Genomic DNA, 288,358 nt, shown 5'->3' on the forward strand with positions numbered 1-288,358 from the left:
AGAAACTCCTTGTCCAGGGAGGAAGATGAGTCAAGAGCCAGAACTTGAAGAACTGTGAATAAAGATGTGCCTAACTCTGGGTGAACATGGAGGAGGGAAACCGCAATGTATGTTTCATAGGGTTGTTTCAGGACTGATAGATTGAATAACTCTAAGGATTCTGGCACATGGTGCTGCTCCATAAATGTTAGTTCACATCATGTTCACCTCTCTTTTCACCAATCCCTGCTGCAGAGGACTGCATTGCTCGAAGATAAATTAAGCTATTTTCTTTAGACATGCTGTTTTTAAGAGCACTGTTAGATGTGACTGATGTCACATTTTTAACCTTGAAACAGGCTGTGTTGCATTAACTTCACTATATGGTTCCCCACATAGTTGGATAATGCTGAAAATGAAATGAAAATGTTTCTCTACAGAAGGACCTGCTTATTAATTCTAACACAGACTCACGTTCCCCTGTCATACTTGGAGGAATGACAAGAATATTCCAGACATGGAAAGGTTCAAGTTCTAATCCTAACACTCTGACACTTAATGTTTCTGATCATGGTTAAGTTCCTTTCTGAAACCTCATTTTTCTCAGCAGTAAATGGGGGGAGGGGGAAATATCACCTGTCTTGAAGAAATGCTGTGATGTTTCAATAGGATAATTCATATAAAGACCTCATCTCATTTATATTCTAGCAGGGGAAAGAGAAAATGAGTAAGATCATAAGTACAACTCATAGAGTTCTGTAGAGTGTAAGAGCTAGAAAGGAAAAATAAAAAGCAGAGAGGGGGAATCTGAAACATGAGGGAGTTGAAATTTAGTAGACCACTACAGTAGACCAGGGCCCTAATGCAGTAAAATACATGGTAAAATTAAGGTATCTTATTAGTACACTACTTTGTTCCACATCTCTTCAATTGCCTAACACCTTGGCCAATGTGTTTTGGAGAAAACTGACTTGTAGATGATAACAGGAGTTGTCACAGCCTGTTCTTATGATTTGATTTAGCTGTCATTCATATTAATTAATGAATGTGTTACTAACTGCTGCCATTTCTCCCTTTCTTTATGTAGATCTGATAATCACATCCCAATGTTCCTTCCTCAAATAAACATGATGCCTGTGGGCAGTCTGGCCACCAGAGGATGGAGTAAAGCATTAGATTTAGCATCTCTCATAAGGATCTGTCCCCATGGAAGGACTTTGTTTTCTGTAATTGAGTCTCATCAGATGCAAATGAAATAAGAGGTTGTAAAATGGGAAGAGAAGAGTCCCTTGCTGAAAAGTGCCTAGTATTGATGATGGATTGCACAGCTTGCTGTGAGGGGAGACTTTTAGCCTATCATAGAGGATGGCATTCTAAACAACAGATTCCAGATAGAAATATTCAGCATCAATGTATTTGGTTACCAACTTAACACTACACCGCAATTGAAGGGGCTGGGGGCAAAGTTGAGATGGCTGTTTATGGTGGGTGACAAGGTGAGGTGAGAGACAATATTTGCTCCCATCTCGTCCACCTAACAAAATTCTGAAATTCCTAAAGCAAGAAATTATCTGATCTGACCAGTCCTTTTGCATCCTTTTCTCCCTTCTTAAAAAAATGCCTCCCAAGCTTGTGATCATATCCCTCTGAGTTTCAGTCAATACTTGTTAATACTCCACAGTGGTCCCAGCTGAGGGTGGGGACAAGATGTGCGGTCTCCAGCAAGTAACGTCAGTTGCTTCTCCTGTGAAATGAGAATGAAGTCTTCTACCCTGATGGAATATGGGATTCTGTGACTGAGGATATTGTCAGCTGAGGAAAGATTCAATGAGACCAATAACCAATTCTTAAAGCGTTTCTTGAATAGCTAGAGAGATGATGCTAAAACATCATAAAGAAAAAAACATGATGTAGGCAATTGCTACAGAATGATGTTATCATTCCAAAATGGATGACTCCTGGTGGCTCAATAGACTCTTCAGTCAGACATAGCATGGTATATGAATCAAGAACATTAAAGTGTGTATGTGTGTGTGCACATACGTACAGACAGCTAACAATTTTTTTATCTTTTAAAATCAGAAATACAACTGTAATCTTTTCAGACAAAAAGATTGCTATAATTTTGTAATCTTGTAAGTTGCATTGTGGCAATTTGTTTTTCGAGCTTTTTTATAATGTAAACATCAATATAAATTACATATATACATACACATTTTTATATGACGGGATATAATATTAAGTGCCCATATTTTGTATATAGTAATGTCTTATAGCTTACACTTTTTAATGATTATAGTGTTTTAATATGTGGTCATATTGGAATTTATTTTAAAAGGCCCCTATGATTGATATTTAGGTTTTTTCAAATTTTCTGCATTGTATGCAATAATTAAGTAGGCATGCACATGCACTTTAATTATATGAACATGTCAATCATTAATTCTTCTTGAACTTATTCTGGCTTGATGTTTATAGGGATAGTAAAGCTATTATGGGTATGAAAATGTATGTATTATGTTAAATTTTTGGTTTTATTTCTGTAGGAAAAATTGCTGGAAAAATTGCTAAATCAAAAGATATGTGTATTTACAATTCTAGTAACTTCCAACAGGTTGTCCATCTGATATCCTCATCCACCGGACAGGAGTGTGATTCTTTTTGTATGTTCTCAAGGAGATGGTTAGTGTCTCCCTTCAATTTTTGTCAATTGATAAAAGAAATGATGGCTCCTAATTCTCTAATTTGAATTCTCAAAATGTTAATAAAAACCTTAACTTCTTTTTTTTTATAATAAATTTTATTTATATATTCCCCATACAATTGCAACCCCCCCCATTCTGACCCCAATCCCTCCCCTCCCGCCCCCCACCCCCCAAATGTCTATGTCTCTGGTTCATAGTTTTTTGTTGATTTTGATTTTCACTTTCTTATAGTTATTCATTTTCCTGGTCCCTTATTTAAGTTTTCTAGATTCCTGCTATGAGTGAGACCATCCAGTATTTTTCTTTTTCTTTTTGGCTTATTTCACTGAGCATGATCCCTTCCAGTGCCATCCATGTTGCTGCAAATTGCATGTGTTTATCTTTTTTGAATGCTGAGTAATATTCCATGGTATATATGTACCACATCTTCTTGATCCAGTCATCTATTTTTGGGCATTTGGGCTGTAAAAACCTTAACTTCTCATGTATTTCTTTGAATTGCCTAACCATGTTCTTTATCAATTTTTCCTTTAAATCAAATCCGTATGTTTAATTGTTAAGAGTTATTTGATTATTGATAGCATTAACCTTTTGTCATAATAGTAGAAATACTATTTTTCTAATGTTTTTACCTTTGTTTATTGTGTATCTCAAAGTCACATTAATTTTAGCTCCTTTGGTGTTACATCTTAATGAAAATATTCTATTTTGGTACGCTTTATCACTTTAACATTCCAATCTTTAATTCTCAAATTTATTTTAGTATCTATAGGTATAAGAAAAGTTATTTTAAGTATGAAAATGGATGCGATGTTTTGGTAAATAAAAATGTAAGCATTTTTATAATTATTTAAAACATCTGTATATAGTATTTCTTAATCCCCACTAATGTCTGAGATTTACTTCAATACCATTATTTGTAAGAGAAAAATTAGACTCAAAAGGATAACAATATTAACTTTTCTTTCTTGCCATGGAGTAATATGCATGAAGTCAACCTCCTATGTAAACAATTAGAAGATAAAATTGAGGAAGCAATTATTTTCAGAAGTGACTGTGTGAACTTCCTATTGGAAGCATTTCCAGACTGACTTTCAGTGACCATCTGTCTTGGTTCACCTGGTGCTGACCTAGTTGGAGCACTTGTAAGTCCTCTGCCTCTAGGTATCCCTTCATCACAGGCAATTTGGACGGTTCCTCCTTCTACTCCCAAGAAGGAACTCAATGATCTCACTGAGAAATTCAGAGACCTGGAAAGCTAGGATTTGTGAGCAGAACAGTCTGATTCCAGTCTGTGTGTGGGTTTGTTCAAGTTTCCACCATCCTGAGTGGATGCATGTAACATTCAGTTGGAACCACAGACAGGTCATGCCTGGAAGTAAGCTAATAGAGTCAGGGAGTCTTAACATGGTCAAAGAGCTTCCAGACAAGCCTCCAAGGGGAGAATAAATACCCTGAGAGGAAGGAAAGCAGCCAATATCCATTAAACCACTGTTCTGCTTTCCAGAAGAATGACATTTTGTCTGGGCAAATCAGGGCAAGGTCTTTAACCTGCCTGTAGCCCACAGCCATCCCACTGTAGTTCTCCTGTGTCTTTGCACCTCTCTGCACCTTGGAGAGACTACTTATTGCCTTGGCCTGGAAGTTTTTGGCCTGGAAGTTTCTTCATTCTCCTGGGAAATGCTAGCTCCTCACTTCAGATGCCATCCAAATGACTAAAAATCTCCCCCAAGAGCTCTTGAAAGTTTCTTCCTTCTCTCTTGGCAACTTTTACCCCTTTCTGATGATCATACACTAATTTTAGGGTATTGGTTCCCTTGTTCTTAGAATTTTTACCCTAACTATGCATCCATAAAAACATGATTTAATCTTCATCGTTGTGCCAGTTTTTGAATTTTTATAGAAGCAACATCATAAAGTATCTATTTTGTATGTGTGGCTTCTTTCATTCAATCTTATTTTTAAAATATTCATTCATGCCTTTGCACACCGCTGTAGGTGATCAATTACCGTTATTTATGGTATGCTATTGTAGGAATAGGCCCCAATGAATTGATTCTTTCTGCTAATGATAGGTATTTTGGTTAATTTGGAGCTTATTACAAGAATGTTTCCACGAACATTTGTGTGTCTACTGGTGTCCACAAATGCACCTCTCTGGGCGGGGGGCAGGGGGAAGGCGGTTATGTCATTGACTCTTTAAACAACCAAATGATAGATTTCATTATCACAAGTTTGCAGGTAATGGAGATGTTATGTCTCAACTTAGAGAATAGGAATTCAAATTTTGACAGCCCTACTCCAGAGACACCACTTTTAACTTTTGCACTGTGGCATGCCCCTGCCCCCCTTTACGTCTCATGCCCATGCCACTCTAGTATGAGTCTCAAGAGTGTGACTGTACCATAAGAATGGCTTTATTGATGGCACAGCATCAATACCTACCACATATGTGATGCCTGCCATATGCTAACTGAATTAATGAATGTGGTTCTATGTACATTAGAAGATGTATAAAAAGATCATTTTCTTGTCCTGTTGTCTCAAAAAAAAATGCACATTTTGGCAGGGAGATAGAAACAATTCGGAACTCAACTACCATTTAAAAACTTAGAACAGAGCCTCCCTGGTGGTGCAAGGGGTTAAAGTCTCAGCGTTATCAAGTTATCACCAGCCACTGCAGCATGAGTTTCAATCCCCAGCCAGGGAGCTAACCCACATGGCACAGTAGAACTCATTTGTCTCACACACTGCTCCCCTCAGCAGTGTATTTCAATAGTGTATTCTGCCTGCTCTGCTCCCCACTCTGTCTCTGATGAATCCTCTCACCACTGCCCCCCGTACCTCTGGCTTAGACCCCAGTTCTTGTATGCATAAGTAAATAAAATAAACTTTTAAAAAATAAAAACCTAGAACAATAAAGATACCACATTTCTACAACTTATTGATTCTGTGGTCCAGGCTACTTTATCATTAGGGAAAAAAATGTTTTTTAAACACAAGGAAAACAGTGAAGAGGTAAGATAACTTAGTCAATCACTACTCAAGGAAAATTAGAGCTGTAAAATTTATATCTGAATTCTCCAAGGATCTCACCCAAAGCACAGATCTCTGAAAATCAATATATATACTCATTTCCTCTAATCAATTGCTATTTTCTTGAACACAAGACTCAAGTGTTATTCCACTATAATTTTTCATTTATATCCAACACATAGTAGATACTTTTAAGTGAATCCCATTTCTAGCTTAAGACTTTGTGTTGTTTCCTTTGTTGGCCCATAATATCAACTTAATTTTGAACAACACTTGAGAATTTATTCCAAATGTGTTCACATGCACTTTGCAGCAGTTTCAAACCCCAGATCTGCCCTCCAAATGAGAATTATTTAACCTCTTTGAACTTTAGTCTCCTCTTCTGCAAATGGTATGTAACAATGCTTCATGGTGAAAGGATAAGGTTGAAGTCAGGTAATATATGCACATTCTTAGCACAGAGCTTAACCCATCCTAGCTGTGAAATCATCACAGCATTTTAATTCCCATTTTATAGGTATAAAGATGGAGAAGTAGAGAGGTTAATTTACCTGACTTAGGTGACACAATTGGGAGCAGAACAAATCTGAAGGTATGCTGTTGTAGAGCCCTTTCTTTCTTCTAAAACTGAAATGGAGATAGAAATCTCTGTCCGTGCCAGAGACCTCTGCTCCAAAGCAAATACATGCACAGGTACATATAAATTAATACTGTAAAGATTTTCATTTGACTTTGAACAGTTATGAGTAAGCCTTCAAGTGAGTAAGAACTAATTTTAATGTGTTTTAACTACTGTCAAAATAGATCAAAATTTGACTGCCTTGAAAAAAGTGATAAAAATATCTCCTAGGTAAATGTCTCTCACATTTATTATGTGTTCCCAGGTGGCTTTCTCCAATTAAGGATTTTGCAAGCTTGACTAAGGCTGCAGTCCTGCACTAGTGGCTAGGAATCTAGTGGAGGACATTTTCTTTAACCATCATCATCTTTAAAATGTTTGAATTTCTTACCAGCACTTACTTAAGAATTTGGAAATTTCACTGAAACTTCTGTATTTCTGGTCTCCTTTGGAAAATGAGACCAACTCCTTTGGCAGGTGTGTCCTCACCTCCTCCCCACAGTGCCCCCATCCCATTGCTCTCATTTATGTTCCTGGCTGACCCCTGGAAGCACTGCATTTTTGGTCACATTAAGGTCAGTAACAAGGGCTGGCACCTTGTTTGGGGATCTTACAATCAACATGAACAACACCTCTCCCTTTCCGGTTTGTGACCTGAACCTCTTTTCACACCATCAGCTTTGGTATTCCCCGACAGCATGATCTACCACCCCCCACTTCCAGATGGGTTTGGCCCTGTAAGGAGCTGCTAGCTCAGTGCTTTTCTTTCTCTTAGTGGACTTAGCACAGTGCATCCTGCTTAGTAAGTATGAAACAATTTTATTAAATAGATTACTGTTTTCTTAGGTTTCTCATGAGAAGAATCAGCTTGCATATGCCAAGAGGTTCATAAAGTTTTCATTTTAAGGCCTCCCTGGTGGTGCAAGGGGTTAAGATGCAACCTATGAAGCTATCTGCAGCCACTGCAGCACAAGTTTGATCCCTGGCCAGGGAGATACCCACATGGTACAGCAGACTTCTGTCTCGCCCACTGCTCCCCTCAGCAGTGCATTTCAGTCTGCCTGTTCTGCTCCCCACTCTGTCTCTGGTGAATTGTCTCAACCCCCAGACCTCTGGCCTATGCCCAGTCCTTGTATGCATAAATAAATAAATCTTTTAAAAAAAAGTTTTCGTTTTAGTTCATTCCTGTGGGCTACTGGGACCACACATATGGGCTCATTTACATATTAAGGGTGTCCTGCCTTCAAGTGGTCAGTTGATAGGAGGCAGATGGCAAATGTCTGTATTTAGAAGTGACTGAGTAGTAGATGTAATCATTCACGCCAGCAAAGGGGCGTGGGTCCCTTTGCTCAGTTGTGACGGGTTAAGCATAATTATTTTGTGCTAAAAAGCAAAACAGACCCCTTCCCACACTTACACCACTCCAACTCCCTGCTTCTCAGCTATAGGGATTTATGACAAGAAGTCTGAAGTCAGAGGTGACAATATGCAAGACAGTTTTTTCAAACTAGTTGCAGAAAACTGAGGTTTTACTAAGAGTTAAAGTATGCAGAAGAGACATTTAGAAATGTCAGCTAGCTGAGCATTTAGGGAATTGTAACTTAAATGAGCCCCATGCCAGTATGAATTTTCATATGGGCTAAAATCTTTTTTCTAAATAGCCTGAATAATGCAACATTTAGTTTCATTCTCAGTACATACTCTAATACCACCTGCGCCTTGGAAAAAAAAATTTAAAAGTAGTATTGGAGAGAGGTTGAGTCAAGATACCTCAGTAAATTTAAAACTGGAGACATTTCCTCTGTTCTAAACACAGAACAATGACAATGCATTAGGAAAATCAGTAAGACAATGCTGAACCCAAAATTGAGATGAACATCTCATGACCAGAAAAGATACAAAGTGGTGAGTAGGGCTGAAGCCAAAATCTTGATTGGGCTCTGGAGTGAGGACCCCAAGGATTGTAATTGGAAGCTCTGTCCTTATGGAGTAAAATGCCCCATGAGAGGTGGGGCAGGGCTAGACTCAGAGCTTGAAAAAAAGGACAGAGATGAATCTTTTCTCCAGCTATAAAACAAGGCCAATCTTAGTAGCTTGGGAAAGCAGGAGGATGGACACTGAGCTTACCTACTAGGAAGTAGTGACCACTCACTTAGTGCTGGGGAAGTAGTAGCCCCAATATCATGGATCAAGAAGGTTCTCCTCCTTGGTTCTCTTTAGTTGGTCTGTGGGATAGACAGAAGCATATAAAAACCATCAATTCAGTAAACAGAAGAGGAAAAGAGAAATAATTAAAAACAGAGCCTACGACTCAAACAGACTTTGCAAACAAAAATTCTAAAGCCATAACAATAATCTAATGTTAAGTTAAAAGGAGCAAAAAGTTCAGGATGAGAGTTCCTTTTCACTGAGTTCGCTAAAATTTCTGCATAGAATATTACCGTATATTAATCAATAGTTACCAGCAAGAGCAAACAAAGCATAATTTTAAAAAGGTAATCAAAAATTACAAAATGTATAGGGGATATATTTAATAAATATGTGTAAGGCTATTATAGGGAAAGACATTATGCCTTTATGGAAAGACTTATAAAACACCTGATAAATACACTATCTTCTGGATAGAAATACTCAGTGGGATAAAATAAGCCAAATGTTTCTTGAATTTAATGCAATTCTAACTAATATCCCAACAGTGTTTTCCATAGAATTCAACAAACTGAGTCTAAATCATGATGAACAAAAGTTCAAGAATAGCTGTAGGGGCAGGAATGGACACGGTGCAGGTTTTCTATGATCCAGCAGACCGGGTAAAGGAGGAGTCAGAGCCCTCAGTGGCTTTTTGCAGGTCTTTTATTGGGATTACCCGGTCCACAGCAGGCAGGGATGCTAGGGGGCCAGGAGGCTGGCAGGCCTCCCAGTCCTTAGCAAGTCTCCATTCTATCTGGGGTCTCCGGCGTTCTCTGCTTCTCTCTCTCGGCTTCGGCTACTTCTTTCTCAGCTTCTTTTTCAGCTTCTGCTGGCGTCCCTGTGACGCCGCCCTTAAAAGCCCAGTCTCAGCACAGATGAATCCCATCTACCTATGCCCACACCCTATTCCAGGTGCCCGCCATCAGGCATGCATTCAGCACCGCAAGGATCCATCATCCTTCCTGATAGCGGGAGGGCAGAAAAGCCTGACATTTTCCCTTACCTACACTCTACAATAGCCAAGGTAACTTTGAATAAGAAGACTATGATAGTGAGATTTTCCTTTCCAAGTATCAAGGGTTATTACAAAACTCTAATACTTAGTGTGGTAATGGTACAGGGATTAGACAAGTTGTAGTGGCAGGAATGCAAGGCAGGTTTCCTATGACCCAAGCAGACAGGTGAAGGAGTCCTGGAGCCCTCAGTGGCTTTTCAGGATTTTATTGGGATTTACCCGGTACACAGCAGGCAGGGGTGCTGGGGGGCCAGGAGGCTGGCAGGCCTCCTATCCCCCAGCAAGTCTTCACTCTATCTGGGCTCTCCGGTGTTCTCTGGTGGTCTCTGCTGCTCTTGTGGTTCTCCTGGCGTCCCCGTGACACTACCCTTATAAGTCCAGTCTCTCAGCCCAGGTGTATCCCATCTACATATGTCCACACCCTACTCCAGGTGCCCGCCATCAGGCATGCATTCAGGACTGTAGGGATCCTCCATCAATCCTAATGGGAGGGCAGAAAAGCCTGATACTTTTTACCCTACACAAGTAGACCAATGAAACAGAATATAGGGCTAGACATGACCCACATATATAAGGAAACTTGAAATATGACACTTGGAATGGCAAGTGAATAAGAAAAGAATAAATTCTGGGTAATGAGAATAGGGCAGTTTTCTGTTTTGCCCTAACCATTGCATAGTGTTTCTACATTTAATCAGATTGGTGATAACTAAAAACATTGCCAAATACTGACAAGGATGTGGAGCAGAGATAACTCTCATTGGGCAGGAATGTAAACTGGTACCACAGCTTTGGCTAACACTGGTAATACCAACCAAAAACAACATTCTATAGAGATTTAAAAGGTAAATCTTACACAATTTTAACAGAAAATTAAAGAGAGCATCTTTAGTAGAAAGATTTTTTTTAAACAAGAAAACAAAAGCAAGAATCATAATGGAAGAGAAGGAATTCTATTAAAGTATGTTGTAATAAAGATACCGAGTTACCAAAGACAAAAATCAAGTCGTGAAATGAAAGCTTTGACAAAAGTGAAAGAACAGAGCTGAGAAACAAACTTGTAACAAAAACAACTGATATGAGATTAATACCAATGTAGGGTAAAGAAAATGTCAGGATTTTCTGCCCTTCCGCCATCAGGATAGATGATGGATCCTTGTCCTGAATGCATGCCTGATGGCGGGCACCTGGAATAGGGTGTGGGCATAGGTAGATGGGATTCAGCTGAGCTAAGACTGTGCTTTTTTAAGGGCGTTGTCACGGGGACGCCAGCAGCACCAGTAGCAGCAGTAGAAGCCGAAGCCAAAGCCGAAAGAGAAGCCGAGAAGCAGCAGAACGAACGCCAGAGAGCCCAGATAGAGTGAAGACTTGCTGGGCCTCCCAGCCCCCAGCCAACACCCCTGCCTGTCATATGCCTGGTGAACCCCAAATAAAAAACCTGCAAAACTACTGAGGACTCTGACTCCTCCTTTACCCGGTCTGTATGGGATCAGAAAACCTGCATTGTGTCCAGTCCTGCCCTTTACAATTATGAAAATTAGTTCACCAAAGAAATAACATGTGGTCAATAAACATATAAAAAGATGCTAACTTTACTAGTGATGAGTTACTGTCCTGCAACGATTCCAGACTGGGCAGGTTCATGGTTGATTCAGGTGAAAGGAGAAGAATATTGGCGCCCTCGGTAGATTTGACAGACCTTTAATGCTCAAGCAGGGGACCTGGTACACAGGCAGACCAGTGGGCAGGAAGTCAGGGAGGCTGGGAAGCAGGCAGCACGCAAGAGCCACACTTTCTCTCCAGCTTCCCTCTGGCCTCTCTTCTCTCTCTCAATCTCTTTTATCTCAATCTCTTGTTTTTTGACTCAGTCATCTGAATTTATATACCTGCATGCCCAGTGTGCGCCCTCTTCTTAGCACAGGTGTCTGCAATCATAGGTAAGTGTGCCCTGCCTCACACTCCCGAGCACTTTTTGTGATAATGCTGTATCTGTGATGGTAATGAAACCTGGGCTGCAAGCAAGGTTGCAGGTGGAGGCTGTAGAGGCTGATGTGGGAGAAGCAAAAGACCCTGAATAGGGGCCTCCCTGGTGGCCTAGGGGTTAAGTCTGAGTGCTATCATGGCTAGGTTCTGAGTTCAATCCTGGTCAGGGAGCTGACCCACATATGGTGCAGCAGACCTCCATTGTCTGCCTGCTGTTCCCCTCAGCAGTGTATTTCTTTTTTTTTTCTTTTTCTTTTTTTTTACACTGCTGAGGGGAGCAGCGGGCGCGGCAAGAGAGGTCTACATGCCATGTAGGCCAGGGATCCCTGCGGCCAGGGATCGGACTGGCGCTGCAGAGGCTGCGGGCAGCCCCGCAGCCGAGCGCTCAACCGCTGCGCCACCGGGGAGGCTCTCAGCAGTGTATTTCATAGATCCACCTGCTCCCTACACTGTCTCTGGTGAATCCTCTCACCCCTCCCACCCTGCACCTCTGGCCTATACCCCAGTTCTTCTATGCCTAAATCAATTAACCAACCAACCAACCAATCAATATTTTTAAAAAATAAAAAGAGACTGAGTAATTCAATTTTCCTTATACTTACCATCCCACACTCATCAGCTGGTAATAATGAAAGATCCTGCCAAACATGGGTAAGGACATGGAGCAGGGGTTTGAACTCCCCACACTCCTAGAAGCGCAAGCTGGTACCACCAGGTGGGATGCCACAGAAATACCCAACAAAGTTGACAAAGGTGCAGAGTCGATGCCCAGCAATTTCACTTTCAGAGCCATCCCCTAGAGACATGGTTCCATGTGTGCATAAGAAGAATTGTATGAAAATGCTCGTGGCAGCAGTCTTCAGAATAACGGAACCACTGAGAACGTAAAAGTCCACCCGTAGGAGAATCATATTCCATTGAATTTATGTAGCAGTGAAAATAAAGGAGTTAGAGATGCACATATTAATATACATAAATCTCATAAACCTATATTGAGCAAAAAGATCAAATTGCAATATGCAAATAGCATAACACTAAAATGTTGAAAATCCACAAAATAGTAGTGTACATTATCGTAATTTCATATGAAGGTAGTAACAGTATAAAAATCATACCTAGGAATGGAAAACACCACAATTGGAATTGTGGTCACCTATAAGTAATAGAATCAGAAGCAATAAAGGGGGTTTCATCTCCATCAATATGATTTTATAAAGCATATAAATCTGAAGTGATATGGCAAATGGACAATATTTTTAGAAGTTGAGAGGGTGGTACATAAACATTATGTTGATTCATTTAAGAGTTTATTGAAACTGGGGCTCCCTGATGGTGCAAGGGGTTAAGCACCCCACTATGAAGCTGCCCGCAGCCTCTGCAGCACAAGTTCGATCCCCAACCGACCAGGGAGCAACCCACATGGCGCAGCAGACCTCTCCTGACTCGCCCACTACTCCCCTCATCAGTGTACTTTGGTCAATCTGCCTGTTCTGTTCCCCACTGTCGCTGGTGAATCCACTTACCCCCTACACCTCTGGCCTATACCCCAGCTCTTGTATGCATAAATAAATAAATCTTTTTTAAAAAAGAATTTATTGAAACATTTAAAGTAAAAATATTAGATGTATAGTTACTCCACTCCAGAGAGCATGATTACAAGATAACAGTGAAAAAATTGTAAATAGCACCAACAAGTTGATGTCAATATTGTGTTATAAATATACATGGAAATATGATAAAGTGATAATTGGACATAGTAAGATAACAGGGCGATTTAATAGCTGCTCTTTACATTCCACCTTTTTTTTTTCTAATGCACACATATTGATTTAATAACCAGAAAGAACATTTTTAATTTGAACATCCAATCTATGTATTAAAGTTATCCAAAAAAGATTCATGCGTGGTTCAATTACACAAGGCTGGTAGGTTTCCCAGACTCCAGATGATAGCGGGATTGCACCAGAATATTTTGTCATTCTTATTTGCACATTGCATATGTGAGTATAATTAATAGCTGCTTCCTTTCTCAAGCTGGTTCCCTAAAAAACAGATCTTGAAGACAAGTTTATAAAGGTGCAATCCCAGGCTGACGTAAGTTAGGCAAGGAAGAAGAGAACGGCAATGCCCTGGGTTCATGAGAAAGCACAGTAGAGGTTCAGACATGTGGGTCATTCCTGGACCACCATATTGAGGAAAGCCTATCTAGGGGAGGAAGGCAAAGAAATATATTTGCTGGTTACTTCCTGTCTCTCACTGATGAAAATTTGAACATGAATTCCCGAGTGCTCCCAGCCTGTCTCCTGAAGAGCACATTCCTCAGGCCGGTGCTTCTGGGTCAAGAATGATGGGAGGAGGGCCTCCCCTGGTGGCACAGTGGTTGAGAGCTGGGCTGTGAGGCTGCCTGCAGGCTCTGCAGTGCCGGTTCGTTCCTCAGCCTCCGGCGAGGGTCCCACACACACAGAAAAATGAGTGATGGGAGGAACGAACACTTCAATGTCTCCAGTGCAATGGACACTGGGTGACTGGGTACTCGTGGTGGCCACTATGGGGGCAAGGGAGGGGCTGAGGGGTGAGAGCCAACTTGAGCTGCCCTCATCATGAAGGAGGCCAAGACAACAGGGCATACTGGGAGCAGAAGTGACAGCCACAGTGATGGACTATTCATATAGCAGCCACAAGCCTGGGAGCAGTGGACACTGAGCAAATCTGGGGATGTAGGGCCATCAACGTGTCCTGCCATGTGCCCACACTCACCTCTCCCATGACATCCAACTCTCCTGAGAGCAAGATGCCCTCATTTTTTGCCCAAAAAGAAAAATACAAGTCCAATGTCCCTGCAAACTATATTCTGAAAAAAAAAAAGAGCAGGCGTGTTAGCCAAGCCAAGCATTAGAACAGCCACATTTCCAAGTTTTTTATTTTTACCTCAATACCATGAAGATGTTCTGACATTTCTATCTTGTTTCCTGTAAGCCAACATCTGGGAAACACCCCCAGGTAGTCAGACTGGCTCCAGATCATCTTTACAATATTGAATCCGCAGTCACAGTAAATACCCAGTCATGAATTCCCCCATAAATAGTATTAATATTCTGTACTACTTAATCTAACACCCTGATCTATCCATACACGTTCCCCTGCAGATTCTGCCAGTGTACAGTAATTTCTGGGCACATTGACTGTTCTACCAAGATCAGGGTTTTCAATTCACACAAGGCTGTACTGAGTCCAGCGTGGTTATCACAGACATGATGATGGGTAGGGTAAGGTAGGGTAGGGTTGGGGGATGGAGGGAAAATATCTTAAGAATAATCATCATTTTGCAAAGTATCTGCATCAGGTGAAGTTCAGGCAGGGTTGAGTCTTCTTCCTGGGGATACAGTGCTTCTGCATTCCAGGAGGGGCAGGGAAGTTATGGTTCAAAACTCTTGCTCTATCTTCAAGAACCCCAAGGTAACAGATGGCCCATCAGGGCCCTGATTTTGCAGAAGGAATCCTATTCAGGTCACACATTTCCTATGCTCTGCAGCTCTGCCATCCATATAATTGCAACCTGGGCCCGAGTTTTCAGCCATTCTCCCTGTGGCTGCAGGAGGTGAGTAGGTTTGGAAGCTGCCTTCCAAGCACTCAAATGGATAAACTGTTTTCTAAGCAAGCCATTTTCCTTTTTCAAGGCCAGTGCTGCCCACCACAGCTATCCCATACAACATCTTTACTTATATCGCTGTCACTATGCACCTCATTCAGATCCACCAGAGAGGCTAGCCTTCTGATTTTAATGTTGCTGGGATGTTATCCCCACTTACTAAGAGCTGTTGGCAATCTGATTTCAACATCCCAGCCAAAAGGTCTGCTTTTCAGTAAACTTCTGGCATTTATGGTCTGCCTGGGGTTTCAAAAAGGACAGTTTGAGACAAAGCTTACATGCTAATATTTTATTGATAAAATATCTGAACATCAGGAATAAAGGAAAATAAAATTTGACTTGGGGAAGGAAAGAATTAGAAAAAAAAAAGGTGGAAGGTGAAAGGTGGCTGCTTAAGCAAACAGGTGGTCTGTTCACCTGCACAGGTGAGTTCTTGCATCACCTTCACTGCCCCAGGCTGACCCTCTAGGACATTCTCCACACCCCACTTCCCTGTGAGCTGTCACCCAATCTTTTAGGTCTATCGCCCTTCCGAAAGGCACACCCTGCACCCCAGGGTGTGCATTTCAGTTGAATCCAGAAATGGTGGGAGGGGCACCAGCTCTCAGTGGCCCGGGACACTGAAGGTTCCCACTGAGCAGGTGGCAGCCACATCCCCACAGTCCGCTGAGTGAGTGGTCCCAGGCTGTGGAGTAGATGTGCCCAGTGAATCTGGGATCTGATTCACCTCCCCAACTGCCTGGCTCACATAGTATCTCTAATTCTCCTACCCAAGGGGTTCAATTTTATTAGTGTCCTTACAGAAAAACAAAACAGGTTTTCTGCCACATACCTGACAAGCAGTTGAACCCCGGAGTGTCTAAAAAGCGGTCTGTGTGCCCTCTCCAGGCAATGCTGTCTTTGTCCTGGTCTCTCTCCACAATGCACAACTAACTGCAGCATGTCTGCCATTGCAAAACTTTGAAGCAAAGGATGGCAATAACTACTACCAAACATTTTGAAGTTGGGATGGTAAGGCCTGGTGGTGGTGACAGTACATCCATTCAGTACATCCATTCAGGCTCTCAAAAAAATTTTCTTCTACACACGGACACAACAAATGAGGTTCATTAAATGGGGTTATGTTTTGACACGAGCTTGGGCTAACATCATAAAGACCTCTTGAAGTTATTCCTTAGCAAATCTTTGCCGCCCATCTATTATTTTGATGTATTGCCATCTCACTGATAAAATGTCCAAGTCTTTACATCAGTTACCCAGAGTCATGTGCATGTAAACAGCATTTATAATGTAGTCTTCTGACCTCCAGAAAGCAGGATGCTGAACCAGTAACAGCAGGCAATGCCAGTGCAAGGGGGAAGGAACTTCTAATAAATAGAAAGTCAAAAGTTTCCCTACATTAGAGAATTAAAAACAGGCTTTCAGTGGCTAGCCTATTTCACTGGCAAGTGGAGAGAAATTCTTTTTGCCTTGATTCAGTCAATTAAGAGGTCTGGAAAATTATTCAGCTTTCACCTTATTTTATAATATACTCAGCCTTTAAATTTCTGTCATCAAAGATCATCAAGCACAAATAGAAATTACTAATGTACCAGGGAATCATAGAATGAATAAAATAATTGAAAATGGGAATACTAGAGATGATCTTGCAGGATCTATTATAATGTTTCAATAAATAAACACAAGTTCCTTAAGTAAAAAGTTCCAGAGCTAGCAGGTACCTTTGAATGATCACACAGGACTTTTAAGTATGGTTATTAAAAACCCATAAACATGCCTGAGTGCATAGCAAAAATAGAGAAAAAACAAAAACAGAACAAAATAGCCCTAGCTCAAAATCTACAAAGAATCTTCCATAACCTTCAACCCAAAGACACAAACACTACCACAGAATTTTATTTTTACTTTATTAACAATGTGGCTTACAATTTTTTCAAGTAAAAAGGGTTTTTATTTAGAATAAAAATTAAAATATAACTCTGATATAGATTTTCACTTATTTACATGAAAACATATATACAGAATACAATCTTACAGCAAACTAACAACATGCCCTTTGTCCTGCAAATCTCAAAAGTAAAAACATCAATTTTTCCCTTAAACACCCTAAAACATACACGAGATGTGAGTCAAATTCAATACAAATGATTCAAACTGGAATGCAACTCAGTAAAAGGGCTTTTGATTGACGACTGGAGACAGTTCAATGCTTTCAGAGATCATGCTAGCTCCCATTTTGAACAGCAAATGAGATGACTATTTTTTGTCATTTAAAAAATTTTGTCTCTAATTTCCCATCATAAGGCGATTTTCAGCAAACAATTGTCCCAGAACTTGACCTTTTCTTCGGTGCATCTCTTCGGCCCACACTGCAATTCTGTGCTGGGCTGTGTGATGAGACTCACATCCACACTTGTACCAAATCCCAGCCATTCAAACAGAACCAGTACGATGGAAAAACGACAGTTCAGGAAATTACTTACTGCTTATCATCTCAACTAAAGATGACCACAACCAAGGCAGCAGTATGTGTCAGCAATTACAGCTTTTAAATGAAGTGGGTCAAAAATAGAATTTGATTTTATCACATCCTATTTTGGATACTGCTAAACCAACTCCAGTGACAGAAGCTAAGAGAATCAATCAACTTAAAAATTCAACCACATTAAAGGGAGTAAAGCAGTTTCCAGAAAACTTCTAAACAGAAAAGGGTAAATGAATGAGAATCATTAAATTGTAAGTCGCCAAAATAGCTTTCCCTTGCTATTCAGTTATTGCACCAAGGAGACACGGGCAGTATTTTTATCTCTAATGATTTCTTCCTTAAAAACTACACATACCTTAATTTACTATTTTCCCTTCAAATAATTGCACACTTGATCATAGCTTTCTAAAGAGGGAAGAGAGTACTTGGAGCCTACATTCACCATCTTACCCAAAAAAGCAACAATGAAGCTCAAACCACAAAGATTTTATCACTACTGGTTTTTCTTTTAGTTCTATATACAGAAATAAATATAAATGGGTGCTCTACAAAATAAGTATGAAAACCCCTCGTGCTTCCAAAATGAAGGGTAACAGCTCTTAGAAAGAGGTGTTTGGTATAAGATAATAGGCAAATCAGCACTTGCCTGATACAACAGTCAAAATTCTATGAGACAAATTAGAAAACTGAGACCAATCTTCAAAGGCTGATCAAAATCAACCTAGAAAGAATCGTGAGGGTCGGAGGTTAAAGGTTGGCGTCGTCTTAATGGAACAAATCAAAGTGAACACAGGAAATGATCTTTCAAATCTGATCAAGTAAAGCAAAGCAACCTAACAGCTGTACAGCTCAAGCACTGTATGTGAGTCAAACTTTGATCAACTGAACCTAATTTTAAAAGTGACAGATAAGTTTTTCGTGCTGTGGAATTCCACGGTGAGGGCAACTAACGTTATTTTTTATGAAAAGCAGAGATGTTCTGTAACACCAGTCATACTGTACTCTTTTAGGTTTTTATGTGTATGTTTTTGTGTATGGGACATTTTTCAAACACGGTCAAAAATGCAGTCAAGTAGTTAGGAGCTGAAATAAGCTCCGTTTGCTGTAGGTCACTATCGAGTGATGGACATCTATCATTAAGGATGAGTTGGCATTTCTGCTTCCCAAGTGACACAGAATGTACCGATCACAAGGTGTCTGCTGGGCCAGGAGAGGAAAAACACACTTCTCGACCAGTTCCAGGAGTTAATGAGCGGCACGATATAGGTAGAACTCAGAAACAGAGAGACGAGGACTTTGGTCCCAAAATATTATCAAAGAAAGACAAAGGAGAGATCATAAGTGTCCAGAATTGGATGGGGAGAGACATCACTTGTTGGGGTGTTTTGAGCAAGAAATACATGGTTTAGTGGGGTACACATGTACAACCTACTTTTCCTGCCAGAACAAAGACATTGCAATACATTCCTTGGAAATTGGCCCTATTTCTAAAATGGAAGCTGGTGAGGTGAATCGTATAGAGCAATGGAAACCACCTGACAATTCTATTGCAGAATTGCCCCTGATGTGGAAAGTACTCCAGCATGGAAATCCCCCCAAAATCCAAGTTCTGGAGAACGTTGGCAACACTCAGAAAAAAAGCCTATTCTTGGTCCTAAAATGTTTCTTGGCTCAGAGGGGCCAGGAGATGGTATGTAGATACCTTCAGGATGAGCACCCCAGCTGCTGGAGCCACGTCCTCCTCACCAAGCACACACAAAGCGGAAGCCCACGATGTGAATGATCCCTCACCGAGAGCCCGAGTGTCAGGGTGGTCTTGGCTTGGAGCCCCGTGATGGCTGGGTCTTGCCTGGGCAGCCCGGAGGGAGCCAGCCTGCTTCAGGTGGGAGAAATGTCCAGAAGAGCTCCTAGCTCCAGTGCAGCCCTCTTCCTCCGAGCCTTTACTTGAAAGGGCAAGAGAGGGTGGTAGTCCTCCTGAAAGTGCAGCACTGCGTTGTAGCTACCACATTCCTTCATTCCCATTTCAAACATAACAGAAATAGCTCAGCTTGAAAAGGCCACAGTGAAGAATCATAAATGAGTCAGTGTGGGGAAAATGCCAAAGATCTTGAAATGGGTACCCTTTCCGATTGTTTGATAGAGTTTAACTGTACAAGACTCAGCATTTAAGGCCAAAAGCATGTGGCTGAGGAAGCAGGGATAGGAAACTGAAAGCAGGTCCAAACTTTAGCTTCGAAGAAGGACATTGAACTGCAAGTGAGCCTGTGTCACGTGAACACGGCCACCCCAACTAGGACATGGAGCTTCCATTCCAGGACCCTGGGCAAAATCATCTGCTAATTGTTTAAAAAGGACAGCATAAATCAGCAACAGGGGAGATGAAAATGTCTCAGCTGCAAAATATCTGCCTTCCATTTTCATCTGAAACATCGATAGCATGTTAATAAAGGTTAGCATTTGTAATCAGACTTTTCAAATCTGACAGATAATCACATCTTAAAATGTAACAGAAAAATGAGCTGCTTGTAAGCCCAATAGACAATATTCCTGGAGTGGTTGAGAGTCTAATCAAAGCAAAGATCAAGGCGATTGTGGTAGAAAAGTAACAGAAGGGTGAGCAGTCTCTGCTGCCCTTGTCCACTCTTGAATAATCTGAAGATTTCGTTTCCTTGCATAAGTTTAAAAAGGCAATTGGGCGATGACCACAGCAGGATAGAGAGGACTGGGTTTGAATGAATACGTGGAATCACACACAAGCACTTACAGATGAGTGGTTGCTGCAGAAGACCAGCCAATCCCCAGAGCCATAGTTCTTGAGAAAGGACTAACTGACTTTATGATAACCAACTTCAAGAAATGTCACCCAAACCAGAGTGTGCTAAAGGAATCACAGACTCAAAAGCTGTGGCCAAACACTTCAGTTTCATTTACTTTTCCTTGTTTGGCTACTCTGGACTCTTGCCTGACAGCCTGAGTGGGGTGGAGATGAGGGGATGTGTGTTTGCAGCCTCAATCCCAAGTGTTGCAACCTGTTGCTTCACAGGAATGGGGTCCAGAGTGGTTCAAAGTCACTGAGTTAGGCATCAGCCACAGCAGGATAAGAACCAGTGATGGCAGGCCCAGCGTGAGCCACACTGTGTCCTGCCAGCATGCAGGATCACCTATATAGTTAAGGGGTGTTCCAGGATGAGCTGAGCCAAGAGGGTCCTTATCCAAGGGGACCACCCCACTAGCTCTGCCACAGTGATCCTTCTACAGGGATGTAGCTGGTTTCTAAAAAGCTTCCCTCAAGTATCTTCCTGCTCTAGATCTCCAAAATTAAGCTTTTCCTTCATTATAGAACTCGGCAAATAGCACACCTCTCTACACTTCTCTCTAAGTGTCTGTCACTCAAGGAAAACTGTCTCATGACAGTGGCCACTGCCCACTACCCTCCCCATGCTTCCGAAAGGCACCTCTGACAGAAGAGGCAGGTCTAGCCACCTTTGTATAATTATATCCTCTAACATCACCTACAGTTGTGTTTGCGAAAGGAATCGCCACCAAGATAAAATGGCAGTGGCAGCCACAGCCACTGGGCGTGGATGTGAAAGAAGCATCAATCAGTGTGCCTGAGAGTGATCACAGCAAAATCTACCGGTAAGGCGTCCTCCTTGGTCACTTTCAGAAAGACAACAATGGCACCTTAGCTTTCAGAAAGAAATGCGAGCGTAGGTTTAGGAGACTGTTCACAGGCAGCTGCCTGCTCTGGGCTGGAAGGAAGGTGAGTTGTGGAGGTACAAAGAAGTGTTTCCATATCCTGGCACAAAATTTTAATTCACTCTCCAGAAGTCATTGCTGGGGGACACGGGTGTGCTTTAAAAACATGGAATATCAAATGGGCTGGTGGATGAAGGAGGTCCTTTATGTGTCTCACTTTTCCATGATACTTGGCATATGTATCATCTCTTATATCCCAGAAAAAGAAAGGTTGCAGTCCTGAAAACCTTCCCAAGACACTGCATCAACAACGTAATTGGCTGCCTGCCTGCTGAGGAGGGCAAGTTAGTTGGCATACTGGGCGTAGAAAGCCACTTTGACCCTCTCAATCTGATGGCATAACTTGATGGCAGGCCCCAGTTTCAGCTCCATGCACTCCTGCACCGTCGGGAGAGTCAGCAACAGGAGCGCTTGGCCATCGATGTCCTGTTGGGAAATAAAGTCAGGTTAGAGAAGAGAGTGTCACCAAGTGTATGGAAAATGAAGTTACTCAAGGCTCCTTTTCGCCTCCTGCTGCCAGCCTCTACAGCTGCCACCTACAGCTTTATTTTCCTCCGAGGTTGCATTACCCACATGTAGTATCATGTTAATGAAAAAAGCACTTGGGTGTATAAGCTTGGGGCACACATTCCTATGACTGCGGACACACGGACAGAGAAGATAGGAGAGAATGGGTTGTGCGCATATGTAAATGTGGACCCTGGGCCAAAAAGCAGGAGGTAGGAGAAGCTAGAGAGTGCAGAGATGTCGGGGGCTGGGAGAATGGGCTGCTGCCTCCCTCCCAGCCTCCCTGCCTGCTGGTCTGCTTGTGTATCTGGTCCCTTGCTTCAGCATTAGAGGTCTGTCAAATCTACCGAGGGCTCCAAGATTATTTTCAATCTGCCTGAATCAACCATGAACCCTCCCCAAGCTGGGATGGTTGCATGAAACCAAGGCTTCCTCCCAGGGGCCCAGGGCATGAAGGGTCTGCTCTGGTTTCCCCTGATTCGGAAGAGAACTGGCAGAGATACCAACTTGGCTTGATGACTGGGCAATCTTTTGATTCACAAAATGTTTCTAGTAAGAAAATCTTGGCTACTTTGATGTGTCTTTCTATCTCTCCCCCACTCCTGCCAAGGTCTGACATTTCACCATCAGAATGGTGAGAAGATGCTAAAGATCTGTGCCAGCTGTACAGCACAGCTCTCCACAGAGGAAAATACATGTATTTATTCATGTGCATTCATGCATGAGAACACACACACACACACCCTACATCAACATACTTACATCACCCAAATAGGGTGTGATCTCTATATAGGTCTGCTTTCCTATTTTGACTTGCTTAGTTCTTCTACAGCTACACACGGGGCTCACAATGAAGATAATTTATTAAACATCATTAAATGCTTTTGCTGCAGGAAATAGGATACAAAGTCTTACCCCAAAGCTTCAAGCCCACTCCACTGGGCATCTTCACTTGCTTTCTATAATACTCAGGTTTATTCATGTCAATGTCGATGACTGGGATACTGAGTTTAGCTGCAACCCCTTCTCCCTATTCACCGGTTTTCAAATTCCAGAGGAAATAACTGAGGCTTCATAACAACCAAGAGACTTCTAAGGTACTGAGAAGGATCAGTGGGTGAAGGTGAGTACAGTTGAACTCAGCTCACCAGGGTATCTGCCACTTGGAGATGTTTTAGCCTGGGCTGTCATAAGCCACAGAGTTACTTAAGCCCTGTAATTTTCTGCAAGCACCTATCTGAGAAAATATCAATTAATTTCGCATAGGTATTTTCTTAAACTAAAGATTTCTTAGCTTAGTAAAAATCCCAAAACGGGCATAAATGTGAGCCTTGGGAGGACTGATAACGTTAATAAGCATAATGCATCATATGATCAGTTTTAAAAGTCACTTTCCCTAAATAAACACAGCAGCAATAAAAATTAAGCATTAACTAAAAATTATTAATGCAAGAGCAATTTATTATTTTTTAATTATGCCTGAGCATTTGCTATGCTATATGCAACTATAAGCCATGTCTTTACCAAGGCTTGTCATGAGCTTGTCAAATCATCAAGCAAACAGATTTGTCTTGAATATACACTGAAAATAGGAGATAAACTAATAAAACTGATTCCACAACATGTTTTCATGGAAGCTATTTGGGAGTTTCACCAGAGAACTTTGGCCAAAAAAATCCTGTTTTGTGCCTCCTCACTAAGGTGAAGTTCATGGGCAGTCCAGTGCCGTCCCTGCATCACATCCAGAAAAAGTGTGCAGAAAGGCAGGTCTCCAAAGCCAGCAGGGTTTGGGAAAGTTGCCACAGTTACATAGCAAGCTTCTCAGACCAGGTGCAACCAAAGAAGAGTGATGCTCAGGAGCCTCTGACTGGCATTCTCTGACCTTTAGCAAATCAGTCTCCTCCTGCCCTCCAGTCCTAACACAGATTTACCTATCATCGCAAAGACAAAGTGAGTGAGGGAGACTTCACAGCTCTACTTCTTTCTGCTCAGCCAGCAGCAGTGGTGAAAGGGTTCAGTTCATAAGAGGCTTTGGTTTTGAGGTCATGGTTGGGAGTCGGGGGACAGTCCACACTCAATGGAGTGGCTCTCAAGTATGAGCTACCCGAAGTGGATGGAATCGAGTACATGTCTTTGAACTTCGGCTCTTAAGAGTGGGTTGGATATGAGTCTCACGATGCTTCACATAGAAGCCCTTATATCTGTGACTACCAGAATTGAGGAGGAAACACAGCAGCAGGATTTGGCTGCACAGAAACCACTATTTGTAGGAAATGAACATTAGAGGCTGGGTGCTGGATTAAACCTAAACCACTGGATTAATTACAGAGATCCTTCACCCTGCTTTTTATCTGGGAAGAACTGACCAATAATTAAAGTGAGGAAATGAGGTTTCAGTGACCAAACCAACAGTTCTCAACTCATCTACCATCTTCTCTAAAGATGTCATCATGTTGCAGAGTATACTGTGCCAAGAATAAAACTACACCTCTGATTTCCACACTTCCAAGGGTAGCAACGTCTGAAGAGCTTTAGGTTTAGCAACCTAACCATCAACAGTCACTGACGTATATGAACAGTGGTGGCAGCTCAGTGACATCAAGACAGAAGTTGAGTGACATGTACCTCCTGACTGTTCGTGCTGCAGAGGGCACGTAACCAGTAGCTACACTTGTTCCCACATCAGGGCGGGAGGGCAAGATGGACACAGAAGAGCAAAATCAGGCCAATGACAGACGCATGGGGAGTGAGGAATCCCACCAACAATCCTGCTTAGAGGTAGCTTTTTTTTTGTTTTGAAAGAAATTACTTATTTCATTGATTATGTAGTTACAGATCCCACAGCTGATATAAGTTTTATAAATATGCTCCTATATAATTCAGAACTGCTGGCAAATTGCTTTTGTTATACACAGAATTACTGTAAGTAGACGTCTTATCTTTAAGAAATGAAACGTAACATGAAAAGTATGCTTAGCAAGATGGAAATATTAAATTAATTTTGATGTAGAAGTCAGATTAGGACTTGGTAGTTCCATAATGGGGATTTTCAGGTCTACAAAGGTAGAGAGGGACCAGTCTAAATGGAAAATAAACTTGTAAACTATGTTGAAATTCTTTTATCGAAAGTAAATCACTCATTGGTGTAGTTTGCTTATTGATTATATACCTATATACCTGTTCATAAATGGTGAATAAGTAGGAATTTTATTTAGATTTTTATGGGCTTTTAAAAAAGTTATAATGTGTGTATTTGCAGCTTGAAATTAGAGTATAGATTTTTAAAGAAGTTGCCATACTATTTCAGAATTAAAAGGCATGCATTCCAGTAATGGAGAGTTTATAATTTTTGTAAATGCTCCTGGTATTACAATAGTCTCTGAATTCATAACACCCAGAGGAGCGAGCGCACACAGCGATGATCAGTGCCTGCCCCGTGATTTCTCTCACATGTGGTGAATAAAGATGTGAGCTCCTTCTAGCTTGCCTAAAAGCTCATATGACACCTGGAGTGACCCACTGGAGGCCTCCCCGACTCAGGACCATGGCAAGTGGGCTCAGAGATGATAGAACAAATTAGTAAAAATTAGTAATTCAAGGTCTGATTGAACAGTAAAGAACTCAAGTGCTTGTGCATTTCTGAGCTCAGTGGGGAACAGGCTTTATTACGACAGGTAAAATGGTCTAATGTGAAATTTAAAATTAAAAGGGAATAAGGTCATTCTCAATTAAAGTCCACCTATTTTCTTCTCTATGTGAGAAATAAGTAGGTGTGTAGGACCAAGCTTTTAACTGATGTGAGAAGGGTAAATAAGGTGGGGTGGGGAGTGCCCACACACTGCTTGAACCAGAAGTGGGGACATACAAGGAATACTCACTTCTTAGAAATCTGAGCTTGGGAAGGCATGAGGCTTTCTGGACATTATTATAAATTGGGCTTAGAAGCACAATTAAGGGAGACAATATAAACAGAATTTTAGCCATTTTTTACCCAAATCAGCTTTGGTTTTACTTCCTTGCTTATTGCTAGAAACTTATCAGTATCAGCACATGACTGCTGGCCTCTCAGCGTTCAGATGATCTTGAGCTTCTGCAACCATGCAGGAATCTAGGTGGGAAAATCTCTTGTCCTTGTTTACTAAATAAACACAGCTTATATTTATTATATGGGACATGATATATTTTTAAAACACAAGGTCTTGAAAAGGAGGTATTTACATTCTGAGACAATGCAAGGAATTTCAACAAATTAAGCAAACACTGTAGAGCCAGAATCATAGGCTTAAACTTGCACTTTCTATTCAAGACTAGTAAGAAATCTGTTTGCAAGGTGGCCTATGTTTACAGAGGGGAATTGGGTTTTCATATTAACTTAAGGGAAAATGAAAATAAAAGTTCCTTTTTTTACAGCATATCAGAGCATGTCTAACATTTTATAATTATAATTGTATAATTATAATCTGGTACATTAAAAATTCCTTAAGGTGTAATTTATACCAATTGCTCTCACATCTATCTACTCCTCACATACCATAGGTTTTAAAATCTTTTACAAAGAAAGCACAAAATTGAGATGAAAGTAGCATGAAATAAAGCACAGTTGGACCAAAGCCCTCCACTTCTGGAAGACCAAGCTAACAAACTTTTCCCTATTCCTATGCTGTGTATGACTAAAAGGTCTGGATATTACACATAAGATCAACATAAGAAAACTCTAAAAAGTGGAGACGGGCCTCCCCAGTGGCGCAGCGGTTGAGTGCTGGGCTGCAGTGCTAGTTCGATCCCCGGCCACCGGGCGGGGGTCCCACATGACGCGCAGACCTCTCCTGCCGCCTGCTGCTCCCCTCAGCAGTGTACTTCATCAGTCTGCCTGTTCTGTTCCCTGCTCTGGCTCTGGTGAATTCTCTCACCCTCCCGTGCTTCTGACTGTACCCAGTGCTTGTATAAATAAATAAATAAATCTTTAAAAAAAAAAAAAGTGGAGAGAAGGCAGAACTATGGAAGGACCCAAGCTATGAGATGAGTCTTTTGGTTTCTTGGTTTGCCACTTATTTGCAAGACTTATTGCTAAAAGAAGCTGGCAATCGTGACATGCCAGTGATAGGACAAAAAGACATTTAACAAAAGTTCACTCTCCCCAGTCAAAGGACCTGGAAATCCACTGCAGGACACAAGCCCTCTCCCTGCACACCAGTAATGGCCAAGAGAGGTGTGACTTCAAGGCTGGCAGACAGCATCAGGCCCTCAAACCCCACATGAAGAGGAAATCTGAGAAGGCCAAGAAGAGAGGTGGGACCTCAATCTCCACCTGATGACAAAGACCCCTCCCATGGAAGTTCAGCAGGAACCCCTGTGGAGCCAGCCCACAGCAACCCTGTCCCCCTCTACAGCAGGAAGGAAGCTCGCTAAAGCAGCAGGTGACTAGAGACCCAGGCCCCAAAGAAATAGCCAACAGGTAGCAAAATCAGCTTACCTGTTCCTGAAATATTTTGGCCAACGGGGCACAGTCCGTCAGTTTAATGAACCTCACCACGTCGGTCACTGTCCACTCCAAGGGGTTGCTGTCCAGAATGAGTCTCTCCTCTTCCTCTTGCTTTATTTCCTGCAGAGGGAAGGAGATAAAAGGTTACACTGTCTCTGGTGGTGCAGGACCCTCTCTAAAACCCTAGGCCTGAGCCTCCTCCCTGTGGTTTCTCACCAGGTAGGGAGAAGCACAGCCTTCCAGGCTCTAGAGCTTTCTTAGCAACTAAGCGGATCAGGACTTTGCCTGTAATCACTCTTGTGCCTTTAGAGGTTAAAAAAAAAAAAAAGGCACAGTGTGAGCAGGTCCAAGTTCAGGAAAGCGATCACGGACACACGCAAATGCAGAATGGGCCAGGGTCGCCCCCCCATTTATTTCTGTAATGACCACATCAATGATCTTTCATCTGATTATATGCCTCTGGATATTTAGGGGAGACCCAAGTAACTTTTTTATAGGACACATCACAGAAGTAACTTATAAAGGGCCCATGAAGGCTTAATCTGTTCTAACAAGAATTCTTTGTGATTTTTAAATCCTCCCAAAAAAGAGGCGTTGCTACTTCTCTCAGAGTTTCATTCTCATGTTAACCAACCAAGCCTTTTGTCCTTACCTCATGAACTAAGCTAAATTTTTATTTTTAATATTTTAAACAGGGATCCTCAGATAGAGCACCTCCCACCCCCAAGTATAATGCATTTTCTTTGTAAACACAGAAACACTCTGCCTTCAGGCAACACCAGACAGGCCAGTCCCTGGGCCCTAGGGCTGTACCTCGGCTGTGTCGTGGCCGGCTGCCGGGCCCTTATCGCCCTTGTCACCGCCCTGGGCACCTGTGGGGGGCTGCGTTTTGCGCCCCCTGCGCACCCTCTCCAGGGGTGGCCGGCGCTCTGGTTCTGAGTTGCTTCTTAGGGTGACAGCCCTGCGGGGCCGGGCAGAGGGGACCTCAGCAGAGGAGGTGTCTGTCTGGTCATCCCGGAGCTCGGAGCCAGTCTCCTCACTTCCAGTGTCCTCCTCCATGGCATCTGCATCCTCTTCTTCACTTTCCTAGGAAGAAGGGAAAAGTGCTGAGGGAGGTGGACAGCAGGGGTCTTTGGGTGGTACAGGCGGAACTGCAGCTTAGCTGCAAGCTGGGTACTAAGCCTGACTCCTTTGCTGATGGGGGAGCCCTGCACAAACCACCTTATGAGGTTTGTCCAAGCAGGCCTTTGACAGCCCAGCCAATGGCCCCACTCATGAGCCTGACAACAGTAACCCCCCGCCCCCGACACACACCCCCCCTAGCTAGAGCAGCTGTGATGTTAAATTTGTTTTCAGCACAGAAGGAGGGGGCTGTTACTGGTATGTCATGTTTATAATCATCCAGCATCAAGTTTCAGCTGGGCCTTCCCACAAGCCAGGGCCTTGCATCCCAATCAAACGCTAGAAGGTGCTTTTGGGTAGAACTTACATCCCCAGAACCGGCTGCAAAGTCCACAGTAGAAGACCGTCGTTTCTTCTGCACAAAAATGGATTTCCGCCGTTTCCTACGTCTGGCTGGCTTAGGGTGTCCGCTCTCGATGTTGCTTTCCCCAATTGGGGGTTTGATGATCTTCTTTCTCTTTCCATAATAATAGGCTACAAGGAGAGAGAAGATTAAAACTTTTGTTAAAAAATTATCCACATAATTATATATTTAATTCATTTTGATTCAGATGAGACTTTCACTGCTTCTGAATTCTATAGCAGAAAGGTATGTCTATGTTAATATTCAGAGCACGAGTTAGAAAATAACCAACTTGCAATAAAGATTGATGTCTTTTATAAACTGAATGTATAATCAACAAATTAAAACCACTAAGAAGGAACCAGTTTTCAATTATGATGATGCTCAAGACAGCTTAATCATTAACCAAGGCCTCAACTGTCCTGCATGTGACTCCTGCTATTGCATAAAATAGGCAAATGAGGCACAGGACACTTCACTTTGGCTGGAGGAAGTCAAAAGACAGCCATCAAAGTGCACAGCCCCGAAGTGACAGAGGCTACCCTCACCCTGCCTTGGGGCACGGTGTCCACTGTTGATTCACACAGGGAGTCACCAGGCCTCTGGACCTAACCTCCTTATAGACAAAATGAAGCCAGAGTACTAAGCAGTGCAGTTTGCCTTGAGGACAATATTCTGTACTTCTGATTCCTCTTGCCTGATTTTGATCCATAAGGATGGAAGTTTGAATCACTGTTGAGAAACCAAATAACAGCAGCCATGTAAGTCACAGAAGATACACCTGCTGCACAGTATCTGCAGGCTCTCGCCAACCTCCTGAGGTGGGAAAATGCAACAGAACTTGAAACCACACCCCATCTGCAGACCTACTGGGACCACACTCCCAGATGAGCATAGAGCACTGCTGAATGGTGATTTCTGGTGTAAAGTGCGTAGGAAGAAGCACTGTTCACACCCAAAGGCCCCAAGGAGTACTCAGGTCTGACACTGTCTGGTTGTTTTAGAAGCAGGAAGCTAGAAATCAGAACTGGTTTTACCAAATGCAGCCAAAGGTGTGGTGCATTACTAGAGCCTTAGAAACAGACAGGGAAATCATAGTCCTTGCTTTCATTCCAGCAATGCAGTGCTCTGTTCTCCCACTACAGCCCTGCAGTTTACTCTGCAGCAAAATATGCACTGTCAGGTGACCCAAGAGATCTCAGGAATTTGCAGTTTTATAATACCAGACCCAGAAAAACCTTCAAGTTGATTTCAATTGTGTTTGAGTTGTAACAACCTGCCTCTTCCCCTCTCATTTCCCACATCCTAAAAGTACACAGAGGCCCATTTTTAAGATAAACATTCAAGGCCAAGTTCAGCCCTCAGTCAAGTCCTTTTTGAGTCAGAAGCATCTCTTACTGAATAGCCTGCTTCAGGGAGCCCCTCCTCTGGCTAAAGGTGATGTGATATGGATACAAGTTCTTCAGAGAAGACAAAATATACCAAGAAGCCCAGTTCCTCCATGAGGGACCCTGTATACAGTTTGAAATGGGGTTCAATGTGACAGAGAAGGTCACTGACTTCGAGCAGGGATGGACAAGAAAACAGATTTTTGAAAGGTATCTAAAACAGAAGGAAATTTGCACTCTCAAGGTCCCAAGTCCCTTCAGATCCCTGGTTCTGACATACACACTGACAAATTCCAACTACTGAGACTCACAGAGCACTGGCTGCTGGCACCCCAGCAGCTGCCTGGACACGGATGGCAGAGGAAGTAGGCAGTGACTGTAACCTGGACAGTCAGTTCTTAGTGTAGAGCTAACCGAGGGGAGACATAGAATGAGTAGAAGGTAGGGATCAGAGGCAGCATTCAGAGCTAGAGATACCTGAGTAGGAAGCATCTGGAGGGACTAAGGTGCCTGTACGTGAAAATCAGAATAAAAGAAGGACATCTTTCTTCCTGGGAGAAGCCAACATGAGGAAGTGTAGGTCAGCAAACAAGATGGTGACAAAGAAGAGAGTGCTAAGGAAGCAGGGAGGGAGTTCTGCAGGGAAGACAGCAGGGCTCAGGGAGTGTATAAGTCCCCAGGATGAAGAGGTGAGGGCAGTTAGGAGTAAAGACAATGATGCCTGTTTCTGATCCCCCAAAAAAACTCCACTTGAGAGGTGTGAGCAAAGTAAACAGAGGGAGCTGGTTATGACAAAGAGGTGCTCTCCCCAACCCCCTCCCCAGGACCCTCATACCTCCCCGCCCTTCAAAAAAGGGCAAAGAAAGGACTGTTATAATTTCTCAGTGTAAGGACCCAGACTGAGTTGTTCTGGGTACTAACCATCACCAAGGCCCATTTTTGTGTCAGCAGGTATGTTCTCATTTCTGCTTTGCTAAACACATCCCAATGATAATGCATCCTGTTGCAGCCATCCCACCTCTTCCTTATACCAGGCTAGAAAGAAATATCTACCACAGCAAACCTGAAAGAATCCTTCCATAGCAATGGCTATGAAAAGTTCTCAGAAGTTTAAAAAAATAACAAATGCATCATGACCCGCCATGCAGGCCCCACCATGCAAGCCAGTGTTCTCTTCACTACTTTACTTACTGTATTTGGTTTTGGTATGAATGGAGCAGTTCTCTGGACAGTTTTCAGAAATAAGCACAGGACTGAACAGATTTGGACAGCACTCCAGCTTGGCACAGACTCGGCGGCAGAAATCTGCTACTTGGTCAGACGTCCGTACAATCTTGGCCACAGCCCTGTATGTTTTGCCTCTGTACCTAGAAACAAGGAAAAGCAAAGGCACAAAAGCATAGTCACTCAGCCCTATCTGGGTAGCATACTCCAAAAGAAGCCCCTTTAGTCCCTAACAACAAAGCAGGTTGTGTATGATTTCCATTAAATGCGCTTTTATCATCCCTTAAGGTCTCACAAATTTTTTTTTTAAAGAATGTCCCAATATCACACATAATGTATGTCATAACAGTGCTAAAACGGAGTAAGTGCAATAAAGATTTCCATTTAACATACTCTCATTGTGCTATACGTAATTTAACACCGAATATTAGCAGTGTATGCTACAAGCCCAGTAGATATAAGCCTCAAAATGAAGTTAATAAAATGCAGTGCATATTTTCTTGCTACTATAATATTTAATTTTTGAAAAAGATGACTGCTTATAGAATCACGATTCCACTTTGAAGACCTTGCAATTTCTGAGCAATAGAAATGTTATCTTTATCAAGATTGGTGAAATGGGGACTATTTCCATTACTCATACATGACATCTTAGTTCATTTCAGCCGCCATACAAGATCCCATAAACTGAGCAACTTATAAACAACAGACATGTATCCTTCACAGCTCTGGAGGCTGGAAGTTCAAGATCAAGGTGCTGGCAGAGTTCACTTCTGGTGAGGAACTTTCCTGGTTCACGGTGTTTCCTGGTAAACAGTGTTCTCACACTGCAGAAAGGGGTGGAAGGAGCTCTCTGGGTCTCTTTTGTAAGGACACTCATCCCACCATGCAGGCTCTACCTCCTTGTGACTTAACCGGTCGAGGTCCTACCTCCTACTACCTTCACCTTTGGGTTAGGTCTCAACATATGAATTTGGGGACCACAAACCTTCAATTTATAGTAAATGGTATCTGTGCAGAATGGTGGCAGGTCACATTGAAAAGGTGAGAACACCTTTAAAAAGGGAAAAAATGAACAAAAATGCACAGAAGCCCAGGAAGCAGACTGCGGCAGAATGGGGGAGGATTTGCCTCACAGCCGCTTTAGTGCTCACAGTACCACAAAAGTCCTCATGGGAGTTACCATCAGTTAAAGGAAAGACTTCTGTATTTCTCATATATAAAAGGAGAAACATGAAATGATAAAGCCAGCAAGGTATCTTGCTCACTAGGGTAACCACCCTATCTCCCTCTCTAGACTGGGAAGGTGAAAACTTGCTCTGTGAATTAAGATTTGCTTCCTGAACAGGCAGATTGACTGAAATACTCTGTCTCTGGTGAATCCTCTAACCACCCCCCATACCTCTGGCTGTACCCCAAGTTCTTGTATGCATAAATTAATAAATCTTTAAAAAAATATGCTTCCCGAGATGTCCTGTGCACTTGCACTTGATCCATCCTGCCGATGGCTTTCATTTCTTCTGTAAAAGGAGTAGTGTAGCTGACGGGCCTCACACGGAAACTTTCCTGGTGTTAGGGGCTCAATTATCTCCCCCAATATGTTGAAATCTTAATCCCCAGCCCCTGTGATGCACGTGGAGATAGGGCCTTTAAAGGGATACTTAAGGTTAAATGAGCTCATATGGGTGGAGTTTCAGTCTAATAGGACTGGTGTCCTTTTTTTTTTTAAAGATTTATTTATACAAGAACCGGGGTACAGGCCAAAGGCGCGGGAGCGTGAGAGGATTCACCAGAGACAGAGTGGGGAGTAGAACAGGCAGACTGACTGAAACACACTGCTGAGGGGAGCATTGAGTGAAGACAGGAGAGGTTTGCTGCACCATGTGGGACCCTCACCGGCCGGCCGGGATCGAGCCCGCGTTGCAGAGGCTGCGGACAGCTTCACAGTGCGGGGCTCAACCGCCTGCACCACCAGGGAGGCCCAGGACTGCTGTCCTTTTAAGAGAGGAAGAAACAACAGGAGTGTGTGGCCAAAGGTGGTCATTTGGAAGCCAAGAAAAGAGGCCTCCCCAAAGATACCAACCTGCTGATACTGTAGATTTTGGACTTCCAGCCTCTGGAACTGTGAGAAATACACGCCTATTGCCAAGTTCCTAGTCTTGACTGTCCATTAGGGTACACCTAGCAGATTTATAAATACTACTGCCATAGCTCAAGAGGGAAAGTGGATCCCCAGTGTAGTTTGTAAATACCACAACATAACAACAACAAAATGTTGTTATGAAGATCATGGCTGTGGCTTCCTATGACTAATTCCCTTTTTTGGTTTATATTGTGTAATGATGATTCTCTGAGGTCATCCTTAAGTGCTTTTTCTTTTCTAGGGGAGAAGACCAGTCTAGACTAATAAGGATATTAAAGTTTTTTAAAAACTTTTCTTTAACAATAGAAAATGAGACCTGGAAATCCAAACACATTTTGTATTTATCTACAATGAACTGATTTCATGGTATGGGAATCTTAAAGATACAACTAACACTGCTTAGGAACATGGTTATTTTACTGCCAAACTCAAATATTAATTAATCTTATGTCATCCTCACAGCCTGTGTAACAACAGAAGAAAATGCAATATTGTTTCTTTCTTTGAGGAAATCAGATATGTTTTATGACCAATGAAAATCACCTGCCCTCTCCCTTAAACAAAAGAACTAGGGGTGGGAATACTTCCGGAATCTAGATATTCCCATTGTTGTTCATCTTGAGGGAAAACAAAAACAAAAACAAAAACAAAAAACGTGAAGACGTCATTCTCGAAAACAAATTGGATGGATTCTCGTTTTTAAAAATAGGTACTAAAGGGCCTCCCCTGGTGGTGCAGGCGGTTGAGCACCACGCTGTGAAGCTGTCCGCAGCCTCTGCAGCACCGGTTCGATCCCGGCCAGCCGGCGAGGGTCCCACATGGCGCGCAGACCTCTCCTGTTGCTCCCACTGCTCCCTTCAGCAGTGCATTTCGTCAGTCTGCCTGTTCTGTTCCCCGCTCTGTCTCTGGTGAATCCTCTCACCCTCCCGTGCATCTGGCCTGTACCCCCGTTCTTGTATGTATATATAAACAAATAAATAAATAAATAAATAAATCTTTTAAAAAAAATAGGTACTAAAGACCTCATCCAAATGTCTGTGGTCATAGTGACGTAAATAATACCTGGTTGAAAAGAGGTGCACTTGGAAATAAGTTAGAATCACTTTTCAATACATTTTTTAAAAAACATCATGGGTACAAAATAATAAAACTTTTTGTTAGACAACACATCATAGGTCTTTATTTAATTCACACCTTACTAAACTGAGAAGGCACTGAAAAGAAATGGTATCAAAATAGCTGTGCCTGTTCAGTGACACCCTTACTGGGTGTAACTTCCCCAATATCCTAATTGACAAGGTGAAAACTTTAACAACAATTTATTTTCCAGAACAATATCAGGGACTGGTAGCTTGAGCTAATAACACTTGTGTTACTTTTTTGTAAAACTAACCAAACTCCAAGGGAGCAAACCACCCAGATAAACAGACTGTTCGCTCGTGAGATGACCACATGCACCTTTGCCAAACCTGCTCTGTCACACCTGTACCTGCAGGTGCAATACCCACCACAAAGCACACCAAACAGGGCCTCAGGAAATTAGTGCAAGAAGGAAGCTAACATAAGGAGGTCATCGCTTTTATATTTTTGTGGGCAAAACATTAAGTTTCATACCTTGCCATTTTTTATATCCTTCGGAAGACGAGAAACATATTTTCCTCTAATAAATCATTTTTTTACACTATCAATAGCAAAAAAATTAAATTCGAACTTGAAAAAATTGAGCTGTATGTCCCTTCACTGGTCTTTCGCATCCCTGCCCTCTGAGTGCTTGTTCTTCCATTTCTCTGATGTGCCAAGCTTGATTTTCTGTGTTGTAAGAACTAGAAAGTGATTCTTTGTAGATAAGATCATGCTTTAAATCCCACAGCCTTGTACACAGTTGATTTTTCCAGGACCTGTATCGACCCGAGATGTAGAAATACATCCCCAGCCCCTCGGGGGAGGGGCTTCCTGGTTCACTTCTGGGTGGTTCTTGCTTTACTGCTTCTGCTGTGTCACACGATAAAACAGTACTCTGAGAACACGGCCTATTGCTACTATTTTAGAAAATCTACAATAAAAATACTTTATGGATACATTTTCTCTTGCAGTTTTTCCCCCTACAATTGTGGTGATTCTAGGGGTTTCTCTTCTAGAAAGCTCAATATCAATCAAGATTCTTAAAGTTCTTTTAAAAATAACAGAAACTAAAAAAGCAGGAGAAACGAGAAAAGAAAAGCAGGTCAGAATTCAAGCTGTAGAAGTAGGGCTCAAAGACAGATATTTATGCTCCCAGACCTGCAAATTTCCAAGCAGAAGCTTCTAGTGCACATTAAAGGACATCAGCACATCAGAAAAAAAGCCAACAAACACTCATAGGAGGCTAAAAGGGAAGGCTGTGTCCCTTCTCATTTGGGAGGATTCAGTGGAGGCAAGTGTTTTAGTAAAACGGTTCACAATAGGAAAGGCTAATCTGAATTTTTGAAAACTGCAGGTGCCTGACTGGGTGATGGGTGGGCTGTGTGGCAGCTACTGCGACTGCCGCCCCGCTGCTGGGGCTGCAGTTGGCAGATCCCTCTAGTTGTCAACCCCTTTGGGATTTGTCTCAACTACAAAAGCTCTCTGGTCCTCCCTTTCCCCAGACAGCTTCCCCATCATGACTACTATGGCAGAGGTCAAAGGCCTGGTCCTGTGGGCCGATCCCAGGACAACCATGGAGAACCATTTGAACTCCAGAGCTGCCCTGGGACTGTGGTGGATCATTCCCAAGCAAGCCGGCTCTATCCTCTCATTTCCACAGGGCTGGTTCCAAGAACCTGCCTTAATTACATTTCTCTGGGAAGGAAGCAGCCTGTGGTGGGTGAGGAAGGACATTATGGCGGCCCCTGCACTGGCCACTGTGCACCGGGCAGACAAGGACCTCTCCACCTAGAGACAACCCGGCACAGGTGGGATGGGGGGATCTGGCCTTGAATGCTGGAGCCCCAGTTGAGTGAGGAGAAGAACAAAGAGACAAAATTGCTTCAGACCAAGGCCTGATCAAATAAACAGACTGATGAGTGTACGCACCAGGTTCCCATGGTCTGACAGGGTACTGTGAATTTGGGAAAGGAAAAGACTCGAAGGAACCCTGCAGTGTCAGTCTGGAACAGGAGCCTGAGTTCAATCATGAGTGTCCAGAGAGCATCCAAGTGTACAGGCTTGAAGATACTCTTTTTAGAAAAACCTGACTGCAAGTTTGGACACTTGGCTAGAATTTGGGAACTTGTATTTGGAAGTGATAGGATGGCTTACTGTGCCTAGACTTGTGGGCAAAAATAGAAAGAAAAAAATGTGGTTTGTGCCAAATATCTGACCTGTTTTCCTTCTAGGAGTCTAGAATTTTGCTACTTGTTATGCAAAGGATGCCTCAGTGACCCACTTCCCAATAAAAAACATGGGTCTGCACTTCTCTGGGAGGAAGGAGAGAGCATAAGGAAGTCTGCTTGTGGAGATTCTTCCAGACTCCAATTTCTTTTTCTTAATGATCTTACCTGCTTAAACAGTGCTATAATATAATTTAGCCATGAGTGCAACTATATGCAGAGTCTCCAAGATTCCTTACAGAGAAACTTAGAACATGAAAGAGATCTTAAGGACGCCAGAACAAACAGATACCCCACAAATATAAATGCAACAGTGTTTTATGTGTGTGTATAAACACACACGTGAACGTGTACATTATTTATAGACACACATGCATAAGTGCCCTAGCTCTGTCCACTGGTATCCTAGGAGTTGCAGCATCTTAACAGCAGTGAACAGACTAACATGAGATTTCATTTTCTAAATATTCTCCTCTACCTCTCAACACCCCCAACTCCAGCTCCCTAAATCCCACTAACAATCATAAGAAAACCAAAGCTCCTTGGAGAAATGGCTGATTCCAGACTAGACTGAGAAAGGACAAGGGAACATCTTATTGGTTCAGAAAATAAAGTTTCAAAGAATGATGGAGAAATGTCAAAGGGACCAAAGAACAAGCTTGATGTGACTCCTACTGGTCAGATCTGAGAGAAGTGGAGTATCAAAATAAACAATTATGCAATCAATGAGAACCCACTGAATAAAATAGGAACCCATGAACTCATACAGATATAAGTAAATTTATGAATAAATTGAAAGTATGGTCAAGAATGGGATATTTATATGGTATAAAGAATCTCCCCACAAATTACCTCTAAATAGAGAGGCAAGGCAGATGCCACCCTAATCTTTGATCTAAGCATCACCAGCAACAAGACAAATGGAAATCTGTGCAGCAGACAGACTACAGGAGAGGAAGGTAACATTTCTTCTGCGATATTCCTGTTGAAGATGCATAATATGAACCCAATCAGGAGGAAACAAACAAAAAACTGAAAATGATGTGACATTCTACAAAATAAGCAGTCCAACTCTTTAAAAATAATCAAGGGCAAGAACGTTGGGGAAAGTCTGAACAGCTCTTCCAGATGAGTGGCAAGTAAAGACACGGAATCCAAGGCAACATGAACCCCTGGGCTGGATGTGCCTGCTGTACAGGACAATATTGGGATAAGGGTGAAAGCTGAGTGGAATCTGAGGATTAGATGGTAGTCATGTCAATACTAATTTTCACTGTGATCATGAAAGAGAATATTCTTATCTGTAGGAAGTACATTGTTAAGTGTTGGGGGAGGTAGAATCTCATGCCAACAACTCATCCTCAAATCACACTTGCAATTTTCTGTGAGTTTGAGATTACTTCAAAATATACAAGCTATAATAACAATAAATGTACTTATATTGGATAGTAATTCAAACTACATAAAGCTTTTGATACATATTTTCCATCAAATGCACATCTTCCATTGCTATTGGCTCAGTACAGACACGCATTTTCAGGAATTATTGCAAACATGGAAGAAAAACTGTTTGGAACATTCAACTTCAGCCTGAAACAATCAACTGCTTGTTTGGAAGTTGGTCAATAAATGAGGGCAGGTGTTCAACTTTTTTAAAAAAAGATTTATTTATTTATGCATACAAGAACTGGGGTATAGGTCAGAGGTGTGGGGTGGGGGTGGGGGGGAGGTAAGAGGATTCACCAGAGACAGAGTGGGGAGCAGAACAGGCAGACTGACCAAAATACACAGCTGAGAGGTGCAGCGGGCAAGACAGGAGAGGTCTGCTGTGCCATATGGGTCTCTCCCTGGCCAGCCAGGGATTGAACTCATGCTGCAGAGGCTGCAGACAGCCTCATAGTGCTGTGCTTACCCCTTGCACCACCAGGGAGGCCCCGTGTTCAACTTTTTTAATAAAGACGTTAAACCTAAGATAACAAAATATACTTACCGAGAAATACAGGCAAAAGGCCGCTGTAAGATTTCATCCACTAGGGCCTCCCTGGAGTTAGGACACAGCCTATGAAGCTGTGCCACAGCTTCAGTTTAATGGCATAGTTGTATTTATCTTCTCAAGGATGCTACACATTTGATACTGTGATCCTTGTTCGGTCTTCCAAGAAAGAATGAACAGGTGTCAGCAGCCCCATCTGATGGGCTCTGATGGGCATGGAGATGTGGGCGGGCAGCTGGCACCATCGGCAGCACTGAACATTCAGGTGAAGATATGAAACCATAAGCCCAGTCCCTTTATTACTCGATTTTACCATGAGTGAAAGTAAGAATCTGTTCTGTAGCTCTCCTCGCCATAAAAGGCTTAAAACCAGAATGCCAATGACATAATTTTGTAAGTAGGATATGTGAAGAAAGCAGCTCAAAAGCACAGGATAATGCCTCTCACTTTATCCTGTCAGTGTGAGTCCTGAGGGAAAAACACTTAGACATATAATTTATTCAATGGCCCAGCAAGGCTATTGTAAACCCTAAGATAAGGTTTTTAAAGCACCTATTACAAGTTCTGCAGGGAAAAAAATGAGGAAAATATTGAAAAAGACAATCAAGCTAGACACAGCAGAAAACTCCCAGAGATTATAAATAATCTCAGAAGAAACTAAGGGGAAAAAGGTAACAAGTGAAAGATTACTAGGCTGGAACTGATGAATAGCAAAGATAACAAAAAAGATGTGAGGAGGAGAGGGCTGTAAGGAATATATTTGGTGAGGGGGAGGCCCTTCATTTTAAACAATTTTCAGAGGAAACTTGTGTTCCTTTTTGGGGATGTGGAGAGGTTAAAGATTTCTTTCTCTCTCTCTCTCTCTCTCTCTCTCTTTTTTTTTTTTTAGTGTTTTTGCATTAGTGAGGTTCCAGAGAAATCTGGGCATGAGAATGTAGTCTTCATGTCTTGTAAATTGAGCAGTAAGGAGACATTGTAGATGACACCAATCTCAGATGCACACTTTGAAAGAGAATAGAAAGTTCCTGATTGCCAATGTGGAGATACACCAAGAATCCCAGAGTTGATACAAAGACTATTTCAAGAGAAGAACATTTGAGATGCAACAGTTGGAGAAAGAAACCATCTTTGAGCTTCCGTTATTTGACTAAAAGCAGTAACTTCTAAGAGATGAGGATGAGGACTGCCATAAATTCCTTCTTTGGAGCATCTTTAATGCCAGAAGAGAGGCCAAGAGCAAACCTACTACAAATCCCTACTTGGAGTAATTTCATGGCTGGGAAGAAGCCACATAGAATAACACTACCACAAATTTTCTTACCTCCCACTTGTTTTCCTAAAAACCTACTTTCGTAAAAAATTTATTTATTTTTAAAGATTTATTTATTTATTTATACAAGCACTGGGTACAGTCAGAAGCGCGGGAGGGTGAGAGGATTCACCAGAGCCAGAGCGGGGAGCAGAGCAGGCAGAAGGACCGAAGTACACTGCTGAGGGGAGCAGCGGGCGGCAGGAGAGGTCTGCGCGCCATGTGGGACCCTCCTCCGGTGGCCGGGGAGCAGCTGGGGATTGAACCGGCGCTGTAGAGGCCGCAGGCAGCTTCACAACCCAGCGCTCAACTGCTACCACCGGGGAGGCCCCATAAAATATGTAATTGGTTCTTCTCCTGGAAGTGGTCCCGTCCACACTCTTTTCCCTACTAAGTTAGGGAGAAGCTCTAAGCACCTGTCAATAAACTCTTATCTTTTCTCAGTTTCCCAGGCACTGAACCTAAGAGGGTAGAGAGAGTTTTTCACCCAGATATTGATAAGAAATGGTGAGTGGCCTTTCCATATTTCTACCAACCAAAGCAAGGATTTATTCCATGAGTGAGTGCAGATGGCAGGGGGAAGGGAGACAAAGAGAAAGAAATGGAAGGGATGGAAACATGATCACTTCTCTTTCAGTGATTCAAAAAAGAAACAGTGTGTGAAAACACAGCCCATGGTATAATGATCCATTCATAATTGTCAGCCCTCTCCAGGTGAGATAACTTCAGTTTGGCCCAAGTTCTCTTGTTATTCATCAGGACAATGCATGTCAAGAGCTTTTAACAAATAGTTCTTGGGTAGGGGTAGGGTATGTGAGTGGGCAAGAAGGCTCCTGATGTCAATATTGAAGGAGAATTAACAGGGGGGAAAGGGGAGGCATCCCTGATAACCCTGCAGAAGCGCACATGCTCCTGTCACTCTTATCACTGGCAACAGCAAAAGATCGGGATTTCCTTCAAGCCACAGCCTCCAGTTCCTGACCACACTTCTCCATCATCACGCCTGGTCAATACATCGGTTCAATAGATTTTAGTCTAGATTCTCAACACCTCAAAAATTTCTATCTCTTGGGCCTCCCTGGTGGCGCAGCAGTTGAGAGCTGGGTTGTGGAGGCTGCCCATGGCCTCTGCAGAGCTGGTTCGATCCCCGGCTGCTCCCCGGCCACCGGAGGAGGGTCCCACACAGCGCGCAGACCTCTCCTGCCACCCGCTGCTCCCCTCAGCAGTGTACTTCGGTCCTTCTGCCTGCTCTGCTCCCCGCTCTGGCTCTGGTGAATTCTCTCACCCTCCTGTGCTTCTGACTGTACCCAGTGCTTGTATAAATAAATTAAATAAATAAATAAATAAACCTTAAAAAAAAAAATTCTACTCTTGGTTTCCTGCATTTCAAGTAATAGGAACTCTGTGCAATAAAAGGGGTATATGTTTACTTCAGGAAAGAACACAACTGATCCAGAACTTCCTAAACTACGTGTTTGACCTACACCCACAATTTGGTGAATTTGAGGACATACACCAGACTTCAGCCTTCTTTACACAAGCTGGCTCATCTACTTATTCCATGTTAGCTTTATAGTACACATTTCCTAGAAAACAAAGGGCACAAACCTGAGCCAGGTAAAAATGAACAATTAAACAACAACAAAAAATCTTTTTCAGTGAAAAGTTTTTCAAGTTTGGGTATCTTTTTCATAAATCACTTTATAGCCAAACAGTATGTTTCACTACACACAAAATATGGACATGAGTAAAAAGCCAAAATAAAAAAAAAAAGGTGGAATACAAATATATACAACGTTAGTCATAACTTACTTAAAAAAAAAAGAAACCAAAGGGTAATTTCCTTAGAGCTGAGCATGACTCACCTGAAAGTAAAGATTTGACTTGATTGCCTCACTTCTGCTTAAGCAATAATGAAGTCTAATTCACTAGAAATTGTATCAAGATATGTCCTCTTTAAATATTCTGAATAACTGTAACAAAGGACTGGGAAAATCTGTTAAGCCTCCACCTGGCTTTCATAGAGATTATCACAAAAACCATTTAAAGAAGAGTTCAAGACTTTCTTTTTCCTTAAGAAGGTTCAATATGTAGGAAAACATATTTAAAAGTCTCTAGATACACAGAGTTGGAATTTTTTTTTTAAATCCCCCTATGGTATAGCCTAAATTCTTCCTCTTGAAATTTAAAATAATATAGGTCAATTTAGTACACTCCAATTCATCATAAAGAAAGAATTTTCTCTTCCAGAACTGCTGAAATAAACTACATTAAAATCCATTTCCCCTTCAGTTCTACAACTACTAGAGTTTTATCTTTCAATAAGTATTGCAGATTCACAATATGGAAGGCTTCTTATACTGTGTTCAAATATTGCAACATTTTGTTCTAGCACAAAAGTTTCAGATGGTTGATAAATAGGGTAAAAAAATCACTGAAGCACAACTTGCAGATGACAGTGTTCATTTTTCTTCCATTTACAGATCAAAAGCTTTGCAATGGTACCTCTATCCAAGTAAATGGGACTCTATTCTTTATTTTTTAAGTTTTTTTCTTTCTTTTTGTATATAAGAACCGGGGCGTAGGCCAGAGGTGCAGAGGGTGAGGTGATTCACCAGAGACAGAGTGGGGAGCAGATCAGGCACATCTACTGAAATACACTGCTGAGGGGAGCAGCAGGCAAGACAGGAGAGGTCTGCCGCACCATATATGGGCTAACACCCTGTCTGGGGATTGAACTCAGGCAGTAGCAGTGACAGTGCTGAGACTTAACCCCTGGGTCACCAGGAAAAGCCTGCTCTAAAAAATATTAGAATTATAGGAACATTATCGGGTACCCAGACGCTAAGTGACAGCACTCATAAGGCCCTGCAAATGACCCCACAGCCTTTCTTCCTGAAAACACTTTTGAAATATTATAATTCTGTGATCAAAACCAAGACAATAGGATGCAGGTCTCCCCTCCTAAGTTAATTTATTCATAGCAGGAAACGTTTAGCCTTTAGCTAAGTGGGAAGAAGCCAGCTTGCTCTCTTCCCATTCGCACCAAAGAAAATAGCTAAGTTGTCAAGATCTGAAAAAACTATCATTTTAAATCAGAAGCAAAGGGGTGACTCAACACGTGGCATTGTAACAGGAATGTCCTGCTGACTTGGATCTGTCATCCTGAGCAGCTGCTCTGAGACGCCTCTGTGATCCAGCACACATGAAACCCGGTTCCCACAGATATTTTCTCATTATAAGTTGCTGTCTAAGATTTTGCTAAGAAACTCACTGCCACATCTAATATAATAAGGGATGCATTGCCTTTCCCATACAGCAGGCTGATCTCACTGTGTCTATTTTGATTGTATCGGGCTAGATTTAATAAAAGTTCTGATCAACTTGGTCACATGGAAATGAGTGTGAACACTGTAGAGTGAACACTGCCTGACATGGTATCTGGAGTATGTTTCTCGACTGCAGCAGGGAAGATGTTAATGGCATGCAACGTTTTTGTGATTTTTCCTACATTCACTTCCATCAGGTGTATTTTGGATGTATTGGATTTTACAGAAAAACTTTAAAACAAGAATGGTTCCTCTATACAAATACTTGCTCAGAATTTCTGCCACTGTTTCTACTATTGCTGATGAAACTCCCTTACTTAAAGTTGAAAAATAGGGAATACTAGACTTCTATTTTTCCTTGAGGTTATAGGTGAATCTCATCTCTTTGGGGAAAAAAATAAAAGGATGAGACAGTGTGTCTCCTGTCCCTGACATGCCACTTCAAGCAAATACTCGTTCTCCTTACATAAACTCCCTGTTTTATGTGTCATTGGCAGAGTATCATTAGAACATAACTGATTTCTTTTAAAGAAAAAAATATTTACCGCCATCCACAATAGCCCCTCCACACTTGCTACCACCCCCAGCTTCTGTAATCTCAGTTATCAACATCCACTAGTTTACTTTTATTTTGCTTTATCCATTCATTGCTTTTTCCTTATACATGACTTTTTACTGAATCTGAAGTAACAGAGGTGTTCAAAAACAACAGCAGGAAATGCTGGGTAGATAACTGAAAATGAATGTTGAAAGTACTGCCCTGTCTTAACATTTGCATTTGGTACCAAAGTGCAGAGGAAAACATTCCTCATCTTACAAATTACTTGAATTCCTCAATTTTCCTATGATTAGGATAGTTGCTTTCTTTGAAAGAGGGCTTAAATATATTCCTCTAAACAATGAAAAGCCAATTCACTCTTTAAAAAAAACAAAAAGTATCATTTCCCAAATGTTACATCAGAATATTTTAGGACACTATAATAAAAGAAGTTGACCAGTAAGATCCTCTATCTTTGAAAAACCTAAATGACTATTGAAAGTCTTCTCAAAAGCCACCGGGTGAGGGTCCCACATGGCGCACAGACCTCTCCTGCCGCCGGCTGTTCCCCTCAGCAGTGTACTTCTTCAGTCTGCCTGCTCTGCTCTCGGCTCTGACTCTGGTGAATTCTCTCGCCCTCCCACGCTTCTGACTGTACCCAGTGCTTGTATAAATAAATAAAAAAATAAATCTTAAAAAAAAAAAAAAAAAAACCCAAAGCAAGAATTAAATGTAGTCATTGTGAGATGTGATCTTTTTTGAACTGCCTCCCTCACAGCTGAGTTCAAGTCTATGGACCCAGTTCAACCTCTCAATATCAGAGTTCAATAAATTTAAACAAAAATGTCACCTTTATAATTAACCTAGTTCCAAATATAAGTGACCAACTACATGTCAACTCATAACCCATTAACCAAAACCAAACAGAGGTACTGGTTCTTTTTATCTTTTAAAACTGTCAACTCTTAGAGTAAAGAACATTTGTATCTGGCATAAATTCTTTACAGTGTCAACAATTAATAGCTGTTCGTGAATAATGTATACTAATAATAAGGATGTTCTCCTTGACAAACTTTTCTCCCTCTTGATGAAATAATCTATTGGCACTGAATGGAAATACAGTGCATTTTTATTCTGAATGTTTAACATAATAAAGTATTAGTTAAGCAAAACTCTATTCTACTTTAAAAGCCTAAGGCTTAAGCAAAACCATCAATAAATCTGTAGTATACAGAATGGCAATTGCTCCATTTGTTTGCACTTCTCTGGGCTATGTCAAAAAGAGAAATGACAAGTTTTAAAGTAGCAGGCTAAGTATTGTAAGAACCCTTACTTTCCTGAATTGAAAACACTTACTTTGCCTTTAGAGTCTCCTCCTGAAAATTCCAGTGTGGATCTTCCACCAGTTGTAATTCTCTTAATACCCTTCCAGGCTTGTAAGCTGCATTGATTATCATGCTAAGAACCTGTTGGGGGAAAAGAACCACAAAGAACTTCAATTGCATTCATTTCTGCTAAAACAAGAATGCTCTGGAAACAACCCTTCTGCTGCTTAAGATGCATTTGCTCAACAAAAGTTGAGTGAGGGAACTGTGACGAAGTTGGATAAAACATTCTGCATGCAAACCCTGACTTGGCTAGCCATCAAGGGGATAAGGGTGGGGGGTAAAATTCATCCCTTTGGCTGGGGGAGCATGAACTGCTGTTGGGGGAGGGGTGCTGATTCTCACTAGCATCTCTAATTGCAGAAAAATGAAATCATTTCCTGTAAAGAGTCATTGATTATTCTTCATCAAGATTATTCTTTATAGGACTGGCTACTGAGAATTTCGTTTATTCTAAAAAATAAATTTCAAAAGGAATCACAAAAATGGAGACAGCAGGTTTGTGCCAACACTTCTGAACATACTCAGATAACTGTAAAGAAGATAACACATTATATGAAACTCATGTGTGGCTGGCTTAGTTTGTGGGCATTTAAAACATGGACAAGCTCAGAAACATGTGCGAAAAAACAGTCTGGAGCATCCAGCGCCATTCAATGTCATATTCCTCTGATGATCCCTTCACTCTCAAGTCCCAGGTCCAAGAAAATAAGCATTTTATCACTACCTATTATGCCACTCCCAAAAGAACTGGATGTTTCCTTTCTGGGCCCCCTACATGCATGCTCTGGGGAGATAATATGCTCTTGTTCATCTTCCTGCATGAGAGGTAACGGGAATTTAAAGCCCTTAGAGTGCACACCCTTCCATAAGCAAATCATCATGAACAGTGAACACTGATGAGTTCTGGCATGCTCATGAGTTCTGGCATGTTCTCCTGAGTGAAGGTTCAGAATAGCACACAAAGGCACACAGAGACCTAGGGCCTATCTGTGAAATGCCCATTCGTTGAGGACCTGCTATATGCCAGCCCCCAGGAACACTCAGCCAGGCACAGAATGCAATGCTCCCTATGCAAGTTCCTCTCACACCAAAGAGGAGCTCACTTGTCAGGTTTTAAAACAAAAAGCACCACTGAGAAGGTAAGAAATTATCTTATGGAAATAGGACACTGTCACTGGAGCTGCAGCACCCGCTATTCTTTTGGAGGAGACCAGTACAATACCCATGGGAAGGAAGGGAGGAAAGTATGTCGCAAAATTTTCATGCCAGTTTCATGGTTGTAGATCCACCTGATGCTAAGAAACAATAAAATTTTCTCATATTATAACTGAGGATTCCATCTTAAATATTTTATACTAAGCAGCCAGCATGTTAACTGTCTTCTCTTCGTCTGAGGAGTGCTTTGCTATGTTCCAAAGTTTCCTTAACTCCACTTCAAGAGAGCATAGTTCAGACAAGGCACTGACAGGCCGCCACACAGCATTGCCAGGACTATTGGTGTTTATGTTTGCGGCATTAGAACAATCATCTGGTTTTACTATTTACTGTCAGTACAATTTACAGAAATTGAGTTTAAAAATAAATCTAATTAGAACTGGCTGAAATAATGCACTAAGTGTTTATCAACAGACAATAAAATTTCAACTGATTCTTTTCATTGCTTCACAAAATACATTTTGTGGTTGTGAAAAGCAAATGCCTTCCAGAGTTCAATTCCGTCTGGAAATAGGCAGTAATTAAATCGTAAAAAACACTCAATATTGAGTAATTTTCCCAGGGCTTTACCCGAGGCCACATCATTTGTCTCCAAATTCAACAAGCTCTCTATAAAACTTTGGGATTGTGAGCTAAATAACTTGTGTGTATGATGTTAGTGTATTATAGTCACCTGCATGAAAATAAGCAGATAACTGTTATTACTATCTGGAATTAGATTGAATAACTGCACTTGCAAAACAGAGAAATTCACTTCATTATGCTCTTAACCAGAAAGGGATGGGGTTGGAGTAACTTAAAAAGGAGGTGCATGCTAAAGCAATGCTTCACCTGATTACTTGGAGTTCATGAATTGTTTGTTGAGTACATACTTCTGGAGAGAAGTCCCCGTGCTGAATTATGGCAGAAGGGCAATAATAACCTTTGTAGCTGGATAGATCTGGGATCACATTCCAGTTCCATCCCTTCATAGTCATGAGTCTTTTTTTTTTTTAAGATTCATTTATTTATACAAGAACTGGGGCACAGGCCAGAGGTGCAGGAAGGTGAGAAAATTCATAAGAGACAGAGCAGGGAGCAGAACAGGCAGACTGACCGGAAACATTGCTGAGGGGAGCAGCGGGCGAGACAGGAGAGGTCTGCCACACCAAGTAGGTATCTCCCTGGCCTGCTGGGAGTTGAACCTGTGCTGCAGAGGCTGTGGACAGCTTCACAGCACTGTGCTAATCTCACTGCGCCACTGGGGAGGCCCCATAGCCATGAGTCTTTAGGCAAGATGCCTGATTGACTATCCTCTTCTGTACAGTGGGGGCACTGCCATTGACCTGGTTTATAATGAAGGGGGTCAAAACATGCCACCCAAAAATATGCCACATTGGTATAGGAGCATTTGAGCTGAAGGCAACTGAGCAATAACAGACACAGGAAGAATTCTCTTGGTCCTCCCCCTTTCTACTCAGAAACAGAGCATACATTTTCCAGAAGGGTGCCCCCTCCTCACTGCCATCCCAGAAAGAGGACCACAACCTTGGCCCCTGGAGATGTAAAGATAGCATGGAGACGAGTCTGCACAAATCCTACTAAAATAATCCTTATCTTCTACTAGTGTTCCCCAATTTTTACCTTGCTACCATTTACCACCCAAAGAAACCCAAACCCCTTTCCTTTGTCTTGTCACCTCTCCACAATTTATTGCCTTTTTGCTAAAATGATATATGAACAATTCAAGCCTAATGGTCTCTTTGGATTTTTCATTTCTTTTCTGTGAGACCCCTGTCCATGAGACATAAACATTTTCTCCTGTTTGTCTGTCTTTTGTCAGTTAAATTTGCAGGCCCCGTCACTGAACCTAACAGAGTAGAGAAAAACACTCCTCTCCTACAAAAAGTATGTGATGGCAAATAAAGAAGGTAACACCTTGGCATATAAAAAAAAAATGTTTAAAGGATAGACTTGTTAACATCCACGCAGCCATCATCAACCAATAAAATAAACTCTCAGCGTGTCTTTAACCTATTATCCCCACTGGTACAAATCTGTTTGTCTTGTGTTTTTGCAAAAGAACTCTCCTTAGGAATCTCTGTGATGTTCTTGCTCCTTTTCACAACCAAACTTCTTCCAAAGTCTACACTTTTACTTTCTTCATCTTCAATTCAATTCTCAACCTATGCAAATCTGGTTTCCACTTCAACTGGTACACAAAAATGCTTTGGGAAAGGCACCAGTGTCCTAATTATCAAGTCCAGTTGGCACTTTCACCTCACTGCAGACCCTGTCAGTGCTTTCCACAGTCCAGTCCTGCAGTGCTTCCTTGCTGTGCCCCTTTGCTCTACCAGGCACAGGAGTTTGTTTACAAAATGCTGGTGGATCAGGCTGTGGGAAGCAGAGAGGGAGAGAGTCAGAGTAACAAAGAGGATAGCAGTAGGTGCCCTGAGCACCTGTGCCCTGGTGTCCTGGAGCTGCACTGAGCCCTTCCACCTGAGCAGGGAAAGGAGCCAGCTGCACAGCAGTGGGTGCACAGGAGCAGCTCAAGAAACTTGCATTTCCTCCTCCTACTCCCCTCTTCTCTCCTGTACAAACTCAGCATGCAAAAGATTATATAAATCCATGGGCTATTTTTTCTGTTCATTTCATGATATTATGTTATTCCATGATTTCTTTTCATATTTACTTTCACTTCATTTCACAAAAACTCCCAAAACACCAAAAGTCATTTAGATAATTTCCAACCACAGCTATATGATTAAAGTTATAACATGTTGAAAGTGCAGGGAACCACTTAATAAGAAAATTATTTCTTTGAGTGTTAAAATGAGAAAACACTTCCGAGAATGCAGATACGGTTCCCACAGCTTTAGTGGCTGATTTAATGGGAAGAAGACAGATCCCCAACATTGACCATGAGAAGAGGTCTCTTTGGTGTAGACCAGAAGAGACTGTTAGTCCACAGGGAAATAAATAGAATATTCTCTCTTGAGAAAAAGGATCCCGAACAAAGTTCTCCTTCACATGTTCACTCTGCTTCAACAGACCTTTCTGTTCTGCAGTCAAGATTTTGCTTTTTCACTTTCATAATCAGATAAAATGAAGCTAATTTTTTTTAATAAAATGAAAGATTTTTTTTTTCTTGCTTGGTCAGCAAAATCAATTGGGTTTTGCTAAATGAATGGGCTCTTATGTGGAAAACTGCAAGAGGAATAAAATGAGAACAGATTTAGACTTCAACACCTGGCATCAATACAACTAAAGCCCCAGCGAGTCCCAGAACAGGCAGGCAGAGTTTTTATTTTTATAACCAGATTTAGATGGAGAATGTTAATTCAGGGCAAGTGGAGTCAAGGGCGGCGATTGTATGAGGATAGATGGAAACTAGACTTTTGGTGGAGATTATAATGTGGTATAAACAAATGTCACACAATAATGCTGTACACCTGAAACCTATATAATGTTATAAACTAAAGTTACTTCAGTAATTTTTTTCAAATTACCTCCTTTGCAAAAGGAAAGTGGGTTTCAGAAGAATTGAGCAGTAGTGCTTCTTTCCAGGAATTTTGTCACTACACACCCCACAGACCAAAGGTGTCGGTGGCAGCATTTTTCCTCAAACTGTCACATATGTAAATGCCACCAAAAACCAGAAGAAAAGAGAGATGTGTTTGTAAGAGAAAAGAGGAGCTAGCAGTCTCTAATGCTCTTCAGAACAAACATAACCTTCTAAGCAAGCCAGAGGAAAGTGCAAAATGAGCCTTGAAAAGAAGGCAAATAACTTTTTCAAGTTATTTACCCCTGAAGAGTGTTTTCTTTCAGTCTCCACTACACTTAATGCTCCTCAACATGTTAGCTAATGATAACCATTATGTCCATCTCTCCTTTTGCTGTTAAAAGAATTTTAATAATAATAGTTCTGACATATTTTACCACGTTGACAACTCTTATCTATTGCTTTGGCCAATACCAGCTTCTGACTTTATTTAGATTATTTGTAGCATAAGATTGACTTCCCCTGGGCAACTCCCTGACACGTAGGGATCTCTCTCAGCCACAGGTTAGGGAACCCCCATGCTCTCCTGATAGCAGGGCCCCCCATCTCACCTGCACCAACTAACTTCCCATTTTATTGCTTCAATTGCTCCCCCTTCTCCCCAAAGGATGCTATAATTTTCTGGAATTTTCTACTTCTCCCTAAAAGACCAACACCATCATGCCTATTTTATTCACCTCAGTTACCACTCAACACTTCCAGATACATTTTCAGCCCAGAGTTCTATCCCCACATGGCTCCATAGTTTCTCCTATTCTGACCTAATCTTAAGTCCCTTGCTATTCCCCAAACCCATACATTGTGCCTCTGAACTCACGATTCATCAGCAGACAAACATCCTAACCTGGACCTCTTTTCAGAATATTCCTTTTAACATTGTGGATTTCCTTCTGCTCTGGACTGATCTGTATTCCCCTCCCCTGATTTATACATTGAAGCCCTAACCCTCCCTTCATGACCCCACGTGATTAAGGTTAGATGAGGTAATGATGATGGAGCTCCCATAATGGGATTAGTGTCCTTCTAAGAAGAAACCAGAGTTTGTGCCCCATCTCTCTACCTCCATGTAAAGACACAAGAAGGCAACCAACTGCAAAGCAGGAGAAGATCCCTCACCAGAACCCACACATGCTGGCACCCTAACCTAGGACTTCAGTCTCCAGAATTGGGAGAAATACATCTGTGTTAAGCTACTCAGACTATGATGTCTTATTAGAGCAGCCTGATAAGACTAAGACAACTTCCCTCTTCTACCCACCATTTTCCCATCTCTCTACTGGATCATTTCCCTTGTTGTATAAACTGGTAACATTTTCCATCTTTTTTTTCCCAGGGGTGGGGGGAAGAAGCAAGGGGTGCCGTGAACCTATCAGTGATATCCCTTCTAAGTCAAGTTCTTCAGTTGAGGGTCTTCCCACAAGCCTGTGGGATCCAACCGTCCCCCAAGGGATCCCACATGCTTGAGTCCCCCAAGGGCTCAGGTGCTCTCCAATACCACTGTGCCACTGGGTCCACAGTGACACGCCGTAGGCTGCCACTGATGGTCAGGCTTGGGTTATCCTCTGCATGCCTGGCTGGTAGGTCCAGGGGACCTGGTTTATTTGTTCAGCACTTGTGTGCATGAGACTCTCTGTCTATCCCCTCTCTCTGGGGGTGAGAAAGTGAGACATTTCCCATCTTTAAACACAAAACAATGACTTTCCCCCTTTGTCTCTCATCCTACTTCAGTCACCTCCCAGTTCTCTTTAGTCTTTTATAGTAAGTTCCTTAAGAATTATCTATACTCACTGCTGCTTCATTCTCTCCTTCAGTCCTCTCTGGAGCTCAATCCAATGATTCTTCCATGTTCACAACTAGTGAAGTGTCAAAACTGTGATGGCCAAGTTGTCAAAGAATGGGCAATACTCATTTTCATTCTTATCTCACTTCATCAACAATATGTGGCACCATTCAACACTCCCTCCTCGAAGACCATTTCTTTTCTTGCCACCAGGACTCCCATCTCGCCTGGTTCTCCTGTGTCACTGCCTGCTTTTTCTGGATCCTTCTATGTCTCCAACTTCAAATGCCAGCGAGCCTCCGGGCTCAGTCCTTGGATTCTTCTATCTACATTCCCTCCACAGTATCTCTGGCATTAAACACTGTCCCTACTATGGTATTTTATATTTCTATTCTAGACCTTCTTAAAGATCCATCTTCACTGGGATATTTAATGGGAAAACAATCTGTCAAAAAAAAAAAGCATGCCTTTCTCAGCAACTTTCCTCTTTGACAGCTAAGACCAAACATTGAAAACATCCATAAAATCTGTTACTTTCATGGTTCATATCCCTTTCACCAGGAGACCAAAATCACTTCTCGCCACCTGGGCTACTACTCATAGGAACGAGCTACCACATTCACTACCACCATTTAAATTTTTTTATTTTAATTTTTTGTGTGGACTTTTTGCATTTGCTTCCAAATGGTCTCTCTGCTCTCTCAGGCTCCGAGAGTTCCTCCTTCAAATAACAGACAGTATGATCTTTAAAAATCCTAAGTCAGATGAGGCCATTCCTAAGGTCAAAGTTCATCAAAGGTTTTTCTCTCTCACTTAGAGCAAAACTAAGTCCTTCCCTTAGCCTTGTGGCCCTCCAAGAACTGGCCCCAGAGTGGGAGGGATGAAAAAAAAAACTGGCTCCATACATACTCCCAACTCCACTTCAACCAGCCACACCGCCCCAGCTGCTCCTGGGCTTGCCCAGCACAAGGCTGCCGCTCAGGGCCTTGCTCTGGTGCCGTTTGGATTGTCTTCATTGGAGCTCCTTACAGCCCCCCCCCCACCTCATTCTTTATGCAGTAATTCTCATCTGTGAGGCCTCCCTTGAACATCCTTTATACACCTTTCACACCTATTTTCTGGCCTGTTCCTGACATATTACTTATTACTGGCTTACTTGTTTGCTATCCATACCTATTAGAACATAAGCAAGAAATCAAGACTTCATTTTGTTGGCTGCTATATTCATGGTAACTAGAATTATACTGCTGGTAACAGGAGGAACTCCATACACTAAAAAAAAAAAAAAAAAAAAAAGAAAAAATGCTCAATGAATTTCAACTGTGCACTGATTTTAGATAAAATTATTCTGTACATCTAAAAATTAATGACTGATCCACTCCAAGAATTTACGACACTATATAATTCATGAGAATGGACACCCAGGGGTAAGAGCATTGCTGCTGATTTTCGTTCCTACAAAACCCTAACTTATGGTATAATGAGAATGTTCAAGAACAGCATCTTGTCTTCTACATGGGAAAATAAAAAAGCCTTTAGTGACAAAAAAAATTGTGTTTTTCCTTTGCCAACCGTGCTGAACACTGTCTGACATCCTGCTAGTAATAGTAACTCTTGCATCACAGATTATGCGCTATAGATAATACCCATCTGTGAGCATGGTGTGTTGTTCTTAATGGGCTAGCTAATGTTCAGCATAACCTGAACAGAAGCACAAAGACACAACAGAATATAGCTAAGAGGTAAGTATGCACCTTTGCTTGCCTTTGTTGACTGAAAGATGTCAGTGAAGCAAGACTTGTCTTCTATTATCTGAAATATTTCCCACTACCTCCCCCTCTGTTGCCCCCTTTCTGGACCCTACTGAGAACACTCACTGCCCAGAAAGAGACAAGCAACAATCACCATTTTTTCCAGAAAGTTCTGTCTCTCGAGCACCTTGTCTTCATATTCATGGCTCAGGATCTCTCCTCAGTCCCCATTTCTCCACTCCTAAAGCCACCTCAGGCCCACACCCACAGACATTATCTGTTTCTAACAAATCAGACAAAGGGAAGACTATACTTTCATGACATTTTCCAAATATAAAAACCTTTAACTGCTAATACCACTTATGGCCCGAAAAAGCCAATGTATTTTGTCTTTGCTCCAATTACCTCATTATCATTAAGTAAAATTTGAAACCATACAGAGGTTCTGGTGCTGAAGGAGTAGCATTAGCATAAATATTGGCTTGGCAGAACTTCCATTTTTCTTGCACTCACAGAACTGAAGTGCTTGCTGTTTTTTTTTTCCCCCTTCCTGCCTCATGTGTTTTCTGAACATCAGCAAAAAAAAAAACTAGTTTTGTCATCAGAAAACTGCTTTGGCCTCGCTTTTAAACTTGGCTGCTGGCACCTACAGGAGAACTGATCAGGGATAACTACTTTTGACTTTAAAAGATCATGTAGTAAAGTAAAATAGTCAACCACTAAAGAGAGGCTGAACCTAAGGTTATCTTGTATGCTAACAGGGCTGGCAGGTGGCCAAGGACCTCATCTCAATAACTGGAACAATGGGTATGAAATGGTGTCCCTGGCATCTTCAAAGAAACAGGTCACTTTGCTGTATTTTTGTCAACTTCTAACTCCCTTTCCAATCATTCCCAACAAAACTGGGCACAAAAACAGGCTGATAACACTGCTGGAGCAAACACACCCAGGCTGAACACAACGGTGGACTTAATTAGGTTGGTCACTTCTTGTGGGTAGGTCTTATTTTATATCATGAAAGCAATTCATACCTGTAATCCCGGCTTGATTTCCTCTTCAATCCCTTATAATAACTGCAGGGACTATAGTCTGTTCCTGTTTACAGTTGGTGTTAACCAGGAGCCGTGCTTCCCACCCATGCCAGCTTTTCAGACCCATGCCCCTCCCCATCAACAACACTGTTTTTTTCCCCCCAAAGATTTATCCATCTATACAAGAACTGGGGTACAGGCCAGAAGTGCAGGAGGGTGAGAAGATTCACCAGAGACAGAGTGGGAAACAGAACAGGCAGACAGACCAAAATCACTGCTGAAGGGGAGCAGTGGGTAAGACAGGGGAGGTCTGCCGCATCATGTGGGTATCTCCCTGGCCTGCTGCGCCATCTGGGTATCTCCCTGGCCAGCTGGGAATCAAACCAGCCCCGCAGAGGCTGCAAACAGCTTCATAGCGCTGCACTCAACCTGCTGCGCCATCGGAGAGGCCCAACACCACTGGTTTTCAGCTACAAATTTCTCATCAATTGAATCTACTTGCCATTAAGCTCAGCAAGGCCCATACCATCGATTTCAAAACACAATGCCCCAAAACTGCATGAGGTGAGTTACTGGAAGGTAGGCAGGTCCCAATTACTGCCAGAAGGGAAGATGGGAAAGGCCTAGCCAGCACCCAGGCTGGTGAGCAGCCTGTCCATACAGATTCGTGCTCTTCTATATCTGTGCTTGACTGTCCTTCTCTGCAGCGCTGGTTTTCCTTCAATTCATTCCACAGAACCTTTGATGCCCCAGGTCTCCTACAAGGTCTCCCTCCATTTGGGCCTGCATCTTTTTTCCCACCCGCAGGCCACTTCCCTGTGCCCTCCCGCCCCTGTCAGGCCCTGCCACACTTACCACACTGCAGTGGTCTCACTGCTTATTCATCCTACCCATCTATTTGGAAGCTCATTAACAGCAGGAATCACCTTGGAAACATTTCATATGTTAAATGCTCCCAAATAAACAGCCACCATAATAGCCCAGTCCGTTTCCTATTGACAGAATATTATAACCTAGTTTTCGCTCTAAAATAGATTTTTCTATGTACAGAAAAGTCTTTGATGGTAAACACTACACTAGTAGCCTAGAAAAGCAAGTGTTTGCTTTGCTGCAATGGTCTCATTCTCAAAATGAAATGAAAGCTGACAGAGGTCCTTGATTTGACAGGCAGCGTTAGCAAGTGTGACTCAAGGGCTCCTGTCATCTGGAGCAGTAACTCTACAAAGAAGGCCTTCTACAACTTGGTCCTGCCTCACACTAGCATCAGCCAAGCCAGATTTCCCTATTTCATTTTTAAATATAGCACACCTTTATACTGATGACTTATGCCCAGCCTAAGTGGTGAGGCTACCACCACTCATGACCACCTTCCAGAACATTGTCTTCAATTTCCATCTGGTAGCCTAATCTACTTTATCTTCAAGGTCCTACTCACTTTGTCCAAGCAAGCTCACATGTCACCAGCCAGACGTTTGTCACCTCCTCCAGGCTCCCAGGACACTCTGCTCTGGTCTGTTTTGAGTACACACCTAACCATACATCTAGTTCAGAATTATGTCATTTCCTTAACAAGAAAGTGAAGCCCCAAGAAGCCAAAGACAGATCTTTTTTGACCCGGGTCTTCATGCAACATCTGGCTCTAGAAGTTGCCAAACAAAACATTTGTTCCATAGCTACGTGGATCATTGTGCCCAAGGAATTAAAATATATTCATCATGCTACAGTAGCAATAAAGAAAACATATACAGTGCCCTCTCTCTTAAAAGAAAACTAGGACCTTGTGCAAAAAGCAGAGACAGAGTTTTAAGAACAAGCTGGAAAGAGTTCCAAAATTGCAATCCATCTCCAAATACTGTGTGGGGTTAAGCTATAAAAATTCAGAAGAGAGAAAAACCTCTACCAAGGTGGGGGTTATACCTCCATCTGTAGGTCGTCTCCTGAAGGTGGGAGGTATCATGGGAAATAATGCCATCAAAATGATGGGTGGGATGGGCTTTGCCAGAAGGCAGCCCGTGACGCAGCTCAGGCCAGCACTTGGGGGCCTCTGGAGCATTTATCCCACACGTGAGGGCACAGGCGCTATACTGCAGGGGGGAGGGAAAAGAAGATGCCACGCCTCACTCTGTGGAGAAGTGTCCATTCTTCACGATACCCTAAATTGTCTTGGAAAGTCCTTTCTTACTGCCTGTCTAGGCTGCGCACCTCTTCAAAAAAACTTCCACTCTCCAACCCCAAAGCCCTCATTCCACACACAATAGATCCATTCCCATCTTCCTGAAGCACTTTATTTATATCTAGTGCAGCATTTGGGGGATGAGTATCTCTCTCCCCAAACTGTGTCATTCATGGCAGGGACACCGTATTCGCATTGGCAGCATCTAGCCACAGGACTGAGATGTAGCAGGTGCTTGAAACATGTCCCCTGAATGGATTCAAATTGTTTGCATGGCCTTCAGAAAGTGCGCCTCCACTTTTGGCCTTCTGTAAAAACAACCAACTGTGATTTACCTCTTTGAGGACCAGCACACATTTGCCGGGCCCCACAGACTGAGGCAGCTCTGCGATCCTGCCTTTGTTGAGGTAAGGGCCTGAGAAACACCTGTGGTTGATGAAAAGCTGAGGACAGCAGTATTTCCCGTTGACTGTACCTGCGGGGAAGAGCAACACAGCTGATGCTTTAGGAACCAACAACAAAGAAATTGCTTAATCCACTTAGCTGACAAAACTACCCGGAGAAGCACTGCACCTGACTGTCAGAACATTTAGAGCTATAATATCTTAGCAATTCCGATTATTTTTTTCTACCATAAAAATGAATGTTTCTGTTCAAAAAACACACACAAAATGACAACTAAGTCATCATATGCAGCTTAAGGAAAAAACAATATCAGCTACCCAGTTAAGTCCTCCATTAGTCTACCTTCCCCTTCCTACTAGCCTGAATCTGGAACTTACCATTCTATTCTAATCTATAAATTTTGCTACATACATCTGCATGCGGATATTGACAAGTAATATATGATATTTTGGGCATATTAAAAATATTTCCTAAATACAACATTTTGTTTGCTCAACATAAAGACTCTGAGATTCAAGTTGGCAAATGTATATCTGAACTTTCCTTCAGTTTTTCAGCTTTGTGCATGTCTTCTATTGTATAAATAATTCACATAACTGATTTTCCATTCTTGTATTGAAGGAAATGTCATTGTTTCTTTTTTTAAATATTACCAACAGTAATATTTATATTGTTAAATATTTGACAAATTCAACTATAAAAATCTACTTTGGCTTCTGGACAAGAAATTCTTACAAGTATGTAACAAGGAGGGACATGCTTGGCCATGATGTCTACAGCTTCTGTTTTACTAGACGAGGCCAAACTGGTCCAAAGAGAGACACCCCAATCTATGTGTCTATCAGCATCACATTGCCCCACAAACTAGTCACCTCTAGATATTGTCAACTTGGTTTTGCCAATCTAATGGACATGAAATGTACTTTAGAGTAGCTTAAATCTGAGTTTCCTTTCATTGTGATTTCAAGTTGGAAAGTGAACAGAGCGCACTGGTGGTCTCATTCTGTCTCAAGCAGCCATGGGGAAAAAGAATAACTAAATGCTAACATATACATTAAACCTTCTTGATGTCTATAAATGCAGAATGAAGTTTCACTTTCAGCTAAGAAACTCACTTCCCCCCACCACTGCTATAAGCTATGTGAACAGTGGTGCTTCTGTACAAATACTGTTATTAATTTGGGAGGGTCATTTAACGGTCCAGGAAGGCTTATTTTCATAGTTCTTCAATTAAGAACAGGTAGGATAGGAGAATTGTTATCTTTTCTGGACATAAGACAAAGGGGATAAAATAGACATTGAAAGAGTCGCTGATATGGTTCCTATAAAACCATTCTAAAGTTTGAATTCTATACAATAGACAAGGAAATTAAGTCTACAGCTACATTTACATGGAAAATTTTTTGGTAGGATTACCCTGCCCAGACTTCAGAAGAAAACAATTTTAGTAAGTCTACTAAGAAAATTGCTCTCTTTACAGCAAAGATAACTTTGACTAATAGGATTTTTCCACGGCATATAGGTTTGAATACCGAAATTCAGAGCAGGTTTCATTTTTCTCAAAAATAGAATTCTTAATCAAATATATTACTGAGCTATACAAATATGTCTATAATCAGATTTGTGGTCAAAGGATGACTCATATTTGTGTTTTCAAAGGTTGTTAGAAGATATAGAACTTTATACATTTATATTTATATATTAATCACAACAAGTTATGCAAACACAGGTGGTTTAAAGAAACAATTCAAAAACCTGCAGGGACTTAAGTATTAACCACTAGTGTAAGAATGCAAGTGGAGATGGCATAAAATGTTAAAAAACAGAAATGTTATTTTAGCAATGATATTTTCAGCTCCTCATTTTCCCATATGATCTTCCATGACACACAGTCCTAACTGTGCTTGTAATTTCCAAAAGTCACATGGATTCTTTTCCCGAAGACCTAAAGAAGTATCTAGAGCTACTGACCAAGCAGCTTAATTAAAAAAAAAAGCACAGAGAACTTAGCTGAGAAATTAAAACAGAAAGTGCAATTGCTAAGTAGCAAGAGAAAAAGAACATAGGCTCAAGTTAGGATATTCTCCAATTGACCTAAAGTTAAAGTTATAATCATGTCTCTACTCTCAGCAACAAGTTAGGGAAGGACATAAAATCCTCATTTACCTGTGGTGTCCAGGTGAGGGAATAAACAAAGGTCATGAGGTATTTTCTCAACAGGCACTGTGGATGGTAATCTGTAAATACAGAGAATAAAACTATCAGTAGTCACTCACTTTAGAAGAAACTAGTAAATTTCAATGTCTTTTCCTAACTTCACATGACTATTGAAAAAAAAAAAACCCTAGTCAAGAATCCAGTAAGATAGGGTGAGTACATGCGGGCCAGTCAATAAGAACAGCTAAGATCACTGGCGACAGTTGTTCTCAGATTCTTTAAGGACATGAAGAAGCGTGTGGAACATTTGCCCCTTGAGCAGTCTCCACTGATCAAAGAAGTCCTTGCAGACTGCTGCTGGGCTGGCACCTTGTCACAGAATTGTAGTAATATCCCTAATTACATTTTAGACATGAAGAAACAGTAACTTGCATTTAATTACAGTCAGACTTCACTTCAATGTCTACTTGAAAACCACTTTCTGCTGACCTTTGATTTCTGGTGTCTGTGCAGGTGATCTGCCTTCAAGGAAGAGAGGACCTTCAAGGAAAACCCACACATGTTCTTAAGAAGCTGTGATGGTTCAAAAGATGTGAAGTCTAAGGTTTAGTCTAAGACTAAGCACTTTGTTAAAGTTTAGTGAAAAGTTGCTGAATGAAGATGAAAGACAAAAATGTAGCTTAGGGAGGCCTGGTGAACTGGGCTTCACAGTGGGTGTTCAGGTTGGCTGTGCAGGAGCCACACAATATAACTGTGATGCACATTTAAAATAAACCATTTTGAGAGATCCTCAAGGGGTCTATAGCCTGGTTCTCAGAGTGGGGTTCCCTAAGCTGGCAAATCAGAATCACCTGGGAACTTGCCAGACATGCAAGTGCTTGTACCCCACTGCAGACAACCTGAATCAGAAACTGAAGCCCAGTGCTCTGTTTTTGGTTTGTTTTTTTTTTTACCTTTTTAAAAATATTTTGTTTTATATAATTCTTACATCATTTTTTCATTTTTGTACAATGTATGCATTTTCACCAGTGCTCTGTTTTAACAAGCTCTCTGGTGCAAGTAAAGAGTGAGACTCGCTGGTCCTCAGAATGCCAGTTTAGGAGTTGTAATTCAAATGTGGATTCAGTTATAGGACCATGATTTTATTATTTACTCTCTCTACTCCAAAGTTATCCAAGTAAAATTAGATTTAAATTACTAACGGATACCCTGAGTTTAGCAATGAATGTGCCAAAAATCCCCACGAAAATGTTATTCCCATTCAAACAGCAATGCAGGTATTATTTGATTTCTTTTAAAGTTTAACTTTAAGTGGCACATGAAGAAATGCTGTTTGCCATTCCCTTTCCATCAGTATATTTTTATGAAGAAAACAGAATCACTTGGCAAGAGATGTATATGTTAATGGATTTTCAATGTTTTTCAATATATAAAAACGTTACCAACAGCTACAGTTTTCCAAAGACATAAGTGCTTACAGGTACACCCTCTGCCTGAATACTCTCTCATAAGACTACAACTGAAAGGCTGAGTAATCTACATTTATTCAACAGCTTAGGGTCCACAAATTTTTTCACATGGAATCTAATTTAATCTTCATTATAACCTTGAGAAAATAGGTATTATACAATAAAGATGCTGAGAAGCAGAGAACTAAGGCAACTTGTTCAAGTGCACCCAGCAGGGAAGTGCAGAGCCACCAGGTCCAGTCAGCACCCTGGGCAAGACTGGGCAGTTCTGTGGCACCCTGGGCATTAAAGACCACTGTTATCCAGTTGTGAGACTGGACTGTCTCTCAGGTATGTTGACAAGGGATGAAAGCAGAAATTACAATCTGGAGTATGAACCCATTAGAAGCAGGCCCCGTCTCTTGTACATAGTAGGTGCACAATAAATCACAGTGGATATATTTTACTGTCATCCTCGCTATTGAACCGTTTAACATAACTCTCTAATAAAACAGCCATGTTGCCCGTCCTCCATAAAGACACTCCAAAAAGTACTATGTAGTTTTTGAAATAAGAAAAACCACAAAACTTACTGTTTCTCTGGCTGCACGACTGCAATCTTTCTTTTCTTTTGTGCTGTAAAACAGGCAAACAGGAAAAAAAATAGGCTTTGTTAGCTAGTTGGTCAAAAGCATTTTAAAAAATAGCTTAGTGTAAAATGGTGTCCGTTTTAAAGTAGCAATTTGAATACTGAATAATTTGAATACTGAGAAGTTACTTCATTCATGTCACGATTTTATATTAGTTTCATCCTGAATATATTAGTGCTTTGATTCATCAGAAATGGGGCTTCAATAAAATTTAGCACATTTAAGCTTATCACTACATTGGCTACTTTATTTTCAAATGTGTTTTTTAATAGAAAAAGAGTGGTCACACATGAATACATGGCAAGATATATTGTTAGTGTGACTATCCAGAATATTTTTTTCCCCCACAGAGAGTGTGTTAAGTCAAATGTCACCAAAATAACTCCTAAATTAGTGTTAATGGTGCGTTTTTAAACTAAAATCTTTATTACTGAAGAGGATTGATACCTATCAAATATGCCCATTAAATATTGACAATAAACTAGCATATAATACTATTTTTGAATAAAACATCTCTAGTTTTCATTTATAATTGATTAGAATCATCACAAAGACCAGTCCTTTTGGCATCTATTAATTTTGATACAGATAATTCTGCATCTTCCGACATAAGTATAAATTAATTCTAACAAAACTTCTAAAGTTGACAGAAATTGGTGGGTTTAGTTTAGTTTGCTTCTTTAAGAAAGCAAAATGCCTGTATTAGAAATGAAAACAAGACTAAATAATAATAACACTAAAATCTCTTCACCTAGCTTTATTTAGTATTTAACTCTAGTCATTACCATGAAAAGCTAAAAACTTTGTGCTCTCTAAGGTGAAAAAGAGAATAAAATAATTTGTCTAACCAAGTCTTTGTTAATAAGTATGGGGACATTGAGCTGTAAGGAGCTGAGCACAGCCAGCCTGCAAAGAGCAAAATGGAAAAGGGGCATTATTTTTAAGGCAAAAAAAGACACCCTTGAAATTGAAATAATTAGTTTAAGCTTAAAATTTTAGAAATATCTTAAAGATCCTTTCACTGGATCCGATTCATTGAACACTGGAGTGTAAGAGAAGTCTTTCAAATCCACCTGTTTCTACTCTCAACTACATACACTTAATTTCATAGAGATAAAGCCCATCTGATTCTTTTTTTTTTAAAGATTTATTTATTTTTATTTATACAAGCACTGGGTACAGTCAGAAGTGCGGGAGGGTGAGAGAATTCACCAGAGCCAGAGCAGGGAGCAGAGCAGGCAGAAGGACCGAGGTACACTGCTGAGGAGAGCAGCGGGCAGCAGGAGAGGTCTGCATGCCATGTGGGACCCTCCTCCTGTGGCCGGGAGTAGCCGGGGATTGAACCAGCACTGCGGAGGCTGCGGGCAGCTTCGCAATCCAGCGCTCAACTGCTGCGCCACCAGGGAGGCCCCCATCTGATTCTTAATGAGTAAGGAGTAGACGCAAGTGCCCTTCAGAATCTGTTGACAATAGGGACTGGGAAACTAATTATGGGATGGAATTTTCTTTAGAGCAAAGTTCTACAAATCTACATAAACAGCATATAATAGGATGCTGCAGAGAGTAGAATTGTGCTATAAATTATTTGAAGAATATTAGAAATATATTTCACTAAAAAATTAAGAACCCCCGCATCTTTAAGGACCCACAATTTTAAACAACCTTTTTGATGCACCTTAAGGGTGGAATAGCAAATGCTAAAAATTATTAGGTTTGAAGATATTTAAATGGTGTCACTTCATGATAATTACAACAGCACGTTAAAAAACACTGTTGTATGTGTTTTATATGTTGTAAGTATGTGTGTGTTTGTGATTTTTTTCTGTTTCGGTTAACTAGTAGTGTTGTTTTAATTTAGTATTTTGTCATCAGAAGGAGATGATGTAATACACAATTGAATCTCACCAGTTAATTACTGCTAAGAGCAGTTAAAAGTATTACTATGTCAGTAAATTGTTGGCATCAATCATAATTCTTTGGGGGTAAACTTGATGAGAAAATATTAGCTTTTTCAGAGACATGATAACACAAAATTACACTATTTACCTTATTTTTTTCTGTTCACACTAATGAAGTGCATACAAAATTGGAAATGAAGAGCCTAAATATTTTCTCTCTGACTCTATTTGACCTCCAATTGTCTCATCACTGTGGTTTAAGTTTGTTAACCTATGAAATGCTCCCAAATACCCATCTTGGGTAGAATTGACAGAACCAGGATGGAGAAATACTGGCGCTCTGTGGAACATCTAAACGTGTTTTTGGCTTCTACAAATTTGTATTTTTACAAAACTGCTTATTTATTCCCCCATATCCCAGATGTTATCCACCTCAGCTCCAAACTAGACAGCACTTACAGACAGTCTTGTGTGGTGTGGTCAAAGGGTAAGAATTTGCTTCACACCAGCCCACTGGAAAAATATCCATTGATTCCACATCAACAATGAACTCTGGAATCGGAGTCTGCAGACCTGCATTGGAAAAAGTCAATTCATAGTTATAAACAGGCTTTACCAACAAAGACACAGCATCAGAGTGCATCCCTAAGGTAGAGAAAAGACCCTCCTAAATGTTAAACATAAAAAATGATGACAGTCTTACAGTAGATATAAATGCCTGAAATATAAATCAACAAGAGTTCAAGGGGGTGCAAGTTAAATGGGGATTTGGGAAAAAGAGACACTTCCATTTAAAACAGGAAGAGGAGGGAGAAATCCAGAAACTAACTTCAGACCCAAAAAGCTGAAGAGAAAAGAAGTATCCTCCTGTCTTCAAAATAGCTTTGAAATTAAGGAAATATGGCCAAGCTTGGGGAGAGGACCACAGGGCACCATGGAGACTTCATCCCCCACCAGACAAGTTGACACTACAGTTGAAAGAATGAGGAAGACTCTATAACACCACTTATGAGCAGTGGACACAGACAACACAATTTCTCTAGAAAACTTATTCATTTATTAGTTTATTGGAATTACTTATTTTGAACTCAATGGGGATCTTTTGCCCTGTCACACAAATGTCAATATGTAGTAATATCTTTGCAGTGGAGATTGCTTAACTATCACATCCTGTTTCTTAATCATAATGATGCCTTGTGATAAATCATCAACATCATAGGGGAGACTCTGAAAAGAGAAGATCTGGATAGGTCATGAGCAAAAGTTTCAAGGAACCCTGGCTACTGTGAGAACAGCCAACTAGAGAAAAGAAGATTCTATAGTGACTCAATAGTTCTTTAAAAAAATAAAATAAAATGCATACACTTTGAGGGAAGATGCTCCTAAACCAAGAATCAAAGTAAGAGCTCTGTGAATAGAGAGGGAGTCACTGGCTCTGACCACTTTAACTGCTTTGATTTGGTTTCTTCATCGAGAACCAAGGGAAAGAACACAGTTGGTCTCCATTACAGAGCCATGTCATCACATGACAGCTGATGGATTTTTAATGACATGCCCCCCCACCCAAAAAAAAAAAATCCTAACTTCATGAAGCTAAATACCAGCACGCACAAAATGGTCCTGGCCATTTAACTCTGATGCAAATTACAACGGCTTCATAACCCCTTCTAGTCATAAAACAGATATTGTGAAAATGGACTACACATATTACTTGATAAATGTACGTTCCCAGTTTAGTGCCAAACCAATGCGCTGGTGTATTTAAAATGTTCTGAATACTTTCACAGCCAATTCTTATTACAGCTATTATTATTACCAGTGGTCACCATTATGTTACCTGCAAGTTACCTGAAAATTTAAGAAAACTAAACCACACTGCTAGGAGGATAGGCCTTTCATCCTCACAAAGAAAATGTCGTAGCATGTAGATTTTTAAGAGTCACTTCTGCCACTTGCTCTATCCTGAGCCCAAATTTTCAGACCACTTGTACAATGTTCTACTTGCCCTTCTCAAGCAGAGATGGTAACTGCTGATCCAATAGGTGCCACAGGGCACCAGGAAGGAAAGGGTGACCTGTTCTATTCAGACAGCAGGATGAAAAGGGAGATGACGCTTAAGTATCTTCCTAAGAGCACAAACTCCTAAAATTACATAATTACTTCACTGCCAGCAAATTATGGAAGAACATAAGCGTGGGCAAAAGCACAGAGTGGGAAATGCCACTGGTGGACTAGAGGCAAGGGGATTAAGTCAGCCTCAGAGGAAGGTAAATGGTTTTTACTGGCTTCGGTAATAGGATCTGAATGACTCCTTCATCTCAGTTAAAAGCTGGGATGTGAAGAAAGGCTCGAGGTATTCAACTAAAGAAGGAGTTAACCTTCAGTCCCCTCATCGAGAGCTAAAGGCCACACCAAGTTGTAAGGGCTCGGGTATGTGACGCAAAGGTAAAGTGCCAGAATGAGGAGTCAGTTGCTCATCCAGGAGTGCACAAGAAGGGGCTGCCAGGAACAATGCAAGCCATCTGCCACGCTTCTTCCACCTGCAGATGCAGTGCTACAAAACAAGGCTTCAGAGGATCTCTTTGTCAAGTCTAGAGAGAAATTCCTAAGGAACAGAGAGATGGGCAAAGCTGTCAGTGACAAGGACAAGACAGCATAGGAAATAGACAATCTGCAGGAAAACAACAAAAATGGCACAATGTGAAGCGAGTACTTTTCCAGGACTGGAACCCTTTCAGCGTAAGATAGGTCCGACACTTCACCAAGTGTTTATCTTCACACAACCCTAACAGATTGGGACTATTTCCAGGCCCATTTTATTCATGAGTAAACGGAGGCACAGGAAAAGATCAAATAGCTATTAAGTGGCAGATCCAGGATTTGAGCCTAACCAATCCAGCTCTGGGTTAGAAACCATTTGAGGTGGGCAGTTTTCTTTCTCTGTCTTCTTTGTTTGTGGGGTTGTTTTTTTTTTTTGAGGAGAGTCAGTTGGGGGAGGGTTGCAGCTGCCTACCATCTCTCTCATTCTTCGGAGTGTCCCAGTTATGGGCTGTAACTGTTCAGGAGCGCCCCCTCAAAAGGCAGCCACTGCCTCCTAGCACGGAAGGGCAATGAGCAGCTCTACCTTTCTGGGAGGCAAACGGGCTCAGGCGAGGGCTCCCCTCAAGGGACTCAGCCTCTGGAGTGAGAACAGGATCCCTTAGAGGTCACACTCATCATAAAGGCAGCTAGGAAACCCATCCGTTGCTTTTGTTCCTGATGCAAAGGTGATCTCCCATCCTCCTATCAAAGGCCCTCCCTTACAATTCCCATGTCTCAAAATCAACAAGCAACTATAAACCAGAGACACACTGGGGGTAGGGGAGGGAGTAGGATTAAAACAAGGTGGGTAGGAATTGTATGGGGACTATAACCAAGATGAAAATGCATACATTGTGCAAAAATGAAAAATGATGTAAAAAATGTATAAAATAATAAATAAATAAATAAATCCTTAATAAAATAAAATAAAATTCCCATTTCTATGAGACAGGCACAGCCAGTTCTGCTTCTCTCCACCAAGAACCTATCTAACCAAGCCCGGGCTTTTGGAGCAAAACAGATTTGGGAGTATTGGAAGTCCTTTTCCCCAGAGACCTTTCTTGGGCTACCTTTTTTAACCATCCAAGAAATATTGTTTTCTATCCTGACATGCTGAAGCAGCTTCTCCCAAAAATGTCTCAGGCTGACCAAACCTCTTTGTAAAGATTTTAAAACTAGTCACACTGGTTTGAAATAAAATTACTTTCACATTTGCATTTTTCCTTGTTTCATTTTTGCAAATCTCTGCGAAATGCTTATTAACCACCTGACTTTTTCACAAATTACAGAAAGGCTTAGGGGGGCAGTTTTTTGCACCTGGTTTCCTAATCATAACAAGTTGCCTCAAACAAGTTTCTCTAAGCCATGTCAGGCCTTGCCAGCTTCATCTCCTAGACTCACTTACAAACTATAGTCTGTCTAAGATACATCCAGGGAGAAAGATGCACTAGGTCTATCATGGCCCCAGGAACTTGCATGCCAATAGAATGCCCACCCCCTCAATTAATTATGATGGGCAGGATAGTTTAGTAGAACTGAACCAAGCATAAGAAAAAACTGACCATGTGGGGCCATCACTTCCTCCCTATGGTTGAAGTACAAAAGCTCAAACCAAAAACTCCTGTCTGTTTTCATTGTAACAGACCTCCCAACTTCAAAGCCAGGGTTTGCTGCCCTCAACAGCAATTTCTGTAGTGGCAACAACTAAAAGCACTAAATAACATAGCAGAAATAAAGCCTGTTAGTCAGTCTTTTGGTGACATAAAAGAAAATTCTGCCTCAACTAAAAAGGCTAAAATACTTAATATACTCAGGAATATAGAGCATATCATCTCTTTTAAACAGGATGAAAATAATCTTGATAATGACCGGGATAAGAGAAACCAAAGAAGGTGATGTAAAACGCGCTGAGGGAGCTATTCATGAGGAAGGGTAGAACCCCCCAAATCCTATTTGTCCCAATGAAACTCACTTGCATAGTGAGAATGCAGACTTAGGAGCTAGTGTGTGTGGCTGCAAAGCTAGACATTAGGACTGAAAGCAATTTTTATTACACAATAATGCTCATGATTATAGATATGATTACCTCGGGCAGAATATTAACATAAGAGAAAACACTGCGATACCCTTTCCAAAACACAAAACTCCATCATCAAAACTGCCCTTGCTCACTGTCAGCAGTTTGTGAGAGCCTGAAATTCTTTTCAAATATTACACTAATCTCACATCTTTTATTCATTGCTCTTCAATATCAGATCCTTTATATACTTAAAGAACTATGACTTCAAAAGAAGTCAAATATTAAACAAAAACAATCACTTTAATTATCAAAAAATGGTCAATTATTAATGTGTTGAAAAAGCTTAAAATCAATTTAATACATGAAAAACTAATAAATTGTTATGAGCTGCTTTATATGCTTAAAGTGTCAGCTGAATGATCCGTAATCAGTATCATCATCATCATCATCATCATCATAAAAATAATGTAACAGCTACAACATGGCCACAGCGAACCACTAACATTTTTGTCTCCAGGGCTAAGGAAAGAAAACATTATATACAAAAAACTGTGAGTGATGATAAATAGCATTGTTAAGCTTGCTGTCACTTTAGTAATTAAATGTTCAGTAAGGGTCAAAAACAAAACAAATCCTCCCAAAAAACCCAAGTAAGATCAGTGAGAGTGAACGGAATTTTACTTTGTATGTATTCTATGTTTCAAGTTTGAGTCAAAAGCACGATTTTGATTAGTAATTCCAGGTAGTTATTATTCAACAGATTGGTTTTTAAAAAATCGTTCATGTGTAAAGTCAGACAAAATAGACCATCTATTTGCTGATATCCTTCCTAATGCTAACTAATTTCAGCACTCCAGAGAATAAGAAAAAGCTGACATGAGCTGACACATTTCGTTGCCATAAAACCAGAAATTTATATCCAAAAAAAAACAGCAAAAGGAGAAAAGGCTGTCAAAAATGTTAAATATAAACTAAATGTTGCTCATCATTCTTTTTAAGAATTGGGAAGCTGCAGGGTTTGGTGAATTAAGCAACAAAATAGATGTCAAGAGCAATGAAATTGAACCCCAGGCATATCTTAATGGCTTAGCTAGTTTCTCCATCTATAAAAATCAGGACACTCTTACTGCTGTCTGTGTTAGGTAATTAACAGTTGTAAAGCACTACAGAAGCACTAACTGCTAAATAAATAATGACTGTCAAAGAATTTTAACCACAATGTGCTAAGTAATAATGATGAAACATAGGCTTCAAACTTCACAATCTTTTGTTTTCAAATTAAACTGCAAACAAGACTCCAATCTCATAGCAAGGCTTATTAGCATAGTATTAGGGAGCAAATTCAATTTACGGATCACAAGCTACAAAAGGGATCTTGTTTTTCCAAGAGCAGTTGACTCCACTTTATACAGAGCGATGAAAATAAGGGCATGTTCCATCCCAGTTGCTGCAGAAACATTGCCATTTGCCTGTGTCTAATTTTGGCTAATTCCAACTACAGGCCATTCTGCTTAAAAATCCACTAAGCAGTCAACATTTTGAGAATTTCCTTTTCTTTCAAATTGATTTTGAAATCCTCTATCAGAGCAATGGTTTAAAGTAATTTCTTTGAACATTAGCTAAAATCACTGTTCTCTACCAATCCCACTTCCTTACACTATGTTATCTAGGAGACTGTAGGCCTATCTCAGATCTCTCATTGCTTTTTAGACTTGTTTACTGAAGGATTAAGGTTGAAGATATCAGCACCAATTTTATGACCTTTCAAACTTTCAATTCTAATGATGGAATGACTTATGTCATAAGACTTAAAATATGAACCAGGAAAGTTGGCATTATTTTATAATTCATATCCAGTCTTACTGCTTTTCAATATACACTTGAAATTACTATTGAGTGCAATGAAAATGAAAAATAAATCATCAAACAAACAAAAATAAAACCAAAGAATTTTAAATCAGATAAAGTTGGGAAGATGTTAGAGATTAAATTAATTTTAAGTCTCTCTCATTGAGATATAATGTCTAGAAAATCTAGACTTCTATCTAAATTCAAAACCTATTCTAGATTCTGCTTACAAAGTACAATGTTCTGTGAATTATCTATACAATTACAAATAAAATGAAGCTATAACCAACAGTTTATACATCATTAAGCAAACAAGCCTAAATCCTATTTATTATACATTTGGAGAGAAAAATCATCTCCAGTTACTATTTTAAGGAAAAATTAAACATCTAAAGGAGACATCAAAGTAAAAGAGTATTATTCATATTAAAATGCAAATACATAATTTTATCACCATAATAACCAAGACCTCAAATACCAGTTTTAGTGACTCATACTAATTTAATTGTGACATTAGCTTTCATAATCATAGAAGCAAAAAGACCACTGTGTTCCAAACATAATTATCACACCAGCATCTCATTTCATGAAATTATTAGTTAAAATGAGTGCCTCTGAATGAATTTATATTTGATTAGTTTCACTTATTTAAGAACACTGAATAATTTAAGATCTCTTTAAATAAAAGGAAAGCAAAAGGCATCTCTGAGAAAGGCTGGTGTTCCCCTGCATCTCATTCTCTACAGATGGACTCTGAGTCTTCAGAATGATGGCTGACAACGCATACCTTCCAGGTGAAGCCACATCAACCTCCCCTTCACACTGACGACAGAGGCCACACAGAGTTCTCCTGGATTCCTGGGGTTTACAGCTTCAAGTTTCATATTCTTTGTGAAACCCCGACTGAATGATGTCTGAAAGAGAAAGAACTGACACTGAACCCGCAGACACCAGCACAATTGTGTAGAAGCTGAAATGCACACATCCACACGTGTACACACACAGGTCTTTTTCATAAAATACACTGGTTTGGTTGCATTTGTCTCCCACCATTCATGAGAAAAGAACCATGTGCTGTTCATTTGTATCCCAGAAGTTAGAACTCTGGTGCCTAATAATGTCATCTGAACGCACCATCAATCACGTTTTCTTTTCCAGTTCCACATGCACGATGTTTCTACAGAATCACAGGGGCACAAACCATTTCTTCTCTTTCCCTATATTCCTCACATCATACCTGGCACATTAAGGGGTACTTAACAAGAAAGACTGGGGTTCTGCCTGCCATCATTTCCCTTCAGCCTGAAGAATGTCCCTTAGCGTTTCTTTTAGTGCCTGTTTGCTGGTAATGAATGTCAGTAGTTTTCTTCTGTCTGATATCGCCTTTGTTTTTATTTTATGCTTTTGTTTATATTTTATTTACTTTCTAAATTGACTTAAAAAATTTACATATAGGAAAATTCATTCTTTTTGGTGCATGATCACGTGATCATAACACAATCAAGATACAAAACAGTTCCTTCACCTCCAAAACACCCTTTACCACTCCTTTCATAAAATTCAATCCCTCCAGCAGCCCACTCACTGATCTATTTTCTGTTCCTGCAGTTTCACCTTTCCATAATATTCCATAAATGGATTCATATAGTACATATTCTGGCTTCTTTCACTAACTACATGGATGACATTCAAGAGAGGCAGTCACACTATTGCGTGTATTGGCAGTTCACTGAATTTTATCACTGAGTAGTTTCAATAGATGGACCACAGTTGGGTCATCCATTTTGCAATTGAAGGACATTCAAATTGTTTCCATTTTCAGTGATTATGAATAAAGGCACTATAATTATTCAAATCAAGTTTTTGTATGAACAAAACTGCTGGGGCTGCTCTAACAAAACACCACACACTGTATGGCTTAAAAACAGAAATTTACTGTCCCAATTCTGCAGGTTGGAAGTCCAATAGCAGGGTGTTGGCAGGGCTGGTTTCGCCTGAAGTTTCTCTCCTTGGCTTGCCGATGCCCATCGACTCACATGCTCTTTCCTCTACACATGTGGTCTGGGTTTTAATCTTCTTTTCAGTTTAGATTAAGGCCCACATATATAACATCATTTTTACCTAAATTATTTCTTTAAAGACCTTCACTCCAAATACAGCAACATTCTGAGATGTTGAAGATTAGGGCTTGAGCTTTGGAGGGATAGCTTTCGGTCAGTAAGTCTGTTTTCATTTGTCTAGAAATAAATGCTACATGGTACATGTGTGTTTAACTTTCTAAGAAACTGTTTTTTTCCAACACATCATTTTGCATTCCCATCAACAAAATGGGGAGTTCCAGTTGCTAAACATCCTGCCAACACTTGGTTGTGCCACGTTTTCAAATTTTAGTCACTCTGCTAGGTAGGTAGCTCACTGTGCTTTTAACTTGCATTTTCCCTAGGAATAATGAAGTTCAGCATTTTTTCACTTGCTTCTGTTTTTAATAAAGTGTCTTTTTTTATCTTCTATTCAGGACTTAGATTTTTTTGTTGGATATAGAATTACAGTGTTCTTTCTTTGGGCATTCTAAAGATGCTGGTTCACTATCTCTGGCCTCATTGTTTTTGATGAGAAGTCTATTATTCAAATTGTTGTTCCTCTGTTTGAGGGTATCATATTTTTCTCCAGATACTTTCAAGCTATTTCTCCATATGTTTGTACCAATAATTTGATTTTTGTTGGATTTCTTTGTACTAGGCTGGTAAGAGCTTTCTGAGGTTGTTAAACTATTTAGGTCTTTCAGCTACTTTGACAAAATATTGACCATTAATTTTTCATACATTTTTTTCTCCAGTCTCTGTGGTCATACATTCTGGGTCTTTAATTATATATCCTTTTCTCCTCCAGATATTGGATATTGTTTGTCTCCCCCATTCCCAATTTTTTTTTTCCTATCTGTTCCTCAGAGAAGATAATTTCCATCCTCAAAGTCATGGGTTCTTTCCTCTGTCATCTCCATTCTGCTATGAAGCCCTGCCAATGAATTTGTTTACCAGATAATGGAGTTTCAGTTCTAGGATTTCTCTTTTTCATGCTTTCCACTCTTCTGGAACTTTCTATCTTTTCATTCATTATGAGAATAATTTCTTTTACAGTGAAGGTTTTCAAATTTAGGGTGTCTCAGAATCACTTGGAGAGACTTTTAAAAATAAAGACTTCTGGGTCTCACTCCAAAAATTGTATTCATTTGATTTAAGGTGAGGTAAAAGAATTTATATTTCTAGTAAATTCTCAGGTGAAGCTGAAGCTGCTGGCCCAAGGACAACAATTTGGAAATCATAGCTTCACACCACTGAGTTACAGTAGGGGATTTAAAAACACTTGTCTGCTAATTCTAACACCTGAGTTATGTTCTATTTGGTCTCTGCTGATTATATTGTTTATTGAGAATAAGTCAGATTTTCCTACTTTTTCATGTGTTGAGCAACTCTAGATTGAAACCTGCATGTTTTAAACGTTATGTTATAGTGACCTCTGGATTGTGTTATATTTATCTAAAGAGTGCTGGGTTTGTTCTTTTGTTTTGTTTTTGCATCAGCCAGCAATTAATTTGACTAGACTCAAACTATAAACTCCTACTCTTAAGAAGAAATTCAAATCTCAATTTAGTTCCTTCATCCCTAGCCAAGCTACATAAAGAAATTGTTAAGAACTAGCTAAAGATTTAGGCAAAGTTTATACATAGAACTTGTGATTCTCTCTTTCTGGGACTCCCTATCTGAGTCTCTTCTCACTTTCTCGGAGCTGTGTTTGTCCAAATTCTGTTATATGGTTCATTAGGTAGAAAGTCTCTTTCATATTATTCTGAATGTTGTCAAATGTGGCTGACTCAGGCCCAAAATCTGAAAATCATGGAACAATCACTGCTACTGTTCCTTTTTTCTAAGCATCCACTTGCTTTCAAAATCTGCCCGTTTTTTGGTTCATTCTCTGCATCCCTCAGGCAGTGGTTTTTTGTTCTTTCTGGAGTTTATAGTTGCTATTGCTGGAGGGTTAAGCAGCTTTTGAGCTTACCTAGTCAATACTGGAAGCAAAATTCCCTCCTTACATTATTTTGAGATAAATAAGAAATTTTTAAATATTACTCACTACGTTAAATTTTAATCATATAATAAGCACAAGTAACTGAGATTATATTTTTAGGTGACTAATGAAAAGAAACCAAAGTAAATCACATTTATACATCTTTATATACACTAAGTTGAAAATAAAATTTGATGTGTATGTAGTCAGAAAAAATTATCCAATGCATGTTAAGAAACCAATCTGCTCTTTTCTTTTATATTTTTCTCTAGAAACAGGAATCAAAGATATTCTAGGTGGGCTACTTTTCTGTAAGTCATTCTGCTTTATCCATGTCTATTATGTATTGAGCTTCTATCTGGTAATACAACTCAATAGGCTACCTAAAAAGCCTCTAAGTAAGCGAAAATGTGTTTTATCCTACTTAATAAGAGAAAGCTACAACCACATAACCTATTTTGGTTTCAACTCACTGCTTGAGGGCAATTTATAAAGGATCAATAGCAAAACTGTTAGCTGTGAGTTTATTTTACTAAGCATTTGGCTGTGTCAATCCATTTCAGAAGTACCTGTGATGGTTAAACACCCCCTGGGAAATGTCTTCTATACATTCATTTCTACACTATCTCTCCTCTAGTACAAAAAGATGTGTGACTAAAAAATGAACTTACGTTAAGCATTTCATTAAAAAACACTTGTAGCAAGTTAACAAAATTCAGCCAAGTAACAGCATTGCAATGCATATGCCAACAAGCAGATAACAATCCTGTTGATTAAATAAACACAGAGCCAGAAACAAAGGGGCATATTTGTAACAAGTGCATTACTAATGAAAACACCAGCATATTCATTAAATATGATTTAATCTTGGCAGCTAAATCCTGAAAGCTCAGAAACACCTGAGGATGTGACTACTCGCCCCACTATTAAAATCTACTTGGCTGCATGGGAGCAGAGGAGTGAAAAAAGAGCCTTTAATGGAAATATGTTTTGTAACAGAAGAAGCAACCCCTGAAATACAGATCTGGGGGGTAGGAGGGGGAAGATTTCAGGATCTTCTTCCCATGGGACTATTTCTCTTGTCAGATAGAAAGCACAACCTCAGAGGGGTTTAGGGTTGTGATAAAGTATCTCTGTGATTTTAAATGAAAGGCAATGAGACCAGTCAACTCAGGGATAAATAATGCCAATAGGTAAAAGGTAAAATAAGACCACACTGGATTTAATAAGCCTTTCGAGCTAACCAGTTGCTAGCTTCATGATGATCCTGTTAGTTACAGAGCAGCCCCCAACATACAACCTACACTTTTATATGCTATAGAAAAGCTACTTTTGTGCAGTAGCAATGTCATCCAATAGAAAATTCTTTTAATCATTTAAGGAGTCCTCATTTCCAACTCTGCCAGTGACTTGTTTCTGTATTTATGAGTACAAGTTGACCCAGTAAGCAACCTATTTAATTCTTCAAACTCCATATAGTTTCTTTCTATAATATAAATTCTGGGTGGCAATGACTTAGCAACTCTAGGAGCACGTGTGTAGAAAATCAGTCTTTGGGGAGCACTTTGCATTCCAGTATCCTTGGTCCCCAATTGGAAGACTGCATCTTTTATTTATTTTTTTAAAGATTTATTTATTAATGCATACAAGAGCTGGGGTACAGGCCAGAGATGCAGGGGGTGAGAGGATCCACCAGAGACAGAGTGGGGAACAGAACAGGCAGACTGATCAAAATACACTGCTGAGGGGAGCAGCGGGTGAGTCAGGAGAGGGCTGCTGCACCATGTGGGTTTTCTCTGGCCAGCCGGAGATCGAACTTGTGCTGCAGAGGCTGCGGACTGCTTCCTAGTGCGGTGCTTAACCCCTTGCGCCACCAGGGAGGCCTACACTGCATCTTTTAGCATAAGGAATTTACTCTCATAACTAAATATATGCTCAACACACAAAATAATATATTTACATTGTCTCATTCTTTAAATGGATAGTTCATCTCTTTTCATAGTTCCCAGGGTTGATGAAATTTAGTTGAATAGTTTATAAATGACTTTATGTAATCAACTCCTATAATTAGTCAGGTACACATGTGTGAACACACACATTGCTATTTTCTGTGTCACAAAAAAATCTTATTACTATGCCAATAACTATTTGAATTAGGAAACAGCTTCAAATAAACAAAGGACAAAATTGTTAGTCTAGTCTCTTACTAATATTAAAAATTTAAGATCATATTTTAAGACTATACTTCATGAGCAGAAAATTTCCCATCAACGGGTTTATCGATACTATACTTGATAGTACGTGAGAGCTGATGCTGCAGGTGGCTAACTCTCCACCAAAATTTGCCCTCCTTCTTCCACAGCATGCCTGGCCTCACTTATAGCATGGTGCAAGCTCCCACCAGCAGGAGGTGAACAAATTAAAATGCATCAATATTAGCCATGTCTTTAGAAATACAGATATCTTCTTGATCTCTGCGCCTGTCTACTCACTAGATCCAGATGAAAACAAACACATATCTAGCCCAAGGCTCACCATAAGAACCACCTGTATTCAGGAAGACACTGGCCCCTCCATGAATGAAAAATAAACTAAGATCATGTTTGAGAAGCTACATATTTAGTAGACTGTTACTACCGCCCAGTATCACCTCACCTAACACATCAGCTGAAAGGAAAACCTATTAGAAATTATGACAGATTTAGGATCCTGTGCTATATGGTAGCATTCCAACCCTGCTCATTAAATAGAAAGCAACTTACAATGATTGTGGTGAACAACATTTATGATAAAGAAGTAACAAGAGATGTGCTGCTTACATTTCTGAAGCAAAAAGGAGGTGCTTCCTCTGTCCCATGCCGCTTGTGATAATCGGCCCAGTCAAAGTCCTGGCCAGAGTAGCCTGTGCAGAACAAAAAAAAACAGATGAAACAGCATGAATCAAACTACATCTTGGGCAAATGATCAACTTCGGGGTATGTGTGCAATCAAAATTATAAGGGGTGAGGAACAGACCCTCCCCAAGGTGCTGTTCTTTCTTTCTTTCTTTTTTTTTTTTTTAAGATTTATTTATTTATTTATACAAGCACTGGGTACAGTCAGAAGCGCAGGAGGGTGAGAGAATTCACCAGAGCCAGAGCGGGGAGCAGAGCAGGCAGAAGGACCGAAGTACACTGCTGAGGGGAGCAGCGGGCCGCAGGAGAGGTCTGTGCGCCATGTGGGACCCTCCTCCGGTGGCCGGGGAGCAGCCGGGGATCGAACCGGCGCCACGGAGGCTGCCCGGCGCTCAACCGCTGCGCCACCTGGGAGGCCCTGCTGTTCTTTCTTAAACCTGAGAGTGCATTACATTTTATGAAGGTCAAATGAAATATTTTGCAAAATATAAAGTACTACATACAAGTAAGGTATACCAACAATCATTATCATAATGCAGTGCCTGAAATCAGGTGAAAGGGTAGGATTCACCCACATCCACGCCTGCTTTTGGGTATATAATGCTTTAAGGGGGAGTAAATGACATAGGCTATTACACAAAAGACATCACACAATTCATTCTGCAGAAATATTAATATATACTAGTACCTTCCCTCAGGTAAACTCTGTGTACATGTGAACTTACTTCTCAATACCTTCATGGAAAGCATAAGACTATTGGGGGGGGGGGAAAAACCTACTGAGGGGTGATTTTTGAAAAGTAATAACAGAAGGTAACACAGAAACAAGGAGTTGAGGTTTTAGTGAGAAAATCCCCAAATAAATGAAAGGAAGGGAGGACTAAATTTTTCCTTGGAACTGAATTGCAGAGAAGGGGGGAAAATGAGAACTGGGGATAGTGGGTCTCTTCTGGTATGTAGCTTTGAGGATACATCTGAAATACAAATCTATTCTCTGGATTTTTGTTATTTCCTTAGCATTTTGAATGAATAGAAATCTCACCAAGATCATGTGGGAAGAAGAAAAATAGGGGGAAAAACCCTATATAAATGAATAGCAAATCATTTTCTGACAGAACTTGAAATATGACAGTTCCTTACAGTCAATATCTATTCAGACAAAAATTTCCAACTTAGAAACTACCTACCCCCTACTAACAGACATTTAACTGGGCTTTCTGTGATCACTTTCATAGCCACCAACTTCTAACAGATGTGTACCTGCCATAAAATGGGAGGCTACATGTTATCTTGGTTCCATATTCAATCCTCTATCTCCTCCCTTCAAGACTCTCTGAAGAGAGCCATTTTTAATCTAATAACTTCAAGATACAACCAAGTCTTGCTGGCACCTAAGCAACAATTACTTATTCTGGCCCCAGAACTCAATCTTGTTTTCGTGAACATCTGAACGGCTTAGACTTCTCCTCCTTCTCTGAGGAACCTTTATTCACTTCATCACTTAAAATTCTTTTCCTGGGAACTGATAATGAGCTCTCTTTGTAAGGCTGTTTTGTGACAGCTCAGAAAATAACTGCTACATAAAAACAAATTGCTGCAGTTTGTATAATAGAGACAACAGGGGTCAATTATGCTCATTAATCAACAAAGACAGAACAAGAAGTACTAAGGCTTAACTGTAGCCAGGAAAACATGTTTTAAACCCAGGAGGAAGGAAAACAGCAGAGGGGAAAGAAAATAAAAGGAGATCTAAAACCCCTCGGGCTATTAAAATTTGCAACAAGCTGCCATCAGAGACCCATTGAACCACGGCCACTAGAGTTATTTAAGCTTTTATTAGTGTTTGCTTGGAATGAAGCTCCAACTATTACAGGTCCAGAAGGGAACAGGTCGATGACCATTTCCTTATGATACACTATTAATTGACATAAAACAGCTCCACTTGCAAACATTACTACTGGCAGTGCAAGCGGACAATTCTTTTGAAAAACAATTTGGCAGTAAAAGTGTTCATGAATTTTGACACAATTTCACTTCTGGGAATTTATCCCCTAAAAACCCTAAACACTGTAAAAGCATTATACATTAAATACAATGGCATTGTTATTGATAGTAATGGGGAAGGAGAAACAAACTTACATTCAAAAAAGGAAAACAATATGAAACTTAACACAAGTTGGTGGAAAATCATACAGGCATGAAATTGCACAGTTTGTAAAAAAAGGAAATTATGAAAAAATTACTGCTGTAGGTTTAAATAAAAATACTGCTACAAGCATATACAGAACTAATGGTATATATTTATACCTATATAAAAATGCAAAGAGGAGCAGAGTAATGTCAAGAAAAACATTTTTTTACCTTGTATTTTTCAAGTCTTCAATAATGATCATGAGTTATTTCAATAATAAAAGTTATTCAAAAGCACATTAACCTTTGCTCCATTTTAAAAGATAATCAAAGCACCGGTCAATGAATCAAGGGTTGATTCTCCACAGACATTCGCCAGCTCCTCATTTGCTAAAAGAACCTCATAGCATTCTCCTATAAGGAAGGGGTGTCAGACCACCCCTCAGTACCTGAAAGTGAACCATGACAACCCTGAGCAAAGCATGGTGGTTTCACACCCGAGGCAGTGACTTGGGGAAAAAGGCAAAGGATTTTCAAAAAGGTTTCCCTCTTTATTAAAAGAGATGCACAAGAGTCAGAGCTGATTTCTAAGTTGAGTGACGATGAAAAAATTATATAATCTCAAACCCATCACAGATACCAAAAATTGGCAACATGCGTCAAAATCTTCAGGAAGGTGTCTACTCTCCACTTAGTCACTCACATTCAAAACATTTAATAAGTGTTTCATTCAAAAACATTTAATAAGTGTGTTCTGTGTGGTAGGTAGGCTTCTAACACTGGAAGTGCAAAAGAGAGCAAAACTGACAAAATCTTTACCTGTGGATAGAGGAGAAAGATTACACAAAAATACAAAAAAATTAGATGATTGATCACAAGGGCTATAGAGAATAAGAGAAGGAACAGAGAGAGGGCTGTACTGAGGAAGGTCTCAATGAAAAGTTGCAACTTCAAGAAGTTAATGAAGTAAGTCCAGCCATGTGACTCTCTGGGGGGAGAGCATGCCAGGGAAAGGGAATAGAGACTGCTAAAGCCCAGCAGCCGGTCCAGAATGTTCTAGAAAGAGCAAGGAGGACTATGGAGCTGGAGCAATGTGAGTTGGGGTAACAACAGAATTTATATCCTATGGAAAGTGATAAGTTATATCCTAATGGATACAACTTTTTATACTAACTTGTTTGATAGTATAACGAATGTTAGCCTATGCCAACATTTTTTACCTATAAAGGCAGAATTGAGAACTACACACATGAACAACAGAAATTTTAAATTATTTACTTACAAATCATGGAACTCTCCAGTCATTTAAAGTAGTAGATACTTTGGCATGATCTAACGCTATAACTGACAAAAGCCAGGTTCTGAATCAGTGTGTATCAAAAATTTGAACCAAGTTACACGTATCAAGGAAATAGAAATCTGAGCAAATATAGAGCAAAAGTTAATGCTTTAGGACAGAAAACCATTGTATTTCTTGAAATCTAAAAGAAGGAATCTGCATTAAATCTGTAATTTAAAAAATTGTTAAAAAAAAATAACTTAAGGGCCTATGGTGGCGCAGGGCAAATGATCAGCTTCGGGGTATGTGAGCAATCAAAATTATAAGGGGTGAGGAAAAGACCCTCCCCAGGGTGATGCAACTTATGAAGCTATCCACAGCCTCTGCAGCACGAGTTCGATACCCAGGTGGCCAGGGAGCTACCCACATGGCGCAGCAGACCTCTCCTGACTCGCCTGCTGCTCCCCTCAGCAGTGTATTTCAGTCCATCTGCCTGTTCTGTTCCCCATTCTGTCTCTGGTGAATCCTCTCACCCCCCACACCTCTGACCTGTACCCCAGTTCTTGTATGCATAAATAAATAAATCTTTAAAAAAAAAACTTAAGTCCTATAAAGTAGTAACACGTTCTTAGAAATGAAATGCAAGCATTCAGCAATCATTCACATTAAGTCTGCAGTTTGCTGGACTCTGGTATTTGCTGATAAGAGGAAACAGACATTTGCTCAGCTTTCACCTGCTTTGGGAGCTACTAAGTGTGACAGATAACCATGTGACAACTATGACACAATGGGTAAGACAAGGATGGAGGGGACACAGGAATCAGGGAGGAAGCTCTGAAGAACCCAGGCACACATGATGGAAGACTATGTAGCCTGTGAGGAGATTTTCACCCCAGAGAACACTGATTTTGTTGAGGTACTATCAATAAAGCAATTGGTATAAATAGCAAGCTTATTTAGCTCCCTTTGAAAGGAGGAAGTGACACAATCATCTTCAAAGTCTGGCAAATACCAGGACTGACATTAATGAATGAAAGATGTCACAAAAGAAATCACGTTCTATAGGGCTCTGAAACCTTTCTCAGAAAATGCTGTGCACCAGGAGAGCACGGCCCTGTTCTGGATACTCTGTCACGGCCCTGCTTTCCTTACTGAAAAGGGTTCACTTTCCTATGAAGCCGAAGCTTCTACTGAGCTACCTGAACTCACTGAGATTAAGCACATTATGGTGTCACTTCAGGTAAGCCTCACAGCCATCCACGAGGCAGGATGGAGGGATGCCCGCAACTGAGCAGGTAGGATAGCAAGACCTCCGGTGGCAGACATGCTGTTCCTCAGCAAGTTTTCTCAATATTTTCTTGATTTGCTTCAAGAGTGAATTTGTGTGCATGCTTATAAAGCAAAAGACAGTAACTCTAGTTATTAAAGCATTTCCTTTTTTTCCAGGCTGTTTGCTTAAAAGTTATAACCTCTTGCTTGAAGACTGCCAGCTCCCTCATCTCCTACATGGACACTGAATTTCAAGACCTCCCTGACGCAGATCTTTAAAATTTGCATTCATTCCCAAGTAAATTTTTCTGATTTCATGTTCATGGACTAGTGCAAGAAAAGAAAAAGAGGGGAAACAAATAAGTTAGTATAAACACCAGCCAAGCCAACTTCCTTATCTTTTAGAATGAAAAGAGGTCATGGTGTAACACTTAATATATTTCTGTCTTGGGGCACGCTCAAACTGTTATTTTGAATCATGAACAAAATGTTAACAGATGCAACTATGTCCCCAGGATGGAGTATCAATATCTGTCAACAGCAAAACCATCTTATAAATCTAAAGAAGACATTTAGGGATAAGCAAATAAAATGATGCTTAGTTTTTAACAATCAGACATACTTTCAGATAAAAAAAAAATTACCCAAAGAGTTCTATTCTCAGATCTTTTCAACCAAAGATAACTTTTTACTCAAGAATGAATCAGAAAGCTAGAAATGAAAACACACTTCCAAGTCCAATAACAAGGTGCACTGATTGAAAATTCTCATCTCAGGTTTCAGATGAAATATATTGATATACTCTCTCTCTCTCTCTCTCTCTCTCTCTCTCTCTCTCATTCACTCACACACACATAAAACATCTGATAAATCCTCAACCTCAGAATTAATATACACCTTTCAGAAATTTATAGAATGATCAAAACTATACTGAGAAGTTATATTTAAATATATTAAGCTTGACTTAACAGAATGATCCTATAATAAATTTGAAAAAAAACAGCTAAAACAGACAATTCTATAAATATACATACATTACCAGGACTGTCTCAAACAGAAATGGTTGCTATGACTACCCTTATAATCATCAAAGGAAATAAATTCACACTCAATAGAAAACAAACTAAAACAGTACCAAATCCAGATGGTTTTACAAATCAGTTTACTAATCTTCAACAATCAGACAACCCATCTCTTGTACAAACTGTTCTTGAGACAAACTGCTTAGGAAAGTGGTTGGACATGGAACAAATATACAAAAGTCTCTGAATACAATCTATTGGCTACAATTAATACAAAATTAAAAGAATTTAAAAAATATCACCCACAAGAGCAATCCTAGCAAAATGATCCTAGGAAAAATCTTAGCAAAAACTGCAAGTTATAAAAAGAGAATACAACCAAATGTCAATTTTTCTAAATCCAAAGCAATGCCAATTAGAATCCAGGAGAGTTCTTCATAAAGCATTACAAATTGATTCTAAAACTCGTAAATCTAACCTGTCCAAGCTAACAAAGACAATTTTCAAACAAAGTGGACTCACCTAACAGATAACATGACTTATTACAAAGTAAAATCTACTTTACAAAGTGGGGTATTTGTGAAGAGATGGACAAGCAAATCAAATAGCTAAGTCCCACCAAGGGACTTGATCTAAGCATTACATATTAGAGAAGAAATGGTAAATTACTCAATTAATGATACTGAGACAACTGATGAATTTGAAAAACCTACACAAGTGAAAAAGTGTTTTCTTTCCTCATGACACACACACAAAAATAATTCTAACTAGGTTGGAGGGATAAATATGGAAAATAAAACTGCAAGACTTTGTTTAAAAAACTAAGGACGATATTGGTAGGGACTTCTAAAGACAAACTAAGCTAGATACTTGAGTACATTATATTGTGAGACTTCAAATGAAATTCACATCAAACACCATTTAAAAAGTGAAGAAACAAGCCACACACAACTATGGCATTTAGAAAGTGTGTTGCTAAGAAACAATTCATATTAGAAAATATAAATACTTCCGTAATCAAAAGAAGGGCAAAAAACAGAGTCAACATTTCAAAGGAAACACAAATCACCAATAAGTATATAGTGAACTGCTCTATTATTAATAATCAGGGACATCCAAGTGAAACAAGATCTACTTCACCATCAGAACAGGACAGCTTATGTCAAAGAATTCCACATAAACAGGGTGGATGATACAAAATGGGAACTCTCAAACACTGCTAATGGAAATGTAAACAATGTGGAGCTTATTTGGCAAAATCTGGAGAATTCCAGCAATCTCACATTTAAGTATATCCTCAAAGGATCTTTCATATTTGGTTACATATACAGAGAGGGACTTTTGATTTGCTGATTTGCAATCAGGAAAACTGGATATGCCTTCAATGTCTAGAAAGCAGAAAGGAATGTCAAAACTTAAAGTACATCATAAAGCAGAGAAAATGATAAAAACAAATCTACATGTAACATGGAAAAAAATGAAAAATTGCTAATGAAAAATCACATAAAGCTTTGTACAGTGTACTATTTATGCATATATCAAAACAAAATCCAGTGTCAAGTGACACTGTAATGAAAACAATGAGAGGCAGGTACAGAGATAGATACAGAAACCAAGGGAGTTGTGTAGTTAAGCACAAAATCTTTAGAAAGATGTGGAGAATGGATAGGAAGGTGAAGGTTTATGGGAGAGAGGGAGGGAGAGAACTAGAAAGGCAGCAAGACTTAAACTCATTCAACACTCAACTATTGTTTACTACATGCAACCTGCTAGTCTAGCTAGTCTAGCTACTGGGAATAATGAGCAGGGAACAAGACAAAAATCCCTGCTCTTGTGGATCTTTCATTTCAGTGGGGAGGGATGGAAAGAAGCAGTAGTACTTATTTATATCTTGCATGACAAAAAATTCAATAGAGATATGCTGCGTAAGCAAGGAAATAAAAATGTGGGGGTAGGGTGAGGTATTGATCTGCATTTGATATTAAATAAGGCAACCAAGAAAGACACCCCAGGATGGCAGTGCCTGAGTCAAGACTGAAGCAAGAGGAGGGTCTGCAGGGTATGTCTGAAATACAACAGATCACAAAATGGACTAAGAAGTTCATCAGATGGTGTCTGAGGATTTTCTTTAAGAAAAGAGAATACCAATTAGGATGTGGGGTGCCATAGGGAAGGAAAGGGATGGCCAAAGTAAGTTCCAGGAAGGGCAGCCCAGTGTGGCTGAGCAAAATGAGGAAGCATTTCAGGAGGTGAGACCAACTGGGACCTGGAGGGCTTGTAGGCTATAGTCATGATCTGGGCATGCATGAGCTGGGATGGTCCCGGGCAGGCTGAGCGGAGGAAGGACAGATGTGATTTATATTTTAACTACAGCAGTCTGACCGCTGTGTTGAGAGTAGATAGGAAAACAGAGGACCAGTAACCAGGGCAATTTAATGACGATGGGACCAGGGTGGTCGTCGAGAGACTATAGTCAGGTCCTGAAAATGTTGACAGGATTCATTAATAGGTTAGATCCTGGGTGTGAGAAATAAGGAGTCAAAGATGATTCACTTATCAATATATCTATAATACTTCATTTCATTTTTTAAAAATCTGAATCAAATATACCAAAATGTTAGTATCTATTTGATGATAGGCTAAGGAGTTAGGGTGTGTGAGTGTGTGTGCTTATTACTTTCTTCCCCTTTGGTATGTCTGAAATATAACAGATCACAAAATGGACTAAGTTCATCAGACAGTGTCTGAGGATTTTCTTTAAGAAAGGAGAATACTGAGGGGAAGGATTGGGGTCAGAATGGGGCGTTTGCAATTGTATGGGGGAATATAAAAATAAAATTTAATATTTTAAAAAATAAATAAATAAATAAATAAAAAAAGTTAAACTATTAAAAAAAAAAAAAAAGAAATGTGAAATTGTCCTGTAAACTATAAAGCACCACAAAGAGCAAGAGTTCTTTATTATTAAAAGATTGACCTTTGAAAAAAAAAAAAGAAAGGAGAATACCAACTAGGATTCAGCATTTGATAACTAAAATGACCCGTTACTGCTGAAATCATGTCAGTATTTTGTCTATTAAGATGGACAACTAGTAGGGACAAGTACTAAAAAATAAGCAATTTACTTTAGGCTTTGTTCACAGCAGAAATTTAAAGCCTTAACATTTCCTACAAAGATTCCTTTGGGTGGGACGGTTCTTCCTCAAATTCTACAATTCATCTTTGATGCTACATGCCAAGGAAGTTAATGAAATTTAAAAATAGCAAGATGTGATAACCTATAACACATTTTGGCTTATTTACTTGATCATTTTGTAGTGCCTTTAATAATGAATCATTTATTGGGTTTACATAAAGGATGTTAAACCTGCAAGGTTCTTAATAGGAAAGCACTTCCACACAGAGAGGACACTGAAAAATTCCTATCCATTCTAGCTTAGACTCTCTCTAAAGTCTAGAGAGAGATTTTTTTTCCTAATAGGGATAGAGTCAAAACAAAGTAAGAAGCTCTGTTCTCTACATGTCTCCTGATTCCCATTGTTTCTTGTTTCATGAGCTGCTCCCACTGGGGAGGAAGTGGGAGGCCATCTTTCCAGGATCAGACACCATTGCAACTGTTGACCTTTCTAACAGAAAACGAAGTGTTTATCTTTCTAACAGAAAATGAAACAAAACAATAACAATATATTCATAGAAAACACACAAAAACACATCCAAACTCACTTCTCAACATGAATAATAAATCCTACGATCTCTCTTTAAAGTTCAGAATTAAAGTTCAAAGTTAAAAATGACAAACTTTAACTTTACAAAGAGCATACACTTTCACACATGAATGAAGGAAAGGATGGTGTTGAAAAAAATTCTACAGCAAGATTTCCTGACCTGGTGTTGACAATAAGGCATATAACAAATTACCTCAAAGGGAAACCACCAATTCACCAATAAGGAAACCACACCTGTCACCTCTCAGTATTAATTAATGTTTGTTACAAAAATAAACAAATTGCACTCATACAAAATGGTTAAGGGAGCTCAATAAATAAAGTCATGGTGTTATAACTATTGATTCTTGGAAAATTATTCCCTAGAACTGTAATTCTCCAACTGCTTTGACAAAGAGACCATTTCAGTCATGGAAAAAGTTGTGGCCCAATGACATCATCATCTGGCCCTACTTGAGACTACTGAACCCCCAAAATCACGAAAAGAATGGATTCTAAGGAGATACCAGAAAAAGAGAACAGCAGGAAAGTGAATTGAGTTATCCAGAAAAGACTGGGGTTTTAAGCCAATTCAACCATGGGACTTAAAAAAGCCCTTAAAACAACTGAGCATCAATTTCCCATATATAAAGTAACTGGCATTAGTATCATTCTCAATGGTGAAAAGCTGAAAGCAATTCCATTAAGATCTGGAACAAGACAAGGATGTCCACTCTCACCACTGCTTTTCAATATAATACTGGAAGTCCTAGCCAGAGCAATAAGACAAGAGAAAGACATACAAGGAATCCAAATAGGAAAAGAAGAAGTCAAACTATCACTATTTGCAGATGATATGATAATATACATAGAGAACCCTAAAAACTCCACAGAAAAACTAATTCAACTCATCAATCAATTCAGTAAAGTGGCAGGATACAAAATCAACACGCAAAAGTCAGTAGCCTTCCTATACACAAAGAATAAATCTGAAGAAGAAGAAATCAAAACAACCATCCCTTTTAGTATCGAAACAAAAAAAATCAAATATTTGGGAATAAATCTAACAAAAGAGGTAAAGGACCTTTACAAAGAAAACTATAAAACACTGTTAAAAGAAATAGAAGAAGACACAAAGAAATGGAAAGACATCCCCTGCTCATGGATTGGAAGAATAAACATTATTAAAATGGCCATCCTACCAAAAGCAATATACAGATTCAATGCTGTTCCAATCAAAATTTCAATGTCATTCTTCAAAGAAATAGAACAATTATTGATGAAATTCATATGGAATCACAAAAAAACCCCGAATAGCCAAAGCTCTACTGAAAAAAAAAAAGAAGGAAATGGAGGCATCATACTCCAGACTTCAAACTATACTACAAAGCCATAATCATCAAAACTGCATGGTATTGGAACAAGAACAGACATACAGACCAATGGAATCGAATAGAAAATCCAGAAATAAACCCACAGATTTATGGTCAACTAATCTTTGACAAAGGAGCAAAGAGTATGCAATGGAGCAAAGAAAGTTTGTTCAATAAATGGTGCTGGGAAAACTGGGTTGCTACATGCAAAAGAATGAAGCTTGACCACTACCTCATACCATACACAAAAATCAACTCAAAATGGATTAAAGAACTAGACATAAGACCTGAAACCATAAAATACATAGAAGAAAATATAGGCGAAACACTACGTGATTTGCATATCAAAGACATCTTTACAGACACATCACCCAAAGCAGTGATAGTGAAGGCAAAGATAAACAGCTGGGACTACATCAAATTAAAGAGCTTCTGCACAGCAAAAGAGACAATAACAAAAACAAAGAGAAACCCCACCGACTGGGAGAACATTTTTGCACACAACACTAATGATAAAGGACTGATCACAAAAATCTGCAAAGAGCTGATGAGACTCAGCAACAACAAAGAAAATAATCCAGTCAAAAAATGGGCAGAAGAGCTAAAAAGAAACTTCTCTGAAGAGGAAATGCAAATGGCCAACAGACATATGAAAAAATGTTCAACATCACTTGTAATCAGGGAAATGCAAATCAAAACTACCATGAGATACCATCTTACACCAGTGAGAATGGCACATATTAAAAAAACTAGCAACAGCAAATGTTGGCGAGGGTGTGGAGAAAAAGGAACTCTTCTGCACTGTTGGTGGGAGTGCAAACTGGTCCAACCACTATGGAGAGCTGTGTGGAGATTTCTGGACCTACTAAACATAGAGCTTCCATATGATCCAGCAATTCCACTCCTAGGTATTTACCCAAAGGACACAGAAACATCAATTCCAAAGAACACCTGCACCCCTATGTTTATAGCAGCACTATTTACAATAGCTAAGCTTTGGAAACAGCCCAAATGCCCAAAAATAGATGACTGGATCAAGAAGATGTGGTACATATACACCATGGAATATTACTCAGCATTCAAAAAAGATAAACCCATGCAATTTGCAGCAACATGGATGGCGCTGGAAGGGATCATGCTCAGCGAAATAAGTCAAAAAGAAAAAGAAAAATACCGGATGGTCTCACTCATAGCAGGAATCTAGAAAACTTAAATAAGGGACCAGGAAAATGAATAACTATAAGAAAGTGAAAATCAAAATCAACAAAAAACTATGAACCAGAGACACTTTTTGGGGGGTGGGGGGCGGGAGGGGAGGGATTGTGGTCAGAATGGGGGGTTTGCAATTGTATGGGGGAATATAAAAATAAAATTTATTATTTAATAAATAAATAAATAAATAAAGTAACTGGCATTGATGAGAAAATCTTTAAGATTGCTTTTCGTTATAAAAACCCTCTACTTTTAATAATGCATGTTTATATTTTTAATAGATGTTATATTCATTTTAATAGATGTTATTTTAACATCATTTTAATAGATGTTATATTCATCTTCAAAAGAAGAAAAAACTAAAAAAGTATTGTGTTCTGAGTCCCATTCCCACACTCACTTCCACCTCCAAACTCCATATCCCACACTGAAGTAATTTTCACTCATTCTCAGGTAACCTCTCAGAGTGTTTAAAGAAACATGAGCAAACACACACTACTTGCCTCTTTCCGGGGGGGGAAAAAAAAGGCATCAACACCCTAGCTGCTGACCCACATCACTCACAGAATACCTTGGAGAGCTTTCCACATCAGGACAGGGATTCATTATACAAATATTGAAAATCTGTTCACCCAGTTCTATCCAGAAAGGCACTTTGATTTTTTTCCAGTCTTTAACTAAAATAAAATACATCATACTACAAAATACAAACTTTAATGCATCTCTCTGTTCAGTGTAGGATAACTTTCCAGAACTGGGACTGCAGAATCAGTGGGTCAGTGCCACTATAAATTTTTTTTAAGATTTTATTTATTTATTTATCTATTCATTCATTCATTCAAGCACTGGGTACAGTCAGAAGCATGGGAAGGTGAGAGAATTCACCAGAGCTAGAGCAGGGAGCAGAGCAGGCAGAAGGACTGAAGTACACTGCTGAGGGGAGCAGCGGGCGGCAGGAGAGGTCTGCGCACCATGTGGGAACCTCTTCCGGTGGCCGGGGAGCAGCCAGGGATCGAACCGGCGCTGCAGAGGGCTGCGGGCAACTTCGCAATCCAGCGCTCAACCACTGCGCCACCGGGGAGGCCCAGTGCCACTATAATTTTAATAAAATCTGCCAAACTGCCTTCCATACAGTTTGTACCTGCCTGCACTGTCACCACCAAGTCTGAGAATCCTCATTCCTCCACACTTTACTCAAAGCAGAGCACCTCATTTTCTTTCTCTTGGATTTCTACTCATCTGATGATTATGTGCCATATGAGTATAAATGGTATATCTCTTATAAAGTTTGCATACAAGTCATTGTGTCTCTTTTCCTGTGAACTATCTACACACACTCTGAAACCTTCTTCTATAAGTTGCTGGTCTTTTTCTTACTGGTTTATTTTTATTTTTATTTTTTTAAGATTTATTTATTTATTTATTTATTTATTTATTTATTTATTTATTTATTTATTTATTTATTTATTTATTTATACAAGCACTGGGTACAGTCAGAAGTGCGGGAGTGTGAGAGAATTCACCAGAGCCAGAGCAGGGACTAGAGCAGGCAGAAGGACCAAAGTACACTGCTGAGGTGAGCAGTGGGTGGCAGGAGAGGTCTGCGCGCCATGTGGGACCCTCCTCCGGTGGCCGGGGAGCAGCCGGGGATCCAACAGGCGCTGCAGAGGCTGCGGGCAGATTCGCAACCCAGCACTCAACCACTGCGCCACTGGGGAGGCCCTCTTACTGGTTTATAAGTAAAAGAGCTACTATTTCAGATGACTGTCCCAGAACCAAAAAGAAAAAAGCTCCTGCAGGTGATTACAGGAGACCCACTGGGTCCCAGATTAATGATATTTGTCACTCCTTGAATGCTTTAAGGGTTGAAAGGGGGTTATCCCTGAGATTTATTTTATTCAAAGGTACGAACTACAATCACCCAATGTTCCATAAATATCATATCCATAATGAAACTTTCCTTCTTTTTTCCTCCTCTTTTTGGAGATTTTTCAAAAGGTTTACTTCACTTTCAATAGGGAAAAGAACAGTTTGGGAGACTGCACCAAAACAGTTTCACAAATATTATAAACATTTGGGTGATAATGAAGCAATGATAAGTGTGGCTAAATATTAGGTATTAAGGAGCCTCTGCTCCATGGGGATGAACACCAAGGATGAAAAGGATGACAGCCCAGTAGAGCATTCGCGTTATATAAAGCAGATGCATGTTGTATCTGCTATCTGATCACAATGAGGAAAACTGGAACTTAGTCTCTGAGTATCAACTGATTTCCCAATGTGGTCAATACTGTAAATAATCCAGTCACTGGTGATCTGATAAGGTCAGCATAAAAACCCTGTATTATTTGAGGTTATCTTTTAAAATCCCCCCCAAATTTATTTTTCTAATGTCTTCAAATTTCCTCTATTATTCCCTTTATTTTCCATCACATCTTCTCATCTTTCTTCTTGCTGTTTTCTTTCCTGAATAAATCTTAGACCAACAACAAATCACACAACTAAACTTGATCCCAATTTCAAGCCACTTTAATTCCCAATTTAATTATTTTAATGAATTGTAGCATCAAGCCGTTGAAAATCTGAGAGTGACTTGGCTCTGGGGAAATTCTGATTAGAAATAAAAAATTAAAGAAACGTTTAATTCGTGTTTTGCTGCCTATTGAAAGTGACTTCACAGCACTTTCAAGTTTTCACCTCAATCATTTAGCAACTCTGTACCTAGATCACTACACAAACCAGGATAGCTGGCTGGATACTTGAATTTACACAAGTGGAGAAGAAACCCAAGGCCACACTTCACAAGAGAAGGGAGCAGTAATGAAGTCCTTTGTCAACTAACTGTGAAATGATTTCCCACTATGTCTAAGTTATTTTCATTATGAACTCAAGATTAACAAGTACATCACTTCGGAGACAATACAACACCCTCCTGAATTACCCAAAGTTACATTTTCCCAGAATACTAACCTTTGGGAGGTGTGAGATTGACCCCATTTTTAAGGCACCATTGTACTGGTAAAATCCCCACAGAATCTGCGTGGCACAGCATTGAGAGCTCACTAGGTTCTGGTCTTAGGTCGTCAATAGTCACTTGAAAAAAATGATTGTTAAAAACCTGAAAGAAAAACAATAGAACCAAAGGTTACTAACTTGGGGTTAACATAAATGTTAGTATATACTATTTCTATTTGATCAAAATGTTGTGGGCCCAAACTGGCATTTCTAAGAACATGACTAAAATGATTCAGTTGCAAAAAGTTAGAGTTGACCATGTGGTTATATTCATGGAAAGAGAAACGGTTAACTAGAATATGTAGGAGATAGAGAATGAAAATATCAGTGACTTTAGTGAAGTAAACCAATAACCATAGTTTGAAGAACAACAAACTGATGAAAAAAGACACACACACACACACACCAGCCTAGAGCAAAGCCAAGTTGGGCACAAAGGGCACACTGGTTTCCTAGTGTCCTCGGGCGACCCAGTTCTTGCTACCGGATCATTCAAGAACTTCCACACTCTGGTTTGGAGAGTTCTAGCCCGATCTTGTATTTCACATCCCTCCAGCTAGCCACCCTTCAGCACTAGCGGAAATCACAAACCCCAGACATGCCCTTACTCAGCATTCTCATTGGGATGTTTTCCCAGCCACTCCAACTAGACTACAGGGCAACTGCTCTGTGCCTCCAAAGCCTCAGATAGGCCCCCTGCTCTGGAAATCCTCATTCCTTCCTGAGGACCCACTCCATATCTGGTCTCCCCAAGAGATGCTAAGTCCTTTGATTTGTAGTACTACATCACAGTATTCCCACAAAGTACTTTCTACCTAGAAACTGGATAACCACACTGAATATAAGAAAGACAAGAATGGGGCCTCCCCGGTGGCGCAGCGGTTGAGCGCTGGGTTGCGATGCTGCCCACAGCCTCTGTGGCACCGGTTCGATCCCCGGCACCGGTTCGATCCCCGGCACCGGTTCGATCCCCGGCTGCTCCCCGGCCACCGGAGGAGGGTCCCACATGGCGCACAGAACTCTCCTGCCGCCCGCTGCTCCCCTCAGCAGTGTACCTCGGTCCTTCTGCCTGCTCTGCTCCCCGCTCTGGCTCTGGTGAATTCTCTCACCCTCCCGCGCTTCTGACTGTACCCAGTGCATGTATAAACAAAACAAACAAATAAACAAATAAATAAATAAATAAAAAGAAAAGAAAAGACAAGAATGGAGATCAAGGCATGTGGATGGAAAAGGAAGAATGCAAAGGTCAGGTGGGCTTTGACACTGAAAAGCATGATGGACTTAAATAACCTAGTATAAAAAGTAGACGGGAGGAATAAAGGTCACTTTCCCACCTCCACTAACATAAACCAGTCTCTCTTAGGCAACCTCGACACTTTTACTAAGCTATGATTTCCGGCTCCCTCATTTACAAAGTATTTTTGGAAGCAACTTAGTATAAAGCTAAATAGTATAACGTAAACTCACTTCTGTTCTTCTCTGTATTAGTTCTAGTCGACAGCTCGAAATCTACTGCCTGAGGAAAGAAGACATTATGGAGCAAAAAAGGGAAACTCACCTCCCCAGGGAGCTTTCCCAGACAGCCCCACTTAAGATCACATTCCCCCTCCTACCACAACCCTCGTAGATCCTCCTCTGATCTGCCTTTCTCCTTAGCATTTAACACGGTGGACATACTATATTTATTTACTTATTTTGTATCTTGTCTGCCTCCCCATTAAAATATAAGCTCTGCAAGAGCAGAAACTTTTACCTATGTTCCCTTTATGCAAAACAGCACCTATGAATGCTCAGTAATTAATTGTTATATTAACATGATCTAATCTTTCAGGCATACACATACACAGATGTCTGTTAAAATAGGATTATTCTGGTGGCAGAATCTCTTAGAATCCCCGGACCACATAAGGATGAACACAAAGGAATCTCCAAAACCCATTAAAGTATATGTTTATGTGTGCGTACTTCACAGAAAAGCTAAGTAAGTTTCTTCAAATCCATTAGGGTCCATGCTCCCAAATGGTTCAGAAATACCATCCATCTATTCAGGTCTCACAACCAAAGTTTAGAGAAGTAGACCGAGTTGCCTAGGACTATGCAGCTCAGGGCTAGTAGAAATAGAAACTGAACCCACGAAATCTAATACCTATCTCTTTTGTCTAAATATATAAGATACTACACTTACATAAAGGATATTACCATTGCCATCAACATCTGTTAATATTTAGCTATTTTGGAAAATCAAAAGCATAAAGCTTCTGTACTGCTATAGGTTGGTCATTTAATACTAGATTTGCTACATGCTTCCCTGCTTTTCTGTCTATTTTGTTTAATGTTATTTACTAATTTAATGTCAATTTATTTCTTTAACAGTTGTGCCATGAAGAAAAGCCCCAAGGAGGGAAAAATGAAGTTTTCATTAGGATGAGTAATAACATCACAGGAAGTTATATTCTGAAATAGAATAGTCTAAAACATTTCCAATGTTAAGAGAAATATATTTCATTAAGTATCTCCTACACTAAGAATGTTCTGATAATTCATTACATGGAGGTGATCTTGAACCTGGGGAGGTTCCAGCCCCGAGTCCAAAGAATCAGAAGTCCATATACCAATATGTGAGTCAGTAAAAGAAGGAGGGGTACTAGAGAAACAGAGTGACTTAAATATTTTATCTGTGAGACAAAGGGTAAGAAAAAAATGAAATGAAAAGGAGAATGTAGCTTGAAAATCCCTCCTCATTCCAGCCCCCACTAAGAGTTATTTAGAAAGGAAATTATTGTGAAAACCTACTCAACAAGATTTTGAACTGAACCTAATTATAATCAGTATGTCATAATCTAACATTATATATTATAATTACTTAGAGGCATAGAAAATGTGAGAGTCAACCACTGACACATTAGGCACATCTGTATCTTACTCGGATTAATTTTAAAAATGCCCGGTGACACTGACACCACAGCCTCCCAGAATGAGGACAAGGTGACGCACATCCAGATAAATGAGCACCACTGGCATTACTGTGCCACCTGCTGCTGGAACAAAAAGAAATTCTGGACAGGTTTCAACAAGGGGTCACTCTTTAGCTTTGGAAAAATATACAATTATCAAAGAACCCCAAAGTCCATTTCAAATCAAAAGATTTTCAATTTACGGTGTGTGAACCAGAGCAAGCATTTCAACCTAGAAAAATAATTCAAAGCAGAAGGCACTTTTTCCTCTTAGGTAGTTATTCTTTAAATAAGTTACTTTAATAATTATAAAAGTGATTTATATTCACTAACAAATAATATTTAGAATAGACAAAGATATTTCCTTATCATAACCATTGCCTATATTCTATGACACACTACTACCATTACATTTCTCAAATTTTATCAAATTATAAATAAAAAAAAGTGACCCAAATAACTAACTTCAAAATGCTAATCACTACATTGACAAATCCAGTCTCCCTCAGAAAAAGAAATTTAAATAGAATTGACTTTTGCACCATACATTTGGTTCCCCGCAAAATGCACAAAAGACCATTAGCTAAAACACACACGGGAGAGGAATGTAAGTTACCTCCCTTTCAGAGGAGGCTTAAGTTAGAAACACATACTTCACATATTGCCCTAGGTGACCTCATTGAGATTTCTTGGTGGAGAAAGAATCATCTTAAGATCCTACTAGACCACACAAAAATGCCTTTACTTGAAAAAGTAATTCCGTTTTAAATCTGCAAATCACAGAAGCTAGACTTTTCCCTTAGTCAACAAAAGAAGGAGAGAAAAAGAAGTGGTGACATTAGAAATAGGAATTTGCTTTTCATCCTTTTCTGATATTATATACGTGTGTATACACACACATATGTATGTATGTATATACATCATATATACAGCATAACGTGTGTATCATATCAACTACTGGCAGTACAGGAAGAGCAAGTTACTATTATACAAAATACAATTCATCTATAGTTCATTTTAATGAGAATAGGAATAAATGACAACGTTTAATGTGACTACAGTGAAGACCAGGGGAGATACGTACTCCTGGCAGCGCTAGGGCTGTAAACTCAATGACGAGTCTGAACTTTACTCCAAGTCACCACGGGACATTAGGGCGACATTCAGAACTATCAGAGGATAGGTGAAATTCACCCATCTCTTGTAAGAGGCGGCACTGATTAGGCTTGCTCTATGCTAGCAGTGATAAAAGAGAGCTTAAAATAGTCCTGGGGGGCCTCCCCGGTGGTTCAGTGTGTTGAGCACCGCACTGTGAAACTGCCTCCAGTGCAGGTTCGATTCCTGGCCAGCCAGGGAGAAACCCACATGGCGCAGCAGACCTCCCCTGCCTTGCCCACTGCTCCCCTCAGCAGAATCTTTGGTCCATCTGTCTGTTCTGCTCCCAACTCTGTCTCTGGTGAATTCTCTCACCCTCCACGTCTCTGACTGTACCCCAGTTCTTGTATAAATAAATAAATCATTAAAAAAAAATAGTCCTGGGTTAGAGAAAGCAAACTTCTTTTGGTTTATCTGGCGTTGCAGCATAGCTCATGCGGCTTTGAGCAAAGACATGCATGTGACCCACTCTGGAGCTGAAGAGCAAGCTCACCTTGGTCACTGATGCAGGACAGATATGAAAGGGCTCACTTATATTCACTGTTTCTAGCTTCATCCCAACTGTGAAGAAATGACTTCGCAAATCTGCATGATCCTGCAGAGAAAAGGATAAAAACATTGAAAGCAACAATACTGTGAATTAACTCAGTGACTGACTGGATGCTATCCCTGCACATTTTATTGGGTGGCTGAAATCGGATTGAAATAATTAACCCTCCCCATTTCAAATTTCTAATTATTGCAAGATACTGTGGATTTAATTATTTTCTGCAGGCTAAATTGCTTTTCCAAGGGAGAGGAAGCAAGTCTTTGTGCCCATGCTTAAATTTGCATTAAGCCAAAAATTCACTTTGTATGGCTTTGATCTTCGTAGGTGCTATAACGGAAGCACAGCAGAGTAATAGAGGCAATCAGTCATCTCCAGCACAGCAGGAGCATCTTCAGAAAATGAGGCCTCTTGCTATTGGAGTTACTTCACAGGCTTCAGTGAGTACCTTCTGTGTGACATGGTTTGTCCCTGTCTCTTGTGTCTAAGAGCAAACAGCTTATCAGTTATTGGTGGTGAGCCAGTGATCTTCGAGCTGTGGGCATATAAAGGTCCAAAACAGTCCTGCAGATAATCAGAACCTTATCCTACTCCATAAAGATGAGCAACACCCCCTGTTTAATAGGTGTCTGGCAGTTTTATAACCCGCTCACGGCAACCTTATGTGTGCGAGATGGAGCTTTTCTGACTTCTCAAGAAAACAAATTTCAATATCCACTTTAGCTATACAGCAATAGATGAGGCTGGCTGGACGCTGGGTACCAGGATTTATCTTCCTGAGATGGAGGTCACCTCATAACTCACAGTCTGTATAAATAGTAGTGGATAAATAAATGTATTTGCAGCCTGTCCCTGAAGAAATAATAGCTGCAAATAAATCCTGCTATTTCTAAATACATCAATTGGGCAAGAAGTACAAAAATATCTGGGGATCTATTACTTTCTTTTATCTGCAAATCTAAAGTGGAGTTTTAATTAATTCAATGATGCCATTCTATATCTCCGAGGACTGCGCTGAGCCCCTTAGGCAACACCTGCTCCTGACTCCCCTGCAGAAGCTGTTCGAGGCGGTTGAGACCTGCGTTGGTGGAGTTTTCTTCACCACCCCATTGCCTTGCCAAAGAAGGTACAGAATATAAATGCCTATAGACTCACAAGGACCTTGTCTTTTCTCATTTAGACACAGCAGTCCACAAGGGCCCCTGTAGCCAATGGCTACACAATACACATTAGGTAGGGGTGAAGGAAATAGTGTTACATGAGTTTGGGGGGCCTGAGAGGGATAATAGGAACCAGAAGGGACAGAAAGGATGTGGCCAATATGCAAAAGGTTTACACAACAAAAACTCATTCAAAGATTTGGTCATTCCAAACCCTTACACATAAGAGCTTATACTCAATGTATTATAAAAATTATATGCATAAGGAAAAGGACAGGGAAGTATTTTAGGTACAAGAGAGGATTTTCATTTGTCAATACTAAAAAATATAGCATTTATTTTCAAAGGGGCAAGGGAAGGTGGCTCAGACAAGTAATGAAGAGATATAATATACTTAATGCATATTGACATATCAACCACTACGCTTAGGCAGAGCCAAAAACAGCAGGTGTTTAGCAATAATAAACCAAAAATTTAATTCAGAAAGACATCTGAATTTAAAAAATGAAAAGCTAACATCTCTATCAGACATCAGTGCTCCCAGTATCTCACAATCAACGGGAACTGAGGCACATTAGTGGATTTTGCAGATAAGCATTTTCCCTTTTAAACATAAACTCCCTAACCTTTTGAAAAGAGAAATTATTCTAAAGTTACAATAAAACTTTGCCTGAATATAGTCAACAAATTTAAGCATTCATTATTATCCTGTTTGACAATACAGAAATGTCCTCAAGCACTAATGACACATTTTTAGCTATAATAAATGGTCCAAGTGAAAGCTGTATTTTCACAGAAGTGCGTCAGTGTTCCCTTCTGCTATCAGATGTCCTTCTTTGTTGCAATGTTCCCTCTCATTACTCATAGCTAAAAGGCTAAACATTCTTGAGATGTGACTTTTAACTTCTCCCTGGATGCCTCTATGACCAGGACCCTCCTTGCAAATTCAATATCTCATCTGTTCTCCGGGTTACTTCCCCTTCACATTTCTGTTACAGAAGTGGGCTGACCACATTCTGGGCTTCTGGTCTACCCTCCATCTTCTCAATTTCAGTTTCTGTCCCCACACTTGGACCCAACATAATTTTGTTCCATCTTTGCCCTATGAATAGAGCCAGGCTTATTAGCAGGGTGAACCCAGGATGCTCAGGTCCTTTCTACATCCCAAGTGATCTTGACCACTGACTTGAAGTCTTCAGCCAAGTCTATGTCTTTAGCAAGTCTTTAGCCAACCCTACACTAAGGGTTATTCTTCAACTGTTGCTCTGTTTTATTCACAGTCATCTAGCAGGAACACATAATGGCTGCCTTCCCTTAGAAATAAAGCATCAAGGCTCAGGACAGCAATTTGTTCCTTAGATAACCTTCTCCTTTCAAGGTTGCAGGCTGTACTGCAAATGCTTATCATTAATGATTCCAGAGTAGTCTGCCTCAAACTATATCTCTAGGTTAAATGGGATCACTTTGTGTAGCTATTTTCCTTCTTTCTTGAGGTATCTATTTGTCAACTACTGAACATCTCTATCTTGCCACTCATTCATAAAAAATAACATTCACATAAAATCAAGCAGGACATGTACAGGATGAAAACAAAATATTAATGATACCAATATCTTTAAACAACTAAAATATTGTTGTCAATATTTTGTCATAATAGCATACAAATATTCTGTAGCAACTTAAAAACAGTGTGTAGTGATCAGAGGTTTATAAATAAGTTTTCCCTTTGCCAGTCAGTCATGGCTCAGATTTTCTACTTCTAAAATTATTTCTAGAGGCTTCAGGATCTAGCACACTATCTTCTTGCTCATGGAAATGCATTCGTTTTTGTTCCACACTATATGAAAACTCTTAAACCCTCCTGTTTAATAAACTGGAAAAAGAAACCAAACATATTAAGAAATAACTGATACAAACATAAGTATTTATATTTTGGTTGCAAATATCCACATGCAGCAATGATATGCTATTAAATTTCAACTCCAAATTTCAAAAACTAAACCTGGAAACTGCAAAATACATTCTTGTGTCCCAGTCTTAATTTCCACTTTCTTTTTTCTCCATCACCATCCTGGGGTCCCCTCATCTCTCCCCTCCCTCTTAACCTCAGAGCCCTCAGGATGTTTATTAATGTCCACTGATTTTTGAAACTATAAAGTTATCGAATTGTTACATAAATGTCCAGTATGTTTTATTGTTCTGACTTACTCTGCTACATATAATTCTCTCAAATTCCCTCCATCTTGTTGAAAATGGCTGCTTCTCATCCTTTCTTATGGCTGTATAACATGCTATGATATGGATATACCACATCTTCTTGATCCAATCGTCCAACAACAATGAACGATTTAGGGCTGCTTCCATATCATGGCTACTATAAACAATGCTGCTATGAACATTGTGGAATTGATAGGCTTTGTATTGATGGTTTCATATTCTTCAGATACATGCCCAAGAGTGGAATTGCAGGCAAGGTCATACAATATTTCCATTTTTAAAGTTAAATCCAGAATGCTTTCCATAATGATTGCACCAGTTTACATTACCACCAACAAAGTAAAAGGGTTTTTCCTTTTTTCCACATCCTCTCCAACACTTGTAGAGTCTCTTTAATATGAGCCATTTTCACTAATTCCACTTTCCTAAGCAATTTTTTTAAAACAAAAAATCCTATGACCATGAGAGCTCTCATCAGTTTCAAAGGCAAACTACCATTTTTAAAATCCAGGAGCAAATATACACAATGATTATGGATTTGATTATGATTATAAATCTGCTACACTAATGCTCATGCTCTAACAACGATGCCAGAAACTTTAGTATTAGGGGCAAAACAGTATTTTCTTACAGGACTTGTCACTGAAACCTCTGGTAACCGGAGACCTTTAAAATATATGACAGGGATCCCTCTGTCATAGTCCCTCTGACAAGTTAGGAAGGCAGGGTTAAGTCTTTAACATCTGGTCTCATAGGCAAATTTAGGCATTTGACAATTGTAAGAAATACAATTTTGTGTGATAATTAAAGATTCAATGCCACTGATTTCCAAATGAGCCAATACACAGCTCTCTGAGCTGTGTGTGTGTGGTGTGTGCATCCATATCAGTATATGAGAAAAGGTACACAAATTTTCTTTAAAAACAAGTTTAATCACCACAGACTATTTACTTGGGGCTAATAATGTAGGCAAAGTCCACAATTTCATTTAAATAAATAAGAGCAAACTGTTCGCCCTGTTAAGGAGAGCTCCTGGCCCCTGAAGAAGGTCCACAAAACTGATTATCTACTGAGAGATAATGGAAAATTCACAGAGGTTCAAAAGTACATCCTGGCCTTTGCAAAGCTCTAGAGGATCATTCACACCTTACAACTATTGGATCAAGAATGATGTTATTTCTGAAATCAGGAGGGATTACTTCTTCAATACATTTATAAAGGTGTCCTGTCACATCCAAGAAATACTGTTTATTTAAATATACTGGAGTCCTGTTAAATTGCCTAAAGAAAAACCTTTTTCATTGAGGAAATATTAAACAATGTCACTCCCATCTACACTCATCACGACACATTTTATTTTTACCCTAAAGTGGGTTTCTATTGAGCAGAAGCAAAATGACATTCATTTTATTGGAGGATGGCCTTACCAGCCTATCTCAACAATCGCTCTTCATAGAACCTTATTTTTAATTGAATGATAATGTAAAAGAGATTATGTATATATCAATACCTTCTCTGTTCATGTTTCATCTGTTTTAGTCTCTTCTGAATCCTAGTAGCTCTCTCTCTAAATATTCTAAAATATAGTCACTCTGCACTGATTTGGTAAATAATCTTGATTTGGTAAATAACCTCAAGCAGTTAGAAACTATGACAATATAAAGCAGGAAGAAACAATGGCATTTAATATATAAATTTGTAAGCATGGTCCTCTTCTTATTCTCCCTTCACAACAGATTACGGCATAGTATCCATCTTACAGAGAGGGAATTAAGATGAAGAGAGATTAAGAAGAAAGCAGATTATATACTCCTGCCACTGAGAAGCTTGAAATCTAGTTTGAAATTGATTGAGGAGTAACAAATACAAAGTCTGGAAAAAGAAGTCTGAATAAAACACAACATAATTGGTAGTTTGGGTTCTATAATTCTGGCTTAGGACTCACCTTATTTCACTTATGATAAAACAGAGGTCAGGTGGATTGGACAACCCCAGGATATTCCCAGGGGGGCACTAGCAACACACAGATCACCTGCTGTTTAAACATCAGCCTCTGAGACTTTAAACATCAGTCTCAGGGGAAGTCTTGGCCTCTGAGTTGCCATGCCTGGGAACAGTCACTAGCTGATCTACACCTCACTGTAGAACCCCAAATGAGTCAACAGTGAGTAAGCACCCGCCCAAATTTCTGTGGCAGAGTGAGAAAGCTTTAGGATAAATGCTGACGTGCTTTATAAAATGGACAGATGATAAGGAGTATTAATCTACAGAAGAAGATGAAGAGTATTACCAACTGGGAGACAGCAGAAAGGAAAGGCAGTAGGGGGCAGCATGTCTGCTCATTCTAGGTTCCACTCACCTCCCACATGCCAACTGGAACTGAACTCATCCTTCTCTATTTCCTGAGTCTGTGCTCTTATATTTACTATGAGGCTATCAAACTCTCAACACAGCTAATACTTCTTCCCATCCATGTTTCATTAGATAAATAAACCTCACATGATATAAAAATATGAAGAATGCAGCACAGGGGGAAATGAGTTCAAACTAATTAACATAAGCTGCCCGCAGCCTCTGCGGTGCCGGTTCGATCCCCGGCTGCTCCCCCGCCACCGGAGAAGGGTCCCACATGGCGCGCAGACCTCTCCTGCCGCCCGCTGCTCCCCTCAGCAGTGTACTTCAGTCCTTCTGCCTGCTCTGCTCCCCGCTCTGGCTCTGGTGAATTCTCTCACCCTCCCGCGCTTCTAACTGTACCCAGTGCGTGTATAAATAAATAAATAAATAAATAAATAAATCTTAAAAAAAAAACTAATTAACATAACAGAATTAAAATGCACTTGGTGCATTTGAATCTGAGAAAAGCAGTAAGTCATTCTCTGTGCAGAAACCAAATTCTCAACCTGAGCTCCATAATCAAATACAACAGAAAACTCTCTTTGGTGGTGGCAATCGGAGAGTCCACCTTTAATTCTTTAGTTCTTCCTTCTTGCTTATGTTGATATCAACAAAATGGACAAAAAAAGAGATAAGCAATTCATTCCCCCTTTACATTCTTCAAGTACCAAAAATGTTTTAGTAAATCATACTTAGACAAAAATACTAGCTGGTATTATTTTTTCTGTTCCATCATGTCAGTTTTTTGGTCCACGGGAAACTCAAATGCTACATATGCATCTTTTCAAAGGACTCAATTAATTTGCATAATTTCTAAGAATAGGCTCCAATAAAGTCAAAGGAAGGTTTTAATTAGTATTACATTCAAATTGATATATAATGAACTACACTTTAATTCCTTTATTCATATCAGCATGATATATCATGCTAAAAAAGATCCAGGACAATTTATCACGTTGTTCCCCTTCCTGATTTAACAATGATCTAGTGCTCATATGTTCATTAGATAATTACTCTCATTATATTTGTTTCATTGAAAATTGGACATTAGGATGCCAGCATTTATTAAATCAATAGCATTATTACATTCCAATTCCATTGCACTGAATTAAATTTAACCAATGAAATATTTATAACAAAAATGCAATAAAAAATCTATAAGCTGAACACTAATAAGCATTTCTATTCTTTACTTACAGCTGTAAATAGCAATTTTATCTACTAGTCCTGCATTAAATCAAGTTTAAAAATAGTAATGAGAAAATGTAGTAATATATACTTCAACCTGAACCACAAAATTTATAACAGGAAATTAGAGTAGGTAAGCCTACTCTAATTTTTCATTAAGTACAAAACTGGTACACTAGGTTGTTTTTAAAAAAAAGAAAAACAGGGGTAGTAAGAATGTCTTTCATTGATTAACATTTGAAACCACAAAAGAACTTTCAAGTGGCAAGAAATTTAATCTTATTTAAAGCTCCACCAAGGAAAAAGCAAGGCTGATGGTGTATGTAGGTAAACAGAAATGAGCTATATTTCCTCATGCTTAGTTAATTCTCCTGATAAGCTAGGGAAGCTCCTCCGTTTCCACAGCAACCATCTAGGCAGCATGAGTGAACTTACTTTTTGGGCCCACATCCCTCCCAGTTCCACACACTACTGACAGGACATGGTTGGCAATGTTACTGTGGGTGTGCCTTCTGCTGCTGGCCCCAAATGCAACCACAGTGCTGTCAGGGAAATATGACCGAGGACCCTGAACTGTGCCCACTTGTGTTGACAGCCCCCTTCAGAGAAAGAATGAAGAGTTGGAATTGAGCTCTAGTAACAATTAAAATCTCAGAAGTCTTCCTCAAATGCCCTGACCTTCAATTGGTTAACCTATTTCCAGATGAGATAAGTATCAATTCTCTTGACCAGGATTTCTCCACCCTGACACTGCTGGCATTTGGGAGCCCAGATAATTCTTTGCTGTGGGGGCTGTCCTGTATACACTAAGATGTTTCACTGCATCATTTACCTCTACCTACTAGATGCCAGTGGCTTCCCCTATATGTGACCATCAAAATTCCTCCAGACATTTGCCAACTCTTACCTGGTAGAGAACCACTGACTTAGATACAGTGAAGTGAGACATCAGCACAGTTGATGTGACACCTTGATGTGTGGTTTTCTCCTCACCCTTCCCTTTCGATGAGAGTCCTCAAAATCACTCAGCTCCCTGTGCCTCTAGCTTCAATATTAAGTCATTCTGGAAGCTCTTCAGTCTCTTTATCTGGTGAGCCACTCAGGTCATACCTCCAGTTTTGACTCACTCGATGCTGTCTCAACAAGATCTGGAACCTTTCTGTGTCTTTGTGCCTGTATACCTCGAAGACCCCAAGGCCGTTATTGCTAGTGACCCTCCCACATTCACCACTTTAAATAACTAGTGTATAAAATTAGAAGATGTTGCTTTGAATGAAGGAAAGGACCACAAACACATGGTGATCACAGTATGATGCTATGGAAGAATTATTTTGTGCCTAGTACAATGATGATGATTACATAGTTGTTAATCCGCTTGCCTAACACCACAGTAGTAATGGATTAGATATTTTTAGGGAGTCATCTGTCATTCAAACCCAAAGGCAAGCCTGAATTAGAATTAGTCCCTGAGAAAAGCCATACCATTTAGGCTGCCTTCACATGCAAAGACCAGAACACTCCTTTCAACCTCTGTGGTATAAGCCACGAGGAAGTCCATGAGGTCACACAACCAAGAATTTCTGAGGGAGAGCAACATAATATTGATGAATGGATTAGTCAACAATATCACAGATGGCTGAGTTCATTCCACCCATTTCTCCTTCCATACTCCATGTGACAGCTTCCCCAGGTCCAGCTCCCTTCACAGACTCAAGCTGACTACAGAACTCCCAGCATTTTCAACTAGACATGATAAATGCAGAAAAAAAGAGAATTCATCCATGTGCTTCTTCTTAAAAGCAAAGAAATCTATTCTAATAAACTGCTTAATTTCCACTACATCTGAAGATGAAAGGAACTTAAACATCTCTTCACATCAATTTCCCTACTTGAGATACAGTGATATGCAACTGCCTGCACCATAGAATTGAAAAGAATGACCTAACCTACAAAGGATCTGTACAGGTTTTTAGGGAAAAAAAAGTGCCTCCATAGAAGAAAGCATTATAATCAATTCTTAATTATTTCTATGAATGGAGAGTAGCATGGAAAATTTGAAAAAATTAAAATACGGTGCAACAATGACTTTGAAACATGTCTGTTCTATCAGTAAGAAACTTACACACCCTCTCCCGCATCCCAGCACCAATTATATCAAGTTCATGCTAATATTATCTTGTCCTCCTTGAAACTGCAGTAACTGGCAAGAGTCAGAATAATCAGCGGCAAACAGAAGCCATTTGGGAATGATAACTCACAGAGGAGATAACCGAAAGTTGACTATATTCTTTAATTCTTAATGTTTAGAATTAAAAGCAAGTCACTATCTAGAAGACTGCAGGCAGCAGTGGTCGGGCCCCTGCATCAAGCAACTGTTAAAGTGAATTCTTTCATATGTCTGGATTTGTGATTTTATGGTTCCATTTATTGCTTGACCAAACTTGCCCTCTTTATTATATACTTACAAGATTTTCTCCAATACTCATAAAAACTAGATGGCCTCCATGGTCCTTTTTTAGTTATGTAATTCATGTGCTTTGGTTCAAGAAGCCAGAATACAGGAAGGAAAACCACAAACAAGCCCCCCACCTCATTTCTGTAAGTTGCAAAGGATGGGCATTACATAAAATGAACTCTCTATGATTTACCACCCCAAGGAGACTCTGCTTAACAAACCCCTTAACAGATATCAAGTCTTGAAAGAAATGAGGGTAGGAGGTGAAGTCCAGGAGCCCTGCAGGGCCTATGATGTCAGGCCAAGTGCGAGGGGATGGAGCGCCTGGATGGGAGAGCCTGGGGCAGGCCATGGGCCAGCATCTCAGAAATCAGCAACATGGACAGGACCACACAGAGCAAGTCATCAGACTGCCTAAGATGGTTTCTCCTTAAAAATAAACACTTGGGTTTAACTGGATGAGGAGGAAATACCAGCCACATTTCAAGCAAACATCAACTGCAAAATCATTTGGTATCAGACACTTCCATCTGAGACAGGGAATGTCATACAGAAGAAATAAAGTCCTGGCCTGACACAGGAAACCTACAGCTAATTCTGGGAGAATCCAAGTATCCCACCTGAAGGCCAAACTTAGCTATGAGTTTTTTATTGTGGCTGTATTTTTTTTTTTTAAGTTTTTAATGTTTTTACTGCTGGAACAGTTTTGGATTTACAGAATGACTGCAATGCTAGTACAGGGAGTTCACATACTGTATATCCAGTTTCCCCTATTACTAACACCTGACATTAGTATGGTACATTTTTCACAATTAATGAACTCTACAGATACATTACTGTTAAAGTCTGTATTTTATTCAGACTTCTTCAGTTTTCCCCTAATGTCTTTTTTTTTCTGTCTCATAATATTCCACCGGAGACACAACATTACTTTCAGTTGTCATGTCTCTTTGGGCTCCCTGGTTGTGATTGTTTTTCAGACTTCCCTTTGTTTTTGGTGTCTTTGACAGTTTTAAGGATAACAAGTGAGGTAATTTGCACAATGGATTTCCATTTTATTCTTTGAGCTTTGCTTCATGGTTAGACTGGAGTCATGTGTTTTAGGGAGCAAGATCTCAACTATAAGGTGCCATTCTTATCACATTATAGCAAAGGCACACTATCAATATATGCTGATCATAATCATCTGCCTTGAAATAATGTGTGTCAGATATCTCCACTGTAAATTTACCCTTTTCCCCCTCTCTTTCCATACTGCCCCCCTTTTTTAAAGATTTGTTTATGCATACAAGAACTGGGGTAAGTGGCTGTATTTAGCTACCGAAAAAGAGAAAAGAAATCAGTCACCATGGAAGCCACAACATCACAATCTATCCTAACAGCATGGCTCACATCCTTTCTGACCCCTTTGGCTGTGCCAGATGGAATGAGAAAGGAAAGATTTTCTCTCTTTGCCACACTTAATCTTCTCTCTCTGGCCTTTAACCTAGGTCTTAGATGTTAAAATATAGAAGAGGGCCTTCCCTGGTGGCACAGTGGTTGAGCCTGGGCTGTGAGGCTGCCTGCCAGCCTCTGCAGCGCCAGTTCGTTCCCCAGCCACCAGCGAGGGTCCCACCAAAAAAAAAATAAAAATAAATAAATATATATATATATTATATATATATATATATATATATATATATATATATATATATATATATATATGAGATTCCCTCCTAAGGGTTAAATCTACAATCACACTGACAGGTACATAATTCAAAACTGAAAAGAAGCAAGGAAATAACAGGATGTGGACTGTTCAGTGTATTATATACACTGCCTGAACACTCTTAACAGAGGAGAAATACGTACAGGGAATGTCTTTCTTTAGCTTCTGCAAAACAAAACAAAAACAATAATGGCCGCATGCAGCATCTTCTTTTATCAATTTGTTGCTCTTAGCTGCCCCATCCCCGTGTTTATTAAACATCCACCTCCAGAGAAAATGAGATGCAATTAAGAAAGGAAGAAAGTCCGACAGGCATACTTTGAGACTAGACCAAACTGGATTTAACTTATTGCTTTGCCTTACTGAAAATCCTTTATTTCAAAGGTGCCTTTTAACTGTTATTAGTTGTGTATACATACATAATTCTAGACCCCTCTACAGCTACCTATGTCACACATGCCAGAAGCTGAGCTGTGGGAGGGAAACTGGGCATTTTTATCCAAGTATGACACCAGGAATGTTCATCTGCTGTGAGTCCTGATGAAGTAAAAGCCTCACTTACTGTGGCCAGGCCCAAATAAAATCCCTGGACACTGAGTGTCTAATAAGCTTCCCCGGTGGGAAACACAAGCAAGTGTTTTCACAACTCACTGCAGGAGGAATTAAGAGTGTCCAGTGAGGAACCTCCCTGGTGGTGCAGGCAGTTGAGCATGGCACTGTGAAGCTCTCCAGCCTCTGCAGGGCCTGTTCAATCCCCACCGGCCACGGAGCAACCCACATGGCATGGCAGATCTCTCCTGTCTCTCCCACTGCCACCTCGGCAGTGTATTTCAGTCAGTCTGCCTGTTCTGCTCCCCAATCTGTCTCTAGTGAATCCTCTTACCCTCCCGCACATCTGGCCTGTACCCTGGTTCTTGTATAAATAAAATAAATCTTAAAAAAAAAAAAAAAAGTTCAGTGAGATTCCTCTATGGGATGACTGGGAAGCTTTGGCATGGGACTGAAGAGCTTGTGGGTTTATGGTTTTCCCATTGCTGATTTTGCTTTATATCCTCTTTGTATAATAAAATGTAACCTTGTGTATAATGCAGGTGAGTAAATTGCCAAATCTGTGATATATTTGGAGACCTCTGACATAGGAGTGAGAGAAAAAGTTTCAAGGAGGATGTCAAGATTCTTGGCTTTATGTCTCAGTTCTTTATAGTTCCCTTCACTAATTTCTAAAGAGCTTATCTGGAATTTTAAACATACTGATATTTTAAGCATATTATTAAAATGAGGGACAGAAATTCAAACAATAATAGGGAAAGACAGATGGATGAGTAGATGGACACAGAGGACTTTAGTACAGTGAAACTCTGTATGTGACACCATATGGTAGATAGTGGTAAATACATTTGACCAAGCCCACAGAATTATAAGAGTGAACCCTGATGTCAGCCACATACTTTGGACCACGATGATGTGGAGGCAAATGTACCAACTGGTGGAGAAGTTGGGGGGCCAGGGAGATAGGGGAAATTTCTGTACTGTCCACTCAATTTTACTGTTAACCTAAACTGCTCTAAAACACAAGTTTATTTTAAAAGTAAGTTCAAACCATTTTACTTCTTTAAGAGATAAAAATACATAACAGATTTTCATGATATTTTTAAATCCAGCTTTCCATTACAAGGTGGCATCATGAGTGAAGGAAGCTAGAGAGCCCTTGCTTTCCCTGTGTTATTCCTCTAAGGCAAAATGCCTTATTTCAATTAACTGGCCAATTGAGAATTACTTCTTATGTGTAGGCTTTCTGATGCATTTATGAGTTGGCAGTGAAACTTCTATAATTTAACATTTGCAAACAAGTGTGGTCACAAATGTAGGTTACAATGTACAATAATTGCATAGAAGCAAAATTAATAGTAATTAGAGATTTATGAATGTCTGACACATTAATTTATTAAAGCTGGGCTCTTATTTTCTTGGCCCTATTTTTAAAACTTAAGTAAACTCTAAAATCTTGTTGTTGTAGCTCAGTAAATGCTCAGTGAATTAGAAAACTAAATCAGAGTAAAGTCATTGACCAAAATTTGAATTAGCCCCATAATAATTTCAATTTTTGTAAGAACCCCATCTAATTGTTCCTTACGAATATAAACTGTTTTTTCTTGAAACGAGCACATTTCACTTTATTTGACAGTGGGACAAGTCATAGTTAATCAAATGAAGGCATGTAAAGGTTGCAGTATCAATAAAACCAACAGCCAATGAGATACCTGGCTGATTGGCAGTGTGTCACATCTATAACACATTATTTTTCTAAAGTAAATTAGAAACAACATGAATTATTTTAACAAAAATATTAGGCCTCTAAATAATGAAATTAGCTTTCAGGGGGGAAATATTTTATTATTTATTTTTCATTAAAATTATTTCTTTACCTCCCTCACTTTGTTGTCCCCTGTCTGATACACAGAAGTTCAATGAATGTACATTTTGAAGATTACCTGCATTTTCCAAATAAAGGAAATCATGGGAGTAAAATAAGATATTCAAAAAATTCAAAGAGTTCTTTCAAATCAAGGATAAATAAAAGCAGGTATACTAATTGTGAGCTTATTTTCATACCATTACTGTTTTTATTTGTGACAAAAGGGGAAATGATATATCAACAGCATCAAGTTGCATTTACAGACATAAATACACAGATACCAATGAAGATATGTGAACAACCCTCCCCAACAAACTGACAAACACTTCAGCATTATGGGGATTCATTCCCTCAAAATATCCATCTTATGAAAAGTGTAAAAATAATAAAAAGAATTGCTTTAAAATACTGCTGTTCTTCAGTCATTAAATGTGCTTTTCTTTGATTTGCATCTAACAGTTGAATACTGTGGCAATTTTCTATAACAACATGCATCTAGGATGATTCACAGCTGAATCCAAACATATATACCTTTTACCATAACGAAAGTAATAGAAACAAGTTTGCCTGCTGAGAAACAATGATGATCAAACAGTGATAATGAACAAAAAAATATGTAAGTTCTATTTTTGGACTTTAAGAGAGAATATTGCTTGCTGAAATTTCTAAAACCTTGAGAGACAGAAAATTTCTCTCTTGTTTTTATTAAAGTGAAACAACTGCTAAGATATTTGGAAAATCACCCCAAGCCCCATACAATTTCTCAGAACTTAATTATTAATTACCTCCAGGTAATGTAAGGAGAAAAACTCAATAGAGAATAGTATTATATCATTTCTGATATTACTGGACATACATGAAATGTGGTTGCACTGGATTGGAGAGTGTCCCCAAAAACTGTATGCCCACCCAGAACCTGTGAATGTGACCTTCTTTAGGGTCCATACAGATGCAATCAGTTTATGCTAAGGTTGTACTGCTTTAGCATAAGCCTAAATCAAATGACTGGTGTCCCTACAAGTAGCGGGAAATTTGGACAGACACACAGGATGGAAAAGACCACATAAAGATGGAGGTAGTGACACAAACTAAAAAATGCTAAGGAAAACTGGCAGCCTCCAGAAGCTAGGATACAATTAGGAGATTTCCTACCTTACAGTTTTCTTAGAGAACCTGGCCCTGCTGGCACCTAGATTTTAAATTTTAGTCTCCAAAACTATGGTAGAATTAATTATCATTGTTTTAAGTCACTCAGATTGTGGTAATTTATCACAATAGCTTTAGGGAGCAAATACAATGGTTGTTCTCAATATTTTAAAATTAAATGTATAAACATTCCCTGTACACAAAGATGGTTAAGAAAGTACAGGTGTTCAATTCTTTTCCATCAAACTAAAATGAGACAGCATTTATTAAAGTGCCTCTCAAGTTTTAAAGAACACATAATTTCAATTCAGCCGGCTTTTATTCATTATTATTTATGTTGGTAGGCCCTGTGAAATATAGAAAATAATATTTACTCTAAAGCAACTATTAATGCTAAACAAACCATTCAGTGAGACAATTCTCAGGTACCCCACAAGATAATATTCTGAATTCAATAGAAAGATATTATAGTGAGGGAAGAAAGTATTTTGGAATATGTAAACAAGTTATTAAATTCTGGGATCAGGTTAGCAGCCTTTTGCAGAGAACAGCTGCTTAGTAATAATAATGTTTAATGAATTATTTTTATTAAAATATATTAGAATTATTGATGTTTATATTTTTTGAAACTTTGCACGCACAGTTCTAAATAAGTAGTCCACATTTTCAATTAATCTAAACTATATTAACTCAAAATATTTCCTTTCAATTAGCTAAGCACACGTCCACTCAAAAATTTGTTCATTTATTTGGCAAATATTTATTCAATACTTAATAACCAAGGAGTTATCTTTGGTTAAACAAATTCAACATAGAACAGGAAAGACATAATTCTTGTCTTGATGGAGCTTCGAAGTTAAGCAAAAAAAACGATGGTTATTACACAAAGAATTGCACAAGAGATTAAGTATAACTGTGACACAGACAACAAAGCAGAACAGAGCAGAACAGAGAACGAAGCCCAAGCTATTCTCACCAAGTCCAGACGTCCACAGAGGCTTCCTTCAGAGAATTTATATTTGAGAATAAAGAATGAGCAGAAATTTACCAGAAAGAACAAAACAGGTGCAAAGTGCATGTGAAGAACAGAGAATAGTGAGTGTATTTTTAGGATATGTACCCTACAGTCAAAACTACAAGAGATATTTTTAATGGGATTGCCAGAATAAGAGGTCAGATTAAACCCCCCATTAATTTTATCTCTTCCTATACTCTAACCAAAATTATAATAAACAGATTTTCCACAAGACACAAACCCAATAGCAACAAAGGCCTGGAGGCTAAAGTGAAGGTGAACAATAAGTAACTAATTTAACATATTCAATGAACCAAATCCCAGCTTTCAGCAGTAAAGCTAAGATCCGACCCAATAAAGACTATGGAGTTTTCAGAAGGCTCAAATAATGGCTAGCAAAAATTATGTCTGAAACTAGGGGTAAACAGGAGCAGATATAAGAAGTGAGAGTAACTGCTTGGGAAGTAGCTAATAATTGCTTTCCTTTCCTCACTCTTTGAAAAAAAGAGAGAAATAGTCTCTGGTCCATAGATATGGACACATAAGACACTTGGGGCTTGGTCCTCAAGTCCGCTTTTCAACACTCTGCAACTAGAACACTGGCGGCTGGGTCTTGAGTCCCAGGGGAAATTTTAAAAAGTCCCCCAGGATAATCAAGTAAAGAAGAAAAACCACCACACAAAAAAATAGTCCCCAAGGTGCACAACAGTGACCAACCTGCTTTCTAATTCCCCTCTTACTAAAGTGCAGGCAGGCAAGGACTTCCAGATAACTGAGGAAAACCTCTAACAAGACAGAAGCCAAAAGCAACATGAAAGGAACAAATTATTCACAGAGAAAAAGACTTTTAAAAATCAGTAATTCCAACAAGTTAAATTCAGGTCCCCATACTGCAAGAACAAGAGGCTAGAAACAGAGGCTAGAAACATAAGCATGACAAATAAGCTGAGAAAACTATTGGTGGAGCAAACGGATGAGGAAGTGAAAAATAGAACTAAGAAAAAAAGCACATTAAAACCAGCCCATGAGTTCCATGCCCACATATTCACAGATCAAGAAAGAGAAACAGAAGACATAATTTTAAAAGACAAAATTTTAAATATCCCAGATAACACATTTGTAGAGATGTAAGCCTACATACCTAAAACATATTCATTGTTGTAGATCAGTCTTATCCCAATAAAAGTGATTTGAAGTAAAAAAAGGAATACCCCCCCAGATTAAAGATGTCCACATGTATGATGAACACCTGAAGTACTGAGCGCAGTGATAAAAAATGACAACCACCGAGGCATACCATTGTGAAATTTTATAACAGTAGAAAGAAAGAGGGAAAATGGGGCAAAACTTCCAAATTCTTGGGGAAAGTGACAGTCTTATCTAAAATTCTATACTCAAACAAGCTGTCAGTGAGGCACAAGGATAGAATAAGGACACGTTCCATCACAGGGAAGGGTGAAATGCTGCAGGCGACCATCGCTGAGATAACTGGTCATGTTTTACCAGCTTTGCAACCTGAGTGCAGGATGCCAGAGTAAGACAGAGCAAAACAGTTTAACATCTGCTCATGGTGAATATCTACTAAAGAAGTTCTCCGTTTCTGAGCTAAGCCCAGCTGCCTGGAGCAGGTAAGCACATTCATGCTACCCAAAAATATGATGTGTGGGTCTGTTCCTAAGAACTAGAAAAAACCATAAAAGCAGAAAACACAAACCAACTGATTCCTGTCCACATACCTAAGGGATGTCCAGTACATGGAGTTCATGCTATAACTTTGGCAGATAGCCAACAATGATGACACCCAATTCTCTCCAGATCAGCTGGTGACTTTGCCTTCTCAGTTCTTAAAACAGAACAAAACTGAAGCCAGCTTACTGCCCTGACATGGTTCAGCTCACTTCCTTTCTGAGGAGCAGCAAAATCCCTTCTCCTAAAGCAATCAGGATCCTGTTTGCTGTCATTTTGTAAAAAGTAAATACTGTAACATTTAGGAAAACATGCAGAGGTGTAACACTGCAGAGAGAGGCAAGGAAGTAAGGGTGCTCCTTACCCTGAGGTGGCAGAGAAATTAGGGAAGGCCATGGAGGCTTCCAAACTGCTTCTGCATATACACTGGAGGACAGGTATTTTATTTTCATTATATTACCCCTTAAACTCCTCATATATGTAAACTTCAAAATAAAAGTTATTTTTCAAGGACTAGAGGCATGATTAGATGGGTACATTTAAAGCATTACTAAGGCCACTGAGAAGGGAATGGACATTGAAGGCATCAAAGAAGTAAAGAGGTAGACTGGTTCGACAAGGGGCAGTACAGTCAGATACAGTACATAAGATTCACTGAAGCTTATCTTTATCAGTATCATTATTATTATTCCAGGGAGAGATTTCAGGGGAAGGTTATTATCAGAAAGAAGGAAGGGACAAGGGGAGGCGGGTGAAACCAGGGAGAAGAGAAATGAGAAGTACTTGGTCCAATAGCAAAAAATAAATAAAATTAAAAATGATCAAGATGTTTCCCTGTCAATTATCATTAATGCTAAGAGTATATTAGAATGTTCCTCAAGTACAGCAGGCACAAAATACTATAAAATATATCATTCAATAAAACTTCAAAGCATAATGATATCACCTGTTCCATAGTCCAACTTTGTAAGTCCAATTCTACTAACAAGGGAAGTGCTGAAAGGAAAGTCCACAATTGGTTAAAATTCTGAGAAGTCCAATATAAAGAAAATTCAGGAAGACAACACCTAATCCATGCCTAAAAATCTCACTGTATGTGATCCCTAGAAAGTTTTTAAATTTCATTTTCTATGTGAAACTTCTAGGATACTGCAAGAATGCGACCCCTCAGAACTCAAAAACAAGTTTATATCATTGTACTGTAATCACATTTAGAACCAGCCAAGGAAGCCAAGAATGTGAAGTCATATCCATACTTACTCAAATTCCAAATAATAATAAGAGCTAGGACCTCCCCAGTGGCGCAGCCGGTTGAGTGCAGCGCTGTGAAGCTATCCGCAGCCTCTGTAGCACGGGTTCGATGCCCTGCCTGCCAGGGAGATACCCACATGGCACAGGAGACCTCTCCTGCTCGCCCGCTGTTCCCTTTAGCAGGGTTTTCAGTCTGTCTGCCTGTTCTACTCCCAGCTCTGTCTCTGGTGAATTCTCTCACCCTCTGGTGCCTCTGGACTCTACCCCAGTTCTTGTATAAAATAAATCTTTAAAAAAAAAAAAAAAGAGCTAGTTTGTTTTATGATTTCCTCTGACCTAAATGGATCTTTCCTGCACCAAACATCTTAATCTCCTTTGTAGAATTTTTTTTTTTGGTGGGACCCTCGCCGGTAGCCGGGGATCGAACCGGCACTACAGAGGCTGCAGGCAGCCTCACAATCCAGCGCTCAACCGCTGCGCCACCAGAGGAGGCCCTCCTTCATAGAATTTTTAAGCATAATTTAAAAAAATCTTAAGAACTTGCCAACCCATTTCTCTTCCTTCTTTTACCTTTGTATTAGCACCCAGAAAAAGACCTAGTACCTAATACAATCAGTACATTTCTTGAGGCATCAAGAAAATAGAATCATCAAGAGAAGCATCACTTTTACCAAACAAATGCCCCAAAGGGCTTGTTTTATTTTATCTTCTTTCTTTGGAAAGGGGTGAGAGTAAAAATGATATATAGGATAATCTATAATAATACACTATGGAGAAAAACAGTAAAGCTTAAAAATTTTCATAGACTTTAAACTTAAGGGGTTAACATGGGAAGGACGGTCAAGTGGGCAAATAGGTAAAGGGGGTCAATTATATGTTGGTAAATGCGAACTATAGAGTTTTGGTGGAAATCATCATGTAGCTCACACACACATTAAACTACAATAGTGTATGCTTGAAACTTACATAGAGTTGTAAACTAATCTAATTTCAAAAAAATTATTTTTTAATCATTATCTTAAATATGAGTATTTGTGAAGATTACAGAGCATAGCAAAATGGTATATTTAAACAAGGCAACTGGTCAAGAAGCCAACCTGAATAGGGAGAAATGATTTCATCTAGAAAACTTTTTACACAGTTTATTCTTGAAAAGAGTAGAGAAATTGCTATGGACAAATATCTTACCTTAAATACTTCCATTGGAAGAGGAAACTTTGCAGCATCAATAAGGGATTTTTCCAGAGCACATTTCCATTCAGAGGCCATCTTCAAAGGATAGATTTCTGTATCAACAGTAAACCACATAAAAGTTTAAGGACTAAATGTTCTGCAGGGTAGTTTTTTCTTAAATTTGATCTTCTCAGGATTTCATAATAACCAAGCACACTCAGCAACCATAAGAATTCATACCCTACCCGCCATAAAAGACCACCTGCTAAAGGGATTTTCTGAAGTTAAATAGCATCTTGGGATTCTGCTACCAGAAATGAAGAATAAACTTAATAGGGCTCTTCTTCAGGGAACATTTGCATGCATTCTGTTGGCATTCTGTAAGTAATTTAATGGTATAAATCACATTAGCCACATCTTCAGTCATCCACTGCCTCAAATTCCATATATCACCTGGGAAGTAATATCCACTGATGAAGAACTTATTATCTGATAAATTTCTAGAGTAGAAATGACTCTGGTTTGGCATTTTCAGTTATTACAGCATATTTTTCACCAAATCTCTGAGCTCTCATCTTATATGCTAAAAATAGTCGACGTAAGTCAGAATATTATTAAAAGGTAAATTAAAATTTACCAACCAAGTTTAATATTTACACTTGAAACGTTGCTACACACCACATGTTACCCATATTTTTCCCCAGGCTGTTGTCAGGGGAGAGGGATTTACGAATGGAGGTTACACTGTCTGACTGCAAAATTAAAGTAAAAAAAAATGTTGAGCACTGTTTTTTATCAATTGCTGAAACTGCAGAGGAATTTTATGATATGATATCAACAGATTTAGGACCTTATCAAAACAGGATTTGCAGAAGTACTCACTTCAAGTAGATGTGTTTATACCTTCCCTATATCAACCCAGGCTACTTCAGACAGACAGGATCTGTGCATGGACTTAAGCATAGTTAAAAGGCAACATTAAGCCTTAGGGCTATATTTTCAATTTCTTGCAAGTTTGCTTTTTAGCATGAAGCCATATATTTTGATCCTCATGGTTTCTGACCTCACCTTGCACTTGAAGCCCCCATGTTTAGCAATTTATTTAGTCTTCTCAAACCACCCTAATTATGGTAGGTAAAAGATGCTGCCTTCAGGAGTCACGGTATCATGTACTGCCCATTGTCATTGTCAGTTACACAAAGTCACTTAGTATCTTTTTGTCTATGACCCTTTGTATAACCATTTCATTTATACTGTTCTCTATCTGGGGAAAACTTTTTTCTGATTTGAAATTTCTGCACATGAACAAAAGTATATAGAATGTTCTTCTGAGTTGCATGTAACATGTTTGGGAGAACACAGTGAGACCCTAATAAACCTCTCTGCAGAGAATGAATGAACGGTTCCTCCAACCTCCACAGTGGGAAACACAGAGTTGAAGAAGAAATTGCTTATCTCTGGGTCCCACAAAAGGGGAAGAGGGATCAGTACATGGAACCCTATAAACTGCCTCCTGAGGGTGAGCATGACCTCAGGAATGCAAAAATGGTTGCACTCTTATCTTAGGGCACTGCACTCTTATCTTAGTGAAGGGAGAAGCAATTGAGAGAACTCTAGGAAACAAAGCCCAGTAGGCACCAAGTACAGAGGGTCAGAAAGGAGCAGGAGGGAAATAAGAGCCTCGAATTCCTTAGTAGACAAAAACAAATTCACTTCTTCAGGGATCTGTAAAACAGGTGGATAGAGCATTCAGTCTAGGCATAGAAGTAAAAGGAGAACCACCTCATAAAAAAGGATGGTGATTTTCAAAGCCAAGACTGAAGAAAGGATGTAAGGAATGAGAAACAGTGCCAGGAAGGTCCCCCATGGTGGTGCCCTAAGGTCCCACAGTCTGTAACTGAGCTTTCTGAGGGACAGGGAAACCCCTGAAACAGAGAACTGGGTAAAAGAAGAGGGATGAAATAATTACTGAATACCAGAGCAATGAAAACCCAACACAGCCAGGGTTAGATCCAAACTAACAGAACTGGACAGAACAGAACTGGACAGACCCCACTGGGTGGCTCACCAAATTATCCCAAGAAGCCGAGCCCTCTGGAATCCCACCCAACCAGGGGCAAAGAGGACAAATGCAAAGGAAAGATTTTCTGTGAAACCCCCAAATTCACATGCTAAAATCCTCACCACTAATCTGATGACACTAGGAGGTGGGTCTTTGGGAGGTAATTGGGTCATCATGATAGAATATGGTAGCAATGGAATTAATTCCCTTACAACAGTAACCCTAGAGAGCTCCCTGCCCTCTCCCACATGTGAGATCACAATGAGAAGGCCAACTGTAAATCAGGAAGACAGTCCTCAGCAGGCACAGAATCTGCCAGGGCCTCCTCTTGGACTTCAGCCACTGAACTGTTGTCTATAAGCTACCCTACTATGGAAGTCTATCACAGCAGTCTGAATGGACTAACACACCCAGGTTCCATGTGATTTTTGCCTCTGTCCTACAATCCTAAAATTCTTTGTCTTCTGAGGATATTAATTTCTAACATGGAATTTAAGCCCATGGGAAGGCATACTTCTTTGCTTAAAAGGTAAAAATCAACTGTGGCTTTATCAGTATGCTCAACAACCTGCAAAAGCTAGACACCTAATGGTTTCAATAAGCAGAGAACGATTTTCCATGTGTGTGTTTCATTAGATGGAGAAGCCCTCAGTTACACTGGCAAGTTTATGGACAATAAATAGCACCATTAAAAGAACATAAAACATATTCTTAAAATGATCGTGTTTCGGTAACTTAATAGCATGTATCATGTCAATTTCTGTTTGTGGCAATGTAATAACCAATTAAACTATGGCCTGATTCATCTTTAACTGGAAGCCTAAGTGAAAATGAGGCATTCTTCCTTTGTACAAGTGTTTGCAGGCTGTTTTGCTGTAAGTGCTGCAGGAAGCAGGAGTGCAGAAAATCAGCGTCTCAGTCTCAGAATGAAGACCCCAGGGGTGATCCCATTCTTTCATGCACCCCAAAACCTCCACTCCTTCCTTCTTCAGCAGGTAGTTCCTAGTGAGTAAAGACTCATCTGTGATTAAGAGATAACAAAGGAAAGTGCTATCAACTAAATGTTTGTGATCCCACTGCCAAAATTCATATGCTGAGTCCTAACCTCCAGTATGACAGTATTTGGAAGTGGGGCCTTTGGGAGGTAATCAGGGTTATTAGATGAGATCAACAGGACAGAGAACCTCAAAATAGGACTAGTACTCTTGCTAGAAGAGGCATTAGAGAGCGTGTTCTCTCCCTCTCACTCTCAGTGTCTATTTCCCCCACATGCGTGCACAAACAAGAGGCCATGTAAGCTCACAGGGAGAAAGCTGTCAGCTACCAGTTAGGAGGAGAGCCTCCAGGAGCCCAACCAGGCTCACACCTTGATCATGGACTCCCAAGCTGCAGAGCTGTGTGGACATGCATTTCTGTTGTTGAAGCACCCACTGTGTGGGATTTGCCATGGCGGCCCTAGCGAATAAATACAGAAAGCAACAACTCTGAGTACTAGGAGTTCAGGCAAGAAGCATTTAAGTTAGATTCAAAAACCTCCTGGCTCCAGCAGCTCTCTAAAACAAGGAAGAAAAATTAAAAAAAGAAAAAGAAAAACTTGGCATAAAGATTGCTTTTCTTTGTGGGAAAGGAAGTTCTAGATAGAGATGAAAAAAAATCTCAATAAGTTTCATTCATTGTTTCCAGAAGAACATAGGAAACTCTACCTTGCTTTCAAAACATCCAGAATATTCAAATAGGTAGGGCCTCTAAATAATTCCTGACCAATGACTACCTACTTAAACTTCTTAGAAAACCTGAATTTCATCAAAATACTAAAATGCCAGTTGGTTGGGGGTACTTAATAACACAGGAAGTATTTAATTATCCCAATTTTACAGGTGAGAAAACAGGTTCAAAATAACTATCCCAAGCACTCAGCTAGCAACAGAAGTAGAAGGAGCAAGGAACTTGGACGCTGTCCAAGTTCATGCTCTTTCTTCTTTGCCAGGTTTCTCAAGCTTAATTTGCATGTGGACTCCTTTTATTAAAGAAAAAAATGTTATGACCCCCACAGACCATATGCCTATACATCCTACATCTTGGGGCCATCCAGGGGCTCAATAAAAGATGAGATCACCCAAGAGCTCCTCTCCTTGCTCTGATCCTGTTCCCAAATGCTCCCCTAACACATCCAGGCAAAGAAGACAGCACAGCCCTCAATACTATGTGCTGTGCAGACGGCACTGAGGGCATGGACTTGCCGGGCTTAGCCTCAAAGGTGACCCAAAGCATCAATTATCTCCCTCCTCCACCAGTCGTGCAACACTCCATCTCACCACCAGTTAATCCTCACAGTTTTCATTTATTTAAGAATGCCTGAGAATAAGAAAATAGCTCATTCCCAGTTAAAGAAACAGTGCAACCTTAGCAGCTTTATAGGTCACACTGGGTCTTGTAATTAATTTACACAAATGCAAAATACTAGGTTCTGTTCTCATGTGCAAAACCTGGGTAATAACTGCCTCCCGGGTGTTCAGCACTCAAGGAGGTAAGAGAAGCCAGTTTTATCATATAACTACAACATTTGAAAAATATATGTTACATATTAAGTGCCTTTCACCTTTTATCCTCTTCTTTCTATGTATAACCTTTCTTGCAGACAATTTAAATGTTGAGAAAATAGCTTCTTGATTTTGAAGAACTTTATTCTAAAGTCTTTAAGAATGCCCATAAACTGTGAGTGAAATGGACAACTGGAAGAAAATGACTAAGACAAGTAGACACACATTGTTCTTACTATAAAATGTCCAATTATCTAAATGAAGAGAGCACTGTCATGCATAAATATTTTCAAAGTTTCTACAGTGACATATCCTATTCTTGCTTTTAAGCAAAAGTTCCATGATCTCACAGAAAAGGCACCCACAAAACCTAACAGGCATTAGTACTCCTTTACTTTGCTACAAATTGTTATACTGGCAAATATGTTTCTCCTAAAATTTATAAAGCAATTAGATACTAAGCTGAGATTTATACACCCAACTTTCCACCAAAGTCAATTTCTCCTGCTAGGGTTATGAATCCCAAGGCAAACATGAGCTTAGATCTTCTCTCTCAAAACTGACAGGTCTTTTGTTTGTCATCATAGTCCAAAATTACTCCGGGTATAAATGGATTTCTTGGCTGCTTCTCAAATTGTTGACAGCAATAATATTAATAAAATGCCATGTTTCATGTCTATATGCCTGTCAAATTGAACACAAATGTAAACACATGAGACATAAAATGAGGAAGTGTTTTCTATTAAAGCCCTGAGTGACAGAAAAGGGAAATATAACTCCTCAGTTTCATGTATCCAAGACTAACCCTGGGAGGACAAATCTCTGGCAATTTTAATAAAGCAAAGAACCAATTCTTTGCTTCCAATATATCTGTGAAATTGACCAGAATGAAGATCAGCAATTTCTGGAAGGAGTGAATATTTCCTCCTTGGCATTTTTAATTCCATCAGAATCCAATATTTTGTTCTGAGACCAGCCATCAAAAAGTTCATAAGGCCAGTATGGGGAAGTGGGATGGAATGGGCCAGGGACGTTGGGTTTGAATTGCAGCACAACCTCTCTATAAGTTGGAAAACTCTGGACAAGTTGCTTAATCCCAGCCTCAATTTTCTCCGCTATAAACAGAAATATTCACACCAAACATGCAGCACTCTTTTGGAATCAAAATAAACAACATAGCAGATGTAAAATCACCTGGTGCAGAGTAAACACTTAAGAATGGTTATTTTGTAAACACTGAGATTTTTGCCCAGTTAGGTATGTCAGAAAGCAGAATGCACTATTCTACCAATTAAGTCTGTGGAAAGTCATTTGACAAGGCATTTGAAGCTTATTAAAACCTATGATGTGCCAGGGAAAAGAATGCATCTGCTATTTCTATCCAGGTCAGACAGATAATATAATGAGCATTTGGTTTGGATATTCAGATGGATGCAGGATGGATGAATGGATGAGTGGGTGGGTGGATGGATGGATGGATGGATGCATGTATGAATGGATGGACATGGATGAATAAATGCATCATGAACAAATACAGACTTTGGAACCTACCTGCAAGACTATCAAAATCCCTAAAGAGAAAGAGTATAACCAAGTCCCAATCTATCTATTACTATTTACAGTGACCACAAAGGACCTAAATCAACATGGCAACAGTCTTAGACACCATTTTCTCCTTTTAGAACACTGCTAATTGAGGTCTTTTGTTCTCAATAGAAAATATTCTAAAGTCGAAATGCATAATACTCACATACTCACATGTAAAAGATACCATAGAGCTAAAAAAAATCTCCAGAGACACATCCAGGTAAATATCAAGTCACCTTCTAAAATACTTCACAGCAGCAAAAGTTTCAGCCCTTACCTGAAGGTGGGTCCATTCTGTATTTATTCTCTTGACACCAACCAACTGGTCGAAGTCTGTAATCCAAGTAAAACAACCACTGGTCATAGGATTCAGTGTCCTCCAATCCCACATAGCGAAGGCGTAATCTTCCTCCAACATTTTCAATCACACTAACTATCCAGTACTGAAAAGGGTTCTGAGAATCCTGAAGTTCTATTAAGGAATCAACTGTAATGAGGTCTATAGGGCCTTTCCCTCGCAGAGGCTGTTTAAACAGAAGCAAAACTCCTTATTTTAAACTTTATTTTAAGGTTCTCATGGAAACAGATGACAGCAGAAGATAATATTTTTTCACACCATCATCCAAGCTATTGGCAAACAATCTGGTGTTTCCCTCCACCCCCATCCTCTCCACAGTCACGCCACTCCCCACCCCTCTTCTCCCACACACATTCCCCATCTTATCCAACCCTGTATCCAACCACAAAAATCACAAGTAAACAGAAAATAACAGTTTGTGCTAAGTTATCACCAAACAAATCACCCTTCCCAGATAAAATTGCATTTGTTAAAAATTTGCATGCTTTCAAGGAGAATTATACCCAAATTTGCCTCAAGCTAGAAAATATGTGGTGGCAAAGTGTCTGCTTTGCAGCAGACAGACATATCTAATATCAGGCAGTGAGTGGAGACTGTGACTCGACAGACATTTAACTGACAGTGGTTACTACTCTCCTGATCCAGACCCTTTCTGATTTTGATTACGTGAGAAAGCATGAATATGTGTAGATGACATGTCTAATATACATTAATCAGTTCAATTAGAGTATGTGACGTAATTTTTACATGTAACCCAATAGTTGGTCTAGAAAGCATGTAAAATCACTGCCCCACCTTAGGAAACTTCTTAGCACATTAGCATATGAAAAGGGTGTTTGTTCAGCCAGCCTCATAGGCAAGTACATTTCTCAAAAATTAACAGAACAAGATAATTTGTCCTTTTGAAAGGGTGAAAAAAAACAGTGTGTTGATTTGTTAGCCAAACAGTTCAATTAGCAGCCCTTAAGATAAACAAATACACCAGGCAAATATTCACAAAACCATAACAATAACTATAAATTAAACAGTGGTATTCTAAAGAACCAATATCATTGAAGACAGGAGGTAAGGTTTTAATTAAAATTAATGGAATACTGATATTGTGAAATATACACCATACTCCTCATTATTCATACTTTCTTCTTCTTTGGGGGGGGGGGTATTCTGCCAACAGATTTGGTGACTCAGTAATTACTGATGGCACAGTACACTTCTACGCCTGTTCCATTATATATGTCAATATTCAAATCTTGTGTCATATAATATTTTCAGATGAACTAACAAGAATTCACATTAGTTTTTTTTTTTTTCTTCAGTACCTGCAATTACCTTAACCATCTTTAAATATGGTCAGTCATTTCTCCTCTTGTCTTTAGAAGAGAAGCTAATTCTATTATCACCTAACACAAGTTTGTTCAAATTGTGGAGTTATGAGGTAGTATGGACTATTTAACAGAATTGCTTACCAATTTACTCCAGTAAGCTATGCTAGGGCACACATGAGCTTAGTTTTCAGCTAAGAATTTCAGTGACATCATTAATATAGGATAGCTTAAAAATAGAGGATAATGGGAAGATTATTCCAATAATAAGATATTATTTTCAAATGTGTTCACATATAGAAGCAAATTTTTCATGTACTGATTGTACCATAGGTGAAATTCTTCAATGTCATTAGAATCAGCAACCTAAGTAAGCCAGGAAAAAACAGGAAGTTAAGTTATTCAGCCAAAGATATTTGTATGTGTACGTGTACCTGGAGAAGGATATATGCAAAGGTGCCATTAGGTTTGAGCTCATGTAACTGTGAAGCTTCAGACATAGAATAGCTGTATAACAACAATACATACACCTTCCAGGAGGTTGGCGGGAGCTGTCCGGGAACCAGTCAAATCCCGTATGAGAAATTCGGTCCAGTCTGTGTATTTCTCTTTGATTGCTGCCAAGACAAAGGAGAAAAAGTGCACTTCAACACAGCAACAGATGAGCCAACAAATTTAAAATCGCAGCATTTTTCCGTGTTATTTCAATACTTTTTCTTAATTTGAAACACAATGCTTAAGTAATCATGACAATAAAATTGCTAACAATGGGTGGTTTAGCTGGGCAGCAAGGAGATGCAACAATATGAGATCTGAGACCTTGCAACCTATCTAGAATCATCATTGAACACCAAAGAAGATATTATTAAGAACACAATCTAGAAGGTTCCAAGAAGAATGAGGTAAATGACAGCAGAATCAGAAAGCTTCCAGGTGGGAAAATAAAAGGAGCCTCTGAAAGGATCATACAGGTAGAAACTGAACAGTCCAGAAAATCAGCATACATATTTAATGAACAGGAAATCTGCATAAAAATTAATCTGTTAAGGGTATAGAAGTTTAAACAAAAGTTGCAGAGAAACTCAGATGTTGCAGTTTCTCTAATAATAAAAGTGACGGGGGGCATTCCTGGTGGTGCAAGAGGTTAGGACACAACCTATGAAGCTATCCGGAGCCTCTGCAGCACGACCTCTCCTGACTCTCCCACTGCTCCCCTCAGCAGTGTATTTCAGACACTCTGCCTGTTCTGTTCCCTACTCTGTCTCTGATGAATCCTCTCACCCCCCACACCTCTGGCCTGTACCCCAGTTCTTATATGCATAAATTAAAAAAAAATCTTTTAAAAAATAATAAAAGTGACCGAGACATAAACAGGGTGACAGAACTATAAACAAGGGAGGAGGATGTTTGAGACATTTTTTGCAAATAGAAATATCAAACCTTGATGGTCAACATTCTACAAAAGAGTTTAGAGTCGAATACCAAAAAAATGTGACTTCTTGGCACATGTCCCCAAAGACAGATCTCCAAAGGCTTCGCTACATTACACTCACATCCCACAGTGGTCCCTCAACCTCCCAGGGCAGCACAAAATTTGCAGACTCAGCAGCAACAATGAGGGCAAAATGCTTGCCCCAGGTTCCCATCCACCCACACTGTGTGACCTTGATTTTGACAGGGCATGAAGACCCAGTGGGCCATGAGCAGCATCTGGGATACAGCCAACATTCAGTCCTTGTGAAAAGGTAAAGACCAAATGATTTGGACATTGTTTTGATGCTCCGGAAGCATGATGCAACCACTTCTAGCTCAAATCTAAAGGAAAAGAGCTATTATAAAAATAAACTAGGGTTGTGGGTAAAGCAAAGTTATAGCATGAGGAGGATCTGGCTCTGAGATGGGCCACGACTGATTATTTGACCTTGAGTAAATCACTCAATTTCTCTCCTTGTCTTTCCTCATAAGCATAAGAGTGCTAACAACAGTTGGCTTGTGGGGGTGCTATCTGAATTTAAAAAGATACATATGTCAATAAAACACGATCTTACCTAGCACACAGTAAACAATAAAGATTAGTTCTTGTTTGTTATAAGTATATATTAAATCATCACATATTCTCATCAGTTATTATTTATTCCCACAAATTCCAGATTGAAACTTTCAACAAGCTTTGGCAGAACTGCCAGTAGAAGGGGAACCATGGTTAATATCTGCTATTTCAATCGCTGACTTGAATCTCAGTCAATACCTACCAATGCCCATCAATGATCATAAGACCAAGAAAAAGCCAAACAGATGGGACTCAGGTAAGGTTGGAAGGTCCAGTTTGAAGTCATATACCAAAATCCTAGTAATAAGAACATCTTCTCATTCATCCTTTTTTATCACTAGATTTTTTTCTCAAATAAAATATCATCTTCCTTACTTTATGTATCATATTACCTAGAAATTCATGATGTTGAAACAGCACCTACTTGAAGCTAAAATTGGGTTATTGTGTTCAATTCAATCATTAGCAGAAGTAGCAATCCTGCCCCTCCTATGGACTCAATGTATGTGTTCCCCCCACCCCAATTCATATTGAACCCTAACTAACACCCAATGTCATGATTATAGGAGGTGGGACCTTTGGGTGATAATTAGAACTAGATGAAGTCATGAGGATGGAATCCTCAAGAATAGGAATAGCACCCTTATAAAAGAAATGCTAGAGAGCTGGGCCTCCCCGGTGGCGCAGCGGTTGAGCGCTGGGTTGGGAAGCTGCCCGCAGCCGGTTCAATTCCCCGGCTGCTCCCCGGCCACCGGAGGAGGGTCCCACATGGTGCACAGACCTCTCCTGCCGCCCGCTGCTTCCCTCAGCAGTGTACTTCGGTCCTTCTGCCTGCTCTGCTCCCCGCTCTGGCTCTGGTGAATTCTCTCACCCTCCTGCGCTTCTCACTGTACCCAGTGCTTGTATAAATAAATAAATAAATAAAATCTTAAAAAAAAAAAAAAGAAATGCTAGAGAGCTCCCTCACCCATTCTACTAAGTGAAGTTACAAAAGGCACCATTCAGGTATCAGGTCACCAGACACCAAATCTCCCAGCACCTTGATCTTGGCCTTCCCAGCCTCCAGAACTGTGATAGATACATTTCTGTTGTTTATAAGCCACCAAGTGTGTGGACTTTTGTTATAGTGATAGATACATTTCTGTTGTTTATAAGAACTGTGATAGATACATTTCTGTTGTTTATAAGCCACCAAGTGTGTGGACTTTTGTTATAACAGTCAGAACCAATTAAGAGAGGCCCCCTGTGTGCCTAAGGTTATTGAGAAGACCAAAAGCAATGAGAAGCATACTAGATAAAAATAATTAAAATATGTATTCACTTTGTGCGTTACAAGGTCCTTCACCTTATTCTGTCAGTTTTGATCCTCCTAAGCATGTGCTGAGATAGTTGTTCTTAACTAACTTTTGCCCAAGTTCATAGGAAAAACAAGGGATGGAGTCAGTGTCAAAGCCAAGTATTCAGAACCCACACTCTCATGGTGTCTTTCCACTAGAACACACACTCTGCAAAGTTTTTGCATACAGATAAATCAATCATTCAACTTGTAGGCATGGCAGAGATAACAAGAAACCAAAGGGCTAAACAAAAGTTTAAAGATTAGGACAAGAGATACACCCAATAAATATGCATTTCATGTTTCATTATGAAAGAACAACAATCAGCACAGTGGAACAATAAATGGGCCTGTGCTTGACAGAATTTATGCTTATTTTCACTATGAGAAGAAAGTTCAATACCCACTCCAAGGTAGAGCAGAAAATATGTATGGATATATAATCTAATCCACATAATCAAAGTTAACACTTAAGTGAAATCTTTTTAAATGTGCAAGTACCCTGTAAAGACTTTGTACAACATTGAAATTTAAATGTCTGGTCATAGGAAAAAAAACATTAGTGATGGTTCTGAAATTTACATTTTGTGAGCCCTCTGTTTCAGAGGTTGCATAACTCTCCCTTAATATGTTTCTGCAAAATACTCTGAAGCAATCTTTTTACATGCCACAGAATATCTAGACAAATTATTCTCCATGGAAAAATGTACCTTAGCTTTAAAGGAACACCAACAATTTTAAGTTGAAACACAAAAAGAGTTCTCAGAAATTTTGCTAATTTTGTAACAAGAACTGTTTCAGCCAACATTTAGTTCCCAAAAGTCTAAATTTTCAAATGTAAAATAAGTCTATTACAACAAACATTAGTGTAACTGAAAATTGATGTATAACAAATTTACAATTCCCAGTTGATGACTTATTTTAAACAGTATCTTTTTCACTTAAATTCTAGTAAAAGTTGCCCAGAAATTCCTTAGAATTCATTTCAATAGAAGCAGATCTGCATTTTTTTCAAGGGTCCACACAAACTTCTAATTAGAAATTTTAAAACTATACATTTTTATTTATTACAGAGCATCTCTTCAAAGATTCAAAATCAAGGAGTATGACCAAAAGAACTTACTGTCTATCTCAAAAGTAAACCAAGTCCCAGTTCAATTTAAATAGGATTTTCTTCAAATCAAAGGACTAACCCACACAGAAAACCCTCATCTGCCATGCACCTAACAATCCAACCTGAACACTGTGGCAGGAAAGAAATGATTCAATGAACACACACACACCCTTTTGTGAAGACACGTAGAGATGACTCAAAATCCCAGATTAAGATTAGAAAGCAGTATATAAAGGGTTCCAAATAAAAGGCAGAAAATTACCATCAATTTAGAGAACTCTTGTTAGATTTCTAACCCCATCAAGAGGATGTATATAAACAGTACAGTGATTTGTCACTTCTCAAAGATGTCGTCTCTTGAAGACACTGGTCTATGGAAACAAAGCTACCCTCTGAAAAGGATCCTGAGCACAGATACCTGGGGGCTGATGGACCCCAGAGAAGACAAACTAGGCCATGCATTCCCCCACTCATTTGAAAGATGGGGAGAACAATCACCTTGAACACAAAAGCCACCATTGTAACTCAAATATACCGCAGGTGAGAGAAAAACAGTTCTAGCCATATTCCTGTACCCTGTTGTTCTTCCTGGCCATTTTCTCAAGTCATTTTCAACCAACCCATCTTTGAACTTTTTTATAAGCCACTTTTTCTTAATTTACATGGTTCTTTCTTTCTCTTTGACAAGTCCCATTCTTCTAGAACTTTTTTCTTAACACATTCTATTTTCAAAATTACAGTAACTAAGGGGATTTTCTCCTCTTCTAACCCTGGTTCCTCCCTGATTCCTGGGTTCATGGTGTTGTTCATTTATCTCTCTCTCTTCTAGCAGAAGCATCCCGGGAGTGTCCAGTGATCACTGACCATACATCACACAGAAGCTAAAGACCAGGAAAACCTTGGAGGCAGGACTTGTGTCCTGGAGCAGACATTTTTATTCAGAGTGGGCATTAGGGAATTTCCAGCTATGAAGTCAACTTCCAGCTAGCCTCCCTGGGCCTCCCAGATGCTTCTATTCACTTCTTCAGAGATTAGCCTTGGATTAAATGTGGTTTTCTGTCCCTGGCTGCACAAATGGGGTGGGGGGAGAGAGAGCCCAGGAAGTGTTCTCACTCAAGCATCCTACTCAACCCTGTGATTCTCAGCCCCAAGACACCCCCTGCCCAGCATTCAAAATGCTGGGGCTACAGTGCTCCAAGAGGTCCCCAAAATGTCTGAGATTGTAGCAGCCCCCACAATATTTTAGCAGTCACTCAGTTTTCCGGCTACCAGAAACATTTTGAAATTTCTTTTCTACATTGGTGTCTCTTCAGCTTTTTGTTATTGGTTCATATATATTTTATTCTTTTACTATCATATAAATGGGGTCTCTGGAGGAAAAAAAGATAAATAAGAGTGCCCAATCCACTAGTAAGGAGTGAAAAGCCTATCTCACAAGAGATCTGAGCCTTTACAACAAGATGTGAGGACACAATTCAGGAAGATACCTTCTTTACAGTGACTTTACTAAAGAAGGGACAACAGAAGGTCTTGAACTATAAATGGAAGCATTTACACTTACTATTAAGAATAAAAAGACTATGGAGTTCTTTCCTCAGGAAATTTTTAAAGGGAAGAGTCTAGATTAATTGTTCATATAGAATGTAAATTACATTGATCCTACAGAGGAGCTTGATAAGCTCCTACCATGTGCAATGGACCACACTGCATACTACTGGGGCTCCAGCAGAGCTACAGATATTCTTGTCATTTTCATAAGAAATGCAACCTAGGTCAAGCTATAACTCGGAAGATATGTCACAAAATTATATAAAAATGCACACATATTACTTAGCTCTTGTCATACACGGTTTGATAAAGCAAAAGTTCAAAATTTCAGCTCAACTGAAACTTTTTCAGTTATAAAATATGCTTACATAATAGGGGCAAATAATTGGAGCTGGAATAACAGGGATACAGCTTATAATAAATTATTTTTAGACATAATAAAAATGTAAAAAAGGATTATGATTATTTTTATGCAAGGACAGAATTTAAGAAAGACATTATCTAAGAATTGTTGGAAGTAAAAGACTTCTTGTAGTGATAAGATCAGGCCAACATGGGAAAATTAGTGGTAAGAATCACAAAACATTCTACATAACTAGAAGATTTAATATTTATTCCATATCATGAAAACACTGGTCAGTCTTTATGCAGACCCATAATAGAAAGGTGAAGGGTCTTTTTTTGCTACTTAATATTCAACACAGTTTAGAGTTTCCTCAGTATTTGGAATGAGAACTGGAGAGTTACTTTTTGTCAAAATTAGCTAATTGTGAGGTCATATGTGACCTTTAATGGTGACTATTTCATTAGAAGCTTGGAAGGATTAAATGAGAAAATTAATATATAAAGTTGCTAGCATTTATTACTCAGGTGGTATGATGTCAATGCTTGTAATAAGTAAAGTATTCTTTGATAATGAAATTGATCGTTCCTTCCGTAATGCATTTAAATTTTAATATAACATCCCAGGTTTCTTTTAGAAGAACACACATGAATATGTCTTTTTTTTTTTTTTATTATTTTTTTTAATAGAAGCATGTTTTTATTTATTTATTTGTTTGTTTGTTTTGTTTATACATGCACTGGGTACAGTCAGAAGCGAGGGAAGGTGAGAGAATTCACCAGAGCCAGAGCGGGGAGTAGAGCAGGCAGAAGGACCGAAGTACACTGCTGAGGGGAGCCGCGGGCGGCAGGAGAGGTCTGCGCGCCATGTGGGATCCTCCTCCGGTGGCCGGGGAGCAGCCGGGGATCGAACCGGAGCCGCAGAGGCCGCGGGCAGCTTCGCAACCCAGCGCTCAACCGCTGCGCCACCGGGGAGGCCCTACACATGAATATGTCTTAAGCTGATGCATTAACTATAGGCTAACAATTTCTTACAATTCAATTTTAATTTTTAATAAGCCTGTATATCAGATAATGGATACAAAATGATGGCCATGGTATAAAATCCCATAATTAATATTGCACTAATTTGAAAATTTATAACTACAATAAACATTCCTTTCAGACCATAATGATACTTCTTAGTCTCCTTATTTCTTCTTTGACCCTCCTTAACTTGGATTTACTGCTGATTTTACCATCATGATGACATCTTGAAAGTGACAAACTGGTAATCAAAAAATCTACAATCTATCTGATGTAAAATAATTCCTAATGCAAAATTTATGGGAATCCTACTCATTTTAAGGATTTATTCCTGTTTCTTCACATTATTATAAAACTGATAAATAGTAGTAAATATAATCTATCTGGTTAAACTTAACAGTAAGTCTCAAAACAATAGGATACCCCATACAAAGGTCATTATTGCAAATAGTCACTTGCTGATATTTTTTACGAGAATGAGATTAATGGTCAACAGATGATATGCAATGCTTACATCATTGATATGAATGCTTTTACACACACACACACACACACACACACACACACATACACACCCCAACCTGTACTTATTTTCAATTGACACTACAAAATACATATATACTTCCCAGAGCCTATGTTTCTTTCTGGCCAAATCAAGCTTTTGTTACCTTTGTTATGCACAAAAGCACACAGACATAAGAAAAACAACACACCCCCCACTGCTCCCCTCAGCAGTGTATTTTAGTCGGTCTGCCTGTTCTGTTCCCCACTCTGTCTCTAGTGAATCCTCTCACCCCCCCACCTCCTGCCTATACCCCAGTTCTTGTATGCATAAAATAAATCAATCTTTAAAAAAAAAAAAGAAAGAAAAATAACACACTTGAGATAATCATAAACCTCAAAGTACAAGACAGACTTCTTCACCTCTATACTCCAAACTGGCTTAAGCAGTTGGTTTGCAACTTGAGTTTTAATAAGTGAGGTTATTCCTACAATTCACACAAGTCACATCTTAGTGAAAAATGAATTTATTCTATAGTAAGAGCTTATTTTATCTTATTTGGTCTGTTAAAATATGACAAGTACCTCATATCTATAGTTCATATCTATTTACAGTAATATTTTTAAGGGGACTTTTGGTGATTGTGTATTATTTTTTGCCACCTCCTCAGAATGGCATGAAATGCCATTCAGGGGAGTACAGCCAGGGGTGTCCCCATCAAGGACACACAAGGTGAACTGGCACTTGCCTGAAGGTGCTGCTCCCACCACCACCTGCTTTTTCTCTTCCTTAAAAGCCACCCCTCTTTTTCAATCTTGTTGCCCAGGTCCTGCTTACTCCAAGTCCTTCAACGTTCCTGGTTATTGTAAAATAAAACTGAGTCCATTTCCTGCCAGCTCACTTTCCCCATCTGTGCCCTTCTGAAAAAAAAGTGACTAGATTTGTAACTGCAGTGTAAAGAAAGCACAATGGACCACACCATCCCCACAAGTTCAAGAACCGCCCATTCTGTTCAAAAATCCTCCCTTGAACACTCTTTTCTGTCAATTTGTGTTTTCGCTCCTTTCCAAAACCAAACTTAAGGAAGACTTAACTCTCCCCCACTCATTATTCAACTTCCCCACTCAACTTCCTCCCCAACAACTACCAAGCCACTGAATGTCACTCCTCTCCAAAGACCAGCACACTGCACACCCTTCTCCAACCTCACTTCCTACACTGGGTCTGACAAGGGTTTCCGGACACCAAACTGGGTTTTCTTCTTTCTTCTACAGCCATGCCTGCAGGCAATGTTGCAGACACAGCGGAAGCTTCTACATCTCTCTTGCAAAAAGTCCAAAGGCAGGTGGCTGTGTTTGATAAGGGGTTGTTTCACAAGATGTACTTGGTAACCAGCATTATCATTTTGCTGTAAACAAGGGTACAGTCTTACCTTAAAAGGTTACTGACATCATATGTAAGCCATGACAAACCAGGCAAATAAAAGAAGGAACACAAGAGAAATGGTAGTTCATTTTGAACACTTGTGTGTGTTTTTGTGTTAAATGGTATTTTTTCAAAAGCTATGTAATATGCATGGTAACAGTGTTATTTAATCTGAATGCAACAAGTTCTATTTCATTAAAAGATTAGTAAGACAGACACAATTTATTAAACTACTTATTTGTCAGTTCTTCCTTTCTGTGACAAAAATTTATTAACCCCTACTTGTGCAGTTGTTACAGGTATTGGGTATTCAGATAGCATGACAGCCATGGAATTATGGGAGGAGACTGTAATTAGACAAATGAATACAAACATGGATTTTCAAGTGAGTTAAATTAATGAATTGGGAAGGAATGTGGACTCCAGGAGAGATTTGTTTTATTACAGAAGTTAGGAAAGACCAGCGGGGAATTGGGATTTTTAATTTCAGCATACTTAAAAGCAAAAACTCAGAGAGCTAGTCTTTTAACTGAATCAGCATTAAGCATCTTATGAGGTAGGTAGGACAGATATTAAATATAACTCTAGATTTCTGATTCTGAGTAAGTGCACAACAGCAGCCCATTAGGTAACACCGATACTGTTCATTTCAGTTAAGAAATACACAGCACAATACAACCACAATCCTCAAGGGATTAAATGCTTTCTCTATCTAAGGTTCTCCAGAATCTTTCAGTACAAGAAACAAGATTTAAAAAGGGAAAAAATTATCCAGGAAAATAGAAAGTAATTATGATATTCTCAAGGTACAGCCCATATGACTCTGCACTATACCTTTAAGAGCTAGAAGACAACCTTTAAAATTATTAGAAATTTAAGACCTTATCATTGTTCACCAATTAGAGATTTTTACCCAAATATGAAATTTCCCTCATTTCTGCACATTTTCTCCAATTCTTCTCTAGCTTCCAATATCTCAGCTTTATGGACATTTCTGCTATTGCTTTAAATATCTTCCTGCTTTTAAAGGGTAGCCTTGTGAAGAGCCAGACACTTTTTTTCCTCTCTGCTAGGAAAAATTTCCTACAGGTCTTTTATGAGCTCACACAGCAGAGAAACTATCAAAACTGAATTGACATATCACAAAGGTCCAGGGGTCTAAGTTCAATGAATTAAGACACTTACATGCTAAAGATTTTATTCTAGTAAGTGTCTCTCTCTCACATACTTGACATTTTTTTCTGTAAAGTTACTTTCTTGCTGCAGTGAAATAACTTCCATTCAACATCTTCCCAATGCTCCCCTTAGTTATATGTTTTAAAAAGAAAAAAACAAGCTTTCATAAAATTCACATGAACACACCACTGGTATATACCTTATTACATGAGGCTATTTTTCAACAATTTTCAGGTTACTATGTGTGAGAGCTAACTTTATGAGTAGTTTGGTTGGCCCACAGAGCTTAGATATTTGGTCAAACGTTATTCTGGATGCTTTGTGAGCATGTTTTTGGATAAGATTTACGTTTAAATCAGTGCAATTTGAGGAAAGTAGATTGTACCCCCCTAATGCGAGTGAGCCTCACCCAATCAACTGAAAGCTTGATTTAAACAAGACTTATCTCTTCAGAACAAGAGGGGACTGTCTAATGGAATCAAAGACGAACCTAAAAAAAAAGAGAGATAGTCCATGTTCATGGGGAGGAAGACTCAATATTGCAAAATATCAATTCTTCACAATTTGATCAATAGCTTCAATGCACTGTAATGCAATCGAACCTCCTTGCAATTTATTTCTAAATATCCACAAAACTATACTTTAACCCAAAGGAGCTAAAAACTATGTCCACACAAAAACATGTATAGCAGCTTTCTTCATAACTGCCAAAATTTGGAAGCAACCAACGGGGTCTTCAGTAACTGACTGGATAAAATGTAGCGTACCTAGACAATGGAATATTATTCATTACTAAAAATCAATAAACTATGAAGTTTCATTAAAAAAAAAAACTCTGGTAAAAACTTAATGCAATATTGCTAAGTCAAAGAATCCAAACTGGAAAATAGAATGTACGTTCCAACTATATGACATCCTGGCAAAGAAAAAACTATGGAGATATTAGAAAGATCATTGGTTGCCAGAATTTTAGTAGGAGAAAGGAATTGCTCTATGTGACACTATAATGAAAGACATGTTATTATATATTTGTCCAAATCCACAGAATGCACACCAGGAGTGAACTTTAATGTAAACTATGGATTTGAGAGATGATGCTATGTCTGTGCAGGTTCACCAATTATAACAAATGTCCCAGCTGGTGGGGAGAGTTACACACTCGTGCTGTCATCTCACTGGAAGTCAGTTTTAATTCTGTACTCCAGCTTCCAATGAACCTCCTGGCCCATTAGTCACCATTCCTGGTTAGTTCTATGACTTCTGATCCTGCTCCTTTAACACATACTTTAAAGAACCACCCTCCACCCCACCCATTCAGCTGGGGGCAGAATTCTCTCCCATGTAGCACATTACACACTATACTTTCTGTCCAGCAAGCATGCCTTCCTTTAGACAGTGCACTCCAAGAGAATAGAAAAACATCACTCTTATTAAAACTTCCACCTCAAAGTGTACTAGAGACTCTAGCATACAGCAGACATCCAATACATACTTTGGGAATGAGTAAATGCATACTTAAGGCTGTTTTACACTTAGCGTAACAGAAGTTACACTAAGGTTAAGGACTTCTCTGCTATTAGTTGCTAACCTCAAGGAAATTATTTATAGTCTTTGGAATTTAATAATATAAAACTGGAAGGCTGATAAATGAACTTGAGTGCAATTTCATCCCATCTCCTTTCCCAAAGTCCCTAAACAACCTTCACCCTGATAGTGACTTATCTGCTAATAAGAACCTAGACTTCCTTCCTCTACTACTCATGGAGTTAAAATATTTCAGTTCTTCACAATTTAATATGACCCCGATCATAGTATTTTTTCAGTAGGAACACTGAGGAAACTACTCATCTCTCCTAAATTAACCAAAGAGAACAAATGTTCCTCCGCTGCAGAGGCACTCACAGCCCCAAAGTTGGCTGTGAGAATAAACCTTTACCTTTGCTGTAACCTGGGTGAAGCTCCTAAATATACAAACAGGAGTAGCAGTGAGGAGTCCCAAAACAGACACCCAGGCAATTCACTGGCTTGATTTTTGCGGTTATGTGAAAGTAAGTGTAATAAAAATGATTAATTATAAGGAACATTCCAAAGTACTGGAATCATGATTCAAAACCATAAATCATTTTGTTATTAAAGGAAAACCATTCAGATAACAAAACTTGTGGCATGCACTTCCCTCCCCAGTGAAGGAAGAGCAAAGTGCTAAAAAACACAGCTGCATGTGGTTAACAGGCACCAGTAGTCATAGAAGGAGGGAAACTTTCGAGTATATAGTCTCTATCTCTCTCTCTCTATCTTTGTCTCTGTCTCTCTCCTCAGAAACTGAATGGGAAATTTCAAGTAAGTAAAGGCCCTAAGGTTTAATCTTCTGTGATTCTTTTTTTTTTTTTTTTTTGGTGGGACCCTCGCCGGTGGCCGGGGATCGAACTGGCGCTGCAGAGGCTGCGGGCAGCTTCGCAACCCAGAGCTCAACCACTGCGCCACCAGGGGAGGCCCTTCTGTGATTCTTAAAACAAACAAACCAATCAAAAATGACGTAATATATCATAAAATATTTCAGGAAAAATTTTACAAAAGAATCAGAATATGTAAAAAGAGCAGACTGTTCCAGATACTATCAGTAATTCATTTTGAGAGTTCACTATAAATTCTGCTTGTTTTATTACATACCTAAATTCACTTGGAATATTGCATGTGGCAGTTCTTAAAAAAGTCAGTTGTAAATAGAGGCTGGCCAAGTTTCCTGAATTTTCTTTCAATTAGCCACACTGAAATTATTTTTGTAAAAATGAAACTTTACCAATAACAATTATTTTTAAGCAATGAAATATAATATACTAATTTAAGATTTTCTTCCTGTTATTACTAAGACCATATTAGATGAGATTTACAGTTGTTTAACAAAACAAAACTATTATGTCAGCCTTGGAAGCAGCAATTCATCAACCTCTGTGGGGTAAACAATTCATGCCAGATGAGTAGAGAGGAATAAATTTCCTGCTCATTTTGCAACCATTATTCCTTCCACAAGGGGAAGGAAGATAGGGTAATTTGAGATCTTAAAAGAGGGGAGTGTAGAATGTAATAGGACCTTATTTAGACATTTATACTCTTACCACAAGCTAGAATTGACTTGTCAAAAAATCACAAGCTCTTAGTGATTACTGTCACCTTATTCAGCATTCCAATAACCCCAACACAATAAGCTGCTGAGATTTTAAACCAACTGGTATTAATCTGCAAACAAGCCACTTTTAGTAATAAACCATTCCTAGTTAAAATCCTTATTTTTTCAGAATCATTTCTTCATAAGTAAAAAGGGGAAAAAATATTTTTAGTGACATCCACTTAGGGTGATTTTATGAGCCATTATATACACACAATCCCAGAGAGGAGCTAGACAGGAATCTATCTTGTCTGACCACAGAAGAAGAACGAGATTACACCCGAATGCAGGAAGTCAAAACTATTATTCATCTCTCATTTCAGTCCTCTTTGCTGTTACTTAGGATCCCACTTGGCCTGACACAAAGTACTAAAAATCAAGGATAGATAATGATTGGGGCCTTTCAGGTGGTGCAAGGGGTTTAGTGTTAGCACTGTGAAGTTATCTGCAGCCACTGTAGCACGAGTTCAATCCCTGGCCAGGTAGCAACCCACACGGCACAGCAGACCTCTCCTGTCTCGCCTGCTGCTCCCCTCAGCAGTGTATTTCAGTAGATCTGCCTGTTCTGCTCCCTACTTTGTCTCTGGTGAAGCCTCTCACTCCCCTCCATCTGTGGCCTGTACCCCAGTTCTTATATGCATGAATGAATAAATCTTTAAAAAAAAAAAAGACAGTTGATGATTAGTGGCATCTTATTGCCATAGATGAGTGGGGGGACCACAGAAACCATACTTCAAGTTATCCTCCCCAAACTCCATTGGAACTAAAGTTATGTGTATTACATTGAGGTACCTGTACATCAGAGACTTCTATATTTGGACAACAGAGTTCAACAATTTCTCCCTCTCTGTAGTCAGTTAGTCTCCTTTATTATCTAAGTGTCTGAGGGTCTCCTCCTTTGTATTACATACTGTGAAAAACAAAACAATATTTTATTTGTATCCACCTTCAACATCTAGCACACACATCTCCCATATGGCAAGTATGCATACATGTTGAATACAGTGAGTATCCATCCCAAACCATTCCACTATTTGATATGCTAAGTAAAAAACAGTAAAACTGATCCCATCAAGCCAGGAAGGAACAGTAGGTGGGATAAACAGATTTAGGTGGCCATATGAATAGCTCACCTTGATTTACCAAAGGTTAACCCTTTAGGGAAATTCAAATGGACTACCTTCAGGGATAAAGGCCATGTGGTAAAGTAGGACAGATCTGGGCTATTTTCCAAAATCTGCACCCATTTGGCTTTGTGAGTGCACTTTGTGGGTGCACTGACCTGCTCAGGATCTAGTTGTTCCCCAGTGAAAAATAGGGTGGTGTAGAGAATCTAAAGAGACAACCACTAAGGGCTGCCTGGTGATTGAAATGTATGGATCCAAGTAGAATTTGAAAGAAACTAGCCTTCAGTATTATATAATTTTGATAGATCTAATTTATTTAATAAACTATGTATTACAGAACAACTTACAATTGATTCATTTCCCAACCAACTTAAAAAGCCTATGAAAATTGATTAAAATTGTATTTTCATGAAGGTCACTGGAATTTTTATTAAATCATATTATATCTTAATGCTACGAACCTGCAAATTATGATCAATGGGGTCAAAAAGAACCCTCTAAAAATAAATGTGTCAGTGACAATTTGGAGGAACAGGTCTAAGGTTAGAGGTACACAAAGGATGCCACAGAACCAGATGGGCAATCTGAGGATCCCAGGCCAAATCCTTGCCACCACCTGTGTTTTTTACGAACAACAAGCCAAGAGGGTTTTTATGCTTTCAATATTAGAAAAATCTCAATATGGGGCCTCCCTGGTGGCGCAAGGGGTTAAGATGCAACCTATAAAGCTATCCGCAACCACTGCAGTATGAAGTTGATCTCCGGCCAGGGAGCTACCCACATGGCGCAGCAGACCTCTCCTGACTCGCCTGCTGCTCCCCTCAGCAGTGTATTTCAGTCAATCTGCCTCTTCTGTTCCCTACTCTGTCTCTGGTGAATCCTGTCACCCCCTGCATCTCTGGCCTGTACCCCAGTTCTTGTATGCATAAATAAATAAATCTTAGGGGAAAAAAAGAAAAATCTCAATACTTCATGATATATAAAAATGATAATGAAATTTGAATTTTAGTGTCCATCAGTAAGGTTTTATTGGAACACAGTGGTGCTCATTCATTAACACATCACCAGTGGCTGCTCTCCAGCTAATTCCAGGAAAGTTGCTGCCAGAGATCAGACAGACCCAAAGCCTAAAATCTGTTCTCATGAAGAGAAATAGTGATACAAATAATGAACAATGGGAATAATCCAAGAATCACTGACATTTAACTTTGGTAGTGTTGCTCAGATTTTTTCCCCCCAATTAGATCTTCATAATTCTTTTTACTAAGGTTCATATTAAGTTGCTCTGTATTTTCTGACTACATACTAACTCTGGGAAGGAAAAGGTATGTCACACACATGCTTGGTATAAGAATGTCAGACTGGGCTACAAAGTTTTCTGTGGGAAATAAAACAACCATATTTTACTCTAACCTTAAAAACATAAAATCCAATTTCAATCACATACAGGATGAAGATCTTCTTAGTTTATAAAATACCTGGATTACTAAGAACATAATTGCCTTCAACAAGATGAATCTTAAACTAAACATTTCCAGTCGTCATTTCTTGGTAGTTTATCTTTCATGGTGACATTCAATAGGCTGTACTCTACTTTGCAAGCTAACAGATTCTTCCACTGAAGGTGACTCATAATTTTTCTATTTGCAAATCCACCTGTTAAGAATGGAAAGTGATTTTTAAAGGAGAATTTGGCTAATAAATCCATCACATCATCCATCATCATTCTAGAGTGACTAACCCACCTGGGTTTATCTTGATTGACTCACAGTTCTACCCGCAGTCACTCAGCTACAGAAGCAATAAAGGATCTCCCTGCAAGCTGCTATGATTAATCACCACCCTTCAGTTAAAGTCAATATCCCACTTACATCATGTTGACAACAAGAAAAATTCAGTAATAAGAAATGGCTTTGCTTTATCTAGGCTGAGATATATAAATTACAATCAGATTATGTAGATAAAATACATGAGCTAAATTTATCCACTGTAACTACACTTGTCACAGCACTTTTTAATGCCTCTAAGAAAGGATTTATGTAAGTGCTGTAGTGAGCGGACAGTTGAAGAAAGGCAGTACGACAACATCTGAAAAGCTCATTTGTAACTCATTCAAGTTCTTTCTTTTCACCGTAGAAATCATTGACTAAAATCTTTTCATTTCCCTGACCCAGAATTTGTTTGTTAAAACCATTTACAAAAATTAAATTATACATAAGGTATGACCCATAAGCAAGCTATACTATTTCCTTCAGGTCTCTGAAGGTGTAGCTGCATGTATAGGATCTGGTGGTCGAAAGGAACAGAGGTTACTTTTCAGTAGCCAACCCACTGCTGAGGAAGGAAGCAGATTGAGGAATCTAGTAGACCAGTATCCACATTTCCACAGGCTGTAAAAGACAACGGAGCAGCAAAGATTAGAGAGAACAGGAGTGTTGAAGCCAGAAGTAAAACAGAATTAAATATAGAAAAGACTGTGGGAGTCCAGAATCTTGCCCTAGATCCTCCAAATAGGAGGATCTAAACAAGGAGTAAAACAGCCTCATATTTAGCTAACTCCGAAGTTTTAGTTGTATATACCTACACAAGCATCCACTGATAATTAGCAAATTAGCAGACTGGAAATGCTTTGATACTTCTGTTCTCAACTTAATGGTTTGTTGAGTTTATAGCTGGTACCTGTCTGCATAAGGGGCCGTGAACACATCAAAATGATATTTACTGCCCCTTACAGAGTGGAAAGTTGGCTGGGGTTATTTTTCCCCACAGTTAATTATAAGGCCCTAAAAATTGAGATTTTAATTATATGCCAGTTAAATATACCATATAAGCTAATCTCAGAAGAGGAAAACATGACATGATAGGAGTAAAAATTGCACACTTACCAAAATTTTGGGTATTTTCTCACATTTAAATGTCTGAAATGGAGAGCTGCAGAAAGCTCTGCCCAGCACTAGAGAAACCAACAAACAAAATGCTGAGTTCTGTTCCCAAACAGAGCCTGAGGTGGTATACCTGAAAGAATTCCTCTCACAGCAATCACTCACACCACACATCCCTGCACAGTACATTCAGAAAATGAATTTTTAAATTCATTTCATACAGATCCTCTAGACTCATGTTTTCCAAACGGCAGATCATATTGTATTATGAAATCCCATCACATTCTGGCTATTAATTTAATTAAAAAAAAAATAGACTGGGAAAGAAAAGATCGCCTGTGCATTGCTAAAGCTGCCTTAATAGAATACTATAACCGGGTCCTGTAAATAACAGACATTCACTTTCTCACAGTTCTGGAAGCTAGAAGTCTAAGACCAAGGCATCACGATAGGGTTGGTTTCTTCTGAGACCTCTCTCTTTGGCTTGTCAATGGCTGCCTTCTCACTATGCCTTTATATGGCCCTTCTGTGTTCCAGCCACCCTGAAACCTGTGTGTCCAAATTGCCTCTTTGATAAGGACACCATCTATACCATAACCCCATATGACTGGATTAATCAGGCCCACCCACAGGACCTCAATTTAATGTTATTATTTTTTTAAAGGTTTTCTCTAGAGATATAGTCATGCTCTGAGGTACTAGAGTTTAGGACTTCAACATATAGATTTTGAGGGGCCACAAGTTAACCAGTAACATCCTAAAGGTAAGTATCGCCTTGTAAGATAACTGTGTCATGAGTGTGAGTGTGTGTGTGGGGGGGGTGCACTGATTATCAATCAAGAGTCTAATTTAATTTAAAAAATAGACTATTTCAACAAGTAAATGGAAATTTACTACCTACATACCTCTAGCCACTAAAGGTTCTTCCTTATATTGTCCCTAACTTTGGTTTACTTTTTCCCATTGGTTCAAATTCTAACCACTGAGCTCTTAGAGATCATTTATTTTCTTTTGGAAAAAAAAAAAAGTAGCTACACCTTCCCCTAATTTTTCCCATTTTACATCCAGATATCCATATCCTAATCATTATGATGGGGTTGTGTTTATTTGGGAGTGCATGGTTTGTAGTTTTAAGGCAATGGCTATCTAGAAGGGAGAAAACCTCACTGGGATTCTAAAAACCTCCCACCCCTCTGTGGAAACTGCTGCTTTAGAAACCAGTATTTCTAATGCTAAGAATATAAGAATATACAGCATTTAAACCTTTATTCTCAATATACAGCCATTTAAGCAGAGTACCAGCAATTCTTATGAATACAGATGCTGCTCTTCTAAAACAGTTAACCATTTCAAAATCAAAGGAGATGAGAAATTAAATGCAAAGGAACAGCAGTTACTAGAGTCTTTTTCACCCAAAATCACACTGGCACTATGGAAAGCATAGAACGCAGTATCATCCACCTCCCAAAAACCTGGAAATGCAAAAAATTCCAGAACTTACATACTGCAACTGTGTTGAGTTTTGGCTGATGGAGCCAGGCATTTAGAGCAGAGCTGCTAACACAGCACATTAGTCAAGAGTTTAAACAAATAACAGTTTATTGGCAGAGTCATGAGACCCCATCATTAGAAAACAAAATAAAAATCTACTTATCAGCAATATCTTAATTTAATGGACAAGATGAGACTGTCCACAGAGGAGAATATAAAAGATCAGAGACAGGGATTCTTGTGAAAACTCAACTACTTAAGAAAAATACTAATTTATATTAAAAAAGTTACATCAAAGATTATTAGGTTTCAAATTCTATTAAATTAACAAGACAATGCATGAAGGCAACTGGGGAGGATGAGGTAGAAAACAAAAACTGCATTCCTGCATGAAAAAAACATTTAATTTTGGTACAAATTCCTGAGGATTAGTAAATTTGTCAAACACTGGGTCACCAGGTAATATATCTTAATCACCACTGGAAAATAATCAAAATATTAGCATAATATTACAAAAATATAACTATCTTTATAAAAAAGGCTTTTTTCTGAGAATTGCAATGAGTATTAAATAGATGAGAACCCTTTCAACATAAGTGTGCACTAGTCCAGTTACAGGTAATCTAGCAAATTCTTGCCAACACCTGGAAGATAAATTCATGATTAGTAAATTCATAGAAACACTCAGAGGCATTCTGTCCAAAAGCTTTTGCCTGTTTTCAAGCTTGTTTTTATTATTGGCCCACTAAGAAGCCCTTTTAGATATTTTTTTCCATATTACCTCGAGTGAAATTTTAAAACCACAGATATACTATATATTTTTAGGTGGTGTGCTTATTTGTGTTTTATACGTGAAAAAAAACAGTATACTTTGTCACCAATTTGGGAGTAACAGTGCTCCCATTTAGAAATGCAAGGTCTAAATCCAAGCATAGTCAATCACCAAAATAACAGATCTTTTTCCTTTCCGTTGAAGTAACATTGATTTAAAGCATCATATAGGATCCAGGTGTGCACGCATTATAATTAGACATTTCCATATACCACATTACGATCAACACCAAAAGTCTAGTTTCATCCACCACCATACAGCATATATCCCCTTTACCCAAGTTATCCACCCCCTATCCCTTTCCCTTCTGGTAGCCACAATTTTGTTTAGTGCTCAGATTTTAAGCAGGCACTCTGCTCATTCATGAATTCTATGTCTTGAGCAAGCTAAATAATGTTGACATTTCATTAGCAAAAATTTAACACAATGACTGTCAAATATGTCTTCAGCCATAATATGACATATCAATCCAAAGATATCTAGTCAATCTTTCAGTAAATACACAGCCTAGATGCTGAAGGAATTACAAAAAAGCAGAAATGAGCTGGGTTTTGTCTCCATGTCCTCACATTCTGGGATGGAGGAGAGGAACAGTCAGATGGCAAATATGTTCTTATGTCAGCCATGATAAAAGATAAAGAAACAAATAGGGCCTCCCTGGTGGTGCAAGGATTAAAGACAGCCCTATGAAGCTATTGCCAGCCACTGCAGCACCAGCATGAGTTTGATCCCCTGCCAGACAGGGAGCAACCCACATGGAGCAGCAGACCTCTCTCTCCTGTCTTGCATGCTGCTCCCTTCAGCAGTGAATTTCAGTAGATCTGCCTATTCTGCTCCCCACTCTGTCTCTGGTGAATCCTCTCATCCCCTGCCCCTCAGGCTTACACCCCAGTTCTTGTATGCATAAATAAATAAATCTTTAAAAAAAAAAAGGAGAGAGAAATAAATCCACCAGGTGGGCTAGATTATGCACATTCATGGAAAGGAGGTCTCATTAAAAAAGTGACTTCTTTAGATACTTGCTGCACCTCCCCCTGCAGTGACCCTTAGGGCTAATGGCTTGCGCCACGGTCCCTAGGTCCGGCTGGGCAACCAGCGCGCAGGCGGAGAACAGCAAAACCCCCTGAAGATATACTTGCTGCACCTCCTCCTGCAGTGACCTCTAGGAATCCCTAGGTCCGGCTGGACAACCAGCGCGCAGGAGGAGAACAGCAAAAAACCGCCTGAAGACATAGATAAGACGGAAGCCTGTTGAAAGATAACGACCACCAGAAGCCACTACAGGAATGCTGTCCGCTCGGAAACTTATCTCACCTTCTCTAGACCCACAAACTTTATTCTAATACAACTGTCTCTCTAAAATCTTTTCTCTTTCTCTGTTTAAAAGGTCATTGGTTTGCCGATTAAAAAAGAACATACAAAATCTAATAACTAGGCTGATTCAAATAAAACGTTACTAAACTCTGTGTATTAATAGAACTGCTAGCTTAATAATTTCTCTGTTGTATACTTAGCCTTGTTAGTATTAATCTAAATGATAAAAATATTACATTGTGAAAAGTAAAATTCACCTGTGTTAATTAATAGTAATAGTGAGTAGTTAAAACAAAAAGTAATCATATAAAACAAAAAGAAAAATTAATAGCCTAACTACTTAGGAATGTGCCTGGGTCCAGATGTAAATCACTGCCCTGTCAATGATAAGCTAAACCTATAAGCAAGCTGATTTCTTCACTGATGTTCGCCATTCCTATGCTTTTAGAAAACATATATATACTGGTCACCAACTCAAATAAAATTACACTCAGATTTTCACTCTTGAAGTGTGTCTGTTTGTCATTTCTTTAACCGAATCCCTGACCACCCTGCGCAGTCTCTCAACCCTGAGACGGACTCATCGTCTACTGCTGTGCTGGTCCGCGGCAGATACTTAAAAGTAAATGAGAATAAACCATGCAATCATCCAGAGGGAAGGTGTTCCAGGTAGAAGTACAGCCTATATAAAAGCCTGCAGGGGAAATGAACTTTGCAGATGTGCAGAATTGTGAGGAAGCTGAGCCATGAAAGCAGAATCACTAAAATGAATCTGGAAAGACAAAGTCAGAGAGGAGGTGGGAAGCAAAGTGCCCACAAGAGATTTTATCAAACATATGCACAGAAAGATATCTTTACACTAAAGGCCTCCTGTAATCTACAGAATGCTTTGGATGTTGGACATGGTGACAATACATTCTAATCCATGAACACAGGACATCTCTCCTTTTGCCTTCAATTACTTGCATCTAAGTCTTGTAGTTTCCAATGTACAGATCTCTCACTTCCTTAGTCAAATTTATTCCTAAGTATGTTATTGTTTTTAATGCCATTATATTCTTCACTACTATTTCAGAAGTTTGTTCTTGGCGTATAGAAACACAACTGATTTTGGGATGCTGACTTTGTATCTTGCAACTATACTGAATTTTTGCTTATTAGTTCTAGCCATCTTTTGGTAGGCTCTTCAAGATTTTCTATATATACGATCATTATCTGCAAACAAAGACAATTTTATTTCTTCCTTTCCTATTTGAATACCTTTTATTTATTTTCCTTGTCTGACAGTCCCAGCTAGGACTTCCAGTGCCCTGCTGAATAGCATAGCAAGAGTGGGCACTTTGTCTTATCTCGGATCTTAGAGGAAAGCTTTCAACCTTTCACTGTTGAGTGCTGTAGGCTGTGCGTCTGTCATATATGGTCTTTATCAAGTGAGGTATGGCCCTTCTATACCCACTTTGTTGAGCACTGTTACCATGAAAGGGTGCTGAATTTTGTCAAATGCTTTTTCTGCATCTATTAAGACAATCATATAAATTTTATCTTTCATTCTACTAATGAGGCATATCACATTTATTGATTTGTAATGCTGAACCATCCTTGACACTATATGTCACAGAATTGTGAGACGAAGCAATCAATATGTGAGTAAAATATGTAAGTTAGCTTGCAAAGAATTTACTAGACCAAAATTACGCAGCTCACAGTAGTGCTAGGGTAAGAATGCAGAGTAGAATGCACCTTTAATCAAAACCTAGTAGCAATTGTTTCTTCTTTGTCTGCAGAAGCACTATGTTTACTCATTCGGGTGAGAGAAATTCAAAGTATAAGGCCATACACTATTATGAAACTGCTGCTAAGGTCCCTAGAGTTCTTGAACCATACAGGACCTAGACCTTGAGATAAGCAATCTCCATGAAGCTAGACTTGTAGATATCTTAAGACATCCCACGCGTCAGAAGTATTTGGTTGTGGTAGATCCTGAAGCTTTGTCTTGTGTAGTATTATTTTTTACCTTTTTGTAATATATAAGCTATAGGGATTAAAATAGGTGGAGAAGGGGCAGAAGTTTGGGAAAAGAGGATGGGGAGAAGAGTGAGTGGAGGGGGGAGGGGAGAAAGGTGAAACTTGACAACTCCAAGCTGGCAAGATGAATTGCCCTCATTACTTTAATACACTGTCATACATGCCAGGGGATTTAAATTCACTGAATTTGTTTTCCTTTCTTATCAAACTAGATGCCTAAGTGTGCAGCTGCTGACTCTTAGAAATTAATTAATGACTCACTTCTTTTCAGTTCTTCCTCAGAGGACATCAAATAGCTTTAGTAAGTATTCTCAGATATCTTGCTCCACTGTGTCACTGACACAAACTGACGAGCAGAGGGCTGCAGCCACTTGTCGCCCAAATCAGACAATAAGTCATGGGAGACCAAAGGAAAAATGCTCCTTCTCTCTGATGGAAGAAGTTGAAATCTGCTTTGCTTGGATTTTGTCCCCTGGAGAAGTACTCCAGGAACCAATTTACGATCAACAGGAAGACACACAATTACAGAGAAAAGCATATCACACCTGCAGATAGCTAGGGCAGTGACAATATATGGAATTTCTTTTTATGCTCACATTCATTCTGAGATGTAAATAATACTGAGAGAGGAGTAGCTGGATGTCTGGAAAGCCCCTACCATAAATTCCTTTGATCCCTTGTTTCTACCAATAATCTGGCACACAATGTAGGCATTCTTTTTTTTTTTTTTAATAGAGGCATGTTTTATTTATTTATTTGTTTGTTTGTTTGTTTGTTTGTTTGTTTTGTTTATACATGCACTGGGTACAGTCAGAAGAGCGGGAGGGTGAGAGAATTCACCAGAGCCAGAGCGAGGAGCAGAGCAGGCAGAAGGACTGAAGTACACTGCTGAGGGGAGCAGCGGGCGGCAGGAGAGGTCTGTGCGCCATGTGGGACCCTCCTCCAGTGGCAGGGGAGAAGCCGGGGATCGAACCGGCGCCGCAGAGGTCGCGGGCAGCTTCGCAACCCAGCGCTCAACCGCTGCGCCACCGGGGAGGCCCAATGTAGGCATTCTTGAGCTATTTTTATAGCTTATGGAGTCCACTTGTCATTAGAAGGAAAAGACACACAACCCTGGGCTCAAACTGGTCACAGTCAGATCATAAGGCATGCATAGAATGGCCTAAAGTGACCCATAGTAGCCAGCAACTTTTTATAATAGTAAAATCCCCACCTCTGGGTGGCATTTGGTCTCCTTTATTCCCAATAGGTGACTTATGATGAGCCAGTTACCCCAACTGTGCAGGCACCAGAGAAGCACCACATCAAACAAGAAGGAAATTACCCAGTTGTGATGTTGCCTTGCTTGTTTCTCTCCAAAATGCCCTAAACTCGACCCAAAACACAAGCTGAAGTTTGATGGGCAGCATCCCTTCTCTGAAGGGACTCCCTGGATCTCTTTCTCTTGGTCTATGACTTAAAATAAACCTGGGTGTTCTTGCTTCCACTCTGAGTCTCCAGTTCTCACTGCAAACTTGAGCGAGGACCTCATGGACCCACCTGACAGAGTCGATGACAATATGAGAGTCTGTTAGGGGATGAGGGGCTGACGCAGGAGTGAGCACAGGGGTTTTCTAGCCCAGAAGGTGACATCCTTACTCTGTCAAGTCCACATGGCAATCCTCATTAGATTTGAATCACTGATTCCATAAATGCAAACTGCTTATTATTAAAGAGTCAGCACTTCCCATTTGCCAGCAAAACAGACCTGCCAAGCACCCAGTTCTTTTAACAGTAAAGAAAATGAGGGAAAAAATCACCTAAATGACATTCCTATTCAAAATTTCACTAAATGCTTTTCTCCATAACTGATTTCCCTCAGGACCCAGCATGTGTTCTTTTTAATTAATAATATGACAAGTTTTATTACAGGATTATTCACATAAAATAAATTAACAATCTTTCTGGGAGGGAAAAGAACGAAAGTTCTCATTTTTAAAAAAAATACCTATCTCCCCTTTTAAAAGGAGAGGGGAGCCCAATGTCTCACTAAGTCATTCATGAGCTCTAGAATAGTGGCTAAGGGCAAGTCTCAAGGCTCCACTGTGCTATCTTAAAGTACACGGAGGTACGTGTCAAATTATTACATTGACTGACACGTATGCTATGGTTTCTTCTCCCTTTAAATTCTTTAATGCAAGAGTTGAATATTTCTTAGCATAACCACAATATCCTATATAATTTCTAGATTTTCTGATGCTGCTTTGTCCACTTCCAAAGGTGTGAAGTGCCTCAGGGTAGGGCTCTGTAATTTATCTGATGCTTTGCAACACTGGGGCTAAGACTTTGGCAATTAAAATAGAAATGCTAACATTTGCAATGCATTTTTTAAAGGAGAACTGAATATCATAATGATCTAAATCTCACAATAATTCTATGTTAACTCCAATCAAACTTTCAGTGGAGAATTTCAAGGAACTTGACAAATCTGACCTCTACATTAATGGGGGATGTCAGAGCACTATGGTTAGCTAGGACTAGCACTTCACAGACTTGATCCTATCAAGGTACTCATGGTTCCAAAATGATCACATGCAAACTCACACTCCACTATGGGAGGAAGTTTCTAGATGATATGGGTCAGCCCTGAACAATGACCTCAGCAAACGATGATCAGTCTTCCCACGAAGTCTGTAATTTCTTGTGGCAAATCATTGAGAAAATGCCACCTGAGACGACTGTGAAGCGGTCAAAGAAGGGAGCATGATAGGAAGGATTTACTTTAGCACAGAAAAGCAGCAGCACTTAAGACATGTGGATTGGTGCAGGGAAGGAAAAAGAAGCCAAAAGAACAGAAGATTTTAAAGATTTATTTATTTATTTTATACAGGAACCAGGGCACAGGCCAGATGCGCAGGAGGGTGAGAGGATTCACCAGAGACAGAGCAGGGAACAGAACAGGCAGACTGATGAAATACACTGCTGAGGGGAGCAGCGGGCGAGACAGGAGAGGTCTGCTGTGCCATGTGGGACCCAGGTAGGCTGGCCGGGATCGAGCCAGCGCTGCAGAGGCTGCGGACAGCTTCACATCATGGTGCTCAACCTCCTGCACCACCAGGGGAGGCCCTAAACTGAATATTCTTGACCCTTTTTTCTATGTGCTATCTTGAAGGAAGGACAAGTATGTTCCCATGTATGTCATGTAGAATAGACATGCAGCCAACATGTACACTATACATGTATGTTGCATGCTATTAAAAAAATCACTAAGGACATCATTGTAAGTGCAAAGGTGATTTTCTAAGAGTGAATAATTCTTGTGAAGTTTCAAAATTTATTAACAATCATCCTTCAATTTATTGAGAAGTTTCATTCCTGAAAAATTCAGACTATTTTAAAACTATACAAAAATGCTTAGACTTGGAATTAAGTTACAGGTTCCACTAATTACCAACAAGCTTCCCACCATCACAACTAGCAGGAATTTCAAGATCACAGGAACAAATCTTTGTTGCATAGGATTCTCTCTGTCCCCACTAAATGTCAGTAGCTTGTCTCTTATAATGCCCCCGCCCCCCCCCCATTCCTAAAGACTTCTAACCTGCAACAGTGCACCCTTGGGAATCACCAATCTCTCATCCCATAGCTTTGGCTCTGAATTTGTATCTGAAATCAGCTTAGGCAGCTACAGTTTGGAAGACCTGAGATACTTCTGATATCCCATGTGAATATCATTATTTGTATGAATACTAATGATAGCCATTTACATTGTCTAGAAATAAATCTTTCTTCAAATCACACAGTCAATGGAGTTTACCCTTTAATTTTCTAAGCAACACATGATAATTTAATTGTATGACTCTGATTATCCTCAATTTGGAATCGTGCAGTGAAATCTCTAAAAGTGTAATGAAAATGGAAAATTTCAAATCTCTGGTTCTTCATAACCACTTTATTTTTTTTTAAAGATTTATTTATTTAGGGCCTCCCCGGTGGCGCAGCGGTTGAGCGCTGGGTTGCGAAGCTGCCCGCGGCCTCTGCGGCGCCGGTTCGATCCCCAGCTGCTCCCCGGCCACCGGGGGAAGATCCCACATGGCGCGCAGACCTCTCCTGCTGCCCGCTGCTCCCCTCAGCAGTGTACTTCGGTCCTTCTGCCTGCTCTGCTCCCCACTCTGGCTCTGGTGAATTCTCTCACCCTCCCGCGCTTCTGACTGTATCCAGTGCATGTATAAACAAAAAAACAAACAAATAAAATAAATAAATAAAACATGCCTCTATAAAAAAAAAAAAAGATTTATTTATTTATACAAGCACTGGGTACAGTCAGAAGCGCGGGAGGGTGAGAGAATTCACCAGAGCCAGAGCGGGGAACAGAATAGGCAGAGTGACAAAATACACTGCTGAGGGGAGCAGCGGGCGCCAGGAGAGGTCTGTCACGCCATGTGGGACCCTTGCCGGTGGCCGGGGATCGAACCGGCGCTGCAAAGGCTGCGGGCAGCTTTGAGCCCAGTGCTCAACCGCCGCACCACCAGGGGAGGCCCCATAACCACTTTAAATCAAGCCTCTTTTTTTCTGATTCCAAATCAGTATCTTTTTCTCAACCAAGTTTGCACTGAAAACCAAATCAAATTCCCTTTTACAGTGATGATGCAGGAGGAAGAGGGCTTATTCTCATTTCTTCATTCATGTCTTAGTAATATTTTAGGAAGTTAGCACTGAAAAGACAACAAGCTTGGGAATGTCTCCATGCCCTGGTGACCACCTGCCTCCCCGCCATCAACATTGGGGAGTTTGCCAACCAGTGCTTCTCTCTGCTTTTATTTTGGGGTACCAGATAGATACAAGGGAAAAAACAAGTTTTCTTTGCAAAAAGCCATTCTTCTTATGCCTCTCTTGCATCAACAAAAAGAATTACAAGGATTGTTTCTTTAATTTTCTTTTTTTCTAGTAGATGGTAAAACTGACCTTTTGGGAGTACACATATCTATGAATTCTATCATTTTTGTTGCCACCACCATCAGGATACAAGAGCGTTCCATTAGCTTCTGGGCCTTTCAGAGTCACCCCTTCCCGCTACCTGTACTCCTGGGGATATAGTCATGCTCTCTGTCATTCTAGTTTTGCCTTTTCGAAAAGCAGCCACGTATCTGAAGGATGTCATTCTACAGAAGCAATTCTTGCCATTCATCATTACAATAGCAGAGTTGGTAGGTTGTGCCCAGGCAAAACAGTTGGCCTTGATGGTAGTCAGTGGCCCAAAAAGAACGCTGAATTTATACTACATGTGCACCAAAATGCAGAGCCAAACTGAAGAGTTTAGATGTAGATTCTCTGGTCATCAAGCACATCCAGGTGAACAAAGCGCCCCATGTGCATTGCAAAATTTATTTGGGGTGGAATAAGCCCCTGCCTCACAGAGAGGAGCCCACTGAAAAAGAGCAGATTATTCTTAAACCAGAAGAGGAGGTTGCACAGACGAAAAAGATATTGAAGGAGAAACTGAAAAAACAAAAATTTAAGGCCTGGAAACAAGTTCAGCATAAAATAAATGGAAATTAAAATGAAAGCAGAAAAAGAAAATGTTGTATAAATGGGATCCAACAGTACTTAGCCTTTCGATACTAGCATTTTTCACCCAGTCTAATGCCTTTGAGATTCTCCCAGGTGGTTGAAGGTATCAACAGTCTAGTCCATTTTAGCGCAGAACCATATTCTGTCATATTGATGCCCCACACATTTATTCACTCGTTTCTTGAAAGATACCTGGGTTGTTTCCAGTTGGGTACAACTATGAATAGAGCTTCTATAAACATTTGAACACAGATTTTAGGGCCTCCCTGGTGGCACAAGGGGTTAAACACAGCGCTGTGACACTATCCACAGTTTCTGCAGCACCAGTTCAATCCCCAGGCAGCCAGGAGGCTACCCACATGGGACAGCAGACCTCTCCTGTCTCACCCGCTGCTCCCCTCAGCAGCGTATTTCAGTCAGTCTGCCTGTTCTGCTCCCCACTCTGTCTCAGTAAATCCTCTCACCTCTCACACCTCTGGCCTGTTCCCTAGTTCTTGTATGCCTAAATAAATAAATCTTTGAACACAGATTTTAGGTAAACATAAATTTTCCTTACTCTAGGGTAAATACCCAGGATTATGAGCACTGGGTAATATGGTCAGTATGTTTCAATTAAAAACTGCCCAACTGTTTTCCAGAATGGCTTTCCCATTTGGCATTTCCCATGTGTGAACATTCCAGTTGCTCCTCATCCTAGCCAGCACCTCCTATCATCACTTATTTTATTAATAATTCTAGCAGGAGAGTAGAAGTATCTTGTGCTTGTAATTTGCATTTCTCTGATACTGATACTGAGCATCTTTGAAAGTGCTTATCATCTGCCAACTATATGTCCTCTGGTAAAATCTATTTTTAACCATTTTGCTTATTTTCTAATAAGGTATTTGTTTTATCCTTGTTGAATTTTGAGAGTCCTTTTAACTCTGGAACCAAATCATTTGTCAGAACACAAATTGCAAATTTTTTTTCAAATCTGTAAGTTGTTCTTTTATTCTTTTCACAATGTCATTCACGCATCAAGATTTTTATTTTAATGAAATACAAGTTATCAATCTAGTTTTTTGGCCTCATGAACTTTTCCTCCAAACCCAGATCATAAAGGTTTTCTACCATGTTCTTTGAAAGTTTTAGATTTACATTTTACACTTAGACCTATGGCAAATTTTGGATGAATTTTTATATAATGCATGTTTTTACATTCACTTTCAGTTTATTGCATATGCCTGTCTTATTGTAGCATCTTAAACAAAAGTTTCTTTTTTGATAAAGTACCTGCCAAAATCCTAAACATCCAGGACAGAATTCACTTTCTGAGGTTGTTTTTTCTTATATGCTTAAAAGACAAAAGTTTCTCTATTTAAAAAGACATTAGTATCTTCTTTTTTTTTTTTTTTAAGATATATTTTATTTATACGAGAGCTGGGGTATAGGCCAGAGTTGTGAGAGGGTGAGAGGATTCACCAGAGACAGAGCAGGGAGCAGAATAGGCAGACAGACCGAAAGCACTGCTGAAGGGAGCAGCAGGCGAGACAGGAGAGGTCTGCTTTGCCATGTGGGATTCTCCCTGGCTGGCCAGGAATCGAATCAAATCGGGCCAGTGCTGCAGAGGCTGTGGACAGCTTCACAGCACTGCACTCAACCCACTGCGCCACCGAGGGAGGCCCAAGACATTGGTCTCTTTAAAAAAATTCTGGGCCTCCCTGGTGGCACAGCGGGTTGAGCACAGTGCTATGGGGCTGTCCACAGCCTCAGCAGCACCAGAAACACTGCTGGTTCGATTCCCAACTGGCCAGGGAGATACCCACATGGCACAGCAGACCTGTCCTGCCTTGCCAGCTGCTTCCCTCAGCAGTGTTTCTGGTCCATCTGCCTGTTCTTCTCCCTGCTCTGTCTCTGGTGAGTTCTCTCAACCTCCTGCGCCTCTGGCCTGTACCCCAGTTCTTGTATAAATAAATAAATCTTTTTTTAAAATAATAAAAGTAATAAAAATAAAATAAATCTGCTTGTTGGTAAGACCAAGGTGACTAGGAAGACTTCAAACCCCCATTTGTGCTTTCTCTGAATGTTTGAACCCAGACTTAACTTCTCCTTGTTGATTTATATTGTTTTTATTCAGCAACTTCTTCCAAAATCAGTAGTGCCAGGCAATCCCCTTTTTGATGCTTTCTGCAGTATCTCTATCATCATGCATTTTTGCCACATAAAATCCAAATGGCCATGATAGTCTTGGAGAACATGGACATCTTGCCTAATCATTCATTTCTCCCAAGTTCAGTCTCCTCCTGAATTAAGCCAAAGAGCATCTAACCTTCACTGCTTTTATAGGATCAATGGGTCTTTTCATCAGTGCATTCAAAACTGTTACTGGTTTTGCATATGATGGGGTATAACTGGGTTAATAAAGTCCATGAAACTACTTAAAAACTTAGTGCAATCACAGCAGCATTACACATACTAGCTGAGACTGATAGGGCACTGAACAGATGTGTTCATGATGCCCAGCTTGTGCTTCTACCCAAGTCTGCAAACAGAGGAGCATACCATCTGATTCCAGGTATCCCTGGTAGCAGGGGGCTTCCCCGGAGCTGTTCTATGTGCTACAGAGCTGGTCCTAAAGAGCCATCAGAGACCACAGAAAAGGTTCTGGAACCTCCCCCACAAATACAGTGTGAGGGTATTCAAGAAATACAGTGAATAGAGAACAAACTTGAGAAACGCTCAGAGCAAGTGGCACCACTAGCAGGCGATGCTGTCACATAAAATGAACCCCGCATTCAGGGACATAAACAGGCAGTGGCTGTTGCTCAGGAATTCTTGTTGGGATTCCAGCAGGCACAGAGTGCTGGCTCATCTCAGCTCCACAATAACAAGGGCCTGATGGGGAAGCGCTCAGGCTAAGAGTGTGCCCCACAGCCAGGGTTAGGGACATGGAATTCATTCATTGCCATGCGGGTGTCCGGGCTGGGATGACTAGAAGCCTAGCAGACCCCCAGAGCACCAAAATGTGGCCTGGGGCCTCCTCACCACTGGAGTCACCCCCGTACATGCCCACACCCAGGAGAGGGACACAAACTCCCAACCTCAACAGGAAAAACGTCAAAGAGATCTAGGGTCATATTATAAGACGTCACCTACCACCACAGCTGTCAAACTACTGAGGGTCTGAAAAACTTCCGAAGACAAGACTTCCAGAGTTTCTAGAAAGTGATGGAGATTTCCTGAGAACATCTGTGACCACAGGGACCACCCTCAACATCTAGAAATCGTTTCTTATTCTGCCCAAAGAATGGTTTGTGAAGATTCTGTAATGAGGGGAGCTCTCTTTATTAGCCCTCTTCCAACTGCATAGCAGTCTATTTCTCAAGATTCTGCTCTTGAACAATCTGAAAGATAAATCGATACCTTCAGCTAACTTTGTAACATTTCTCATTATTTTTAAAAATAACTAGTCCAGCTAGTTCCAACTGCTATTTTGAGACTTCCATTAAAAATGCCTACGGAGGGCCCACTCTCTCTTCTGCACAATCCTATAATTAATTTGAATCGCATCACCTGACTTCTTATGATCAAACATTAATTAATCCCTTTTGTCCCATACGGAGGAAGCATGTAAGCTGAGTAAATCAACACCCAGTGGCCTTACGGACATACATCACACATCCTTTCATCCATTTAGTCATGCAATCGCAGCCCAGGGTCACCCCAGGAGGGCCCTCACTCTGTAAATTTGACAATGTGCTAATTGATAATCACCATAATTATATAATCAAGAAAAACTCCACCAACCAAGCTATCCTAGCCACCTTCTCCGCCTCATTTCACATACAGTATGCCCTTTCCTTAGTCAGCTGTGCTTATTTAATTTTTGGTGCTTCCACAAAACCAATCTCTGACCAAAACACCTTTTTGTGTTGCTGTAGGAAATGAAGGAAAAAAGACCTCTGATGCCTTTTCCTCCATTTGCTTCATTCAATTGACAAGTCCTTTGCTGAAAGTGACTGTCAGCAGCATGACATTTTCAAACCCAGACGCAGCCCATCTCAGGTACCCAGAGCATTGGAGTCCAAACCTCAGTGCCTTGCACAAGGGCAGCTTTGTCTGTTTTTCTTAAAAACCTCCATCAGTATCACTGAGTCTTCTTTTATACTTGTATTCTGACATGAGTCCTCTGCCTATCAAATCTTCACTATAAACTGTGTTACTGCATTGAAACAAAAATTATATTGTGAGCTAAAGCTAATAAATCTCCCCTTTGCTAAAATGTTCTCTCTACATTCCTCTGCAGCACATATAATTAATTCTGACACACTGCGTAACCATGAGTCTATAAATGGGTGATTTTTCTAATAGGAAAAGAATTCTCACTATCAATTTAAATGGGAAAAACATACGAAAACTGTGATCATTACAATAATCTTGAAAAAACAGTCTTTAAATATCCGTATTCAAGTAAATTCCTAAATCTAGTGGTCTTCGCCTTATAAATACAGGATGTTATTTCCCAGGACAGGATAAGCGACCTGAATCAGTTTTCCCGTGGAGAGCTTTTTCAGAACGTCCTTTGTCTCCCATACCGCTCACTGCTACTCCATCCATGCGAGTAGCACCTGAATCTCCTAGACCCCATCCTGTGGTTGACACTGAGAAGGTGTGCTCTAGTTCCATCTTCCCACTTCACAGGTGAGGTCACCAAGACCCAGAGAAGCTTCAAGAAGAATCCGGCAACATTCTTGAACTAGGAAGCCAACTGGTCACAGGAATTACATGTAACCTGCAACCTGTCTCCCCAACAAGGTGACAGGTATTAGAACAACACCTGGGCTGATTCTAGTTACTAATGGTCACAACGTTTCTGTAACTGCTCTGTATTGCACACTTGTGCAATTGTGACTTTATGTTTACTGCTGTTTTTTTTCAAGTTTTTCCATTGAGTGTATTTTTATTTTTTTTTAAATACTACTTTATTATGTTTTTTTAATTTTATTTAAGATTTGTTTATTTATTTATACAAGCACTGGGGTACAGTCAGAAGCGCGGGAGGGTGAGAGAATTCACCAGAGCCAGAGCAGAGAGCAGAACAGGCAGACTGATGAAGTGCACTGCTGAGGGGAGCAGCAGGCGGCAGGAGAGGTCTGCGCGCCATGTGGGACCCTCGCCCAGTGGCCGGGGATCGAACCTGCGCTGCAGAGGCTGTGGGCAGCTTCGCAACCCAGCGCTCAACTGCTGTGCCACCAGGGAGGCCCTCCATTGAGTGTATTTTTAATAAGGTAAGTAAGAGTGAGAAGGATGTTACAAATATTTTCATTAGTACAACAGTGTGGCTAATTTTATGCGACAACATGATTATACAGATAACTGATAAGATATTATTTCTGGGTGTGTCTGTGAGGGTGTCTCAGGAAGAGATTAGCATTTGACTGAGTAGAGAATAGAGAAGATGGCCCAACATGAATGATGGGATAGAACAAAAGGGTGAAGGAAGGGAGAATTTGCTCTTTGTTGAGCTGGAACATTGATCTTTTCTGGCTTGTCCCCCAGACATGCTTGGTTCTCAGACCTTTGGACCTACACTGAACTAGCAGCTTCCCTGGGTTTCCAGCTCACAGATAACAGGTCTGTTGTGCTTCTCAGCCTCCACAGTTGTATGAGCCAATTTCAATAATAAATCTATTTCCATCCTATCAAGTCTGCTATTCCGGAAAACTCTGATTAACACAAATAGGGTCTACCCAAGGGCATGGCAAGATAAAAGAAATCTAAAACAGTACTATTCACATTAATAGCACTATTAATGCTTAGAAGCACTATTAATGCTTATTCTTTGATAGTATGCTATAACTGGGAAGGAAGGGTATAGAAAAAGTTACAATTTGTTCAATAAATTAACTTTTAAATTGAACTACATATTTCTTTGTTCTTATAAAATAACAAATGCTTAAGAAATTGACAATTTTCACTTCCTCTTCCCCTTATTAAAAAAAAAATGCTTTCAAGGAAGCAAGCCCAACTAATCTACTGAGCCATTTATTTATTTATTTTATTTCCTTTCAGAAAAAAAAAATTGTTTCATTAAAACCTGGATATTTCTGTCAAGTTCTGCCACACAAATGCAAAAAACAAACATACAAATGGAAAACCAAGGAACTCTGATGTCACCATTCCTAGCTCTGAATCAAATTTCCGTGCCTTACATGCCAAAATAAATGAACTCAGAAAAAGCATGCAGTGAGTCTAAGAGACATGACTTTAACCCTGTGACAATGTCATCCACTTAAGATAGGGGAAAATGGAACACTAGAAAATTAAAACAGCCAGGACAATTCAAATATCACCTTTCAAACCTGGTAACTGCCTCAAATAAAGCATAAAGGGCTTACTGTAATGTCTGGCACTTAATGGGCACCTATTAAATATTTGTTGAGTGAAGATGACTTTCACACATTGATGGAGGGTTCCCCAGGGTTAGGTGTCTGCAGGGGTTTGGAATATAACATTTGGAGCCTCCTGCCAAGAGGAACACTGACAACTAAGTACTGTAAGAGTGATCCATACAGCCTCCTCCACTTCTAGAAACTCTCCACAATAAATAATTTCTCCATCAGTGCAATAGGAGAAAAAAATATGATCTCCCCATCATTTTCCTTCTTCCCTTCCCTCTTTCTTCACATTCTTTTTTTTTTAAAGCTCACCTTTATTTAAGACTGGCAATATGATGCATTAGTGTGGAGACACCTCAAGGAAAGAAACTGGTAGAACAAATAAATAAAATTCAGGGAATGCACTGATCTAAAGGACTCCTTGCATTCCACGGTTTATCTGAGAAAATCTCCTATTTAAAAATGTACTTCGCTTAGTGATCCCAACAAAGAAGCTGGGAGAAACTCACAGCGCATTATACTACCATTTTCTCCACAATCTGAGCACATATGGTTTACTTCAGGCAACAATACCTTTAATTGATGACCATAGGATCAACATAATGACGTATAAGGAGAAAAAAAATCAAGTGCATTTCACAGCTGGCCCAGGAACTCACAGCCACATCCACCTGGCAAGGATAACCAGGATCAGAAACTCATTGTGAAACCTCAGGGGCCTCACCCCCTCCCTTCACAACAACAAAACCAAACCACAGCCAGAAACCTGAGCTCAAGACACACAAGAAGGCTTGCCCTGTCTGCCACCACACATTTCCAACATAACTGCATTTTTCATTAGCTCCCTCTCACAGTTAACAAAACTTCTGGCTAGAATTATTTCCCTAAATTTACTGTACTAAATGGAATAGCAGAGTAACAAAAGCAAAGCACCATTAAAATCCTCCAATGAGGATAAAACAGTATCTTCCTAAGGATCCCAATCATACAGGGACCATAAAATCCAGTCGCTAATGAAAAACATGACCCATAACCGATACAGACTTGACGTTTAAATAGTATTCTATCAAGAGCAGGATAAAAGGATTTCCATGGCTTTTCATAAATACAATAATACTGATCGGTTTAGCCTAAAAAAAAAAAAAAATACTGTTCTCTTTACTTCCCACTGTCAACTATAAAATTGTAATGAAAACGCTGGGGCTGTGGAATTCAGAGGCCCTGATCCACCACTCTATGGAGCCCTGTACCACATCATAGACTCAGTATGAAGGACTAAAAATTCAAGAAGCAAAATCTAGAACCTGCCATCAAGGTTTTTACCAGGAAGAACAAACACACAGATTAAAAGAAAAAAAAAAAAAACTTAGAAAAAATAAAGTGTTACCATAACCAGACCACAGCTATGGAGTACTTGAAGAGGCAACATAATTCAGCATGATTTATTTTACAACATTCCAAGAAAAAAAGGGGGAGGGTACTATTTAGGGTTTTAAGCAAAGTTTAGAATAAGTGATCCTTACATAAAGTCATCAAGTTCAAAGAGACAGCAGTAGAATGGTGGGTGCTGAGTTGGGGGCTGGAAGAATGGGAACAGAGTTTCAATTTGAGATGATGAAAACATTCTAGAGATGGATGATAGTGATTAACATTCGTAGCCACCACACTGCACATTTAAGAAGGTTCAAAATGATAAATTTGATGTTTTGTGTATTTTATGATTTCCAAAGATCAGGAAAAAACATTCACCCATGTTGTACCATCCAGCTATGTCACATTGCCTTAGAAAGCAGGAAATAGAAACAAAGGTCAATGGCAAAATCTGAAGAACAGAGTTACCCGGTGACCTAACTGCCATGTGCTTTTGGAGTAACCACGAACTCCTGAGTTGCTAAGAAGAACCGCAACCCACCACCATTATAACTTCAAATAAACACTTTCCTTCTCAAAACAGCAACTGCCTTCAAAGCATATTTAGGAATATATATAAACTGTATATGACATTTCACATTAGCTTAGAAAAAGAATCCATGTGGCTGTATTGTGGAAGACTTGCGGTGTCCTGTAACTGAGCTAAACTCCAGTCCACATCAGAAATAACACCTTTTTTTTTTTTTTTGGCATATCTTTGTACTACAAAGAAATAAAGGACTAAATCTGAACATTACTGGTCAGGAAATAGTAACTGGATAGTAACTGCAAAGTTACTAACACCTCAGAATGTGTGCTGTGTTAGTGTGATAGTGTTAGATTCTATATCTGTACGCAAACATTTCTAGTTATAATGCCTTATTACAATACATGACACATAACAAAGGTTCTTCCAACAGACCTTCAATCTAAAGGAAAACACAGCAAAAGGAAGACAAGTACTTCTTTAATGAGTGTTTCACCTGCTAGTATGAAATATCAGGCAAACATAAATAGAAATAAGGTACTTAATAATCCAACCCATCTTAACTCAGTGCCAACAGTTTTAAAAATTCTAAATCACTTGTAGATGAAATATTGCTTTGAAATAATAAAACACTGTAAAATATGTTCATGGAGTCATAAAAGTCTATTCTCCTGCATAATTATGTTTTACTCTTCTCCTCGCTAATTTCTTTACTCTACGATTAGCTGAAATACCATCTGAATACAATAGCAATTAATGGCACATTACATGAATTTTACAAATAGTAAAAGCCCATAGCTGAACACCAGCATGACTGCCTGGCCGGCTAAGATCGTGCCAGGGGAAAGAATAATAAAGGCTCAGGGTCACAAAGGCAGAGCCATATCCCCACACTTCAAAGCAGCTTTTGAAGAATGATATGTTTTATTTTCTTTTGTGCTATATTAGCAAATTAAAATGGTGGTGCCATTAAGCAGGACAGTGAGGGATGGCTAGAAATGGTATGTTAAGAATAATGATTAGGAGAGCTACATGATCAGAGAATGAAATGAAAGAGGAAAGTTATGAGAGAAGAGCAATCAAATGACAGATGCAATCCACTTACGAGAAGGTTCACAGAAAAGACAACGAACTTGGCAAAGAGAGTGTGGCTGGTGACCTGAAGTACGTTTTTAGTACAACAATAGACCAAAAAAAATGAATACGGGGGTACTTAGATGAGAAAAAGTCAAACACTGGGCTTCCCTGTTGGCGCAAGGGGTTAAGCTCCGCAATATGAAGCAACCCACAGCCTCTGCAGCATGAGTTCGATCCCCTGCCGGCCAGGGAGCAACCCACATGGTGCAGCAGACCTCTCCTGTCTTACCCACTGCTTCCCTCAGCAGTGTATTTCTGTCAGTCTGCCTGTTCTGTTCCCCACTCTGTCTCTGGTGAATCCTCTCACCCCCTGCATCTCTGGCCTATACCCCAGCTCTTGTATGCATAAATAAATAAATCTTTAAAAAAGAATAAAAAATAAAATAAGTCAAACACTGTTAGACCCAACTATTAATGTTAATTTCTAGAGCACATTCTATATCAGTTAGATTTAACCCAATGAGAAAGATAGAACAGTCCAATTTTTTTCAATGATAATAATGTGCCATGATTTAATATGTACACTGACTTAATAGGTGCACAGATTTAGAGATGCAGTCTCTCTATATCTAATTAAAATTGGGAGTTTATAGGAAAGCTTGTAAATTTCCAAAATGACATGTTACTCAAGAGCCCTACTAAATATGTGGATATCTCTTCCAAATTGCTAATTGGCCCAAAGATAAAGTGGGCTGTTCACTTTCAAGTGAAAAGGTTTCTTTGCCAGGACATCATCTATTCTTCCTCACTGTCCAGCTTCCAGAGAGCTCAAAGCCCCATTGTCTATTTCAGGCTTTTAATGTATCCGTCCGAGAATACCCAAAGGCTGAGAAAGGCAGGTTTCAGTCTTTGTCACCTCAGATCCGAGCCTCAGTTTCTGTTTTCAGTTCAAGTTCTAGCTTGAACTGTTTCTGGAGTCCAAATTCTTGCCAGCCTGGATTTCCAAAACATTACCATTCCTCATCACACAAATTTAATAAGACCACAGCAAACTCCACTGCACTCCACTTTGACGCAAGAATTTTCCACTTAGTTTTTAGTACTTTTGTGTTTCCATAACTCAAATCCTCCACACAGATGCAGTCCTAAACCAAACCAATTTCCTCCATCATATCCCACAGCCCAGCAATGAAAATAGCTGACAAATAGTAATAATAATCAGAACGAAAGAAAATTTTAAACCCTGCCTTATCCTTCTTGGAGTTAACCAGTAAGAAAACTAATTCATCTCACAAAGATGAGAATCATTTCTGAAATCCTTCAAAAAACAATAGATGTGTGTATAAACTGCACTGGGATTACTTGTGTTTCAGATGCTAATACCCTCTAACTTTCTATTCTATTCCAATTCCCCAACCAACACTGTCCCTCTGCCATTCTTACACACATTCTTCACCCGATATTTTGCCTCTGGGTGATACACACAACAGGAGATTCAGGTCTTCACTGTTCAAGTTTAGGGATATTTGAAGAATTTTAAATTTTCTGTAAAAATTGAACTGACTTTTGGTTTCACACTTACATTCAAATCAATTGCATGCAAAAGAGTGATCTTTTATTAATTCTCTCTAGGGTAAATAAATGGGTATGTGCTTAGCTTCAAAAAAGTCTAAGAGCTTAATAAGATACTTCTTTTCTCCTGTTTTAAAAGAACCATGATTTGAGTATCTGATGGGTACCAAAGATAGGATTCCCTCTGTTGCTCTAAAACCTGCTTTAATTTCAGGTTGTTATGCTTATTATTCCTACTCCTTATCTCTTATTCCCCACCAATTAGACTAGTCCTTGAAAGTCATCAGATAACAGATTTATAGGAATGGAAGTCAGTTAGGGAATTGCATGCCAGGATATGCGAACTGCCCTTAAGCAAGAAGGCTTTGTCATTCAGAATGAGCACACCCTAAATCTCTGACTTAGATCAGATACACACTGCATGGCTGTTACAGGCAAGAACCAAGTCAGGCGAATTCTCTGAGCTTGCAGGGTTCCTCTCATAATAATGTCAGGTCTGTGTCCCCTATAGCCCATCACAGTACCTCACTATGCAGAAAGGCCATATAATGAGCTGGTTTCTAAGTTAACTTACCACTCTGATGACTTGGACACTAAGAGGGTATTTAGTGCCTGTGGTCTGTAAGGCACAGTGGTTTCAGGTTTAAGTCTAGTGGACTCCTCAGAGACCCAGAGCAGGTGAGATGAGACGCAGAACAGGGAAATATAATAACAACGATGGGTTTTTGGAGGGTAATTTAATTTTACAAAGTATTTTAGCAAGTATTGGGATAGAACTACGACAACAACATGAACATTGTTCTAAGGGCCTCCCCAGTGGCGCAGTGGGTTGAGCGCTGTGCTGTAAAGCTGTCCACAGCTTCTGCAGCACAGGTTTGATTCCCGGCCAGCCAGGGAGATTCCCACATGGGGCAGCAGACCTCTTCTGTCCCCTCAGCAGTGTATTTCAATGTATCTGCCTGTTGTGCTCACCGCTCTATCTGGTGAACTCTCTCACCCTCCCGCACCTCTGACCTGTACCCCAGTTCTTGTATAAACAAATACATCTTAAAAATATATAAAAAACATTGTTCTAATAGAAAAATGAAACTCACCCAGGTACTAGGTGCCTCTACCTAACCCAAGGCTGGTTTCAAGCCTCTGTGATAGAATAAGCTCATTTCTGCAAAGTTCACTTCTGAATACCACAGGTAGCTGGACACATTCCACTGCTAAAAATTTTTCTTGGAAAGCAACTGAAAAGAGTAATCCCAATATCAGCACATAATCAATTCGCTCTGGGATTTGAAAGCTCATCCCCAAGCAATGAATTCCTCAGGACTCACTGACACCAGGCTCTGTCCAAGATCAAAGCTAAAATGTTACTACCCCTTGCAGTAAGAATCTGAGGTAGGGCCTCCCTGGTGCTGCAAGGGGTTAAGCACAGCACTGTGAAGCAATCCACAGCCTCTGCAGCATGAGTTCAATCCCCGGCCAGCCAGGGAGCAACCCAGGGAGCAATCCTCGCCCAGCCAGGCAAGGCAGACCTCTCCTGTTTTGCCTGCTGTTCCCCTCAGCAGTGTATTTCAGTCAGTCTGCCTGTTCTGTTCCCCACTCTGTCTCTGATGAATCCTCTCAACCCCCACATCTCTGGCCTGTACCCCAGCTCTTGTACGCATAAATAAATAAATCTTTACAATAAAAAAAAGAATCTGGAAGCACTGCCGCTCTTATTTAACATAAGGCCATTTTACCACAACAGTTAAACTCAAACCTGCTACACTGAAATCTAATAGTCACAATGGGTTGACCATGGGAAGAAAAAGGAAAATTCTCAGCTCCTAAGTCATGATTTAAATTGTAATAAAAGCAATCTTCCTTTAGTTTTTATTTGGATGGATTACTTACAGGACTCTCGTTTTTATTCATATAAGAAATTTTTGAGGAGAGGGGAGACAGACTACATTTCACTTCCAATAGAAGAGTATTTTTTGTTTTTAAGAAAGGTAATGTTGGCTTACAGCACTGGCTGTGATTCAAGGCACAGGATCACACCTCCTCAGATGCATGTCCCCACAACATACCCACCACCATGGCATCCTCAATCTCCACCACAGTCCCTTTTGCCATCCACCCTTCGTCCCCCATCTCAGAGCCTCATTTCCACAGTGAGGAAGGATCCAAAGCATAAAATAACACAAATTTTTTAAAAAGCATTGTTACTAGCAGTGAAAAGTCTTTTAAAGAATTCTGTTGCCTGTTTTGTAGAGACTAGGAGAAGAGATATATATCGAAGGGTTAAAAAAAAAAATACTGTATCAGGAATCTACCTATAGAAAAAAAGTTAATATGGATTTAGGTTGAATGAGCTGGTTAACTCTGAGAAATACACACCATGAAGGCCATGGGGACTATAGGATGGGTGTAGTGGGGGGCAGGGGGAGGAGGTTAGCAGAAATAGGACTTCATCACTACAAAGTCCTACAAGTTCTTGGCAGAGTTATTGTATGATGTCTCCTGAGAGTTCAGGTATGTCAGAGGAGAAAATGTTCACCACCAATAAAATCCTCCCCACTGGCCCATAGATCATCCACCAAGTCACAGTGATGCATCTCATCTGGTAAGAAGCCATGGAATATTTCATTTGACTAAATTGACCAAGGGTTCTTTCACACCTCTTGAATAACCCTGGTACTATGTGTGCTTGTGCTGATCTGCCTGCAGCAGAGGGAAGTGTTCTGTCTGTCTTCTAAAGTCCCTCTCACTCAAAAGTATTAGGCATGTTGGGATTTTATGGGTCAGAAACATGAGCTCAAACTGTGGTTTTGCCATCTTGAAACAGAAGATGGAACAAAAAAGCTTTCACTTGGTTTTTTAGCTCTAATTCATCATTAATTTTTTATGAGATACGGCACAAGGAGAAAGATGATAGAAGAAAGTTGGGAGATGATCTCAGGCCATTAGTAGAAAAAGAGGACCCACAGGGAAAGTGAAGGAACAGAGGAGAGGTTTAGACAGAGAGGTGGAGCCAGAAAACAGGAGAGGACACTGGGTGAACTTACAAAAGACAAATTTCCAGAGCTTATCAGTTCAAAATGCCTTTCTAAAAGTCCCCAAGTCCCATTAAGACCCTAACTAAATAACAGCCTCTGACAGAAATAAGAAAATCACAGTTTATCATAAACTAGCAATCCCAAAAATCTTTTAGAACATCCTTCACTCCATGGCCAAGTCTACCACTACAAAACAGTTTGAGTATCAACAAGAATCTCCACAGTAAGTACCCAAGACATAGAAATCTGGGCTTCCCTGAGATGCCTCCGCCATCAGGTGCATAACCATCCGAACATGGTGTTCAATCATCTGCATGAATGGCATTCATCCTTCATCAGTTTCTCACAGGGACAAAGACACAATAACTTGCATGTAAATCCTAAGGGATTGGAGACTTATCTATTGAGTTCACTATTCGACTTCTAGTGTCAAGAAAAGATTACTAAATGAGTCTTCAGTGGTGCAGAGCAAAATGGAGACAGCCTGCAGGACCTACTAGAATAGAAGGCAGCCATTCCCAAACCACTCACCTCTGGCTTGATACAAGAAAGAGCAATACACATGTAAGACCATGTGTGAGATATTATTGAGGGTCTTTTTATAATAGCAACTTACCATAAATCCTCAAATGAGTGGTTAGTGAAAAACCCAAAAGGAAGAGAAAGAGCATCCAGGAAGAAGCATACCGTAAAATGTAGAAGAAAAAAAAAAAAAAAAAAAAAACCTCAAAAATAAATGTCTTTTGTTTTAAAAATCACTTTTTAAAAAGCCTTTATAACACATGGTATTCATATATATACACACACAGAGTAGACCTACATTTCTCTAAATAGATAAAGGTTTCTTTTGACAGCAGAAAGACAAGTGTAATAGGGAAGCATTTCCAAAAAAATAAATTTAATCTAAGTATACTGTATTTCAATATTTGTTAAATGACAACTGCCAGCTATGTTAATAGAATTTTTAATTGATGTTTGTTTGCTAGCTATTTCTGTGATAGTCCTCCTTGCATAAATGCTTCACAGAAATCCACCCTAGAAGGGCACATAAATATATACACTAACTGAAAAAAACCATTAACAGAACTTATAAATCTAAAGACCCGTATATACACTAGCAATCTAAAATTAATTTTGACTCATTAGAAGTACAAAATGGGGAGCGTAAAAAATGTTGCCTTCTTCATTTCACAAAACAAATCTGTGATTAAATATTACTCCAAATCATACCAGAGAAGACATATAAATCAATAAGGCATTTAAACCAAAAAGCAAGTGTTAAATAAATGTCATTTTCTTTGGGGATTTTCAGACATGTTTGATTTTGGTAGGGGGAGTCGTTGTGGGTTGGGGGAATTATTTTGCTTTATGACTATCTCAAAAATTTTTTACCATAAAGTTTTCTAAGAAGTAAGTTGAACAGATGCTAATGATTTGATATAACTGCTCAGTGTGGAAAAATAATTACAGATTATTTTAATGCCTATAACTTGTTTCTGTTCTCTACAATGGGTTTTGCGGGACTATTAGTCATCGTTGCATGTCATTATATGCTTTTTTTTTAATTTGCATTGTTTAGGGCCTCCATTGTTTAGGGCCTCCATGAACTTGGATCACCTGGATTTTTGTTAACTACATTGGTAGGCCTGGAAATTTGCATTTCTGAGAAGCTCCAGGCTGAAGCTGATGCTCTTCCCCTGACACCCTGATCTGGGGCTTGGTTTTACTCAAGAAAAACACCTGAGGAGGTGTGTGGCAGAGGCAGGATAGCCAGCTCTGTTAGTAAACCAGGAGACTCGCTAACCCCAGGATCACAGGTTAGACACCCACATTGGTGGACATTTATTGCTAGAGGAGCCTGGAAAGATGGTATTGAGAATTCCTGGCTTATGGCAAGATAACAAAACAATAAGACTAGAGGCTAAGGACACTAACAAAACCAAACACATAATTGCTTTAAGTACATATGTTGCTGGATTAAGAAGCACGGGAACATAAATTCATTTATGACTACCACCAAAAAGGAAAATCTTACAGTCACTGCTTTATGCTTACAGTTTTCCTTTAGTGCAGAAAAACCCAAATAGCATCTGATACAATTTACATAACTTTGCATAATCTCATAATTACCACTTGGAACTCCAAAACGAATCTCTTCCATTTATTTGCCTCCAAAAATGACAAAGTGGAAAACATTCTGGACACGTTTCTACCCTCTTCTTAAAAGTCACAAGAAGCCAATTCTACAACTTTTCTTAGTAATGTTTCCAATATTTCAAGTATGAACATCCTAAAGTCATACTGATATAAATTAATCTATAAACAAATATTTACTGACTGCACGCTATTTTCAGAGCATTACACTGGGTTAAATTTAGTTAGTACATAGCAGGCACAAAACTAAGAGATTTTGGGGAGATAGGAATGACCCAAACATGATAAATGAAGGATTCTTTTATTCACTAGGCAAGAAAATGATAAAGGGGGTAAGTGACATACAAAACAAATGTAAACACCAAGCAGGAATTGAGAGGAAAAAAGACTATTTCTTCTCAAAAAAAAAAAAAAAAATTCACCACTACCTATACAAAGGTTTGTTTTCTGTTTTTAATAAGAGGATCATTCAGTATGTTTTCATTTCTTTGTCTTGTTATGTTTCCCCTTCCATACGCTAAAAAAAGACAGTTTTGTAGGCTTTTGCTTATAACCTATTTATTTCAGAATGCTTTCATAAATCTTATTCATTGTTCTTTGAATTCTTATATTCGGAACATTTCTGAGCTAAAGGAAAGCTTAGCGACCATCTGGTTCAATTTGTTGTTTTAACATGGGGCTCAGAAACTTGAGGTCATAGACTTGGGGACGTACAGGGCATGTGTGGCTTTCCTGGATCTACACCTGACACTTAAGGAAGGAACCCAGATGCCTTCAGGGCCTGAGAAGAGAAGGAGGACAGAGTAGGAACAATGACTTGGAGAGTAGACCCTGCCGTTGACAGCCACTGCATGGAATAAGGTCCAGCTTACCTGCATCTTTAAGTTTTCAAGAGATGCTTAAAGCCAAATTGTTAAGTGACATAAATTGTAAATGGCAGATATCAAAATTATGTCAAAATACTTTTAGATCAAAACACACACATACACAGACACTTAAGTATACACCTACAAGTCAAATCCACTCTGGTCTACACCATGGTAAATCTCTACACAGGCACTCCATCTGATCAAACAGCACTCAAAACCATGTGCATTGCTTTAAAAGGGCTACTACCAGCCTGCAGAGAAAGGACTATTTTATTTACTACCTGAATAGACTGTTTTTTGCACACCATTGTCAAAAATGACTTTCTGACAACAGGAGACTAACTGACTTTTTAAATGTCAAATTATGACTTTTAATGTACCATCACACTTGTGGAACACTTCCTTTCTTAGAACATTTTTTTTTCTCTTTACATTAAAAGAGCTAGTATTTAGTGAGTATCTGTGCTTCCTTCAATTTGAGGGGCAAGACGAATTAATTGTGGTCTTGGGGTTTTTATCACATATAAGTAATTTCCTTATTAATAAACACATAGAATTCCAGTTACAATTTAAGGCTGCCAATGAAAACAATGTGATAATGTTTAAGTATTGCTTGTATTGGAGGAGATGGGAACAACCCCAGTGGTGTGGAGGACTATGAGTATTTTGGAGGTGGGTGTGATGTGGTAATAGATCTGAACAAGTGTGAACCTATTCCCCTAAATTATATACAGTATTGTAAACCAATGTTATCTCAAAAAAAAAAAGTAAATAAAAGTTTTGCTAGTATTACTAAAATATCTTCTGAATAATCAATTATGAATTTTAAATATAGATAATTCCAGCTCATACAGTCAGATTCTACTCAGTGTCTGCAGTTAAACATTGGTTGCACACTGGTGATTCCTGTTGTCTGATCACTTTATAGTCCTGTGTACAATCTACCAGCATCTTTTATTTTATAATCAACTATAGTAAAAACAACAATTCCAAAAAACAGCTCTAGGATCAAGCTTCCAAACCTGGCAGGATCTCTCCCCTTAACATAAGGCCCAGTTCACGCTTTCTCCTAGCAACTCATGAATAAACATTCTTTTATTCAAATAAGTTATGTATTAACTAACTCCAGTAATTTTGATTCAACTTTGAATGGTAAATAGACTCATTCTGGCAAGACTGCAGAGTTTGCAATTCAAATTACAGAAATTTTAATAATGGGGAAAATAAAAATTAGTGGCATGATTCCTAAGGCACCATAATTCCAATACTTTTTTTGCAACGGTAGAAAGTGCACATAAATACTTCTCAATTTATAAGCCAACGGCTTTTATTTGGACAGGCATCATCACACATTTACCTGCAATCTCACAGGAGCATACCTGTCAGGGACTCATAGGCACCTGCTAGAACTCAAAAGCTCCTCAGCCCCAGATATTAAGAGGCAATGTTGCTACTTCTCAGTAAATAACAGTGAAATAGTCACTGGATTAAATGATTTCCTTACATTATCACCATAAACAATAATTATTTGGCAGCTGCCCTTTGCGAGCTTTGCATGTGCTTATGAATAAATCAAGCCTTATTGATTTACTAAACCAAAACGTTTTACATTTTGCTCCTCTACTAAGAGCTATAATCCTCCACTGCACTTAGTGATGCTTTCATGTAGTGTGTTTCTTAATACTTTTAACATGAAAGATTAGTACCAATTATCTCATGAGCAGAACACTGCTCTTTGAATGGCCAATTGGCCACTAAACCCAGGCCTCTCTAAACATGTCCTTAATGGAGTTCTCTGCTGCTGATTGGAATCACATCATAATGAAATATGGAGGAGCTACTGCCATGCTGTCCCCCCACCATAAAGCTTAACGTAACAGTGACAACTTGCATTAATTCAAAGAGGAAATTCATTACAGGAAAGCAAGAAAAGAAGGGACTGCAAAGAATGCTCGCGCTTGGTTCATGTCATCTGAAATAATAAAGTCACTTTCTTTCAGTACAGTGACTTCAGAAAATATAGGACTGCTATGGATAATCCCACAGTGCCCTGAAAGATCTTGAGTCCTGCAACCTGAGTCTGCCCAGGAATGACAGTTTTCTCCCTTCTCCCATGAATGGGTAAAATCACCAAAATACACACCACCATCCCCTTGCTTAGTCCAACCATATGTTGAAGCTGTCATCCTCATGCTGAGTGATTCAACTCCACTTCCAATGATCTTGCAATCAGAAACCAATGGGCTCCGAGGTGACAGTCTTTTACTGAGCAGGATTCTAGCCTTTGCAGGTGCTGCTAGATCCAGACACTCACAGTAATTCCCTACCCTAGTTTGCCCCTCCCATCCACTGAAACTTCATTCCAAGAGTAACACAGAAAATTTATTTCCATGCTTTCTACAGATGCCTGAGCTATACTGCCATAGCTGCTAATCCCAAAACAATCTTCATTCCTCATGCATCTACCCAAATAGGAAAACTAACTCCTACTTCTCCATCTTTCCTTTCCAAGGAGCACCAACCAAGGCTCCTTAGAGATCATATACAACAAGCCCCTCATTTCAAAGGTAAGAAAATTGAGAGGAACTCACCCATGTAACTAACTTAACAGGAGAAGCTAGATAAGAAGCCCAGTCTGCCGGCACCAGTCACAGTGTCCCTCTCTTTATACCATCCTCGGGCTCATGGGAGCAGTAAGAAAATCTCTCCATCACCACAAAACGTCCCCCCAAAAACATGATGCGTCAAGGATCGTTCTAACTCACATTAATTATTCTGAGATGCCTTGCAAGATTAAAGTACGACAAAGACTGACCAGGTAGAGTTGCAGAATTTATGATGATATTAGCCCTCTAAGACAGAAAACCACACGAACAAGAATCCTTGTTCAAAAATAGATTCTACGATTCCCAGTGGAACAACTGCCGCCTCTGGCTACAAAGCAATAATTACCCTGTACTACAGCAATCAATAAAACCTTTTGCCCCATGAACCTGCTATTTCCTGACTTTGTTCTCTGTAGTAAAGATTTCCAAGTCGTATCGATTACCTACTAAATTGTTTTAAAGTTCTTTAAAACAAGCAATAAAGAAATTCTCAAATTAGCATAAGTTGTTATTGTGTGAAGAGACTCCAGTTCTTTCCATCACATTAATGGTTTCCCTTTCTACAGGATTTTCCCATTTTTCATTCTAAATTTGTCATTTTAAGTGTGTCTGTCTTGCCTAATAGCACAAAGTCAGTGGGATACAAATTTGATGGTGTTTCTGAAACTGATTGCTGCCACATTTCTCAACCAAGTGAGAGAGAAAAATTGATTAATAAACTATGCCCTCTTTCTCAAGCAACAGCATGGATTTGTACCAAATGAACCCATTAGCTCTTAGTTTTAAAATTCAGTACCCTGGAACTTCTCTCTAAAACCGTTCACACTACAGAATCTATTATAAAGTGAAAGCATCTTGCCCCCCTTACAAGGGTGTTTAGCTACTGAAGCTTCAAACATTCAGAGTGAGTCATGAACGAGCTAAGCAAGGCCAGTGAAAGGCAAAGTAGCCAGGACCTGGGCTTACACACTCTGTCCCCTTCTCTGCCTCTTTCTCTACCTCCCCTCACCCCCATTATCTGTCCTCTGAAACTGAGGCAAGTCTGTCTGAACCATCCTGGGAGTGTGTGGGCATATGTATGGGTGCAAAGTTGGGCAAGGAGATGGATCTCTAATTTTCTAACTAGAACTGTTATTTTCCCAATGTTCCACCAGTACAATTCATTCATCAATACAGGCTTGTTTTATGATATCAGAAATCACAGAAAATTAAATAATACATGTTACAGCCTATCCATTCAACTCAGTGGCTGTTTAAATTCAGAGCAAGATGCAATAGTTAGTATTCAACCTTAAAAAGTCAGGAAATCCTGCCATACACTACTGCATGTATGAAACTTGAGGTCGTTACACTAAGTGAAATAAACCCATCACAAAAGGACAAATATTGCCTGGTTCCCTTTCTCTGGGGCATGTAAAGCTAGTCAACTCAAAGAATAATGTGAATATCCAATGTTTGTTTTTATTGTTCTGATTTACTCATATTCCCATCATATTGTTGAAAATGGCTACATTTCATCCTTTCTTATGGCTATATAATACTCCGTGGTGTGTGTCACATTTCTAAGAAGACATTTTGACTCTTGAGAATTAGCATCAGTTTTCTTCAATACAACATCATGTAATGAAACACAGAGAACAGTGTCGAGATTCAAATATTAGGGACTCAGTTTTTTTTAACAGGATCAGATAAGTTTGTTGAAAGCATTTATAATATGCAGCCACTTCTTTGCAGCAGGACTTTCTCAAAGTCAACACTAGTGGCAGTCTGAGCCCATTAGCTTTGTTTGAGGGCTGTCTTGTGCCTTCTAGATGCTTAGCAGCTTCCCTAACTTCAGCCCACCAGATCCCTTCCCCTATCACAACCATGAATGCCTCCAGAGGTTGCCAAATGTCCTGGGGAGTAAAAGCGCCCCTGTACAAACCACTGCTTTCTAGCAACTGAAGAGATCTGATCTACACAGGCCGTGACAATTCCTTTGAAAGCAATGTCTTTTCTCCTCATCTGTTTGGCTTTGTACATGCTCCCCACCCTGATAGACTCCACATAAAACAGATAAAAATTTATTAGAGAACTTGTCTCAGATGCTCTGTAGCTTTGTTCCAAACGTCAAGTCTCTAAAGCAAAAGAAAAGCAACATACTTCATGACCAAAAGGAGGACTCAATCACTGAAGTACCTTCAGCCTTCCTTTTCTACTTCCAAAACCCATTTGAAGAGGGTCATGTGCCAAATCTTTCCTGTCCTAAAGGTTGCCATTGGCTCAAAGGTCAGATTCAGCTATCACATATGAAAATGCACCCAACTTCCCTCACTCTGTCACGATCATGCTAGAGGACCTCAAGAAGCAGCAACACTAGAAGACATTCCTATCACATCAGCTACCACTCTCTACAAGCATCATGAGCAATGACCACATGGTATGTCAAAGGCTCCTGATATGGGCCCGTGGGCCGCCTAGACGCAGGGCGCTCACCATCTGGGGGCATCAAGGCTTTGTTGTTCTGTGTGCACCACCCCACGGGGTGGAGATCTGCTATCACCACATCACACCAGAAGTCGGCCCGGCGGTCCTCTCCGTAACCACAGTAACGCAAGAGCAGCAGCTGCCCGCAGGTGGTGATGACAGTGGCCACCCAGTAGGTGTCCGGATTGTTCTTATTAGCCACTTCCAATTTCATCCCTGGCTGAAAGTTACTCTGAATGCTGATTTCAACCTTAAGAAACCAGAAACACAGGAAAACCATTATTATACTAGACACATACATTAAGACCTTAAAAACAATATTTCTCTGCCCTAGAACAGCACAAAGAGATATTTAATTGGAACCACAAACAGGGCATTAAATTTCTTGGGAGTCACATTTAAAAGGAAAGAGAAAACAAATGAAGTTAATTTTAATAATCCTATTTCACCCAAGATATTCCAAATGTCATTGTTTTTAAAATGTAACCAATATAAAAAATATTAATGAGATAATTAACATTCTTCTTTTCCAATGAAGCCTCCGGAATCCAGCATAAATTCTGCACTTATAGCACAGCTCCATTTGGACAACACTCTCTTCCAGGGCTCAAAGGCTCCCTGAGGCTTGTGGTAACTGAGTGGACAGCAGAGCCTTGGAGAATGGGTTATTAATTAAGAACTAAAATCTATTAATATTTAGCAGTCCTCCACCTAAAAAATCTTTCCAGCCTAGTGGACATTCCCAAGCTGACATATCTCATCTCTGTGAGTGGCAGCAGTGGTACTGGTGACTTGTCCATGGGTCCAGTGTTACTTTTCCTTTAAATCTGGCCTACAGATCTGGGGAAATTCTACATCCTGAAGGACACTATATTGTAATTGAAAAGGAGATGGAGAACTGAATGAATTAAGGAGAACTGGAGTGACTCCATATTAAGAGATCTTGATAGCTTCCTTGGTACAGAAAGGAAGCAAAATGTTGATCAGTGTCTCTTTCCAACTGCCTCAAGGAATCTAACCAAGTCAGCCCCACACCTTAAGAGGCCAAGGTTATGGGCCTCCCTGGTTGTGCAGGGGTTAAAGACAGAGCTATCAAGCAACTGGCAGGAGAAACCCACATGGTGCAGCAGACCTCTCCTGTCTTGCCTGCTGCTCCCCTCAGCAGTGTATTTCAGTAGATCTGCCTGTTCTGCTCCCCACTCTGTCTCTGGTGAATCCTCTCACCCCCTGCACCTCTGGCCTACACCCCAGTTCTTGTGTGCATAAATTAATAAATCTTTTAAAAAAAAAAAAAGTAAGACACTTGTGCGGGCAGCTGTCATGGAAACAAATGAACACACACATCTCTTTATTTCTAAAGGCTCCTGACCAAATCGCCCCTTTTCTTTCCATTGCATTTCTTCCCATAGGTTATTTGGCATCTTCCTGCTGACTCCCCTCTACCCCGACCATGGTGAGTGGAAAGATGTTTGACGTACATGTTTGAATGAGGTGTGGGGAGCCGCACTGGCTCCTGTTTCTTCCAAATACTCTCCCCAGTTAAAGCCGATTTCCTCCAAGCTTGAACCTTCCTCTGTTGAAAGACAAAAAACAAAAGAGTATCATTACTAGAGTGAAGAATAGAAAGGCACCAGCCCTCAACACAGACCAGAGATTTCTTAATGTAAGAGGCTAAAAATTCAGTGGTGTGGGGGAACACTGGAATTCTTGATATATGACTTCAGTTTGCCGATTTTAGATTCAACTGATGGAAGAAAGGAAACACTGAGGAAATTCTGCCTAGACTACCTTGAAAAATCAAGGGTAAGATTAAGTGTTCTTAGTCAAATGAAACAAGACTAGTTTTGCAAAAAGCTGAGGTAAAGGGAACCGTTTTAAATTTGGGCCAGGGTGGCCATCATACAAACCAGTTTGCTGGTTTGTTTATAGACCTCTGGACTGGGCCAGAAATCCAACATTCCAAGAAGTCACCAAGGTAGGAATACACCATCTGAAAGAACTGACAAAAGTGAACTTTTACCTTGAAGCACCTCCACCTCCACCTGACCACTACTTCATCCATTTCTTTCTTTATAAAAATACCTGCCTTTGTCCCTCCTCAGGACACCATTTGAGGTCCTGCTCAAATCCATGCCCCTCAAATTGTTATTTTCAGACCCCTAGTAAATGCAATTTGACTTTTAATAGCCTCCTGGTTTTTAGGTTAACAGCTTTAAGACATATTTAGCTTTTATCAGTGTGTTCGTTTGGAACTAGTCACTGTGGACACACCAGTCTTTGGGAGATTGGTGAAAGAAACAACAGGTGCTGAGTAAGCACCAACATAGCCAAAGCACTAGCACCTTTGTCCACTGGCTGCTCACTATGGCTGGAGATTATAAAATAATATCATTGATTGGGAGTGCCACAAGGGAATTAGAAAGCACTCATCACAATGTCATTTCAGGGGGGTAAATGAACCCCAGAAGGATTAATCAAGGGTATGAGGTCACAGGCAAGTCAGTGACAGAGACATACCAGCTGGCAGGCAGATCCCTCATGCCCACCCAGACAAGAGCCTGCTCTCCCGGCATGAGAGCCTCCGGGCAAGGCACACCAGTAGAGACCAACAGATGTGTGTTTCCGCATTTACAAGAATCAAGGAGAAACACCACCAGCGTGCAGTCAGACTCTCAAACCATCTTTTGCTCTAAGAAAATCAAGCAATCCCAAAATATTTAAGACTGTACGTAAGATATAAATTGTAGAGTTGAAAAGCAGCAAATAACTCATTTTAAGGTATATGGAACACCTGTCATAGTTTCAAATGTAAAGAATGAACAAGGATTATTTCATCCCATCGGCAACATTAATCATAAAGAACAAACAGCAGACAGGACCGTCCAACCACAGAGATCATTTAGAGCTCCAAAAGTTAAGATGTTCTTTTCTTAAAAGAACGTTCAATCATGTTCAACTGTGTACTTCTACTTGAAAGAGAGTATTTCAATAGCCAAGAATAAATACTGCTTTCAACTGTGTTATTCATGTAGAAGTGACAGACCCTGGCAGGTAGACCCAAAGAATTAGCAATAGGAGTCCAAAAAAGAAAGACTTGTTCCTACAGGTTACCACTACTTTTTTCTACTAGAAATTCTTTAATTATAAATAGGAAAAGTAATTTTCTTATGATACTCTGTACAATCTCAGAAATTGACACAACAGTAATTTTTCAAAATGAGAACGCTAAGTTAAATGGTAGTTACTCTACATGTTGTATTCCAAATCCAAATTGCTGAGAACTGCCTCCTCAAATTGTACTCCCATAAATGCCTAAGGGGCATTTCTTTAAAAAGCTTTCCTTTGTATCTCTCCCAACATTCTGCTTCATCCACAGATTTATGCTTTTCAATCAAATATGTGCTCCCTAAAGAAAGTCAAGCTAAGAAAAAATGCCAGGTGGTTTCCAGCTGAAGACACAGTGAAACAGACTCAAAGAGAAAGCAGTTGAATTGTGGAAAACACCTCTGGGCATCGCCCAACAGTTCTGCCCAAAACTCTTCCCCCAAACAGCACTGAGCATCTATTACCAAGTTTGTTTTCTGATCCAGAGGCCAGAGGCAGCAACAAAGCATGATTTATATGCCCAAGTGGTCTGGTACAGCGTCTGCCGGAGAGCTAACTGTCACAGAGAAAGTTATATTTCTTTACTCACTACCTGTCTATCCCACCTCAGCTGACACTGCTTCTTACAGACCTGCCTGGGTCCAGCATTTCTGGCTCCACCGAGCACCACACCCATCACCCCGTCATTCCACTGGGGCAGCCGTACTGCCTGCTAAGTCTTTCTATGTATTGCCTCATTGAACCCTTCCAAGAATGTTGACAGACGGACACTACTGTCCCCATTTCACAGAAGAGGTGACAGGGGCCCAGAAAGGCGAGGGAGTCCCCAGGGTGGACACGCTATCGGCTGTGGAGGCAGGAGTCCAGTGCAAGCTGTCAGATTTCCAAGCTGGACTTTCATGAGGCTGCGTGTCTCTGAGGCATCAGACATGGCTGCTGCCACCCCCTGGAGTTCAAGTCCGAGTCCAAAGCCCACTTCTGTGATGGCGAGCATTGAGGCATTCCAGACTGAAGTCAGGTCTCGTAAACACAGGAGAAGGGTTGAGGCAGAGGCGGTAGCCGCCCTGGGAGAGGAAAGCATGGGTAGCGTCCCTGGAACTGGTGTGTAACGAAGAAAGACCCAGGAAGAAGATGTGACACAAAACTACAGAGGCATTAGTACTAGGGGGCTCCTGGTTGAGATTACCCAAAAAAAAACTCCAAAAATAGGAACAGGCTCTCTTAGCCATCACCAGTTCTCTCCCATTCATGCCGACACTGAGCTGTGTGGAGGGGCTGCTGCAGCCAGAGCCTGGGACCAGAATGATGAACCTCAGAGCTATTCCTGGAAACCACTAGATGATTCTATTGCAATCAGCTTCAGAAAGACCACAGCCTGAGTACCTCAACTTCAACTATTGGACCATTCCTTGCTGGTCATTTTCTTCACAAAATTCTAACCAAGGCTCTAGTGCTTTCACAAAAATTTGTTTCCAGCAAGTATGAATTCATTACAAACTGCATTCTCAGTCTCTTCTGCCAGCATGGCAGCCTGTAGCTGCTCTCATGCTCGCTGAGGTACGCTCGCAAGTTAGCCCAGGCACAAGAGGGTCCCTCTGACGCCCACCTCAGTAGGAAAGAACAGTGCTCAGGAAAGCTCACTCACTCTCTGTGGCCTAAAAAAAATACTCTTAAAAGCATCCTAAGTCAGACCTACAGTGGGATTCAAAAAAAATTCAAATCTTGGGCCTCCCCGGTGGCGCAGCGGTTGGTTGAGCGCTGGGTAGCGAAGCTGCCCGCAGCCTCTGCAGTGCCGGTTCGATCCCCGGCTGCTCCCCGGCCACCGGAGGAGGGTCCCACATGGCGAGCAGACCTCTCCTGCCGCCCGCTGCTCCCCTCAGCAGTGTACTTTGGTCCTTCTGCCTGCTCTGCTCCCCGCTCTGGCTCTGGTGAATTCTCTCACCCTCCCGTGCTTCTGACTGTACCCAGTGCTTGTATAAATAAATAAATAAATAAATAAATAAATAAATAAATAAATAAATAAATAAATAAATAAATAAATGAATCTTTAAAAATAAAATAAATAAATAAAAACACAGTGCTTGTTCCTGGACTATCTCCCCTTTAAAAAAAAAATTTCAAATCTTAAGCCCCATACTAGTAACTTTAACTGTGCTATTTAATAAAGCCATTCAGAAAAGGGAGGTTCCTCATAATACAGCCTTTTCAAATTTGTAACATGAAACATTTCCTCTGGCACGTGTGCCCTGAGCAGCAGATTCTCTAAAAATGTTTCAATGAGCAATAGATAAACACACACAATGTTTATGAGTGGGGGGGGCTCATAAACCCAGAGCAAATATTTACAGCTGATTCATAAACCTATTAAGCCCATAAACATTTTATCAAGGAAACTCTGACAATCTCCCTCCTCCACTTCGCCCGTTGTAATGAAAACAGACCATGAGAGCTACTAAGACCATTTCACAATTTCAAAGAAAACAGGCAAGTCCATTAGTGGTATCCAGTTTTAGGAAACAGAAAGCTACTTATGGGGGTTTGAATATTTCATAATAAATAGAAAAAGAGGACCTTATTAAAATAAAAGCCGGAGTGCAACTTTACAGTGAACAACGGAATAAACAAATGGCTCATACACCTTGTTTAAGTTATCAAATCTTGGGCTATACAATTTTCAGTCTGAAATAAGGCTGAATATTGAATCTCATAACTACTCTCCAGTGGGGCAGTGGAGGACCAGCAGGAACACAGTCTCACACAGCACTTTCTTGTGTGTGTGCTACATAATTGGATTCATGAGGAAAGGGAAAGGAAGACATCAAATTTTTGTTATTTTTAACTGCTGATAGTTCATATGATCACAAGGTTTAGGACACAGTTCCATTGTGAGTATATTACACAGATACACAGTACAAATGAAAGAAAACAATACTAGCACGGAGTTCACTCTGCAGGCTTGCACTCGGCAAGGAGGGACAGTCACCCGACCAGAGGTCCTTGAACTGTCTCAATGACCCAGACAGCAAGTTTTTCCAGAAAAACGAGAACTGGTAAAAGTCATCCCATCACCTAGCGAGGGGAACCAACAACTATTCAAAAGAGCATGAGAAAAAAGGAGAAAAACGAGAGAGCTGAACTTTTCTAATAAGAATGTGACTCTTTTCCTTCCCAAGAAGAAAAGTCTGTGGGACTCCATTTAATATATTCTAATGCCACACACCCTTCCCAAAAGCCCATATTTCCAGCGTAATTCTTTTTACTCAGAGCCTCACCCAGTGTAAACGTGCAACACCACTTTAGCTACAGATTTCATCAGGAAATTACATTTAGCCAGCCTAGAAAAATAACGCCAAGGAATCTATTTATCAGTATGTCAGCATATTGTTGTGCTCGCTTTTATCACGGCAATTGGAGAAGCCTGGAGTTCTAGAAATCCAATTTTGGGCCACTTCCTTCTTTGTGTGCCCGTGACAGTGATGTCCATTCCGTCACTGGGGGGCCTTCCGTTCATCTGCCCCTGCTCAACTCAGCGGCATCCGCAGCCTTTCAGGAGGAGGAGTAATTTTACATTGTAGCTATAAATTCAAGAAACTCTGGGTCAGACATTGACCCCAATTATGATTTGAGCTTTCCTTAGAAAAAGAGGCAAAACTAGAAAATGAAAAAGCTGTTAATGAGACTTAGAGTGCAGTGTTTAAAGCTTTCATTTCAGAGGAATGGGGCATCTGTGCTAGGAACTGCAGCAGGTGGGACAGGGAACCGACCGACAGATCAGTGCGTGTACACTAGACTTTCTGTTCTCCGGCCCCGTAATACTTTAGCAAAGAGGAGCTGTGGGCCCATATATGTGTCATTGTCAGGAAGATGCAGTTGCCCATCACATAACATTCAGGGAGAGAGATTAAGAGATGAGTGGAAGAGAAGATGAAAAGGTACTGGGGCCTCCCTGGTGGCTCAAGGGGTTAAGTTGCAGCATTATGAAGCTATCCACAGCCACTGCAGCACGAGTTCGATCCCCGGCCAGCCCACATGGTGCAGCAGACCTCACATATCTTGCCTGCTGCTCCCCAGAGCAGTGTATTTCAGTCAATCTGCCTGTTCTGTTCCCCACTTGTCTCTGGTGAATCCTATCTCCCTGCACCTCTGGTCTGTACCCCATTTCTTATATACATAAATAAATAAATCTTTAAAAAAGAAGAAGGGAGAGAACTAACCTGTGTCCCAGAAAGAAAGGGGGGAAGGAGGGCATGAGGGGTGTATTTGTGGACACATTTAAGCATCAAGGGTGTCTGGTCTCTGCTCTGAACCACAGAACAGCTCAGACTTCACAACACAAGCTTTTGAGGCTCATGAAGCCCAAGATGAAATCCAGGCTCCAACACAAAAGCCAAGGACTTCACCATGTCATCTAGTTTCCCCACCAATAAAAGGGGAATAATAAGAGCAGCTATTTCACAGGTTCTGAAAGGATTCAACAATTCAATACATGGAAATTACCTAAGAGGGTCTGCCACTTAGTTTGGACTCAGGATGGTGTACCTAATGGTCCGAAGTCCATTCAGACACAGCTAAAGAACAATGAACGTGCTATCTCTCGTTCACTCAAGATGTCAGTCACATCTGGAACACTCCTGGGGAAGACCCCGGACACCACGATCCTGCCCTAAACATGGCAACAGAAGTTCCATTCTATTATCCCCCAGCTGATAATAGAATGGAAAATGTTTTATGTATTAACAGGTTAAAAGAGAACAACTTGAAGGCTCATTCTTCAGTATGTTACAGTTTAAATGTTCAAAATCAGATGAGTTTCCAGAAGTCAGCCTCTGCTCTCTACAAAGGCTTAGATCCTGCTTTAAATTTGTTTCCTCTTTAGGAGTCTGTCTTTATGGCACCATGTAAAAGCCCCTTATCGCATAAGTACAAACAGAAATTCCATAAAGATAGGACACATTCACCATACGGTGGGGCGGGGGAAGAAATATCAGTGCCAACATCTAAAATATGTTCAGATAATTTAAAGCAGTTGAGAACTACTGTTTCTACCAAAGACCTTAACACCTTGGCTTGGGCCTCCCACCAAACAACAGTGAAGAACTAACCCATTCATAGAAATCACCCACGAGGGAGTCAGTACAAATAACTGCCATATTATTATTAATGAGTTTCAGAAATTACTTAAGCTGGAGAGAGATACTGCAGCTGCATGGAAATGAAAAGTCAACACCAAGTTGGCTTTTAAACGGTTTTGAAAACATACCATAGAAAATGATGCAATAATAAACCTCAGATGTGTGTGTGATAAGAAAGCCGAGGTAGTTCCAGACCAAAGGTGGGAAAACCACCTCACTCAGCAAACTTGAAAAAGATGTTTTTAAAGATTCCTTTTTGCTTTAAATAAAAATAGCATAAATAGGGTGAAACTTCACCTGAAGGACCAGAAAAGAATTTCCATATTCCCATTGGAAGACACTGACTCAGCTGTGCTTTTAAGTTTCCTCACTCCTACTTCATGTACAGAAAAACTGACATGGGGAGAACTAAGCTGATTTTGAAGCAGATACTGATATCTTTCAACATATTTAGAAAATTATTTCAGGGCTTTCCAGATTTTTTTCCAGAAAAAGAGAATTCCAAATAAACACATATTTTGAGAAACTTAATTAATTCAGTAATACCAAGTAAGACTGTAATTCTGTCATTGGCTGAGCTCATCAAAATATGAAGACAGGGGCCTCCCTGGCAGCACTAGGGGTTAAGACGCAACCTAAGAAGCTGACTCTGCAGCACGAGTTCAATCCCCAGCCAGGGAGCAACCCACATGGCACAGCAGACTCTCCTGACTCACCCGCTGCTCCCCTCAGCAGTGTATTTCAGTCAGTCTGCCTGTTCTGTTCCCCACTCTGTCTCAGGTGAATCCTCTCACCCCCACACCTCTGGCCTGTACCCCCATTCTTGTATGCATAAATAAATAAATCTTTTTAAAAAATGTGAAGACAAATTTCACATCTTTGGATAATGATCAAATCTCCTATTGAGTTAATGATCAACATTTTTTTTCATGAATTACCACAGCAAATGCTTATAACTCAGAGAGCTAATTTGTCCTTATTTAACATATTGCAATGCAAATTAGTGCAGTTCTTTTAAAACTATATATATAAAACTTTTTAAAGTAAACTATTATGTATTTAGAAAAAGATGCATTTATAAGTTTATTAATTAACTATTAAAATACAATCAAAGCCCTTTTTAAGATTCCTTAAAAGGAGAAACACTTGACTACAAATTCATTCTTTCTTTTGCATTATGCACGTTTCTAAAAGGTGTGCTCAAGGTTTTAGAAAGGACCTTAGGTGGTGGCATCTAAAGCTTGGGCAGGGTTGGCTCCCCTCTTTCTTCAACACATGGGAAAGAATTCTGTCTCTCTGGGTCCAGCCAGTGGCAGAAACACATGAATGGTTCTGTTGCTCAACAGGTTCTAAGCAAAAGCTACACCGGGCTCTTCTGAGCTAGAGCTCTTCCTGCTGATTTAGACCCCAGGTTCTTGCCCTGGAGGGAGTCCTCATGCAGAGCACTGAGATCCTGGCTAGAAAATGGTGTGTCTAGAATGGCAGGTTGGACTCTATCTGCAATAGTGTAAATGTGTTTAAATATGTATTGTGTTAAGTTATTGAGATTTTGAAGTGATGGGTCACCTCACTATAACCTATCCCACTCTGTCCAGTATTGGTAATATTCATTTTGAACAAAATCAATCACTTTCAGGCTACTCTATCCTTAATTATGACAGAAAATTCTAGACTCAGGAAGTATGTGAGCTCTAAGAATGTTGCCCCATTGTTTTCTGAAAATCTTAGGAAAAATTGGTCAATAAATCAAAAAGCCAAATGGACCCAGAAAACAAAATCCTACCTGAATCAAGATCACCATTACTGTTAGCTGAGCTTTGATGTTTATCCAAGGGCGAGGACGAAGGGTCTTGCATCTTGGAAACTGACAAACTGTTCTCCATTTCTAATGAGTAAGATTCCTCTTCTCTTAATTCATTCTACAGAAAGAAGTACCTAAGGGGGGGGGGAGGGGAAAATCAGAGCATTTTAATTAGAATCACTTGCCTTTAAATTCTTCAAAAATAACAGCATCCTATTAGAGCTGCTACTTTTCATTATAACATACAGGACACAATGTAGGGCTGATAAAAGAAAAATACCAGGAACAACCACCCAAGGATACCTGCCAGCACCAGGTCAACAACTAAAGTCATAGAATCGCAAAACCATTGATTTTCCATAGGTCAATATCACCATGAAACGGGATACATTTTTCACCAACCAACAAAATCTACATTTCCATCCCCAATCATCCTTAGTAGCATTTGCAAGACACTTTACCACCTAACTGTTTCCTCCTCTCTCCATGCTCGAAGCAGCCAGGTCCCAGCACCCTTCACACACAGCAAGACCAAGGGGATTCCTTAACAAACCTAGTTAAAAAAGCATCAACGTTGGTGAATTGGTCTTTTCCTGTACAATATATGGCCATTCCTCACCTGCATTCTGGTGTGACTGGTGGAATAGTGGTAAAATTGCATCCAATTCTCACAGAATCCTACAATCTAGCTTGACTATACCATAGACCATGAAATACCCTAGCACGTTCTTACTGAGGGTCCATGGTTCACAGTCCTGGTGATTAAAATGCACAGCTGCTTGGGGTGTTAGCTCTTTCATTCATTCAATGCTCCCTTTTATTTCACATATAGATAAAAAAATTTAAATCAGTAAAAGGGCAAAATAGATGAAGAAAACAAAGGACAGTGCATTTATTCCTACAAAATAAATATTCCTGTGACTCACATACCATTACAGTATCTTTTAAGAATACCACACATTTCTTAAAATACACACATGCACACACCCCTTTGGGTGCTCCTTCGTTTATTTTCCTTAAAAATATTCTCATGTTTCATCAAAATTAAAGGTCTATAAAAGAATGTGTTAATCATTTGTACAATGACAGGAAAAGACTAAAACTGTTGCAAAAAGGTGACAAGAAAAGACTGGAAATGTACCAGGTATGCAGCACTGGAATTCAATTCGGCATGTATTTACTATGTACTATACCAGACACTATGGAGATGATACAATGCCATTTCTCAATCATAATACAAAGAAAGAAAATGCCTATTTTACAATAGGAAATAAAATATCTGGAATGGTTCATTTAACAGCAATCAAGGCATCTTGCTAGGACAAAGTACATGAATAAGCAAATAAAATGAAAAATATCAGACAATTATAAACAACTAGGAGATTATCCTCCATTCATCTGGCACAGGGGCTTATAGTTTCTGAAGCAAAAATAAGGGTTCTTTCCTGAAGAGGGGAAGTCAAGAGCAAGGATGCAAACAGTTTAAATCAGACCATCCCAGATCAAATGAGAGTCAAGGTTAAAAGGCTATGCATGAAATGGTTTCTATGGTTTATTTGAAAGTCACATAAAGAAAGGTAAACAGGCAAGCACCATGACTAAAGACCTGTACTAATTATAGCACTACTGGGGATGTGGTAGAGAAAGCAAGGGAAAACAGTCCTAATCTCAGTTCTCTAGCAGATTCTAGGAAAGACAGTGTAAGAAAATAGGAAAGGCTTAAACCAAAAACTTCACAAACAGAAGTTATATCACAAGTGAATCACTTGGTGCTGTTTCTAAAAGCTTAGTTGAAAACACCACCAAATAAAACACCACCAAATAACCCATTTAATGAACTGGTGGGGTTTAAGCTTATTTAAAATGGAGAGGAGGCATAGTATGGAGTCTCCAAAAATGATGATCACAAAAACCACACGGCTACATGAAAGAGGCCTGAGTGTGCAAACAAAGAAACATACCTGTATTTGAAGAGTAAACAGGGAACAAAGAAGCAGAAAGGGGCTACATGGTGTTACAATACAAAAAGCTCCTCTGTTTACAGATTCCCAGATTTCAGATGTTCATAAATGTGAGTAAAACTCCAGTCCAAGAAAATAATATATAATAAATGGGTGTTCACAAGGTACGTTTTCACTTGTCAAATTCAGGCCTAAAGTAATGTGCTCTGTGTGTGTGTGTGTGTGTGTGTGTGTGTTTATATTTGAGATGTCTCAAGAATACAATTTACTCCAACTAGCCTGCTAAGTGCCAAAGCAATGATGGCCTCTTAGTGAGAAGACACCTAGGTGGATGGTGGGGAAAAAGTGGAACTTCAGGGCCTCCCTGGCGGCTGAGGGGTTAGTTCTCAGCACAGCCTGAACTTGATCCCCGGCCAGGGAGCTGACCCACATGGCACAGCAGACCTCCCCAGTCTCGCCTGGAGCTCCCCTCAGCAGTGTATTTCAGGAAATCTGCCGGTTCAGCTCCCTGCTCTGTCTCTGATGAATCATCTCACCCCTGGACCTCTGGCCTACACCCCAGTTCATCTACACAAATAAAAAAAAAGTGGAACTTCAGTGTTTACACCCATGGGTCACTTGTTAGTGTTATTTGGATGTAAAATGAATGAACTTCTCTGCAGACTTTGGAAAGTTAACCAGTTAGCCAGAGGAGGTTTTGTACCTCCAAACATAAGCAATGGAAGCATAAGCATGGTAAGCACATACTACAGACCGCATGTGCAGCACCCCAAAACTCATATGTTGAAGCTCTAGCACCCAGGGATAAAATATGGAGGTGATTAGGCCAGAAGGGCCAGCCCTCATGATGGGATCAGTACCCTATAAAAGACACCCCACAGGGCCTCCCTGGTGGTGCAAGGGGTTAAGATGCAACCTATGAAACTGTCCGCAGCCAATGCAGCACGAGTTCTATCCCCGGCCAGGGAGCTACCCACATGGTGCAGCAGACCTCTCCTGTCTCACCCACTGCTCCCCTCAGCGATGTACTTAGGTCGATCTGCTTGTTCTGTTCCCCACTCTGTTTCTGGGGAACCCTCTCATCCCCCACAACTCTGGCCTGTACCCCAGTTCTTGTATGTATGAATAAATCTTTAAAAGAGAGAGAGAGAGACCCCATAGAGCTCTCTTACCCCTTCCACCACGTGAGGACATGGAGAGATGAACCAGAAAGTGGGCCCTCACCAGACACCAAGTGTCCCCTTGACCCTGGACTCCCAGCCTGTAGGGCTGCAAGAAATAAGCTACCTAGTCCATGTTTTGTTATAGAAGCCCAAACAGATTAGGATATAAACTTTTAAAATTATTCTACCAACACATGAGGTGATTATTAAGTACTTCATAAAATATGCATTCATTTTATCTGAATAATATAAGGGACCAAGTAACTTGCCCAGGGTCACACGGCTGGCTAGTGGATGAGCTTTGAAGCCCCACAACCTGGCTTCAGAATCCACACCTATCTTATTTTACTTAGGCTGCTGTAACAAAACATCATCGCTTTGCAGCACTATTTACAATAGGTAAACTATGGAAACAACCCAAATGCCCAAAAATACATGACTGGATCAAGAAGATGTGGTACATACACACAACGGAATATTATTCAGCAATCTAAAAAGATAAACTCAGGGCCTCCTTGGTGGCGCAAGGGGTTAAGCACCACACTATGAAGCAATCCACAACCTCTGCAGCACGAGTTCAATCCCCAGGCCGGCCAGAAAGCAGCCCACATGGCACAGCAGAACTCTCCTATCTCAACCGCTGCTCCCCCAGCAGTGTATTTCAGTCAGTCTGCCTGTTCTGCTCCCCACTTTGTCTCTGATGAATCCTCTCACCCTGCGCATCTCTGGCCTGTATCCCAGCTCTTGTATGCATAAATAAACAAATCTTAAAAAAAAAATGCAGTCCTTAATAATGCCCTTAACCGTTAACATAAGTTATCCATGGCAAAGGTGCCAACTCTCCCATTACTAGGTTTTCTCTAATGGCCTGTTACTTCTATGCATTTAGAAGTGATCATTTTTTAATAACTGAGTAGTTGTCATGGAGAAGGGGCAATGGAAAGAAATACGACTAAAATATCAGAGGAGTGGTAACTCAGACCTGAAATTTACCTGGAGCACTTAACACTCCTAGGCATGAGCAGTTATTGCCCAAATTCCTCCAGAAAAGCTCCCTTGAGGGCGAATATTACATGTTTCTTAGAAAATTCTAAAACACATGCAATTTTAAATTGACTGGAAGGTAAATGCAGTGAGTGTGCAATTTCACTGTGTAAGCATTAACTGAACATCTGGTTTACATGTGCAGACACTGCTCTGGGCACTGGGGACAGACACATAAACACCAGCAGCATAACATTGCTGCAATGAAGCAATGGCCTAGTTCAGAAGCCCAAGGCAAGACCCAAGTCAAGGTGAGCAAAGGGTGATAGGAATACAGAGACAGGCAACAGAAAATGAAGAGGGAGCAGGAGGAGAAGACGTTAAGAGGAAAGTAAAAGGTCAAGTAGGGACTCCCTGGTGGCGCCGGAGGTTTAGCTCAGCACTGTGAAGCTGTCCATGGCCTCTGCAGTGCTGGTTCTATCCCCACCCGCGGAGCAACCCACATGGCGAGCAGACCTCTCCTGTCTCAACCACTGCTCCCCTCAGCAGTGTATGTTGTTAGGCTGCCTGTTCTGTTCCCCACTTTGTCTCTGGTGAATCCTCTCACTCTCCTGCACATCTAGCCTGTACCCCAGTTCTTGTATAAACAAATAAATCTTTAAAAAAAAAAAAAAAAAAGAGGAAACTAAAAGGTCAAGTAGGAGTATAGGCCTAAAAGACTTAGGAAATAGAAAAATACATCAAACATGGAGGCACAATGTAAAAGAGCATGTAAATCTATGTGAAAAGTCCTTCAGTCATTAATTACAGAGTAGAAGACTGTGGGTGAGTGCTATCCTTTCCATTCAGTCCCAAATAGTCATTCATGCCCTTTTTAAAGTGTCAGCCACTGTTTTAGGCATTCAGAAACATCTGGAACAACAAAATCTCCTGTCCTAGTAGACATGATAGTGGAAAGAAAAGTCACACATTTTTTAAATAAGTAAATTATATAGTATGTTAAGAGGTGGCAAGGTAAAGGTAAAAATCAAGCAGGGAAAGAAGATACAAGGCAAGAAAGAGGACTTTAAATTATTTTGAAGATGGTCAGGTAATACCCGAGAAAGTAATGCTTGAATATAAATTTGAGGATGCAAAGAGAGGCAGCCTGAGGCCAGATGAGAACAGGTTGCCAAAGGACAGACCTGAACTCTTCACTTCACTGGCAGTTAGGTGTGGACACTGCAGGCTTCACTACAGGAAGTGACCACCTTTGTTTTACAAAAATCACTCAGGTAGTTAGCTATATGGCCTAAGAATGGACAGACAAGAGGGCAAGACTGAGTGTACACAGTAACAAAAAATAGCAACAAGCAGCTCTGATCTAAAACAGCAGGAGAGAACAGAAGGAACAAGTTCACAATGTGATTAAAAGGTACAATTCACAGAACATGGTGGAAAGAACCCAAGTATCTCACCAGATTTAAACATGCAATCTTTAAACAGTTTGCAGTTAGGTTTTTAGAATAAATTACTTCACTTTCCACAGCTAGCTCTCAACAACTAATGGAACCTATGCAGAGTCTATGAAAATAGATAATTCTGGAAGAAAATATATTCAATATGAAAATGAGAATGTATTTCACAGACATTTACTTTCAGTGGAATTTGAGGGAGGGGCAAATCTTATTGGTGATAACTGATTGATAAGCTTTGAAAAATAATATTGTAGGGCCTCCCCTGGTGGCGCAGTGGTTGAGCACTAGGCTGTGAAGCTGCCCGCAGCCTCTGCAGCTCCGGTTCGATCCCCCGCCGCTGGCAAGGGACCCATATGGCACACAGACCTCTCCTGCCTCCCCTGCCGCCCCCGCTGCTCCCCTCAGCCGTGTATTTCATCAGTCTGCCTGTTCTGTTCCCCGCTCTGGCTCTGGTGAATTCTCTCACCTTCCCACGCTTCTGACTGTACCCAGTGCTTGTATAAATAAATAAATAAATAAATCTTTAAAAAAAAAAATATTCTAGAAGGCAAATCCTTCTCCTAACTATGGCACTCTTGCCCCTAAAAAGTGATTTTTAAAGGGAGCATTTTCTTTTTTCTTAAAATAGATACCATTTCGAGACCACAGGTAAACATGTCCAACTAATGAAGTAAGATTTATTCCAAGAACATGAAAAGATTCAGAAGATTTCAATTTTAATGGGTAACTTCCTGTTATTTGCAATATAGTTAGTGATCTTCTAAAAATGTAATTTACTATAATGTGCTCCTCCTCTTTTCTCTACGGTGTTGAACCACAGGATTATAGTACTGGAACTTCCTACAACAGTTGTCTCGGCTCAGTAACGAGAAGTTAGAGTAAGGGGTACAAAAGCCACTGTCTGTGTGACTTAGCCAAATTACTTAACCTGTTCCTCAAACTTATCAGCTACATAAGAAGACTGACTTAGATGCAATCAGTGGCCCTTTTCAAATCTAAAACTCTCTGAATCTACCACGGATGTCTTACTATTAGTCATCTAGTTTCTGCATTCAGGTTATCTGTTTCTCTGAGCCAAATCTAATACAATCAGTATCTCTATCAACTCTATCCTGCCTCCTATCATTTAAAGAGTATTCAAAGAAGACACCTAATTTTTAGCATAAGTTAAACAGAAGCTTCCACCATTAGAAAAAGGTGCTTATTACATATAGAAAAAGGTGGATGAGGAAGAATACTTATTAGATAGTATTCTAAAATTAATCAGAAATTATTGACAGTTACAGTATCCATTTTGAATCATCTCTAGACCAGTATCAGTCCAAGAGAACTTTCCATACATGCATTATCCAAAAAGGGAATCACAAACCACGTTAGTTAGGTAAGTCCAAGAGATATGGCTAATGCAACTGAGGGTCTCAATTTTAATTTTAATGAATTTAAATGTGAAATTCATCCACCTGGCTGGTGGGCTGCCATATTGTACAGCACAGCTAGAACACTGGGCAGAGAAGGCAGAGTTTGGAGAATGTCTAAAATAACATCAATTTGGGTTCTCAAAGTTTAATTTAATAGCAAGATACTAGAAAGAGAACATAAGGATTCTGAAACATCAAAAAGAAAGTTAACAATTTCCCCCAAATATTCCACTAATCTTTCATAGTAAACTTGAAATGTGGTAAAGAAGCACTCTTTGAAACTAAATTATATGCATCACACTAAGATTATTTTCTTCACTCATCCATAAATTCAAAAAACTCATTCCACCTCAAAAATGTAATGATGCACAAAGTTTTCCTATAAAAAGAAAGAAAAGACCATTAATGTAACTATTAATAAATCAGTCAAGTATCAATGGGCTTATATGACACTTATAAAGGAGAAAAAAGGTTTACTGAAATTTTATGACTCCTTAGTGATTCAACTCTATCCGTTTGCCACTAACCAGACACTACAGAGAAGTAACCTGAGACTGCAGAAGACATTGACTTAAATGCGCCAAATCAATCATTTTAAATAGAACAAGGGTAACAATATAAATACCAAAAAGAAAGCCACTGCATGAATGGCAGAGTTAACCTCACATTATTTTTGTAAGGACAATTGACAAGGCTTTGTCTACCCAGGCCACTGTAAGATTTATTTTGGCAAATGATGTCACAATTTTGACTTTCTCGACAATGTCTACTTTTTTCCTTCCCAACAAAGGTATATACACTGGCTACACAGATCTTGGAAAATACAATTATAAAGGAACAAATTAAAACCACTTGTAATTCCAACACCCATAGATAATCACTTTTATACTTATAGTATATCTCCTCCTGATAGATTCACTATGGGTTTTTATTTTTTTTAATTCATATGGAATTTAGAATTTTAACTCATCTTTTACTTAACACTTCACAGAAAGCATTTCCACACATCATCATTAACATTTTAACACACTGGGAATTTATGCTCAAATATTTTGTGAGGAGCACCTCTGAACTGACCCACTCTACCTTACCCCAGTTAATCCATTCCTCTATACCAGCGGGTTTTAAAACTTGTCTTTGTCATGTATTAAACTCTGACACATACAAGGCTGAGCTTCGGTATGCCAAACCATGAGAAAAGTCAGAGAAACAGTTATATGACTACTGTTCAAAAACCTTATTAGTTCAGTAATCTTTATATTTGCTTATTTTTATTTGTTTATAAAGGAATGACAATGGATTTGCATGGCTTGGGAACTCCATCTCTTGCAACAGTTTCTCATCACAGGTTATTCTACTGTGAAAAGAACAGATCTGAAAGTGCACATAAGGTAGAAATTACTAGGCACAGAGATTGTCAGCTGTCCCCCTTCCACACTCTAATACCTGTTTCTCCTTTGTCTAGAGTAAAGAGTCACTGATTAACCAAAAATAAACATTTCTTGGCTTTCCTTGTAGCTGGATATAGTTTGCTACTAAAATCTGGCCAGTGGGAAGCTTGCTTGCATAATGAATGTCTTCAATGACAAGGTAACACCCTTTAGTGGAGGTGCTCGCCTTTGCCAATGGCCCACTAGAGGCCCCTGGGATAACAAAGATCAAAGTTCTAACATGTGCAAAGCAAAACACAAAGGAGTTTGGCCTGCTGTCAGCTCTAGACCACCACTCAGAGAGAAGTAAGCTAGGCCTTTCACATCCCTCTACCTTAGGGTCCCTGACACACAGATAATCACAAATCCCAACAAGTACACCCAAGAGGGACTGTACTTGATTTTAATAAGCATATAATGATGATGCTTAGATTGTTAATGTTTTTATCAAAAAAAAGACTATCAATAATGTGAAATGTTGCCTTTAATTTTGTTTTGAAAAAAAAAAATCACAGGTCCTTTGAATGTTGCCAAGGTGTTAGTTTTAATCTCTACTTCTTTCTATATTAGCTCTCTTTCTCAGAGTTTTGAAATACTTTCTGGTCTCCATGTTTAAAAGTGGGGATTGAAAAGACTGGTGTCTCTGTGTGCGGAGGTGCCCCTCTCCCTGCCCTATAACAGTGGAGGTTGTCGATCTTGGGGACCCTTGTATGGAAACCTGCTGGGTCATTTGAAGAGGAAACACCGAAGTAGGTATCTTTAATTTTTTACTCTCAGGTTGGCAACTACACACAAAAGGATTCTCTCAGGCTAATATATAAAGGTTGGGTCTCCTGCTTATCACAGGTTTAGAATTAAGCATCCCCAGTCACAATCATTTTCTTCCTGGAGACGAGGTAAACAGAGATACTAAAAAGATCCCTCTTAAGATCTTTGTGCCCAGCTCAAACCTCAGATTTCGGTTGTGAAAATCACTAAATTCTCTTCCTTCCTTAAACTAGTGCTAGTACAATACTTTTTTCATCATTTTCCTACACATGAGATAAACTATCTTTGAGCAATTAGCAGTTGAAATAAACCAACTCAGGTGAAAAAAGTGAAACTTTGTGTTGTAATAACAAAGCTACCTGAGCATTAGAAATCATTCTTACTTCCTCTCATTGAAAGGCCGGATCCCAAAGACTTATGCTGGGAAGGACTCACGATGATGAGCTTGCTTAGGAGAGTGAAAGAAATGTTACATTTCTTTTAAAGTTACCCATTTATCCAGACCTTGAACTGCCTTAAACTAATTCATGAAACTCCTAACATCATACCCATACTGTGAAGTCTGCTACTCTGAACCGGAAAAGATCTGCAGTTGTTTGTTTTTCACACGACTCAGAAAAGCAACTATTCACCAGATAGAAAATAATAAAATGTGATGATCTAAACTAAAAGCTGATGAAATTCCAGACCTGCTCATGTTATAGGACAGGGAGAGGGGCAGCCCAAGCCCTGCAAACCTGCCTATTCTAAATGGGTTCTGCCATCCGCCGCATCAACACAAAACATAGGAGACTTTAATGGGAAGGAACTTTAATACAACCAGGAAACAATACAGGTAAGGCAAAGAGTCTAGTTTCTAAATGAAGCACCCAAAATTACCCATCCCCTCGTGGGTAAAAGTCCATCCATATGGGAATGACCCAGAGCAAGGCCCCAAAGCCTGCCACAAGTCTAAAGCATCTTCCAGTGGGGACCCACAGAAAAGGGTCAAAAACAACCAGACAAGCCTGGAAGGAAAAGAGCAAAATCAACATCAAGATAAAAGCTGCCATTGTCACCTCCCCATGGGTCTCACCCACATCTGTGTCACCCAGTCCATGACCAAAAGACAAGCACAGTTTCTTCACGTGGCTCTAGGCTCCATGCGCCTCCTCCAGGTCTCCTCCTGGCTCTCCATCCTGCTTCCTTCCTTCCTCAGTCTCTTCTGCAGCTTCTTCTCTCCCTGCTCAGCTCCACCCTCCCTTGGGTGAGGCAGGGAACCTCCCCCTTTCCTGGGGACCACCCTGTTACAATCCCCCCTTTTAATTTTTATTCCACCATATCTATGGTGGCACAGAAAGACAAGCACAGTTTCTTCACGTGGCTCTAGGCTGCATGCGCCTCCTCCAGGTCTCCTTCTGGCTCCATCCTGCTTCCCTCCTTCCTCAGTCTCTTCTACAGCTTCTTCTCTCCCTGCTCAGCTCCACCCTCCCTTGGGTGGGGCAGGGAACCTCCCCCTTTCCTGGGGACCACCCTGTTACACTCAGAGAGAAAACTAACTCTTTACACACTCTAGGAATTTCAAACTGAGCACAGGACACCTAATCAAAGCTAAGACCCTTCAGAATATTCAATCAAAATGGAAAATCTTAGAGGATTCTGGAGAATTCACAACCAAATTTTTATCAAAATATGGATCTCTGAAAATCACTGCTTCCATCTTCCTAAGACATAACATGCAAATAACAACCTCAGATCACAAGAGTAAATGCAAGAAGCATATTTGTAAATGGCTTTGCAGATGAAAAGCCTTGTTAAGTGCCAAGCACTATTATCAGTGAGAGCTTCCTTCTATTTATATTCACCCTGTCATCCAGATAGGCTGCTAATAATGCCTGACTAAGCCCATCTCCTCCAGACTCTTAGCAGCCAACTCTCAGCCTTTCTAAGAAGAGACAGGCCCTGCCGGATTCCATCATCCAGAGAGATGAACTGATTCTCCGGGACAGAAGGTTCATGGAATTTTGCCATCCACCATATGCTCTGAGTTTGATTTACCTTGATTAGGATAGCAATTTACTGGTCAGAACTCATTGTTTTCATTCAAAACAGATTGAAATCTGACACAATTGCTGCCCAGACATAAGAAATGCTAATTTTTTACAATCAGACTCATACCTCAATAGTGAGAAATAAGATATGTTGGGGACACTAGGCGTCAAGGAATAAAGACCGGGGCTGCCTGCCTACTGTCCTCACAATAACATACTGTGTCTCCTAGTTCATGGTTTTACCAGTCATCTCTTAACCTCACAGTCAATAGCATGTATTACTCAAGGGTGGAAGGTAAGCTAAATCAGTCATTCAAAGATAGGTGTGTGCAAATGGGAAAAGTAATAGCCTTCCATGGGAAAAATAATCGCCTTCCATGTTACTTGCTCAAGAGAAAAGAAAACACAAAATGCAAATTGTGAGCCACTTGGAAGGTCATATATTTACTATTTAGCTACAAATTATTGATGTACTTTTAACTACTGATTTACTATAAAGAAGGATGAGGCCTTAAAACATCCAACTAAATCTGCTCTACAACAGGTCTTTGTGTCATGGTAGCAATAGAGGGATTCTTGTATTGTAACAGTGTGATATGCATAATAAGGGGGGTCCAGGTTCCCTGCCCCACCCAGGGAAGGGTGAAGCTGAGGGGGGTAAGAGGAGACGCTGAAGAAGGCAAGAAGAAAGAAGACTTGGAGGAGGCACGTGGAACAGAGGCATGAACAAGCTGCGCTTGGTTCTTGGCCTTGGACATGTACTCCCAGGAACCTGGGGGACCTGGAAGGACATACTTGAAAGAGACAGAGGCGTGGGTGAGAGATTTGTGGGGAGGCTGACAATGACAGCTTTTATCTTGATTTTGATTTTGCTCTTTTCCTTCCAGATTTGCCTGGCACATTCTGCCCCTAGCCCATGAGTCTCCACCAGAAGGTGCCTTAGACTTGTGGCAGACTTTCGAGTCTCAGTAGCCCTGCTTTGGGCTAACCCTGTTTGGCTGGGCATTTACCCACAAAGAGATGGGTTACTTTATGTGTTTAATAGGAAACTAATTATATTCCTTCTCTTCTCTCTATTGCACACTAGTTATATTAAAATTCTTTTCTATTGAAAGCCTACGCACCAAGTGTTTTGTCTTTATGCAGTGGACAGAAGAACCATTTAGAGCAGGCAGGTTTGGGAGTGCTGGGTGCCCCTCACTCTGCCAATAACAATACCAGAAATTCACCCCCAACCCACAGACTACCTCAGACTGATAGGAAAGATTTGACACAGAAACACTGGGCCTTAAAAAGAAGCAGCACTTTAAGAATTAGCACTGACATCTTAGGCAAATCCCAAACACAGGATTTGTCTGTTGCCTACCAATATTAAGAGGCATAAATGGAGAATTGATTCAGTTGTACAACAAAGTTAAGCAACTTCATATTCCCCAGGAAATCCGTGACTCACAGTGTACACAATGTGCGTACAAGTCACTTAAGGTAAACTATGTGGTTCAGGTACATTCATGTGAGCGCAAAGAAATCTGACAAGGGACCTCCTGTAAGCTAGACATGCACAAATAATTCCTAATAATCAGCACATAATTTCTGAAGGGATGGTATGAATTAGTTACTTCAAGCCAGACATATGCACAGCAATGATGCTTGAGGAATGTCGCCATTCAAAGTGCCTATACAAGCTTCTCACAGAGTCAACCTAGACACCCATAAGGAAAAGTACTGACTCCTGAGCCTACACCTCTGAAGAAAGCAGCCCAAGAACAACCGGGAGCATTGGGGGACTCCTAAAACAACTTACAAGCATTTCAGGTATTTACTTGAAGCTATAACTACCCCATAAAATTGGACATAAGTCAAATTTTATAAGTCTTAACATTTAAATGCATGAAGGAAATTTATCCTAGTGGAGTCCAATTGCCAATCACTATGCAAAGTAAATAAAAACACCCACATTGCTCTGGTTTGCAAAAATATGGGAAATGGAAGGAGCATGGCAAGGGATGGCAGAGGACCAAGGGTTGTCAGGTAATATAACTGTCACTCAGCAGAACGTGCATTTGGCATTTTCATCATGTCGAGTAACACCGTTCTCATCTGCAAATGACAAGGACTATTCCAGAAGTTCCAGCATCTCTTCTCTACTTAAACATCTCAGGGAATGTAGGTTTTTTCATTGAGCTTCCTTATTAAAACTGAGCATAGATGGTGGGAGAGAATATGGCATCCACTCGAATGGAAAAACTCAAACAAGGAAATGTTCACCATGGATTGAATTGCATCCCAAAAGCTTTTATAGAAGATCTGAAGAGGCACTAATGTGTGGCTGGCCACTCAAATATGTGACCTGGCCACACAAAGCCACTGAATTCACAGCAGCAAAGGAAAGTGTCCTGTCTTTTACTTTCACGGTGAGCTGGGAAGCAAAAAGAGTATGTAAGTCAAAGCTCTAAAGACAGGAAGAACAAAAACCAAATCTCAAAGGCCCAAACTCCACTTAATCATCCTCCCACCTGCAATCAGAATGTGGGATAGAGAACCATCACTGAGACTCCTATACCACCGCTGGCCATCTCTAAGTAATATTGCTACAGAGAATGGATGAAGAAAGAGACAAGCAGAGAAAAATGGTGGCTCACAATCATCAGCTTCTATAAAATATGACATCTACCTGTTCACATCTCCTTACCTAATATCAGGGAAGGTACATGGGGCAGTGTTTAAATACCCCAGGACCTCAGATACTCTCAGCTTCAATATGAAATATCACCAGGTGTCCTGCTTAACTCCTTTCCTCTTATTAGCAGACTGATGTGCACACCTCCCAAAAGCCTCTAACCCTAGCTTAGGGCCTCCTCCCTCCTCCTCTACTCAGCTAAGAAAGCCCTCTCCTTGGAGATGCCTGAATAAAATACCAATTCCTAAAGAATCTCACTTGCCAACAAATAAATATCGGGAAAATTATGCCCAAAAACCCCGTATGCTAAATCTCTCAAATGCCTCTCTCTTTACACACTTGGGACATTAAGTCTCCTCTAAGTAGAGGTAAGTAGGAAAGTTAAGGCTAAGAACTGCAAGCAAGATGAACCAAGAGCAAGCATGTAAAACAAGGACTTCAGGATTCAATGGCCAGGATCAGGTAGACAAGTCAGTGGCCATCTCAGCAAGCCAACAGAGACAAAATGAGCAAAGCAGGATCCAGTCTCTAGCCCTCAACAGATAGCTAGAGGTTTGGGGTAATAACTTTACATCTGTGTTTGTTCATTTACAAATAAGACTATGCATTAGAGAAGAATAACTATGACTAAATGCAGATGTAGTTTAACTTAGGGAGCTAACATCAATATTAATTAATGAAACAAGAAAACTACCTGGAAAAAACAAACACTTGTCCCTGAATTTCTTATCATTCATACCGCTGTTGGGTTCACAGGCGTACAGGTTAACCATTTATAGGTAAAGCCTCCTTCTCCCAGGCTCACCTCCCTTCTTAGACCCCTTTTTCCTGCTTCTCTGCCCTTAGAAAGGCTGATCCACTTTCTTCTCTACAGAAATGAATGCAAACACACTTAGGTAGTAAGCCTTCCTAAAAGTGGGCAGAGTGCTTCTCCCTCCACCTCCCTGCTCTGCCTGTCGCCTATCTCCATGGTACTCATTTAACGGAACACTTCTCAAAACTCGCCACAAAACTAGAGAGCAATGCATCTCTCCCAGACACAGTAGCAACTGCCAGGCTGTGTGGAACAGTCTCTTATGAATCTTTGTCCTTTTTAATTGAAGAACCCAGGCCATGCACCGATTGGCATCATTTATATCCAATGACAGATCCCCTTTTCTGTGCATGCCCAGCCAGTGCTTTTGCTTAGTCCATAGACAAGCTGACTACTTTTGAGCACATATAACATTTTTTTTTAAACCACCCGGAGGAAAACATCCTTTCCAATCTGGAGATGGGAAAATAGAAAAATGACTGCAAGCGGAAATGCTTCCTCTGCAATTGTTAAGCACGTACCTTATAAGAGTCAGAGTTTTTTCTCTAATAGAAACTAGTGTATTTGCCATGAAGCTGTGACAGTAAACATGTCTTTTACCTCTTAAAAAGCAGAAGTTTGAAATACATTTTTACCTAGCTAGAAGTCTATTCCACCATTCATCACAGGAAAAATCAAAAATAGGAGGTTAATATTAAACAAAGGTGTCTTAGACAAGGCTACAACATAATAACTAAAACTAGGATTTCTGAATTCCCAAGACTGGTACACTCTATCAGACTACAGTTTATCTACCCCATATTTAGTGCACATTCTAAAATAATGTCGAAAGTCAATTTCTATGAAAATACAACTACTTCAATTTGGCACAACTTGCCTTCTCTCCAGTGTTTTGAAGGAAGTGATACTAATTTCCACTCATATAGAATAAGGGACTTTTGACTTCTTCAAGTGTGAGGCTGATATCACCACCAACAGAGGCTGACCAGCTAAGACCAGAGACGTGTGGAGGAAGGCAGGGTTTATCCAGCCTCAGATGAAGAGAGCTTTGGGGTTTGGTCTTCAGTTCTTCATAGGAAAAGAAAATAATCCAATATGACACCAAATAATTAAGTTGAACCTAAAAGACTATGCTCATCAGCAACCAAAACTATTTAAAATGAAAAATTTTGGACCTCTTTCCCAGCTTCAAATAGTATCATTTTGATTTCCACTCTCCACTTCTACAAATTGAGAACTTTTAAAATTTATCCTCACATTAGTGTTATAGCATCTATCAGAGAGATGGGGGGGTAGGAAATTAATTTTTATTACAACCAATTACATTTTCATTATGAGGAAATAACAGAAATCCAACACTTTCCAAATCTTGACGGTGAATTCATATGACAGTGAAGAACATTCTATCCTAACCCATGAACACTGAGTACTTTCACTTCTACTTTTAAAACCAGTAATTTAAGTTTTATTTAAAAGTTCTCCCCTCCCCTGACCACTTGACCTAAATGTAGAAACACTCCAGTCTTTCTCCATTTCAAACCAAATACTAAAAAATACCTATTTCTATGATCCTGTGTAGCCTCTCTAAAGACTCAAAAAATGATTAAAATGAAGATAACAGCACCACTCCATAAAGATTTTTAAAAGTTATGTATTTAAAGTGCCAGGTGAAGCACGGTGTTCACATATAGTAAATAATATATGGGAGTTACAGTTTTAGGATATAGAAGACTAGGATGCAGTTCCTCCCACTATCATTTGCTAGTCCTATAATTCAGGCAAGTTATTCAATCAAAACCCTCTGCCTCCTGATTTGTAAAATGGAGATGACACTAAAACTCTCAGAATATAGATAAAAATATAAATACAAATCAGTAAAAAGAGTAACTGACCAACAGTGGATGTTTAAATAAGTAGTTACTTTTGTTTTTAACATTATTTGTAATAAACAGATAATTTCAAATCAAATTATTCCCATAATACTCTCATCATTAATCCTTAGATCCATGGGTCATCATTAATCCTTAGACCTATGAATCCAAATATCCTATTTTTAAGAGTACCAATTTAAATTTTATTTAAAATGCAACTTGGGAGGAATTTGCACTTGGAATTCAGGTTCTCATACTATACCTTAAAGTGATGCCATTCATACTTTAGTTTTGATTGAAATGAAAAAAAAACCAACTTGCCAAAGTTAAAAGGTAGAGAAGGAATACCTGAACAACTTTACAAAATGCCTTTTCTTCAATAAAACTTCACAGAAAAATAACACAGGATAAAAATCTCTTCCATTGTCTCTTGTCCAACCAGCTATTCTCATCTAGTCTCCAGTCCCAAGTGCTGCCATTATCTGCCCTACTTCACAGAATTTACCAAACGCTCTAACAAGCAGCATAGCTACCAACATGTATCACTTCTGTTTTTATGAAAATCAAAAAGAATGAAACAGAAAAACACAAAGCATTCTCTCTTTAATTAGCATCAATGACATCTATCAGGAGAATGGAAACATAAGTAACAAGAAAGTACATCTTCTGGGTTAGTGACTTCCTGAACAAGAGACCCTAACTGCCCATGTATGATTAAGTATCATCATGTTTAAAAATTTAAGCTAACCAGGTGGGGGACATAATGGTGGCATCCTGTAATCAGAACACTGCTGAACTGATAAGCAAAACCAATCCTTAAGAATTCTATTTGGTAAGTTTATATAAATCATATAACATTTCTTGTTACATTGAAAGCTCTAAATTTAATATCTTCCCCTTTTTACAATACACAATCCTGTCTATAAACATCCTGTTTACACTGACTTCAACACAGCCAATACTTGTTTCAGCCAACAGGATCATTTTTCTTAGGAGCTGTCCCAAGAAATTTTCAGTCTTACAAGGCGAGGAAATACTGCCTAGCGGCGCAACCTAAAGAGTGGGAATGGAATACGGAGCTCTGGGTCTGATCCTTTCACTCGCTACCAGAAGGCTGCCAGCCACACACACACTCAACCTGTCTGGGATGGTGGGGTAGACAGCACCCTCTAAGACCTAAGAATTATCAAAGAAACTCAAGTCAGGTGTTCCTTTAAGGCTATATTCACAGACACACTAACCTACCCACAATGGGCCATTTACTGGGATTGTATGTAAATGCTACATGTGTGAATGCCCCAATTTTCCCCATACCTCACCTATTCCAGAGCACAAATGGAAACATGGGCTTGTATCATTAACAGTAACAGCACTTGACTTCTGCATAGCAAACTACACAACCCATCAACTATTTTCACAGACATTACCTCAAGTCACCAGCAATCCAAGGCCAGTGGTGTTTTCACTACATTTTGTAGACTTGAGTCCCAAAGATGAATCGCTAGGGCATGTCAGCTAAATGTACTGCATCACAGATTCCACACACACACCCCTCATATAGAAGCATGAGAGATCTGAGTGAGATTCCAGGCTAATCCACTAATTCTGTAGGTAAGGAAGTTGAGACTCAGAAGGATGACATAACTGGTCCAAGGTCACACAGCTAGACACAAACATCTCTGAAACCGAAGCCAGGCATTCTGATTCTGTACTCCCCCCTCCTCTGTCAGAAATCTTTTTTACAAAATATGGTTGAAAGAACCTGGATCACAGGGCCTCCCTGGTGGCGCAAGAGGTTAAGCACCCCACTATGAAGCAATCCACAGCCTTTGCAGCACAAAGGCTGATCCTGGGCCAGCCAGGGAGCAACCCACATGGTGAAGCAGACCTCTCCTGTCTTGCCCGCTGCTCCCCTCAGCAGTGTATTTCAGTTAGTCTGCCTGTTCTGTTTCCCACTCTGTCTCTGGTGAAGCCTCTCACCCCCGGCACCTCTGGCCTGTACCCCAGCTCTTGTATACATATATAAATAAATCTTAAAAAAAAAATCCTGGATCACTATGCACAATGTACATACCTAATTTTTGATTTGTTATGTTATGGCAAGTACAATTTCCCAAATATTGTTTTCTTAATGCAGAAAGATGCTACCAAGGCAATGCAGATGTAGGAGCAGTTGAGAAAATTACAGATTCTAATTTAATCTTGGTATAAAAACCTTTACAGTTTCTTTTTTATGACCACAAGACCATTAAGTGAACTCCTAAAGTTCAAAAGAGTGAACGCCTAAGAGAAATACTTTCTGAACCTAAAACACTAGAATTGGGAGTAACTCCAATCCCACAATAGGCCATTTGTGTTCAAATTACTGTTTAAACACTCTTTTACTTTGATATTCTGACAAAAACATTTGGATTTAAGTGTAGTCCCTGTAGAATCTGCATTTTCTTTGTGTAGTCTTCCTAATTCCCCAAAGCATCCTGCATCAATTAAATGGTAGCCTATTCACTTACTCCTCAGAGTAATGTCTCCATTTTTTTTTCTCTGATTTGACATTTTTTTTGGGGGGGGGGGCACTAGCATTTACAGAAAGATGAAAAATGCCACCTCAACTAGAGTGGGCAGAAATGGGATTTAATAATCTTCAATACTCCCAAGATTGGGAGTTACAGCCTTGTGATGAGACCAGAGGAAAGGTGAATCCTAAGACCACTAAGGCTTTCTTCAGGAATCTAGTCTAGCTTTTCCCCCCACTTAATCTAGAATCAGAAAGGTAGTTGTTATACCTAGACGAAGGTGTTTTTTGTTTTTTTGTTTTTTTTTAAGGAATTAGTACCTAATTGCTTTGGAAAACATGAAAAATCTCTGCTCAATTATTCCCATTATTAGTGAAATTCATCCCCCAGTGGGATGACCTGTTTGAGATTCAAGGTGTCCATTTCCTGATGGGAAATTGTCAGTTCTCACCCTGCAGTTCTCAGCTGGCATTTCTTAAACAACACTCATCACAGCAGGGTGGTTGACCACACTCTGCGAGGGCAGGAGCTGCTGAGTTCCCCTTTCACTGGGCAGTGGTTTTTTACATTGGCCCCAGAAAGGGTTCTGCACACAGTAAGAACGTTGGTAGCTAACTGGAGGGTTTTTGGTGTGCATGGGTGTACTCCCCCTCCTCTCCTTCCTTTCATGCAGGCTGGTCCCAGCAAGGAGCTTAGATAAAGATCTGAGACAGTGTTTATTTATGGAAGGGAGGAAGCAGAATGTGTGCAAATTTAATGCTTAGACAAAGTAGCAGATCTCCTATCTCCAAGGAGAGCCTAGCCAACAATTTCCTCTGACCACCAAGGACTGTCCCTCTCCACCCCACACTTCATGGGCTAGATCTCCACCTACCCCGCATCTGCTTCCCCGGGGTGTGGGCCATAACTTAAGCCTGATTTTGCATATTATCCGACCAGGTGAAACCTGGATCCCCTTGCTTGGTATGCACGTGCCAATCGGTCCCCCAAGCCCCACAAAGATGGAGGGGGTGAGAAAAAGTGGAGGGCAGTGGCGATGGCTCCGGATTCATACACGATTTGCCCTCGTCTAAAGCAGTTTAGACGAGGTTTAGATCCGCTGAGGCTGCGCCGCCAGAGCCCACCAAAGGCAGCGCAGGAAACAGGCTCTCCAGAGCCCAGCGGCGCGCGGGGCCGGAGAGCGCCAGACCCTCCAAAGAGCCCTCGCGTCCAGAGAGGCAAAGCAGAGACGCCTGGGTGCCTGAGACATCTGACTACTCCACCGAAACGGGAACCAGTAGCCGGCAACACGGTCAGCCCCTGGCGCCGTGCCCTTCTCGGAGTATAGCTGAACTCCAGAAACCCAAAGATTCCGAAAATTCCGAAAGCGAAACTGCAAGCAGGTCTCCATAAGTTTGGGAGCGTCTCCCAGGCCTCCGACTTCGTCCCAGGACTCCCGACACCACAAATGTTGTCAAGAACGAGCACCCGGTAGGAGCGACGATCTCTCCTTGAGGCCACCCTCTGCGGCCCCGGGTACCTCCCTTGGTTTTTTTACGCTCGCAGGTCCGCAGCCCCCGGCCGCTGGAGCGCCCCGACTTCCCACCCCCGGTTCCGGGGCGGTGGTCGGCCGCTCTCCTAAGCAGTCTCGGTTCCTCGCTCCTCCCCCAAGAAAGGGAAACTTGGGCCCTGTGAGAATCCTGTGGAATGTTCTTTGTAATCGCTTGTATACTTGCTTCCATTGCACCGCTCCGTGCAAAATCGCGGGTTTCGGGCGTTGGAGTGAATTGTGCGCTTGTCAGCTGCGACGTCAGGAGAACGAGGGGAGGGGTTCCCAGCTAAAACTGCAGTTTACAAGCACAGAGCCATTTTAGGCTGGTTTCCACTTCGGCAAAACCCACGGGAGAGCCATCCCCGGGAGGACCCGCGGGGAGCGCAGGCTGAAAGGGGCGGGACGCGCCGCGCGCTCGGCCAGGGGAGGGGGTGAAGCTCATTTAGGCTAGAGCGCCGGGGTTTGCCAAGCTTTGCCGCCCAGCCGGGAAGGAAAAATCTACCGCTGGGTCTCCCATTCAGGCGACGCTTCATACTCAAACCCCCCACCCACCCCCCCCAACGCACACACACCCGGCCAACCGGATACCGCGAGGCACAAGCCTCTCCAAAAGCGCAGCGACCAACTGGGGAACCAGCTGGCCCTATCGACCCCTTTTTTAGGCCCCTGCAAAAGCCGAAGGGACCACCTTACTGCGGTCACTACAGATCAGCCCAACACTATCTTTTTAATCCTTACGGTTTAAAAACGTCCGGTAGATGCTCCATCAGGTTCGCCAGCCCAGAAAAGACCCCCTGGCCTGCCCTCGCCCGGCCCCAAGAACCGCACACAGCTGCCCCGTGGCCCCGATCCGCCAGGTCCACGCAGCTGGCACCGCCGCGCGACCTCCACTCGGCGTCTGCGTCCTGGCGCTGGCGACCCCTGTCGGGGACCCGTTCCCAACTGAGCGAGCTCGGGTTTGCTAGCTTTCCTTCGGACTCCCCTTAAAGGCTCCAACTTTGCCCCCAAACTCCACTCCCAGACCGGCCTGACCCCGGATGCTGCCCTTCCCGGGACACCTCTCCTTCCCCTGAACCCCCTAAAGACAATAACCCCGCCAGCCAAAGCGCGAGGACTCCCCTCTCCCATTCAGAGACGCAGCACCCCAGGAGCTCGACAGACGGGAGGCTTTCTCCCAAGAACGCTTTCCCCATCCCCCGCCTCGTCCCCAGAGCGCAACTCCAAAAGCAACTCCTAGCCTCGACCCTACCTGCTTTTCCGCGGAGGTCCGCGCGCCGGGGCTTTTCTACCCCTGCACTTTCACACTCTCCAAGCCTCCGCTGCGCGCCCCAGACCTCGCGCCCCACCCCACTGCAGCGCGAAGAGTAGCAGGAGCCCACCGCTAAGTGCAGCGCGCCCCCTGGACACACAAAACCCCAAAGGCGTCTGCAGCCCGACTGCACCCAATACCCTGACAATCCTTTTACTAAGCACCTCCTCGCTCCACCCACTCCAGGCTTTACCCGCACGGGAACCAGAAAACAGAGAGCTCGTCTCATAGAAACCCGAAATAAATCTCTTTCCAACACCACGTATATTGCACCACGTGTCAGCAGTTTGTCACGTCAAATCATAGCAGGGTCTGCTGCCAAGACGCACTCACATTCGGGGTGAATCTCTTGCAGCTACTCCCCCCACACACACACACACCTCACACACAGGTAGGCACAATGCTCCAAAGGCACACAAAGCAGTAGTGCTTGGACACCTCAGTCCCGCTCTCTTCCCGTGAAAAATGTACCGGACACACAGACTCTAACCATGGAAAAAACTAGGGCAGCTCATTCCCTCTTTCTTTTCCCACTTAATTCGCTAAAGCTGTTCCTGGAGTAGTCAAAGAGAGTCGAAACTAGGCGATGGCAACTTCCTTTGGGTTTTTTCCCACCTCAAAACCTTTATTTTTAGTTTTTAAAAGCCACCTTAGCCCGCCATATTGAAACTGGCATGATTTCCAAATACTCCTTCCCCGCAGTTGTAGCGCTTCCAAGAAAACGCAAGTATGGATCCGGCTCTGGACGTGCGTTCGGCCACCGCCAATCAACCAGTTCCCACCTCCAACTCTCCCCCTTTCCTGGGCTAATGCCTTCCCGCAGCTCTGGATCAAAATCGATAAATAGCTCTTAGCAGTTCTTAGTTATTTTTTTGTTAGATTTTACCAAGACAAATACATTAAAAAAATAAAAACGCAACTCCAAACCCGATCAGATCAGCAATTTTGAAAGGAGGTCATAGGAGAGTAGACAACAGGAAAGCCCCAAGTAACAGGATATTACTTTAAGAAAAAAAAAAAAAAAAAAAGAACAAAAAGATCATCCATGCCGGAGCACGCTCCGAAACTACTACTGACAATTTCATTTCAGCTGCAGCGTTTCCAACGGGGAGATTCCGAATTTCTAGACGATTTTTACCCCCCTTTCTGGTTGGTCTCCAGTCCTCACCCCACCATCTTCTTCCCCCCAAACACACACACACCCTCCGCACCCCCAAAAAGAAGTGACCCCAGCGGAGGAGACAGGGGCGAGCAAGGAGTAGCAGCGAAGGTTGCGTCGCTTAAATGAGTGCACAAATGGGCGGCGGGAAGGGGACAGCTTGCACGGGAGCCAGGGGCACTCACAACTACCGACCGACTCCTTCAAGGCCCGGCTTTTCAAAGCGGGGTGAGGGGGGGTGCAGGGGGGAGAGGACGAGGGCTGGAGAAGCAAAAACAAATGACAACCCCGAGCGCAGAGCGGACTTTGGGGCTCAGCTCAAGTGCGGTCTCATCCTCCCGCTACCCTACTCTTTTGCTTCTCTCCTTCCGACCCCCCTCAAACCACCTACCCCCCACCCCGGGCTTGCACGAGCTTCGCTTTTTTTTCGAAGCCGGAAAAAATAAGCTGACCAGCGCACTCAACCTGCGGGCCGGAGGTCTGCTGGCGGGGCGGGCGGGGTGCAGGGACAGCGGCCGGCGCAGCGTCCTACCTGATGAAGTTTGACCTCCCCTTCGCAGACCAAGGCCCGGGGTGCCTCCGAGGGGTACGCCGGGCTCGGTCGCCCGCTCTGCCTAGCTCTGGCTCGCTCGCTGCCCGCCCGCCGCCTCCCTAGCGCGCCCGCTCTGGTCCTCCGACTCCCACTACAGCCTCATTCCAATATGGCATCCTCTCTGTGCGCATGCCCGGCACTCTTTTTTAAGATTATTATTTTGTGTGTGCAGCGAACTCCTTCAACGACCTTTTCCAGCGCTTGCAGAAATTCTTAAGCCAATAAGCCTGCCGACTGTTCTCCACCGATTCCCTTGACCCACTTCGATCCCCTCCCCCCCGGCTCTGCTCCTGGTCCACCTACCCCACACCCGCCCCCAGACACACACTAGCACATTTCACGCTCACACTGTCCCCTCCCAGCCCCGCTCCCCTTCCTCGGTTCTTTTAGCTCCCTCCATACACAATCTGCAGAAAGTTCACATCACAGACGTTTCCGCAAACCCATCTGCAGGAAAATCTGGGCGAACTCCGCGTCTCACTACTGGACGATGTAGGTTTTCTGGATTTGCAACCCTTTCTGGACCAAGTGTCCAAATTTGCGCTTTATCCGCCAAGGGAGCATTTGGAGCGAGAAATTCAATCCTCGCAGCCACCCTTGCCCCGCCCACTCCGCCCCACCCTGCACTTAAATTGAGCCTTTTCTATGGAGATTCAAACGTTTCCTGGTCCCTCAGGAATGGCGGGAGGGGGCCGGGAGAGGTTTTCCAGGGAAACGTGCCCCAAGAGGAAGGAAATTAAGTTGGGGCTGCAACGGTGAGTTTGCAGCTGCGATCTGCCACTTCGGAGGAGAACCCAGGTAGCGTGGGTCGCCAAGGCGTCCCCTGGGGCAAAGCCCGGGTCTGGGAGCCCGAAGTGTGGACCTGGCCTGGGTCGGCTTTGTAGAAAAAGGAAATCCTCCCTGGAAAAAAAAAAAAAAATGTGACCCTTGGCGATCTGTTGGAGTGAATTAAAAGCTGCGCAGCCCAGTGCAGGGTAGGGCTCCAGCCAAAGAGTGCGGGTCCACGGACATTTTAAATGGACTCTGAGGGGTTACCCGGGCGGAAGGCACAATGACCCGCCAGAGACAAAACGAAATGTCCTCAATGCAGAAAAATTGGCGACGCCGAGTAGGCAAGACCTAGAACTTCCAAAGATCTAGACTCTTCGATTTACAGAGAAAGGAGATGCTGGTGGGCGACTATTTCCCTAGAAAAATAGAGGAAACACGTTTCGTCGGGGTTTTTGCTCCATTGCACAGGAGGTAAAATTCCCCAGTCTCCCAATTCTCTGTTGACCTCTTTCCCAGGAACCCCTCTGACTGTAACCCCCACACTCCCCAGTCGGGGTCAGGAGCCCCTCTTGCTTTACTCCTCCCGCTCTCCATGCCAGCGAGCAAGAAGGACCTCGAAACGTTTCAGTTTGCGGTTCCACGCACCACCCTCACGCTACCACTCCTGCAGGTCCGCGTCGGTGCACTCTGAGGTCCCCAAAAGAAAGGTGGACCCTTCCAAGGACAGGGGGCAGGGCGGGGTCCACCAGGAGAAAGTCGCGAAGCCAGAAGCAGACAGCGCGCGGGAAGGCAAGTGTCCTGCCCAGGAGGTCCTCGCACGGACGGCGGGACCCCAAACTAGTCTAGGAGAACCCCGAGAGTGACTTGCGGGGAAACGACTCTGTCCAAACTCTAAAGGTCGCGAGCGCCTCTCGGCCGCAAGGAAGCTCGGAGATCTGGGCGAGCAACCAGAAGCCGCACACGTCTAGTCTGGGAAGATCATATTTCATTATATCCTGAAGAGCGCTTGGCGAGGTTTGAAAGATCTTCCTCCGCCCTGTCACAGCGCCAATTGACCTACCTGAGACATGGAAGGGTGAAGCGGCTCACACAGTTCAAACCCCACCCTGAGTTCTTCAGACACCCCGACCCCCCAGCTTCTCCAGTCCTGTCTCTGTCGGGTGCACCAACCTGAGCTCTTTCTCGAGAAGGTCGTCGAAGGCTGAGACTGCTCACACACGGTCCCTGTGTGTTACCTCTACCACTGCACCCCTTAACTGCCTCCTTCGGTGCTGGAGACGTCTCCAAATATAGCCCAGTGGGCTAGACTGCAGCCCCAAGGAATCGGGAATGTGGACTCCAGCACGCTCCTAGGCGCTAACCCTGGACCCAGACTCCCCGATCATCCCTTCTAGCCCCTTCAACACGTCCCGAGAGGAAGTGACGGGGACAGTACAGCCGCAAGAGAATTTAGAACGCGGGAGACCCAACCCCCACGTCCTTCTCGTCGACTGGGACTCCGGCTCTTGCGCTGCAGAAGCGCTGGGCGCGCGGAAGCAGGAAGGACCCAGAGTTCGCATCCCCTTCTCCAGCTCCTCGCCCGCTGCACCCACCGCCTGGTGGTGGCGGCGACTTGGCTAGGCTCCCGCCACTGCGCCCCTCCCATTTGCATCTCGTAGCCTAGCTCAACGCCCCCCACCCCACCCCACCCCCGACCCAGGACAGCGGCTAGCTCCTCGCCCACCGCCCTCCAAACCCCACCCCGCAGCCTCTCCAAGAGCTATGGCGACGTGAGCTGTAGCCAGCCATTGCGCCGTCTCCAGGCTTGTTTACAAGTTTTAAGTAATTGTTGTGCATGGAACATTATTTCATCGATATAGAGAATAAATAAAAATAGCCCTAATCCCTAACTCGAAAGCATGTGCATCATCTTATTTTACAATTCCTGCAGTGTAGTTAAGTCTCTTTGTTTTTGGTACTCAGAATCCTGGGTGACTTTGCCCATGCGTCTAGAAAACAGTGGGGAGCAGTTGGGGGTTTTGAGCCTACCGCGATTAGAAAATAAAATCCAGAAGCCACGTTCCATAATCGTTGCATTGTTTTCACAAAGAATCTCTACGTTGTCTGTGTATGGTGAGATTTCTGGAAGTTCTATAACCTTCTACTTTCGAATTGCGTTTTCCACGTGACTTCGTGAACGTTCCCTAGCTTTCATTTTGCATCTTCTCTCCATTCTCCTTTGTCCAAGGACACCAAACGAGGCAAATGGAAATTGGTTAGAACACTCCCTGAGGCAATTAAAGCGGCCCCTTCATCCCACTCCAATACCTTCCAACTTTCATTTTTATTTCCAGAACCAGACACTTTAGGGATAGGGTATCCAGATGCAGAATCCACCCTAAATCAATTAAAGATGAAAAACAAATCAAATATAGTTAGCCAAGGCTAAAGCCCTGGCAAGAAAATGGGAATGTTTCAATGTAAAGAAGGCATAATACATTACAACTCAGAGAAATTTAACCATGTAACTCTTATGACTAACATCAAAAGATTTCTCTAAATATTGTCAACATTTACCAAAGATCTTGACAAAAATATGCTCTTGATCACACTAGCTGATTATAGCTGTTATCTTCATTTCTCAACTATGATTAAACCATGAATTTCATGACTTTTAAAATGTACCTAAAAAAAATAAAATGTACCTACACATCTAAGTTATGCCTTCGAGGGGCTTTGGAATTCTTTAATGTGAATGAGGGTAAATTATATAAAGTATTAAATTTATATCTGTCCATTGGAAAATACTTAGATGCTACTACATTTGTTTGATGATGCAGCACAAATTACCAAAAAGCTGGTCATAGTCTGTGAGTTCCTAAGTATTACATTACAAATATTATTGCAGAAGAGTTGAAAAGTTACATTTATGTTATTTATTTTATTTGTTGAAAGACATAGAAGTATCTAAAATTAATCTTCACAAAACAATGTTGGTTGGTTTGCTCATAAGTATTCTATGTTTAAGTTACAATTTCTTACTGAGAAAACAAAATGTCCTAAAGATGAAGCAAGATGCTTTCTTAATATAGGAACCTCTAAGAAGATAACAGGCAAACTAGCTTATTAACACAATAGCAGGAGAGAGTGTCAGAGTTATATATTAGAATTAGTGCAATCTTCTCTTTACCGGAAGCTTTTACCCCCCAAACATGTCTCTTAGACTAAATAAGATAGTGTTTTCTCATCAACCTCCTAAGGTCACTAAGAGTGAACTCTAAAGGCACTCCCTTATTTTTTCATTCTTTTTTCTTGTCCTCTCTCCCCAGTTCAAGCACTTAGTTCTGCATTGGGAATCAAATGACCTGAGTCACTGCTTCATCATTAATTTCCCTTGTGACCTGTGTAAGTCAAGTGACCTCTCTGAGCCATTCATTTCTCATGAGTAGTATGAGGGGATTGGACAAGATGTTCTGTCAGGTCCTTTTGATTGCTAAAGAGTGCTTATCAATCTACCCCAATCCAAAGGCACAAATTGCTTTCTATAATATTCTAACACCATTTCTGCCAATTGGAAAGAGCCAAGGGGTAAACTCTGGTGTCACAAAGAGGGGAAAAAATGAAGGAAAAAGATCTGTAGGGGAAGAGCACAAGGGCCTTCTTGCCCTACTGCCTCTGGGTGAAAGAATTGTTCAAGTCATATTTCTGTGTACTTAATATTACTGTTGGGTTCTTGCATTGACTGTATGTGTTTTGGGTTGCCCATAAAAGTGTCAGGGTTGAGGAGAGTGCACTTAGGGGAGTCATTCCAAGAAAAGCCTGGGGTGATTGGGATGGCTACTTAAATGGGTAAAGAGTACTGAATGAGTGTGGTGGGGAGGAGTAGCCCCTAATGAAGTCACCTGATCGAATGGTTTCTCTTACATTTCTAGAAATTCCAGAAATCGGCTATTGCTTCCCATATAATTTGAAAGAGTGTAAGGCTTTCTTGAGGCCAAGAGCAAAAAACAATACTTACAGAGCTATGAAAAAAATGCACGATGCCTAACTCCTCCACATTGTTTAAAAAGTGATAATGGTTTATTTGTTAGCACACCAGTTTTGATTGATGGCCTCTTTCGCCTCTGAGGAAGAAGAACACCCTGGCAAAAATGACACCCAGGGTCTGTGATTGTTGGAGGGTATCTGGCTCAGTGCTTCACATTCTTCCCTTGTGAATCTATTTTGTATTAGGCAGACTATTTTAAATCTTGCAGCCTCACTTCCAACTTTTTTGAGAGGTGAGGAAGCTGGAGTCCAGAGATGTGAGACAACAGAGGTTTCAGAAATAATGACAGTAGGACCTGCCTCTCAACTGTTGGCCTTTTATTCCTACATTGTTACAAGCTGGAGAAAGGGGAGGGGGGTTATTAAATATTTATTGTGGGCCAGATACTCTTCTAGGCATTTTCACATAGATGATAGCATTTAATATCTTCTGTATTATGTGTAATATCTCTTTAAGTGGTTTTACAATGTGCTTCTTAGAAAATAAATAAAACGTACATTCCTTGATACACAAAGTTGTGCTGTCACTAGAACCATATGCTTATGTTCCATTTTTTTGTAGTGCAGCTAGATTTGACTGGAACCATTTACATTCTCTAATCCAACCAGCTCATGAACATTTATTGACCACACACACATACACACACAAAGCAAAGGTCATGTATGTGGTTTCTGACCTTAGAACAGCTTTACCTCTGTACATAAACTGGCCTGAATGAGACTGAACTTGGCCCTCTGCAAAAGTATAAAGAGCCCTACTGGACTTATAAAATAGACTAAACAAAGTAAAATAGGTCATCAAAATCCCACATCAAAAAGTGGGTTTCACGTATAAGAAAGTGGACAATTTATATTATATGCATCCACGAACAGCTGTGTTATAATGCTGTACAATCCAGCCTTATTGTAACCTCAGTACCCCAGAAATTATTTTCATTGTTATAAGTCCCTTTAGATGAGCTTACTACAGAGTTAATTATTATCAAGATCAAAGAAGTAAGTTAATAGATGTGTAAAGGCTTGATTTGCAGTGCCATCTACTGGAAGCAAATATTGACTTGCTTTCTGAGCTTTTACATAGTCCTTTATTGTTTTGTTTTGTTTTTTCCAACAATATTAGAGATACAGATGGCAGCGGAAATAAAGAATTGGGACCTTACTATATATGATTAAGATGAAGATTCAGGAGCTATAGCTTTAAATGAACTGAAATATATTCATTTCAAATCATTTATCCTTTGGATGACAGAAAACTTTCTTTGAAAAATAAAATCTCTTCCATTTCTCAAAAAAAAGGCATTACTACTAGCTTTTTTTAATAGCACACTATGATTTTTTTCTTCTCTCTTCCATTTCTAAAAATAAGTTAGTACAAGTAGCTTTTTAATAGAGCACTACTATTTTTTTCTTATATCTTTAAAGATTGACTTTCTTATACTTGTAAAAGTCTTGAAGTAGATAGTGGATGGATCTTTGAGGTTTTAATTTTAATGTCATACCTGAGGGGGGTATGTAGAGTAAGGCAGTCAAAAAATTTTCAAAACTTCTCAAACCAATTTCTAAATAGATATTTTTTAGATTATATATAGAAAATTAACTAATGAAAAATAAATCTCTGCATACATTTATTCATAACAAATATTTGTTGAGTATTTCCTTGCACCAGGCACTGTTCTGAGATATCAAATCAAAACCTTGCTCCACAGCACTTACTTTTCATCAAGGAGCAATCAAGAGTAAGTAAATGAATATATGACATGTCATATGGAGGTTAGCACTACAGAAATTTAAAAAGCAAGGGAAGATATAGAAAGTGACAACAAGAAGGTCAAGGAGGGGTGAGATTGTACATGGAAAATGTCAGGGAAGACCTCTCCACACTTGACATTTGTTTTTTTTTTAAAAAAGATTTATTTATTTATGCATACAAGAGCTGGTGTACAGGCCAGAGGTGCGGGGGTGGGGTTGAGAGGATTCACCCGAGTCAGAAGGAAACAGAACAGGCAGACTGACTGAAATACACTGCTGAGGGGAGCAGTGGGCAAGACAGGAGAGATCTGCTGCACCATGTTTGTAGCTCCCTGGCCAGCCAGGGATTGAATTCATGCTGCAGAGGCTGTACACAGCTTCACATTACTGTGCTTAAACCCTTGCACCACCAGGGAGGCCCCACAGGAGACCTAAATGTGGGGAGTAGAATACTCCAGGCAGAGCAATCAGTAAGTACAATAGCCTTGGGGTTGTCTTGGCTCCATTCCAAAGGAAGAATAAATGATGTGAAAAAGTTATATTTAACAGCATAGGCATAGAATATTTACTTGTAATGTCTAAATTAAACAAGGAGTGCCAGCGCTGGGATGAGAAACTACAAGGAAATGATCAGTTCAATTGCTCACAAGTCCCTGTGATCCTCAAGGGGTCAAACCCAATTTCCCTGAGTTCAACTAAAGTCTTAGGTTAAATGGAACTTAAAGGTCAACCGGTCTACTATCTCTCCTCTGCCCATTCCGCCCTATATCATCCTTACCAAACAGCCTGCTGGTCTGAGCCTTACTCCCTCTGGACATGGCCTGGCTCATCTTTGGACTGCTTTGACCTTTTAGAAGTCCATACTTAATCTGAATGAAATGCGTTTCTCTGTTCTCCAGTGTTGGGGTGAGCTTGCATATCAATCAGGGAAGCCAGAAAGAACCCCTCTTCCTCTTACTCACTGCAGGTGCCCTCACTGAGAAGGAATTTTGCATATGTTCTAGGTCCTGTGACCTTGTAGCTCATGACTCTTTACTGTATAAGTCCCATTTGGAAATGAATTCATCCATCAGTATTCATCACTGTGATCCCACTCAAGTATAGTGTGGTTTCGAAGTCTTGTCCTCATAACAATGGAATTGGATTTCTCAGTGTTTAAACCAATGGAAAAAGAATAGTCCACTCAATAGAGGACTCAATAGTCCTCATTGTTTTTACACTCCTATCTATCTTTCCTTCCATGTTTGGTTTGCACTGTCTTGAAAGCCGCAGTCCTGGTGGTAGCCAGGACCTTGCTCAGTTCTTCACATTTCCTCTTGGTGTAGATGAGTGTCCTCACCCTTTTCTAATGATCTGAGGACCTGCTTGTACTTGGAGACCTTGAGTAGCTTCATGGGTCACAGATCACAGATGGCAAAGCCCACACCTTCCACATCAAGTCCCATGCGAACCTGGTGTGCATGGTGAGGTGCTGCAGATGCCACTATGTCTCTGACTGCTCAAGTTCTTGGTCATTTTGTGACCCTTATTGAGTCATGGACATTGGGTAGCACAGAGCCATGGCTGCTGAGGCTGAAGCGTTCCCCTGCTTGCTCTATCCTGCTTCATGATTCAACAGTTTCAAATTATTGAAAATGCAAATAAAATATCCCCAAAACGAAATGTGCCTAGCAACGGATACATATGAGTCAACTGATTCATATAGCATATACCAAAGTTATAATATTGTACCTTTGTGAAACTTTGTCACTCCTTAAAAGTAGAACTACACTTAACGCCCAGTTTGAAAATGCACATTTGTGATTGTTTTAGATAATTTTAAATTCCTATGTCATAAAAATGACTACCAAATCATATGTCATTGGTAGTCAAAATAATCAAAATAATACTGTGGCCCAAAGTAGTGTGGGAGGCGGGTGAGGTTTAAGGATTGAAGACAAATGGATTCAAATCCCAATCGTGTCCCTAAATAGATTCTTTACAAGTCAGTACATTTCTCTGTGCCTCAGATGTACCAGCAGTGAAGTGGACATAACCACATGTTTGAGAGGATTTAACGAGGTAGAATATACCCAGTGACTAATGCAGAGCTTTAACATGGTTGCTAAAAAAAATTCCTTTATTTCCCCTCTTTCTATTTAATAATACAGTTTCCAATTCTAGCCCATAAGGCAAAGAAACCTACAGAAAAAGGCATTTTGTTAAGTCAATGCTTTAGTCCAGGGTATTGTAAGTTATTGTCTATTTTATTTCAGGCACTGTGCTAAGTTTATTTACTTTCATATTCGTACTGTTGTTTCGAAGTCCTTTGGGCTCTTAAGAACAGAGCTACAAATTATAAAGTGTGCCTGGTATTTCTTGAGGCATTTGTTGGTGTGTCTTTAGCTGCTAAAAAGAAAGAAAAAAGGAAATATTAATAGAAGGAAGGAAGGAGAGAAGGAATGAGGGATGGCTAAAAACAGGGAGGAAGGAAGGCTTTAGGTCAGAAGGAGAGAGGGAGAGAGAACTTATTAAACCAGGAAATTCTGAGACATCTCCATGTTTTTTTCTCTTGACTTTAAGTAACATAAATCACAATGAAAGAGTTGAAATTTTCCATAAGAAAAAAACTTGCTCATCACATTTGTCAATAAAAGAAGGTTTTTAGGGTCTCCCCGGTGGCGCAGTGGTTGAGCGCTGGGTTGCGGAGCTGCCCGCAGCCTCTGCAGCCCTGGTTCGATCCCTGGCTGCTCCCCGGCCACCGGAGGAGGGTCCCACATGGCGCGCAGACCTCTCCTGCCGCCCGCTGCTCCCCTCAGCGGTGCACTTCGGTCCCTCTGCTGGCTCCGCTCCCAGCTCTGGCTCTGGTGAATTCTCTCTCCCTTCCGTGCTTCTGACTGTACCCAGTGCTTGTATAAATAAATAAATCAATCTTTTTAAAAAAATTTTAAAAAATAAAAATAAAAGAAGTTTTTTAGCAAGATGATCAGAACCTGGAGATATTTATCCCTGTATTTGTACCTGAAAGTAGCTTAGTGAGTTTATAGAATTTGGCTTTGGCATTGACCTGAATGCACACTTTGAAGTGATGTACTTTCTTTTCCTTTCTGCAAAATTAGTATGTAAAAAGCATCATGTGGACACATTTGGAAAAAAAATTGTATGAAAATTTGATCACTTTCTTGGTTTCTTGGAAGAAAACTGAAAATAAGGATTTTATTTTGTGAAAGCAAAGGTTATCCACATAGCTTCTGAAGGACTGATATGCTCCACAAACCCATTGTTTGAACTCTTCTGGGTTTATTTACCTTGTGTTTTGTCATTCTGGAATAGGAGGAGGCATCCTACTGGGTAGAAGCCCCAGCAAGAACTGAAATAGAAATAAGAAAGCTACTTTTATAAATTAAATTTTAGTATTGTAGGGCTGCTAAGGTTTGCAGGGGACAGCTTTTTAAAAGCTTTTGAAATATAACCCTCAAACTAGAGAACTCTGAAAACAGAACTGAGGACTTCCAAATCTCATCACCAATGTTGCAGTAGCACCTTGGTAGCTGCAAGGAAGATGCCAGTTTGAATCATTAACATCACTGCTGTTCTACTTTAAGTGGATGTCCCAACCCCATGTCTATTTGCTAGTGTCCTGGCAACCTGGAGAATGTGGCTTTGAAGAGTCAGGTGTCCATCTTGACTGCACACTTAACAAGAGCAAACAGTTCAGAGCAGGGACCTTCCTCTCCACCCAAAGTATGAGATGGATTCTTTGTTTTCCCCATAGGAGGCAATGAGAGGTAAACTTGTCTTTGACTTGTTTATGTTTATTATTATGCCATTTTATTTTTTAAATTCTTGGCTATAACATTCAATGCAATGACCACAGGCCAGAAGCTTTATTGGTAGTAATTTATAGTCATCATGCAATCCAAGAGGCAGTATGAGGATAGCTGAGCTTCACAGTTGCTCACAGGAGAAATGCACACCCCATAGGAATAGGACTGTGACTTATTTATAGCTATAGTCCCCACCTCTACAAAGAGCCCAGCACACAGTAAGTGCTTCATAAATGCTGTTGAATAAAAGATAAAAGCAATGCCACAACATTCGTCTCTGAATAAGGCTAAATGAACATACTGTAATAAATTCTAGATTTCACATAATCTGCACATATAGATAAAGTAGAAACATATTCAAGGGTAGAATGTTCTCTGGATACCTGAGTGAGAAATGGAATGTTTGTTGTGGTTAAGGAAGGCTTTTGCAGGTAAATACAGGAGAAACTAAGAGTTCCTTGGCAATTCACCACTGTTTTACCAGAAAGAACACCTCCATTTGTTTCGTCCTTGCAATTGTTTCAAAAAAAGATTTGAGTCCAAAGCTATAAATTATCTTCCATTTCTTCTTGAAGCTCTCACATTAAAAAAAAAAAAATTTAAACCCTTTTTTTTGCTTACAAACTTGTTTTCCCTTTCATATTTTAGAGTAGATTGCAGCATTATCCAAGCCACAGCTCACTAGTTACCTTAATAGTCTGGGGTGTAATGCTGTGTTATACATCAGCACTTGTGTAATAGAAAATGGATCCTTTCAAAATAACCCATTCCTATCCAACTGCTGCTCAGTTAACTCTGCTCTCTTAGACGGTCAGCAGCAGGGAACATGTGAGTTTCAATGTTGCAAGTTCAGTGAAGCAAGATCCTACAGGAAAGATAGCAAACTTAGAGAATTGTTCTTCCCATTCAATTCAAATGTATCTCACTATGTCTTTCAGTGAAAACCATGTTCTTTTTCTTCTTCTGTAGGTAAGCATAACTTGAATGCCAAAAGTAACCACTAAATAAGATATGTAAAATGTAATAATACAAACCTCTTTGCCAGCTACTGTCTAGTTTTAATAAGTCTACATTACCATAATTAGGCTTGTGTGGTGTAATGCAAATAACACTGAACCACACTTTAGGTTTAACTTCCACTTCCTGCTCAGCCTTTCACCAGTTATATGCACTCGAATGAGTGATTTAACCACTTTCAGTCTAAGTTCCTTCATGTTAATAAAAGAGAGGGAACCATCAGGTCTTCCATTTCTCTAGTTAGGTGCAAGATGTCATTTTAAGGATCTCAAGAGCTAATTTGATCGCCTTCAAATTTCACCCCCCTCCCCATTAAGGAGAGCATTAACTACGATGATAATATGAACTACTTATGGGTGCATTAGTAAAAGTGACTCTACTGCTGCTTCAATGATGAAGCAAAGAATTTCCTTCTGGAAGGCAGAGGCGACCTGAATTCAAGCAGGAATGTCAGTCATCACTTAATGCCAAGACCCAGTCTTACCCCTTCCAACTCTTCCCTACCTACAGAGAATGCTTGAGGTAAACATTCACCTCTCCAGCTTCTAGTCATGAAGAAGCAGAGTGGTTCAATGTCTTTTGAAACTATGACCAGACAACCACACAAAAATGTATTTACGTAGATATTTATCACAGAAGTGTTGAAAATAGTAATCTGTAGGGAACTAATTAAATCAATTTAGGTACATTTGTACAATAAAACATAATCCAGACATTAAAACATATGTTGTAGATTTGTTTTTATTGGGATGGGAAGTATTTTTAAATTATATTATGTACCATGATCTCATTTTCATAAAATGGTTATATGTACATAAGCCTAAAGAAGGAATCTGAAAACAGACACCAAAATGTTACATTTATGGTGGCATTATGAATAGTTTCATTTTTTACTTTATAGTTTTCTGTATATCACAACATGCTCTCATTAATTTAGAAAAGTATTTATTTTTTATAATCCTTGTACATGCACAAGTAGTTAAAGGATGCAAAAGAGTAAACAATAAAAAGTAAGGCTTCTGCTCTCCCATGTTGCTTTTCAGAAGGCAATTACTGTTACCTGTGTCTTCCCTAATTTTCCTGAAATAGTCTATGCTTTTCCATGTATTACTTTTGTAAAAGAAAACACTACAAGTTTTTATTTTGAAAAAAAAATTATTTCATGAAGATTAAAATTAACTGAAAATTAAAATTAAATGAAATGTGGAAACTAAAGAAATAACAGAACTACTTGAATTTTCCCATTTGTTTTACAGTAAAGAAGTAGACAGAAAATACTGAACCTATTTCTCAACTCTGTGGAAATAGGACTTCTTTATTATTTTACATTGATTTAAGTCCATCTGTTAAAAATGTACATGCAGAATTGGTGCCATGCAATCTTTGTGTCCTCCCAAAGGAAATTAATTAAGATAGCATTTTGCTGACCATATTTAAACAATAAAGATTTTATAAGTTATATGATTATATTAGTACTAGAGATTTTCATAACTGCTAGATAATAATTTGTTTATAACAAGCAGGAAATACATATCTGCTTAAGAGATTTTTAAAAATGCATGTGGTTTGAAACAAGATCTAATAGTTTTATCTTTACTGCAATGTTGGAAAATACTTAAGTTGCACTTACTATGGGCCAAACATAATGTCTAAACACTTGACAGGTATTAACTCACTTAATCTTCTTAACAGTGCTAGGAAAATGTTTCCCTATTTTACCAACAAGGAAAACACAGCACAGAAAGAATAAGATTTACCCAAGATTGTCACATGACCCCCGGGGGGAGGGGTCACTTATGTTAGTACTGTTCAGCAAAGTCTCTTAAAGTATAGTATAGCAGATTAATTTTTTTAAAAAGTCACTTACTGTTGTTTGCTGTTATGGTAAAGGCATTCTTTCAAGATGACTAAGACAGTATCTCAGTATCATTAAAATATTATTCTAATATCACTCATGAGGACAGTCAGACTCAACCTCTCGCTCAAGCATCTATACCACATTGCCTTACCCGAAAACTGTTAAAGTTGCCTCATTTTCAGGTGAAGGACCACAGTCCATGAAACTGAAAGGAAATACAGTGAATATTTGTGTTTTAATGGGGTGTTAATTGAGTTTTCGAAAAGCATTAAAAGGTATCAAAGGGAAAGTGACTGGAGAATGAGGTAATTGTGTCAATGCCAAGGTCTCTGGTCGTAAATGTGGGTGAGGTGAATTTAGTCTTTTCCCAGCTTGTGGTTTTTAGTAAAACTTGACTGATGGAGATCCAAAGAGACATTCTAAACAAAAATAAAATCTAAGCTGGAACTTTCTCAGGGTGCTGAGGGAAGACAACACACAGAGTCCTCAAATTGATAGACAATTCAAGCAATGTGACATTGGAGACAGGAATCGAAAGAAGTATCTGACTGAGATGAAAAGAAACATGTGAAGTACCATCATTACCCACACCATGACCTTTGGGCCAGACTCACTGGCATCATTTTGGAGCTGGGTACAAATGCAGACACCTAGGTTCCACTCCCATAGCCTCCTGAATGCAATGCCACATTTTAATAAGACTCCCAGGTGGTTCAAATGCACATTAATGTTTGAGAAACACTGAGCTACTTTAATCCCATTGCTTTACAGATGAAAGGCTGAATGCCATGAGGAACCAAACTCATATGGTGCATTCTTGAGACAAGATTAAACCTAAATTAGAATACAAAAGAGGCCAATATAAATTTGTTTTATACATTGAGTTTAAACTGCACATATGTATTAATAATTTTTGTGACTTTAAGTGGAAGTTACAGATGATGCTAAAACAGAAGTAACTTCAGTTTTTATGTAACTAGTAGAACTCCATACTCCTAGCCACCCCTATCCCTACAAATTCTTTTTGAGGGGCAAAATATATTCCCTTAGTCAGGGTAGTTTTCCTAACATGAGTTTTTTTTCCCCCTGTAGTTCTCAGGTGCAAATGAAAAAAAAAATTAGACTGTCTTTTCCATGATATGATAATTACTGCCATATTTAAAATGTAATCCTCTTCTAAAAATATAAATGTTAAATGCAACATCTTAGCTGTACACTATGATTATCCATCATTTCAATTTCTCAATTGATTTTCTAAACAGTATCAAATCAACTAGGTATTTATTAGAATTTTTCTCTTTTTTCCTTTTGGAGGAAAGAAGCATTTATATTTTCATACAGGGAGAGAGAAAGCAATTCTAGATTATTTAAACATGGTTGGTCTCAATTCTAATGTCTTTGTAGGGGTTAATGATTAATGAGTATTTAAAAGCAGATTGAAAATTGAAATAGCTCCCCAAATGTTTAGATATAATGATAATGTATAATAGTTGGCCTGAAAAATGTGACACTTGTTTGTTTTTTAACAAGGCTGAATAACCTAATCATGGTTGACAACTGTCTTAGTCAACTGAGGATACTCTGACAAAATAACACACACTGGGGGTTTGAACATTTATTTCCCATAGTTTTGGAAGCTGGAAATGCAAGCTCACGATTCCAGCCACCCATTAGGGAATGAGGACCGGCTTCCAGTTGCCTTCTCACTGGAGCCTCATAAGGTCCAAGGGAACAGAGGATGAGAGCTCCCTAATCTCATTCATGAGGGGCTCTATCCTCATGACCTAATGACCTCGAAAGGCCCCATCTCCAAATACCATCACATTGTGTGATGTGAGGGGGAGGGCAGAAGGGAGGCAGAAGAGGGCAGAAACATTCAGTCCATAACAATATCCAGCTCCAGTAGCTTGAATTCATATCCAAATTCTTTAAGAGAATCTTGTTGGGTTTGGCCGTATCATATAATAGTATATGTCTGTTTCCCAGCACATTTCCTTTATGCTGAAGATTCAACCTTGAGTTGTGTGTTTTTTTTTTTTTTAAGATGTACTTATTTATTTATTTATTTATTTATTTATTTATGCATACAAGAACTGGGGTACAGGCCAGAGGTTTTGGGGCTGAGAGGATTCAGCAGAGAGAGAGTGGGGAACAGAACAGGCAGACTGACTGAAATACACTAATGATGGGAACAGCTGGGGAGACAGGAGAGGTCTGCTGCACCATGTGGGTAGCTCCCTGGCCCACTGGAGATCGAACTCCTGCTGTAGAGGCTGCTGATAGCTTCACAGTGCTGTGCTTAACCCCTTGCACCACCAATCTCGAGTTTTTTAAGTTCTATGGATCCAGAACTGTAGTGGATGCTTCCACTCACATTGTCCCACTTCCTGTTGAGTTTCGGTATACCACTTAAATTGGCCATGAGTTTCAAGTTTCTAAAAATGATCCTCATCAGGGATTTATTCCAAGGAATATTTTTCTCTCTCTCTCAAATAATTTATTACTTAAGAATTCCTAATTACCTGTGGCTAAAGAAATGACCAATATCTTGGGAAAAAATGCGAGAGTGGCACTTCCAGGACCATGTGGTTCCCACCAGACACAAGTGACTTAGTGGCTCTTGGGAGGTCTATCTAGGCAGAGGATGGTGGACACCATGGAGGAAATTACCACCAGAGCTGAATTATACAGGAGCAAGACTTTCAAGGACCTTTTCAGAAGGAACCCTTTGGTTTCAGTTATTCATTGATAAAATGAAACATAAAGGCCTCCCTGGTGGTACAAGGGGTTAAGTCTCAGCACTGTGAAGCTATCTGCAGCTACTGCAACAAGAGGCTGCAGCAGGAGTTTGATCCCTGGCCAGGGAGCCACCCACATGGCACAGCAGACCTCTCTGTCTTGCCCACTGCTGCCCTCAGCAGTGTATATATTTTAATAGATCTGCCTGTTCTGCTCCCCATTATGTATCTGGTGAATCCTCTCAATCCCAGCATCTCTGGCCTACATTCCAGTTCTTGTATGCAGAAATCAATAAAAATACATCTTTAGGCCTCCCTGGTGGCGCAAGGGGTTAAGACACAACCTTTGAAGCTATCCACAGCCACTGTAGCACGAGTTCGATTCCTGGCCAGGGAGCTACTCATATGGCACAGCAGACCTCTCCTGACTCACCCACTGCTCCTCTCAGCAGTGTTTTTCAGTCAATCTGCCTAGTTTTGTTCCCCACTCTATCTCTGGTGAATCCTCTCACCCCTCCCACACCTCTGGCCTGTACCCCAGCTCTTGTATGCATAAATAAATAAATCTTTAATAAAAAGTAAATACAAATAAAAATAAATCTCTAAAAAATATAAAATGAAATATGATATTTCCCACTACTTTGGGAAAGTTTGATATTTTCTGCACACAATGAGCAGTGTATTTATAAAATGTCAGTTAGCCATTCAGCTAGTAAGAGTTATCAAAACATAGCATGAAGGACAAAATTTCTATGTAAAGTGACCGTACATAGAGAACCACACATGGGATGTCCCTCTCTTATCCTCTATCCCTTCCTCCTATTTAGAGGAAGGGAGGCAAGGAAGGAGGGCAAGAGTGAAGTAAAGAGAAATTCGAATTATATCCCTTGATAATCTGGGGATTCATCTCTATAAGGAAGAATGGAAAAGGTTATCTGAATCAATAATGAAGCAGCAATCAGCATGAGAGGCACAAAGAAAATGTGAGTCACTCAAAGATTTTGGGGATTACCAGAAGCCTTATGTTTTAGGTCACAATTTAACCGATCTCAGCAGTTTGTTCTTTTGGATCATATTTGATTTAGTTTTTACAATATGAGTCTCAGTAGTTTTGCCGATAACATGGTGTTTAATTCTCTGAAGGCTTCATCAAACTCTCTTTTAATATGTCTTTCATCATTGTATTACAGTCTGTCAGGTGATATATGTCTTTCTGAAGATAATTATATCTCTGGTATTTTTTTATTCTTCAATAATGTCCACGGTGTTTGAAATCTACAGCCTTTGCTCTTTTATCTCATACAGCTTAACATTTTCCCTCATGAAGAGTTCTTTCAAAGAGATCTTGAAATCTTTACAGAAGTTAATTAATTCTCTCCCCAGGAAATTACTCACCCTATTTTGCCTCCTTGGGAAACTGAGGCACAAAAACAACGTGACATATTGATGTCATGGAAAAGTTTGACACCGGAGCCTGAATTATTATGCAGCAGACAAATTCTCAGTGCTCTCTTCAGAAAGAAAGGGTGTTCTGAACTTGAGGTAAATAAAAGACAATCAAAAACTCAAAAAGTAGAAGAGAACAGCACAATTTCCCTTCCCTGATATACAAACTTGAAGAACAACAGCTTGTTCTTAATGAAGACTTAGCCACTAAGACTTAGAGTGAAACTCATGTTACCCAGATTTTATTACCGTACACGTATACACACACAGCAGGACTTTTAGTATCCTACCACGAAGTGTTATTTGAAATCATTAAAACTAAACTGCACCTGTCAAAATAAATCAACCATTACATTTAGTGATTCAGAATCCATGACTCTTTATCTCTCCTATACTCTCATTAATTTTTAATATTCTATCCCATCATTAATGTTTAATTTCCAAGTACTTTAATCCTTTAAAAATAGTGTATTAAAAAGAAATTGGGTATTTAATGCACAAATCTATCTTTGAATTCATCTGGTTTGAGCTTTGTCACATAGAATGCACTTACAGAACTGCTATACAATTTTTCCTCCTATAAAATGTTTTTACAGCTTTACACTGTAAAAGTCAATCCAGCTGACAAATCTTGGCTGTTGCCTTTATGTACGTCTGTTTGATTTAACATGCTTCTGATTAACAATGGAGCTTCCTGATGCTGTCAAAATAAGTAAGGTATGAAATGTCTTTCTAGAAGTGACTGTTTTAAAAGAGAGATTAAGTAAACAAGCTATTCCTGCTGGTAAAATAATTGATTATGTTGCTGACTATTTAATATTATGTTTAGCCAGAGTTCCCTAGGGACAGTTTATTACATTAGCATAAACAAAGAGAGAACTGAAGAACCAGGGCCTCCGTATCCAGGAGGGAAACAAATGAAGAGAGGAGGTAGATATTTGTGTTTGAAAAGAACAAATGGTTCCCTTGTTGCAGTAACCAACAGATTGCATAGAAGCATACATGGACTTAAATGTTTCAAGCTTACCCATGTTATAATAAAAAAAAAACAGACCTAAGTGTTTTAGACATAACTCTTAACAGTTCTCTAATGAAGTATGCAATTTAGAAAATGGTTTGGTTAATAAAGTTTAAAATCCTGAATTTAGTAGGTAGGAATCTAGCTGCTTTTTAGTTGTTATTGCACTTCATAACAGTCCAGTTTGCTTTCCACATTCCAGTTATACTTGAGAAAATCTATTAACTTATTTTCCATGGACTCTTTTAGTAGGAGTATCATAAAGAGAAATTAATCCATTCTCCAAGGCTCCCTTGCTGAGTTAGTTATAAAATGTATTATCAAAAGATACAGGGGTAGCCACTACATTGTGCTTGTTGTGCTTGTATCTGCACCATCTGTGACAGCATTGTAGTTTTTTCAGTCTGTTTTCATTTTGGAATTAGGCAACATTTGTTTCTCCTGCTATGTTGTATTTTGAAAGAAGGAAGCAAAGTGTTAAAAATCTATTATGTCGTCCCTTTCTATTTGTGCAAGCATTCTTTTCCCTTCAGTTTTCCCAGAACCATGTGATAGAGTTATCATCTGCATTTTTACAAAAGAAATCAAGACTGACTGAGATTTAGTAATTCAGTCAAGTCCACAAACTTAGTAGAAGGCATTGCCAAATAAATTTGAGGCTCCTTGTTGGCAAAGCCCGGGGTATTTCTGAGCAGGAATTTGCTGTTGTGAGCACTATTTATAATAGGTAAAACCTGGAAACAACCCAAATGCCCAAAAATAGATGACTGGATCAAGAAGATGTGGTATATATACACAATGGAATATTATTCAGCAATCAAAAAGATAAACTAATGCCATTCGCAGCAACATGGATGGTGCTAGAAGGAATTATGCTCAGTGAAATAAGCCAGAAGGAAAAAGAAAAATATCGGATGGTTTCACTTATAGGAGGAATATAGGGGAACCAAATAAGACATCAGGAGAAAAAAATAATAACAATACAAAACACAACACACACACACACACACACACACACAAAGCAAACAATTATCAACCAGAGACATCCTGCAGGGGAGGAGGGGCAGGGAGAGAGGTTGGAGGGAGGGAGGAAGGAGCACAGGGGACTGTGGTGAAGGTGCACGAGTGAAGGAAATTCTATGGGGACTATACCTGAAGGGGGTAAAAAAGCAAACATTGTTTAAAAATAAACAATAATGTAAGATATACATAAATTAAAAAATTTAAAAAAATTTTTAAAAAGAAAAAGAAAAGAAAGAAAATGCTGCTGTGAATGCAAACTGGAGCTTCTGTGCCCTCATCCTGCCTCTCTGGCATATCTGGTTGGGAAGGAGTACACTGGGAAGGAGATGGGAGGGAAGCCTGAAGAAATACGTGCCCAACTATGCCCAACGACATGACAGTGGCCAACTACATAACCAATGACAAGTTCAACAACAGCCCAGTGCCCAACAATGCTCAGCACCTTGCCCAACAATAACAGACCCAAGCTGCTGAGCAGACCTGCACCCACCATGCTGGCTCCTCGACACTCTCTTCAACTGTTGTCTAATATTTATTGGCAGCATTCACACACTCTCAATTCCTCCCACTTTCAGGGAGAATAGCTGGTTGAATGTGTCAAGAGAATTGTCTTGGGCCTCCCTGGTGGCACAAGGGATTAAGATGCAGCACTATGAAGCTATCCACAGCCACGATAGCTCAAGACCTTTCCTGACTAGTCCGCTGCTTCCCTCAGCAGTGTATATCAGTAGAACCAGCTGTTCTGTTCCCTACTCTGTCTCTGGTGAATCCTCTCAATCTCCACACCTCTGGCCTGTACCCCAGTTTTTGTATCCATAAATAAAGAGATTTTAAAAAAAAAGAGAATTGTCTCAATTTAAGGGCCTAAGTTTATGAACTTGAAAATGGAAATACGGGTTTAGGGATTGGGGAATAATGGTAGCAAATGTAGAGATTGGGGAGAGGTGTGTGTGTGGACAATCAAGGAAGAACCAATTAGGTACCTGGGAAGGCAACAGTGTATGTTAAATCCACATAGGCAAAGCATGGTCCAAAAGGTTAGACTAAGACACAAGGGCAGAACAGAGTATGTGTGATATTGCTGGGACTAGTGTGATGGTTTAAAGGGATGTCTGCAGACAGAGTAGTTGGGTTACTTAAACCAGATAATGGGAAGGGATCTGATCTGGAATTTTATAGCAAACTTCCAATTCTCCCTTCTATTTTCAGTTCCCTCTTTCCTTTCCTTTCAAGTTCTTGTGAAATAGAGAGGATCAACTTCTCATAAACCTGCAAAAAGTTCATTGACGCAACTATATTGCTTTCTAGAGCTGAGTCATTAAGTAGGTGCTATTTCTAAAGAAGGATGCTCTGAATCCAAACGCTGCCAGATATCCCTTCTGTTCTCAAAGGCTTTTTGCACATATTGAATGTTTTTTATTTATTTATTTTTAAATAATTTTTTAAAAATATTTGTTTGTTTGTTTGTTTATTTATTTATTTATACAAGAAGTGGGGTGCAGGCCAGATTTGCAGGAGGGTGAGAGGATTCACCAGAGACAGAGCGGGGAACAGAACAGACAAACTGACGAAACACACTGCTGAGGGGAGCAGCGGGCATGACAGGAGAGGTCTGCTGGGGCATGTGGGTTTCTCCCCTGCTGGCTGGGGTTGAACCATCACTGCAGAGGCTGCGGACAGCTTCACAGCACTTCGCTCAACCACCTGCGCCACCAGGGGAGGCTCTGAATGTTTTTTAAAGTGATTTCATCTGTAAAGATTTATTCAAGGTAGAAATTAGAATTTGGTTAACATTTTGACTCAGGAAGACTACCTTTTAAGGAGATGGATTTTTAAATGATTTTACCTCCCTGTTGCATTTTTCTGAAGTTCAACTTATGTCAAGAAACAGCAGAATGAAGTTACAAGATTGAAGTTCACCTTCAGTGTCTTTTGCCCTATTTTAAACTTATCAGGTATATCAACATCATTCTATTACTCATACATTCATCCATTCCCTGCCTTTCTCTAGCACACTATAAGTTATGTCTAACTGGAGAGCATTTCTCTAGAAGGTAGCATCAAACTTCTCTAATTTTATCACTAATAAAGAGTTCTCATTTGGATGAATGTCTCCTACGTTTCTGAGGAGAGACCCACAAGACGGTTCTACTCCCCACTGGAAAGGGGCTCAGGAATGTCTCTCTTTGGCAATGACAGAATCCTGAGACAGGAAAGGTGGGAAGTGACCAGATATTTATGGCAAGACTCCATTCCTTCCAAACCCAACACATACCTCAAGATGGTGGACATGGACAGGCCCTGAGTTCCAAGCCCAGTTCAGAAACATATTAGCAACTTACTTAGTTTAGGTAATTTTCCCATTTATCACATGGGGATAATGATGACAACTGTAAAGAATTTTATAAGGATTAATTAAGATAACACATAAAAACACCCATCACATAATAGCCACCTCATAATGAGTTAGTGCACAAGTAATAGCTAATTATTTATGAGTGTATATTTATGAGTGTATACTCCAGGAATAGCAACAGTGTTTTATGGGCATTATCATTTTTGCTTCTCTCAACAACTCTAAAATCTAAGTATTATACTCATTTTACTGACAAAGAGAAGTGTAGCTTGCATGATATATTTGGGGTCTCAAGATGGTGGATGGTGGATTCAAACTCCAGATTGTGTAAACCTACTGCATCTTAGTTATATGTAATCCACAGGAATCATGAGATCTGTAAGAGTTCAGGTGCTTCACAGAGAAAGTTGCCATGTGATTATTATTAATGAGAGTAAATATTTTTTATATGAGCAAAGTGACATTAATCTAAACTTTAAAAGCCAGTGGGGGGTTTCAGAACCTATTTTTCTATAAACTATTCCAATCTTAGTAAGTTCTATCTAAATATCAAAAGAACATCTCGAATTCAATGGAGTTAATTCAGAGAAATCAGTGACTTGCGGAGATGGTAATAACCCAGGGTATAAATTCTAGGACATAGCTTGGAGCTTGTAATTTCTATTTGGATTATGACATAACCAGACACTCATCAAAATCCAGTTATTATTTGCATGAAACACTGGAATTCCACACTGCTATTGTCAGCCTGTTCTAAAGAAATTATACCTAATTATGAAAATAATGTGGTGGGTATTTTTTGAATATTTTTTAAGGGAACATTATTTGAGCTAATTGAATGAAACCTGGGGTTAGTGCAGACCAAGAGGGAGACATCAAGTAGAATAGAAAAGGAGAACTTCCTGTGAAAAATGTGAAGTTTAATGAGATGAAAGTGGAATAAATGTGATGAAAAGCAGCCTGAGTAAGGGATTAGGGAAGGAGAACATTTCACTGTCTGGGTGTGTGAGAGTGTTAAGTATTATCATTAATTGCGTTCTGCAATGTAGTGGTTCCTGGGACCTAATGTCCACTTTAAGCACTATCTCAAACTAGAGCAATTGAAAGATAATAAGAAGAAAATGAGTAATGAATCCTTTTTATTGTATGCTGTAAATGGCCTCCATTGAAACAGTCTGTGTTTAGACTGGTAATAAAAATGAGTGATGAAGGCAGACATTTAATATGGGAATTACTTCAAAGGAGGAACATATTTTCTATTAAAAAAAATCTTGAAAATAGTTTCGGCTACGGAGAAATTCCTTGCTCGGAAGCTTTCTGCAACTACTGTATAGTTTTCATATACTTTGAGGAAGTGTGTGTGTGTGTGTGTGTGTGTGTGTGTGTGTGTGCGTGTGCGCGTGTGTGTCTTTTTGTGACTTGAAACTTTGGCAAGGAAGATAACAGTAGCTCGAGAACTCAATCTTTATGTATGCATTTTTGGCATGTAGACCTTGTCACACCATTAGACAAACACAGGTGCTTTAGGATGAATAATGCTAAAAATTAGTCAAATATTCAAATTGTGGCCTTATTTAGACCCTGAAATCATTAACCCTAACATTTATCAATTTTTCTTCTTGTTTGCACTCTCCCTAAAAGAAAATCAATCTGACTTACTATTTTCTCACCCAACACAGTGGAAGAGTCTGAACATTCAAAGAGCTCATTTCTTGAGAATTTATATCTTCCTGTCACCCTGAACACAATCTTTATAGAATCTGGGAAATTGGAAATTTTTAACCTCATTTTAGGGGTCAGAAAATAAAGGCTCAGGGGCCTCCCCTGGTGGCGCAGCAGTTGAGCGCTGGCCTGCGAAGCTGCCCGCAGCCTCTGCAGCACCGGTTCGATCCCCCGCCGCCGGGCGAGGGTCCCAATGGCGCGCAGACCTCTCCTGCCGCCCGCTGCTCCCCTCAGCAGTGTACTTCGGTCCTTCTGCCTGTTCTGTTCCCCGCTCCGGCTCTGGTGAATTCTCTCACCCTCCCGCACTTCTGACTGTACCCAGTGCTTGTATAAATAAATAAATAAATAAATCTTTAAAAAAAAAAAAAAAAAAAAGAAAAGAAAGGCTCAAAGAACTTGTCCACTGGTAAATAACAGAGCCTGGAATTCCACAGTGAGTTGGAGGACTCTGGACACTGGTGTTCTTCTCAAGGCACTGGACTACCTCTCTGAGTGACAGAAGCCCAAGTTAGGACAGTGGCTGGCAGCCACCTCACCAGAAACACTGCTGACAATAATTGCCTCTGGGCTTTGAAGGTGGAACTTGACTAGTTGTAAGGAGAGAGGAGTGGAGAGGACTGAGTTTACACATGTGACTTCAGTCCTTGGTCTTTTTCTTTAAGTTTCACAGACCTTTGTTCTATCCTCTCAAGCAAATTCCCAGGCTAGTTCTTGCAGTGAAAAATCACCCCAGCAAATTATAGGATTTCTCCTATATTTCTCCGTGATGAGGAAGATAGGGAAGAATTGGTATAATGGATTGAAGATGACATTAGAACAGAAATTGGAAGAAGGAAACTTCAGGGTCCCTCCATCCATGCTGTGAAGTGATCCATCAGGGTTTATCGCTGCAATTCACAAAGCTTTCAATGCATCGAGGCAGATTGCTCTTCCTCATTGGTCTTTGTCGCAGGAAGACAGAGGTGATGACACAGAAGAAAAAAGATACTCTTGTCATTCCATTTACTTCCAACTTAAGATCACATACCCTAGTTCCTTGGAATGTTCAGCAAACACCAAGAGACAGACAGGATCATTGTACAATATTCTGTTTAAGATTTGCGTTATTTGGAGGGACTGAAGAGGCGGGGTGTAGCTAGTTAAAATTCATAGTTTAAAAAAGTGGATTTCCACTTCAAAGCAAATATCAAGACAAAAACCAAATCCTCACTGCTCTGTGCATCTGTACCTCAAGGAGCACCACAGTGTGTTAGAACTCAAAGGATCCCAAATCATACACGCATCTGCAGATTGAGGATGGTTTTATTGCTTTCTGATAATGACTCTCACTCCAGGAATCCTTGCAAGATATTAATGTCTTGAACTGGAAATAAAATAGAACCATATCTGGGGACTGTCCACTATAGGTAAACAGCCTGCAAGGAGATTGAGCCAGGAGGATTATAGTGAGAGTTTAAGAAGCAGCAGCATGAAGCCCAAACACTCAATCTGGGTCCCAACTTCTAGCGGGTTGAATCAGAACTTCTCATCAAGTGAATTTGGACATGATGCTTCCCATTCAATTTTGCTTACCAGTCTCCATGATCAAGAAGCGACAGTAACTCCATTTACTTAGAGTTTCTGAAGAAACATATGTTTGGTTTGCAAATATGCATTTTGCTTCCTTATCAGCTGTTCTTCCCAATTAAGCTTTCCTTGAACTACTCAATTAATTTGCAACCCTTCCCACCCCCCAGTTTTTAGAAGGTGATAGAGGAGGGGTTGTACAGATTAGAAAGGCAGCAGCTCAGGGTATGCAGTGATGAGGACCCCAGCCACAGATTGAAAACTTGTCATGAGAAAATTGACAAGCCAAAATGGTGAGGATCAGACTGGACAGGAGTGTGGTGCCACAACACAGTGGAGGGTGTATTTGGGGCCCAACTGCTCTTGCAGGGAAGTGCAAGTCATGCTGTGTAGACTGAAGACTATGCTGTGAGGCCATTCACACACTAGGCGTGTTCCACAGCTTCACATGTCGCCATTTATTTTGTCTACATAACCCAAGGGGGAGCTCAGTATTGAAATACCCTTGTTCAACAAACAGTTCAAATGACTTCTAAGTAAGATGAATTGAAGACCAGTTGTACACGAGGATTGGTTTGGCTAACCCTTTTCAAGCTTACCATTCTAGAAGCTCAGTCCTCCTCTAGCTCTGTTACAGGGCAAACCTGATATGAAATGGGTTGCCTGACTGTGGGTCCTCACCCATGCACTTAAAGGGGACTTAAACTGCAGGCACACACAAAAGGTTGACAAAAGGTTTATTTACAAGGAAGGGAAATGAGGAAATGTACAACTCAGGGAGAAAGAGAGAGACAAATTCTTAAATGTGTCCCACCCATTCTGCTGACCCAGAATCCCAAATGACCCGCCAAGACCACACCTGTCTGGCCAAGAGTACCAGCGAAGAGAGGGTGACTCCACTAACATGGCTGGTTTTATTTACAAACAGAGAAAAAGGCTGCTTAGCTCTGCCCTTAGGTCCTTGCAACCTCCCCTTGGGGATCATGGGATTTGTAGTTCCCAGTGTCTTGATGCAGTGGGGGTGGCATCCACAAAGCCCATATGGAGTGCGTGCAGAACATCCTTTCCCCCTAACAGCTTGGCAGTCCTTCAGCTGGTTCTTCCACTGTGGTAGAAAGAGAAGTAGAAATTGGAATCCACAGTTTGGGAACTCGCCATCCCAGAAAAGGGGTAATTTTCTTTTGACATTTTATAAGTGATCATGCAGTTATGTAATCTAAAATGTGAGATTGTTTTCATTTCCATTCTTTCTTCTTCTTTTTTTTTTTAAAGATTTATTTATTTATACAAGCACTGGGTACAGTCAGAAGTGCAGGAGGGTGAGAGAATTCACCAGAGCCAGAGCGGGGAGCAGAGCAGGCAGAAGGACCGAAGTACACTGCTGAGGGGAGCAGCGGGGCGTTGCAGGAGAGGTCTGCACACCATGTGGGACCCTCGCCGGTGGCCGGGATCGAACCGGTGCTGCAGAGGCTGTGGGCAGCTTCGCAGCCCAGCGCTCAACCGCTGCACCACCAGGGGAGGCCTCCATTCTTTTTTTAAATGTACTCATAATTTGCATTTACTCTGCTCTTTTATCCCCTTTGAATTTTTTTTCTTGTTGTATTGACACATTCTATTCCTCAATCAAACATTTCATGTTGTAATAGGTTATAAAGACTCTCCTGTTATAATAGCCACTGTTTCCTTGCGACTCAGTGTTACTTCCTTCTTTTTTAAACAAAATTTAATTGATTTACCATTTTAAATAAAATGCTATTTAATTACAATACTATATAAGTTTTGGGTACCATCTCTCACATGGTACAAAACTCACCTTACCCATCTCCAAAATGTCCCTCCTCACTCATGATGCTGTTACAGCAAGTTGCAAAACCCATGATTTAGAATCTAGATTCTAAAGTAATAGTCTCTAAAATTTTTTATCTCATTGTACCCCTACCAGTAAATTTTTTCTTAAATATTAAACAAGGGCCTCCCTGGTGGGACAAGGGGTTAAGCACAGCACTGTGAAGCTATCCGCAGCCTCTGCAGCATGAGTTTGATCCTGGCCAGCCAGGTAGCTAATCAAATAGCATGGCAGACTTCTCCTGTCTCACCCATTGCTCCCCTCAGCAGTGTATTTCAGTCAGTCTGCCTGTTCTGTTCCCCACTCTGTCTCTGGTGAATCCTCTCACCTCCCCCACACCTCTGGCCTGTATCCCAGTTCTTGTATGCATAAATAAATAAAGCTTTAAAAAAACAAAAAATAAAATATTTAACAAATCTTTATTAAATACATAACTATTAATGTATAAAATGTGATCACACACTAATATGTTACTACTATTAAATATTACTACTATTAATATAATACTAGTAATATATTACCCTTTACTAATACGTTAGATACATTATAAAACATTAAAAAGGGGGTGGATTTAAAGGATGAAAGAAAAATAAACTTTATTAGTCCTGTTTCTTCCCACATATGACAGGCTGTTTCCAGCACTCTAGTTTTAGAAATCATTGCTCTAGTGAAGAGCAGAGATGGCTTAATAAAAACATTTATGATAAAAGGAGTGACTTTTTCAAGTGCATTTATTGCAAATAAAATAATATTAACCCGTAAATCAAAACTGCTCCTTAGATGCTACCTGCAGCTTTTCTATTTAAACCTGCAATGTAGCTCTAAGTTCCTTTCCGTTGGCAGAGAAAGCAGCCTTGGTTTACATAGATTTTGCCCTCCATGGCTAAGTCTTTCTCCGGTGCGCTGGAGGCCCGGGATCAGCCCAGCTTTCCCTGAGCTTGGTTTGCATCAGCCGTTTCTAGGGAGATTCTGTCCCGCTCATATGCAGAACTACGTCCCTCCCTTTGCCCATTTGTCTCTGCCTAATTGAACTCCCTCTGGCTCTGCTCCAGTTCAGTTCTATTTCACCTGCTGATAAATTGTCTTTCCTTTCCTGGTTTCAGAGCTAAGCCAACTCCTGGAAGAACCATTGATGTCATTCCCAGTGCAGAGGGAATCGATGTTTTTTGGCAGCAAGTAGGCAGAGACTGGCAGCTCTTCGCTGGACTGTCAGAAACACAAATATGGAATGATTTTTCCCTGTCACCGGGGAACCTTGTTTGAAGCTGTAAGTGAAAGAAAAGAACTTGGGTGTTACTCTAACTTCTTGCTAAATTTTGGGAGTTCTAAATGATAACCTGGGTGGACTTAGCAAGTAAATATTCCTTCACCTAAATAAATGAACTAAACTTAAGCAGAAAATACTTGTACCAATCTATAGATGATATAGGGAACAAGAAACAGGTTATTTAATGCCTATAACTCCAGAAGCCAGAGTAACTTCAGTTTAAAGAGTCAGATTTCCACAGATAACCAAAACTCAGCACTGGATTTATAGGAACAAACTCTATTAACTGAGTTACGCCTCTCTGGGCAGTAAATTATCATTAGGCTTGTTACACAAAAATAGAAATTTTATTAAGTATAAATATGGATAGTGCTCCCACAGTTTTTGTTTTCGGTTGTGTGTGTGTGTGTGTGTGTGTGTGTTTTAAGAGAGATAAATAACCTTAGTCATTAGCTGGTGTTTTATAAATGAAATCCAAAAGAGAAGCTACTTGTTTAAGATTATATCCTAGTTAACAGTAAATCAAAGAAAATAGAATGAAACATCGTGTTCCCCAGACCAGTGTTCTTTGATTTCCAAAATTCCTTTATAGTTCAAACTGGATAAGACATCCCTCTTTCTTCTGGAAAAGAAGCCCCACCCAGAAGCAAAAGTTCATTTGGGTTTTCTCAAAGCCTTTGTGACTGTTAGCTCTGACTTCAGGTCAGAAATATAAGTCATTATCTGCATGACAAGAGGAGGGGGGTTGTTAAATTGATCGTCATTACTGAGCTTTCAGAAGATTCTGAAAACAGATTCTGTGATCACACACATAATGCCAGTAAATACATTGTTCCATTTGTTCACTAGTTTACACTTTACTTCTCCTTGTAAGAGGCTCTGAAATGAACTCTACAAAAATATTCAAAACAGAGTATAATAAGTCTGTGATACAGTCCCAATTCCAATATATGTCAATTAGTAAAAAAATTGCTAAGTGTCATTTGTCACAGCACAGTGAAGACCTACCTGCTTCCTTTGTTTTATGAAATAATATTGTCCTTGATTTTTTTTTAAATCCAAATAATAATGTGATATAAAATGAAAAGCGAATCCTTCTCTTCCCCAGAATCCTTCTCACTCCTCATTTTCCTATGTACCTTGTGGACATTATCCTGTCCACAAATCATAATATCCTATAGCTTAATTTTTATACTTGGCAATATACCTTGGCAATGTTTCTATATCAGCACACAGAGCTCTATTAATTCTTTCTAGTTATGAAGTATGTCGTTGTTGAAATTAGACACTATAAAATTTTAACCAGCCCCTCGTTATTGATCTTAAAGTTATTTTTAGTTTTTTCTCTTGAAAACAATGAAGCAGTGGTTATACTTTTGCATATATTCTTATGTACATCTTTAGCATATTTGTAGAATAAATTCTGAGAACTGAAATTTCTGGGTCAAAGGCTATACTAATTTTCTAATTTTGTTAAATAGTGCCAAAGAACACTCTAACATAACACAAAACAAACACATCTGAGGATGCTGTGCTAATTTACACTCCCATCCACAGTGTAGGTGAGTATTGGTTTCTAAGGCCCTTGTTAGCCCCTAACTTTGTGAAAATGATAGGCAAAAGTATGTCTCAGTGCAATTTGTAGCTCTTAATTTTCAGTGAGCTTGAACATATTTTCATGTTGATACAATGCTTCTAATGATCTATTGGTTAACTACCTGCTTTTCTCCATTTTCTATTTTATTATTTATAGAAAAACTAAATGTTTGTGTTGAAGTAATATTTGTCTTACATGTTACAAATATTTCATTTTATTTTACTATACATACAAATATTTCTTTGTTATATTTTACTAAAAATATATTTATATGTGTGTATATGTACATATTTATGTATTTATAGATATGGCTATCTATAAGAGTGAGAGAGTAAATCATTTTCCTTATGACTTCTGAAGTTCTGAGGTTTCCACCTTGCTTTGAAAGGGTTTTATCTACTCCAAAGTATAGAATTATCCCATGTTATTGTCTACTGATTTTATCTGTTTTAATAAATTCAAATGTTTGGTTCCAATTTCCCTCAGGCTAGACAGTAGAAGGACGTGAAAGATCTTATAATAACACCAAGAAAACCCAAGCATCATAAAAACCATAATTTTCAAAGGAGCACAGAAAGCTCAAAGGACAAAGGAAGACTTAATGAAATAAATTTCAGAGAAATTAGTCTTTCACTGGCAAAGGGAAAGTCAGGACAGATTCCATCCCAGGGAAGAGTTGCCAGTCCAGGTATGGGAGGGATGTCCTGAAAAGAGATGTTCTGGAAGAGAAGGAATCACCTGAGCTTCAGATGCTCATGGAGACTAGAAAGGTGGATTGGAATACAAATGTGCCCTAATTATAAAAAAATTGGCACAAGTCTCACTTTCCTACCCTTATTCTAAACTTTAATAAAAAGGAATTAGTGAAGGAAGGACTAAAATGCAGAATAAAATCACCAAGACCTCTACCTCCCTATAGTGCTTGTAAGCCAGAGTTCTGTTGCATTGAATGCAAAGTAAATGAAAAATAAGTAAAACTGAAGCCCATTAGCACACATTTTGATAATATCAAAAGAGATAGCAGTAGTAGTAGTGGAATTTGAGTGTTGGACTAAGCAGCAGTGTTTTCAGTCTAATTAAATTCAATCCAAACCCATGTCAAAATGACTCTAGAGGGAATGGGAATAATCAGACCACTATCCTGTCAGATATGGGGAGCAGGTCTGTGTTCTCTGAGAAATTATTATTTTTAAATCTTCATATTTTCAAGACAAAAAATAATTCATATTTTCAAGACAAAAAATCATGCAAACCAATTAGAAGAGACACTGACCAAAAATTCAAGGAAAAATATAATCAAGTAGGTGTGAAACTACAGTTAACCCCTGTTATAGGAACCAGCAGCAAGAATTTAAGAAGTTTTGGAAAAATTTCTAAGAACTTAAAGAGAAAGGTGACTATAATGGTGAGGAATAGGGATATTTCAGGAGAGAAAAAGAAAAGCTAAAAATAAACAAAACAGAAATTCTAGCATGGTGAAATGAAATGCCTGAAGTTAAAAATAAATCCACTACCTGATTTTAACAGCAGTTTGAATCTTCAAAAGAAAACATTAATGAATTTGAACATAAGTTGACAGAAATTATCCAACTGTGCCAGAGGTTGAGTAGAGATTTTTTTCTTAACAATAAGAACGCTGAATGACTTTTCATCAGATGATTCACCAGATGTGTGTCAGAAGACATGAAATGATCACTTAAAAGTGCTGAAAGAAAAAGCATTGTCAACCTAAAATTCTATATACAGTGAAACTATCAGGAAACAGATGGGCAGTTCAGGTATAAAAGAAACAAAGTCTCAAATGTGGTAATCCTAAGTGAGGAGTGACAGATGTCCAATTGTCCAATTCTGAGGGTGCAAAAATGTCTGCTCCCCAGAGTTTTCATTGGGTCATTACTGCTAGTACTGTGTCCTGACTGATAAGAAGTCTTTATTCTTTATTGTATTGAGTAGTGATTGTTCAGTCATTGATATATTTTCCTGATTCCTCTGTTGTTGTTGTTTTTTTCATGACAAGTCATCATCTGAAGTTATAGAAAGTATTTATTCTTTGCAGCCTGAAAGAACCAAATTAATATCACACTTAGAGACAAGATGTTTCTTCATCTAAGTTTTTGGTACATTTCACAAACCTTTCACATTAAAGCACAGGGGAAAAAAGCACTGGGTTGCCTCTCAGGGTCTCAAACTTATTCTAGGCAACTATTTCCTTATTGCACACAAGGACTAAATAACTTTCTTTTTTAAAAAAGATTAATTTTATTTATTTATGCATACAAGGATTGAGGTCTAGGTCAGAAGTGCAGGGGTGAGAGGATTCACCAGAGATGGAGTGGGGAGCAGAACAGGTGGATTGACCAAAATACACTGCTGAGGGGAGCAGCGGGCAAGACAGGAGAGGTCTGCTGCACCATGTGGGTTAGCTCCCTGGCTGGGGATTGAACTCATGCTGCAGTGGCTGGTGATAGCCTGATAGCACTGAAAAGCACTGAGACCTTAACCTCTGTGCCACCAGGGAGGCCCCAAGGACTAAATACCTTTCAATGCAAAGAATGAAATGTTGCCCACTGTTTTACCAAAAAAAATCAAAGAAAGCAGACTGTTAGTTTTGATGAGAAAGTCCAAATTCTTAATGAAAAATGTAGACAGACTCTGGGATAAAGTCTATATTATAACTACCAGGAGAACTGCAGCAAAGAATTATTCACTGATTCCTGCGACCTAAGGCAAAACACGTTTATGAAAATGTTTTATAAATTAACATCATTATAACAAACTGTCCTATGGTAGTTTATCATGTAACAGTGTATTTTATCTACAGCTTATATTCCACAAATAGTGGTTTAGCTCTTTCTAAGACTGTTCCTCATAAGAAAGATTACCCACCAGTTCCTTCCATTGTGGTGGGTTATCTGTTAATTTTAGGGCAGCGGTTTTTTAAAATGTTGTTTGGACTCTACCCTTTGCCAAGAATTGGTTCAAAAATGGATGTTTCATCTTTGGCTCTTAAACCTTCATTTATATACACTCAGAAGGGTTCCTTTGTGGTGACTAAGTAATGGAGTTAGCATAATTAATAAAAGTTGGGATTCACATATACCATCAGTAGTTTCTAAAGTTTACTGAAATATTCTAGTTCAAATTTTTCAGCATCTCACATGCTTGCAAGGTAAAACATTTTCAGGCATTTCATTGAGACACAACAATGTCCAGAGGAGCTTCTGTCACCTGTCCATGCCTAAGCCAATAACCAGAAGGAGAATAGCATTTATGTAGACAAACTGGAATCTACCACCAAGAGCCAGGTTTGGGTCAGTCTCTCCTTACATGCTTGACTGTGTAGAGAGTATATCCCTCAACAAATCCCAGGTTCCTTTAGATAAGAGGAGGGGCAAATGGATTCTAGGGAACTTAGGTGATTCTGTTCAAGTTATATTTTTGAAGTAAGCAAAGATTATTGTAGCTTTATTTGCATTATTATTAATTTGGCTTGTTTTGCTCAGCCTATGATGTGTAGTGATGCACATCTTCATCAACATTTTGAACTGCAAATTACCCGAACTAAATTGGAGAACACAACTTTGAGGACCAAGAATTAATTGTCCATATCCCATTTACATTTACAAAGCAGATCAATCCCTACATTGGATAGGATTCACCTAAGAGTTTTTCTTTGTTCTTCTTTGCAAGGTTGAAAAAGACAGAGTTGTCCCCATAGTATCACATATGGTTAAAGACATCAGGGAAACTCAGTTCCTCTTTCTGGAACTGGCAGAAACCAGATCACATTATTCATTTGAGTTTCTCCCACTTATTTTATGAAGTAGAATGATCAAGGCTTGGGAACTGAAAATGAAACTGCTCTGGCTGGAGTCATTCCAAACTAATTACTACTCTCATTAGGCACTAAATTAAAATATCAGCACTTACACTTCTTGCTACAAAGTTCAGGCCCTCATCACTTCTCACTTAGATTATTCAAGTTTTTCTTACTTGATCTCTCTGACTCTTCGAGATTATCTTGCACACTATTCCAGAAAGATCTTTCAAAAACAAAAATATATCATGCCATCTCCCTACCACATTCTTTAAAATGATTGTTAGAGGTGTCTTAGTTCATTTGGGCTGTTGTGACAATATATCATAGACTGAGTGGCATATAACAATAAAAATTCTAAATTTACAGTTCTGGAAACTGGAAGTCCAAGATCAAATGCCTGAGGATTTTGTGTCTGGTAAAGTTTGTTTCTTAGTTGATAGGTGGCTTTCTTCTCTGAGTCCTCCCATCGGGTATGGGGCTGGGAAACTCACTAGGGAGTCTTTTATGAGGGCACTTATCCCATTCATCAGAACTCTACTCTTATGACCCAATCACCCCCCCCCCCCACTGTTCAACTCCCTAGGACCACTACCTTGGGGGTTTTGCTTCAACATGTGAGTTTGCTGGTGGGGAGATGTGGGGGCACAAACATCCAGTCCATAACAAAAGATAAATGGGCATACATGCTCATTCACACTGTGATCTCTGCCTTTTTTCCAACTTCATCTCTTGTCCAGGCCCTGGCATTAAATTCCACTGAGCACAGCAATCTCACAACATGGTCCCTGCATTGTCTGGAATATACCAGGTGCTTCCTGCTTTCCAGGCTTTGCATATGGTGATCCCTTACCCTGGAATGTTGTTTCTTTTCTATTTTCTGTTATATTTCTATTTATTTGTCAAAATTCAATTCAAAGACCACATTCTCTTAAAAATTCTACCTTGACTAGGAAATGTTAGTTGTCTATATTTGATGCAGTATTAGTAATATTTAATAAGGTTGTGGACATTAGAGTTGAACTACTCAGGTTCAAATTCATGTTTCATCATTTACTGTGTGACTTTGTCAAGACCTGTGCAAGACTTGAGATTTTATCCTACTCACCCATTATTAAGTTTGTCTATTATGGCTTTGTAGATGATGGTAGAAAACATGAGATTCCTGGGTCAAAGGCAAAAGACTGTTATACCTGACAAAAGCAATATATAGTGCTTTATGCTCATTTGTGTTGGTTCCATGGTAGGAATGTGAAGGACTCATTGTAGATTCTTGAACAAAAAGTGTGTTGCATTACAGGAGAGGACCTTTATAATAATCACCACTTTCATAATAAGAGGAATAAGAAGATATAGTTTTTTTTTTCTCCAAGAATATTCCTCAAGGCTCCTTGCTGCAAACACAACCTTGAGAAACAGCCCAGATAATGAACCATTGGGTTCTGAGTTCTATTCAACCCAGCAGGGTTGAAGATCACTCAGGAAGGCTCAGGGTCAAGCTTTCAACAGGCTATTTAACTTCTTAGTATCTGACCTTCCTTGTTTCTTAAGGTGTGACAATTAAAGTACCTGCATCATAAGGACATTGTAAAGATTAAAAGATGTAAAACATATTCAGCTCTTAGACCAACTCCAAGTCCAGAATAAATGATCAGTAAGTGCTAGTTATTAGTATTTTCATTCTTAAACCTGCCCTTTCTTGCCATCCACATATTTTATTTATAAGTATCACATTTCATAATAAGTATTTATATATATATACTTTTGTCATTAAAGCTAAGTACACCTTGAGGCATACTCATCTCTGGATTCCAGATGCCTGTCTAGGGTAGGCAATTAATATATTTATGGAATGAAGGATGAATACATGAATAGTCATCCTGTAACTCAGTGTGATCTAAGTCGTCTTCTCTCTACACTTTTGATCAGATTTGAAGATTACAAACTTTTTAATTCTTTGGGGGGGAAAATTCAATTTCTTTTATGTGGTCTTTTTAACAGAATCACGTGGAATGGCAATTATATGACCCATAAAAGAAAACTAAGCAGTTCCTCCAATAGACTGGAAAACTGACCACTCTTATCTTCTTCCATTTTTGTAAAATAGGGTCATAGTAGGCTCTACCTCATAGTATTTTGGGGGGATTTGAAGTATGTAAAATGCTTAGGACATCATTTACCTATAGTAATTAATGTATGTTAGCTGTTTAACCCTCATTAGTTTCCATCCCTTATTATACTCATTGAGTTACAAAATCCTTGTTAGAGGTATTTCAGTCACTTGTGATACCAGAGAAAAGACAAATTTAGTTTCTACTGTTATTGTTTCAGTTCAAAAAACAGTATATTTGGGGGCAGAAGTCAGATGGCTCCTTCTTCAATAACCTGTTGTAGCTATTTTGTTTGCATTGGTTGGACAAACTGGGCTTCTTCTGCCCAAACAGAAGCAGCCAAGCACCTATAGATGACCAAGCACCCATCACAGTTTCTTGTTTTTGGCTGCTACTCAATAAATCTCTGAAGAAAGAATAAAGGAATGCATAAAAATTAAGGAAGCATTAAAAAGTTAATGAAATTGTTTAATATGGTGATTGTTTCACACATGTGATAGAAAAATCATCACCCATCTCTTTTCAATAAATTGCTCTAGATGGTTGAGTAATAGTTCCCATGACAGCATCAAATTCATTTATCTGAGTTTTCTGAAGCTGTGGTCCTTCAGTGGACTGTTTTCCCTGTGCAAAACTTTCTGAAAAAAGATTTCCCTGTTATTTGGCACCACACACTGTTTTGTTAGCTGGAAAATGCAACCTTTTCATCAGTATGTGGTTTACTGGTCTCCAATGGATAATAAATAGTCAAAGCCCCTCTCACCCTAGAAATATTAGAACAGAGAATGCATTTGGTGCTGCAGTTTAGGCCGAATCCACTGCTTTCCTTGGTCTCACAACAGGCACTGTGTTTCTTCTACCACAGCCTGCCAAGCATGAGGGGGTAAGCCACTGCCCCACCAGGGTTCACTGCCTGTGAGATCACATGCCTGCCTGCTGAGAGTGTCCCACAGAATGAATGCACTCTGAGGGAAGAGGTAGAGGATGGAAAGGTGTCGTAGAGGGAAAAGGTAGTTTAATAAGTAGACAAAACTCAAAAGTGGACATTCTAGTGCTGTTGTTAGTGGGCAGGTGAGGGGAACTCAGGACCCCCAAACCTGCCTGCTCTCAATGGTTTCTGCCATCTGCCGCATAAAGACAAAACATCCTCTAGTAGATAATACCTTCAATAAAAGAACTTTAATATGATTAGTGTGCAATAAAGAGGAAGAATATAGTTAAAATAATTTCCCCATGACACACCTAAAGTTACCCATCCCCTTGTGGGTAAATGCCCAGCTAAAAAGTGTCTGAGACCCAAAAGCTGCCACAAGTCTAAAGCACCTTCTGATGAGGAACCATAAGATAGGAACAGGAGAGGCTGGACAAATCTGGAAGGAAAAGAGCAAATCAAAAACAAGATAAAGGCTGCCATTATCAGCCTGCCTCCCCATGGGTCTTTTTCAAACCTCTCTTTCCGTGTCCCCCAAGTCCCTGGTACAAGTCCAAGGCCAAGAAGCAAGCACGGTTTCTTCCATGTCTCTGTTCCCTGTGCTTTCTCCAAGTCTTCTTTCTCTCTCTTCTTCTCACAGCTCAGTTCCACCCTTCCCTGGAGCAGGGGTAGGGGTGGGGTGGGGGGTTGGGGTTGTGGGAAAAGGCATGGAACATCCTCTTTTTTATGGATATCACACTGTTACACTGCTTCTGTCCTGCCTGGTCTTGCCACCTCGTGTATCTGTCAGGGATCCCCAGGGAAACAGAACCAAGATAAGAGTGGGAAAGTGACCACTCTTATTTTCTTCCATTTTTGTAAAATGAGGTCATAGTAGTGTCTACCTCATAGTGTTGTTGGGGGATTTGAAGTATGCAAAGGAGACATGCCCGCTTGAGAAGCAGAGAAGCGACAGTGTGAGTCCCAGTCCAAAGGCAGCAGAAGGCCCAGCTCAGCGGATAGGCAGGAAGAAAAAGAAGTGAATTTCCTTCTACATCTTTGTGTCCTATTCTGGCCTCCATTAGATTGGATGAGCCCACGCACCTTGGGGAAGGTGATCCTTACTGAGTCAATGAGTGAATGCTAATCTCACATTCATGGCCAGAAAGGATATCTAACCTGGGCATCCCATAGCCCAGTCAGATTGATACATGAAATTAACCATCATAGATGTACAACTTTTTATGTGTGTGTGTGTGTATATATATATATATATATATATATATATATACACACACACACATATAAGTACATATAGTACATATATGGAATATAGAAATTATAAAGCCCATTATAGTTATAATGTTCATAATTCTTTAAGCTAAGCAACTGGTTACAAATATATTTTAAAGAACATATATTTTCACATGTATACATGTAAATATATATACAAATATATTTTACACATACATGTTAATATACACACACAAGGGTATTTTTTGGGGGGGTATATTATATTTTAGGAGAAACCCTCAATAAGTAAGCAATGGAACTTGACTTTCTTGTTTTGGGGGAGACAATCGTCAAATACTCTCTGTGTGTTCTCTCAGAGGTCTCGCATAGACTGAGCCCAAGATGCTGCTGGTGTTAATTCTATCACTATTGCAGACTTTATTGGTTTTCCTTCATTTCCACCTTACTTTTTACTCCCTCACTGTGTTTCTGGGATCACTTTCCAAATGTACTACTTATACTCCAATCCTTGCCCCAGAGTCCAACTTTCAGATGAAGTCAAACAAATACCTGGCAATTAGCACTGATTTCCTTAGTACAAGGAGAATATTGTCAAATGAATAAAGTATATGGTCAGATTTTTTTTCAGATTGCATTTCCAATTCTCTCTACAGTTATAGTGCCTGAACCAGTAAATTAGGAGAGTCTTACTTATCTATTACTTAAGAGAAAAGGGCAAGAAATAATGAAATAGGGCAAGAAATAATGAAAATCAAGAAATAATTTGCAAATGGTGAAGGCTAATTTAATTTGCAAAAACATATCATTAGCAAAAAGTGTTTTATAGTTATAAAGGCAATACACATTCTACATAAAATTTGGAGAAGCTGAAAGAAGAAAGTAAAATGCTTCTGTTATCTTATGATTGTTTTTAAAATTTGGATATGCACCTTTTTGGCACTTTTTTCTATGTATACATAAATTATATGTATACATTATACATATATGTATACATAAATTATAACAAAATGAGATGTTTGCTGCAGGTCAAGATTAAGTGACTAAAGGAAATGTTTAATTCCCATTACAAGTCAGGGAGGGGTCTGATAAAAATTCCAAATGTAGTCTGAAGAGGAAGGAATATGAAATATATACATTGGATGGATATTCTAGGTTTAGCAAATGCCTTCTACCCTCTGTCCTCCAGAGAGCTCAGGTGAAATAGGAATGTGTTGCATACATGATGAAATGTAATATCATGCACATGACCATGGGGTCCTTAAGTGAACTTTAAGATTTTTAGTTGTTGTGTAACAGGGTGGTCCCCAGGAAAGGGGGCGGTTCCATGTGACTCCTCCAGGTCTCCTTCTGGCTCTCCATCCTGCTTCTTTCCTTCCTCAGTCTCTGCAGCGTCTTCTCTCCCTGCTCAGCTCCACTCTCCTTTTGGGTGGGGCAGGAAACCTGGAACCTCCCCCATTCCTGGGGACCACTCTGTTACAAAGGAAGTAGACAACTCATAATTTGCCAGAATAAACAACCTTATAAAGCATGCCCTAAAGCTTGATTTTAATTGTATTATTCTGTAGGTAGCTGTGGTAGGCTAAATAATGGTCTCCCAGAGATATCAAGCCCTCAATCCCTGGAGCCTGTAAATGTTACCTTATAAGGAATAGGAATCTTTGCAGATGTGATGAAGTTAAGAATTTTGGGGGAGGGGAGATTATCCTGGATTATCTGTTGCACCAAATGTCAGTCATCCCAAACTGTGTAAATGGGGGAATGAGGTATGCTTTATGAAACACACAATGAGGAAGAGGCCTTGAGACAGTCTTGAAAAAAGAAGAACAAAGTAGAAGGACTCATACTTCCTAATTTCAGAACTTGTTACAAACCTTGAATAATGAAGACAGAGTGATACTGTGTAAAGGATCAACATATAAATCACTGAAATAGAATGGAATCTTCCAAGGTAAACCATTGAATTTATAGTCAATTGATATTCAAAAAGAATACCAGGACAATTAAAATCTTTTCCACAAAGTGTTCTGGAATGTCAGGATATCTATATACAAAGGGAGTTTGAACCCCTGCCTCTCACCATATATGAAAATTAACTCAAAGGGGATCAAAGACCTATGTGTAAGAGCTCTTAGAAGGAAGCATAGACATACATCTTCAAGATCTGGGGTTAGGTTAGGATTTCTTCTTAGAAGCAGCATGCTTGACTTTAAAAGAGTCTGCTTTACATGGCTTTGAAGATCAGTGTGGACAGGCTCTCTGTTAGTATGGTTATAGTTAGTCACAAATGCCATTGTTATGGTGCAGCTATTGGTATGGTTGAATGTGAGCATGCTACCTTAGATGGTATATGTATACACACACACACACACACACACACACACACACAGTTCATTGCCATTCTCAAAGTCCGTACCTTCAAAGTTTGGGCTCCTGGGAAAAAATCCCATAACCATCAGTTTAGCTACCAGCAGGAGGTAGTCACTGGGCAAGGCAATTTCTCTGGTTAAGCCAGAAACAGTCCAGTCATGCTGGTCTTGAAACTGTTGTAAATATAGCCTGGAGTATCTTATAACTTTATAAACAGAAATGAAACTGTGCTTAAAGAACTACCAAGTCCAGATGGCACAAATGCTCTGCTTGTCTCTTCGGAGATGCTGAAAGAGGAACCAAAGAGAAACTCCTTTCCATGGAGTGTGTGCAGCTGCTGGGGAGCGTGGGGGACTTTCCCTTAGAGCTGCAAACACTTTAGAGCCCTGCAGCATCAGAGAGTGCTGAAAAACCCATTCTCTGGATTTTTGAGCAATTATTAAGTTTGTGGCAACAGCTGTCCTGAAGCAGCAAAAAAATTCTCAACAAATTAAAAGTCTGATTGCTCTTCTTACTTCTAGTACCACACACATTGCAAATACAGGTTAAAAGAGAAGTAATACATTTTGAGTACTGCAGGCCTAAACTAGGCAGCAAAGTATTAAAGCATAAAATCTCAATAGCAGCCAAATCTGAGCAATGTGTTCTAGTGTTGCATCTCAGCAAACGCAGAACATAATCATTAACAGCCTGTTCATTCTCTGGTTCCTCTGAGCCTTATTAGCCAAAACTCAGCTAGGAGATGAAGGCATTTTGGGAAAAATGACTGGATTTTACCTTCATAGCAACCAGTTAAAACTGCTGATTTATGACACTTGGCAAGAACTACTGGGCCTGTGCCAGGAGACAACAAGACAGCAACTGAGGAACCCACTGGTGACCCCTATCCAACCTCCCCACCCCATCTCACTCCACTGTGAGGAACAGGTTCCGAGTCCCCCAACTGATCTGGAAGTATATATAGTCAGACAGTCAGAAACCCAGAGATGAAGTGTAAAGAAAAGGGTATCTCATGGGAACAGTTAGGGCCAGCCTTGAGCCAAACAGCGCTTCCATATTTTGTCTCTGAAGCTCTACTCCCCCATCCTCTGACCCCGTGCTGTTTCCTGCCAAGTATCTAGTGCCCTCCTGCTGATCCTAGCTGGTTCTTGCTGGAGGCAGCCTGGCACTTATTCAAATCTCAGATTCTTTTATTTATTTTTTTTTTTTTTTTTTTTTTTTTTTAATAGAGGCATGTTTGTTTATTTATTTATTTGTTTGTTTGTTTGTTTTTGTTTATACATGCACTGGGTACAGTCAGAAGCGCGGGAGGGTGAGAGAATTCACCAGAGCCAGAGTGGGGAGCAGAGCAGGCAGAAGGACCGAAGTACACTGCTGAGGGGAGCAGCGGGCGGCAGGAGAGGTCTGCGCGCCATGTGGGACCCTCCTCCGGTGGCCGGGGAGCAGCTGGGGATCGAACCGGCGCCGCAGAGGCTGCGGGCAGCTTCGCAACCCAGCGCAAAACCTCTGCGCCACCGGGGAGGCCCGATTCTTTTATTTTAAAGGTCAACAGTGTCCCTCCTTCCCTCCCCTCAGGGCCCTGGAAGGGAGCTGGATAGTTTATCCCAATAAAAAGGTTCACACCAAAGTGTTTATGGTTAAATGTATTCCTCTCCCAAGGAAGTTCGCATTTCAAATGATAGCCTCTGGACACTGCCCTGCCCCAAAGAAGAGAATCTTTATGGATATTTATTTTCTAGGAAGAATGTGGGGTAGAAATAGGAACTTTTGGTACATATTAAAATTTCACTTTGAGACAAACTATCCCTACAAAGTTAAGGTCATTTTTTTTTTAATTTCACAGTACGATATTGTAATATGTTAATTGTATTAAGTTGGCAACATATGGAGAAATCCTAAATATAAGGTCAGAAGATCTGGATCAAATTTCCACAATGTTACTTTTTATTAGAGTCTTTCATTAACTTTTTAAAAAATTATATTACTTCTTATTGAGGTAACATTGGTTAAAGCACTGTATATAATTAAGGCGTATAGGTTCACATTTCTTCAGATAAATGTCACTGTACCAGGCCCACCACCAAATTCCATTGGGTCCAGTGCTCCTCATTATTTATCATCGGGAATACAAATAAAAACCATAATGAGCTATCACCTCACACCTATGAGAAAAGCCTTTATCAAAAAGTCCAAAATCAGTAAGTACTGGTGAGAGTGTGGGAAAAAAGGAACCTTTTAACACTGTTGGTGCGAATGTAGATTAGTCCAGCCTCTCTGGAAAACAGTATGGAATTTTTCAAAAAATTAAAAATAAATCTACTGTGTGATCCAGCAATCCCACTTGTAGGTATCTAACTAAAGAATACAAAAGTATCAATTTAAAGGGAGATGTGCACTCCTGTTCACTGCAGCACTATTTACAATAGCCAAATTATGGAAACAACCTAAGTGTCCAGAGACAAATGAGTGGATTAAGGATATTTGGTTACAATGGACTTTATTATTTAGCTATTAATGAAAGAGAAAACTTGACATTTACAACAACATGCATGGAAACAGGCGGGGGTTATGCTAAGTAAAAGAAGACAGAAAAGGGAAGGCAAACACTGGATGATTTCACTTATATATGGAATATAAAGAAACAAAACAAAGAAATGGACAAAATGAAACCGAAACTAATCCTAGCAATCTGACTGCAGAATTGGGCAAAGGAAAGCCATTCTTGCTGGCAAACTGTGAACTATGTGTTGAGAGATATACTGGCCGTGCTCACAGCTAGTCTTCAGGCAGTGCGGGCAAACAGGCTTGAGAGCAGACAGACAAGTGAGGGAACTGGAGAGAAAGAATTTTTTTAATTCATAATATTGCTTATTCCTAAAAAAAAAAAAAGGGGGGGGGTCTTTCCCAAATTCTCTTTTTCTAAAATTATACATTTTCTCGATTTTTTTTTATTACTATCTTTAATACACCTCTAGGAGTTTAAAATTTACCAGAATGGAAATGCATAGCCCCTTAGGAAAACAATTTGGAGATTTCTTATAAAACTAAACAAACTCTTGGGCCTCCCCTGGTGGCGCAGCGGTTGAGCACTGGGTTTCGAGGCTGCCGCAGCGCCAGTTCAATCCCTGGCCACCAGCGAGGGTCCCACAAAAAATAAATAAATAAATAAATAAATAAATAAATAAATAAATAAATAAATAAATAAATAAAAATAAACGTACTCTTACCATCTGAGCTAGCAAACCTGATTCTTGGTATTTGTCCAAAGGAGCTGAAAAGCCTAAGTCCATACAAACAACTGCAAATGAAGTTTATAGTAGTTTTGTTTATAAAAGCAACCAAGGTGGGAGCCTCCCCTGGCGGCGCAGCGGTTGAGTGCTGGGCTGCGAGGCTACCGCAGCCTCTGCAGCACAGGTTCCTTTCGTTCCCTGGCCACTGTGAGGGTCCCACAAAAAAAACAAACAAACAAACAAACAAACAAAAAAAGCAACCAAGGTGTCCCTTAGTGTGGAGAATGGATGAATAAACTGTGGTGCATTCAGACAATAGGATATTATTCAGTGCTAAGTAGAAATGAGCCCTCAAGTCATGAAGATGTGGAAGATTCTTAAAGGCATGTCACTAAGTGAATTACTACAAAGCCAATCTGAAAAGGTTATGTAACTGGGTGGTCCCGAGGGGAAGAGGAGGTTCCAGGTTCCTTGCCCCACCCTAAGGAAGGGTGGAGCTGAACAGCCAGGAGAACCTAGAGAGAAAACTGGGAGAAGGGAGGAAGGAAAGCTTGAAGGAGATCTGGAGGAGGCACAAGGAGCAGAGAGACAGGTGAAGTAGCTTTGCTTGCTTCTCAGCCTTGGACTTGTACCAGAGACTTGCCAGACATGGTAGGAGACACTTGAAACAGATGTGGGAGAGAGTTCACCCTGGGGTAGGTTAACAAGGGTGGCGTTGATTCTGATTTTGCTCTTTTCCTTTCAAACTTGTCTGGTCCCTTCTGCCCCTTTCCTATGGGTTCCTACCAAATGGTGCCTTACACATCTGGCAAGCTTTTGGGTCTCAGGGATCATGCTTTGGCCCAATCCTGTTTGGTTGGGCATTTACCCACGAGGAGTGGGTAACTTTGGGTGTTTAATTGGAAACTATTTTAACTATATTATTTCTCATCTCTTCTTTTTATTGCACATTAATTGTATTAAATTTATTTTCTGTTGAAGGTCTTGTGCACTAGAGTATGTTTTGTCTTGGTGCAGTAGATGCAGAACCTATTTGAGCAGGCATTTTTTTCAATCCTGGGGTACCCCTTACGTTGCCCTATAACAGTTACATACTGTTTGATTCCACTTTTATGAATTTCTGGAAAAGGCAAAACTATGGAATCAATAAAATGATCAATGATTGACATATGTAATGCGAGCAAGGAGGGGAGAGCCCAATAGGCAGGGCACAGAGGAGTGAGGACTTTTAGGGCAGTGAAACTACTCTGTATGATACTGTAATGATAAATACATGTCATTTATATATTTGTTCAAACCCATTGAATATGTGACACCAAGAGTGAACCCTAATGTTGGCTGCAGACTTTGGGTAATTATGATGTGTCAGTGTGTACAATGCCGGTTATAACAAATGTAACACTCTGATGGAGGATGTTGCTAGTGGGAGTGATGGCACATAGTGGGCACAGGATAATGGGACATCTCTGTAGTGTTCTTTTAATTTTGTTGTGAACCTAAAACTGTTCTAAACAAATCAATCAGTATAAAAAATTATCAGTATTGATGATAATTTCCCTATATATAAGTTTAAATGTTTACTGCCCCCACTCTCCAAATTGTAACATAATAAATTTTAGGGTAAAAAGACTCTTCATTGAGATCCTAGGACTACCGCCCACCATAAGACTGTTGTCTGCCAAGTTAAAGAGTCTCTCATTAAAACAGAAAATTTTATTTTCATAAGGGTTAATTAAGGACCCTAAGCTCTTTTTTCTTCACTTAAAATTTGTATCCCTTTATACTTTCATTTTTAAAAATGTTTACTTTTCCTAATTCTTATATCATACAAGTTTATTGCAAAAACTTAAAAAGCCAGAAATCAGGGGAAAGAAAATTAAAATCCTCTATAATTCGACCACCCTGGATTCTTCCAATAATTTTTTTCTGTGCAGATTTATTTTTAAAAATTAGAATTATCCTGTATTTGGTGTGACTTTTTATTTACATTTAGTAGAGCATGAATATATTTTTATGTTATTCAATATTCTTCTACCCAAATTCCATATTAGGTTCATCTGTAGAGACTCTACCTTTTCCCTATTTAGGGAAGATGCCACCACGTCATCACCCCACACCCACACCCACACCCCCCCCCCCCCACACACACACCTGATTGCACTAATTAGATTCTCTCTCCAAGTAATTTGGATGGTCATGAGTCCTTTAGACTATGATGGGTTCTTTGTACCATATGTTGCCTGCAAATGAACTCCTGAGGAAGAAATCTCCTGAGGAGATCGAATGAGCTGGTCTACAATTAGAAGCAGGATAACAGAGTAGGTGTGTAAGAGAGGGCAGGACAAGAGAACAGGTATTGTAACAGGTATTCCTGGTCCCCAGGAAAGGGAGAGATTCCATGTTTCCTGCCCCACCCAAGGGAGGGCAGAGTTGAGCAAGGAGAGAAGAGGCTGCCAAGGAGACTGAGTGGTTGCAGGGAAGGAAGGAAGAAAGCAGAATGGAGAGCCAGAAGGAGACCTGGAGGAGGCACATAGAGCAGAGAGACACGTGAAAAAACTACGCTTGCCTTTTGGTCGTGGACTGGGTGACACAGATGTGGGTGAGAGATCCGTGGGGAGGTGACAATGGTGGTTTTTGTCTTAATTTTGATTTTGCTCTTTTCTCTCTAGACTTGTCTGGTTGTTTCTGATCCTTTTCTGTGGGTCCCCACAGGAAGATGCTTTAAACTTGTGGCAGGCTTTGGGGCCTTGCTCTGAGCCAATCCCATCTGGATTCAGTTTTATGCATGAGGGGAAGGGTAACTTTGGGTGCTTGATTTAGAAACTGTATTCTTTGCCTTTCCTGTATTGTTTCCTAATTGTATGAAAGTTTCTTCCCATTAAAGTCTCATATGTTTTGTGATAATGTGGCAGATGGCAGAACCTATTTAGAGCACGCAGGTTTGGAGGGTCTGGGGTGCCCCTCTCCCTGCCCTGTAACAGTATCTATCTACCTGTGAAAGTGAGTCCCTTGGCACCTATCCACTTCCAGCTCCATAGTGTGGTTGACCTTCATTTCTTTGCATGTTCATGAGTTTGCTTGTTTGGGCCTTTCAGTAATTTACCTTTCTACTTTATTCATTTAATTGGATTTCAACTGGAGAGCATTTTGTACAGCAAACGACTATAATGTAATTTTTAATAGCTGCATAGTTTTCATGTGCAGAAATGTAGCATAATTCAATTAATTTCTTTGAGTTGATATATTAAGTTGTTTCTTCTCAGCTATTCTGGAGAACACTATAATAAATATCATTGTTTCTAAATCTTTATAAATATTTCTTTGGGATAAATTATCTGATTGAGGAATGATGCATTAAAGGAAATTAATATCATTTATGAGTTTGCTCCCCAATAGTGGTTTGCATGAAAATTCCTGTTTTCTACATCCTTACCAATATTAAGTTAACAACTAGAAAAAGAAATCATTTTTCCAATTAAAGTAGCTAAAAATACTGTCTCACAGTATTAATTTATATATTTTTTAATTATTGAAATTTGCACATACTTCCATATATTTGTAGCTCTCACTCTTCTTCCATTATTAAGTATTTGTCTACATCTGTTATTTACTTTCTTCTATTTATTTGTTCATTTGTGTCTTCTTGATTTGTGAGCATTCTCTTTAAAATTAAGCATAGTAAACTTTGATACTCATATTTTAATGCTACCTTCTCCTCATTAAATTTTTGCCTTCTAATTTCATGTTTGCAATATTTTTACACACATTAAAATATATTTGCATAGCTTCTTCTGCTCAGAGATAAGTTAAGCCTAACAACATTTAGTAACTGTTACCTCTAAAGAGAATAGGCCTCTAAAGAAAACAGGTCACCACACATGGCAGGAATTTTGTGCTCAGTTCAGAGACACCCCAAAACCAACACCAGTCTACAGACTGTGGCAAAAGGTGTGAAGTTTCTCAGTTGTGGAGATTGGATCCATCACAAATTTACCAGGTCAAAAATTGAAGATAAAGTGTATCAGCCTTCACCTGCAGATTATGAAAAATATGATGGGGATCCACAGCACCTTCATAAACTGCATATTGATACTTGAATAAAAAGTACAAAAGACATCCATATTGGGAAAAAGATATAATAATAAAGGTGCTTGGATGAGAATAAAAGTATATAAATATATATAAGTACATATAATAAAAGTATATAAAACATTTGCATAGTCATAAGTAGTAATATTTCCCACTATCATTAATTCCTTCAATGCCTTCACTAATCATAGTTGACCATAGTTATGAAATTATATACACTTTGTAAGTGGACACATGAAAAAAATAATGATATACCATAGAACTTTGACATCAACTCCTTAAATGGCATGCAATAGGCACAAAGTCACATAAACTAAAAACAATACAGCACTAAGTCATTTTTAGATTTTAAGCATAAAAATTACCAATTATGAGACCATTCTGCCTACCAGAAAACAAAGTAGAGCTTTATCTCAGATTAAATTTATTTTAAAAGTAGTTCCATGCTACCCTAGATTTGTCTGTTATTTAAACTATTATAAAATTGCCAGAGGAAAAACTAAGACAAAATATTAAGAAATTCAGGTGGCAGAGACTTAATTCTTTTTCTCTTTTCTGTGGATAAAATTTCGCATAGGCAATGATGAGAGAAAATTCACCCTAGCCTAGCAAATTCATCGGGCCTCATTCCTTTGTGTGAGTGAAATAAGAAGGGTTATGATTTGAATGTGAAATGCTGTCATCTAGTGGATTATAGAGTTCATCATCCACCTGGTTCCTGTTCAGAAACATCTCTGGAGAGTCTTGTGCTGTTGGTCTCACAAGTCTGCTACCCATAATTCACATGATTATTCCTATCGTCATTTTGGGAGGCGTGTTTTGTACTTTGAGACAGAAAACGATGCATGGGAGGTTAGAGTTGTTCAGCAAGGAGAACAGCACAAATCAGAGATGGTGAAAGGGGAAGGACAGGCAAAGGGGAGACTGAAACCAACAACATCCAACTAGCTGTTGTGAGGGATGCTGTAGGGATTATTACTCCATTTTACAGATACAGAAATTCTAAGCTCAGAGAAGTTTCGCAACTTCCTGTGGTCACAGAGTCAAGGATTAGGGAGCTGGGATTTGAAAAGCAGGAAGTTGGAAATTTGCCAGAATAAGTGAAGCAATAATTAATAAATTTGCCAGGAATAAGTGAAGACACCAAGAAGGGTCCAAATCTAATGAGAGAGCTGGTGGGAGAGAGTGTTCCAATTGCACTTGGTTTGTGAGGCTCATTTCAGTCCTGAGCAGTGGTGTATGGATGGACAAAGTTTAGAACTGAGCGCTGAATTCTTTCTATACAGGCATAAAAACATATACCTTAACAAGAGAGACGCCAATTCATAGATAATTTTTCCCTTCTTCAGCTGCTTTTACTTAGTGGGTAATCCAGGACCTGTTAACTCTTTGCTTCTGAGTTAAAAGTGTTTACTAAGTGATTTTATGTAAGAATTTCTATAAACATTGCCATTCTCTATACTTCTTATTCAATAAAACCCAGGCCTAGGCAGAATTCTCCCCTATTGGAAAATTGTGAGATATCAGCCTTCTCAATAGTACACCCTATTTTCTCAGCAGGTAGTGACACACACAAATGTGCTCTGCAACTCTAGCTTACTTATCTCTCTTTAAAGTTTATATTCTACTTTCCCTCCCACCCCCCAAAAAAGCATGTCCATCAATCAAATACCTCTCTTTTTTGGTAGACTTCCTTTGGTAGGATTTGTCAGTTGCAAGTACGTGCACAAAATTGTTCCAGGTTCACTGGCTTTGAATACACTTAGATGCCTCCTGTCATCAGATGTTGCCCTTAATTCTCAGCTGACCTGATTGCTTTTGCAAACACTGTTAGTTCCCACCACTCAGCTGCCCTCATATCAAAGCAGCCTAGTTGTCTTCCTCCCTGAGAAAGGGAAATAAGGTTCTTTTTGCAAATTTCTGTATGCAAAGCACACATTCCCCGGTTTAATTTTTACTAATCCAATTGGAAATAAGTCCCTATGCCTCCTTATTAGACCATTTTCATTGGTGAATTAATCTGCCTTTTTTTAATTCAGATGCAGACCTCTTTCTACTTGAATAAAATCTTTACAGGAAAGAGGAAATGCCTGAGATGTCATTCCTCTCCCTTCATCTGCTGCTAGAGAACACTTGAGTGAAATGAGTGTCACTAACAGCAAGCCACTGAAAGGGAGAAATTTTTTGCCATCGTGTACTAATTACTGGAAAAGTGTGTGTGTGTGCGTGTGTTCTAATGTATGAAGTAAAATTTTAACAATCACACTGACTATACAAACTACAAAGACCATGCCAGCAGCCTGTGGACTAAGATAATCTCTCTGTGCCTCAGCTCTGCTATCTAGTTTGCCTTACCTCTTCATGAAGGAAAAAGAGAATAGGAAGGAGAGGAGGAGAAGGCGCTGGAAACTCCATTGCACTGACCACCTTGCACATCTGCTTTTGCTCCTCCCCCCTCTCTCCATCATGGCCTCTGAAACTGTTTGCTATTGATGATGTCAGTCGATGGAATAGACTGCCTTCCCTCCATCTGCAAGAGGAGCCTGAAGACTGCAGCCCCAGGCCATTTAAATTTAACAATAGGATGTTACTCTTTGTTTTGTGTGTTAATGTGACTGAACTAAGGGATGCCCAGATAGATAGCTGGTAATACATTTTTTCTTTCTTTTTTAAAGATTTATTTATGCATACATGAGCTGGGGCACAGGCCAGAGAGGTTGGGAGCAAGAGGATTCACCAGAGACAGAGTGGGGAAGAGAACAGGCAGACTTACCGAAACATACTGCTGAGGGGAGCAGCAGGTGAGACAGGAGAGGTCTACTGTATTTGCTTGTGAGGGTGTTTCTGGAAGAAATTATTAGCATTTGAATCAGCAGATGGGGTAAAGCAAATGTCTGCCCCACACACAGGTGGGCCTGTTTAGTCAATTAAAGGTCTGAGGGGACAAAGATGGAGGAATGGTTTCCCTGAGGTGATCTGCCTTCCCTCCCCTGCCCTCAGACACTGGTGCTCCTGGCCCTCGGTCCTTTGGTCTGAACTGAATTACACCACGCTCCCCCAATTCTCCAGTTTACAAATAGCACATTGTGGGACCTCATCTATCTATAGCTATCCACAAATAAAATGATGGCTCTCCTATTCCGTTTCTTTGGAGAACCCTGATAATACATATGTGAAAGTTAGAAGTGATGGTAAGAAAGTTGAAGTGAATTTTTCATAGCTACCAACTGCTAATGAATACCAGAGCCAAGGGAACTTTGTGGCTGCCCCTGTCCAGTGTTCCATCTGATACCACCCTGCTCCCCTGGACAAGGCTCAGCTTCCCAAGTCAGGCACCTTAATTCTAGACTCGGTCCTTCTTCCACCGTCCTCCTCAGCTCAGCCTTGCTTCTTTGCCATCAACCTAATATCTATCGCAGCAAATGGGGCACAATGCCGCCACATTATAACAAAGAGGTGGTTTTCAACCAGGGGTAATTTTGTCTCCTTGGGATTGTTCAGTAATATCAAGAGATGATTTGTTGTCACAACTTTGGATGTGAGTAGAGGCTAGGGATGCTGCAGAGTATCCACCATCTTACAGGACAATTTCCAACAACAAGGAATTATCCTATGGGGGCCTCCCTGGTGGCGCAGGCAGTTGAGTGCCGCACTGTGAAGCTGTCCGCAGCCTCTGCAGCGCCGGTTCGATCCCGGCCAGCCTGTGAGGGTCCCACATGGTGAAGCAGACCTCTCCTGTCTCGCCCACTGCTCTCCTTAGCAGTGTGTTTTGCAGTCTGCCTGTTCTGCTCCCCACTCTGTTTCTGGTGAATCCTCTCACCCTCCTGCGCATCTGGCCTATACCCCAGCACTTGTATAAATACAAAAAAAAAAATCTTTACAAAAAAAAAAAGGAATTATCCTATCCCATTTGCCAATAGTTTAGAGATGAGGAAAACTGTACTTGGACATCCCCAAGCTGGTCTGCAAGTCCAGGGTCAGTTCTGTCCATGTATCTGGAGTGGGCAGGAAGTTTTGCAGCTCTGTGGACACGAAACTAGCAGACTGTGTATTGGGACAGTTGATGTCTGGGCTGTAGTCCTGGCTCTGTGGGTAATCAGTTTGCACCAAAAAGAAGGCACTTTCTCTCTCAGGCCTCAGATTTCACTGGAAGATACCTGTGTCCCTGGAGTGATCATGGTTGCAGAGGCTTGAGATCTGTCATAGGAAATGCCCTGGAAATGTTTGAGTGTGACTAGCCAGGTTTGGTGAGGGGGAGCACCATGCATGTCTGGATGTTTCTGCAAGCCTGGCTTTCACTGCCCCCTCGCTGGGGAAAAAGTCCTGGTCAGAGCATGTGGAGAAGGACACCCTGACCTGATTCCAAAGCCTCCTCACCTCTTGCCCCACTGTCCCGCTCCAGGACAGCTTGAGCTGCAACCCTAAGATCAAGGGGGTTCACCCTCATCTTTCCATCTCCCAAGGCATCTTGATACCATTCTTTATTTTCTACCTTTTGCCGGCCCCGTCTCTTTTCCCAGCCCCAATTCTTCCTTTCATAATCATCATCAGTGTGTAAGATTCATTCCAGAGCAGACTTTGTATGATAGTGGGTCTATGGTTCACTCCTTCTAAATCCTCAAAACCCATATGGAAACCTATCTAGTTACTCTGTTGCTAAAAAAGATGATTTTTTTTCCTGGCACCTTCACAACCTTAGATAAAAATAGTACCATAATTAACATGATCCTGAAAAATTTCTTCCATTTGTTTTCACTGATCCCCTCCAGGCCTCTGGGCAATTGTCATGCATTTGACTGCCACATCTCTTCTACCCCCCTGTTGTTATTATTTAATTTAAATCACCACCAATGAGAATGAGATTAATAAGAAAACAAAAAAATTCTTGCAAAAAGGAAAAAGATGGCTTTCCTGCTCATGCTGTCCACCAGCTCTGGCCCAACCTCCCTGGATCACTTCTGACTAAAAGCCTATCCCTGAAGGGAAAGGTCAAATCTCAAGGTCCTTTGAGAATCATTGTTCAAAACAGCTTTTCCCCACTAGAAATTTCTGACACTCTTCAATAGGTGGATTTGGTGCCTCAACAAATATTTACTAATTCAATGTGATAATCAGCACCCCTGACAAATATAAATGCTGCATGTTTCTCTGTTATAATTGGCTGATGTCTTGGAAAAATCAACCAGGCAGCATTTTTTTGAAGTTTCCATTTCATAAGTGCTGCACAGAGAGCACGTTTTACTTTTTTTTTTTTTTTTTTTTTAATCACTGTCCTGGCACCAGAAACACACTGCCACAGGAAAAACAAAACAATACAAAACTTAGAAGGTGAACAAGAGATGAGAAAAGACCCTGTCAGTGTAACCATTGATGCTAAATCTGAATTTTGGGGTATGGTTGTTCTGATTCAAAGTCTTTGCTTATTTTTCTTTCACTGCTTTCTGGCCTTAGAGAACAATGAATTTAAAATTAACCAGCCAGAGACCTGACTTTTGTATGTTTTAAAATATAGAGACATGGGCACATTTTTGGACACATTTCTTTAGGAGTTCCAGTCTTTTAACCTAAAGGAGAATCAATTTCAGTAAATTGATGTCAATGTGGCATTTGAGCACAAGAATCTCTTAATGTGCAAAGCCACGCTTTTCTATCAGGTCTATTTTCTTAACAGACAGATCTCCCCAGAGTAGAAACCACAGATAAAATGTCACAACAGGGAGTAAAACTGTGGGCACTAGGAACTCAGAAGTTGCTAGTCCTCAGTTCTTCAGCAGTAGCATGCTTGCTGGAACTGTGTAGCTGTGAGATTTTCATTAATTGTGGGGGCCCCAGGATGTGTTTTGGTTTTGCAAGTTCGTTGGCAGAGGCTGCCTTCCTGTTTATCTATCTGGGTGTGAGCTCAGGGCACATACAACTTAGAAGGCAAGTGGATGTCTCATACAATCCCAAACCAGAAAAGACCTGAACAGTTCTAATTAGATTGAAATTAAAATGATAGCTGCTCTCAAGGTGTGTGTCCTGCCACTTTTCCTGCAATTAAACGCATTTATCCAGAAAGCTGACCCTTGCAGTCTCAAGAAAAGGGGGGATATGAACCCAATTATTTGGTAGTCAACTTTGCCCCTAAAATAAGTAAAACTGCAAAGCTGTCTTTTACCAAATGCCTAGGCACGGATGGAAAACTGCATAACCAGAGTTTCACATTCATCCCCTTGAGGCATGATTTAAACTGAGAAATCTGTCGTTGGGAGGCAAATGTGGACAGCTTCAGGGATAGCTGAAAAATGATGGGGCAGGGTTTATGCCTCCCTCTCAACCCTGTAAAACTAAGTGAAACCGATCTCTGATTGATTATTAAACACAGCATGAAATGGCTGGGGGATATTCTGCTCATTAAATCCGTAATTCTTAGCAGAGCTATTTCTGCTGGATTCTGTCATTAGTGGGCAAAGGGAGGGCACAGATGATGAGAAGGAAATATCAAGTTGGCCAAATTCTGGAGGAAGTTAAAAAAAAAACTTCTGAAAGTAACATCTCTTGCAAAATGGATGCCATTTTTTTTTTGAGATTAAGGAATCAGAACAAATAATCAACTTTACTATGAAAAGCAGTTCCTAGGATAAGTGGAAAGATATCGTTAATGCAATTCTTTGTTTCTGTTGGGAAGGGGTATACATACCTGACACAATTTTTCATTCACCTTAAAAGGATTACTCCAAGTCTTAATGCTAATAAAGGTTAATGAGTTTTTCTTTATTGTGGCCCTGAATTACAATGATTTCTGGCAGTACTTATTTGTGACTTTTAAGAGATTTTGCACACCAGTGCCTTATACCGCAGTATTTAATATAAACAAGGATTCCAAGGTCTTAGAACACTTGATGGGACTCAAAAATGTTAGTATAGGAGGTTTCCCGATGCCTTTATTAACTAGATGTATTTTCTTTCCCTTCACATGGCCTCCATTCCCCCCCCCCCCACTTTTCTTGGAATAACACCATCTTCTATCTATCTGGGGATAAAAGATGATTACCTTTTTGTTCAGAATCTACTAAACTAATACAGTTATTCTGTTTGTTGCTAAGCAACTGAGATGGGTTTCCCAGAAGACTCTCACTCAGCTGACAGAGACTAGTTCCCTTTTTGATAATTGACCATGGAGAGAGTTTGCTGATGGGGAGAAAGAATTCGTAATCAGGAGACTGGAAAGAATAAAAAAAAATTGAACTGAACTGTCTTCAGTTTTGTTAAAAATGTTTAGTGTAGATAAACAAATACAAGGGAATACTATTCAGCAATACAAGGAATAAACCATCAATACACGCCATATAGAAGAAACTTAAAGGCATTAGAAAGAAGTCAGGTACATGAGAGACATACTGTGCTCTTTCATTTCATCTAGAAAAAAAAACAGGTCTAATCTAAAATGACAGAAATCAGGCAATGGCTGCCTGAGACTTCAGGCGGTGTAGTCTGACATGGGGCATGGAAAACTTTTAAGGGCAATGGACCTGTCCCATCGCTGTATCTTAATTTTGGTGGAAATTGTATGAAAACAAAAGGAAGTGAAATTTAAATAGATGCACTTTATTGGATGTGAATTATACCTCAATAAAGAGACCAAAATGATAGTTTTCTTCTTAAGTTAGTAAACTTAGACCTAGGTATGTTATTTTTGGGACTAGACATTTCCTTTTCTATTACATCACTTTTTTTTTTACAGAAGAAGGAAATTCATGTCACATAAGTAAAATGCAACTTACCTTTTGAAGAAAAAAACTTATTTTTTTAAAAGATTTATTTATTTATGCATATGAGAGCTGGGGTGCAAACCAGAGATCCGGCAATGGGTGGGGGAGGGAATGAGAGGAATCACCAGTGACAGAGTTTGGGGAGCAGAAAAGGCAGATCGATTGAAATGCACTGCTGAGGGGAGCAGTGGGCGAGTCAGGAAAGGTCTGCTGCGCCATGTGTGTCAACTCCCTGGCTGGGGATTGAACTCAAGCTGCAGAGGCTACAGATAGCTTCATAGTGCTGAAACTAAACTCCTTGCACCACTAGGGAGGCCCCTATTGTTTATTTTTGGCAGATCTCCTGCCTACCTGTGACTATGCAGGAACCTCTCTTTTTCCTAATAAATCTGTCCTTTTAAAATGTAAAAATAGGGCCTGATTTGGGTAGTGAATGCTAGATTGAAATGCATTCCCTTTCTGAAATTTGAAACAATTTCTCTACTTTAATCTTGGCTTCTGGTGTTGCCTTGAGAAGTCCACCCCATTCTGATAATGGTAGTATAGGAAGCCATTTTCTTGCTCTGAAAGATTCCCACAGAATCTTCTTTTCATTGTCCCAGTGTTCTGAAATATGACAATGACATGCCTGGTGTGGGACCATTTTCACCAAATTGTGCTAAGAACTCAATGATCCTTTTCAGGATGGCAACATATTTCTGTTTCAGAAAGTCCTTTTGAATAGTCTGCTGGTTTCTTTCCTTTCTAGTGTAGGTATGCTTGGATAGCCTGGACTCATCTTCCCATTATCTTTTTGTTGATATTTTCTAATGCTTTTTGTGTTTCCTCAGTTTTATCTTCTAACACTTTTTGAATTGTTTGTTGCTTTTCTAAGGATTGCTTTTTTACAGGGTATGATTTACTTTATTTCTCTGTATATATTGATTGTTTCTTAAAGTTTTAGTCTCTCTAACCTTTTCCAAGTTTCTGTTTTTTGAACACTTGTTTTTATCTTAGTAAGTCTGGGTTGCTCTAACAAAAACACCATAGACTGGAAGGTTTATAAAAATAAGATAGTCATTTTTCATGGTTCTGGAAACTGGAAATCCAAGCTGTTTCATTGCTTAAAATTCTTGGTTCATAAACGTCCATCTTCTGTCTGTATCTCCTCGCCCCCGCCTCGGGGTGGAAGGGAGGAAGGGAGGTCCTTGGGGTTCTCTTTTATAAGGGCAATGATCCTATTCATTCACTTTAATGACCAAATTTTTTCCCGAAGTCCCATTTCCAAGTGCTGTCGTAACAGGGTAATCCTCCCAGAAAGGGGAAGTTCCAGGTTCCTTGCCTCCCACCCCCCAAGGAAGGGTGAAGCTAAGTGAGGAGGTGAAGCTAGAAAAGACTAGAAAAGACTAAAGTCACATGGAGCAGAGAGACATGTGAAGAAGCCACACTTGCTTCTCAGCCTTGGACTTGTACCAGGGACTTGGGGGACATAGAAGGAGACACTTGAAAGAGACAGAAACGTGGGTCAGAGATTTGTGGGCAGACTGACAATGACAGCCTTTATCTTGCATTTGATTTTGTTCTTTTCCTTCCAGACTTGCTTGCCATCTTCTGCCCTGTTGCTATGGGTCCCCGCCAGAAAGTGCCTTAGACTCGTGGCAAGCTTTTGGGCCTCTGCTGCTCTGTGTTGCGGCAACTATGTTTGACTGGGTATTTACCCATGAGGGGATGGGTAACTTTGGGTGTTTCTTCTTTTTTTAAAATTTCTTTTCTTTACTCTTCTCTTTTTATGGCACATTAATTGTCTCTCTATTGCACACTAGAAGAGCTGTAATAAAGTTCTTTTCTATTGAAGGTCTTATACACTAAAATATATTTTGTCTTTATGTAGCTGATAGCAGAAACTATTTAGAGCAGGCAGATTTGTGGGTCCCAGGGTGTCCCTCATTTTGCCCTGTAACATCACATTGGCCGTTAGGATTTCAACATATGAATTTGAGACAACACATACATTCAGTCTATTGCCATCTCTGGTTTTTTTTTTTTTTTAAGATTTATTTATTTATTTATACATACAAGCACTGGGTACAGTCAGAAGCACGGGAGGGTGAGAGAATTCACCAGAGCCAGAGCGGGGAGCAGAGCAGGCAGAAGGACCAAAGTACACTGCTGGGGGAGCAGCGGGCGGCAGGAGAGGTCTGCGCGCCATGTGGGACCCTCCTCCGGTGGCCTGGGAGCAGCCGGGGATCGAACTAGCGCTGCAGAGTCTGCGGGCAGCTTCGCAACCCAGCGCTCAACCGCTACGCCACCAGGGAGGCCCCTCCATCTCTGTTTTGATGACAGCTTTCTGCAGATTTCTCGTGTTCCTTTGCTGATTTAAGATTGGAACACTGAAAGGCAGATGGGAAACTCTCTGTGGGTGGAAGGTGCTTGCCGAGTATGGATGGACCTCACTTTCCAGTCTTCTTTCAGATGGCAAGGAGCAAGTGGAGATCAGACACCCAGCTCCTTTATAAACCATCTCTCACCTGTTCCTCTTGTTATAGCACCATTTTCAATCTGGTTTTATGTGTACCTGTGCAGCAAATGCCTAAGTTTGCTGGGGTTCCTGCTGCATGGCTTCCTTAGTGCAGACTTAGAATTCCTCTCTCGGAACTGTTTTATGTTTTCAGCTTCCAAATTGCCCTTCTTCCTTCCTTACTCCCCCCCACTTCAACATTTTCACTCCTGTTCTCTTTATGTGTGTATTTACACTTTAGGATGACTGTTCCATGTTTGTGTTTGCTAATTGATAACCCTTTTTGAGTAGCTTTGTTGCTATGTGAACTTTTAAATGTAATGGAGATAAATGCATATGATCCACCTGCCACCTTTACTTAGAAAAATACTTTTAAAGGGGGGTATTCTATATTTGGGTCAGTAATAGAACAAAAGAAGGAGTTAGAAAAAGAAGCACTTATTGACAAAGCAAGACACACAACAGAGAGAAACACTAAGACCAACAAAAAAGGGAAAAGAGTAGTTTTGAAATAACAGGTCTGTGGGCTGACACTGCTGGTAGGTCTATGATGGAGGACAAAGGTCTTCTTTTTGTAGTTGACTGAACAAAAGCTTCAGCATGAAGATCCCATGTTATAGCAAGTTCTGGAATGACGCCTTAATACAACTGGATTTATACCCAATATGTTTACTCTTTCCTCTCCCACACCCTTGCACACTATAACCAAAGGGAGGATGCTCCTCCAGTTACTGGAGAAAGTGACCTTTGGAGTGGTACAGGCAATCGCTTCTCAGCCTTTTGGCTAAGATCAAGGGTGGAGTCGTACAGGCAGACAGAACCTAAGGTGACCCCTAAGGTGATCTTTGGTGCAAAAAAATCTCTTTGCCACAAGGCAGTTTACTTTCATATATTTATGATAATGAACCAAAAGCAACTCAAAGTATCCAACAATGGAGGTATGATTCTTAAAATGTTCTATTTTTGCACATCAGATAGATTCATCTCTAAACTTTACAACAAGCCTGCAGGGGAGCTATTTACATTGCCACTTTACAAATGAATGAACTCAAAGAGGAGATATGATTTGCCCAAATTCATTGTCCAAGTAAAGGTTTTTAATTTAATTCCAAAGCCAGAGCTTATTTTTCCTTATCAAGCTGCAAGAGAGGCAAGACCTGCTTTCAGACACCCTGTTTTGGGGATTACGTGGGTTTGTTTCTTGAGTTGACTTAAACCCAAGAGCTGTATCTTAATTAGTAGTAACCAGAGGAGCAAGAAATTGCAAGTTCCCAAGTTTCTCCAGCCAGAGAGAAGCATTTCAAATAGGCAAAGAGACAGCTACTTAGTAAGCCAATGAGCTGCTGACACTATCAGAATTTTCAGAGCTGTGAGTTAAAAAGGCAAACAACACAGATCTATTGGCAGACTGCCAGTGATTCTGTCTGCCCTCACAAAGCAAGATTTTCAGAAATGTTTGCCCTCAACGGATGGAAACGCTGCAAGATATCTTCTAAGTATTATTTTGAAATTTGAGAGGACCACAGAAAAATTTTAGATAACTTACTCCCAAAGGGTGTGTCAAGCTACCACAGAAACTATAACAAAAGCTCAAAGGTAGGGATTGGCCATTTTAAAAGTACAATAAGTAGTGACTTTTGACACCAAAAAAAAAAAAAAATCAACAGGTGTTCACTTGGCTGCCAGGGCCATAATCTCTCTTCCTAACTGTGACTCAGTGGAAGAAATTCCTCTTTACAGGCTTAAACTTTTAAATTAGTCTACACAGGAACCAAAAGCAAAATGAGTGAAAACACAAAAGTCGATAATTATCCTTCAGCATTTCTGCAACAATTAGGTTGCAGAGCATGTCACAAACATCCAAGGAATGGTTTGCAGGAGAATCCTCATTTTATGAAATATTACCAAGTCAACTATGCTTTGTGATGTTATCTCCATTATCAGTGGCAAAACAGAAGTGCAGCTTTATTTAATGACAACTTTAAAAATCACTCACCCTGAAATGCATTAATACTAAAAATGCATTAAGATGCCACTGCTCTTGTGGGCTTTTCGTTTTGAATGAGATGAAGATGGGAAACTTTTTATTTATTTATTTATTTATTTATTTATTTATTTATTTTATGATAATTTTTTTATTATTATTTTTTAATTTATTTGTACAAGCACTGGGTACAGTCAGAAGCGCGGGAGGGTGAGAGAATTCACCAGAGCCAGAGCTGGGAGCAGAGCAGGCAGAAGGACCGAAGTACACTGCTGAGGGGAGCAGCGGGCGGCAGGAGAGGTCTGCGCGCCATGCGGGACCCTCCTCCGGTGGCCGGGGAGTAGCCGGGGATCGAACCGGCACTGCAGAGGCTGCGCAGCCCAGGGCTCAACTGCTGCGCCACCAGGGGAGGCCCGGGAAACTTAAGACAAAGAGATGGCTTTCCTTGGGCAGAATTTCAGATAGGAGGGAGTGGACACAGCATTTCAGAGTAAGAAAGACTAGAGGTGATCTGTTCCCATTTCCTCATTTAAAAGCTTTGGGTATGAAGGAATAAGTAATTCGCTGGTGTCAGAACTCAAATTCCCAGACTCCCCAGTTCTGGGATTGCTCCTTTTTGCTGGCAGATCTTTTTCTATCTTCCTTTCAAGATTTATTTATTTATGCATAGAAGTACTGAGGTGTAGGCCAGAGGTGCAGGGGGTGAAAGCATTCACCAGAGACAGAGAGGGGAACAGAACAGACAGATCTATTGAAATACACTGCTGAGGGGAGCAGCAGGTGAGACAAGAGAGGTATATGGGTTAGTTCCCTGGCCATGGATCAAACTCAGGGCTTAGCGGTAATAGCACTGAGACTTAACCCTTAGGCCATCAGGGAGGTCCTAGTGGATCTTTTTCTATGGAAGGGAAGGTTTTCTTTGTTGACAGAGGGGCCAAGATAGCTGAGTGCACATCTGCTTAGGGCAAACGCCAAAATCACTGAGAGTTTTTTGGTGGGTAAGTAGGGTAGAGAGAGGGGGTGGGAAGTTCTGAGAGAAATACGACACAGAAACTTTTTCTGAGGATGGTGATGATACACCAATCTTACCCAAGCAGGTAAATAGGAAAGGACATATTGAAGTAGCGTTTTGGTTTGAAAGATCTTTCCTCATGGAAAGGAAACCCTTTTCTGCGCCTTAGTGCTCTTACTCATTTTATTTCCAATCATGATTCAAAATAACCTCAAAATATACTGTGTGTTCTCTAAACCTAAAGTATTTTATACAGGACTCTCTTCTTTCTGGAAAAAGCTCAGTTTGATATACAGACCTCAACAAAGTTCTGAGCTGCATCTACACATGGGCCCATGCACCGAGGGCCCAGAATTGCCTGTCCTTTTCAATCTTTTTGCTCTTTCTTTTCATCTTTCATGTTGATTTTCCTTACTTAGGTATGCACTGATGTTTAGAATAACATGGGCCTACCAAATAATTACTGATAATTCTTGTGGAGGATTCACCATTTTAAAAACACAGCGAAAATTAGGTATTCATTTACAGAAAGATGCAACTTTAGGGAAGGTGAGAAAAAAAAGTGTCAGCAACCATATTTTGTCTGAAGGCTGAATCATTTAAAGCAGCAAAATATGATGGCAAGAGAATTCCCTGTAGAATTAGATTGCCACCTCCAATCCTATGTCACCATGGACCGGGAATAAGGAGGCTGGAGAAAGGGCTGATTTCACTTATAAATATAATGTAAATGCTTGATTTGCTATCTTCTCACACAAACTGTAGGCCATTTCCTAGAGAACAAGATACTTAGTCAAGAGCTTGGCACATGCTACATTTTCTGGAAGTCTCTTTAAATCACAATCCAAATTGAAGGGTGTTTGGGCATGTTGTGCTCCATTGTGGGAAAGTGACTTTCATGAGAAGGGCAATTTCAGGGGTAATTAGGGGGTTGGGGTACTCTGGGTGAGCATTGGGAGGCACAGCTCTGAAGGTGGAAGCACAAGGGAGGAGAGAAGAGAGCACTTGGGAGTAGAGACTGCCAGAATTACCTAATATTTACCCCTCCTCCCCCTCTTGGAGAACAAGACTCTATTGTAACTGGACACACACAATTCCATCTCTGACTTTCTGTGAAGTTTAAAGAGGCCATGAGATTCAGTTGTGGTCAATAAGATGTATGCGAAAGTGTTGAGTGGGACTTCTGGAAGTTTTCTTGATGGGCATAGACTACAGGGAAGTGTTCCTTTTTTTTCTTTTAGGGAAGAGTTCTTGTTGTATTTTGGTTGTACTTTTTTCTCCTTCCTTCTTTGAGGAGGTGATAGCTGGAGCTCCAGCAGCTGTTTTGAATCATGAGATAGTCTTGGAAATGAAAGCTATGCAATCACTAAAATGTCAGAGAGGGAAGATCGGAGCCGGGGTGCCAACAGGCCCCCTTATCATCTCTGTAGCGTCTGCCTGTAGAGTTCCGTGACAGAGAAGCCAGCTTTTACCTTGTTAAAACAACTGCTGTTCTGTGGTTTTCTGGTATGTGTGACCAAACCTAATTTTAACTAACCAAGTAATTTACTCTCTTTTGTCCTCCAAGTGACCCCAAATGAATGTAAATAGATTACTATTCACAGTTATTTATATCAAGTATAGTAACAGTTTTTATATCATTAAGCTAAGAAGGATAACTTTGGTTTTAAAATTTATTTGATTAAAACACTCATTTCTTTTTGAGCACCCTCTTCTGGCTTGCTGCTCATATTTCCAAGGAAAAGAAAAAAGTCAAACAAACCATTCACCATGCACCAGTGGTTGCCCTAAACCTGGGGAAGGATCACAAAAACAGAAGCAGCCTGGCTATCCTTTCCCCCCCTTTAGCCCTAGAAGTCTCAAGAGCAAGGGCTCATGCTGGTTCATGGCACCATCCTTTGTCCAATGACACTTTCCCTTCCTGTACTCCAACTTCCAGAAACTTCCTAGTGAAGTGACTTTTGCCCTAGGCAAGTGTGAGGTCCATCCTACTTTCCCTCACTTCTGGGCACTGGACCTCCACACTCTGATTGGCTCCAATGCCTCCTTTACGTTCTCTTATTTATCTGTTGACTTAAATCAACTCAGCCTAGCAAAAGTAAATGAATGTATTAAAGAACCAAGACTGACAGAAGGACAAAGAGAAATGTCAGATAGTCTCATGTCTATACAGAATATAGAAAAACCAAACAAAAGGTCAAGAAAAAGACAAAACTAGCAAGCCGACCGTAGATCTGAGGCAAGGGAGGTGGGAACTTAAGCATAAGTTGTATAAATAACACCCTCAGTCTTTTGGTATTTTGTTTTAGCCACCCAAACAAAGACATGAGATTAGGTGTGAGAAAAGAACACAAGAAAATACGATGATGGATCATGGGTGATATGGTGACAGGACAACTATGGAGACTCCATCTAAGGGGAGAAATCAAATACTGTACAAAAATGAACAACGTTGCAAGAAAATAAAAAAAAATAATAATAATCATAAAGAATCAAGACTGCAGACTTGAGCCTGGGCACAGCCTCCAGATAGCACTGGGGAATCTGTCTGAATTTTGAGCCTCACAATGAGAATTGTAGACAATCTGTAAGGAAAACATTTTGTGTTTTAAGGGATTTTACAAAGCCTAGGCAGGTGTCTAATGAATCTATCTATTTGATAATGTCTCTGGATTGAGGAAAATAAGGAGGGCTGTTAAAATTCACCCTATTTAGAGCCTGATCTTGCAGCCACTAGAAGTTTTAGCAGTGCCATGGACCTTGAAGACAGTCTTTCTTTGAAGTTTCTGATTTATCTGAGACAATTTTTTGTTGTTGTTGATGCAGATTTTTCACAAGGCCAGTCCAGCTGTGTGTTGGTTCTTTGGTTTTTGTTCCTTAGTTGAGACCAGGGAGAAGGGCACCCTTTTAATTGTTGATTTTAGATTACTTACCTTGTCACACTTTTGTTTTGTGCTTTCAATATCTTAGGTAGCATTATAGCAATTCTACTGAAAGAATTCTTTAATTATTTACTTGGTTTCTCATTAAAATCCTTTCCCCTGCAACTCAAAATGGGTTGCAAAACCCCAAGAGGCAATTTGTGTCTTATTCCTCTTGCATTCCTCACACCTTATATCATGTCTTTGTAAAACAAAATACCAAAAGAATTTATACAACTTATGTGTATCTGTTGTATATTTATCTGTTACAGTTCTGGAGGCTGGAAGGCAAAGATCAGGTGTGGAAAATTTGGTGTCTGGAGGTCCCAGTTTCTGGATCATAGCCATGGTCTCTTCTCCACATCCTCACACTGGAGTCCAGATCTCTGGTATATGGATACTGTTCCTATTCATGAGGGCAAAGTGAATTATCCAATTCCCTCCCAAAGTCTCCATTTCCAAATACCATCACATTGGTTTAGGATTTCAACACATGAATTTAGACCCTAAAAAGTTGTGAGTGAAGGAAGTTTCCAGTGGCCAATAACATGAATCCATATCTTCTCTCTTATATTAATTGCTTTCCTAGCCCTAAGCAATCACAATAGAGCCAACCCCAGTTTTCCCATGTCCCAGATCTCATCCTGAAGAAGTAAGTTCTTTTCCATTCTTATTCACTCTCAATATCAGAAAGACTTATCTTAGGTTCTCAGGTTGTGACTCTCTGCCTGACGCAGAACTGGACACCTCAGAGGGACTGAGGGAAAGGAGACAGTCTTTGGCTTCTGTGACCTTGGTGTGCTTAACTTATCATAGATTTGGCCCTACTTCGTTAGATACCAGCTAATGGGTTCAACATAGCAAATCTAAGGGGCAGCATTAAACTGAGGCATCCAAAGTCTTCAACTTTTTACTTTTCTCTATTCCTTTATTTCAATCGTCCTCTACTGAGAGAGGAAATGAGAAACCCAGTGAACTGTTAGCATGGAGACCCCTCCTTTGAGATTGAGCAGATAGAGAATGAGAAGACATCTTCTAGATGCTTGGCCTAGATTCCCTCACAGGACAACTTTTAGGCAATGGTGTGTAGGATTAATCCCATAGAATGGCAAGAGTGCTAGAGGGTCACAAAATTCAGCTCCTGAATCTGGATGTGGGAATGAGGAAGGAGACCTGTTAACTTCCTGTTGCAAAGGCCCACAATGCTATGGTGTTGCTCATTACAAAGTGAATGCACGTTCTTTCTGAGGAAGATAGGAAGTGGAGGGTATCTAGATAGAACAGGGTGGGGACTGCGGACTGGTTAACAGAAACAATAGAACAAAAGAAACTGGCCAGGGAGATCCTCAACCTTTCTCCTGTGGAGAGGTTCCCCAAAGCAGCACCGTCCTTCCCACTAAGTCACAATGGGAAGTGGCTCTGTCTTGTTGCCTCATTATTTACTCAACACGTAACACTCAGCACTTGCTGGCATGTATTAGGAACCCAATAAATATTTGTTGAGCAAATAGATGAATGCACACACAATGAAATTGCTGATCTGTGACTTTACAGCAAATCTTGGGGAACATGGCAAGTAGTTAATATAGAGCAGAGGCAGCATGGAGGCTTTGTATATAAATGAGCTTGTGCCTCCCTTAGGCCTAAGGATTTTGATAAGCCGAATGAGAAATCTGTGATATAGCCTTGACCTTTGTGTCCTTTTCAGCCACAGATTATAAAACCTATATAGGCTCATACACAGCCGAAAAGACTTTTAGGAACTCTTTTCCTCTCTTTGCTTCCTACTTGACTTCTTGCTCTAGTGGTGCAGATTAGCAATTGAGATGCCTGTCTGCAAACCGTGGTTCTGAAGGCAGAGTGCATGTGTGTGTTGCGGGGAGAGGGGGTTAGCTTGGAGCAAATGGTTTAATCTCTCGACTTCAGCCTTAGGGATAATGGAGACAATAATTCCTGCTTGACTTAACTGGTAAGTTTGTGTAGATATCAAGCAGGGAAATCAGTTTTGAAAACCACTTTGAAAACTCCAAAGTCTGAAATGCAGTGAGTGCTTTCCATTTTCTACCTTTTTGGGTTTTCCTCTTTTCTTATGTTCTTAACTCATATCCTCTTTTCTCCTTTTCTAATGGTCTTCTTATCCTTCTTTGTTAGATTTACATGGGGTTGTCGACTTCCTTAAAAATGATGGGAAAATCCTTTCTGATCTATGTCCTGAATTTCATTTTATCTTCCTTAGAATTGAGCAAAAGACTGTACAAAACATATGTTATATATCTGGTGGTGCTGGCAGAGCTCTCTTGGCCCTGGCTGGAGGCATGCTTGGGGCAGTAAGTCAGGATGGCTGTTTGTCTGAAGCAGGGGCCTCTACATGCCAATGGCATCCTCCAGACTTCACAGCTTTAATGTAATCATGTCTTTAGCTTCATTAGGAGGCTCTTAATAAGCCTTATGCAAAGTTATTCACTTTACATCCCCATTGCTCCAATTTGCTTTTTAAATATTATTTGAATAATGAGGGCCTCCCCTGGTGGTGCAGTGGTTGAGCGCTGGGCTGCGAGGCTGCCCACAGCCTCTGCAGTGGCGGTTCGTTCCCCGGCCACTGGCGAGGGTCCCACAAAAAAAAAAAAAAAAAAAGAATAATGACACACACAGTCCCTAGCTCTCCCCACACCCCTTCCTACATCCCTGCTCTTGCTGAATCTTTGTGGCTGTTCCATTGGACCCACCAAGGTCATCTTACAAGCACCGCCACTTTGGGCACCTGGAACACCTGGATGTGTAAGTAGAGAGTTCCAGGTTGTCTTCCTCCTATGGCCTGTTACTTAGAAACCCCAAACACTAGAGAGACATGTTCTGTAAACTTATGATGAGTTCTACTGAGACTTAGTCTTTCTGCAGATGTGTTTGCAAGGGTCAAATTTGCATGGGTTTAGGGAGACAGTGGGGGTATGCGGGTGCTACTTAGCAAGTTTCCCTTCTATCAAGAGACACAGACTGGACAGCAAAACAGACTGGGTCTTGAACTTGTAGGATTCCAGCAAAGGACAGGGATAAGGGAGAAATCAGCTCCTTGCTAAGGGTCTGAATCCACCAGCTGGCTTGTGCTGTGAATGGAGAAATACATGCTCTGGGAGAGTTTACTACAAAGGCACACAGACTCGTGGGCTTCGGGTCAGTCCTAAATTGAGGGGGTGATTTCCTCCTTAGAGATGACAGCCTTCCAGCTAGCCCAGGATGAATAGATCTGATTACACTTGTTGTGAGCATTCCCATCTTTCGATCTTAGTCTTGTGATTTTCTAGGTCAATAATATTATTTCCCAAATTGTGAATAAAAGCCAGCTTTTCAAATGGGACTGAATGCCAATGGCTTAATATACCATGGTTATTAAGTTCATCTGAAAGAGTTTCAGAATGAGAAAAGAAAAGCCAAGGAAGCAAGGTTTGTCTACAGGGCAAATTGAATAGGTGGCAAATTGTTAATAGGATATAACTTTAAGTTTTTCAAGATGAATTTTGACGTAACGTCTGAAATGGAAAGCAATGGTAAATGATGAAAAAGTTAACTCTATCCTGCTGTTTCTTCAGAGTGGGGAAAGCAGAGCTGTGTCCCTGGCACTGCAAACAGGGCCTGGTAATGAGGACAAGAGCAGAGGCTATAAATATTGGGGCTGACAGAGCAGCAGATGGCTGGGTTGAAGGTGGATGTCTGGGAGGGAACTGTGCGAAGTGGTATTGGCATGTGTTTCTGCAAATCTTTGATCTGCTTGTTTCTGGAAAAAAGTATAAAACTCTTGAAAAAATGGATTGGAAAGTTGTGACAGCAAAGCAAAGTTAGAAAATACTAGGAAAAAGGGTTCCTTTAGGCATGTGCCTTCTCTCCCCACATCATTGATTTTATTGCAAGTAGTCATTTCATTTACCCTGGAAAATATCAAAGTTCCACTTTAGCCTCCCATCTCCCGTCTCCTGGACACTATGCTCACTGGCACTAGATTGCAAGGCAGAAAAACCACAAAGCAGTTGGGCTGAAGGCCTGTGGGTGGGCCAGAGTTGGTGTGAGTCCGTGGAAACTTCTTGCTGACTCTCCTGCTGGAACTCACCTGAGACCATCCGCACAAGTGGTTGTGTGTCCTAATGCAAGAGCAGCACTACAGTTGTGCTTCTTTAGTTAATAAATACGTGGTGCCAGTTTTGCTCCTGTTAGACTAAGACTTCAGCTTCTGATTGCATTGTATGAGTATCAAATATACCTCAAACTTACACTTTCATATGTCAATTATATATTATATGTCAATTATATCTCAATAAAATTGGCAAAAGAAAAGAAAGACATTAATACACATGTGCATGTATATATATGCATCCATATATGGTATCCTAAGTGTCATTTCCATCAATGTGGACTCTCAGTCTGTATTTGTGCCAGTTCCCCCCCCCCCCAAACACACACACATTCTGGTCCTTACATTGATAAATCAAGAGGTTTTTATTAAGGTGATAAAATACAAAATTATAATTAGCCAGCTGGACTCAGTTTGGATGATCCCGTTTTGTTGGCAACATCCAAAGCATCGTAGTCAGCAGCCAGCGGAGCATATGCTGTCTGCCCAGCAGGTCTTACCAGGGTGTTGACCTTGGCCACATCAGCGTGATAGAGCTTCTTCACAGCTGGTTTGATCTGGTGCTTGCTGGCCTTGACATCCACATGAACGCAAGTGTGCTGCTGTCTCTTATCTTCATGGATGACTCTGTGATAGGGGGATCTTGATGACGGCACAGTGGTCAAGCTTGTTTCTTCTGGGGATTTTTTTTTTTTTTTGAGGCTATTTGGGGGACCTTTAGAGCTGCAGTGTTTTGGGCTACTGGAAGGTATAGACACCTCTCTTGACCTTCAAAGCTTTTGCTTTGGCTTCAGCTTTGGGAGGAGCAGAGGCTTCTTTTTTGCTTTTGGCGCCATCTTCGTAAATTGGTAAATCAAGGGATATTTAAATTGCATTGGGGGAATGGTTTCAGTAAGCTCCCAATACACACTTTCTTCCTCTTTTTTATTTTTTATTTTTTTATTATTTAAATTTTATTTTTATATTTCCCTTACAATTACAACCCCCTTATTTTGACCCCAAGCCCTCCTTTCCCTGCCCCCCACCCCCCATAGAGTGTCTCTTGTTCATAGTTATTTGTCGATTTTGATATTTTCTTTCTTATAGTTATTCTTTTTCCTGGCCCCTTATTTAAGTTTTCTAGATTCCTGCTATGAGTGAGACCATCCGGTATTTTTCTTTTTCTTTCTGGCTTATTTCGCTGAACATGATCCCTTCCAGCGCCATCCATGTTGCTGCAAATTGCATGTGTTTATCTTTTTTTTTTTTTTTTTTTTTTGCTGAGTAATATTCCATGGTGTATATGTACCACATCTTCTTGATCCAGTCATCTATTTTTGGGCATTTGGGTTGTTTCCAAAGCTTAGCTATTGTAAACAGTGCTGCTATAAACATAGGGGTGCAGGTGCTCTTTGGAATTGATGTTTCTTCTTTCTCTTTTTTAAAAATTCACTGCATTAAGGATGTCACTCAGGGAAAGCGATGAGCCTCACTAGGTTGGACAGGACACTCAGAAAGTTGTTTATTTTCCTTGCTTGAATGGAGAATTGGCCTTTGGATGTTTGGCTGGCAGTGACCATCTTCCCTTTCTTCCTTGTCTTCCATCTATCCTTCACATCCCTTCCTTTCCTCTTCTTCTTCCATCCCTCTTCTTATAGCACCTGAAACCTCGGCTAAACCACCCTAAGACTGTTAGTCTGTATGTGAATATGAGTCACTCCTCTGAACTTTCTAAAGAGGCTCTTTTCCTTGCATTGTTCTTCAAACAATGAAGACCAGTTTTAATTCCCAGGGAAGCAAGATGCTGTGGAGTTTTATCCTTCCTGAAAGTGACTGAGGGAATGTGAGGCATATGCTTCTGTAAATGTATTTATAATCAAACTTCTCCTCTGTGCTCATCACGTGGTTTTTTATAATGTATCCTGGAAGAGGAAGTCTCGGCTCAGCAAAATACCTCATCATTAACAAATGATTACACATACATACATTATAGACTGGTGTCTTGTTATACAATACATACTTGACAAAAAAGAAATATAATAATCATGATTGTTAAAGTCCAGTTTTGTTTGGATTTTTTTATTATTCTCTCCTTTTTGTTACAAAATACAGTACATGTAGTAGATAAAACATTAGTGAAATTTTTTAAAGCAGACCACCATCTAAGCCACCATCTAAGGCTATGACTAGAAAATTGTCAGCATTCCAGAATTCCCACCATACTGCAATGCTCTTTGTATCCACTAGGGGGAGCTGAAATATCCGTTCCTTTATAAATTCTGAAACCTATTTCCTTGCTTATCTTTCATATCCTTTTAGCACTTAAGCATCTCAAAAAAAAAAAAACCACACAGTTTAGTTCTTGCAACATTGTTTCACAATGTTTTTAAGATTTGCCTAAGTTTCTCTCTATATGGATAGTTTTTCATTTTCCTTGCTGTATAATATTTCACTGTGTGGATTTACTGACATTTAGTTACTGATTTTGCTATTGATGGACATTGGATTGTTTCCAATTTGGAACTATTACCAAATATGCTACAATGGGGGAGAAAAACTTTTTCTCTATCCTTCTGGATTCTTAGTTGAGACAACCCTATAAATAAAAGACAGATTTACAGGAGAAAAATAACAATTTAATTCATCCACATGGGAACTTCATAAAGAGGTTCAGAGAGTAAGCAAAGCAGCTGATTTTATATCATTTAGACAAAGAAGCCAATGAAGAACTGACAGAACAAAAAAAAATATTAGGTTGAACATTAATTTAGGAGCTAAGCAGTTTATTTACAGAGACTAAACAAGCCTTGTGTTCCTTGTTTGTGGTGATGAAGATGTCCCTTTTCTCCCATTTCCTGGGACTGCAATGAGAGATTTATTTCCTGTTTTTAGTGAGAACAAAGAGAGTATTATTCCTTCATTGACTGTTTTTCAGGCAACTTTAATTCAAAATAATAAATATGTCACTTTGGCACATTTGGGAGCAAACTGCCCTGACATTCCTGAGAAATTCTTGTCACATTTCTAAGGAAATTCATAGGCACACATTTCTCTAGGGCAGTTGTTCTCAAAATGTGGTCCCAGAAACAACATCAGCATCACCTGGGAACTTGTTAAAAAGGCACATCCTTAAGCCCTATCCCCAGCATCCCCAACCTGCTGAACCAGAAACTCTTGGTGGGGACCATGAGTTTTTTAACAAGCTCTCTAATTATGAAACACACCAAAAATTGAGAATCACTGCTCTAGGAAATGTCTATCCTAACATATGAATGGAACTGATCACTTAGGGGGTGATAGGAGATACATGCATTTCTTCAAATTTATTGAATATTGACAGTTTTTCAAAGTGGCAACCAATTCATACTCTCATGGCAGAGATGAAAGTCATCTAGGTTTTCTTCTGTTATCTTCTAGGAGTTTTATAATTTTGTATTTAGGTTTGTGATCCATTCTTGGCTAATTTTTGTGAAGGGTATAAATTCTTCCTTTGCATGGAGTTATCTAGTTGTTTCAGCACCATTTGTTGAAAAGTAGAACTAGTCTATTTTTTTTAAATAGGTTTTTTTTCTGGAAGACTGTCTCCATGTTGGTTAAGGGCATATCACCAAAGCCCAGTTGAGGAAAAGTTGTTTACTGCATTAGAGCTAGATCACATGGTAATCTGATTATATGACTTCTGATATTCAGGTCTTTCCGGAGATAACATTTAGAGCAGTGGTTTCCCAAACCTTGGAAATGATTAGACTCAAGCTTCTGCATTCTCCCTCTTTTTGACATGTCCAAGTTCTGCTCTGATTTCAAGGTCTCATACTCTATCCACTTACAGTTCAGCGACTTCAGCTACAGAGAGACTATTAGGGCAGTTCTTGTCTTTGTCACTCATGTGGTTTCACTATTTGATGAAAGAAAAGCACAAAGTCCTAAAAAGGTAACTCCTCTGTTCAACTATATTTCTTTGTGGCAGTGGGGATATCATTAATCTTTGTATTGCATACAGCTCTTAGCAGAGCACTTGACGCATAGTTTGATAAATGTTTATTTGTTAATTAATTTATTGGGAAGTTTCTTGTGAAAAGGGAGGAGTAAGTAGCCCTGACTGTGAAAAAATTCCCAAAACATGATCTTAAAAACCATGATCTTAAACCACCATGATTTAATCAAAGCAATAAAATCCAAGTTCTTTTTTCACTGACAAAAGTAGTCTTTTGTAAATGCCCGTTTTTTTTGCAAATGCATTTTTTGCAATTGTATTTTTGCAAATGCAAGGCAACTAGAAGGCCATAAAATAAAACTGCTTTTGCTACAATTTATACCATGTGTATAATAAACATATTCATATGTGCATTTCTATGTGCGTGTACATACAGACACCTGTGTACACATGCACATGCATGTTTGTATATACATGTGTGCATATGTGCATGGACACATTTGTGGATGTGTATCTGTGCCTATACACACATGAATGTATATATACATGTATGCATTTGTGTGCATGTTTGTATACCAAGAAATTATTCTTTTCCAGAGGAAAAGAAAAAAATTTCCATAAGGAATTTTCCTTTTCCATAGTAATGATTTATAAAGTAGTGTATTCATCAAAGTTAAATGTTAACATTTAAATATGACCTTAACTGGGTACCACTCATTCACAAATATTTCATGAGTTTGCTACATGGTAGTGAACAAGATTGGCAGAGACCTGATTCTCAAGACCTATTTGAAGGATGCCTTTGTTATAAAAATGTATTGAGATGATTAATACAAGACTAGAAGAGGGCATTCTACGTGTATTTTTTCTATTCAGAGAGCACGTCCAACAATTAAAAGAAAATGCACAGTATCTTCCCTGGAAGGTTGTTTTCCCTTCCCTCGAAGCCTTACATTGTTCTTTGCTGTTAAAGCAAATCCCCCTGCGGCTCAGAACCATGTCCTGCTTCTTACATGTAGATGAATGCATCACTTTCTAACAGCATGTTGTTGTAACCTTAGAGATTTCCAGCTTCAACAATGTACGTTGTTTTTTTTCCCCATGTAGCCAGGAACCGGATCAATAAAGTAAAAGTATAATGACTTTCCCTGCTTTATTTTAGTAGGTTATCTGATACTATTTGCTTTTTTAGTCGTAGTCAATAACTGTGTCTCCTGGGAGGCGGCGATGATATCTCTTCCCTACACCCATTTCTCCACAATCCTAAATAAAAAGCCAGCCAGCACAAAGGAGACTATATGTGCTGGTAATTTTTTTAAGTGGTTCTTAAAGAAATTACAGCATAGCCTAATTTCTAGCTGAATGATTTCCTTCCAGCACACTCAGCTGTGTGGCGGCACCTACTTCTAGTGCTGCCCACTGACAGCATGGTGCTGGGGACTGGGCTCTGCCTGGGTAACCCAGGTGTGTTTTGTTATAGGGCATCAAGGCCACATTGCCTAAAGGAGACCCTGCAGCTTGTCACTCATAGCTCAGGGACAAGTTTTTAAGCTCAGAGACAATAAATAATGTTGGATCATAAGAGAAAAAGAAGTTCTCATTCACATCTGTTTTTCTCAGGCTGTAATGAATTTAAATTTATTCCATTTGGAGGGTGTCCTGCATTTTCCTTCCTCACTTCTTAAATCTTCACTCCTTCCTTTTCTCCCTGCCTTCTGATTCCTTCAAACTCTTGTTTCAAAGAAAAATCTTGCAGTCTGTTTGAGAAAATGAGATGCCACATAGAATCATCACCCCAAATCATGTTTCCTTTGATTTTTCAGGTGAATCTAGTCCTAGGGACACCGTCATTTCTCAGGCCTAGTCTCCCAGCCAGGAACGGATCCCAGGCTGCAGTGGCAGTGCTGAGTCCCAGCCACTAGACCACCATGGCTTTGTGTCTCACGAAGCTGTCAAAAGGAATTTGCAGACGTTTTATAAGTAAGCAAAGAGAGACAAACTTTGTTTAAGAATAGTAAAGAAAAGTTTATTTAAAGGAAGAAAGTAAGGACTCCTAAGTATGCTGTACTCAGGAAGGGCAAGGAAGCTGTTGTGGGTTTGTGTCTAGGGGTATTGAAACCATTTTTTTTTTCTCTATTCTAAAATCTCATTATCCAATTCTGTGATTGACTCTTTTTCCTAGTGGCCATTCTCCTCCAGGCAGATGTGCCCATTTTCCCAGCTCTTATCTTAGGGTTTACCTCCCCTGTCCAAGGTCTTATTCTCTCAAGTTTTACTGTCTCTGTTTAGTTCCCCTGGACTTTCTGTCCTCACCTCTGGAGTATATTTTGTGGTTTTTTTTTTTAAGGATTTATTTATTTATTCAAGAACAGGGGTATAGTCAGAGGCGCAGGAGGGTGAGAGAATTCACCAGAGACAGAGCAGGGAGCAGAACAGGCAGATGGACCGAAGACACTGCTGAGGGGAGCGGCGGGTGTGGCAGAAGAGGTCTGCCGTCCCATGTGGATTTCTTGCTGGCCGGCCGGGATCAAAATGTGCTGCAGAGGCTGTGGATAGCCTCACAGAGCAGTGCTCAACCCCCTGCGCCACCGGGGAAGCCCCTGGAGTATATTTTGGTAGCACTTTTTAGAATTTATTGTCCTTATTTCAGAAACCTATTTAAACTCCCTTGAAGTTCCTACCTGCACTGTCCCTGAAGCTGCCTACTTAACCCTAACTTGTCCTGGGATTCACTAGGGAGCCTGCATTGTGGGGGCATCTTTTCTTCCAAATTGGATCTCCACATTAATATTGACAGTAGTACCAAAGAAAGGTTGCCAAATAATTTATCAAGAATTAAAATAGGAGCCTCCCTGGTGGCGCAAGGGGTTAAAGACAGCGCTATCAAGCTATCGCCAGCCACTGCAGCACGAGTTTGATCCCCGGCCAGCCAGAGAGCAACCCACATGGTGCAACAGACCTCTCCTGTCTTGCTCACTGCCCCCCTCAGCAGTGTATTTCAGTCAGTCTGCCTGTTCTGTTCACCACTCTGTCTCTGGTGAATCCTCTCATTCCCCGCACCTCTGGCCTGTACCCCAATTCTTATATGCATAAATAAATAAATCTTTAAAAAAATTAAAATAAAAAATCATTTCCTAGGAAGCAGCATTTTTCTATGAATTAACTCCATGTGACCATGGTTTTTGTCTGAGGTCTCACTTTGGATTTGCATAGACAAAACCACAATGGAATGGCTTTTTGAAAGCCATGCACTTGGTATCTATGATGAATGTGAAAACAATATAGAAAAGTGGAGCCTGCCTTGGGTTTGAATCCCAGCTCTGACAGTAAGTAGTTGTGACTTGAGCACATCATTTTACCTTCATTTCCTGAACTATAAATTGGAAGGGGTAGAATTAGATGGACAGGACTTTGGGAGACTAACATTTTCTGAATGTCTGGTTTCATTTCCCACAGAACAGAGGGCAAACATTTAAATATACTTAGAGTTTGCAACTTACATGCACCATGGAAAATGCTTTTTTATATAATGTTGTAATTTGCAACAGGAGAAATATGTGTGGGCTGAGTAGATTTATAAGGAAAACTGTATAGGAGTCACCAGTAAAATACAGCACTTGAAAGCCTTATCTACCAGCTCATCATCTTTCATTTGGGAATGGCTACGGCCTCCCTTCCTGGTCTCCTAGAAGTGAAATGAGGGATGTAAAGGTCTTAACTTTCATTTTAGCTCTACTACTTACAGTTTCACAAGCTACTATTTCCAAAACATTAAGCATAAAGTGTCAAATTTGGAGCAGTTTTATTTTCAATGTTTATGAGATAGACATTCTATTAATTTGCCACACTTCAAAAATCAAATTATTTTATCCATCCAAAGATGAAAATTGAGCACTGCAGGTACTGGAATAAATATGTTAATATTGTTTTACATACAAGCTTACGTTTCCTTACTTGTATTCCACTCCTGGTAAAATTTAAAGAATAAAATGAAATAGGCATTTCTAGATGATCTTTCTCAATTAGTGTTCTAGGTTAGTGTTTCTTATATTGAGGCTTATGGACCCCACCTAGGAAGCTGACTATGCGTTTACTCTTGAATGAGGATAAAATGGTTTTGAATCTCTAAATAGAATTTAAAAGACTTCATATGTGTGTTTCTACTGGTAATTTTTTTTTTAACCCAGGGTTAAAAATTACAACTTTGCAAGTCAGAATTTCTGTAAGACTCAGGGATGGAAAATTCTATGTACTCCTCTACTATGTATCTTTGTGTGACCCATGTAGTAGAAAGTTACCTTGCTACATTAACTTAAGAAAGTCCTCTTGCAAAGTGTATTTAAACATGACTGTGAATATCCTGGGGCATGCAATTCCTTTTTTTTTTTTTTTGAAAATGCTGATCTATTTATTTTAAAATTTTATATTTGTTGATCCAGATTTCTTTTTTTTTAAATAATAAATTTTATTTTTATATTCCCCCGTACAATTGCAACCCCCCCCCATTCTGACCCCAATCCCTCCCCTCATGCCCCCCACCCCCCAATGCAATTCCTTTTAAATGCATGACTTTGTAGGGAGGACAGTTACCATTCTTGAAAGGATTGGTGCAGTGAAGAAAAGGAAGGAGAGCCAGGCTAAGTTTCTCACAGGTGGGAAATTTATTGTGCTCCCGGGTGAGGTTCACTGACTCCCGCGGCGGGGTTGGAGAAGTCACACCCAGAGAAGTTGCACCCATTGGGGGATAAGAGCAAGCTTTTATAGGGCAGGGTCTGGCCTTGGAAGGAGGTGGAGAATGCGGAGTTGAAGTTGCTTTTCGAAGAAGTTTTTTTCTCTCGGAACTGGTTGTTCTTTCAATGCTGCTTATCAGGGCCGGTGCAAACCAGGCAGAGCCAGCTCTGGCTCCCGGGATGCAGGTGGCAATAGTTTCAAGTTCCCTGCCTCTGAACCCCATCTCTGCCCTGGCCTCGACCTTACATTTCTTCTTTCTAACAAACAAAAATATTATAAACCCTCTGTTCTGCTTGACAATGGAGTCACCAAATCTTATCACTTCAGTGTAATATTCACACCGTGGTTTCCCCCCTCCTTTTTTCTCCTTTCAGTTGACCAGCTTTGAATTTCAACTGAGGGTAAGTGTACAAAATGTATGTAGGAAGAATGTTGGCGGAATTGAGTAAACACAAAGAGATTAAATGGATGATGCCTTCCATCAGCCTCAGTGCATGCTCAGCCACCTCACCTCAGCTTAAAGACCCCACCTACTCCTTCTCCTCTGCCCTGGCTCCTCCAAACGCAGACTGCAAATGAATCTCCTGCAGGAAAAGCTGTGCTTAGTTTAGAACTAGGGTATAGTCAGAGGCACAGGAGGGTGAGAGAATTCACCAGAGACAGAGTAGGGAGCAGAACAGGCAGATGGACCAAAGACACTGCTGAAGGGAGCAGTGGGCAAGACAGGAAAGGTCTGCTGCGCCATGTTACATTCCTTTTTGCATAAAATAGGTGAATGATAATAAAAGCTGTTGGCTTTTTAAAAAGAGAGATTTAATGGGCTAATCTGATTTTTATAAAGTAATACAATTTAAATCTATACCAGGAAGGTCCCTTGCTTGCTCTTTCCCCTACTATGCACACAATAATCATCTTAATATAGTTCCACTAATGGTTTTTTGTTTTGTTTTGTTTTTTTAAACAGTTTTAAAGTACAGGTTTATTAGGAAAAGGAGAAAGCAAAAGAGGGCACCTGCATAGTCACAGGCGGGCAAGAAAGCTACCCACTAGTCATTTGGGAGGGATCCATTTAAATGGACTTAATGTGTATACCAGGATCCAATGTAAAGAATCCACATTAAAAAATATCAGGATCATCTTATATAAGTTATACTAGTGAAAACTTCAATTCCATTTAATTCGTGTATTTACCTGTCACCTCCCAAATGACCAGCACTGGGAGACACTGAGGAAATAAATGTTAAAGTGCCTGCCCCGTGGAGAGATCGATCTCACTGGGTCAATGAGATTCGCACTTACAAAGCAGCAGGGAGACAATATGAGGAATACACAGTTCAGTTTTAAAGGACACCTTTGTTTGATTCTACAAGAAGTTGCAAGAACACTGACTTGGGGACAGTGAAAGAGTTAAGACTTTCATTCGAAAGAAGTCTAAATAATTCTTAGATGAGGCCCAAGATGGGGACAAAGCAGGTAAGCTGGGGCCACAACATACTACCGGCTCTCAAGGAAGTACAGAAGTCCCTGGGAGGGCTGGAGTCTGCCTGGCAAAGTGGGGAAATGGGCTTTGGTGGCGAGGGTTGAGTCTGCTTCTTCCTGGTATCATGGCTGCTGGTGAAAGAGGGGGTGAAGAGGATAGATTCTAGTAAGAGAGGATTCCCCTTATTAACAGGTGCCTCAGGTCAAGCATCAAGCACCAACTGAAGATTTGCACAGGTACGATGGTAAAGGGCATCACACAGAGAAAAAGAGAAGAGGATGCAGTGATGAGAGAGGGCAATGGTACTGGGAGCAGGAGGAAGAGTAGGGGGAGGAGGGAGAAATATTTCATTAGCCACTTACCTACTTGTGACCAGGGCTTCATGGGTAGCATTTCTGCTTTATGAAATGCTTCAGTGGGTGAGGAAGCGTCCCATGTATTAATAAATACAGCTTCTCAGAGAGATTTGAACTTCCTGACTAGTCTCTTTCCTGGAACTGAGGACCTCTTGCCATAAATGAACATTTTCCCTCACCCTTAATCTTTCAGGTTTACCAATAAAATACAAGAATTAAACAGAATTGAAGTTTCTGTCAATGCAATGGATGAATGATGAACTTAATTTTCTTTATTTCATGTGGCTTCCTTAAGTTAGATACCAGGATATATGTGGAGTTTGCTTAAAAGTCACCTTACACCCATTAGGATGGCTACTGTCCCCAAATCCAGAAATTTACAAGAGTTGCTGAGGCTATGAAGAAACTGGAATCTTTGTGCACTTTTGGCGGAATGGGAAATGGTACAGCAGTTATGGAAAATAGGATGGCGGTCCTTCAATGAATTTCTGCATGATCCTGCAGTTCTATTTCTAGATATATACCCAAAAGAACTGAAGGCAGTGTCTTTTTTTTTAATTTTTAAATTTTTTTTATTTTTTTACATCATTGTTCATTTTTAAACAATATTTGCTTCCCCCCACCCCTGAAGGCAGAATCTTAACAGGTGTTTGTGTCCCCATGTTCAGAGCAGCATTATTCACAGTAGGCAAGGTAGAAGCCACTCATGTCCATTAACAGATAAATGAATGAGTAAAATGTGGCTTAACCATACAAGGCAAGGCTAAACAAGGAAGGAAATTCTGACACATGCTAAACCATCAAGACATTAAGCTAACTGAAATTAACCAGTTATGAAAAGACAAATGCCATGTGATTCCACTTATGAGTTATTCAGATTCAGGCAGAATGTAGAATGGTGGCTGCCAGGGCTCTGGGAGGGAGTATAGGGACTTAGTCTTTAAA

General features: G+C 40.1%; 1 protein-coding gene across 5 annotated transcripts; it reads right to left on the reverse strand.

Moving 5' to 3' along the window:
• Positions 1 to 17,167: 17,167 nt before the first annotated feature.
• Positions 17,168 to 211,254, reverse strand: SFMBT2 (Scm like with four mbt domains 2). Of its 5 annotated transcripts, none has more exons than XM_037510580.2 (21): positions 211,003 to 211,254; positions 185,364 to 185,515; positions 176,822 to 176,916; positions 175,353 to 175,593; positions 124,916 to 125,004; positions 122,985 to 123,231; positions 116,534 to 116,631; positions 96,656 to 96,757; positions 92,009 to 92,156; positions 76,975 to 77,057; positions 70,878 to 71,004; positions 64,102 to 64,215; positions 61,688 to 61,730; positions 59,656 to 59,726; positions 57,420 to 57,559; positions 45,562 to 45,671; positions 31,514 to 31,689; positions 28,899 to 29,065; positions 28,223 to 28,495; positions 27,401 to 27,529; positions 17,168 to 21,846 (listed from the first exon to the last, which is right to left on the reverse strand). In XM_037510580.2, the coding sequence occupies exons 2-21, from the start codon at positions 185,461 to 185,463 to the stop codon at positions 21,706 to 21,708; spliced, it is 2,694 nt and encodes an 897-aa protein (XP_037366477.1). In that variant the 5' UTR covers positions 185,464 to 185,515; positions 211,003 to 211,254; the 3' UTR covers positions 17,168 to 21,705. The 5 variants fall into 5 exon arrangements, with proteins under 5 accessions (XP_037366477.1, XP_037366473.1, XP_037366474.1 ...); XM_037510576.2 differs by lacking the exon at positions 211,003 to 211,254 and adding an exon at positions 209,464 to 209,636; XM_037510577.2 differs by lacking the exon at positions 211,003 to 211,254 and adding an exon at positions 209,002 to 209,098.
• Positions 211,255 to 288,358: the final 77,104 nt, after the last annotated feature.

The sequence above is a fragment of the Talpa occidentalis genome, unplaced genomic scaffold, assembly GCF_014898055.3.
Source record: "Talpa occidentalis isolate TD23 unplaced genomic scaffold, MPIMG_talOcc4v2.1 talOcc4.14, whole genome shotgun sequence".
Taxonomy (NCBI): domain Eukaryota; kingdom Metazoa; phylum Chordata; class Mammalia; order Eulipotyphla; family Talpidae; genus Talpa; species Talpa occidentalis.

Coding starts and splice junctions, on each gene's coding strand:
- SFMBT2 (XM_037510580.2), bottom strand. CDS start 185,463: ATGGAGAACAGTTTGTCAGTTTCCAAGATGCAAGACCCTTCGTCCTCG. Junction 176,917..185,363: donor TAATGGTGATCTTGATTCAG/GTAGGATTTTGT, acceptor GTCTTTCAACAG/AGGAAGGTTCAAGCTTGGAG. Junction 175,594..176,821: donor CCCACACCTCATTCAAACAT/GTACGTCAAACA, acceptor TGGTTTCTTAAG/GTTGAAATCAGCATTCAGAG.